The following is a 288,358-nucleotide window of genomic DNA, read 5'->3' as shown; positions in this document are numbered from 1 at the left end:
ATCATCAGATATACTCCAACATAGGCATTTCAAAGATGGGACTAATTCAATTCTAAACTTTAAATAGTTGGATATCCACAGATTTGTAGGTTCATGTAATTTGTTACTTCCAAGGTGATTGGTGACTTTCTAATATATCTATCATTGTTTCTAATCTGTGAGAAGTAAAACTACATATAGACTTTAATTTTAATCAAAATTGTTTAACATTAATTTGAGCTCTACCATGTTTAACATGCTGCTTCTAAGAATTAAATAAAAATGATTTACTGGTCTATCAGAATCATCGGGACATCCCCAGCTGCTTTTTTTAAACACATCTCAACTATCAGTGCTAAGTTTGCAATTCTCTTTTCAAGCAAATTGTACAAAAATAACTTGCTTAAAGGACTGTAAAAATGCAAAGGTTTTTTTTTAAAAAGCATTGGTCTCAGAAACAGGTGCATCATTACCATGAACAAATAGATTTGCTGAAAATAAGCATAACTTTGACCATAAGACCATAAAACATAGGAAAAGAATTAGGTAATTTGGCCCATTGAGTCAGCTCTGCCATTCCAACATAGCTGATTTATTATCTCTCTCATCCCCATTCTCCTGATTTATCCCTGTAGCCTTTGGCACCCTTACCAAAGTACTTATTAACCTTGTCCTTACCCAATGAACTAATGGCTTGCACCAACTGCGTGTCTGTAGAGAGGAGCAGAGGATTGGAGGGGATGGTGGTGGCACAGATGAAGAACTAGGTGGCACAGTAAGGTAGTCATTCTCTCTTCAATTCTAGAAATGGCATTACCCAATGGCTCTAACAAGGGTAGAGTCAGACAAATCCTACGTAGAATCCAAAAATCTGCAAACCTAGCCATCTTACATTGAGGGTAGTTGATTAATACAGTAAAAGGCAAGCTGCTGGAGGGACTCAATGCATCTAATGGTTCCTTCATCTGAATTGAGAGAGTAGAGGGGACATAGCCAGTATAAAGAGGTGAGAAGGACGAGTGGGGCAAGAGCTGGCAAGTGATAGGTGGAACCAGATGAGGAGGAGTTGATTGGCAGCTGGAGTCAGGTGGAGATAGCAACAGATGCTGGGAGCTGATAAATGGAGACAAGAAAGGGCTGCAGATGATGACCGATATTAGAGATGGGGACAGGATGTTAGAACAAAAGTTTCATGTTTCACAGGTGCACAGCCATCTGTAGTGAAAATGAGTTATTAAAATTAGGCCATTTATCTATTTTTAAAACAGTTTGACAGTTTCCAATGGCTTTGTGCATAGCACCCTCATCTCAGAGATAAGAGGTCGTGTTCAAATCCAACCCCAGAGCCTTGAGCTCAGAGAAAGTGCTGCCTTGCTGAATGTACTAAGTTTCAAACAACACACACAAAATGCTGGTGGAACACAGCAGGCCAGGCAGCATCTATAAGGAGAAGCACTGTCGACGTTTCGGGCCCAGACCCTTCGTCAGGACTAACTGAAAGGAAAGATAGTAAGAAATTAGAAAGTAGTGGGGGGAGGGGGAAATGCGAAATGATAGGAGAAGACCGGAGGGGGTGGGATGAAGCTAAGAGCTGGAAAGGTGATTGGCGAAAGTGATACAGAGCTGGAGAAGGGAAAGGATCATGGGACGGGAGCCTCGGGAGAAAGGTGGGGGGGGGGGGGGAAGCACCAGAGGGAGATGGAGAACAGACAAACAACTAAATATGTCAGGGATGGGGTAAGAAGGGGAGGAGGGGCATTAACGGATGTTAGAGAAGTCAATGTTCATGCCATCAGGTTCGAGGCTACCCAGCCAGTATATAAGGTGTTGTTTCTCCGGTGCTCCCGGTGTGGCCTTTTATATATTGGTGAGACCTGATGCAGACTGGGAGACCGTTTCGCTGAACACCTACACTCGGTCCGCCAGAGAAAGCAAGATCTCCCAGTGGCCACACATTTTAATTCCACATCCCATTCCCATTCTAATATGTCTATCCATGGCCTCCTCTACTATCAAAATGAATCCAAACTCAGGTTGGAGGAACAACACCTTATATACCGGCTGGGGAGCCTCCAACCTGATGGCATGAACATTGACTTCTCTAACTTCCGTTAATGCCCCTCCTCCCCTTCTTACCCCATCCCTGACATATTTAGTTGTTTGTCTATTCTCCATCTCCCTCTGGTGCTTCCGCCCCCACTTTCTTTCTCCCGAGGCCTCCTGTCCCATGATCCTTTCCCTTCTCCAGCTCTGTATCACTTTTGCCAATCACCTTTCCAGCTCTTAGCTTCCCACCCCCTCCGGTCTTCTCCTATCATTTTGCATTTCCCCCTCCCCCCACTACTTTCTAATCTCTTACTATCTTTCATTTCTGTTAGTCCTGACGAAGGGTCTCGGCCCGAAACGTCGACAGTGCTTCTCCTTATAGATGCTGCCTGGCCTGCTGTGTTCTGCCAGCATTTTGTGTGTGTTGTTTGAATTTCCAGCATATGCAGATTTCCTCGTGTTTGTACTAAGTTTCAGTTGACTTTTAAGCCAAAGCCTAATCTTGACACTAAATTGAAGAGCTCTGGAGGTATCCTTGGCTTCCTGAGCAACATCTATCTCTTAGTACTAATAACAAAAATTATAATTACAGTGGTGTTTGAATGACCTCAGAGTGCACAATGTGGCTTCATGTTTCCTAAATTATCAGAAGTGACTTAACTAAAAAACTACATAATTCACACAGTGAATGACTTGGAGGCATTATGAAGGGGTATTTAAAATGATAATCCATTCTTTTACTTTTTTATTTGCCTTTCTAGGAATATTTTCTCCCTTCATACATTCCTTGGTATTTTTAAGAGACTGTTTGACCATAACAATCTCTATATACTTAGTAGTTCTGGATTTCTCAAAAATACAATAAATTCCAGTTATTTGGGAGACATTGGGACTAGCACATTTTGGCCCAAGTAAGAGGCTGCCCCAATTAGCTCCAGTTTAATGGAAATAATTAAAAAGGTATATAAAAAAAGGCAAACTACTGTTTACACACACGAGAAAATCTACAGATACTGGAAATCCAAGCAACTCACACAAAATGCTGGAGGAACTCAGTAAGCCAGTCAGCATCTATGGGAAAGAGTAACCAGTTGATGGCTCAGACCAAGATCCTTCATCGGGACTCAGTTGCCTACTACTGTATAACTGAGTAACAAATTATGTATTTAAATGAAATACAGAACAAATTACCAATATTACTACAGTACTATAAAACTGTGTATTGGTTCGTAATAGTTATCGTTGGATGAATTCATCGAGTATAAACTGCAGTGTTCTTTTGATTGACTGTGAATGAACAAAATCATTGCAGGCACCTCATACACCACTTCTTACATGAAGTAGTATTGTAATTCAACAATAAATTTCCTGGCACAAAATTATCAACAATCAATGCTTCTTGAATCAGCATCTTTCAGACTGAATGGATAACAAAAGCACATGCAACTGATGCTACTTAAATTTTGTTTACTCTAAGCACTGTATTTCTAATGGCCACACAAGTGTACATGACTAATAATAATTAGAAACTGTTTGGCAACAGTCTCCTGTCCCAATTAAGCAGCACAGTGTCCTACATAAACAAAATGAATCCCATCTATTTTCTCAATTAGTTGTTCTTTAAGAGTTGTCCGAAGTAGCTGCCCTAATTAACTGATGATTCAATTAACCAGAATCCATAGTATCTCCAAATTTCAACTATATTCACTGCAAATCCTTTTTATTGTTGAAAACAAAGATAGTGAATTTTATTATCTAACATGGTGCCCACAGCTGATAAATGAGAGGCCTTATTACATATGAATGTTAGAAATGTTGAATTGGCAAGTGTCAGGCATGAAATACAGAGTGACACACACAAAATGCTAGAGGAACTCAGCAAGTCAGGCAGCATCTATGGAGGGGTATAAACAGTCAATGTCTGAGCCTGAAATGTCAACTGTTTATTCTTCTCCATAGCTATTGCCTGACTTGCTGAGTTCCTCCAGCATTTACCATTTGTTGCTCAAGATTTCCAGCATCTGCAGAATCTCTTGTGCTTAAGGATGAAATTCATCCTAGTCCATTTATTGATAGGGTTCAATTCTTGAGGATCATTGGTTCCTTTGTACTCTACTATTTCCATCCTGTTTACTGACAATGTCCTGATTGCAACCAATGCAATCTCAGCACAATAGTGGGAGTAGGCACCGGGACAGGAAATACGAGACCTATTAAATGAAGCTAGGAAGAAGTGGAAGTGACGCACTGGACCACGTTCTCAGTTTACACACAAATGAAGACAGAAATGAAGTGGAGCTACACCTACAAAATGCTGGAGGAGCTTAGGCAGATCTCTAGAAATGAATAAAGAGTCAACATTTTGGCTGGGAACCCTTCATGGATGCTGCCTGACCTGTTGAGTTCCTCCAGCATTTTCTATGTTGTTGTTCCTTTTCACGCCTTGTGGCATATCAAGCAGTATTTTTGCTGTTTCTGTAGCATTTGACTATTTTTCTTACGAGACTGAGTTGCTAGCTCGATGCTCACTCCAGCATGGATGGAAAGTGTGCAAGGAGCCAGCTGGATTCGAAATCGGGACCATTTGCCTCAAAGTCTGGTGCTAATGCCACTATACCAGCAGCCAGCTAATTCTGTATATGTTACTCTGTATCTCAGCATCTTGCAGGATCTTATAAATGGAGTAAGCTACGTAAATCTGCGCACACTGTTAGCCAGAGAATACATACATTGTCAATAAAGCTTCCCAATTGCTGTTCTATAGCTTCTTGGTTTTAATAAACAGTTACTTGTCCATAAAATGTGACTGTAAAAATCCACTATTTTAATTCCTACTGGTATTGACCTTCAGAGCACCCAATGTGTACAGCTTCCAAACTCTGACTATGTTCCCCAAAAGGACAATTATATGATATCACCCTTAAATACATCCTGTTATGCAAGTACCCATTACATAATCACAAGTGGATGCATCAAATATTGAGAGGTCTAGATAGACATAGAGAGGATATTTTCTATAATGGGGTAGTTAAGGACCAGAGGACACAGCTCAGAATACAAAGATGTCCTTACAATAAGGAAGAGGAGAAATTTCTTCAGCCAGAGAGTGGTGAATCTATGGAATTTGCTGCCGCAGAAGGCTATGGAGGCCATCTTTGGGTATATTTAAAGTAGAGGTTGGTATATTCTTGATTAGTAAGGGTGTCAAAGGTTATGGGAAGAAGGCAGGAGAATAGGTTTCATAGGGATAATAAATATGGAAAGTGAAGAAGTGATAGACATGAGCTAGACAGGAAGACAGATAAATGGATGACTGTCAGGAGAGGGAAGGGAGAACGTCAGAAAGTGGAGAGCACCCCCTGTGGCCGCCCCCCCCACCCCCCCCAACCATGTACTCCATTTTCAGAGGCTGTGCCTTTTGTACTAAGTCTGGCCCTGTGGCTCAGAAGGGTAGGGAACTGAAGAAGATGGCAGTAGTAATGGGGGATTCTATAGTCAGGGGGACAGATAGGCGATTCTGTGGATGTAAAATGGAAGCACGGATGGTAGTTTGCCTCCCAGGTTCAAGGGTCTGTGATGTTTCTGAACATGCCCACAATATCCTGAAAAGGGAGGGTGAGCAGACAGAAGTTGCAGTGCATATTGGTACCAACAATACATAGGTAGAAAAGGGAAGAAGTCTTGAAAACAGAACACAGGGAGTTAGGAAGGAAACAGGATCTCAAGCGTAGTAATCTTGGGATTGCTGCCTGTGCCACGCAACAGTGAGAGTAGGAATAGCATGAGATGGCAGATAAATGTGTGTCTGAAGAATTGGAGCAGGGGACAGGGATTCAGATTTCTGGAAATTGGGACCTCTTCTGGGGCAGGAGTGACCTGTACAAAAGGGACAGGTTACACTTGAATCCAAGGGGAACTAATATCCTTGCAGGCCAGTTTGCTAGAGCTGTGGGAGTGGTTTAAACTAATATTGCAGGGGGATGGGAACCAGTATGATAGAGCTGAGGAAGAACAAGCCAATGATTTAGTACAACTGCAGACAGAGCAAAGAGTTAAGTTGTACCACAGAGGCAAAATTCATACGGGCAAAGAATGCAGGACTGAAGGTGCTGTATTTAAGTGCTTGTGGAATTCGGAATAAGGTGGATGAACGTGTGGTGCAATTAGAGATTGGTCAGTATGACATTGCGAGCATCAATGAGTACTGGCTGAAAAAAGGCTGTAGTTGGGAGTTTAAAATCAAAGGATATACTTTGTATCGAAAGGACAGGCAGGAAGGTGATGTGGTTCTATTGGCAAGAGATGGAATTAAATCTTTAGAAAGAGGTGACATAAGGTCAGAGAATATTGAATCTTTGTGGGTGGGGTTAAGAAACTGCAAAAGTAAAAAAATATTAATCATATATAGACTTCCAAATAGTAGCCAAGGTTTAGGGTTGTGATTGCAAAGAGAGCTGGAAAAGGCATGTAATAAGGGTAATGACACAATAGTAATGGGGGACTTCAATATGTAAGGGGATTCGGACAATTCAGGTTGGTGTTGGATCGCAACAGAGGTAATTTGTTGAATGCCTATGAAATAGCTTTTTCAAGCAGCTTATGTGTGAGCCTACTCGGGGAAAGGCTGTCTTAGATTGGGTGTTGTATAATAACCCAGATTTTATTAGTCAGCTTAACGTAAAGGAATCCCTAGGAGGCAGTGATTATAAAATGATTGAATTTGAAAGGGAAAAGCATAAATCACATGTATCTGTATCACAATGGAATAAAGAGAATTACAGAGGCTTGAGAGAGGAGCTTTCCCAGGTGGATTGGAGGAGGATACTGGTGGGGATGACAGCAGAACAGAGATGGCTGAAGTTTCTGGGAACAGTTCACAAGGCGTAGGATAGATATGTTCCATAGAAGAAGTTCTCAGGTGGCAGGGCGAGGCAACCGTGGCTGACAAGGGAAGTTAAGGACTGCATAAAAGCCAAGGAAAGGCATATAAATGAGCAAAAGTAAGCTGGAAGTCAGATGATTGAGAAGTTTTTAAAATCCAACAAAAGGCAACAAAAATAGTTATAAGAAGGGAAAAGATGAAATATGAGGGCAAACTAGCTATAGTATAAAGCAGGATACTAAAAGTAATATAATGAGTAAAAGGGAGGCGAGAGTTGATACTGGGCCACTGGAAAATGATGCTGGCGAGGTAGTAATGGGGGACAAAGAGATGAAGTTAATAAGTACTTAGTTTCAGTTTTTACTGAAAACACTAGCTGTATGCCAGGGGTCTGGACGTGTCAGGGAGCAGGAGAGAGTGCCATTGTTATTACAAAGGAAAAGGTGCTAGGCAAACTGAAAGTTCTTAAGGTGGGTGGATAAGTCACCTGAATTAGATGAACTTCAACCCAGAGCCCTGAAGGATGTTGCTGAAGAGATAACGGATGCATTGGTCATGATCTTTCAAGAATCACTTGATTCTGGCAGGGCCCCAGAGGACTAGAAAATTGCAAATGTCACTCCACTCTTTCAGAAGGGAAGAAGACAAAAGAGAGGAAATTATAGGCCTTTAGCCTAACCTCAATGGTTGGGAAAGTGTTGGAGTCCATATTAAGGGCAAGGCTTCGGGGTACTTGAAGACTAATGATACAATAAGTCAAGATCAGGATGGTTTCTATAAAGGAAAATCTTGCCTGACAAATTTTCTGGAATTCTTCAAGCAAGTAATAAGCAGACTGGACAAAGGAGAGGCAATGCATGTGATTTACTTAGATTTCAGAAGGCATTTGATAAGGTGCCTCACATGAGGCTGCTTAACAAGATAAAATCCTATGGTGTTACAGGAAATATACTGGCATAGACAGAAGAATGGCTGACAGGCAGGAGGCAGCGAGTGGGAATAAAGGGGCCTTTTCTAATTGGCTGCCAGTAACTAGCGTTTCTCAGGGGTCAGTATTGGGACCACTACTTTTCACATTGTTTGTTACTGATTTAGATAGTGGAATTGATGGCTTTGTGGCAAAGTTTGCAGATGATACAAATATAGGTGGAGGGGTAGGTAGTACTGAGGAAGCAACACGATTGTAGCAGAACTTAGACAAATTGGAAGAATGGGCTAAAAAGTGGGAAATGGAATACAGTGTTGGGAAATGTATGATAGTGCATTTTGGTAAAAGAAACAATAGTGCAGACTTAATTAAATGGGGAGAAAATTCAAACATCAGAGGTGCAAAGGGACTTACGAGTCCTTGTGCAAGACTTCCAGAAGGTTAATGTACAGGTTGAGTCTGTGGTAAAGAAGGCAAATGCAATATTGGCATTTATTTCAAGGGGAATAGAATATAAAAGCAAGGAGATAATGCTGAAGCTTTATAAGACACTAATCAGGCCTCATCTGGAGTATTGTCAACAATTTTGGGCCCCTTATCTCAAAAAGGATGTGCTGTCATTGGAGACAGTCCAAAGGAGGCTCACAAGGACGATTCTGGAAATGAATGGGTCAACATATGAGAAGTGTTTGGCAGCTTTGGGCCTGTACTCACTGGAATTTAGAAGAATGCATGGGGATCTCATTGAAACCTACTGAATCTCAGAAGGTCTCTCCTGATCCCATCACATAAATGTAATTGCAAAGAAAGCACGACAGTGCCTCTACTTCCTTATGAGTCTGCGGAGATTCAGCAGGCCATCAAAAACCTTGATAAACTTCTGGAGATGTGTGTGGAAAGTGTGCTGACTGGCTGCATTATGGCCTGGTATGGGAACACCAATGCTTTTGAGTGGAAAATCCTGTAAAAGGTAGTGGATTTGGCCCAGTACATCATGGGTAAAATCCTCTCAGCTAGTGAGCACATCTACATGAAATGTTGTCATAGAAAAGCAGCACCCATCATCAAAGATCCTCATCACCTAGGCAATGCTTTTTTCTTGCTGCTGTCATCAGGTAGAAGAAACATGTGTCTTAGGACTCTCACCACCAGGTTCAAGAACAGTTTCTACCCCTTAACCATCAGGCTCTTGAACCGGAGAGGATAACCACACATTCTATTTCTGGTGTTTCCACAACCAATTATCTCACTTAAGAACTCTTTATCTTGTTATTTCATGCTTTTGTTATTTATTGCTATTTATTTATATTTGCATATGCACAGTTTGCTGTCTTCTATATTCTCGCTCTTTCACTGTTTATAGTTACTGCTCTATAGATTTTCTGAGTATGCCTGTAGGAAAAAAAACCTCAGGGTTGTATGTGGTGAATTGTATGTACTCTGATAATAGATTTTATTTTGAGCTTTAATGTAGGATTAGTATAAATGGTTGGAGCAGACTTGGTGGGCCTATTTCCATGTTGTATCTCCATGACTATGCATCTCCTTATTTTGTTACTATTTTCTACCTCTTCTACTTTAAGCCTCTTCATAAAAATCAACTTGAATCAAAGCTGTTTGGTCTCCCTTACTAACTCCTCCTTTAGCTCACTGTCTGTTTTTATCCGATTACACACCTCTCTGTACCATCAGACATTATTCTCCACTATTGTTACTTACCATGCTGAGTCAACTGAATGTGGCCACTCAGAAGCAGGCAAAGAGAGTCTGTCACATTGTGGAAATAGCGCAGAAAATCTTGTTTATCGTCATCCTCGAAACAGAAAAAGTGTTGCAATATTTTTAAGTATTTAAAAAAACATTCCATTCAATAAATACATTTTATTTACATGTTGTATTTGTAATGTTGATATTAATTGGATGTGACAGTTGAGAATCACTTAAGTTTTATTGGCTGCTAGCACTTGTACAATTGAAAGTCTCTGACATTCAGCGTGATGAACAGAGGGAATTGGGATCCAAGTCCCCAGCTCCCTGGAAGTACCCATGCAAGTAGATAGCTTATTGAGACATAGTATGCTTGCCTTCATTGTTAAGGTATTAACTCTTAGCGTAAGGAAATCATGTTGCAACTATATAGAACTTCAACCAGGCTGTTTTTGGAGTATTGTGTGTAAATATAGGAAAGTTGTGGAAGATTTGAAAAGAGTATGGAAGAGGTTTAAAAAGGATTCTGCCTGGATAAGAGACTATAAACTATAGGGGTAGGTTGGATAAACTGACTGATTTCTCTGGAGTGTCTAAGACTGAGGAAAAGTTTATAACCTTGTGAGAAGCATTGATAGGGTAAACTGCCAGAACCTTTCTCCCATGAAATGTTAATATTATGGTGCATGCATTTAAGACAAGGGTGAGTGAATTTATAGGAGATGTACGGGGCAAATTTTCCTTTCTATACAGAGTGGTAGGTACCTGGATTGGCCTGTTAGGGGTAATGTTGAAAGCAGATACAATATGACACTTAGAGAGGCTTTTTGATAGAGACATGAACATGCAGGAAACAGAGGATTTTGGAATTGCAATTGGTTTATTATTGCTACATGTACTGAGACACAGTAAAATGCTTGTCTTGCACACTCAATCAATTCATTACACAGTGCTCTGAGCTAGAACAAGGTAAACCAACACTGTAACGGTGCAGACTCGAGGGGCTGAATGGTCTACTTCTGCACCTATTGTCTATTGTAACAGCTTTAGTGCAAGTGAAATGCAGGTAAACAATGAGGTGCAAGATCATAATGAGGCAGATCGTGAGGTCAAGTGTCCAATTTATCTTTATCATATCAGGAAACCACTTAGTAGTCTTAAAGCAACAGGGTAGAAGTTATCTTTGAGCCTGGTGACACATGCTTTCAGGCTTTTCCATCTTCTGCCCGATAGAAGAGGGGAGAAGGGAATATGCCGAGGGTGGATGGGGTCTTTCATTATGCTGACTGCTCTTACTGACTCAGCGAGAAGCATAGATAAAGAGTTCATGGAAGGCAGGTTTGTTTCTGTGAAAGGTAGGTTATGTTCAGTGTAGTCAAATGGGGAAACAATGCAGCCCAATCCCATGGGCAGGCCAGATCAACCTACTCAATTTTATTAGTTTCTCAAGTGCATAATCAGGAATCTAGGAGCTGAAGAATAACATGGTCAATAAATGCTTTATTTAATATGGAAAATTATCATTCTTGTAGGGAGTAAGAAAACTGAGTGGACATGCAGTATACTTTACATCACAATATAATGTTTCATTGGCATCCCCAGGACAAGTTTGTGAAATATTTTTCCACAGTAGTGTGCACAGTAACTTACCCAAAACAAGGACTGATTTTTGAAGCTTTTCAATTATTCCATTCAAAACTGCATTTAAAGATTTAATGATTAGCTTTGTCACATGTACATTGAAACATACGGTGAAAAATGTGTCATTTGTGTCAATGACCAGCACAGTCCAAGCATCACCAAGCTTCCAGTGCCAATACAGCATGCCCTAACTGTATACCTTTGGAATGTGGGAGGAAACCGGACCACCCACTCAGTCACGGGAAGAATGTATAATATCCTTACAGACAGTGGTGGCGATTGAACTCCAATCAGTGATTACTGGTGCTAATCGCTATGCCATTGTGCTACAAGTGACATGATCAGCAGAAAATGAAAGAAGGATGGGTTAGATAAACTCAGTCATAACTCCAGGGAGTAGATGGATTAACTAAGGCTAGGATTAGAGATAGGCCACTGAAAATTTGAAGTTATAGCAGGAGAGTGCTGGTTGAAAAAGCATCTCTTGGAGTCACACAGTTAAATGCCAGATGTCAAAAGTCCTGTGAACAATTCTGCTGGAAACCCTGAAGCATTTATAAAAATTAGTAGATACAGGAGTGGAACCCAGTGTGGTCTTCTGCTGCTGTAGCCCATCCACTTCATGATTTGACTTGTACTTTCAGAGATGCTCTTCTGTACACCACTTTTGGAACATATGGTTATTTGAATTACCGTCAGCTTGAACCAATTTGGCCACTCTTCCCGGACTTCTCTCATTAACAAGGTGTTCACACCCAAAACTGCCACATACTGGATTTATTTTTGTTTTGCACACAATTCTCTGTAAACTCCAGTGCTGTGCATGAAAATCCCACGAGATCAGCAGTTTCTGAGATACCCAAACCATCCCATCTGGCACCAACAATCATTCCACGATTGAAATCACATGTCATATTTCTTCCCCATTCTGATGCTTGGTCTGAACAACAACTGCCTGCATGCTTTTATGTGTTGCATTACTGACACGATTAGCTGATTAGAATTTTGCATTAACCAATAGGGATACAGATATACCTAATAAAGTGACCACTGAGTATATGAAACAATAGGTACTGCCAAGGAAGAACTAACAAGCTGCAGAGAGCATGTGTTCATCATAACCCAAAATAAAATGACACAACACAAAGTGTGGTTGAGAAATTGAAGTTCTAAAAATGGTGCATAAACTTCTAAGGACTTGTAAAACATGGAACAAAAATGTAGAGATATGCAGAAGCCTTAAGTGGTTAAAATAATAAATTTCTGCACGTGCAAAATTTGTACATGCTTACATTTGAATACAAAATACTGAAACTGGCATCAAAACCAGTGCTTCTAGCTTAAGGTGCAGTGAGATAAATATATCAAATGATGTAAATGGAGCAGGCAGATAGAAGCTATATAGAATCACCTCGTCAGCTTTGAGGAAGCGAGCCTGTAGACGCCGTGCCAGCAACATTAGATTGTCTGTGCCTGATGGTAACACTTTGTTGTAAAATTCTTCTGCATCATTCTTTGGATCCAGACCCACACAGGCAGTGCTAAGGGAAAGCAATTCAAATTACTGTTCAGTCTGTAAACCTCAAAATATTCCAGTAGATGCATTTCACCCTACAACACATTCAATCAAAAATATTTAGATTTCCCATATGATGTATCACTACAAAGGATTTTTAGTCATGGTGGTGATGCTATATCTTTCTTTTTCAATCTTTTTATTATTAATATCAACAAAATACAATTGATACATAGATAATGGGATTACAAACATACACATTTCAACTACACATGAAAGAATACATAAGCAATCATTACAGTATAAATGAGTATTCCCAAATCATGGACAATACAATATATAAATAAACAAGGCAAATTTAGGTATATCATAATATATAATAAAAAAACAGAAAAAAAAAGAAAAAAAATTATGCAAAAGAACTAATCTAATAATCTAATAACTAATAAGGAAAAAAAACAAAAAAGGAAAAAGAGAAAAAGAAAAACTGGAAAAAGAGAAAAAAAAAGGGCTGGTTATAATATCTCACAAAAATACAAAATCATCAGTGTCGTCAACTCCGATCCTCTCAACATATATAAAATCAAAACTGGAAAATCAAATAGGCTTGAAACAGGGTCATATTACATCATATGAAAATATTGAATAAATGGTCTCCAAATCTTTTCAAATTTAATAGAAGTATCAAATACACCACTTCTAATTTTTTCTAAATTTAAACATAACATAATTTGAGAATACCAATGAAATACAGTAGGAGGATTAATTTCCTTCCAATTCAACAAAATAGATCTTCTAGCCATTAGTGTAAGAAACACAATCATTCGACAGGCGGAAGAAGATAAATGAAGTGAGTCCATCATTGGTAAACCAAAAATTGCGGGAATAGGATGGGGTTGTAAATCAATGTTCAATACCACAGAGATAATATCAAAAATATCTTTCCAATATTTTTTCAAAAGCGGACACGACCAGAACATATGAGTTAAAGACGCTATTTCAGATTGACATCTATCACAAATAGGATTTATATAGGAATAAAAATGAGCCAATTTATCCTTGGACATATGGGCCCTATGTACGACCTTAAACTGTATTAATGAATGTTTGGCACATGTAGATGATGTATTAACTAATTGAAGAATTCTATCCCAATTCTCAATAGGAATAATAAGGTTAAGCTCTCTTTCCCAATCATTTTTTGTCTTATAACGGGGCTCTGAACGTATCTTCATAATTATATTATATAGTTTTGATATAAGCCCTTTTTGAAAGGGATTTAATTCAAACAAACTCTCCAAAATACCTGAAGACACAAAATTTGGAAAAGTAGGAAGTACAGTATTTAAAAAATTCCTAATCTGTAAATATCTAAAAAACTGAAATCTAGGCAAATTATATTGATTAGATAATTGCTCAAAAGACATAAAACAATTATCCAAAAATAAATCTGAAAATCATTGTAATCCCTTAGTCTTCCAAGCCGAATAAGCTTGGTCTATAATTGAAGGGTGGATAAAACAATTGGATACAATAGGAATATTTAAAACAAACTGAGTCAACCCAAAGAATTTCTGAAATTGAAACCATATACGTAAAGTATGTTTAACTATCGGGTTGTCAATTTGTTTCGGCAATTTAGAAAGAGCAAAAGGGAGAGAAGTCCCCAAAATAGAACCCAGTGCAAAACCTAGTACCGATTTAATTTCCAGGCTCACCCAATGAGGGCTAAAAGATCCATCCCAATCTTTCAACCAACATATCAAATATCTAATATTAACTGCCCAATAATAAAATCTAAAATTAGGCAATGCTAACCCATCTTCCTTCTTTGCCTTCTGTAAGTATATTTTACCTAACCTGGGATTTTTATTCTGACATATATATGTGGAAATTTTTGAATCAACATTAGTAAAAAAAGATTTCGGAATAAAAATTGGTACCGCTTGAAAAATATATAAAAACTTAGGTAAAATAACCATCTTTATAGCATTAATCCTACCTATCAGAGATAAAGATAATGGTGACCACTTAGTAAACAAGCATTTCATCTGATCAATTAAGGGTACAAAATTAACCTTAAATAAGTCTTTATGGTTTTTTGTGATTTTAATCCCTAAGTAAATAATAGAGTCATTAACTAATTTAAAAGGTAAGTTTCCAAAAATTGGGACCAGTCTATTTAAAGGAAACAATTCACTCTTATTAAGATTTAATTTATACCCAGAAAAATCACTAAATTGAGCCAACAATGATAAAACTACAGGAATAGATTTCTCAGGATTAGAAATAAATATTAATAAATCATCTGCATACAAAGATAACTTATGAGTATCTGTCCCATGATTAATACCAAGAATATCCTGTGATTCTCTGATAGCAATTGCCAAGGGTTCTAAAGCAATATCAAATAATAGTGGGCTAAGAGGACAGCCTTGTCTAGTGCCCCGAAATAAACAAAAAAAGGGAGATCTTTGATTATTAGTAAACACCGAGGCTACTGGAGTATGATAAATCAGTTTAATCCAGGAAATAAATGTCAGACTAAAATTAAACTCCTCCAACACATTAAATAAGTATGGCCATTCAACTCTGTCAAATGCTTTCTCCGCATCTAATGAAATAACACATTCTGAAATATTATGTGAAGGAGTATACACAATATTCAATAACCTCCTAACATTAAAAAAAGAATAACGATTTTTAATAAAACCGGTTAGATCTTCCGAGATAATTTGGGGTAATACCATCTCCAACCTGGATGCAAGTAACTTGGAAAAAATCTTAGAATTTACATTCAATAAGGATATTGGTCTATAGGATGCGCAATCAGTAGGGTCTTTATCTTTCTTCAATATTAAAGAGCTGGAAGCTCTATAAAAAGATTGTGGCAAATTGCCCAATCTAATTGCTTCTTCAAAAACCTTATATAACCAAGGAGAAAGAGTAGTGGAAAAACATTCTAAAAATTCTGCTGTATACCCATCCGGACCAGGTGCTTTCCCTGAATTCATGGAGGAAATAACCCCTTTGATTTCTGCATTAGTCATAGGAGTTTCCAATATTGAAAGATCATCTGGTGATAATTTTGGGAAATTCAATTTCCCAAGAAAATCACACATGGTACCACAATCCTGAGGAAATTCAGAATGACATAGGGAAGTATAAAAATCTTGAAATGACTTATTTATCTCATCATGGTTAACTGTCAAATCCCCATTTTGCTGACGGATCTTAGTAATTTGACGTTTAACCAAAGCATTCTTCAATTGACTAGCTAGCAGTTTACCCGATTTATCACTATGTATATAAAAATCAGATCTGGACTTCATCAGTTGATTTTCAATCGAAGATGTAAGTAATAAACTATATTCTGTTTGAAGTTCAACCCTTTGCTTGTAAAGCTCCTTACTAGGTGTAATCAAATATTTCTTGTCAATCTCTTTAATTTTATCAACCAATAAAAGAGCTTCCTTCTTTATGCGTTTTCTCAGACCAACAGTATAAGAAATAATCTGTCCACGTATATATGCTTTAAAAGTGTCCCAAAGTGTTCCGTAAGAAATATCTTCCGTGGAGTTGGTTGAAAAGAAGTCGATCTGTTCATTCATAAATTTAATAAAGTCCAGATCTTGCAATAAGGTAGAGTCAAATCGCCATTGTCTAGCATTAGGAACTGTATCCATAAATTTAATAGAAAGTTTTAATGAAGCATGGTCAGAAATAGCTATAATATCATAATCACAACCATTTACCGAAGGAATCAAACAAGAGTCAATAAAAAAATAATCAATTCTCGAATAAGAATGATAAACATGTGAGAAAAAAGAAAACTCATCCTTAGGATGCCGAAATCTCCAAATATCAAAAACTCCATTATCAGTCATGAAAGAGTTGATACAAGTGGCCGATTTATTGGGTAAAGTCTGAGTAGATATAGATTTGTCCATCAAAGGATTTAAACAACAATTAAAATCACCACCCATTATCAACTTATATTCATTTAGATTAGGTAAAGAAGTAAGTAAGGACTTAAAAAAATCAGGACAATCCACATTTGGAGTATAAACATTAACCATAGCAAACTTTTTATTACAAAGTAAGCCTGTAATTAACAAAAATCTACCATTCGGATTCGAAAAGATATCATGTTGGACAAATGCAATAGAGGAGTCAATAAAAATTGAAACTCCCTTTACTTTGGCATTCAAATTCGAATGGTACTGTTGACCCCGCCAAAACCTAAAAAAGCGATAATTATCCTCCTTCCCCACATGAGTTTCTTGTACAAAAATGATATGAGTCTTTGGAATACTTTGAAAATCTTCTTTCGTTTAATCGGATGGTTTAAACCATTAGTATTCCAAGACACAAAATTAATGGTCTGAGCCATATTTCTAAAATCAACCCTTTGGTATAAAAAGGGTTAACCAAATTATAAACTCATGCACCCGGAAGAGGAACAAAAATAAAGAGCGGACCCGGAAGTGACGACATCGTAGACATATTTGTAGTTCAAAAACAGCCCAAATGAAAAAACTAAAACAAACCAGTAAAGGAAATATAGAGTTAGAAAAAAGACCACCCCCCACCCACTCAAGAAAGAGAAAAAAAAACAACAGCCAAAAATAGGCTGGGAAAAGGAAAAAATGAAACTAATTCTACTCTCATATCAGCGGAAGACCACTCCGTATATAAAGGATATATATAAAAAAAATCCACCCAAACTTTAAAAATTATGATCACTGTACTAAAACTAAACTTCTTAATATACTTGGTTGTAAAAAAAACGAAAAGAATATAATCACTAAAAACTTATAAATCAGGTTATAACCCAAACAAACCAAAAAATATTTAAACTGTGATAAGCGATGCATTGTAGGAAGAAGACGAGAGAAAAAAAAATAACGACATCTTAAAAAAACACCAAAAATATTTTCCCAAAAAACCACCATCTTAGTAAGAAAAAATTCACCTTCGAAGGGTTAAAAATACAGCTTCGAAGGAACAAAAATAATAGTCAACAATATAGTATAATGGTTAAAGTGTATAAAACAAACCGATTAATATGACAAAAGAACACTTTAACTTGAATATAAAGTATAGAGTAAACCTACACCAATAGCCAGAAACAAAATCTGGTTTGAGGAATCAAAAACCATCTTACACAATCAAAATCCCTCATTTATTAGGAATGAGAGACAGTAGCAGTAGGGAAGTTCTCATTTAGAAAACTTCTCGCTTCAGATATAGAAAGGAAAACCCAGCGTAGAGCGTTCGGCGGCGAGATTCTGAGCTTCGCAGGGTATAAGAGCGCAGGTTTTAGATTTTTCTCATAATATTCAGACATCAGAGGTTTAAAAAGAAGCCTTGCCTTCAGGACTAAAATCTTCTACTAAGCGGAAATTGTGATCCTGAAATTTAACCATTCCTACCCGCCGAGCCACACGAATAAGTTGCTCTTTATCATGTACGTAATGAAACCGGACAATTACAACCGAGGGTTTAGCTGAAGCACTCAGTGATCGACGCATAATTCTATGAGCGTGATCAAGTAACGGGGGGCTATCTGGAAATACAGATGGGAACGCATCCTTTAAAAGTTGAGCAAAGTACTTCGAGGGGTCGCCTTGTTCTATGCCATCCGGGAGACCAAGTATACGTAGGTTCTGTCTTCTGGACCGATTCTCAAAGTCGACACTCTTGGCTTTAAATGTTTCCACATGTTTAAATGTTTAGTGGTCGAAAGTAAATCCTGTTGCAATTTTTCAATTATCAAATCTCGTTTCCGAGCGTCTTCTTGCAGAGACGCGATAAGAACTTGCTGCTGGTTAATTACTGAATCCGTCTTATCCATATAATCTTGAAAAGCCTTTATATCTTCTTTAAAAATTTGTTGTTGTTCATCAAATTTTTTATCCAAAACCTCCAATAACAATTCACAAGTTAATTCAGTGCGTTGCAGATGAGCTTGCTTCTTTCCATTACCGTTCGGGTTCCGCCCAGGTTCTTGTCCTTTAGATCTAAGAGCCATTTCTGAGTACATATCTTCAAAAATTCACAATAAACTCTTAACGATAAGTCCAAAAAAATAGCAAGAATCTTTTGGTGTAGGTAAAAATAAGTTGAATAAGGGTGATCAAAGGTTAAAAAAAGTAAAGGTTATGGAGCGAATCTAAAACAGTACTCACTCCATGAGCGTCTCCTGCTGACTATGATGCTATATCTAATCACAGGTGTTTTGCAAATGGAGATTCTGATGGCAAAGAATAATAGTTAACTACGAGTGTGTGATAGGCTATATGTAGTTCAATCTTAAACACAAGACATTTTGCAGATGATGGAAATCCAGAATAACACAAACAAAATAATGGAGGAACTCAGTAACTCAGACAGCAATGATGAAGGTCCTGATGAAGTGTCTCAACTCTCCATACACACTGCCTGATCTACTGAGTTCCTCCAGCATTCTGAGGTACTATAGTTGAATCTAGGGCTTGCAAATCCATTCAAGGGATTCAAGCAACAATATAAATCAAATAAATAAATTTGAGGCACTTTACAACAACAGCATTAACTGAATTATCTTTATAAGCAGCAAAAAACCCCACGAGTGCTGATCCTGGACAGTTAATTACAAACAAAAGAAAACTGGTAGATACTGGAAATCCAAGTAACCCACACAAAATGCTGGAGGAACTCAGCAGGCCATCTATGGAAAATAGTGAACAGTCGATGCTTTGGGTTGAGACCCTTCTACAAGGACTGGAAAGAAAGATGGTAAGTCAGAGTAAAAAGGTTGAGAGAGGGGAGGAAGAAGTACAAGGTGGTAGGTGTTAGGTGAAATGGGGGTGGGGGTGGGGGATTCTGATAGGAGAGGATAGAAGACCATGGAAGAAAAGGAAGGAAGGAGGTGATGGGCAGGTAAGGAGATAAGGTGAGAAATGGAAACGGGGAAAGGTGAAGGAGGTGGGGGGGGGGGTGCAATTGTGGAAGTTCAAGAAATCGATGTTAATGCCATCAGGTTGGAGGCTTCCCAGACATAATATAAGGTGTTGCTCCTCCAACCTGAGTGTGGCATCATCATGACAGTGGAGGCTATGGACTGACATGTCAGAATGGGAATGAGAAGTAGAATTGAAATGGGTGACTACTGGGAGATCCCACTTTTTCTGGCAGACAGAGGGTAGGTACTCGGTGAAGAGGTCACCCAATCTAAGTCAGGTTTCACCAATACACAGGAGGCCACACTGGGAGCACTAAATACAGTAGATGGCCCCAAAGGACTCATAGGCATTGCCTTGCCTGGAAGGTCTGTTTGGGACCTTGAATGGCAGTGAGGGTGGGAGGTGTAGGGACAGGTGTAGCACTTGTTGTGCTTGCAAGGGTAAGTACCAGGAGGGAGATCACTGGGGAGGGATGAATGGACAAGGGAGTTGGGTAGGGAGTGAACCCAGTGGAAATCAGAAAGTGGGGAGGGGAGGCGAGGGAAAGATGTGCTTGGTGATGGGGTCCTGTTGGAGATGGTGGAAGTTACAGAGAATTATGTGCTGGACCTGACAGATGAAGACAAGAAGAACACTATCCCTGGTGTGGCATCAGGAGGATGGGGTGAGGGCAGACATACGCAAAATAAAAGATTTGCGGGTGAGGGTTGTGCTGTTGATGGAGAGAGGGAAGCCCCTTTCTTTGAAGGAGAATATTTCATTAGTTCTGGAATGAAAAGCCCCAATACGAGAGCAGAGGTAGCGAAGATGGAGGAACTAAAAGAAGGGGATGGCATTTTTACAAGTGATAGGGTGGGAAGAGGAAGCAAAGAGTTAATGTTGCTTTTATTTTATTACAGGACCATTTGAGTGTTGGAATAAAGAGAATCTACTACAATTACTTGGGGTTCTTATAAGACTGCAGTCTGGAGAATTGTGCAGTTTTTTATTCCTTAAGTAAAAAGGAAATAAAAAAGAAAAGGAAATTCCCCGACAGAGGGAGTGCAGCAAAGATTCACTACTCATTGCAGGGACACAGGTTTGGCATATGAGAGATGACATGCTCTCGGCTTATACTTTAAGATTTAAAGGAAGAAAGGTGATCTCATTTAAATTCTTATTGGGCATGACATGGTGGATGCAAGGAAGATGTTTAGAAGCAATTGTCAATGAGTTGGGCTGAAGGTTATGTTTCTTTGCTGTGTGAATCTACGAGAGCATTCTTCACAAAGAGGGTAGGAATCTTTGAGATTCTCTATCCAAAAGTTGATGGTGGCTTATTCATTTAGTTTATTCAGAATCGAGTTTGAAGATATGTAAATAATCAGGAAATATGGGGGTAGTGCAGAGGGAGAAGATTGCCCATGACCATAGGACCATAAGGTATAGGAGCAGAATTAGGCCATTTGGCCCATTGAGTCTGCTCCACCATTTCACCAAGGCTTATCCAATTTTCCTCTCAGCCCCAATCTCCTGCTGTTTCCCGCCGTCTCCCCATATCCCTTCTTGCCCTGACCAATCAAGGATCTATCAGCCTATGCCTTAAATATACAAAAAGACTTGGCCTCCATAGCTGCCTGTGGCAAAGAATTCCACAGATGCACCACCTTCTGGCTAAAGAAATTCTTCCTCATCTCTGGTCCAAAAGGATACCCCTCTATTCTGAGGCGGTGTCTTTAGATCTTGACTCTCCTACTATAGGAAACATCAATCTATCAAGGTTTTCACCATTTGATAGGTTTCAATTAGGTCACCCCTCACTCTTCTGAATTCAAGTGAATGCAGACCCAGAGCCATCAGTCGTTCTTCATATGACAAGCTGTTCAATCCTGGAATCAATTCATGAACCTCCTTTGAACCCTCTCCAGTTCCATCACATCCTTTCTAAGATATGGGGCCCAAAGCTACTTACAATACTATCCAAGTGAGGCCTCACCAGTGCTTTATAAAGTTTCAACATTACATTCTTGCTTTTATATTCTCATCCCCTTAAAACAAATGCTAGTACTTCATTTGCCTTCCTCACCACAGAATCAAACTACAAATGAACCTTTAGAGAATCCTGCACAAGAACTCCCAAGTCCCCTTTGCGTCTGAGTTTTGAGTATTTTCTCACCACTTAGAAAATAGTTCTTTCTTTGATTTCTTCTACCAAAGTGCATGACCATACACTTCCTGACATTTCTTTACCCATTTTCCTAATCTGTCTAAGTCCTTCTGTAGCCTCTCTACTTCCTCAAAACTACTTGCCCTACTGTCTTTGTATCATCAGCAAACTTTGTAACAAAGCCATCAATTCCATCATCTAAATCACTGACATATAACAAAAAGAACTGGTCCCAACACAGACCCCTATGTATCACCACTAGTCACTGGCAGCCAGTCAGAAATGACTACTTTTATTGCCACTTTTCAGCCACTGCTTTACCTGTGCTAGAATCTTTCCTGTATCATGGGCACGTAGTTTGTTATGTCAAAGGCCTTCTAAAATTCCAAGTACACATCAACCATTGTTTATCCTGCTTGTAACTTCTTCAAAGAATTCCAACAGATTTGTCAGCAAGATTTTCCCTTGAGAAAATTATGCTGACTAAGGCTTATTTTATCAGGTGTCTCCAAATACTGTGAGACCTCATCCTTAATAATTTACTCCAACATCTTTACAACTACTGAGGGCCTATAGTTTCCTTTCCTCTGCCTCTCTCCTTTCTTGAAGAATGGAGTTACATTTGCAATTTTCCAATCTTCTGGAATCATTCCAGAATCTAGTGATTCTTCAAAGATCATTACTAATACCTCCACAATCTCTTCACCCACCTCTTTCAGAACTGACATATACACTGTCTGATCTAGGTAACTTACCTACCTTCAGACCTCTCAGTTTCCCAAGAACTTTCTCTCTACTTATTGTAACTTCATACATTTCATGCCTGACACCTGGAACTTCCACCATACTGCTAGAGTCTTCCACAATGAAGATTGATGCAAAATAAAAATACTTATTCAGTTTTTCCACTATTTCATTATCCCCCCATTACTGCTTCTCCAGATTCATGGTCAATTCCACCTTCATCTCCCTTCCTTTCCAATCCTAATGAAGGGTCCCAGCCCGACTGTTTATTCCCCTCTGTCTATGTTGCATGACCTGCTCAGCTCCTCCAGCATTTCACGTCTTACTTTGCATTTACAGCACATACAGACTCTCCTGTTTATGATTTCTTATTACTTATCTTCAGTTTGCCAGTAAAATTCATACAACCTGAGCTTCTGGCCAAGTTGATTGATTTCCCATTCCACTTCCCTACTCCAACCTTGATCTACTACAACGTACCCCTTTCAAAAGCCTATTTTTTGATTAGTTATTTTGCAGTTGTCCAGATTACACAATTAATTACTCAGGGTTTACAAGTGGGGGGGGGGGGGTTTCATAGAATATAAAACATATTACAGTATTACACAGTACAGGCCTTTGGCCCACGATGTTGTGCCGATCTATTAACCTATCAGTCTCACCTTCCCTCTCACAGAACCCTCCAAATTCATTCAGTTTCCAAGGTTTAGGAGTATGCCATACTGGACAACAAGCTGTGCGAACTGACAGCCAGAATCTCCTATCAGTGGGACACAAAGGAATGTAACGTTTTCTGCTTCGTGGTGACCTGACTAAAGGAGGATATACCAGATTATGACCTCGAGTCCTCTGAGTTCTCCCTGTTCCAGGTGGATAGGTTTAAAAACCTCTCTGGAAAGAGTCAAGGAGGTGGGGTATGGTCAATAATGCTTGGTGCGATCTCCAGAATGTGCATACCCTCAAACCCTTTTGTTTCCCAGATCTGCAGTACCTTGTGCTGCTGTGTAGACCTTTCTGGCTGCCTAGGGAGTTCACAGCTGTGTTTATTTGCCACAGGCTGATACTGATCTGGCTCTGAAGTAACTGTATGAGACCATCAGCACCCTGGAGACTATATGCCTAGAGGTTGCCTTCATGGTTGCTGGACACTTTTATGGAGCATTGCTGTCTAAAGTCTCTCTGAAGTTTTGTCAACACATCCAGGTGAGCACATGGTGAGACAGCATACTTGACCACTGCTACGCTCCCTTTCACAACACTTGCAAAGCGCTCCTCCATCCACTGTTTGGCAAATCGGACCATTCCTTCATCCCACTTCTGCCTGTGCACAGGCAAAAGCTGAAACAAGAGGTGGCCATAGTTAAAACCCTGCACTGTTGGTCCGACTAATCAGTCTCCATGCTACAGGACTGCTTTGATGACACCAACTCCAATGTCTTTCATGATGAGGATGTCTTCAAGTTCACAGATGGGGTCACGAGCTTCATCTGGAAGTACATTGAGGATGTTGTCCCAAAAAATCAGTCAGGGTCTATCCAAACCAGAAATCCCGGATCAACAATTCCATGTGAGCAGCACTCCCTGCGCGAGATAGAGCTTACATTGCCAGTAATCAGCAGGAACTCAAGAAAGCAGCTATGATCTGCACAAAGTCTTCAAGTCAGTGAAACATTAGAGGGACAAGATCCAGGTACAGCTTTCCACCAACAACACATGCAGCTTATGATACGATCTGCACACCATCGTTTACTTCAAAGCCAAGCATAGTGGTGCTGCCAACATTGCTGCTTCTGTCCCAGATTAGCTTAGTTTAATAGCGCCAACACTGAGCCCCTGAGGAGAGCCACCGAACAGACCCTCACCTTGGTCATCTCTGAGGCTGCAGTACTTAGGTATTTCCAACGAGCGGACAGCCGCAAGGCTGCGGGACTGGACGGCATTCCAGGATGTGCGCGGCACAGCTGGCAGGTGCGTTTACAGACATTTTTAATCTCTCCCTCTTCTAGTGTAGAGTGCCCTCCTGCTTCAAAACATCCACCATTGTCCCTGTACCTAAAGAGTAACAAGGTAACATGTCTGAACAACTGGTGGAGTAAGAAACAAGAGAAATAAAGAAATAAAGTCAACTCAAATAAATTCAATTCCATCGTTCGTGATTGCTGTAGCGTTCTCGCTCGGGTGTAATGAAACGCCGAATTAAACGCTGAGATAAACCACAGTCAATGAAACAAGGTCGCAGTAAGATTAACCATTTACTGTTCACTCTTCACATTAACATGTGGTGAAAAATGTTGATAAAACAATACAAGATTGATACAGTATTTGTTCCCTTCTTGATATCACATTTCCATTGTAAATACTTCTAAAAGTAACTATAACTACATTACATTAAAGTGCAGTATACGGGCAGAGTTTACCTACGCCATTGACTACTTTAAATACACTTCAATGCAAACTATCCGCAGCTCTTTAACTAACGAAAACATAAACATTATCAACCGTCGTTACTTTTAACAGGATTGGCGTTAACATCTTAGTTCAACATATTGATTATCTATTAACTTACAGCGTTGCTCTCACTGTGATTTCTAACGCTTGCAAAACAACCTCTGCTTGGGTCTGCCTCGTGGTGAGCCCCCACCCTCGCGTTGATCTCAAACCGGTATTTTCCCACAAGACGCGGCAAAACCGGATGTGACGTCATTGCATGCCGATATATTTTACAGGCAATGAATATACTTTAAACACTTCTAATTCTAACTAGAAAATACTAACAAATGAATTACTAAGCGAAAATATTATAAACTAAATAACTGCCATAAAGGCAACACAATTGCTAAACAAAGTACATCATATATTTTTCATAGCTTGGTTTAAGAACCCTTGAGCAGGTTCCAGGCTGATAGTGAAAGGAAACTTAATAAAGAAAGACATTTCATTCAGAGATCATATGGTTGATTTCATTATAGAACACAGAACAGTACAGGCCCTTTGGTCCACTTTGATGTTACAACCCTTTAATCTACTGCAATATCAACCTAACCCCTTGCTCCCGTATAGCCCTCTATTTTGACAAGCTGTTCAATCCTGGAATCAACCTTGGAATCATGCTTTCATCCATGCGTCTATCTCAGTGCTCCTTTTATGTCGCTAATGTATCTGCTGAGTTGTATAAATCAGAATCAAAAAATGATGACGTCAAGATAGAAAGATTTTTATCACAAATAACTCTTCCAAAATTAAATACGGAAGAACAGAAGGGATTAGGTATGCCTTTTATATTGAAGGAGGTTGAAGAAGCTCTGGGATCACTTCAAAGTAATAAATCTCCAGGAGAAGATGGTTTTCCACCTGAATTTTATAAAAAGTTTAAAGATTTATTAATTCCTCCTTTTATGGAGTTAATACATCAAGCGGAAAGAATGCATAAACTTCCAGAATCTTTTTCAACAGCTATTTTAATGGTATTGCCAAAAAAAGATAGAGACCATTTAAAACCAGCATCATATAGACCTATTTCTTTATTAAACACTGATTATAAAATAATAGCAAAAATCTTATCTAATAGATTATCTAAATGCTTACCAAAATTAGTGCATATGGATCAAACAGGATTTATTAAAAATAGACAATTGGCAGATAATGTAACCCGGTTATTCAGTATAATCCATTTAGCGCAAAAGAGGGAGGAAACGAGTGTGGCAGTTGCTTTAGATGCAGGAAAAGCATTTGATATATTGGAATGGGATTTTTTATTTAAGGTATTGGAAAAATATGGATTAGGAACATCATTTATAAAATCGATTAAAACCTTAAATGCTAATGTATCTGCTTCTACCACCATCCCTGGCAGTGCATTCCACACACCTACAATTCTCTGTAAAACACCTGCCTCTGACATCCTCCCTACACTTTTTTCACAACACTGTAAAATTATGCTTCTTTGTATTAGTCATTTCTGACCTGGGAAAAAGTCTCTGGCTGTCAATTCGATCTATGCCTCTTCAAAATGTTCAATGATCAATGCAAATTTATTATCAAAGTACATACATTTTCAGTAGGGAGAAGCACTGTCGACATTTCGGGCCAAGACGCTTCGTCCTGACCTCGGCCTGAAACGTCGACAGTGCTTCTTCCTAAAGATGCTGCCTGGCCTGTTGTGTTCCACCAGCATTTTGTTTGTGTTTGAATTTCCAGCATCTGCAGATTTCCTTGTGATTACATATATTTTCTTGCAGGCATTCACAATAAATATAAAGAAACACAACAGAAGCAATGAAAAACTGTACATAACGAAGAGGGAGGAACAACCAACGTGCAAAAGACAATTAGGAGCAGAGTAGGTTCCTTTGCTCTTAGTCTGCTCTTCATCACATTCCCATCTACCTGCTGTAAACTTTCACATTCTTACGCTGAATAAAACTATTCTCCATAGGGATTAGAGGCAATCCAGTCATGAGACATGGAAACCTACTCCAAGGATTCAGGTGTTAGTAGGTGGGGTGTGTTCCACAGGGATTTGTTCTAGGAGCCCTACTTTTCTGAATTTTTATAAGTGACTTGGAAGAGAAAGTGGAAGGGTGAGGGAGCACGTTTGCAGATAACACCAAGGTTTGTGATATTGTTGATAATAATAAGATTGTCATAGTTTACAACAGGATATAAACGCAAGAGGTGCTGTTAACCCAGAGCAACAGACACAAAACGCTAAAGGAACCCAGGTCAGGCAGCATCTCTGGAAATGAATAAACAGTCGATATTTCGGGCCGAGATCCTGATGATTGTTTGTTCATTTCCATAGATGCTGCTGGACCTGTTGAGTTTCTCCAGCATTTGTGTTACAACAGGATATAAACAGGGTGCACAGAAGTGGCAGATGGAGTTCAATCTGGAGAAGTATGAGCTGATAAAATTTGGAAGATTGAACCAGAATGCTGAGTACAAGATCCTTCATCTGGATCTGGACAAAATAATGTGGGGATTGTGAAACAGAACACAGGGACAAGAGCAGTGGGCCATGCTGGGCAAGTGCTCCATTCTCAGTAGCTAAAAAAGGAAAAAGAATCAAGTTACCTAAAGCTATAGATTTCAATATAAAGGGTTGTAACAAAAATGAGGACCTGATCTTCAAGTTTGTGTTGGGTTCCACTGTCGCAGTAAAGGAAGTCATGGACAAATAATTCAGAGTGGGAGTGGGATGAGGAGTTAAAATGACCATATTTATACACTCTCTGAGGCATGCTCCAGCTACATACCACTATCTGGGTGAAGGAGATCCCCAGCATATTACCTATGAATCTTTTCCCCCTTACCATAAACCTTATAGTTTTATCCACCTCTGACATGGGGAAAAGTTTCTTGCAGTGCAGTGATTATGGAATCTAATTTGTTCATAGTTTTTAGTCCATTGGAGAGGCAATCCTAGACTATGTAAATGCTTTAATTTTAAAATCAAATAGTTCCCACTTGCTTCAAAAAGGCAGCAATTATACCAGTGCCAAAGAAGAATAATGTGGGCTGCCTTAACGACTATCACATGATAGCACTCACATCGACAGTGATGAAATGCTTTGAGAGGTTGGTTATGACTAGACTGAACTCCTGCCTCAGCAAGGGCTTGTTCCCATTGCAATTTGCCTATTGTCACGATAGGTCAATGGCAGACACAATCTCAATGGTTCTTCACATGCTTTAGACCACCTAGACAACACAAAAACAGACGTCAGGATGCTGTTCATCGACTATAGCTCAGTATTTAATACCATCATTCCCACAATCCTGATTGAGAAGTTGCAGAACCTGGGCCTCTGTAACTGGATCCTCAACTTCCTAACCGGAAGACCACAGTCTGTGCGAATTGGTGATAACATATCCTCTTTGCTGATGATCAACACTGGCGCATCTCAGGACTGTGTGCTTAGCCCAATGCTTGACTCTCTGTATACACATGACTGTGTGGCTCAGCATAGCTCAAATACCATCTACAAATTTGCCGACGACACAGTCATTGTTGGTAGAATCTCAGGTGATGACGAAAGGGCGTACAGGAGTGAGATATGAAAACTAGTGTAATGGTGCCGCAGCAACAACCTGGCACTCAACGTCAGTAAGACGAAAGAGCTGATTGTGGACTTCAGGAAGGGTAAGATGAAGGAACACATACCAATCTTCACAGAGGGTTCAGATGTGGAGAGAGTGAGCAGTTTCAAGTTCCTGGGTGTCAAGATCTCTGAGGATCTAACCTGGTCCCAACACACTGATGTAGTCATAAAGAAGGCAAGACAGCGGCTATACTTTGATGAGAGTTTGAAGCTATTTGGCACGTCAACAAGTCACTCAAAAACTTCTATAGTTGTACTGTGGAGAGAATTCTGACAGGCTGCATCACTGTCTGATATGGAGGGGCTACTGCACAGGACCGAAAGATGCAGGAGGCTGTAAATCTAATCAGTTCCATCTTGGGCACTAGCCTACAAAGTACCCAGGAAGCGGTGTCTAAGAAAGGCAGCGTCCATTATTAAGGACCTTCAGCACCCAGGGCATGCCCTTTTCTCACTATTACCATCAGGTAGGAGATACAGAAGCTTGAAGGCACACACTCAGCGATTCAGGAACAGCTTCTTCCCCTCTGCCATCTGATTCCTGAATGGACTATGAAGCTTTGGACACTACCTCACTTTTTAAATATACAATATTTCTGTTTTTGCACATTTTAATAACCTATTTAATATGTGTAATTTACTTGTTTATTTATTATTATTTTTTTCTGTCTCTGCTAGATTATGTATTGCACTGAACTGCTGCTGCTAAGTGAACAAATTTAATGTCACATGCCGTTGATAATAAACCTGATTCTGATTTATGAACAGTTCCTGTGGGCTGCTTTACTGTAGCAGTGGGAGAGTCTAGGACCAGAGGGCACAGCCCCTGAGAATAGAAGGATATCACTATAGAATAAAGATGAGGAGAAATTTCTTTAGCCAGAGGGTGGAGATTCTGTGGAACTCACAGCAGTGGAGGCCATGTCATTGAGTATATTTAAAGCAGAGGCTGATTAGTTCCTCATTAGTAAGGTAACATTACAGGTAGAAGGCAGGAAAGTAGGGTTGAGAGGGAATGTTTTGAATGGTGGAGCAAACTCAATGGGCAGAATATTCCAATTCTACTTCTAGGTCTTTATGGTCTTCATTATTTAAGTGTAATTCTTCCAAATACTTTTCTTGGCAATATGCAATAACAGACAAACTAAGTTCTTAGTTGAACCACAATAGGAACAAAGCTGAATACCAGTCACAGAAATAAGACTCCTGATCTTTACCTGAGTATTTCTGCCAGCTGTACAGCTGTGAACCAGTTCCCTGGGATGTTGTGGTAGTCTTGTGTAAGTACCAGTATGCAATACTGAATTAGGTCATAATAATAAATGTCCTCCTTCAACTTCTTTAACTCTTTGCTTCCTAAGGGAGATTCTTTTAAGATTTCTGTAAAATATATGGCAAGGAAATAGTTAAAGCTACATCAGGGATGAAATCTCAAATATGCTACAATATATACTCAGTGGACATTTTATTAGGTATAGCTGTATGTTAATGCAAATATCTAATCAGCCACCTAATGCATAAAAACATGCAGACATGATCAAGAGGTTCCATCATTATTCAGACCGAACATCAGAATGGGCTGAAATGTAATCTAAGTGATTGACCGTGGAAGGATCATTGGTGCCAGTTGGGGTGGTTTGAGTATCTCAAAAACCGTTGATCTCCTGGGATTTTCATGCACACCAGTTTCTAGAGTTTACACAGAATGGTACAAAAAACATCCAATGAGCAGCAGTTCTTTGGATGAAAACATCTTTTTGATGAGAGAGGTCAGAGGAGAATGGCCAGACTGGCTAAAGTGACAGGAAGACAACAGTAACTCAAATAACCATGCATTACAACAGTGGTGTACAGGAGAACATTTCTGAATGCATAAAACACATCAAAACTTCTATTGGATGGGCTACAGCACCAGACCATGAGCATATATTCAGTGGCCATTTTTGGTTATGTCTCGTTTTGCAGATGCCACTTGTTCTCTGTGGCACAGCGAAGGTTGGTTTCATGCAGAAAATATATTATCATAACTGTGCAGGCCCACTATGAACTATTTTCAATTTAAAAAGTAACTACCATTTGATTTTAGTGGATTCAGATTATTGCCAAATTAATAAAATTAAGCACCAATATTATGCATTTCTTCATGGAATAGTCAAGTCTATACCTACATTTAAGTATTAAGGAGCGTGGAGTCACTGAATGAATTTGGAGATGCTTCCTGTGGCTCAGTGGACAGTGCTCATGTCAAGAGTTGACATTTTAGTATAGTTCTGAAAGTGTGCTGGAGATACCATCTTATGGAAGAAATACTACATCTCTTAGGTGTATATAAACAAACTCATGACAGTATTTAGAAGCAAAGCAAAGATGTTTTCCCCTGGGGTTGTGGTAAATGTTTATCCTAAATAAACATTACAGAAACAGGTTTATCTAGTCTTTGATGCACAAAGCAGCCTAGTAAACCTGTTGTGAACAAATGTGGCCTTGTGTTTCCTACATTAGAAATGTAATGAACCTTAATAACTGGAAGCAATCTTGGATGACTCAAGGCCATGAAAGGCAGTGTACAAATGAAAGTCTTTTTTCCTCCATTTCAAAATATGAGAAAGGCAGAATGTCAGAGATGAGGGATTCAACAAGGACGGCATGGCTGGAGCAGCAAAAAATCAAGGACAAGCAAGAGGCCAAAACTGAAAAGAGCAGAGTGGTATCTGAGATTTGTTACGTAGAAAGAAGGGAAAGGCTACAGAGGAATTTAGTGAGAGTTTTAAAATTCAGACATAGCAGTACTAGGCACCAGGACAATGATGGGTGTAATGGATAAATTGAATGATACAATACGAATTCAGAAGCAATCCCATCACCCATCTACTTATTCTCGTGGCCATCATCTACCCTAATTCCTTAGGCACTTGTCAATAATAAGGGTTATTTTCAGACTAAGAATCCGGTTTAATATCACTGGCATATGTTGCAAAATTTGTTAACATTATTGCAGCAGTTCAATGCAACACATGAGAAATACAGAAAAGAAAAACTGAATTACAGTAAATATATGTATGTTAAAAGTTAAATTAAGTAGTGCAAAAAAAAAATTTTTTTAAAAAGCAATGAATTAGTGTTCATGGGTTCAATGTCCATTCAGAAAACGGATGGCAGAGGGGAAAAAGTTGTTACTGAAGCACTGAGTGTGTGCCTTCAGGCTTCTGTACCTCCTTCCTGATGGTAACAATTAGAGGGCACGTCCTGAGGGTGGTGGGGGTCCTTAATGATGGATGCCGTCTTTCTGAGGCACCACTCATTGAAGATGTTTTGGATACTATGGGGGCTAGTATCCATGATGAGGCTGACTAATTTTACTACTCTCTGTAGTTTACTTTCATCCTCTGCAGTAGCCCTCTCTCCCTCATACCAGAAGTTGATGCTGCCTGTCAGAATGCTCTCCATGGTATATCAGTAGAAGTTTGTGTATTTTAGGTGACAAACCAAATCTCCTCAAACTCCTAATGAAACATAGCTGCTATCTTCCCTTCTTTATAGCTGCATCAATATACCGGGACCAGGTTAGATCCTCAGAGATATTGACACCGAGGAACTTGAAATTGATTGTCAACAGCCAATTCTACCATCAGCATATATTTGAGATGTGGGAGGAAACAGAACACAAGACAGAAACTCACTGTTGCAGAAAAGAACATGCACATACCACACACAGTATCCAAGGTCAGGATCTCCTTTAGAATTGTGAAGCAGCAGCGATAACTACTATCCCACTCTGCACCCATGTATAAGAAATCTCTTGCTCAAGTGCCACCACAGCTTGCAGTCAGCCCACTCCCCTTATGTCTATGTCCTTGCTGATGGACTTGCAAAAAGCTTGATACTTAACAATGCAACATATGGTATGGGGGGGAGGTTGTGGCATGGCATGGCAGTATTGTGGTTAGCATTACACTTTACTGCGCCAGTGATCTTGATGTTCCAGTTTCCACCCATATTCCAAAGACCTATGGGTTAGGGTTTGTAAGTTGTGGGCATGCCATGTTAGCGCTGGAAGCATGGTGACACTTGTGGACTACCTCGGCACATCTTCAGATTGTGCTGGTGGTTTGCGTAAATGACAGATTTCATTGTGTGCTTCGATTACTAGTAACAAATAAAGATAATTAATCTTTAAAAGTGATCAATGTGTGATTCTACAAATGTATGTAGATTTTGTGCATGAGGAGAACCATCCACTTCAGTGGTAAAGGGGAGAAGACCCAGGATCATTAGACCCTCTCAGTTACAAGTTAATTAGATCACTGACCTGAAATGATACAAGTTTCCTTTCAAAAGATTCTCCCTGATTTGAGCATTTTTCAAATTTTCTATTTCATTTCACATTTCCAGCATTCCAGTATTTTGTCTTTGAGTTATAACTTCTATTACCATGTATTACGGACAACTTGGCTATCTCCCCTTGACCACGAGGGCTTACTCTGGTTACCTCCCACATTCCAAAGATATACAGGTTAGTAGGTTGGTTGGTCACATGGTTAGTAGGTTAATTGGTCACATCGGCTCATTGGCTGGATAGGCCTGTTACTCTGCTGTATCTCTAAATAAAAAATAAAATATATCTGGATATCAGCACTAATTAGCAACTAACACTCAGTGTATATAAAGTCGCACACAGGCATTCTTCATTAAGGGAAACTACTCTTAACATTTTAAGTCCTGTGGTGATTCCAGAATATGTGGATCAACATCCCCCTGAGGACCCAATAGGCAACCCCTCAAGAGAACATTATACTCAACACAAGTGATTGCACTACTACAGAATGCCGAACTCAAGAAGTTACAGCAAGCAATAAGGATACACAAAGGAAAGCAAGCTCTTAATGGAAAAGATAAGTTTATGCTGGTAAAGATCAGGTGACACAAGATTTATGGTTAGCCTCAACTAGGCATTAGCGGCTAAGAACAGACATCAGTATGGGAACGAGGAGGGGAATTAAAATAGTTAGCATTTGGGAGAGCAAGACAGCTCGGCTCATAGTATGTGAACTGTCCATTTTCTTCCACAGATACTGTCTGACCTGCTGAGCTCCTCTAGTGCATTTTTGGGTTGCACATTACCCCAGCTGGAGTTAGCTCACACCGAAGAGAAGAAAAAGATACAGGAATGCTTGTGAGTCCTTGATTTTGTCCTAAGACTTTTTTTTCTCACCTTTTAGTTTTAGCAGCAGCACAGGAATCTTATTATCTGGGCAATCTGCAATTTCGGCTGCCAAGTTATAAACTTCTGAATTCACTTCTAAATCTTGATCCAAACTGGTCTTGAGTGCATCCCTGATCATAAAGCACAGAATAAGAGGACAGTTTGATAAATTTAATCTAGTATTCACATCATAATAACAACAAAATATTTTTCCAATGTATGAATTATTTGGAAACATAAGACTGTACATGCAGTGTTTTCACCCCAAAAGTTGACAATTCCTTTCCGTCCATGGATGTTACTTGACCCACTGAGTTCCTCCATCAGAATATTTGCAAAAGAATTATATTGGTTGAAGAATAAAGTCTCACACTTCTTGTGCTGAATGTTTGACAATGGGATTACATTAAACAACACAAGGAATGCTGTCACAGGAAATCAGTCTCCATCATCAAGGACCCCCACCTCTAGGCCATGCTCTCTTCTCACTGCTACCATCAGGAGGAGGAACAGAAGCTGTAGGACCCACACCACCTGGTTCAGGAACTGTTATTACCCTTCAACCATCAGGCTCTCGAAGCAGCATAGATAAACTTCACTCATCTCAATGCTGAACTGATTCCGCAAACTACGGATTTACTTTTAAGGAATCTATTACTCATGTTATCAGTCTTATTTATTATTATTATTATTATTATTAGTTTTGTATTTGCACAGATTGTGCAAAAGAGGACATTGACTGTTCGTCAGTCTTGTGTGTCATTGATTTTCATTGTATTTCTTTGTTCTACTGTGAATGCCTGGAAGGAAATGAATTTCAGAGAAGTATATGACGACATATATGTACTTCGATAATAAATTTACTTTTAACTTAGAACACCTCATTCACTTCTTGCAAGCATTCCATTTTACTAACAAAATGCAGTTGAACTATGTAATTTTTTTTCAGATTTCTTAATTCTATTAGGAGTTGTGGATCACTTTTCATGAGCACCAGTCTCAAAGTCAGTGGGTTAAAACATAAAAGTATGAGCTGGCCTGCTCCAGCCTGTACACCATTCAACATCACCGCTGATGCAGCCCTGCCTCGGGATCAGTTTCCTGGAGCTCTCCCTATTACTCCTCAACATGCAATTTATATGAATGTTATTCCATGTTTTGAAAATATTCAATGATTCTGAATGCACAGCTCACTAGAACATAGAACAGTACAGCACAGGAGCAGTCCTTTTGGCCCACAATGATGTACCAAAAATTAAAGTAGTATTAAGATAACCAACTAAACTAATCCTTTCTGCCAATACTATGTCCGTACCCTTCCATTTCCTGCACAGCTATGTGCCCATCTAAGATCCTCTCGAACATTTCTATCGTATTCGCCTCCACCACCACCACCACCACAGGCAGCACATCCAGGCACCAACCAACTCTGCAAAAATTTGCCCCACACATCTCATTTGAACTTACCTGTTCTCACCTTAAATACCTCTGGGATAAGACATTTCAAAGTTGGGAACACTGGCTATCCCCTCTCTCTATTCCTCTCATAATCTTATAAATTATGAGGTGTCTTCCCGCCTCCTCCGCTTCAGATACACCCATCACTAGAAACCATTCACTGAGGCCACCCTAGTGGATGCAGGATGGGTGATCATTATTATTGGAGGCGATCAAATAGCTCTGCTCCTATACAAAAAGGCGTTCTACATACAAAAAAAATTCTGAGTCTAAAGTCTCTGGCTGGAGTTTAACTGGCACTTTCCGAGGACGCCGCCTGCCTGGGGGTAGGTCGGTGGGTACCTCACCACAGGCTTTCCTGGGCCAGGCGAGCTGTAGCTTCGCGACGGTAAATACATGCGCCACGCCGAATCCTCGCCTTGGCTTACCGCTTCGTTCGTTGCGATCCCGCTCCTGATCTCACTCCCGCTCCCAACGCCAAGTTGCCGTCGCCACGGATCGCCATCGTTCACTAGGCCGCAGAGGCGTGTAGTTTCCATGGCAACGAAGGCTTCTTAGCTCCGCAGCCGCACTTTCGGCAAAGATGCTGTCCTGTCCTCAATAACATCAACAGTTTTCCTTATTATACCCACACAATTATTTATATGCATTATTGACTAAAACAACTAAATCAATTTCGAAACAACGAAGTCAATTTTAAAGACTTATTTGTTAAAATAGCTACCGAAATTGCCATCACAGCAATAATCTACGATTATTTTTCTCACTTTTGTTATCAGCTTTTAAAATCATTAATTATACTACTATTGGGTTTAAATTTTGTAGCGCATTTGTGTCTTTCCAGTTCATTTTGTCCTCTCAACTTGTAAAATTTATATAATTTACAGAGACAGGTGCGTTAAAAGGGCCCGAAGGATCATTGGGGACCCGAGTCAGCCCAGTCACAAACTGTTCCAGCTGCTAACCGTCCGGGAAATGGTACCACAGCATAAAAACCAGGACCTACAGGCTCCGGGACAGCTTCTTCCACCACACATCACATTGATCAACTCATACTGACACAACTGTATTTCTATGTCATAGTGACTGTCCTGTTGTACATACTATTTATTATAAATTACTATAAATTGCACATTTAGATGGAGACTTAACGTAAACATTTTTACTCATGTATATGAAGGATGTAAGTAATAAAGCCAATTCAATTCAATAATTATTCATATATAATTTAATTAATATTTTAAACTTTTATTCAGGATTAGAACAAACATGTTACTTGCCCTGAGAGCATCAGAGAAACAAGCAACATTCATTCCAGCCAATGCCTGGCATTGGTCGTTTTTAACATCTGCAGGAGGAACTAAGCAGGATGAGCAACGTCTGTGGATGTTTTGGGTTGACCGATATCCACCCTCAACAATTCTCCCCCACTATTGAACATTTCCAATGAGAGTGACCTATACCATAAACATGAGAGAGTCTGCAGATGCTGGAATTCCAAAGTAACACATACCAAATGCTGGAGGAAACCAGCAGGTCAGTCAACATCTCAGGCCAGGACCTTCTTCAGGACAGAAAAAGAAGGGGAGACACCTGCCCTTAACATTACTCCCAATGCTCCCATTACCTTCACTACTGAGCAGGTGAGAAGGGCTCTGGGGAAACTTATATAGCAAAGCATTGGGACTGGATGGTGTGAACCACAAGGAGTGTGCCAAGCAGCTGTGTGGAGTTCTCCAGCGCATTTTCAATCCAAGTCTCTGACCTCTGGTCAGATCAGCCCTTGATCCCCTGCGGTTTGTCTACCAGGGGCACATTGGAGTTGACGATGCTGTCATTTACCTGCTGAACAGAGCCTTCTCCCATTTGGATATGAAGGGCAGCACTAAGAGGATCATTTTTTTTTTGATTTCTTCAATACCATACAGCACTCATTGCTGGAGGAAAAGCTCCACTCACTGCAGGTTGGCATTTCCACTGTATCCTGGATAATGGACTACCTGACTGGCAGACCACAGTTTGTGCAGCTTCAGAGCTGTGTTGCTACACTGGGGCCCCACAGAGGACTGTATTGCCTCCATTCCTGCTTACCTTGTATACCTCAGACTTTAGATACAACACTGAGTCATGTCATCTGCAGACATGACTCAACAATAATTGGGTTTATGAAAGGGGAATAAATTCAGGGCCCTGGTGGAGGACTTTATCAAATGGTGAGAGCTGAGTCATCTGCAGCTCAGCATCAGTAAGACAAAGGAGATGGTGATGGACTTTAGGAAGACTAAGCCTGCACTGCTCCCTGTTCCTATTGATGGTGAGGATGTGGATGTGGTGATGACTTACAAGTACCTGGGAGTGCACCTGGATGACAGACCTGAGAGGAACACCAACACAGAGGCTGTGTACAAAAAGGGCCAGAATCATCTCTACTTCCTGAGGAGACTGAGGCCTTTCCTTCACATTTTCTACCAGTCTGTGTCGTCAGTACAATCTTCTTTGTAGTGGTGTTCTGGGGCAATGGCATCAACATGGGTGATGCCAACAGGCTCAATAAACTGATTAGAAAGGCTGGCAAGTCAAACTGGACGCACTGGAGGCTGTGGTAGAACAAAGGACCCTATGGAAAATCCTGGCAATTCCGGACAATGTTTCTCACCCTCCACATGCCACCTTGGCTGAACAGAGGAGCACTTTCAGTAATAGACTGAGACAACTGCACTGCTCCAAAGAGCGCTACATGAGGTCATTCTTACCCTCGGCCATTAGGCTCTATAATGACTCAACCTGTAGCCGGGGAAGTGATAATCCCTCCTGTTAGACTGTTTGTGGTAACATTTTTTTATCCTTTCTACTTCTCTTCTGATATTTATATCTGTGCACTTGTAATGTTACTGCGACACTGTAATTTCCTTTGGGATCAATAAAGTAAATATCTATCTAAATAGAATTAGCTTAGGTAGGGACCTTGGTTGGCATGAATAAGTTGGTCCAAAAGGGATATTTGTTTTCTCTGAGCATAATTGAACCCCTCCCCCACCAGCAATATTCTGTGCTATTGACCAAAAATCCATCTGCTTCAGCCAGATAAATATTGTGACAACAGTAACAGGTCTAAGATTGAATGACTCACACCCTAATATCCTGAAGGCAGACATTAAAATTTCTGAAGTACGTCAGGGACCTACTCATCACTTGCCTAGACCAGAAGTGGATTAACAACATTTGTTAAGCTATCCAGCCTTGCTAGTAATCTCCACAATCAGTTGATGAAGTCAGTAAAAGACTAAGGTGAATAAATACTTGAGAAATAGAAGAAAGCTTATGGGAGTGGAGTAGGGATGGAGGAGCAGTGTTGATCTTATTGAGTAGTGGTCCATACTTAAAGTCTATTCTTGTCCCTATTTCTTTTATTCCAACTATTACTATTACTATAAAAGTTCTTCTGAATGTCTTAGGCTCTTAAATGTTTGTTCATAACATTTTCTCTTTCATTTTAATGAAAGAATTAAAGTGAATTCCCATTGAAAACTGTGAAATAGCTTTTTATTCATATTAAGATCATTAATGGTATAAACTGAACATTGCTCGCTGACGTCACCACGTGCTGCGTTAATGAGGCATAACCAAAATTAAAAACCAGCCAATCGTACTTTGATGGACAGCCAATCCAACCAATTAAACTGCGGTAAGATGGACAACTTAACTTCAATGAGCCAGCAGTAGCAAATAAAAAGTCAGAGGGAGTGGGCGGGGCTTATGTCATTGTCTCCACCCCCTGAGCCGTAAAGTTTGGTTGAGCGGCGCCTCAGAAGTTGAGCGTTTGAGATTGGGTTCATGCTGACGCTGGGCGACGGGCTGCTTTGAGGATGAATGGAGGAGCTCTCCCTCAGTTCGACAACAAGGAGCACGTTTTAAAGTTGGGCGGCAGCTTTGACAAGCAACCCAAGTGCGGCTTCCACACCATCCGGTGTAAGTGGTGGCGCTCGCCCCCAAGGTTGAGGAAATGTGAACTGTCAGTGAATGAGAGGCAAAGAGTGAGAATGGGATGGAATTCATGTAGGGGGATTGAGGAGCACGGAGCGGGGATTAGGAGGGAGAATGAGGTTGGAGGGGGCATTGGTGAAGAAGATGGAAGGGATTCAGGAGCAGGAAGAGTATGGAGTGGGGATTGAGGAGAATGGAGTAGTGTTAAAGGAGGAGAATAAGGTTAGATGAGGGATTGATGAGGAGGATGGAAGTGGGTTTGGGGATAAGGATGGAGACCAAAAGAGGATGAGGATGATAGGTGGCTGAGGATGGAGAGGGCAAAGAGGAAGGGGATGGAGGAGGCTGGAGGCAGGATGGAGGAGGACACTGGAGTGGGGATGGAGAAGGACAATGGAGGGCAGATTGAGGAGGAGGAGTGACTGGTGAAGATTGGAGGATGAAGGGGGGATTGACAGGAGGTTGAGGATGGAGAGGCCAAAGGACGAGGGGGATGTTGGAGATGTTGAGGAAGAAGATGGATGGGGGACTGAGGAGGAGGATGGATGGGTTCTGAGGAGGAGGAAAGAGCAGAAGTTGAGGAGGATGGGGGATTGATGAGGAAGGTATGGAGGGGGAAATTCAGGAAGAATGGGTAGAGAAATGTTTGAGGAGGAGGGGGTGCAGGATGGATGGGAAATTGAGGATGATGGATGGCAATGGAGGAGGACGGAGGTGAGGGGAGATTGCGATGGTGGAGGCGGAGCCATGGATAGAGAGGAGGAGGAGGAGGAGTAGGAAGAGAATGGAGAGGATATGGATATAGAGGAAGAGGATGGAGGGTAGATGGAGGCCAGAGGGTAGATGGAGATGGAGGAGGCCAGAGGGGAGATGGAGACAGAAGAGGAGAGATGAAGGTGGAGGACAGGAGAGACTGAGGTGGAGGAAGAGCAGGATGGACGCTGAGGAGGAGGACGGAGGAGCAGGGGGGTATGGAGGAGGAGGAGGACACAGGGCAGACAGAGAAGAAACAGTGGAAACTGAGGTGGAGGACAGAGGGGTGATGGAGGTGGAAGAAGAGCAGGATGGACAATGAGGAAGAGGAGGATGGGGAGACGGTGGAGGAGGACAGAGAGGAAATGGAGTTGGAGGAGGATGGAGGGGAGGCAGACATGGAAGAGGAGGATGGAGGGGAGGCAGACATGGAAGAGGAGGATGGAGGGTTAGAGGAGGACAGAGGGGAGGCGGTGTGGAGGGGAGCCGGGGACAGAGGGGTGGTGGAGGCGGAAGAGGGGAGAGATGGAGGGGAGGTGGCAACGCAGGACAGAGGTAGAGGTGGAGACGGAGGATGAAGGATAGCCAGAGATGGAGGGATTGCAGAGATGGAAGAGGATGGAGGGGACGCTGAGACGGAGGAGGGGAATGGGGAGGCAGAGATGGAAGAGGGAGACAGAGGCCAGAGTGTAGCTGGGGGCAGGGGGTTGGAGAGGTGGTGGAGAAGGGAGGGGATGGAGCAGAGAAGGAGATGGAATTGGAAGGCGGAGATGGAGGAGCAGGATGGAGGGGAGGCGGAGATGCATTTGGAAGGTGGAGGGGAGGTAGAGACGCATTTGGAGGGCGGAGGATTGTTGGAAATGGTGGGGGAGGATGGAGGGGGTTGGAAATGGTGGAGGAGGACAGGGTGGAGGAGGATGGAGAGCTGAAAATGGAAGAGGTTGGAGAGACGGGGTGGATGGAGATGGAGCAGAGATAGAGACGAAGGACAAGGACAGCGGGGGAGATCGAGAAGGAGGAGGGTGGTATGGAGATCAGGGTGCAGGACGAATGGAAGATTGGGATGCAGATGGAGGATGGGGAGATGGAAGCAGAAATATGAGAGGAGGTGGAAATAGAGTAGGAAATAGAGTGAGGATTGGAGAAGGAGGAAGGGGATTTGGAGATGGAGGAGGAGGGAGGGGAGTTGGAGATCGAGGAAGAGGATAGTGGGAGGATGGAGCTGGAGGAGGAGGAAGAAGGGGAGATAGAGATGTTTGAGATGGAGGAAGGAGTGGAGATGGTGGAGGAGGAGTTAAGAAGGGAGATGGAAATGGAGGAGGATGGTGTGGTGGAGGAGCAGGATAGGGAAATGTTTCAAGCTGCAGTGAAATACTTTGGTTTGTAAGCCAGCTCTTTCATCGTATCTGTGTATTGAGATCATACAAGGGAGGTGGTAAGAGAATGGGTATGAGTGGATGAGAATGATGATGAAGTGATAGGGGAGGTAGGTGTGAATGGGGTTTTGGGGAGGTGTGTGGAGGGGAGTTGACAGTTAGTTGGTAGAGAACATGGGTAAGGTGAAATTTAGAAGGGCAGGAGAAGAATGTGTTTTGGAGTTTGCCTGGGTTTGGTGGGTGCTTTGGTAAGTAAAGAAATATATATTTGCTTGTTGCTTTTTATAGTCTCAGGCCCTTTCAGTTTTCTCGGTGGTAATTGGTAACTTGAAATGCCAGTTTGCTGACTCCAAGTCCCTAAACCTGGTTGTAGTTTTATTTTTGGTATTGTAAATTGAAGAACAAATGTTGCTAAGGTAGTGGATATAATTTTCATTCTGTATAAGCTTCTGAAGATCCTTTGTATCCTCCTGAAAAGTAGATGGTTGGTAAGAAGGGGCTGGAAAGAGTGAGGGTCATGATGAGGGTCTCAACCTGGAACGTTAACTGTTCATTCCCTTTCATGGCTTCATGGATGCTACCTGACTTGCTGAGTTCCACCAGCATTTTATGTGTGTTGCTCAAGAATGGTGGAGGATGGAGGGGTGATGAGAAGTGGATAGAAGGGTGTTGAGGACGAGTGGTGGGGGATGGAAGGGTGCTGAGGGCGTGAAGGATGGAGGGGATTGAGAAGGAGGGGGTGGAGGATGGAAAGTGGATTGAGCAGGAGGAAGGGGAGATTGAGGAGATTACTGGCATCTATAGAATCTCTGGCGTTGGATAACCTTTGTTAATGTCTAGTGTAAATAGCTTCACTTATCTATGTTGGGTGTATGACTCATATTCTCTAATTGTTCATTTTTTTATTTGCTTTAAGTATTGGTTGAGTAATTAACTGGATGTATGTTCTTTTGGGTGATGCCAGTATCTGAGTAGCTTCAAACTTCTACGTTAACAACCTACCCAACCTTGGAGCGTGCTGGGGCAGCCTGCACGTGTTGCCATACGTTCTGGTACCGACATAGCATGTCTACAATGCTTGTCAGAGTAACACAAGCAACAAAACAACAAGCCAAGCCCCTTTCCTTCTCCCAGCCATGCATATACATGGCTCCAATAGAATTTAACTTCTAATCTACCGATTGACCTTCAAGTTCCAATCTTTGGTATTGATCACCACATTAGCCAATGTTGGAACCCTGAACTCCAGACGACACAACTGACTGGCTCTCATGTCTCCTGTAGGCGATTGCTGGCCTTTGAGTGTGAGCAAATGCGGGGAGAGGAATTGATGGCAATGTGGGTAGAATTTTTAAAAAGATAGGATTAGTGTAGCTTGGACTCAATGGACTAAAGGGTCTACTTTTCTGTTTGTGGCTAAATAACCGGAAATGCTTATCTAATTTAGTGATTTTTTCAGGAGGGGTCGGGGAAGATGATAGAGAATGTGTTACAGCAGGCAACCTGCTGATCATATGGTTGGTATAATTATATAGGGTCAACTAGACAGCTTTGATATTTAGTAATAAATAGAATAGGTTGGGTGAAGATCTTGGTTTCATTCTCAAAAGTGAGCTGGGTTTGTCCATCTGGAAGTTTCACATTATTCATCTTGGGGTTTATTTGCATTTCACCAATTTTAACTGAATGCCAGAAACTTCATTTTGTATCATTTCAAATTAGCCTTGTCTTGATGAATTTGAAGGTGGGGAAATTAATATTGAGGTGCCTCTTTTGGGTGTAAGTTTTACATTTGCTGGCCCTAGGCACACTTGGCATTTCATTTCCTTTATTTACTTATTTTGTTGCTAACAAGTCCAGCATTTCCTGGCAGTTACTAATTTGCCAAACTATAGCCTTGAACTGTTACGGAAGTTGTCCCATTGTGCTGTTGGGTCAGATTTAACCTAGTAATAATGAAGGAGCAGCGATTACATTTCCAAGCCTGAATATAAGTCTTCAGTTGATAGGAGATCCATATTGATGAAATTGCTCTATGGTGCCAATGATCACCGATTGGGTTTCATTTCCTGCAGCAATCTGTAAGGGTTTTGTACGCTCTCCCCACAACTTCATGGGTTTTACTCTGGGTTCTCTGGTTTCCTCCCATATTCCAGGTAAGGTTAGTGAGTTGTGTGCATGCTATTTTGGTGCTGGAAGCATGGCGACACTTGTGGGATGCCCCCAGCACAACTTTGGGCTGTGTTGGTTGTTGATGCAAGTGACTCATTTCATTTCATGTTTTGATGTACACCTGACAAACAAAGTTAATCTTTAAGAAGAAAAGTGCTGCATTTTTGAGATGGCACAAATAATGGATTGGTGGCTTCAAGAGAGTTTTCAGAAACAGAGGGACTTGAAATACAAGGCCAGGATTATATTAAGATGTGATACTTTCTATGGTGCATCGAATACAATCATCATGGTGGTGTAGTGGTTAGTGTGATGCTATCACAGCTCGGAGCATTGGAATTTGGAGTTCAATTCCGGCATCCTCTCTAACCAAGCTTGTATGTTTCTTCTTGTGTGCACCTGGGTCTCCTCTCGGTGCTCTGGTGTCCTCCCACAGTCCAAAGATGTTCTGGTTGGTAGGTTAATTGGTCATTGTAACTTGGCCTGTGATTAGGCTAGGGTTAAGTTGGGGGTTAACACAAAGTACACTGCAGATGCTGTGGTCAAATCAACACGTACAAACAAGCTGGATGAACTCAGCAGGTCGGGCAGCATCCGTTGAAATGAGCAGTCAACGTTTTGGGTTGAAACGTTTCAGCATTGACGAAGGGTCTCGGCCCGAAACGTTGACTGCTCATTTCAATGGTTGCTGCCCGACCTGCTAAGTTCATCCAGCTTATTTGTACGTGTTAAGCTGGGGGTTGTTGGGTTTCCTGTTCCACGCTGTCTCTAAATAAGTATGTTGGTAAGAGACAAAGGGGACATGCTGAATTTACTTAGCCTTCTGAGGAAGCAGAGGTATGGGTGAGTTTTCTTGGCAGCAGTTGGACGAGGACAGGCTATTTTTGATATTCACACCTAGGAACTTGAAGCTCGCAATCCACTCAACTTCAACATTGTTTTTACAGATAGGAGAATGTGCAGTGCCTCCTTCCTGAAGTTGACCATCATCTCTTTTGTTTTGCTGACATTGAGAGAAAGGTTGTTGTCATGACACCATGTCGCTAAGCTCTTTATCTCTTTCCTGTACTCATTGTTATTTGAAATGTAGCCCACAACAGTGGTATCGTCTGCAAACCTGTGGATGGTTAGAGCAGAATCTGGCCACGGCAGAGTAGGGAGCAGCAAACAAAACCTTGTGGAGCACCAGTGTTTAGAATAGAGTGAGGGCCACGAAGAAATTTGGAGATGAAAAGAGTTAAAGTCAAAGAGTTGTTATTGACAAGGTGAATGAAATCAAAGGAGAAGGGCAAGTTCAGGGTAAAAAGAAAGAAATACTCATGAGAGAATTTTTTACTAGATGTTGGCAAAGCTAGAGACAATAGGTGCAGAAGTAGACCATTTGGCCCTTCGAGCCTGCACCGCCATTTTGAGATCATGGCTGATCATCTACTATCAATACCTGGTTCCTGCCTTGTCCCCATATCCCTTGATTCCCCTATCCATAAAATACCTATCTAGCTCCTTCTTGAAAGCTTTCAGAGAATTGGCCTCCACTACCTTCCGAGGCAGTGCATTCCAGACCCCCACAACTCTCTGGGAGAAGAAGTTTTTCCTTAACTCTGTCCTAAATGACCTACCCCTTATTCTCAAACCATGCCCTTTGGTACTGGACTCTCCCAGCATCTGGAACATATTTCCTGCCTCTATCTTGTCCAATCCCTTAATAATCTTATATGTTGCAATCAGATCCCCTCTCAATCTCCTTAATTCCAGCGTGTACAAGCCCAATCTCTCTAACCTCTCTGCGTAAGACAGTCCAGACATCCTAGGAATTAACCTCGTGAATCTACGCTGCACTTCCTCCACAGCCAGGATGTCCTTCCTTAACCCTGGAGACCAAAACTGTACACAATACTCCAGGTGTGGTCTCACCAGGGCTCTGTACAAATGCAAGAGGATTTCCTTGCTCTTGTACTCAATTCCCTTTGTAATAAAGGCCAACATTCCATTAGCCTTCTTCACTGCCTGCTGCACTTGCTCATTCACCTTCAGTGACTGATGAACAAGGACTCCTAGTTCTCTTTGTATTTCTCCCTTACCTACCTCTACACCCTTCAGATAATAATCTGCCTTCCTGTTCTTACTCCCAAAGTCGATAACCTCACACTCATTCACATTAAACATCATCTGCCAAGTATCTGCCCACTCACCCAGCCTATCCAAGTCACCCTGAATTCTCCTAACATCCTCATCACATGTCACACTGCCACCAGCTTAGTATCATCAGCAAATTTGCAGGGAAGGTCTGAATCTTGGTGGTGGTTTCATTTGTACTTGCAGAGAAACAGACTGCATGACCCATTGATTCAGTGCCAACCAGCATTCACTCATATTAACCCTACTCTAATCCCAATTTATACCTCCCCACCCCATACTCCCTTTCACTTCTTCCAGATTCTGCCACTTTCCAATCCACAGTTAACCGACACCTCGTACATTGTTAGACCATGGGAGGAAATGCATGCATTTGCAGGGAGAATGTGCAAACTCCTCACAGAAAGCTTTGAGGTCAGAATTGAACCGATGGCTGGGAAGTAGACCACCAGGCCACCGATCAGGAACAGCTCAGACTCAGCTGTGTACAGGAGTCTGAGATCCCACACCACCAGATTCAGGAACATTTATTACCTTATAGCTATCAGGTACCTGAATCATTGAGGATCACTTTACTCACCTCAGTGCTTACAGTGGTACTAGAAAGTTCGTGAATCTTGTAGAATTTTCTCTATTTCTGCATAAATATGACCTAAAGTGTGATCAGATCTTCATGTGTCCTAAAACTAGATAAAGAGAACCCCATTAAATAAATAACGCTAAAAGCATTATACTTGTTAATTTATTTATTGAGAAAAATGATCTAATATTACATATACATGTGACAAATAATGAGAGGCTGATGTGTTACAGGTTTTCTATCTGCATTACCTCTTTTTGTAAACCTTCATCCTACTGCTTTCACTGAGTTTCACCAACTTTTTGGTATATAGGTGCTGTGTTACATTTGGGTTCCTCAAAGGTACGTGGTTTTCTTTCTCAACAGGCAGGCAATGAGCCATTTAATACGCAACACTGCAGTTTGACAGGATCTTTTGTCATTATGTAATGGCTCCAGTTCTTTGTTTCAGATGATTTCAAGCCAGCATCCATTGACACAACATGTGAAGGAGACCTTGAAGTGGGCAAAGGGGAACAAATCACAATCACCTTGCCGAACATAGAGGTAAGAACTTGAACAAATGTAGACAGCTAGATGGCTAAGTTGTCTGAGATGTCAACTTGATACACTTCCATTTGGAATTCAGGCAGTACATAGGATGGACAATGGATAAATGTCCAGTGTAGGTACATTACAAGATACAAAGGAAAAATTTCCTCTTACTGCATTTGGCAAACAACTTTGTTTTTTATTTTAAAGCATAGGATATTACAGCACAGTACAGGACCTTTGGCCCATGAAGTTATGCTGACCTGTTAACCCTCTCTTCCCCCACCTCCATTTTTCTACTATCCATGTGCCGATATAAATGTTTCTTAAGTTCCCTAATGGCATTCCATGCACCTACCACTCTCTGAGTAAAAATAAATGAATAAATACCTCTGACATTCTCCCTATAATTATCCTCCTTATTTTCAAAACCCTTCTGTTGGCGTGTGGCCAAGTGGTTAAGGCGTTGGTCTAGTGATCTGAAGGTCGCTAGTTCGAGCCTCAGCTGAGGCAGCGTGTTGTGTCCTTAAGTAAGGCACTTAACCACACATTGCTCTGCGATGACATCGGTGTCAAGCTGTATCGGCCCTTGCCCTTCCCTTGGACAACATCGGTGGCATAGAGAGGGGAGACTTGCAGCATGGGCAACTGCCAGTCTCCCATACAACCTTGCCCAGGCCTGCGCCCTGGAAACTTTCCAAGGCACAAATCCATGGTCTCTCGAGACTAATGGATGCCTATTTATCTATTCTGAACCTCCTGAAAAAGGACTTGCACTTATGGAATATCTTGAACATCCCACCAGTGTGTCTCAGTACTGTTGTGGTCACTTTTGCAGTGTAGAAAACATAGTAGTCAGTTTCTGCTTAGTCAATTTCTTACGGGTGTCAATATTTTAAAAAATGTTTTAATAATGTTGAGAGAGACTAGGAATTGATTTCCCTGAGCTTCACAGTAACTGTTTTGACATTTAACCGTGAGAGAAGACAGAGCCTGATGTGAAAATAATAATATAAAAGAGGATGCCAAAAGTTTTCAGATACATTTTAAAAAAAAAAAGTACAAGAGGCAAGAATGATATTGGACTGCTGGAAAATGACAGGGCAGAAGTGAGTGTAGTAGTGATTACTAAGAAGAACCTGCTTGAGAAGCTGAAAGGTTTACACCGCAGGTTTCTGAAAGGGGTAGCTGAAGAGATTGTGGAGGCATTAGTAATGGCCTTTCAAGAATCACTAGATTCTGGAATGGTACTGGAAAATAGCAAATGTCACTCTGCTCTTTAAGAAAGGAGGGAGGCGGAACAAAGGAAATTATAGGCCAGTTAGCCTGACTTCAGTGGTTGGAAGATGTTGGAGTCCATTGTTAAGGATGAGGTTTTGGGGTGCTTGGCACATGCTAAAATAGGCAAGATATCTTGCCTGACAAATTTGTTGGAATTGTTTGAGGAAATAAAAAGCAGGATAGATAAAGGAGAATCAGTGGATGTTGTTTACCTGGATTTTCAGAAGGCCTTTGAGAAGTTGCTGCACATGAAGCTACTCAGAGTAACAGCCCATGGAGTTGCAGATATTAGTATTGATAGCAGATTGTCTGACTGGCAGAAGGCAAAGAATGGGAATAAAGAGAATAAAGATTCTGATCTGATTTTCTGGTTGGCTGCCGGTGACTAGTGGTGCTGTGAAAGGTTTGTTGTTGGGACCACATCTTTTCGTGTATTATGTCAATGATTTGGATGATGGAATTGGTGGCTTTGTGGCCAAATTTGTGGATGATACAACAATTCTAGGTGGAGAGGCAGATAGTGCTGAGGCAGCAGGGAGTCTGCAGAAAGACTTGGATAGATTGGGAGAATGGGTAAAGAAGTGAAAGATGGAATATAGTGTAGGAGAGTGTATTGTGCACTTTGGTAGAAGGAATAAAGGCATAAATTATTTTCGAACTGGGGAGAAAATTCAAAAATCAGAGGGGCAAATGACTTGGGAGATCTCTTGCAGGATTTCCTAAAGGTTAACTTGCAGATTGAGTTGGTGGTAAGGAAGGCAAAAGCAATGTTAGCCTTCATTTCAAGAGGACTAGAATATAAAAGCAAGGATGTAATGCTGAAGCATTATAAGGGATTGAACAGACCGCTCTTGGAGTATTGTGGGTGGTTTTAGGCCCCTTATCTATGTACTGGCATTGGTGGGGGTCCAGAGGAGGTTCATGAGAATGATTCTGAGATATAGTGTATCCCAGACCTGTATTGTGCTGTAGGTTTTCTATGTCTCTATATATTTAAAATGGAGGTTGATAGTGTTTTTAATTAGTCCATGCATCAAAGGTTTACAGGGTGAAGGTAAGATCATGGTGTGTGAGAGAGATAACAAATCAGCCATGATGGGATGGCAGAGCAGACTTGATAGGTGCATGACCCTAATTCTGTTCCTATGACTTATGGTCTTATGGCAAAACAGCATCTCTAACAGTGTAACACTCCTTCAGGGATGCACTAAAATGAACTTTATGAAAGAGTTTGTGGAGGGCTGGTTGAATCTGGAATCTTGTGACCAATCTGAGAGAGTTTATATAGTGAGTCACAGCTAATTCGTGGCTTTCCAAGATGCTACAATAATTAGCCCATCGTATCTGTCTATGGTCTTTCTGTTATCAGCTTAATCTTGCTGCTGTATTTTTTCCAGATAGCCTTGGAATTAGTTTTTTCCTTTAAGGGTACATTTCGCAGCAGGAAACAAGCTTATGAAGGGACTCTGGTCAGGCAGCAGCTGCGGAGCAGAAGAATGGTTGACATTTTGAATTCAACCTCTGCATCAGGGTCTTGACCTGAAGCACTAGCCTTCACAGATGCTACCTGACCTGTGGAGTTCCTCAGCAGTTTGTTTATTTCATGGTCCAGGTTAGGCATCAGCAGTCTCTTGTGTCTCCAAATATATAGATCAAATCCTTTTTCATGAAGCCACTGCTGAAACTGCAGAGAGTTATGGACACAGCTCAACTTATTTGGAAACCAGCCTTTCCTGTATGGAATCTGTCTGTACTTCACGCTGCCTTGTAAAGCAGCCAGCATTATCAAAGACCTTTCACTGAACATTCTCTCCTCTCCCCTCTCCCATTGGACAGAAGATACAAAGTCTGAAAGCACTTACCACCAGGCTCAAGGACAGCTTCTATCCCACAGTCAGACTCGTGAGCGGGCCTCTTGTACGATAAGATGAGCTCTTGACCTCACAATCTATCTTGTTATGATTTAGCACTTTATTTTTTACCTGCACGGCACTTTTTGTGGCAGCTTTTACGCCTTATTCTACATTGTTTGTTGTTTTACCTTATTTTACCTCAATGCACTGTGTAATGATTTGATCTTATGAACAGTACGCAAGACAAACTTTTCACATACCTCAGTACATGTGACCATGAATACCAATACCATACCCTTTTAAACAGTGCTGTCCAGGCCATAATGAATATCAACACTGGTCTTAATTTTCTTTGCTTTTCAAACTAGAATTTCTGATTTTTGTTTGGACAGGGATCAACACCACCCATGTCAGTGTTTAAGGGCTCAAAGAGACCATACCTCAAAGAGTGTATTCTCATTGTAAATCATGACACTGGGGAATATCGGCTTGAAAAGCTCAGCAGCAACATCTCAGTGAAGAAAACCAGGTGGGTAATCCACGCTGACTGTGTTACTCTGATAAGGACAATATGCACTGGATTGTATTGCACACCACCTGGTCCTGGGGGGAGCGTTTGCTACTGCTGTTCAGGAGGATTTAAACTAATGTGGCAGGGGGTTGGGAACAAGTGCAGAGAGACAGAGGGGTGTAAAATGAGGGTAGAAGCAAAAAGTAGTAAGGTGAAGAGTAAAAGTGGCAGGCAGGCAAATCCAGGGCAAAAATCAAAAAGGGCCACTTTTCAACATAATTGTATAAGGGCTAAGAATGTTGTAAAAACAACCCTGAAGGCTTTGTGTGTCAATGCGAGGAGCATTCGTAACAAGGTGGATGAATTGAATGTGTAGATAGTTATTAATGAATATGATATAGTTGGGATCACAGAGACATGGCTCCAGGGTGACCAAGGATGGGAGCTCAACATCCAGGGATATTCAATATTCAGGAGGGATAGACAGGAAAGAAAAGAAGGTGGGGTAGCATTGCTGGTTAGAGAGGAGATTAATGCAATAGAAAGGAAGGACATTAGCCTGGAGGATGTGGAATCGATATGGGTAGAGCTGCATAACACTAAAGGGCAGAAAACACTGGTGGGAGTTGTGTATAGGCTACCTAACAGTAGTAGTGAGGTTGGGGATGGCATTAAACAGGAAATTAGAAATGTGTGCAATAAAGGAACAGTAGTTATAATGGGTGACTTCAATCTACATATAGATTGGGTGAACCAAATTGGTAAGGGTGCTGAGGAAGAGGATTTCTTGGAATGTATGCGGGATGGTTTTCTGAACCAACATGTTGAGGAACCAACTAGAGAGCAGGCCATTCTAGATTGGGTATTGAGCAATGAGGAAGGGTTAGTTAGCAATCTTGTTGTGCGAGGCCCCTTGGGTAAGAGTGACCATAATATGGTGGAATTCTTTATTAAGATGGAAAATGACATAGTTAATTCAGAAACAAAGGTTCTGAACTTGAAGAAGTGTAACTTTGAAGGTATGAGACGTGAATTAGCTAAGATAGATTGGCAAATGACACTTAAAGGGTTGGACGGTAGATATGCAATGGCAAGCATTTAAAGATCGCATGGATGAACTACAACAATTGTTCATCCCAGTTTGGCAAAAGAATAAACTAAGGAAGGTAGTGCACCTGTGGCTGACAAGGGAAATTAAAGATAGTATCAAGTCCAAAGAAGAAACATGCAAATTAGCCAGAAAAAGCAGCATACCTGAGGACTGGGAGAAACTCAGAGTCCAGCAGAGGAGGACAAAGGGCTTAATTAGGAAAGGGGAAAAGATTATAGACAATGGACAATAGAGAGAAAGCTGGCAGGGAACATAAAAACTGAATGTAAAAGCTTTTATAGATATGTGAAAAGAAAAAGATTGGTTAAGACAAATGTAGGTCCCTTACGGTCAGAAACAGGTGAATTGATCATGGGGAACAAGGACATTGCAGACCAATTGAATAACTACTTTGGTTCTGTCTTTACTAAGGAGGACATAAATAATCTTCAGGAAATAGTAGGGGACTGAAGGTCTAGTGAGATAGAGGAACTGAGGGAAATACATGTTAGTAGGGAAGTGGTGTTAGGTAAATTGAAGGGATTAAAGGCAGATAAATCCCCAGGGGCAGATGGTCTGCATTCCAGAGTGCTTGAGGAAGTAGCCCAAGAAATAGTGGATGCATTAGTGATAATTTTTCAAAATTTCTTAGATTCTGGATTAGTTCCTGAGGATTGGAGGGTGCCTAATGTAACCCCACTTTTTTAAAAAAGGAGGGAGAGAAAAACCAGGGAATTATAGACGAGTTAGCCTGACATTGGTGGTGGGGAAAATGCTAGAGTCGGTTATCAAAGATGTGATATCAGCACATTTGGAAAGTGGTGAAATCATCGGACAAAGTCAGCATGGATTTGTGAAAGCAAGATCATGTCTGACTAATCTTATTGAATTTTTTGAAGATGTAACTAGTAGAGTGGATAGGAGAGAGCCAGTGGATGTGGTATATTTGGATTTTCAAAAGGCTTTTAACAAGGTCCCACACAGGAGATTAGTGAGCAGATTTGAAGCACGTGGTATTGATGTGGATAGGGAATTGGTTGGCAGACAGGAAGCAAAGAGTGGGAGTAAATGGGACCTTTTCAGAATGGCAGGCAGTGACTAGTGGGGTACCGCAGGGCTCAGTGCTGGGACCCCAGTTGTTTACAATATATATTAATGATTTAGACGAGGGAAATAAATGCAGCATCTCCAAGTTTGTGGATGACACAAAGCTGGGTGGCGGTGTTTGCTGTGAGGAGGATGCTAAGAGGATACAGGATGACTTGGATAGGTTAGGTGAGTGGGCAAATTCATGGCAGGTGCAATTTAATGTGGATAAATGTGAGGTTATCCACTTTGGTTGCAAGAACAGGAAAACAGATTATTATCTGAATGGTGGCCGATTAGGAAAAGGGGAGATGCAACGAGACCTGGGTGTCATCGTACACCAGTCATCGAAGGTGGGCATGCAGGTACAGCAGGTGGTGAAAAAGACAAATGGTATGTTGGCATTCATAGCAAAAGGATTCGAGTATAGGAGCAGGGAGGTCCTACTGCAGTTGTACAAGGCCTTGGTGAGATTGCACCTAGAGTATTGTGTGCAGTTTTGGTCCCCTAATCTGAGGAAAGACATTCTTGCCATAGAGGAAGTACAAAGAAGGTTCGCCAGATTGATTCCTGGGATGGCAGGACTTTCATATGAAGAAAGGCTGAATCGACTAGGCTTATACTCACTGGAATTTAGAAGATTGAGGGGGGGATCTTATTGAAACGTATAAAATTCTAAAGGGATTAGACAGGCAAGATGCAGGAAGATTGTTTCCGATGTTGGAGAAATCCAGAACGAGGAGTCACAGTTTAAGGATAAAGGGGAAACCTCTTAGGACCGAGATGAGGAAAAACTTCTTCACACAGAGAGTGGTGAATCTGTGGAATTCTCTGCCACAGGAAACAGTTGAGGCCGGTTCATTGGCTATACTTAAGAGGAAGTTAGATATGGCCCTTGTGGCTAAAGGGATCGGGGGTATAGAAGGAAAGGGTTCTGAGTTGGATGATCAGCCATGATCATACTGAATAGCGGTACAGGCTCGAATGGCCTACTCCTGCACCTATTTTCTATGTTTCTACTACTTTGGTACATCAGTGGACAGCATAGTGGTTAGCACGATCACTTTACAGCAGAAGCGATCTCTGATTGAGATTTGGTTCCTGCTGCTGCCGGTAAGGAGTTTGTATGTTGTCACCGTTACCCTGTGGGTTTCCTTCGGGTGCTCTGGTTTTCTCCTATATTTCAGAGTGGATAGGCCAAACAACATAATTCTGCTCCTGTGTCGTACAGTCTAAGTGAATTGTAGGCATGATATGTTGGTGCTTGAAGTGTGGCAAATCTTGCGGGCTGCCTCCAGCTCATTGCAAGCAATGACACATTTCACTGTATGTTTCAATGTACATGTGATAAATTTTTAAAATCTGAAGTGTGTACTACAAACTCCTAAGGTACTATAGGTGCTGCTGAGCCTTCCCTACTATCAAGGAGGTGTTGGTGGTCCAAGAGGGCCCTTCTGCGATGTTCACTCCCAGGAACTTAAAGCTGGAGACCCTTTCCACTACTGCACCATTTGTGAGTAGTGGAACTTGTTCATACCTTAATTTCCAGAAATCAATAATCATTTCTTTGTTCTGATGTTGAGTGAGAGGTTATGTTTATTACAACATTCAGCCAGTTTCTGTACCTCTTCTCTGGATGCTGTTTTGTGTTATACATACTGTGGTGTCATCTGCAGATTTGAGGATGGAGTTGGATGAGTAAAAAGAGTGAAAATGAGCAGGCTCAGTACACATCCCTGCAGGATGCATTGAACATTGGTGTTCAGGGTCAGGGAGATTGATGTGTACCTTCCTAGTCTGACTGTCTGGGTGTGATCTGTAAGAAAGTCCAGAACCAGTTGCAAATTGGTATGTTGAGTCTCAGACTGTGTAGTTTAACAGTTAACTGTTGCAGGGAGTATGGTGTTGAAGGTAGAACCGTGGTCGATTTAAAAAGCATTCTGCTGTAAGAGTCCTTATGCTCCAGGTGTTCCAGTAGAATGCGGAGAGTGAAGAAGATGGCATCTTCGATTGATCTGTTGGCCTTGTAGAGTAACAGGGATGGGGGGGGGGGGGTTAATGAGGGACATAACCAGTCTCTCCTGGCACGGCGGCCATGGGGGTGAATAGAGCCAGTCTGTGGTCACTGAGGCATGTTACTGATGACAGACTGTTTTGGGATTGGTACGATGGTTTTGAAACATGCAGAGACCACAGCAAGGATGAGGGAGAGGTTATAGGTTTCAGTAAAATCCTCTGCATGCTGGTCAGCTCTGTCCCTGGCACAGCACCTAAGTACACTGTTGGGCAATTTGGGCAATTAGTGACCTTTTTCAGTTGTCTCAAAGTGACAGGTTTGAGAAGCTCTAAATTGCAACTGGGAAAGGAGATGCTTCTGTGAGGATAGGCGATTTGAGGCTGATCAAAGAGTTGGAGATACATTGGTCATTACGGATAAGCCAAAGGGACTGTTTCTGTGATAAATAACTCTGAGAAGCTGGAATAGGAGAAGCTATTTACATTTTTTTTTAGAGATCAACAGGCTAGTACAGGTTAGTACATTGTGGCCATGCTGTGTTGGCACCGGTAGCATGATGACACCAGTGGGCTGCCCCAGCACATCCTCAGACTGTATCGGCTGTTGACACAAATTACACATTTCACTATGTTTAAAAAAAAAGCTAATCTCTTTAATCTTTATCAATGTACACAAAATTTATTTTGGTATTTTACAATTTAAATTCATTGCAGGCAGTATGAAGCTAACTGAAAGTCTGAGTATTTTCCAAGTTGTAAACTTGTGATAATATAATAATTATATTTGTAAATTGGTTTATCATTGTCACATAACCTGAGGTACAATGAAAAACTTTGTTTTGTATGCTATCCATACTGATCATTTCATCACTGTAGTGCATTATGGGAATAAAGGAAAAATATAATGGAATGTGGAATAAAATATTACAGTTACAGAGGATCAGAATCATATTTATTTTAAAACTGACTCGAGTTGAGAAATTTGTATTGTGGCAGCAGTAAAGTTGAAGACAAAAATTACTGTTAAGTTAGAATGTAAAACAGCGCAAAAGAGTGTTCATGGCAAGGTAGTGTTCGTGGACCATTCAGAAATTTGATTGTCGAGGGAAACCTTCCTTTCACCCAGCCATACGATCAGAGTCCTCCAACCCCAGCACATGGTTGAAAGAAAACTGTAGTGTAGATTGAAAGATTGGCACATTGTGGGGGTGAAGGACCTTGTCTGTGCTTTACTGTTCCGTGAGCATTGAACTCACTTTCCAAGACTCCAGAAATGAGTGTCCTTGCAACCTTCACCAGTAAATGCAATGAATAGAAAGTTTTAATGTAGTTTTCTTGATCTCCTCAGTTATTTTTTTAACATTTCAACCCACACTTTAAGGTGGGTGTTAAATTTAATCCTTAGTAACTTCCTAACAAACTTCTACCAATCTTGTTGAAATTTTCAATTGACCCTCAGCCATTATTTTCTTGGAAATAAGTACAGTACTCAGGATTTCCAGAAACCTCTATATGGAGAAGTAGGGGGTGATATCACACTCCCACATATCATGCATGATTTTATACTGAATGAGAAAGCCTGCAAAAGGTAGTGGAAAAATCTCGGTACATCACAGGGAAAAGCCCTCACCACCATTGAGTGCTGTTGCAGGAAGACATCATCAGGGACCTCTGGCATCCAGGTCATTCTTTCTTCTCACTGCTGCCATCAGGAGAGAGGTACTGGAACCTTGGGTTCAGGAACATGCCAACAGGTTCAGGAACAGTTATTACCCCATCAGGCTTCTGAACCAGAAGTGGATAACTTCATTTCTCTGAATTGATTCCACAACCTATGAACTCCCTTCCAAGGACTCTACAACTCATATTCTCAATTTTTATTAGGTTTTCTTTTTTTCCTTTCTGTATTTGTACTTTTTGTTTACTTCTGCCCATTGATTGTTTCTCTGTCTTTGTGTGCAGTCTTTCATCGATTCTATTGTTTGTATTTACTGTGAATGTCAGCAAAAATCTCAGGGTATGGTGACATGTATGTACTTTAAACAATGAATAGTGTTTCATAAATCTATGATCTCAACCACAAAGCAGGACAAAGTACATAAAATCCACTATTAGCGCCATTATCTTGTAAAGTATTCAGCTTGGAAACACCCTTCCTAAAGTGCATGAAGAAATTAAAAAATTGCAAATGTGTATTAGAAAATACATGCCCTTCATATTTCCTTTGAAATGACTCCCTTTCACCTTAAATGCATGCCCTCTGGTTTTAGAAATGTCAGCCCTTGGAAAAAGAAGTTATCTGTCTACTCTATTTATGTTTTTCATAATCTTATGAACCTCTGCCGATCTCCCCTCAGCCTCTGCTGCTCCAGAGAAAATAACCTAACTTTGTCCAACCTCTCGTTATAGCGTAATCTCTCTAAACCAGACAACATCCTGGTAAACCTTTCATGCACCCTCTCCAAAGCCTTGACATCCTTCGTATAATGTGGCAACCAGAACTACATGCACTACTCCAAATGCGGCCAAACTAAAATTTTATAAAACTGCAGTATAACTTCCTGACTTTTGAACTCAATACCTCGACTAATAAAGGCAAGCTTTTCATATGCATCCTCAACAAATGTGTAGTCACTTTCAGAAAGTTACATTTTAATGGTCTTGTACTGTTATGGCCTAAGCCCCAATCTCCTGCCTTCTCCCTGTATCCCTTCACACCCTGACCAATCAAGAATCTATCAACCACTGCCTTAAGTATGTCCAATGACTTCACCTGCACAGTCACCCATGGCAACAGATTCCACAGGTTCACCACTCTCTGGCTAAAGAAATTCCTCCTCATCTCTGTTCTAAAAGGATGCCCCTCTATTCTGAGACTGTGACCTCTGGTCCTGGACTCCCCCACCTTAGGAAACATCCTCTCCATATTCACTCTATCGAGTCCCTTCACTGTTCACTGAGTTTCAATGAGGTCACCCCTCATTCTTCTGAATTCCAATGAATACAAGCCTAGAGCTATCATATGCACTTCATATCTTCATATGACAAGCCTTTAGATCCCGGAATCATTTTCGTGAACCTCCTTTAAACCCTCTGCAATGTTAGCACATCATTTCTTGGGTGGGGCCAAAATGCTCACAATACTTCAAATTAAGGCCTCGCCAGTGCTTTATAAAATCTCAACATTACATCCTTGCTTTTATATTCTGGTCCTCTTGAAATGAATGTTTATGTCTCATTTACCTTCCTCACCACTGACCCAACCTGCAATCATCCTTTAGGGGATCCTGCATAAGGACTCCCAAGTCCCTTTCTACCTCAAAAATTTTAATTTTCTCTCTATTTGGAAAATAATGTACTATTTTATTTCTTCTACCAAAGTGCATAACCATACACTTCCCAACACTATTCCATCTGCCACTTCTTTGCCCATTTTCCTAATCTAAGTCCTTCTGTAGCCTATTTCCTTAAAACTACCTGCCCCTCCACTTAATCTTTGTATCATCCACAAACTTTGCTACAAAACCATAAATTCCATCATCCAAATAATTGACATATAATGTTAAAATAATTGGTCCCAACATAGACCTCTGTGGAACACCACTGGTCACCGGCAGTTAATTAGAAAAGGTTCCTTTTATTCCCACTTTTTGCCTCCTGCCAATCAGCTACTGCTTTATACATGCTAGAATCTTTCCTGTAATATCATGGGCTTGTAGCTTGTTAAGCAGCATCATGCGTGGCACCTTGTCAAAGGCGTTCAGAAAATCCAAGTGCACAACATCCGCCAATTCTCCTTTCTCTATCTGCTTGTTATTTCTTCAAAGAATTCCAACAGATTTGTCAGGCAAGATTTTTCTTTGAGAAAACCATACTGACTTTGGCCTATTTTATCATGTGCCTCCAAGTACCCTGAAACCATATCCTTAACAGTCGACTCCAACATCCTCCCAACCACTGGGTCAGACTAACTGGCCTTTAATTTTCTTTCTTCTGCCTCTCTTCCTTCTTGAAGAGTGGAATGACATTTGCAATTTTCCAGACCTCTGGAACCATGCCAGGATCAATTGGTTCTTTAAAGATAATTTCTAATGCCTTCACAATCTCTTCAACCACCTCTTTCAGAAACCTGGGGATTTTACCATCTGATCCAGGAGACTTGTCTACCTTCAGGCCTTTCAGTTTCTCAAGAACCTTCTCCCTAGTAATGGCAACTTCACACCCTTCTGCTCCTGACACTCTTGAACTTCTGGCATAATGCTAGCATCTTCCTCAGTGAAGAATGATACAAAATACTTATTCAGTTTGTCCGCCATTTCCTTGTCCTCCATTACTACCTCTCCAGTATTGTTTTCCAGTGGTCCGATATCCACACTCACCTCTCTTTTACACTTTATGTATCTGAAGAAACTCATGGTATCCTCTTTAATATTATTGGCTTTGTATTCCATCTTTTCCTTTTTTATGACTGTTTAAATTTCTTTCTGGTGATTCTTAGAAGCGTACCAATGCTTCAACTTCTCACTAATTTTTGCTATATTATATGCACTATCTTTGGTTTAGATGGCAAACATGAGGAAATCTGCAGATGCTGGAAATACAAGCAACACACACAAAATGCTGGTGGAACGCAGCAAGCCAGGCAGCATCTATAGGGAGAAGCACTGTCGACGTTTTGGGCTGAGACCGTTTGTCCAGATGAAGGGTCTCGGCCCAAAACGTCGACAGCACTTCTCCCTATAGATGCTGCCTGGCTTGCTGCGTTCCACCAGCATTTTGTGTGTGTTGCTTTGGTTTAGATGTTGGCTTTGACTTCTTATTAGCCATGGTTGTGTCATCTTGCCTTTTGAATACTACTTCCCCTTCAGGATGTATATATCTTGCGCCTTCTGAATTGCTTCCAGAAATTCCAGCCATTGCTGCTCTGCTGTCATCCCTGTCAGTGTTCTTTTCCAAACAATTTTGGCTAGCTCTTCTCTCTTCTTTCTGCCGTAATACTGATACATCTGACTTCAGCTTCTCCTTCTCATATTGCAGAGTGAATTCGATCATATTATGATCATTGTCCCTAAAGGTTCCTTTAACTTGAGTGAACCACGAGCTTCTCTAAAAAGCCATCTCATAGACATTCTAGAAATTCCCCCCTTGGGATCCGGCACCAACCCGATTTTTCCCAATCTACCTACATCATGAAGTCCCCCATGACTATTGTAAAATTGCCCTTTTGGCATACTTTTTCTACCTCCTGTTGTAACTTGTAGACCACATCCTTACTACTGCTTGGGGTCTGTATGCAACTCCCCTAAGGGTCTTTTTACCCCTGCGGTTCCTCAGCTCTATCCACAACAATTCAACAGCTTCCGACCCTATGTCAGCTCTTTCTAATGATTTGATTTCATTTTTAACCAACAGAGCGACACCATCTCCTCTACCTACCTGCCTGCCTGTCCTTTTGATACAATGTGTATCCTTGGATATGAAGCTCCCAGCTACAATCATTTTTCAGCTATGATTCAGTGATGCCCACAACGTTATACATGCCAGTTTGTAACTGTGCTACTAGTTCATATACCTTGTTTTGTAGACTGAATCTATTCAAATGTAACACCTTCAGTCCTGTAGTCACTCTTTTTGATTTTTGTCTGCCTTTTACATTGCAACACATCCTGTTGACTGCAATTTTGCCCGATTATCAGCCTCTCCTTGCTAAGAGTCTCACTGTACATTGTCTCTGTTTGTAAAGCAACAACCTCATCCTCAGCGTTATCAGTCCGGTTCCCATCCCCCTGCCAAATTGGTTTAAACCCTTCAAACAACTAGCAAACTTGCTCGCAAGGATATTGGTCCCTCTCGGGTTCAGGTATAATCTGTCTCTTTTATCCAGGTTGTACCTTCCCCAGAAGAGATTCCAATGATCCATGAATCTGAACCCCTGCTCCCTGCACCAGTTCATCGGCCACACAATCATCTACCAGGTCATCCTATTCTTACCCTCACTGGCTCATGGCACTGGCAGCAATCCACCCCAAAATCTCCCTGCAGGACCTCCTTCTCTCCCGTTGTCATTGGTGCCAGTATGTACCAAGACTTCTGGCTGCTCACTCTTCCATTGACCAATGACCCAATCCAAGATATCCCTGGCAGCATCTGGGAGGCAACATACCACCCGGGGTCTCTATTGCACCCACAGAATCTCATCTCTGTTTCTCTGACTATAGAATCTCCTATCACCACTGCAGTGTTCTTCACCTCCCTGCTCTTCTGAGCCACAGCACTAGATTCAGTGCCAGAGACCTGGTCACTGCGGTTTCCCCCTCCTTATGGTAGGTTGTCTCCCTCAATAGTATCTAAAGTCATATACTTATTATTGAGGGGAATGGCCACAGGTGTACTCTGCACTGGCTGTGCATTTCCCTTTTCCTGACAGTCACCCAGTTACCTGCCTCCTGCAACCTAGGGGTGATTGCCTCCCTGTAGCTCCTGTCTATCACCTTCCTCAGTCTCCTGTATGAGGTGATAGTCATTGAGCTGCTGCTCAGTTCGCCTGGTACAGATGTGTTTATCCAGTAGACTGAAATTCTCCCACATCTCATACATGGTACGAAACACTGCCCTTGGAGCCATTCTCTCTACACTACTATGTCCTAACAGATGAGGAACAAAGAATTAAGAACAAAAGGAGAAACTTAGCAGATACTTCACCTCACCCAAGCCTGTTCTACCAAGGTGCAACACTTCACATTTGGCTGAGTTAAACTCCATCTGCCATTTCTCCACCTGTATTTGCATTTGATCTATATCCTGATATATTTTTTGCATGTCTCCTATGTTATCCACAACACCACCAATCTTTGTATCATCTGCAAACCTACTAGCCCACCCATCTAAATTTTCATCCAGGTTATTCTTATACATCACAAACTGCAGAGGTCCCAGTACAGATCCCTGCGGAACTAGCTAGAATAAATCCCTGTGATAACTACCTTGATAATTTGCAAAGCTTCAGAAGTTGACTCTCTATTCAACTTCTAATGTCTGTAGGCACATTTCTTTTGGTGGCAAGAAAATTTGACCTTGATAAACACTTTTTTTATATATATATTTTAACCATTCAGCTTCATTTGGTCTGAATCTGGGATTTCCCTACTTAACCAATTTGTGGGAGTACCTTCAATACACAGACCTCTATGGTTGAAACAGTTGGCTCATTTTCTCCTCCTTGGCAGTTAGAAATGGGCAGTGAATACTGGCCTTATTAATGATGCTTGCCCCTCCCTAGTAAATGAATAAGTAACAAGGGCTCTGGGAGCTTGGCTCTAATTCTAAGACCATAACTGTAAACGTCGACCGCTTCTCCCTATAGATGCTGCCTAGCCTGCTGTGTTCTACCAGCATTTTCTGTGTGTAACTGTAAATTTACCACTGCTTAATGAAAGTCACAATCACAGTTTGCAATGTTCAACAATTCTCAGGTTTTGACCCTTCCCAACAACATCGCTGTCCATTTTTCTTTCATCCATGTGCCCGTCTAAGTGTGTTTTAAATGTACCTAATGTATCTGCCTCTACTACTGCTCCAGGCAGCAGGTTCCATAAGGTGTAGTAGCACAATTAGGCCAATTGGCCCATCAAGTCTGCTCCACCATTCTATCCCTGCAGATTTCTTATCCCTCTCAATCCCATTTTCCAGCCCTCTCCCCATATCCATAGAACATTACACAGGAACAGGCCTTTTGGCCCTTCTTGGCTGTGCTGAACCATTTTTATGCCTAGTCCTACTTACCTGCACCTGGCCCATATCCCTCTAAACACCTCTCATCCATGTACCTGTCCAAGTTTTTCTTAAATGTTAAAAGTGAGCCTGCATTTACCACTTCATCTGGCAGCTCATTCCACATTCGCACCACTCTCTGTGTGAACACAAAGTACACTGCAGATGCTGTGGTCAAATCAACACGTACAACACTCTGCAGGAACTCAGCAGGTCGGGCAGCATCCGTGAAAACGAGCAGTCAATGTTTTGGGCCGAGACCCTTCGTCAGGACTGAAGAGGGAGGGGGCAGGGGCCCTATGAAGAAGGTGGGGGGTGGGTGGGAAGAAGGCTGGTGGATGTCCGATTAAGAACCAATCAAGGGGTGGGGGAGGGGATAGGCAGGAAAGGTGATGAAGGAATGTAAGCTGAAAGCACTGTGTAGTAGAAGGCAGAATCATGAGAGAGGTGATAAGCAGCTAGAGGAGGAGGCAGTGTGAAACTGGGATGGGGGAATGGAGTGGGAGGGAATTACCAGAAGTTGGAGAATTCAATGTTCATACCAAGGGGCTGGAGACTATCCAGATGGTATATGAGGTGTTGCTCCTCCAGCCTGAGTTTGGCCTCATCATGGCAGTAGAGGAGACCATGCATGGACATATCCGAATGGGAACGTGAAGCAGAGTTGAAGTGGGTGGCAACCAGGAGTGGCCACAGCAGACAGGAACAACGTGAGCTATCCTCCAATCCTCCAGCACCTCACCCGTAGATACCGACATTTTAAATCTATCTGCCAGGGCCCCTGCAATTTCAACACTAGTCTCCTTCAAGGTCCGAGGGAATACTCTCTCAGGTCCTGGGAATTTATCTACTCTGATTTGCCTTAAGATAGCAAGTGTATAAACAAAACATACCATTCCCCTATACTCCAATCACCTTAAAATTGTGCCCCCTCATATTAGCCCTGGGGAAATGTCTCCAGCTGTCCATTCATTCTATGCCTCTTGTACACCTCTGTCAAATCACCTTTCATCCTCCTTTGCAAGGAGAAAAGCCCTTGCTCGCTTAACCTATCCTCATAAGACATGCTCTCCAATCTAGGCAGCATCCTGGTAAATCTCCTCGGCACCGTCTCGATTGATGAAACTGTACTTCCAAAGATACAGCATCTTTCAAGGGCTATATAGTACTGAAGTAAATGTAATTCTATAATACAGACACAAGAGACTGCAAATAATGGAATCAGGAGTAGAAAAAGGAACTACTGGGCCAGGCAGCATCTGTGGAGAGAAATGGGTGATTGACATTGCTGGTTGAGACCCTTAATTTGCGATGGGGAAGAGCTGGCAAGTAAGATCACAGATTTCCAGATGTTGGAAATCCAAAGTAACATTCAGAAAACACTGGAGGAACTCAGCAGGCTAGGCAGCTTCTATGGAAAAGAGTGACTAGTCAATGTGACCCTGAGACCCTTCCGGACTGGAAAGGAAGAGGAAAAGTCAGTGTCTGAAGGCAGGGGGAGGGGAGGAAGAAGTACAAGGTGGCAGGTGATGGGTTAACCTGGGAGGGGGTGAAGTAAAGAGCCAGGAAGTTGATTATTGAATGAGATAAAGGGCTGGAGGTGGGGGAGATGATGGCAGAAGTCCATGGAAGAAAGGGATGGGGGAGGAGCACCAGAGGGAGGTGGTGGGCAGGTAAGGAGATAAGATGAGAGAAGGAAACAAAAGTGGGGAATTGTGAAAGGGGGGGGCAATTACCGGAGGTTCAAGAAACCGATGTTCATGCCATCAGATTGGAGGCTACCATAATGGAATACAAGGTGATGCTCCTACAACCTGACTGTGGCCTCATCGTGACAGTAGAGGAAGCGATGTACTGCCATGTTGGAATGGGAAGTGGAACTGAAGTGGGTGGCTACAGAGAGGTCCAGCTTTTTCTGACTGACTGAATGTAAATGCTCAGCGAAGTGGTCACCCAGTCTACATCAGGTCTTACTGATATACAGGAGGCTGCACTGGGTGTAAGAGTTAAGATCCAGGTGAGGAGGAATTATTTGGCATATGGAGTCTTTTGAGGTAGGGAAGGGTCAAAATAGCACCAGAGGCTTAGAGATGATAGGTTCAAAGTAAATTTATTATGAAAGTACATGTATGACACTATATATGTGGAACAAGCTATATATATTTGTGGAATGAGCTTCCAGTAGAAGTGGTAGAGGCAGGTTTGATTTTGTCATTTAAAAAAAAAAATTGGATGGGTATATGGACAGGAAAGGAATGAAGGGTTATGGGCTGAGTGCAGGTAGGTGGGACTAGGTGAGAGTAAGCATTCGGCACGGACTAGAAGGGCTGAGGTGGCCTGTTTCCATGCTGTAATTGTTATATGGTTATATAACCAGAGAATTTTCTTACAGCGATTCACAGTACATACAAAGAAACACAATAGAATTCAAAATGGACGAACAGCCAATGTGCAAATACAAATGAAAACAAACAAGCAAGCAAATAAATAAATAAACAAACAAGCAAGCTATAACTATCGAGAACAAGCAATGAAGAGTCCTTGAAAGTGAGTTGATAGTTTGTGGAAACAGTTCAGTAAATTTATTCCCTCTGCTTCAAAAGGCTGATGGTTGAGGAGTTCCTGAGCCTGGTGGTGTGAGTTCTCAGGCTCCTGTACCACCTTCCTGATGGCAACAGCAAGAAGAGAGCATGGCCTGGGTGATGGAATTTAAAATTAATAATCTTCTCTTACTTCTGATCCTCCTGTTGAGGTCTGGGTCATGGACTTCTCGTATCCTCCACCTATAGTCAATGATCAGCTCTTTGGTTTTGCTGCAAATGAGTGAGAGGTTGTTGTGGCACCTTTCAGCTAGCTTTTCAGGCTCCTTCTTACATGCTTATTCGTCATCTCCTTTGATTTGGCCAACGATAGTGGTGTCGTCAGCAAACTGAAACATGGTGTTGGAGCAGGTAGAGCTAACAAAGTTTTACAGATGATGTAATAGGAGAGGAAGGCGGAGCATGGAATCAAATAAGGGAAGTGATGTGGGCAGATGGGAATAATGGGAAGAGGGGTACCCACTGGGAAAGGTAATGGGCAGGTGGATAGAATAGGCAAGGGGGTGGAAAAAAAGCAATGATTATTGTGTACAGGAAGATCTGGGTAGATTAGAAGAAGAGAAATGGACAAGGACTAAATTATCTGTAATTGGAGATTTCAGTGTCCATACCTTGTAGGTCACCCGTGTGGAATATGAGCTGCTTTTTCTCTTGTTTGCATTTGGGCTCACCCTGACAGTGGAGGAGGCTAAGGGCAGACAGATTGGTTTGGAAATAGGAAGGGGAATTAAAGTTGCAAGTCAGAGAGCTGGCAGACAGAATGCAGATGTTGATGTCTGACCTGTGGAGTTCCTTGCAGCAATTTGTCTTTTTATTAACCTAGTATTGCAGGTGTTGCCTTCACAGAGTCTGTCTGAACATTACTGCTGCCTCTATTTTATTAATTTAGAGATACAGTGCAGAATAGGCCCTTCTGGCCCAACGAGCTGCACTGCCCTGAAACCCACTTATTTTTAACCATAGTCTAATCATAGGACAATTTGCAATGACTGCAACACACATAGAGGAACTCAGGCAGCATCTGTGGAATAAACAATTGGCGTTTTGGGCCGAGACTCTTCTTCATGACTGAGAAGGAAGAGGAAGACACCAAAACAAAAGGTGTGGGGAGGAGAAAGAGGATAGTGAGTGGTGATACGTGAAGCCAGGTGGGTGGGAAAGATAAAGGGTTGGAGAGGAAAGAATCTGATGGGAGAGGAGCATGAACCATGCAAGAAAGGGGAGGAAGAGGGGACTCGGGGGGAGGTGATAGGCAGGTGAGAAGAGGTTAAAGGCCAAAGTGGGGAATAGAAGAGGGGAGAGGTGGGAAATGTTTTTACCAGGAAGGAGAAATCAATATTCATGCCACCACGTTGGAGGCTAACCAGACAGAATATAAGGTGTTGCTCCTTCACGCCGAGGGTGACCTCATCATGGCACGAGAAGAGGCCATGGACCGACATGTTGGAATGTAAATGAGAATCAGAGTTAAAATGTTTGGCCACTGGCAAGTTCAACTTTTGATGGATAGAGTGGAGGTGCTCCATGAAGCGATCCCTCAATTTACAACTGGTCTCACCAAGGTAGAGGAGACCACATTAGAAGCAGTGGACACAATAGAAGAGCCCAGCAGATTTACAGGTGAAGTGTTGCCTCACCTGGAAGGACTGTTTTGGGCCCTGAATGGAGGTGAGGGTGGAGATGAATGGGCAGGTGTAACATTTAGGCCGCTTGCAGGGACAAGTACCAGGAGGGAGATTAGTGGGTAGGGATGAATGGACAAGAGAATCACGGAGGAAGTAATCCGTGCAGAAACCAGGGTGAGGCGGGGGAGGTAAAGATATGTTTAGTCGTGGGATCCCTTTGGAGGTGGCGGAAGTTGCGGAGGATGATGTGTTTGATGCTGAGGCTCATGGGGTGGTAGGTAAGGACAAGAAAAACTCTACCACTGTTAAGGCAGTGGGAAGATGGGGTGAGTGTGGATGATTGGGAAATGGAGGGCAGCAGCAAAGTTGCAGGAAGGGAAACCTGGTTCAAAGTTCAAAGTAAAATTTATTATCAGAGCACATGCATGTAGCTACATACAACCCTGAGATTCTTTTTGTGCAGGCATACTTAGCAAATCTGTAGACCAGTAACTGTAAACTGTAACGATCAGGAACTATAAACTGTAAACAAACTGTGCAAATGCAGAAATAAATAAATAGGAGTCAATAATGAGCATGAATACCAATATAACAGAATGCTTAAATGAGTGTAGCTATCCCATCTTTCTTTAAAGAAGGATGATATCTCTGATGTTCGGGAAAGGAAAACTGCCTCCTGGGAACAGATGCGGCAGAGGCAAAGGTACTGAGCAAAGGGAACAGCATTTGTACAGGAGACAGGGTGGGAAGAGATATAGTCAAGATAACTGTGGGAAATGGTATGTTTATAAAAGATGTTGTTTGACAGTTTGTCTCTAGAAATAGAGATGGAGATCGAGAAAGGGGAAGGCGGTATCAGAAATGGGCCATGTGAATTTAAGGGCAGAGTTGAAGTAAGAGGCGAAGTTGATGAAATTGATAAGCTCAGCATGTGTGCATGAAGCAGCATGGATGCAGTCATCTATGTAACGGAGGAAGCATTATGGAGCATTACCAGGGAAGCCTTGCTGTTTTACCATCAAACCTATAGGCAAAAGGTGTTACAGTTATGGTGTGGTGCACTGACCTCTACCTTGCTGAGGCCAGGTGGCAACTCTCAGATCCCTCCTCATACCTACCCCTTGAAGAGGGTACCAATCTGGAATATCAGAAAACCGTCTGACACCATCACTGAACTCATCAGCTCCCATCCAATGCCAGCAAACTCATTGTTCCCCTACCCCACACTGCTGGCTTCTACCTCCTACCCAAGATCTGCAAACCTGACTGACCGGGTAGGCCTATTGTCTCTGCCTGCTCCTGCCCTACTGATTCTGCGTCCTTATACCTTGACTCAGTCCTTTCCCACCTACATTTGTGACACTTCTCAAGCTCTTAATCTCCTCGGTAACTTCCAATTTCCTGGCCCTGACTGCCTCATCTTCACCATGATGTCCAGTCCTTATACACTTCTATCCCCCCCATCAAGATGGCCTTAAAGCTCTCTGCTTTTTTCTCAATAAAAGAACCAACCACCCTCCTCCATCTGGCAAACCAAGTCCTCGCCCTCAACAATTTTTCCTTCAGCTCCTCACACTTTCTCCATACTCACTGGGTAACCATGGGCAGTTACTGGGTCCCAGCTATGCTTGCCTCTTGGTTGGCTACGTAGGATAGTCCATGTCCAGGCTTTTCCTGGGAATGCTCCACAACTCTTTCTCTGCCACAATTATCTTGATGATACCTCTTTCCATTCTGTCTCCTGTAAAAATGGTATTCCCTTTTCTCAGTTTCTTTGCCTCTGCCAGATCTGTTCCTAGGGTGCGACTTCCCTTTCCAGGACATCAGAGATGTCCTCTTCTTTCATAGAATGGGGTTTCCCTTCCTCCATCATTGATGCTGCCCTCGACCATATCTCCTCTATTTCCCAAACACCCGCTCACCCCATCTTCCTGCCACTTTAACAGTGATAGAGTTCCTCTTGTCCTTACCTAGCATCCCGTGAAACTCCATGTCCAACACATCATCTTCCACAACTTCTGCCAGCTCCTAAGGGATCCTACCATTAAACATATCATTACCCTTTACCATCCCCGCCCTCCACTTTTCACAGAGAATGCTCCCTCTGTGATTCCCTTGTCCGTTTGTCCCACCCCATCGGTTATCCCTGCAAGCAGCTGAAGTGTTACACCTGCCTATTTACCTCCTCCCTCACTCCCTTTAGAGCCCCAAACAGTCCTTCCAGGGGTGATGCAACATCGCTCCTTTGAATCTGCTGGGGTCGTCTAATGTGTCCGGTCCTCCGGATGCGACCTCTACATTAGTGGCCTATCGTAAATTGGGGTCCCCTCTGTTGAGCACATCAACTTCATCCACCAAAAGTGGAACTTCCCAGTGACTGAACATTTTAATTCTGATTCTCATGCCAGTTCCAACATGTTGGTCCATGAGTTCCTCTTAAGTCAAGATGAGGTCACCCTCAGGGTGGAGGGGCAACACCTTGTATTCCATCTGGGTATATTCCATCTAACATGTTGGCAAGGATATTCATTTCTCCTTCTGGTTTTAAAAAAAATACCCTCTCCTCCTCTCTTCTATTCCCCACTCTGGCCTCTCACCTCCCCAAGTCCCCTCCTCCTTCCCTGTCTCCTATCGTCCGCTCTGTTCCATCAGATTCCTTTTTCTCCAGCCCTTTATCTTTCCAACCTACCTGGCTATCCTCCTTCCCATCTTCCCAGCCCCCCCCCCCCCCGGCTTTTTATTCTGGCACCTTCCCCCTTCCTTTTCAGTCCTGAAGAAGGTCTTGGCCCAAAATGTGAACTGTATATTAATTTCCATAGATGCTGCCTGACCTGCTGAGCTCCTCCAGCATTTTGTGTTGTTGCTTTGGGTTTCCAGCATCTGCAGACTTTCTTGGGTGTATAATTAACCTACTGACCGCTACGTCTTTGGAATGTGCAAGGAAAACGAGGACCTGGAGGAACCCACAAATTCACAGGGAAGACACAAACTCTGTGCCGAGCTTCACGCCAGCTGCACCCTCCTCTTATTCTAGTCCTAGAGATAAAAGTCCAATCTTCAGTTTGGCATTTTAGGGGTGGTTTTTGTACCTTTCAGTAATGTGAGCCTTTAATCTACCTTGGGTTGTTAACCAGTGGGCTTAAATTTGCAGTGTGTGGTAGAGGAATGGGAAAGGAGCTGAGCTGAGTTATTTGCATGCAGAACATAGTGGGAATCTGAAGTGTGCCATAAGTGCAGAGATAAAGTGCCTGAATATGCACTTGAAATGTTTAACTAATTAGGCTGCAGGGTGACGGCAGGGATATGGCATATAGCTGGGTATCCCTTCGAGTGCAAGAGATTATCCTGGGCTAAATAGCCAGGTGTGTCATAAGTGATTATAATTAACTTTTATTAATGGCACTCTGTTTTGGTTGTCTGTTTCCATACATCTGCAAATTGGTAGTCATTTCTTACTCTGTTTTCCACTTTGCATGTTCTTGTAATTAAAGTGAATAGATGAGATTAATTTGTCACACATATGCATTGAAACGTGAAGTGAACTGCGTCATTTTCATCAACGACTAACACAGTCTGAGGATTGCACTAGAGGCAACCTGAAAGTGTTACCATGCTTTCAGCACTGACACAGCATGTCTACTTACTAACCCTAACTCATACGTCTTTGGAATGTGGAGGAAACCGGAGCACCCGGAGGAAACCCACATGGTCACAGAGAGAATGTACAAATTCCTTAGAGGCAGTGGTGAGAATTGAAGCACAATCATGATTGTTGGTATTGTAAAGCATTATGCTAACTGCTACGTTACTGTGCCACTCATCGGAATCAGAATGGCTCCGTGTGGCCAAGGGTTAACGCTGCCTGTTAACGCTGGTGTTTTTAACTGTGCAGCATTTCCTCTGCTGCAAGTAAGCTCACTAGAACATAGCAGCACAAGAAAATTGCAGCAGGAGGTTTCCTGGTCTCTCAAGCCTGCCCCCTGTTCAGTATGATAATGTTTGATATACCCCAGGCTTTAACTCTTCCTGTGCCAGATTCCTGATGGTTTAAAAATTTATGTACTTTAAGTGCTTCTAATAATCTTACCTCCACAACTCTCTGGCGTAGGGAATTCCAGAGATTTAATACCTTTTTATGAGATTTTTGTCACATGCCAGTTATTTGAAGCCAAGGTCTCATCTTAAAATAGTCCCCCCTCATTGCAAACTCTCTCACCACTGAAAACATTTTGATGTGTACCCTGTTATACCTGCTTAAGATTACTGTTCATTTTTCTAAATTTCAAGGAGTAAAGGCTCAACTTTTTTAGCCTCTTAGAAGATAGAACAATACAGCACAGTACAGGCCCTTCAGCCTATAATGCTGTGCCAACCTTTTAACCTACTTTATGAATAATCTAACCCCTCCCTTCTGCACAGCTCTCCATTTCTAAATCTTTTATATGCCTATCTAATAGTTTCTTATATGCCTCTAATGTATTTGGCTTTAACACCACCACTCACCACAGTGTAAAAGAAACTTACTTCTGACATCTCCCTCCAATCACCTTATATCACTCTCATATTACCCAATGGCCAGGCTCGTTCAAGCTGACAGGAAGGCGACAGTAATCAAGTAACCATGTGTTACACAGTGGTGTGGAGAACGGCATCTCTGAATGCACAATATGTTGAACATTGAAATGGATGGACTACAGCAGCAGCAGATCACACGGAGTTCTACTCCTATACCTAATAAAATGGCCACTGAGTGAACATTCCTGTGATCCCAGTGGGGACCATGTCCTGGAAAGTGCCAATGCCCTCAGGAAAGGAAAGGCTGTGAATGTCGAAGCAGGAAGGAAAGGACATGCAACTTTCCTGGCTTTGCAATAATTTGATTCTTTTTATTTATAAATTCTTTTATAATAAGAATAAAATATTAACTTGTAAGGAGGAGTAATAATGAAAAACCTAATGGGCCCAGCGAGCTGTTTTGATGCTGTAACACTTTTGTTTGATTCTCTGTAGGGCGGAAGGAAGCAGCAAAATCCAATCTCGCCTTGATCAGCAGACCAGTCGCCTGGGGCAACAGGTCCGCCTCAACGCCAAGACCTCGTTTATACCCAAGAGTTCAACTCCAAAGGAAAAGCTGTCGCCAGCTTCTCAAATGGATGACATTGAACGAGGTATGTGGGGGCTGATTCAACAACATTAGAAATTGAAGCAAGATTTGCCTACGTAGTCTGCTCTACAATTCAATAAGGCAATTAGTTTCCATTTTAACCCTTCATATCAGACTCCAGAGCCAGCGTGGATAACTTCACTCACCTAATTCCACAACCTACAGACTTGCTTTCATGTTCTCAGTATTATTTATTTACTTATTTAAATTCAAGTTTATTGACACCTGACTGTACATATATACAATAGATTCAATAGGTACATTTAATGTCAGAGAAATGTATACAACATACATCCTGAAATTCTTTTTCTTTGCAAACATCCATGAAAACAGAGGAGTGCCCCACAGAATGAATGAGTTAAATGTTAGAACTCCAAAGCCTCCTCCCAACTCCCCACCCATAAGCAGCAGCAAAGGATCCCCACTCCCCCACCAGCATAAAAAAGTATCGGCACCCCCCGCCACTGAGCACTCAAGTGTGCAGCAAAGCATTAATAAAGACACAGACTTGCAGTACCCCAAAGACTACTTGTTCACCTGGTAATTCAACGTACCACAGGCTCGCTCTCTCTCCCTAATAAGGGAAAAACAGGTGTCCCCATTTCACAGCGTGAGGGGACACATAACAAAGCAACTCACTGATTCATAGTGTGAAATGTCTGTTGCATCATTTCTTTCAAGCTCTGTGCCCAAAGAACACAGCCAGTAGCCAGCTTGCTGCTTTCAATCTTCCATCTCTCACAACGTATCAGGCAGCAGCACCGGTCTTGAATCAGCCCGTCTCCAGAGCCATGAAATTCTGGCAGCCTGAAGGCAAGGCTAGTCTTCCAGGCTGAAAAGCGGCCAGTCATGAGGCCCTGAGCGCAGGTTCCATTCCCTCAAAGAACTGATGTCAGAGTGTAACTCCAGGTCAGGGTCTTCAAAAGAACTTTGAAAAGAAAAAGAGAGATAACAAAGATAGAAATGGAGCTGTTTCTGAAGATGCAACCAAATGAAACAATGTTCCTCTAGACCATTGTGCACACAAAACATACCACATATAGCACATAAGCCAAAATATTAACATGTTAATAAAATATAACTCAAAATGCATGTAGTACACAATACAAGTAAACGGTAAACTGTAAACAGCTGCTGCTGTAATGCTGAAACCTTGGTGGTGGCAGGGTATTCATTGGTTTCACAGCTTGAGGGAAGAAACTGTTACTTCATCAAGCAGTTCTAGTCCTGATGCTTCTGTTCATCCTTCCTGATAGTAATGGGTCAAAGAGATTGTGGGATGGGTGGTAACGATCCTCAGCAAAGAGATTGTGGGATGGGTGGTAACGATCCTCAGCAAAGAGATTGTGGGATGGGTGGTAACGATCCTCAGCAAAGAGATTGTGGGATGGGTGGTAACGATCCTCAGCAAAGAGATTGTGGGATGGGTGGTAACGATCCTCAGCAAAGAGATTGTGGGATGGGTGGTAACGATCCTCAGCAAAGAGATTGTGGGATGGGTGGTAACGATCCTCAGCAAAGAGATTGTGGGATGGGTGGTAACGATCCTCAGCAAAGAGATTGTGGGATGGGTGGTAACGATCCTCAGCAAAGAGATTGTGGGATAGGTGGTCGGGATCCTCAGCAAAGAGATTGTGGGATGGGTGGTCGGGATCCTCAGCAAAGAGATTGTGGGATGGGTGGTCGGGATCCTCAGCAAAGAGATTGTGGGATGGGTGGTCGGGATCCTCAGCAAAGAGATTGTGGGATGGGTGGTAACGATCCTCAGCAAAGAGATTGTGGGATAGGTGGTCGGGATCCTCAGCAAAGAGATTGTGGGATGGGTGGTCGGGATCCTCAGCAAAGAGATTGTGGGATGGGTGGTCGGGATCCTCAGCAAAGAGATTGTGGGATGGGTGGTCGGGATCCTCAGCAAAGAGATTGTGGGATGGGTGGTAACGATTCTCAGCAAAGAGATTGTGGGATGGGTGGTAACGATCCTCAGCAAAGAGATTGTGGGATGGGTGGTCGGGATCCTCAGCAAAGAGATTGTGGGATGGGTGGTAACGATCCTCAGTTAAACTTTGTCTGAAGCACTCCCAGTATATGTCACAAATCGGGGAAGAGAGATCCTCTCGGTGGTTTGTACTATTCTCTGTATAGGGTCCTGTGGTCCAATGACTCATACCTTCCATACCACACAATGATGCAGACCAACAGGACACTGTCAAAGGTGCTTCTTTAAAAAGTTGATAGAAGGTGGGCTTGTATGCCTTGTATGCCTCAGCCGCCTCAGAAAGTGTCGATGCTGCTGTGCCTTCTTGACTAATGAGGCGTTGTGGGTCCAGGTTAGATCGTCCATTATGTTCATCCCAAGGAACTTTGTGCTCTTCACTCTCTCCATGGCAGAGCCATTGATGTACAATAGAGAATGGTCACCTGTGTCTTCCTGAAATCTACAATAATCTCCTTAACCTTCTCCACATTGAGACTCAAGTTGTACTCACCCCCATTTGACTCTAGCTCTCTAGCTCTATGAGAGTCTTCATTGTTGCTGATGAGGCCAACCACTGTAGTATCATCATAAACTCGATGTGGTTTGAGCTGAATCTGGCAGTGTCATTGAGTCAGCAGTGTGAACAGCAACAGACTGGCACACACAGCCTGGGGACAGCATGATGGAGCTTGAGATGTTGATGCCAACTTGGACTGACTGCGGTCTTTCCGTCAAGATATCCAGGATCCAGTTACAGAGAGGAGTACTGAGTCCCAACAAGGACAGTTTACCCACCACCTTCTGAGGGATGATCATGTTAAGTGCCAGGCTGAAGTGGATAAGTGACATCCTGCTGTATGAGATGCTGTTTTCTAGTTAGTACAGGATGGACTGGAGGGCTAAGCTCATGTTATTAGTGGACTGATTTGAATGGTAGGTGAACTGGAAGTAGTATGGTACTTTGCGTGATCCATTACTAGCCACAAAGCACTGTTGAAGTCAGCCCCACTCGGCGGTAATCGCTTTGGCTGGTTATTGTTTCTTTTTTTTGAGCACCGGAATGATGGTTGCTGCCTTGAAGCCTGTAGGGACAGTGGACTGTTTCAGGGAGATATTAAAGATGTTGGTTAAGACCTCTGTTAGCCAGGCCACACTGTCCCGCAGCAGCTGACCAGTATGTTGTCCAACCCCACAGCTTTGTGTGGGTTTACCCCGGTTAGAATCATCCTCACCTCAAACGTGGCTGGGCAGGGTGCCTGTGTTAAATTCTGTATAGAAGACATTCAGCCTATCAGTAAGGGAGGCATTGCTATTGTTAATGTGCAGGGTGGACTTGTAATCAGTTATGGTTTGTATTCCTTGCCACATGCACCGCATGTCCCTGGTGTCACAAAGGTGTCTGGATTTTCTGTGAGTATTCATGCTTTGCTTTCCTGACAGCACAGGAGAGTGTAGCTCTTGCTGACCTGAGAGTCGTCCTGTTCCCGATGTTAAGGCAGCATCTGAACCCTAAGCAGTGCACAAGCCTCTGCAGTCAGCCATGGTTTCTGGTTTGCCCTGGCAGTGTAGTGTTCAATCATGGTAACAGCCTCATGCATTTTCCTACATAGCCAGTCACCAATCCTGCATATTCGTCAATGTTAATCGCCTCCCTGAACATGCTCCATTCTTTGCTTTTGAAGCAGTCCTGCAGTGCTGATGCAGTATTACTATTACTTGTTTTTTATTTTGTATTTGCACAGTTTGTCGTCTTCTGCAGATTGGTTGTCTGTTGGTTATTCATTGATTCTTTTGTCTATTTTCCTATAAATGCCTGCAGAAAAAAGGATCTCAGGGTAGTGAACGGTGACATATCCAAACTGTGATAATAAATTTGCTTTCAACTTTGAAGTATCAACTGCAGTGTCTCACCCTACCATATTATTCTTCAAGGCCTATAACGTTCATCTTTGATCTTGATCATGTCCGCTGAAAGCCTTTTCTGAGGGTAAAGAATTATGTATGTGCATGGGTGGGAGGGAAGAACAGGGCCTGTTTTTGCTTGCTTGTTGTGTTCTGTGCTGTTTTGCTGAGCATTGTGTGCTAGAATGTGGCGACACTTGCGGGCTGCCCCCAGTTGGTTGTTAATGCAAGGGCCATGTTTCACTGCAACACACACGAAATGCTGGAGGGACTCAGCAGGCTAGGCAGCATCTATGGAAAAAGGTACAGTCGATGTTTTGGGCTGAAAGCCTTTGGCAGGACTTCTTAGTGCTCTTTTCCACAGATGCTGCCTGGCCTGCTGAGTCCCTCCAGCATTTCGTGTGTGTTGCTCAGATTTCCAGAATCGGCAGATTTTCTCTTGTTTGTGGCATGTTTCACTGTACGTTTTGATGTACACATGACAAATAAAATGGATTCTTGAATGAGCGAGCATCTATGGATCCCTTGAGGAGAGAAAGTTACATTTTTACAACTGTAACGCTCATGCGATCGGCTGGTGTATGTCTAGGGGAAGATTCGTCCATCCGCCAAACCGCGCCTCCCGTATATGTGGATGCTGTGAAATGCACACTGATACAAACTGGCACACACAATATCAAATCGCACGCCATGTACGTTTACAGAATACACTTTATAAATCTTACTAGAACTAAGTGATTAATAGCAATACAATATATATAAAAGAAAAGAAAGGAAAGAAAAGGTGCCAGAACTTATCAGGGTTCAGTCAATTAGTGCACAATCGTTGGAGCTCAACCATCGAAGTCTTCGGTCCACTTTTCGATCTTTTCTGACCTCCACAGCCCACGCGCCTGGGACCAACCTCAATTGTCGACCAGAGCGCATCCAGCACTGTCTACCTTCCTCGCGATCTCCTCTCCAACTCCCCAAAAGCCCGTGCAATGACAGCTCACAGACCCACAAGAAAGATTATCAGTAATTATAACTCAAACAAGCTGCGAGAGAAAGCAGTCTCTCACCAGTTACCATAATAAAGAAGCCATTTTGATTAACATATGCAGTAACATAAGAAAACCCCGTTACACAACCTTTTGCGTGAATAAGTTAAGCCTTGTGGCAACCCACTTCCTAGCGCACTCGAACCGGCTCACAAATAGCCAGTGCGCCGGCACAAAGGCCAGTCCCAAAAGGGCGCCAGGTCTGCTTCACCAACAAAGGGAAAAGCCTGCGCGGGACTGTGAGTATGTGCGCCCTACAGCATCCGCGCCTGGGGAGGGCGGGATCAGGGAGGCTTTAAAGCGAAGCCGCGAAGTTCGAATAAAATCTTCTTTAACCGCAGTTTACCGACTCCGTGTCGTTATTTCAGTGCTGCGTGTAGCACACCGCTACAGCCTCACCTCAATCCTGTGCTGCTATTGAATTATTCTACTGTAGCAGAATTCTAATTTGCATAGTATGCCTACTACAATAAGCTTGTCATGTATATTAATGATTTGGATATAAATAGAGGTGTCATAATTAGCAAGTTTGCAGAGGACACCAAATTTGTGGTATAGGTCACTGGTGACGAAGGTCGGCTAAAGTTATGAACACTAGATTCTGCCGATGTTGGAAGTCCAGAGTGAGACACACAAAATATTGGAGAAACTCAGCAGGTCAGGCAGCATCTGTGGAGAAAAATAAACAGTCGATGCTTTGGGCCAAAGCCCTTCATTGAGACCATTCATCAGAGCTCCTGATATTGATCTTGGTTTGGAGTGTCAACTGTTTATTCCCCTCCATAGAAGTTGCCTGACCTGTTGAGTTCCTCCAGCAGTTTGTGTCATCTAAGTTTATAACAGGCTCTAGATTACTGCAAGATCTAGGGAAAGTATGCACTCAGATAAGTGTCAGGCAATACATTTTGAGAAGTTCAACCAGGGCAGGACATACACAGTCTATGGCAGGGCCCTGTGGACTGCAGTAGAACAGGGAGACATGTTTCCACAAAACTGGTAATGCAGGAAGAGAAAGTGGTGAAGAAGGTGTACGCTGCTTCAAAGTTTAAAGTAAGTTTATTATCAAAGTACATACAAGTCACCATGTACTACCCTGAGAGGCTGAGTCTGTACTGAGGAAGCCAAATGATGTTAGCATTCTTTTAAAGAGGACTAGAATATAAAAGCAAGGATTTAATGTTGAGACTTTATAAAGCACTGATGAAGCCTCAGTTGTGAGTAGTTTTGTGCCCCTTATCTTGGAAACAATGTACTGAAACTAGAGGGGTTCAAAGGAGGCTCATGAAAAAGATTCCAAGTTTGAACTGCTTGTTATATGAAGGGCCTTTGATGGCTCTGGGCCTGTGTTCATTGGAATTCAGAAGAGTGAAGGGTGACCTCATTGAAACCTATTGAATGGTGAAAGGCCTTGATAGAGTGGAATTGGAGAGGGTGCTTCCTATGTGGGAGAGTCTAAGACCAGAGGACACTGCCTCAGAATAGAGAGGCTTCATTTTAGAACAGAGATGAGGAGGAATTTCTTTAGCCAGAGAGTGGTGAATCTGTGGAATTCTTTGCCACAGACAGTTGTGAAGGCCGTCTTTTATGTATATTTTAGGCAGAGGTTGATAGAGTCTTGATTGGTCAGGGCATGAAGGGATATGTGGACAAAGCTGGAGATTGGGGCTGAGAGGGAAAATGGATCAGGCATGGGATGAAATGGCAGAACCGACTCATTGGGCCAAATGACCTAATTCTGCTCCTATATCTTATGGTCTTAAGGGCTAGCAAAGAAATTGAATAGAATCTTGAAAACACTACACACAAAGCCAGACAAGCAATATGCAAAAAAACAAATTGCAAATACAAAAGCAAACAAATAATAACAGATCAGAAGTACATTTTTAAAGAGAAATTGCAGAGTGCAGATTGTAATGTTTTTAATTCAAAAGTATATCTAGTAGTTCTTTGACTTGCCTGCAAAATGTCACCATTTATTTCCAGCACCATCTGCTTTCGTTGGCAGGAGATTTCGAGTTTGATGACATGATGAGGAAAGTTGGTGAGATGGTGGGTTTCGTATACACTCAGTGGCTATTTTATTAGGTACTACTGTACACCATGTCATTAATGCAACTATCTAATCAGCCAATCATTTGGCAGTAACTGAATACATAAAAGCATGCAGACATGGTTAAGAGGTTCAGTTGTTGTTCAGACCAAACATCAGAATGGGGAAGAAATGTGAAAAAGACTTTGACCTTTGAATGATTGTTGGTTCCGGACAGGGTGGTTTGAGTAACTCAAACTGCTGATCTCCTGGGATTTTCACACACTCTAAAGTTTACAGAGAATTGTGTGATAAACAAAAATCATCCAGTAAGTGACAGTTTTCTGGGCAAAAATTCATGAGAGAGGTCAGAGGAAATTGGTCAGACTAGTTCAAGCTGACAGAAAGACGACAGTATCTCAAATAACCAGGCATTCCAACAGTGGTGTGCAGAAGTGCATCTCTGAGCACACAACACGTCGAATCTTGAAGTGGATGGGCTACAGGAACAGCACACTTGGAATGTACACTCATTTACCACTTTATTGGACACAGGAGGTACCTAATAATGTGGCTACTGAGTGAATATTAGGGTTCTGATAAGATTCATGTATGGTAGGTTGCTCTTGAAGGTTAAATTGCAGGGAGAGATAGCAAACTACGTACAAAATTGGCTGTATAGTAGCTCAGAGCTTGGTATTTTCATTACTCCACCACTGGTAACATTGTTGTTTCATCATTTGGTGCTTGCTCAGTAGACAGTGAACCAGACACTGTAGATGGAGCTAAGTAATCTCATAAATAGCAGGTCTAATCAAAGCCCTTCAGTTATACAGTTATATCTATCACAGTTATGCAGCATAGATAAAGGTCCTTCCGCGCACATGCCTGACATTACATCTGGCTCTTGAACTCAATCCTTCTACTAATGAAGACCAACACACCCTACATCATCTTTACCGTCCTATCAACTTCCATGACAACTTTGAGTGATCTTTGGACTTGGACCCCCCAGAGTCCTCAATTTCTCAGCTGGCTACCCTCTATCTGTTTCCCCTGTACATCTCTATCAAGTCACCTTTCATCCTTCTTTCCAAAGCGAAAAGCTCTCCAAGTAACCCAAGTTTTATAGAATTGCAACATTACCTTGTGGTTTTTAAACTCAATCCCCTGACTGATGAAGACCAACATACTTCTACATCTTCTTAACTAGCCTATCAACTTGTACAGCAACTTTGAGAGATCTGTGGACATGAACCACAAGATTCCTCAGTTCCTCCATGCTGCTAAGAATTCTGTCATTAACCTTGTACTCCATCTTCAAGTTCGCTCTTCAGAAGGGTATCACTTCACTCTTCTCTGGATTTAACTCCATCTGCCACTCCTCTGTTTAACTGTGCATCTTACCTGTATTCTGTTGTAACCCACGATAACCTCCTAAACTTGAAAACAGCTCCAACCTTGGTGTCACCTGCAAACTTAATAAATCTACCCCTCTACTTCCTCAGACAAGTTATATCACAGAACAAGAGTCCCAGAACAGTTAGGTCTCTGCAGAACACCACTGGCCACTTATCACAACCACCCTCTGCCTTCTCTGGCTAAGCCAATTCCGAATCCACACAGCCAAGTTCCTCTGGATTCCATACCTCCTGATTTTCTGGATGAACTTACCATGGAGAACCTGTCAAAAGCTTTTGCTCTCTGCCTCATCAATTACTTTTGTCAGTCTTAGCTGCAGTTCCATGCTTTACCACTTGGTTGAGCTATTACCCAACAACGTGGAGAACTAGAGACTACAGATGCTGGAATCTGGAGCCAAATAGGAAAGAGCTGCTGTAGGAACGTGGAGGATCAGGCAGCATCTATCAAATGAAATAAACAGTCAGTCTTTTGGGTGAATACAGAGAATTGCCTGGTTTTTCCCAATTCTCAAAAAGCGGAATAAATTTGAGTGAGGACCCATAAGATGTAGGAAAAGAATTAGGCCATTCGGAGCATTGAGTCTGCTCCGCAGTTCCATCATAGCTGATTTATTGTTCCTCTCAATCCCGTTCTCTGCTTTCTTCCCATAACCTTTGATGCCATGATTACTGAAGAACCTCTCAACCTCAGTGACTTAGACTCCACGTCCGTTTGTGCCATTGAATTACACAGGTGGAGGGAACTCACTTCATTGGACATCTTTTCTCTGTGCACCATACTAGCTGGGATTGCCTAGTGGCCTGCTACCTTAATTCCACTTCCCATTTCCACATCAACACATCTGTCCTTGGCCTCTCCTCCTGCCAAGTGAGGCTAGATGCAGATTATAGGAACAGCACCTTATATACCACCTTGATAGTCACCAACCCGATGGTATGAACATACAGTTAATTTCTCTAACTTCTGGTCATACCTGCCCCCATCATTTTCTCCTTTGTCCCACTGGCCCCCTCACCCCATCTCTTTCCCTTCAGATGCCCTCTTGATCTACACATTGCTATCTCTGGTTCCGCTCCCCACCTTTCTTTAATTCCACAGTCCAATGTCCTTGCCATCAGATTCTATCTTTTTCACTTTCACCCATCCCTTCCCAACTTCTTGCATCATTCCTACTCGCACTTGGCTCCACCTCTCGCACCTCTTCCCCTACCCCCCTCCCCACCTCCTTAAATTGGTTATCTCCCTCTTTCTTTCCAGTCTTGAACCAAGACATTGACTGCTCGTTCCCCTCCATAGATACTACTTAACTCAGAGTTCCTCCAGCACCTTGTGTGTTGCTCAAATTCAGGCAGGTTCATCACTGCCCAAGCAGTCCATTCTTGATCGTCAGCAAAGTGATGGAAACAGTTACCATTATGAGAGGGTCAGTAACTTTAAATTCCTTTGCATTATCATATCAGAGAATCTGTCCTGGATCTAGCACATAAGTGCCATCACAAAGAAGGTAAGACAGCAATTCTACTTTCTTTGAAGTTTGCGTAGATTCAGCATGTCATCTAAAAAATTTAACAAGATGCACAGTGAAGAGTATCCTGACTGGTTGCTTCGCAGCCTATATGGAAACACGAATGCTCAGTCCACAGAAAGTAGAGGATACCTTCAGTACACCATTGAGCACACTTATTAGGAGCACTGCCACAAGTAAGCAGCCTCCATCATCAAGGGCCCCAAACGCCAAGGCCATGCTCTCTTCTATTGGGTTGGGAGCCTTGGGTCCCACACCAAAGATTCAGTAACACATTGCCCTTCAACCATCAGGCTCCTAAGCTGGCATGGATAATATAACTCACCACAACTCTGAATTGATTCCACAACTTTCATAGACTTGACAACTTACAGTATCTTGTGGTGGTGTATAACATCATGAGGGGCAAAGAAACATGCAATGTTTGTCCAGGGTTGAGCATCAAGAACAAAGAACATAGACTTGTATGGTGAGAGTGGAAAGATTTAATAAGAACTTGAAAGCATTTTTTAATACAGGAGGTGATTTATATGTATATGGAATGAGCTTCCAAAGGAAATGGTTGAGACAGGTAGCGTAGTGCTTAGTGCAATGCTGTGGTATCTCAGGGCATTGGAGTTCAGACAAACAGGTTAGCAGGTTAATTGGTCATTGTAAATTGTCCTGTGATTTGGATTGAATGACATCTGTTAGTCTCGCGAGACCATGGATCTGTGCCTGGAAAGTCTTGCTTCAGCCTCTCCAGGGCACAGGCCTGGGCAAGGTTGTATGGAAGACCAGCAGTTGCCCAAGCAGCAAGTCTCCCCTCTCCATGCCACCGATGTTGTCCAAGGGAAGGGCAAGGGCTGATACAGCTTGGCACCAGTGACATCGCTGGAGTTGCCAGAGCGAGGTTGAAGGCAACATCGGACTGCCTTAGTGACTCCAGCTCCGGATTTGTCCTCAGGGTTTTCTCCTGAAGCCTTTCCCATGAGTCAGAATGGACACAAGGCAGCGGAGGTTTGAAATCAGAGTTTTCTCTCTCTTAGATAGACTGCCTTCCCAGGCTGACGAGCTCCATCCACCCGAAGCACTGTTTTTAAGGCGCCAGTACCCACCTTTGCCCCTTCTCCTGTCAGTAGAAACAGTTCCGCTGACCTTAGAGGCTAAACCACATGAGAAGGCCAAGAGTTGGACTTGGTTGTCAGAGGCTATTTGAGGCGCATGCCGTGAGGAGCACTTTTGGATACTGGGCGTTTGTCCCCACTACCACTCCTCGGCTTGACAACCTTGGAACCTGTGATTTAGGCTGGGGTTAAATAAGTGGTTTGCTGGGCGGTGTGGTTCATTAAACTGGAAGGGTCTATTCCATGCTCTATCTCTAAATTTTAAAAAAACAACTTGTAAAAGACAGTACATGGAGAAGAAAGATTTAGAGGTATATGTGGCCAGCTTGGATGGGCATCTTGGTGGGCATGAACCAGATGGGCCAAAGGGTCTGTTGTGTGACCTGTCGAGTTCACAGATGTTGTCTGACCCATTGAGTCCCTCTAACACCTTGTTAGTATGATCAAACAATTTCTGGTCTTTTGAGCTAATTCCTGCTCAGATGACCTTGTTTCAAATTGGCTCCTATACTTTACAACTGTGTCCATTTCTCGAATCTCCTCGTGGCTGACAAAGTGAAATGCCATATGAACATATAGAGGAGGTTTCAGCTATTGCTCAATGGCAGTGCTTGCCCCGGCTCAGGAAATCCAGAAACTTGCCCACTAAATCTAGGCTGACACTCCAGTGCCGGGTTGAGAGAATGCTGCCTTAATATGGAGAATGGAACATTATAGCGTGCTACAGTACTTTGCCGACCTTATAACCTACTCCAAGATCAATCTGACCCTTTTTTTCCACTTAACCCTCAATTTTCCTTTCATCCATGATTTAATCTGAGTTTCTTAAACACCCCTGATGTATCTGCCTCAACCACTCTCTCTGGCAGCATGTTCCATGCACCCACCACTCTGAAAATAAAAAAAAGCTACCTCTGACAACCCCCTTATACGTTCTTTCAATCACCTTAAAATTATGCCCCCTCTTATTTGCTATTCCTGCTCTGGGGAAAAAGTCTTTGGCTGTCCACTCTATTTTTGCCTCTTACCATCTTGTACACCTCTGTCAAGTTACCTCTCAACCTCCTTTGCACCAAAGAGGAAATCCCTAGCTCACGCAACCTTTCCTCATGACATGTTCTCTGATCCAGGCAGCAGCCTAGTAAATCTCCTCTGTAGCCTCTAAAGCTTCCACGCCCTTTCTATAGTGAGGCAACCAGAACTGAACAGGTTTTATAGAGCTGCAACATTACTTCTTGGTTTATTATTGACACTGAAACACAGGAAGAGTGAAAAGCCTAGTTTTACATGTACCCATGCAGATCAGTCCATCACACAAGTGTATTCAGGTAGTACAGGAGCAAACAATAACAGAATGCAGAATACTGTTTACATACAGTGTGACAGAGTTGCGTGGCTATTTGCCTAACACTATTACAGTGCTAGCAACCCAGATTCAATTCTGCCACTGACTGTCAGGAGTTTGTACGTTCTGCATTAGTTTCCTCTCACATTCCAAAGACACAGAGTTTAGTAGGTTAACTGGGTGTAATTGGGTGGCATGTGTTTGTTGAGCCAGAAGGGCCTGTTACTGTGCTGTATCTCTAAATAAATAAAAATAAAACATACTTCAGAGATGTTCAACTAGGGATGCACCTTTTCTCTCAGTGAAGGTAAAATAAATTCCCATGGCACTAATATGAAGACTGTTGTGAACGTTCTACTTTGCAGCAGTAAAAAGATTAGCTTTGGCACATGTACGTTGAAATGGTGAAATGTGTGGTATGCATTGGGTGGGGCAGCCTACAGGTGTTGACATACTTCGGCACATAGGATGCTGGAGGAACATAGCAGGTCGGACAGCATTCATGGAAAGAAATAAACAGTGGATATTTCAGGCTAAAACTCTTCATCAGACTCCTCCTCCTTTTTGTTCTGCTTGTCTTCCTAATTGCCAGCAAGACATGAATCACCTCAACCTCAGCACTCCCCTCTCCTTTTTGAACCTTGCCCCCTCTGACCGTACTGCTCGCCACTCGCCATTGAACCTGTGGACAAGGAGGGTGCTGTTGTAGTCTGATAGGCTGACTTCTACCTTGCTACGGCCAGGCAACAACTTTCAGCACCTCCTCTTACCTACGCCTTGAAAAAGACCCTGCTCCGGACCATCAAGTCATTGTCTCCTACACCATCACTGACCCATCAACTCTGAAGAACTCCTAGCCACTGCCACCAACCTCATAGTTGCCTTACCCCGCACTGCTCATTTCTACCTCCTACCCAAGATCCACAAACCTGACTGTCCTAGTAAGTCCTTTGTCTCTGCCTGCTCCTGCCCCACTGAACTTGTGCCAACATATCTCCATTTTATTCCCCACTCCCCAGTTCAGACAATCGGCACTTCACATGTTCTTGATCTCTTCAACGACTCTCAGTTCCCTGGCCCTGATTATTTTCACCATGGTTGTGCAGTTCCTATGCACTTCTATCGGCCACAAAGAAGGCCGTAAAGCTCTCCACTTCTTTCTCCCCTCCACCACCACCCTCTACCTGTTGGTCTGGTCCTCTCAACAATCAACAATTTCTCACTTGGCTCTGCCCACTTGTGGGGGGGGGGGGGGAATTACGATGAAGGATCTCGGCCTGAAACGTTGACTGTTTCATACTTTCCCTAGATCCTGCCATGACCTGCTGAGTATCTCCAGCATTTGTATATGTTACTCTGGATTTCCAGTGTTGGTGTTTGCAGCATGTCTGCAGCTTCTAACCGTAACCCATGCCTCCTGGAATGTGGGAGGGAACCCACACAGTCACGGGGAGAACGTACAAACTCCTTACAGACAGCAGTGTGAATCAAATCCTGACCTTATAGCTGGCATGCTGTGAAGTGTTGCACCAACTGCTCCACTGCAGTAATTACTGCGCCGCGGTTCTGTAGCGGTCAGTGCGACGGTATTGCAGCTTGGAGTGTCCGAGTTCGAAGTTCAACTGTCAAATGCCCTTCGTTAATTTAAATTTAGTCCAGATTTGCCACTTCACCTGTGACTTGACTTTCTGGAGATTGAAGTGGACCTCTTGGAACTTCCTTAGTCACCAGACTTTTATGTCTCTGATCTGGCCCACAGCAGATTGTAAATCTCATGATTTATACAGGGTTTCTGATTCAGGGAGAACCTGAATGATCTTGTGGGGGCACACTCATCTACAGCTGTTCTACTAAAGTCTGTGATAACCATAGTGTATTCATTCAGAACCACAGATGAATCCTTGAACATGGCCCAGTCCATTGACTCGAAGCAATCCCGTAGTTGCTCCTCTGCCTCCTGCAACCAACTCTTTGTTGTCCTAATCTCTGGAGCCTTGCTCTTTAGCCTCTGCCTCTATGCAGGTAAGAAGGACAGCCAGTGATCTGATTTACTGAACTGTGGCCTGTGCATGGAATGGTGGCATTTCTTGGTGTAATAGTGGTCTAGTGTGATGGGACCTCTGGTGCTGTTGCAAAGCAACAAAGTCCATGACATATGTCAGTGATAATAAACCTGATTCTGATTTATGTCCTTACCACAATATTGCTGTGTCACTGATGTTGTATGTTATTATAATCAGTATAATTAATTGTTATTGCCTCTTTTTTCTCTGTTCAGCCTCTGATATAGGTGACTCCATTATCTCCCTCAAATATCCACGCCATTCTCCATTTCAATGGGATCCCACCTTACTGCTTCTATTCTGTCATTATCCGGTATCAGTTACTGAGTATATTCAAGATAGAGCTCGATAGAATATGGGGCTCGGCCATAATACAGAGTAGTGGATCACACATCAGGAATTTTCTCTTACCTATTGTGCTCTTACATTCCTATTCTGCATCTCCTTGGATAGAAGATTGGCTGACTGGCAGGAGGCAAAGAATCAAAGCAAAAAGGGCCTTTCCTGGTTGGCTGCTGGTGATTAGTGGCTAGTGGTGTTCCGCAGGAGTTGGTGTTGAGTCTGCTACTTTTTACATTGTGTGTATGTTGACGGAATTGATGGCTTTGTGGCCAAGTTTGTGAAAATACAAAGATAGATAGAGGGGCAGGTGGTGTTGAGGAAGCAGGGAGTCTACAGAAAGACGTGGATAGACTAGGAGAATGGGCAAAGAAGCAGCAAATGGAAAACAATGTAGTGAAGATTGGTTGAAGGAATAAAGGCATAGACTATTTTCCAAAAGGAGTGAATTCCAAAATTGGAAGTACAAAGGGACTTGGGTGTTCTAGTGCAGGATTCCCTGAAGGGTGAGTCATTGGTAAGGAAGGTAAATGCAGTGTGAGCACTCATTTTGAGAGGACTAAAAGATAAAGGAGAAGGTTTGAATGCTTTATAAGGTATTAGACAGACCATATTTGAAGTATTGTGAGCAATTTTGTGCCTGTAAGAAAGAATTTACTGGCATTGGAGAAGGTCCAGAAGAGGTTCGCAAGAATGATCCCAGAAATGAAAAGGTTGATGTTTGAGGAGCATTTGCTAGCTCTGTGCTTGTACTCGCTGGAGTTTAGAATGGGGTGGGGGGAGGTGATCTCATTGAAACCTACTGAATATTGAATGGTCTTGGTAGAGTAATGGGGAGAGTATGTTTCCAATCATGGGAGACTCATCAGCCAAAGAGTGATGAATCTGTGTAATTCACTGCCACAGGTGGCTGTGAAGGCCAAGTTATTGGGTATATTTAAAGCAGAGGTTGATAAGTTCCTAATTAGTAAGAGCATCAGAAGTTACAGAAGGAATGCTGGAGAATGGGGTTGAGAGGGAAAATAAATCAGCTGTGATCAAAGGGTGGAGCAAATGCAATGGGCTAAATGGTGGTCTAGTTCTGTTCCTATGTCTTATTGCCTTATATTTTCATTTGCAGAACTGATGGCAGAGGTGGGTACGATGGACCAGATGAGTACATCAGACAGTTCATCAGACTCCAAGAGCTCTTCGTCCTCATCCACCTCCTCAGGCAGCGAAAGCTCCAGTGATTCTGAAGATGAGGCACACAAGGTGGCTCAGCCTCTACCTCCCACCTTGCCTTTTTCTCAAGTTTCCATGCCGTTAATGTCGACATCACTATCTCAGGATAACGTGAAAAAAATGGAAGAAACTCTGAATACATTGCGTCAGTAACTTGCTATTATTCCTTTTAATTAACAGAATAATGTCTTCAAAAAAGGTCAGGGATGTGATCCTTATCAGAAAGTGGTGGATGCACGGAATGCCCTACAAGGGGTGGTGACAGAGGCAGATACATCAGAGACATTTGAGAGACTCATAGATGAATGAATGACAAAAGGAAGGCTATGTGGGAGGGAGGTGTTAGATTGATCTTTGAGTAGGTTAAAAGGTTGGCACAACGTTGTGGGATGAAGGGCCTGTAGTGTTCTGTATTCTAAGAGAAACTGCAAGTCAAATTTCCACGGTTCCCTCTCCATTCTCACACCATTAATTACCAATGGTGTTTGAAGCTGGAGGCAAAGGCTGTTGAGGATCAGGTACATAGCACGCCATAACTTTGCCATTGTTGGCAAATATGTAATCTTGTTGCCTCTGCTGCACAGTTCGTCAGAGTCTGAATTTTAGGTTCTGTCACGTATGCCATTGACAATCGTATAGGTGACTAACAGGTGGCATAACTAGATGTCAATGGAGTTAAAAATTGTAGGAGCATGCATCAGCCATTCATACCCCCACCCAAGCATCAATCAGACCTGTATGATCTGAGACCCAGCTTATGTACAGTACTTGTATGTTGTCCCCAAAATTTCCTGATATCTCTTGATTAATAATACACTCAGTGGCCACTTTTTAGGTACCTCCTGTACTTATTAAAATGGCAACAAAGCGTACGTACATGATTTTCTACTGCTGTTCGAAGGTTCGACATGTGCATTCATTAATGCTCTTCTGCACACTACTGTTGAAACACATGGTTCGTTGAGTTACTGTCACCTTCCTGTCAGTTTGAACCAGTTTGGTCATTTTCCTCTGACCTCTCTCATTCACAAAACATTTTTGCCCACAGAACTACAGCTCACTGAATGTTTTTTTCTTGCACCATTCTTTGTAAACTCTAAGAGACTGTTGTGCATGAAAGCCCTAAGAGACAAGCAGGTTCTGAGATACTCTGGCTGGCACCAGCAATCATTCCAAGGTCAAAAATCATTTAGATCACATTTCTTCCACATTCTAAATATTTGGTATGAATAACTGAATCGCTTGATCATGTCTTCATGCTTTTATGCATTGAGTTGCTGCCACATGATTAGCTGATTAGATATTTACGTTAATGTACAGCTGTACCTAATAAAGTGGGCACTTTAATGTCGGATCTAAATTTAATAACTGACAGGATTACATGCAATGTACCTGCATGGTTTTCTAGTTTAATCCCTTAATGGCCTTTTTCTAATGTAGAGGCTATGATCCCAGATTCAGTCAGACGTGAGGTGGTGCCAGAATCCCTGAGGGTGGCTTATCTCCAGCCCTCACAAAGATGATGATTCGATTGCAGGGTTGAGCTTGTTTGCTAATACAGATTCTTAAGAAGATTGCTTCTACAAGGGTTGTGTCTCCGGTGGTATCGGTCATCTCCAATATAAATAGAAGTATGTCCACCACCACCCTTCCTGAAGTCAACAACCAACTTTTTTGTTTTGCTGACTTTGAGGAAAAAGTTGTTGTCATGACACCATGTCACTGGGTTCTCTGTCTCCTCTGGTTTCCAAGATTGATGAGGCAAAACTCAATGACAATGTTTGCCCAGCAATAACAACAAGATGTATGATTTGTAACCACAAAGTAATTAAGTTTCATGTGCTTGTTAATATTTATGAAGCAATAATGCAGAATGATCAGGAGTAAATGGTTGTAACACACACAAAATACTGGAGGAACTCAGCAGGCCAGGCAGCATCTGCAGGAAAAAGTACAGTCGACGTTTTGGGCCGAAACCCTTCATCAGACTGCACTCTTTTCCATAGATGCTGCCTGACCAGCTGAGCTCCTCCAGCATTTTGATTTCCACCATCTGCAGAATCTTTTGCATGTAAGGATTTGTACATTCCGTTGTGACTGCCTGGGTTCCCATACTCCAAAGACATGGAACGTAAGGGTAGTGAGTTGTGGATGTGCTGTCTTGGCACCGAAAGCATGGCAAAACTTGAGGGCTGCCTCCAGCACATCCTCAGACTGTGTTGCTGGTTAATACAAACTACACATTTCACTCACTGTATGTTTTGATGTACACGGCCAATAAAGCCAGTCTTTAAATGGGAGAAAAGCAGATTGACAGGATGGGAAGTAGGTAGTAAGGTGGTGTTTGCTGGGTGAAGGGGTATAGATACAACTGGCAGACTATGCAGGATTGAAATGGATTAAACTCAGTGCAAGATATGGTTAATTCTTTGAGGATTGAGACTATTGAGATGGCAGTTTTATTCAATGTGATACTTGTCAATTGTGGTCTACAATTGTGTAGACCACTTTTCCTGCCTTGTGAGCATACCTTCCTCAAAAGTAGACGTTGACTCAGAGATTAACCATTGCCTGAGTAGTGCTAGTGGAGCCTGTGGAAGAGAAAGGAATCGAGTCTTTGAAGACTGCAGCCTACAGGTCCAAACAAAGCTTTTGGTCTACAGAGCAGTCATCCTTCCTACACTTACTATATGGAGCTAGTATGGACCAGCTACAGCAGGCACCTGAAAGCCCTGGAAAAGTACCGAAGAACCTTACAAAAGATTTTGAGGATCAGCTGGAAGGACAGACTCACTAACACCGGTGTAATGGAGAAGGCCAATATGAACAGCATCTCCAACACGATAAGGCAATACCAACTCTGATGGATAGGTCATGTCACCATAATACCAAACTCAAGTCTTCCCAAACAGTCTCCACTTCCAGTGGAAAGAAGGTCAGCAAGCCCCTGCTCGGCAAAAGAAACTCTTCAAAAATAACATAAAATCATCCTGAAATAATTCAACATTACATCTAATAACAGGTAAGATATTGCACTCAGTAGATGCACCTGAAGGAAATCTGTTCAAGAGAGAGCTGTGCAATACAACAGCAACTACCACTGTGCAGCAGAGAACAAGTGGCAGCTGTGAAAGGAGAGAATGAGACCCAACTACTTACTCAGGTCCATACTGCACCAGAATACAGAGCCTATCAAAAGGTTCACCCCCACCCTTAGAAGTTTTCATGTTTTATTGTTCTACAACATTTAATTTGGCTTATTGACACTGGTCAACAGAAAAAGACTCTTTCATGTCAAAGTGAAAACAGCTCTGTATAAAGTGATCTAAATTAATTACAAATATTTAAAGAATTAATGGCAAAAGTATTCACCCCCCCCCTCCTTAATATAACGCACCAAATCATCACTGCTGCAGCCATTTAGTTTTAGAAGTCACATAAGTAGTTAAATGGAGATCACTGTGCACAGTCAAGGTGCTTCAATCGAGTGTAGTAAAAATATACCTATGTATGGAAGAGTCTACTGCTGGTGAGTCAGTATCCTGGCAAAAACTACACCAAAAAAATACTCTAAGCTACTCTGTGAAAAAGTTATTGAAAAGCACAAGTCAGGAGATAGGTAAAAGCTGATTTCCAAGACACTGAATATTCCTTGGAGTACAGTTAAGTCAATTATCAAGAAATGGAAAGAATATGGCACAGCTATGAATATGCCCAGAGCAGGCATTCCTCAAAAAGTGAATGACTGTTCAAGAAGGGATTTAGCAAAGGAGGCCACCAAGAAACCTATGCCAACTCCAGAGGAGTTACAAGCTTCAGAGGCTGAGATGGGAGAGACTGCAAGTACAACAACTGTTGCCCAGGTCCTTCACCAGTCACAGCTTTATGGGGGAGTGGCAAAGAGAAAGTCACTGTTGGGAAAAAAAACACATGAAATTTCAGCTGGACTATGCCACAAGTCTCTGAAATCGGCTGGAAGAAGATTCAATGTCTAAAGAAACCAGAATTGAGCTTTTTGGCCATCAGACGAAATGCTATGTTTGGCATAAGCCAGACACTACACATCATCAAAAACACTCCATCTCTATTGTGAAGCATGGTGGTGGCTGCATCATGCTGTGGGGATCCTTCACTGAAGGCTTGTGAAGATGGAGGGTAAAATGAATGCAGCAAATATAGGGATATCCTGGAGGAAGACATGATGCAGTCTGTAAGAGAATTGTGACTTAGGAGAAGATTTGTTTTCCAGCAAGACAATGAACACAGCCAAAGCTACACAGGAATGTCTTAAAAATGACAAAGTTAATGTCCTGAGTGGCCAAGTCAGAGTCCAGACCTTAATCCAATTGAGTATTTGTGGCTGGACTTGAGAAGGGCTGTTCATTCATGATCCCCATGCAATCTGACAGAGCTGGAGCAGTTTTGTAAAGAGTGGGGAAAAATTGCAGTGTCCAGAGTGCAAGGCTGTTAGAGACCTATCCACACAGACTCAAGCCTGTAACTGCTGCCAAGGGTGCATCTACTAAATACTAACTTGAAGGGGGTAAGTAATTATGCAATCAATTATTTTGTGTTTAATAATTGTAAAAAGTTTAGACCAATTTGTAGAAATTTCTTTTTACTTTGACACAAATTTTTCTGTTGGACCAGTGACAAAAAAGCCAAATAAAATCCACTGTGATTCAATGTTGTTAAACAATAAACCTGAAAGCTTTCAAGGTGGGAGGTAAATACTTTTTATAGGCACTGTATATTGATGTATATAGATGGGGGAGAGTGTTGTTAAATAAGGCAGTTTGCCTTCATTGGCTGAGGCATTAAGTTTCAGAGTCGGGAAGTCATGTTGCACTTTGGTTAGGCTGTACTTGGATTATTGTGTGCATTTCTGATTGTTCCAAAACAGGATGCTTTAGATATGGATGCTTTTGTGCAGAAGAGTTTCAACAGGATGTTGCTTGAATTAGAAGGCAGGTGCTATAAGGAGAGGTTCAAGGAACTTGGGTTGTTTTCTCTGGAGCAGAAGAGGCCAAAGGAAGGTCTGATACAAGTTTATAAAATCTGAGGCTTAGAAAGGGTAGACAGTTGGTATATTTCTCCCCCAGAGTTGAAATGCCAAATTTTAAGGACATGCTTTTAGATGATGGGAATATTTATAGGAGATGTGCAGGACAAGGTTTTTACACAGAGAATGGTAGGTGCCTGGAGTGGGCTGCGAGGGTTAGTGGGCGGAAGCAGATAGGATAGTGGTGTTTAGGAGGCTGTTGGATAAACACATGAATGTACAGGGATATGGATCCTGTAGAGGTAGAAAAAAATTAGCTTAATTGAACACTGGTACGGCAACTGCTCTGCCTGAAACCGCAGTGAGTTGTGGTCACAGCTCAGCCATCACGGACACCAGCCTGTCTATAATTCTTGCTACCTCAATAAAGCAGACTGCATAATCAAAGACCCCTCCCCCCACCCCAGACAGTCTCATTTCTGTCCCCTTTCATCATTTAAGATACAAAAGCCTGAAAGCACATACCACCAAACTCAAGGACAACTTCTACCCTCTAACAAGTCTTTAAATGGTTCCCCAGTATGATAAGGTGAACCTTTGACCTCCTAATTCACCTCATTATGATCTCTCACTTTATCTGCACTGCACTTTCTCCATAGCTGTTACACCTTTTCTGCACTTTGTTATTGTTTTACCTTGTTCTAGCTCAGTGCACTGTGTAATGATTATGAACAGTATACACCAATACGTATCAGCACGCGTTACAAATCTATACCAATATACCATTGTGATCAGCACAGATATTGCAGCTGATGAAACTGTTCCTGTGCTGCATTATGTTCTGGATATGAAAACAGGTCTGATTGAAATTATTGTGTAGATTCAGATTTATTTATAATAAGTACATTAAAACATACAGTGAAATACTTACATGAAACATGAAACCTAATATAGGGTTGTAGTTTTTATCCTAGACCATTTGGTGGGGGCAAGCTTGTGTCTGAATTAGGCTGAATGAAATTGATGTTTCTTTTTAATCTTAAATCTTCAGGATGTGATCTGCAACTAAGTGAATCTGGAAGTGACAGCGATTGAATGGAAAGGGTATTGTTGTGCCAATACAAAGCAGAGGCAAAGCTTTGCAATATCACAAACATTTAGCAGCTGTTTACCTCTGCAAAGGAAATCGGGAACTTGCCTTTATAAGAAGAAAATGGGCTCTGTGTGTATGTGCGTTTACATGTGCATGCACGATCAGATAAATATATTTTTAAAAATCTGCTGAAAGGGAGTACCTTCTGTTGGAACTCTAAGAGTGCAAGTTGTCCAGTAAGTTGGAAGTATTCCTAATAATGTCAGTCCTATTCTTCTATCCACTGCCTTAATGGTCTTTGAAGAAATAATTGTCTCAACTTAATTATGTAGGCGTGTTCTTGCTGAAATCAGGGCATGGAAGTTTTGAATGAATATTTTATGGGTTCAAAGTTGGAAAGGAGGAATTATATTTTTAAATGGAAAAATCTTTTAAAATCCAAGTACAAGTCAATCTATTTTCACTCAATGTTATTCACAGGGAATTGACTAAGCAAAGCATTTTGGTTCTTCATCCTTATGAGGTCACCCACAAAGTTATTAGCATGTTTACACCTATATGAAAGGTATATTTTGTGAAATATTTAAATAAAGTGCCATAACTTTCTGTCCAGAATGCCACAAAAGTGGCAGTCAATTAATTTGGACAGTGGATATGCCTTTGAGGGCAAAAATGAGCTGACAGTATATGAAGCTTTCCTGCCAACTCTGAGGTGCAGATTGCTTAGAGTAGTGAGACTTGAGTGAAGGTGATGGTGTTGTGGATGAGAAGGAACCCTACCAGAGGTATAACATTGAAGAGTGGCCCCACAACAGTGTCTAGCCTCTGTTTGAATACGGTGACACTGCTAAGGCTCCTGTTGACTTGTTCTGGATGGCACATTATGCCAACTTTATTTTTGCAGAGACTGCACTTGGTCCTGTTATGTGATTTACATGATAATAAAAATAGGGTATGGAAGTTATTTCATCCCCAACATGCCACCCTTGCTACCAGCTCTCCTCATTGTGAGTTATGCAAATAAAAACCTTTTAATCCATATTGCTCCTCTTTCAAGCTAGATCTTGTTAAATAGGCTAACTATTTTATCCACATCGGCTTCATGGTCTCTCCTTTTGCAAGTGTAAAGGGAACAAACGGATTCTGTTGTAACTCGTTGTTGGATTATTGTCTCAAGACCAGACTTGTTTTCTTCCATTTAAAGATTATCATTGTGATGGTGAGAAATAAAATTCCTTTGCATTTGACTCAGACTTTTTTTTTATCTAAGCAAAATAATCTTCAGACGCTGGAATCCTGAGCATTACACACAAATGCGGGAAGAATTCAGCAGGTCACGGAGCATCTAAGGAGAGGAATAAACAATTGATGTTATGAGCTGAGATCCTTCAACAGGACCCCACCATAAGCCATACCTTCTTCTCATTACTTCTCATCAGAGAGGAGACTGAAGATACACATTCAACATATATTGTTATATAGGACCCTGGTCAAACCCACTTGGAGCATCGTACTCAGTTCTGGTCACCTCTCTACAGAAAGGATGTGGCAACTATAGAAAGGGTGCAGAGGAGATTTCAAAGATGTTGCCTGGATTGGGGAGCATGTCTTATGAGAATAGGATGAGTGAGCTTGGCCTTTTCCCCTTGGAGCGATGGAAGATGAGAGGTGACCTGATAGAGGTGTATAAGATGATGAGAAGTATTGATTGTGTGGATAGTCAGAGGCCTTTTCCCAGGGCTGAAATGGCTAGCACGAGCGGGCATAGTAGGTTAGAGGAAATGTCAGGGGTAAGGTTTTTTACACACACAGAGTGGTGAGTACGTGGAATGGGTTACTGGCGACGGTGGTGGAGACAGTTACAATAGGGTCTTTTAAGAGACTCTCGGATAGGTTCATGAAGCTTAGAAAAGGAGGCCTATTGGGTAACCCCAGGTAATTGCTAAAGTACATGTTCGGCGCAGCATTGTGGGCCAAAGGGCCTGTATTGTGCTGTAGGTTTTACTGTGTATCATTTTAAGGACAGTTTCTTCCCCTTTGCCATCAGATTTCTGAACAGATAATGAACCCATTAACACAAACTCACTACAGTATTTTGCTCTTTTTGCACTACTTATTTATGTATATGTCTTAATCATAATTTTAAATGTTTATTATGTATTGCTGCCAATTTCACAATGTATACCAGTGATAATAAAACTGATTCTGCAAAGCAAGGAGGCTGTGAAGGGCCAGGGTAAGAATAAAACTGGGAGAATAGGTAAAGGTGGAAAAAAAAAGAGGGTTTTAGTACCCAAAATATTTACAAACTCAACAGAACTGGATGTCTTGATGCCTTTAACCCCCAGCAGTTTGTACACATTCTTCAATAACTTGGACATGAAGTTAGTCTCCTGATCTGTAAGAATTTCCTTTGGAAACCCCACCTTTGCAAAGAATTGCACCAAACAAAAAGCAATTGACTTAGCCTTGACAGTTTTAAGTGGAAAAACTTCTGGATATCTAGTAGCATAGTTAGTAATTATCAACATAAAGGATTTCCTGACTTGCTTCTTTCTACTGGGCCCACAACATCCATACCCAACCGTTCAACTGGAGTGGCAATGACTGGCAAAGACCGAAGGGGAACTTTAGAAGGAAACCTGGCTGAGGTTTGTTGACATTGAGGACAGCTTCTGCAATACTGGGCCACCTGTGTTTCCCCAGGTGGCCTGCCCAGGGAATAGAGTGACCCAACTCAGGTACAATTTCTCTAGCGGGTTCAGGTACCATTAGCTGCTTCGCTGACCCCTGCTGGTGGTACAGTATCCCATTTTAAATAAAATATCCATTTCCATTCATCAGTTTCACCTTTTCCCCTTCCTTAAAGTGTCTAACCTGCTTAAAATAAGGAGTTAGACTGACATCATTTTGTTGCATTGCCTGGAAGTCAGTTGGATTTTGAAACCCCAATAGCTGGGGCGGGAGGGGGGGTGTAGTTCAATGGATGAATTCACTTAAGTATTTTGAAACTTTTCCTGTCTTCTGGCTACGAGTTTTCCGATCCCTTCCAGGCTTAGTTTCAATTTAAGCATTATAAGAAGGAAGTTCACTGAGAGGCTGGGTAGATTGTTTGATGTCCTTGGCTTTTGCCCAGGTAAGGGCAACATTACAGACCTTACTTGGATGCAAAAGATCAAGAACAGGCAAATCCTGACCTAGCACCACCAGAAAGTGGAGATGATCAGCAACCCCTATGTTCAGGAGATAATTCTGGCCTTGCACTTTGATATAAACATCTGCTGTGGGATAAGGTTTTTCATCTTCATGTACACAACAGATGTACACAGTCTCATACACACACTATGAGGAGGAATGAACAAGGGTCTGGTCACTGTCACTGTCAATATGTGCCTTTAACTCACAGCCGTTTATTTCCACCATGACCTCTCTCTGTGATTATTGTGGCTCCCTCTTTGACTTTAGGTCAACTCTTGGCACATAGCACATCTGGGTTAGTTTCACAAAATTTTTGGGGCAGACAAATTTAGTGTGTTCCTCTTCACCACACATGTAACAAATAAGTCTCTTGAAAGATATAGAAAATGAGTTAACTTCTGAAGATTTATCCTTTACACTCATCTCCTGACTGCGGGTTTATATTCAATGCTGGCCAGTCCATAGTAAATTGCAGGGGAGAGAAAACATTCCTCTCCTTAAAAAGATACAGCATAAATGAGGCAGCTCCAGAGAACACCCCTCTGGCTGTAGCAGAATGGCACAATCCAATTATCTAATTGGATGGCACAATCCTCATCTATTTAGGCTGGTGTAATGCAACAGCTCAGTCCTTTGCTTGGACACTGGGGTTGGTGCATGTGTGAAAGTGGTTTGGAACTTGTTGAGGGAAAGAGAGTGGGGAAGGAGTGGAAATTGCTGGGAGGGGGTTGCCTGGGTCTGGTAATGGCAGACAAGGTGAGAGGAGGGGCTGAGGGAAAGAGAGTGGAGAAGGAGTGGGATAGGGATTTGGGGTCAGGGGTAGGCAGCTGGGGAGAAATGGATTATTGTGAAGGGAGAAATAAAGGGAATAAGGAGATAGTGAGGGGATGGATGGATGAATGAAAACCGAGACAAAGGGAATAAAAGAATAAGAAATGACAATGGAGAGAGTTCTGAAAGTGAGGAAGATGAACAAGTTCAGAGAAGAGGTGTTGTCATAATTAGGTTTAATGAGAAGGCGCAAGGACACATGAAGAAAATTAACCCGTTTGTGCTAACAGCAACTCTGGCAAATAAGATAGGGGAAATAGTATTTGCAAAAGTCCTTAATGATGGCAATCTATTGGTAAGATGTGCGAATGAGGAACAATTTGAGAAAGCACTCAAGATAAAAGAGATAGGAAAATGCAAGGTGGAATATACAGGGAGGGTGGGAGCACGAAATGGTGGTTGTAAAGGAGTGATCACAGGTGTACCAATGGGTATAAACATGAAGGAGTTGAAGAGGAATATCAAAGGGAGGAAAGTAATTAATGTTTTAAGACTGAAAACAACAAAGGAGGGAATGAAAAAGGAAAGTGAAACAGTATTGATTGAATTTGAAGAGTTCCAAGGAAAGTGTTCTTGGGTTTCATGAGTTACCCAGTAAGGGTATATGTGCCAAAGCCATTGAGGTGCTATAATTGTCAAAGGTTTGGACACATAGCTAAAAACCATAAAAGGCAGAGGAGATGTGCTAGATGTGGGAATGATCATGAATATGGAAAGTGTTGAACAGGTGTGCATCCAAAATGCTGTAATTGTGGAGGAGCTCATAATGTGGCATATAGTTGGTGTGAGGTTATGAGACGGGAGAATAAAATTCAAGAAATAAGAGTGAAAAGAAAGATCACTTATGCAGAAGCTCTACGAATGTCAAGAGAACAGAATAATGCTCCTAATGACCAGAGAGCAATAGGGATGCAAGAGATGCAGCAAAGAGTAAATGACAGGATTTATGTGGGGGAAAAAAGCTCTAGTAACATTCATTGCAGGAGTCATTAATAGTACGGCATAGATAAAGTCAGAAAGTGACAAAATTCAGCTGGTGGTCAAAGCAGCAGTAAACCATTGCAATTGCTTTGCTTCTTCAGCGCTACCTACCCCTCCACCTATCACATATCATCCGCAAACTTTGTCACAAAGCCATCATTTCCATTATACAAATCATCGACAAACTGACCCCTGCGGAATACCACTAGTCGCTGGCACCCACCCAAAAAGGGCTCCCTTTATTCCCACTGGCTGCTCCCACTTGCTGCTTCCTGCCTGTCAGCTCTTCATCTATCCATGTTAGTACCGTATCTTTCCAGTGGTGCCATAGGATTTTAAATTGTTAAGCAGCCTCACGTGTGGCATCTTATCAAATGCCTGATGCTCACAGACTGCTGGCACACTGCTAATGTCTTCCACAGTGAAGACATGCAAAGTACCCATTAAGTTCATCTGCTATATCTTTTCCTCCATTACTATAACACCAGCATCATTGGACCAGTGGTCCAATATTAACTCTCACCTCCCATTTACTTTTTATATAACTGGAAAAGCTTTTGGTGTCCTGCTTTATGTTATTAGCTAGTTTGCCCTCATATTTCATCTTTCCCCTTCTTATAGCTATTTAGTTTTCTTCTGTTGGATTTTAAAAGCTGCCCAATCATCCAACTTCTCACTCACTCTTGCTACCTCATATGCCCTTTCCTTGTCTTTTAGTCCTTAACTCTTGTCGGCCCTGCTGTTTGAGAACAACTTCTTCTGTGGGACATATCTATTCTGCGCCTTGTGAACTATTCCCAGAAACTTCAGCCATCTCTGTTCTGCAGTCACCCTTGCCAGTATCCTCCTCCAATCCACTTGGGCAAGCTCCTCTCTACTGCCTCTGTAATTCCCTTTATTCCACTGCAATATTAGTATATGTGATCTATGTTTCTCCCTCTTAAATTGCAATATAAAAACAATCCTATTATTATTGCTGCCTCCTAGGGATTCCTTTACGTTAAGCTCTGAAATAAGATCTGGGTTATTATACAACCTAATCTAAGATGGCCTTTCCCTAAGTAAGCTCAAACACAAACTGCTCTAAAAAGCTATTTCATACGCATTCAACAAGTCCCCTCTCTTGAGATCAGACATCAACCTGATTTTCCCAACCCTTGCATACTGAAGTCCCCTATTACAATTGTGTCATTACCCTTATTACATGCCTTTTCTAGCTCCCTTTGCCCATATCTTGGCTGGTATTGGGAGGCCTATATATGATTCCCATCATGGTTTTTTCATCTTTGCAGTTTCTTAACTCCACCCATAAAGATCCAACATTCTCTGACCATATGTCACCTAATTCTAAAGATGTACTTCCATAACTTACCAACAGAGCCACACCACTGTCTGTGCCTTCCTGTCTGTCCTTTCAATACAACGTATATCCTTTCATGTTAAGCTCCCAACTATGGCCTCCTTTCAGCCATCAGTGATGGCACAGTGTCATACTGACCAATCTCTAATTGCGTCATGAATTCTGAATGCTATGTTCATTTAAATACAGCACCTTCAGTCCTGCATTCTACATTCTTATGAATTCTGTCTCTGTGGTACAATTTAACTCTTCGCTCTGTCTGCATTTGTACCCAATCATTGGTTTGTCCTTCCTTAGATTCATGTTCAAAAAGGGACGTAGGCAAGGGGCAGGTAACTAACTATAGGCCAGTTAGCTTAACATCTGTAGTTGGGAAAATGCTTGAAACTACTGTAACATGCTGTAAGGTTTCACTACTATGAAATGGCCTCTCTGTAATGTTTCACTGCTAAAGTAATAGTTTCTCTGTAGCAGCAGTGTTTGGGTTATGACTAGGGATAATGGGGCACATTATCCAATGTTGTTCGTTCTTGTGTGTCTGGGAGACGAGAATTTGCAGTCTTTTGCCGGGAGGAGATGAGGAGAGAAGATGTTTAATGGAGAGAGTTGGCAGACCGCCGGACAGAGTGGACTTGGAGTGAGGGTCTGAAGGTCAGCGACGACCAGAGGAGGTCGAAGGTGGATGAATGGCCATATCAGTGAGCTCCAACATTGCGCATTAGACTTGTTACATGCGAATGGGCCCTTTTTTTGTTCCTTTACTAAGCATATAGCCAAATTAAGAATTATAAAGCTCATCATTTAATCACATTTTGTGTACTGTTTGTTATTTCATGGTACTGATTTGTAATAGGGGACACATTGTGCAGCATCCATCCAAATGAAATTTCTTAAGTTTTCCTGGGCCGATGGGGGGAGGGGGTGGAAACTTTCATCCCCTAGATTAAGCTGCTAACTGAACAGAGAGTTACACAATCGTTAAAGAAGAAATAGTGAGGCATCGGGAAAGAAATGGATCCATCAGGCAGGCACAACATGGATTCAGCAAAGGCAGGTCCTGTTTGACAAACTTACTGGAGTTCTTTGAGGATATAACAAGTGCAATGAATAGATGGGGATAGATGGATGCTATTTACTTGGATTTCCAGAAGACGTTTGATAAGGTGCGACATAAAAGATTTATCCATAAGATAAGAATGCATAGAGTTGGGGGTGCTGTAGAGAGGATTGGTAACTAATAGAAAGCAGAGAGTTGGGATACATGGGTGTTCCTCTGGTTGGCAATCGGTGGTGAGCGGTGTGCAGCAGGGATAAGTGCAGGGCTTGCAACTCTTCACAATATGCATTAATGATCTGGAAGAGGGGACCGAGTGTGGTGAATCTAAGTTTACTGATGACACTATATTGAGTGGAAAAGCAAATTGTGTAGAAGATATGGAGAGTCTGCAGAGAAATATAGATAGGTTAAGTGAGTGGGCAAGAAATTATCTTAAAGATTGAAAATTTTTGTGAATAAAAAAAACCATACTAAGCAAGAAAAGTGAGAGAAAAAGGAAACCCATTGAGGGTACAACCCCGGAGCCATGCGTCATACAGAAAGCTTCTAAAAATAAACATTAAACTGCCAACAAGAAAGAAAGATATATGAAAAAAATTACACTTAGATCGTGGAGGAAATCTATCAGTTAACTGAAATGATAATAATGAGAAAATGAGCCCCATTTCTTCTCAAAATCAAATAAATGTTCAAAGGTTCAACTTCTAATTTTCTCCAAGCTAAGACACAGCATCACTTGAGAGAACCATTGTGACAAAATAAGAGCTGATATATCCTTCTATTTCAGCAAGATGGCCCTCCTAGCTATCAATGTAACAAATGCAATAACATGTTGGTCAGACACAGAAATACCATGGATATTTTGAGGAATTATTCCTCAATTTATTAGGTTGTAAGTTGATTCTGAGTGCTTTAGAAATTGTCGAAAAGACTGACTTCCAAAACTGTTTTAATATAGAACATGACCAGAACATATGTGTCAGTGTAGCTATCTCAGTTTTACATTTATCACAATACTTGTCAACATTGGGAAATATTTTATAAAGTCTCTCCTTCATCAAATGGTAACGATGTACAATTTTAAATTAAATCAGTGAATGACTAGCACAGATCAAAGAAGAGTTAACCAGCTTCAGAATCTGCGTCCAATCCTCCCATATAAAAGTCAAATCGATTTCCTTCTCCCAATCCTGTTTAATCTTAAGTAAAGGACACTTATCCCATTGTAATAATAAATTATAAATTCTTCCAATAGAACCTTTCATCGAAGGGTTCATATTCATTATAGAGTCTAACAAGTCAGTCTCCAATATGTAAGGAAAATTACTTAAATAGTTTTGTAAAAAATGTCTAACTTGAAGGTATTGTAAAAAGTGTGAATATGAGAAAGAATATTTATTGACTAATTGTTCAAAAGATATCAATCTGCCGCCTTTAAATAAATCCAAAAAAGAATTAATACCTTTATTTTTCCAAGGTAAAAAAATTGGATCACCCCAGGAAGGTTTAAAAAAGTAATTACGATAAATTATACCTCAAAGTTTAAACTTTTTAAGATTAAAAAAATTGTGGAACTGAAGCCAAATATGTAAAGGGTGCTTAACCACAGGATATAGGTTTAAGTTAGCAACTTCAGCTAATTGTATAGGTAGAGCAACTCCTAATAACGAAGTTAAATAAAACTGTTTCACAGCTCTCAGTTCCAGGTCTACCCAAATTGGCTGATCATTCCTATCACCCCAATATAACCAAACGGACATATATTGCAAATATATATTGCAAATTAACAGCCCAATAATACATTCTTAGATTAGGCAAAGCGAGACCTCCATCCTTTTTCAACTTTTGTAAATGACATTTACTAATTCTTGGTCTTTCATTATCCCAAATAAAAGATAGAATAATAGAATCAATCCAATCTAAAAACTTCTTAGTCAAAAAAAAGGAATATTCTGAAATAAATATTGAAATTTTGGTAAAGTCATCATTTTAACTACATGAATATGACCAACAAGTGAAAATGTAAGTGGGCTCCATCTATTAAATGAGTACTTCATAGTCCACTAAAGGAGGAAAATTGGCTTTATAAAGATCCTTATATTTTTTAGTAATTATGACACCTAAATATCTAAAAGAATCTGTAACTTTAAAAGGAATATTATCATATATAGAGACAGATTCATTTAAAGGAAGTAATTCACTTTTACTAAAATTTATTTTATATCATGAAAAATCTCCAAATTTGTCAAATAATTTTAGCAAGGCAGGAATAGATTCTTCAGGCTTCGATATATATACCAATAAATCATCAGCGTAAAGAGAAATATTATGCATGGTCTCATTCACAAAAATCCCATGAATATTTTTGGCTTCACGAAGAGCAATAGCCAAGTGGTTCTAATATTAAACTAAATAACAAAGGACTTAATGGACAACCCTGTCTTGTCCCCAGTGATAGTTGAAAAAAGGAGACCTACAGTTATTAGTGACAACAGTGGCAATAGGAGCTTTATATATCATTTTAATCCACTTGTTAAAATTAATACCAAAACCAAATTTTTCTAAAATATTAAATAAATATTTCCATTCGAATCGATCAAATGCTTTTTCAGCATCCAAAGATACAACGCATTGTGGAGTTTTAGAAGAGGGCAAATATATAATGTTAAATAATCTCCAAACATCTGAAAAAGAATAATGACCCTTTATAAAGTCTGTTTGATCTTTAAAAATAATTCTACCCAAAATACTCTCCAACTGATTGGCCATTATCTTTGAGAGAATCTTAGCATCAACATTCAATAATGAAATAGGTCTATATGAGGCACAATCAGTTATCCTTTTTGAGAATTAAAGAAGTAGAAGCCTCATAAAAAGTAGAGGATAAATCACTTTTCACAAAAGAATCTTTAAACATCTCCAACATATATGGAGAAAGCAATTTTCCAAATTTTACAAGATAACCATCAAGTCCCAGGGCCTTGCCAGACTGCATTGTAAAAATAGCTTTATGGATTTCGGATTCAGTAATTTGGGCATCAAGAGTTTTTTGATCCTCAGCAGAAATTTTAGGAAAAGCAATCTTCTGTAAAAAAGCATTCATTTCTGAAGAATCTACTGGACATTGAGATTTATAAAGTTCAGTATAAAAATCTTGAAAAATCTTATTAATTTCTTCATATTCCCGAGCCAGGGAATATCCTTTCAACGAAGTTTCAAAATTTGCCTTTTGGCTCCACTCGATTTTAATTGAGATGCGAGTAGTTTATTATTTTTATCTCCAAACATATAAAATTGGCTCTTTAACTTAAGTAGATAACCTCCAATTGGATGAGTTAATAATAGGTTATATTGTGATTGAAGTTCCACCCCTTTTTAAAAAAGTCAATATTAGGGGAAGTCACATAGATATTATCTAAATCTTTAATTTGTTTTGAAATTTTATCTAGTTCTGCTTTAGTCTGCTTTTTAAGTTTAGCTGAATAAGAAATAATCAGACCATGTAAAAATGCTTTAAAGGTATCCCATATAATTAATTTGGACATACCTCCTATATCATAAAAAAGAATTTTTTTATCCGGTTTTCAATAAAACTGATAAAATCAGAGTTTTGCGATAAAGTCTGAGACATGCAAGAAAAGGTGGACAGGCAAAAAAAAAATCATCAAATTTAAAGGACAAACTCAAAGGCATATGATCAGATATATCAATAGTGTCACATTCACAGCTTTTAACATTGGTAAAAGGTGGGGATCAATTATAATATAATTAATCCTTGAGTATTTTTATAGACATGCGAAAAAAGGAATATTCTCTGTTATCAGGGTGCAAATGCCTCCATAGTTTGGTCAACCCAAAATCGGTCAAAAAGGAGTTAATAACTGTCACGAATCCCATGACAAGTTGAAAAGGACCAGCAGAAATGGAACCCACCTGGAGTCTGGGGTTTACTATAAATTAAGACTATATTTATTACTACTACGAATTAATATCATTAAAACTGGATAATATGATACAGGTTATATCTATATATCTCTATAAATGTGCATGTGTGGATACAAAGATAATAGTCCCAGAGGTAGATAGCAGTCCTACAATGTTAGGTAAGTTTAAGCAGTTCAGTTCACTTTGTGTTGCGTTGAGTTGAATTGATGGAGAGAGAGAGAGTTAATTGAGTTGATGTTTACGTTGGCAGCTTTTGTTTTTCTTGCATCTGAAGTCTTTTCAGTCACTTTGTGTGAACCCCACACAGACACAGATGGACAGAGCCCCTTCTAGGGAATGGTCTACTAACCCATGGCACTGGTTCAACACCAGCAGACCCCCACAAGCAAGCTCTTACCCGCACTGGTAATCACGGCTCCACCCTCGTGGCGGTCTTAAACTCCACCAGTGGTTTCTCAGGTAGCTTCCACAATTCTCCTGTGTCTTGTTTCCTCTGCCGTTATCAGACCAAAAGCCTCAACTTTTTATATTCCATTCGAAATTCCAGCCGTCCGTTTGCTCAACCGCTCTGAGCTGTTACCATGGTGACTTCCCAGCTCGTGTCTCAGCTGGCGCTGTACTCTCTCTCTCAAGGTCACAATTAAAAGTGTTATCTCTCTCTTTTAATTGCCTCCTTGTTCATTAAACTGCTGTATTTTCTAGCAGTTTCTGACCTGCGTGACATAACTGATGCAGAACGATCTGGAAGTCGCTGATTAGTTGAGCTCTTGTCAATCATAGGATTTAAACAACAGTTAAAATCACCACCCATTATCAACATATATTCATTTAAATCCGGCAATAAAGCAAATACTTTTTTTAAAAACAGGATAATCTAAATTAGGACCATACATGCGCAGAACACATACCAATACGGGTTTATTAAAGTTGGCGGTGATGAAGAGTACAATCATATAAAAAACACGCATGCTCCGGAACCACCCAATGGGAAAAAACTCCTAACTCGAGACCCACCCACTCACCCTCCCAAAAGCCCAAAAAAAGGCAAGCAAACTAAGACAGATTACAAAACCATGGGCCTCCGGTCCTGACGAAGGGTCTCGGCCCGAAATGTCGACAGTGCTTCTCCCTATAGATGCTGCCTGGCCTGCTGTGTTCCACCAGCATTTTGTGTGTGTTGTTGTTTGGCCTCCAGTATTTGTTTTTTTTTTACTTTTAAGTTCTCCTGCACGAGAGCCAACAGCTGTCCGTCGTTAAAGTTTTTCTAGTCTGTAACTACACAAACACACACTTTCACGGCGAGATTCGACACCGAACATGTCACTTGTTTTTGGTAGTTGCGTCCTGCGCATGCGCAGGGGGAGGAGATTTGCCAAAATCTCCGTTTCAATGTGGATAGAGATATTTTAAAAAATGCATAGCGTGGTCCCCACGCCAGTTTACGCAAAACCGGCGTTTTCAAAATTATCCAGTCTAGTGTTGACGTAGCCTGAAAAGCCCCAGTTTCGGGGGACGAAAATGCCGTTTTAGTGTGGACGGAGGGTAAAGTCTAAAGTCGAAGAGAAAAAGCTTCGGTTACAGATTTATCCGGCGTAGTGTGGACGTAGCCTGACGTGCACTGCCTGACCGGGTAGCAATGAGCACAACATTAATGCAGTGTCAACTCCCCAGGCTGTCTCTACAGAGTCTGTACTTGCTCCCTGTGACTGTGTGTGTTTCACAGTTCACACAGAATGCTGGTAGAACACAGCAGTCTAGGCAGCATCTATAGGGAGTGTGGTGAACTACGTGTGCCTGTCTGGACACGCCCCCCTGCTGACTGCTCCTGTGGCTCCTCCCACAGGCCCCTGTATAAAGGCGATCGGAGGCCTGATCCTCGGCCTCAGACTCCAAGACGTAGTATGATGGTCACTCACTTCTGGTTCCTTCTTCCAGTCAATAAAAGCCGATATCTCGCCTTACGTCTCAGAGTGAGTTATTGATGGTGCATCAGGGAGAAGAAGCTTTATCGATGTTTCGGCCCGAGACCCTTTGTCAGGACTAACTGAAACCCTTATAGATGTTGCCTGGCCTGCTGCGTTCCACCAGCATTTTGTGTGTGTTGTTTGAATTTCCAGCACCTGCTGATTTCCTCCTGTTTCACAGTTGTATATTCTGTGCTTCAGTTTCACCATAGGGTGTCTGCTACAAGAGGGCATATTTTAAGTTGAAGGAGAAGGCTTAAAGTGGATCAGAGGCACAAAAGACTCACTTTCAAGGATTCTGCAACTCATGTTCTCACATTATTGTTATTTTGTTTTTCTCACTGCATTTGTATTTTGCACATTGGTTGTTTGTCTCGTGTGCTGTCTTTTATTGATTCTATTGCGTTTCTTTGTATTTACCGTAAAGTTCTCAAGAAAAAAACCTCGGTTGGATGTTGTGACATACATTTACTTTGAACTTTGAACAATGGGCGGGCCTGTTTCTGAGTGGCATTGACTCTACCATCATGATTAACTTCAAGTTGGTGCCGGCTCTGTTACCCAGAGCAGGAGAGATCCAGCGGGTTAGAATCGGCCAACTAATTTACCAGCGGTATTCCAGAGGAGCGAGAATAGGCAGCAAACGCGTTTACACGAATTCACCTTACATAATTCATAAATTAGGTGTTGCTTGCCTTGCAGAATTATCCGCGGCCCCGGTTTCCCAGCTTTCAGTAATCCAATTCTGTTGTTGACATTATGAATGGTGTAGTTTGACAAGAGGCGGGTGCGGGGGAGGAGAATTAAAACTTTTGAGCGGACTTGGTTGATTCTCCGCCTGCAAACAGTTGGATCGCTTCCTGCCGTGGCTTTGGGAATCGGGTCTTGCCAGTGGCTCTGACCGCTCCGGAAATGTCTTGGACCCACTGCCTGCGATCTTTCCCGGTTCGGAACCGGGACCTGCTCGGAATCGGAATCCGTGCCGTCCACCCCTCTCTTCGGTACAAGTCGGACACCAGGTCGGCTGTGGATCTGGGTGTCGTGACCAAGCAACCCGTCGGGGATCAGAAAAGCGTTGGGGACATTCCCAGTTACGGTTTACTCTCGAATATCTACTGGTTGTTCATTAAGGGATTCCACGAGAAAACACACGAATTGCAGGTAAGGAGTTGCTCACAAATTTCATTTGCCAGACCCATGAAGCAAACCCTCCCCCCACAACCCCTGCCATGTTGCGGATGTTAGTACTCGATACAATTTCACACTAGAACCATAGAAAACCTACAGACCCTTCGCGCACAAAGCTCTGCCAGACATATCCTTACAAATTACCTAGGTTTACCCACAGCCCTATATTTTTCAAAGCTCCATGTACCTATCCAGGAGTCTCTTAAAAGACCCTATCGTTTCTGCCTCCACCACTGTCGCCGGCAGCCCATTCCACGTACTCACCACTCTCTGCATAAAAAAAACTTACCCCTGACATCTCCTCTGTACCTACTTCCAAGCACCTTAAAACTGTGCCCTCTTGTACTAGCCATTTCAGCCCTGGGAATAAGCCTCTGACTATCCACACGATCAATGCCTCTCATTATCTTATACACCTCTATCAAGTCACCTCTCATCCTCTGTCACTCCAGGAAGAAAAGGCCAAGTTCACTCAACCTATTCTCATAAGGCATGCTCCCCAATCCAGGCAACATCCTTGTAAATCTCCTCTGCACCCTTTTTATGGCTTTCATATCCTTCCTATAGTGAGGCGACCAGAAATGACCACAGTACTCCAAGTGGGGTCTGACCAGGGTCCTATATAGCTGCAACATTACCTCTCATCTCCTAAACTCAATCCCATGATTGATGAAGACCAATGCACCATATGCCACCTTAACCACAGAGTCAACCTGCACAGCAGCTTTGAGTGCCCTATGAACTGGGCCCCCAAGATCCCTCTGATCCTCCACACTGAGTCTTACCATTAATACTATATTCTACCATCATATTTGACCTACCAAAATGAACCACCTCACACTTATTTGGGTTGAACTCCATCTGCCACTTCTCAGCCCAGTTTTGCATCGTACCAATGTCCCATTGTAACTGCTGACAGCCCTCCACACTATCCACAACACCCCCAACCTTTGCGTCATCAGCAAATTTACTAACTATTCCTCCACTTCCACATCCAGGTCATTTATAGAAATCACGAAGAGTAGGGGTCCCAGAACAGATCTCTAAGGCACTCCATTGGTCACCGGCCCCCATGCAGAATATGACCTGTCTACAACCACTCTTTGCCTTCTGTGGGCAAGCCAGTTCTGGATCCACAAAGCAATGTCCCCTTGGATCCCATGCCTCTTTACTTTCTCAATAAGCCTTGCATGGGGTACCTTATCAAATGCCTTACTGAAATCCATATACACTACATCTACTGCTCTACCTTCATCAATGTGTTTAGTCACAGCCTTAAAAAAATTAAATCAGGCTCATAAGGCACGACCTGCCTTTGACAAAGCCATGCTGACTATTCCTAATCATATTATGTCTCTCCAAATGTTCATAAATCCTGCCTCTCAAGATCTTCTCCATCACCTTACCAACCACTGATTAATTGCAAAGGATTCCCTATGTATCTATTATTTATTATTGTTTGTTTATTGTGCATTTGCAGTCTAACTTCTTTTGCACATTGGCTGTCATTCTTTGTGTGCTGTTTTTAATTGATTTACTGTTTTTTAGCTCTACTGTGGAAAATGCCTGCAAGAAAATGAATCTTAGTATATAAGGTCATAGAGCACTATGGCACAGAAGCAAGCCCTTCAGCCCATCTAGTCCGAGACAAATTATTAATCTGTCTAAGCACTACAGATATGGTAACATACACTTACTTTAATAATAAGGTTACTTTGGATTCATGGCAGGAGAAGGATTTTATATGAAGACGGATCCATATTAATGCACATATTTATACTTCTTACCATACATTTTCACATGGCCCGCTGCTACCTAGAACAGTTCCTCTTGACAGGTTACTTTGTCACCTTATGTTCAGATACTCCTGTACCTAGTGTCACCTTATGTTCATACAATCAGTCTGTGTTATAAGCTAATCTTATGTATATACAGGAACACTCATCAGTTACTGGTACATTGTGTTTTATAAGATTGCTTTTATATTTATATTTATTGTGTTTTTTAATGCTGCATCAGATCCAGAGTGGCAATCATTTCATTCTCCTTTAAATTTCTGTACTGGAGAATGACAAATACAATCTTGAATCTTGATAAAAGGAAGCCATTTGGCCAACAGAATGTATGCCAGATCTCAGAGCATGAGTAGGAGTAGGCCACTCGGCCCCTCAAGCCTGTCCTACCGGTCAATATGACCAAAGACTCAACTCCTCTTTGCCAGTTCGCCCTAACCCTCGATATCCCAATATTTCAGAAACCAAAGATCAATTTTATTCACTGTATACATCAAACTTCAAAATTCTAAGTAAATTTATTATTAAAGTATGTATATGTCACTATATGCTACCCTGAAATTAATTAAATTGAGGGAATTCGCAGTAGAACAAAGACTCAAATTGTATCAACACACGTGAAATGCTGGTGGAATGCAGCAGGTCAGGCAGCATCTATAGGGAGAAGCACTGTCGATGTTTCGGGCCGAGATCCTTCATTCTGACAAAAGGTCTCGGCCTGAAATGACGATAGTGCTTCTCCCTATAGATGCTGCCTGGCCTGCTGTGTTCCGCCAGCATTTCACGTGTGTTGCTTGAATTTCCAGCATTTGCAGATTTCCTTGTGCTTGCTTCCCAAATTGTATGACAGGCCAGTGGGACCCATTTCTGTGCTGTCCTTCTCGATGACTTTATGACAAACGAAGATTGACAAATAACAAATAAGTAATACTGAGAACATAACTTACAGTCCTTGACATGTATTAGGAGCCTGTTGTGATTTGTTGGCGCGACATGCATCAAAAATCATCATTCAGCTATTATAAAGAATAAAGAACTACAGTGGATTCTGATTAATTGGAATACATCAGCATCAGTCATTTTGGCCCAATTAACCTGCTGGCCCAAAGTTTCATGGAGCTGGTCCAAAGGTATAAAAAAGTAAAAAAAATTATAAAAAAGATAAACTGCCATTTAACTGAGTTCCAGATTGTGTATTTAAATGAAATACAGAACAAATTAGAACACTACCAATACTACAGTACTACAGAACTGGACTTCTTAATAGTTATTGACGGAATAATTCATCTGGTATAAGCTGTTGTGTTCTTTTGTTTGACTGTAAATGAACAAAATCAGTGCAGACACCTAGTAAGATAATGGACTACCTGCATACAATGCCTTCAATGATTGCTTCCTCCAAATCCTCTTTTTCATTGTAACATTGAAGATGATTATCAGTACCTTCAAACTCTTTATAGTTCTTAACTTGTTGAAGTAGGTGAAATCATTTCATTTTCTCTCCTGGCTGTTTCTGGCATCTTCAAGCCTGAATGCTTGAAATCACTGTGAGCAAAACAACTCTAAGTGGTCTTACTGCTTATTTCTCACAACTATCAGGGACAAAAATCACTGCTTTTTGAACACAAACGCACGCAACTGATGCTATTTAAAGACTGCTCTAAGCGTGGTGCAGTGTTTAACAGTCACACAAATGCACACAACTGACGCTAGTTAAAAACTTTGCCAAGTTTCCTGTCCCAATTAAGCAGCACAGTGTCCCAAATAAATGAAGGGAATCTGGCTTTTTTTTTCTGGTTAGACTTTGTTCTTTAAGATTTGTCCCAAATAAGCAGCTGTACTGATTAACTGATGGTTCAATTAACCAGATTGGTGGTGGCATCCGTCGGTCTCGAGAGACCACGGATCTGCGCCTGGAGTTTCCAGGGCCCAGGCCTGGGCAGGATTGTACGGGAGACCGGCAGTTGCCCAAGCTGCAGGCCTTCCCCTCTCCACGCCACCAATGTTGTCCAAGGGGAGGGCACTAGGACCCATGCAGCTTGGCACCGGTGACGTCGCAGAGCAATGTGTTGTTAAGTGCCTTGCTCAAGGACACAAACACGCTGCCTCAGCTGAGGCTCAAACCAGTAACCTTCAGGTTACTAGTCTGATGCCTTGCCCACTAGGCCACGCACCAACAAAATTAACCAGAATACACTGTGTATAAAAATAAAATTAGATGTTGAAGTATGTATATAGAATAAAATTTGCATAAATACATAAATGCCAGCATGGATTTACAATGTAAGCAGAATTATAAACAATGGTTTAAAGAGTTTACAGTGCAGCAACGGAGGTAATCAGATTATGTACCTGTCACCACATTCAATCCTGAGATTCTCCTTCTGTTGGCATACTTAGCAAATCTGTAGAACAGTGAATGTAACCAGGAACAATGAACAACAAACTGTGCAAATGCAAATATGAATAAATAGCAATAAATGACGAGCATGAAGTAAGAAGATAAAAGAGTCCTTTAATGAGTGTAGCTATCCCCTTCTGCTGAAGAGCCTGATGGTTGAGGGTTAGTAACTGTTCTTGAACCTGGTGGTGTGAGTCCTGAGGCTCCTGTACCTTCTACCTGATGGCAGCAGTAAGAAAAGAGCAACACTTCACACTTCAACACTACACTTGTGAGTCTATTGGGGTCATCTATTGCATCCTGTGCTCCCGGTGCAGCCTCATTGCTACCTCATTGAGTCACACTTATATCTATAGCAATGAAGTGCTTTGAGACCTTGGTCATGGCTAAAATTGACTCCTGTCTGAGCAAGGACCTGGACCCCCTGCAATTTGCCTATCACTGCAATAAGTCTACCATGGATGCAATCTTACTGGCTCTCCACTCTACTTTGGAGCACACTTGTTCAATACTATCATGCCCTCAGAACCAATCATCAAGATTCAAAATCTAATCCTTCGTATCTCTGTCTGCAAATGGACTACATCATCGGAAGACAACAGTCAGTGTGGATAAGTGATAACTCCTCACTGACAATCAATACAAGTATGTGTGATTAGCCTGCTGCTCTGCTCTCTCTTCAACTATGACTCTTTGGCTAGGTACAGCACAAACGCCATTTGTAAATTTGCAAATTACACCAGTGTAATTGGTAAAATCTGAAATGACATTAAGGAGGCGTACACGACTGAGAAAGATTGGGTGTCTGAGTGGTGTCAGAACAACAACCTTGCATTCAATGTTGGTATTGCCAAGCAATTAATTGTGGACTTCAGGATGAGGAAGTTGGGAGATCAGATACCAGTCCTCATCAAGGGGAGAGGGCAGGATCAGCCATGATCACAGCGAATGGTGGTGCTGGCTCAAAGGGCTGAATGGCCTACTTCTGCACCTACTGCTGTCTATTGTCAGCAGTAGAAAAAAGAACTGGTTAGGTGGATTCACCAACTGGTGGATTCAGGGTTGAAGATTGTTTCTTGGAATGGTGGCCACTGACTCGTGGTATACTGCAGCAATTGTTGGAACCCTTGTAATTCATTATTTTCATAAGTGATATGCATGTAAATTCACAAGATTTAATCAGTAAGTTTGCAGATGAGGGATCAAGTCCATAGTGTTCTTAAGTGGGAGTGTGAGCAGCCAGAGGTCGTGGTCCACTTTGGTACCAATGGCATGCGTAGAAGGGATGATGAAATCCAGCAAAGTGAATTCAGGGAGTTAAGTGGTAAGTTGAAAGGCAGGACCTGCAGGCTTGTGATCTCAGGATTGCTATCGATGCCACGTACTAATAAAGTCAGAAACAGGAAGATCATACAGTTTAACAGTTGGCTGAGGATTTGTACGGGGGGGGGGGGGGCTTCAGATTTTTGGATCATTGGGCTCTCTTCCAAGAAAAGTGGAACCTGTACAGAAGGGATGGTTTGCACCCGAACTGGAGGGGGGACTAATGTCCTTGCAGGAAGGTTTGTTAATGCTGCGTGGTGGGGTTTAAGTGAGAGTTGCAGGGGGGTGGGAACCAGAGTGTCAGAACAGTTAGTGGAGAGGTTGTGGAGACAGGCTGGTAAGAACTCAGACAAAGTCAGGAATCAAAACGTTGAGCATGGTGGTCTAATGTCCTGAGCTGCCTGTATTTCAATGCAAGAAGTATCGCAGGAAAGGCAGATGAGTTCAGGATACTGATCAACATCCGGAATCACGATATTGTAGCTTTTTGTGATACTTGGTTGCAGGAGGAGTAGGACTGGCAGCTCATATTCTGGGGTTCTGTTGTTTTAAACATGACAGTAGGAGAGATTAAATGGGGTGGTGTTATTAGTCAGAGAAAATGTTACGGCCGTGCTCCATCAGGACAGACTGGAGAACTGGGCTAGTGAGGTGTTATGGGTGTAACTGAGAAAAATGGGAGAAAGAAGAAAGGCATCTGTCTGTCTCGGACAATGGGTGGTGATCATCATCGCAAGCCTGGGCGGAAGGTTTGGAGATCCTGAGATGCCCAGTCGTCAAGATCTCGAGCACCACCCCCCCCCCCCCACCCAGACTCAGCAGTACAATCCAAAGGAAAGCTTATGAAGCAATATGTTTGGCACTAGTTCGGCTGCAGGAGCTGCCAGAAGGATGTTCAATGATTTCCAGCTGCCTGAGGGGATCCATTCTGGATTTGCTGTCTGCATTGTTCCCGTAGCCTTTGTCTCTCCCCAGGCTGCCTACAAGGTAGTGGGGCCATTTACCCGTTGCTGGGGATCTGGTTCAGGAGCACCAGGGCATGTACACACACCAGTGGGCCTGTGTACTACACGTGCAGGGACCAGACCTCAAATAAGGAAGATATGACCACGTTAATGGGGCATATTTCAGACCACCCAGCAGTGCTAGGATTTAGGGGAACAAATTTGTAAAGAGATTGCAGACTGTTGCAAGAAACACAAGGTTGTTATCATTATCATTCAAGTACCTTGCCATTCCGTGTGGGCGATCATGTCTCTCCATCCATCATGATCCCTGACCCTCCGAATTGTACTTGTTGCCTCCCCAGTTTCTAACCATGATGCTAATCCATCTATCGTTCTCACTCTCTCTCTGCCTCTGCTTCTGTTCCCTGCCAGCTTTCCAGTTGTAACTAAATGTTCTAACATTTCTCTTTGCATGATGTGTCCAAAGAATTTTGCTTGCTGCTTTCTGATTTTTAAAGTAATGTACGTTTTGTTTTTGTTCTCTGCCGAATTTCTTTGTTGGTTACCCTGTCTGTACATGATATGATAGCATTCTTCTGAGGAACCACACCTCTGCTGCATTGATTTTTTTTTCCATTGCATTTGTGATGGTCCATGACTCGCAGCCATACATCAATATAGGAAGAATGTAGCAGCTGAGAGTTCTAAGGCGGATATCGATTGCTATTTTCCTGTTTGTTAGGATGTTTCTCATTTCTGTAAATGCTGTCCTGGAAATTGCTATTTTTGCTTTTATGTCTGTTCCATATTTGCCTTCTTATGGAACAAAGAATAAAATGTAAGGAAAACGAGGAAGCCTACGTATCCTTGCATGCACAGATAACAACCAAGTGCAAGGAAGCAGAAGAAAAGTGGCTTAAGGACAAATGTGAGTGAATAGAACAATTGCAACAACAGCAAACGTATGCATGACGTGATCAAAGAGGTCATAAATCGTAAGAAAAGTGGGGAAACAACAGGATGTATAAAAGCGAAAGACGACTCTACAATTATGGAAAAAGGAAAAATAATGCAAAGGTGGTCAGAATACATCAAAGACATATACGATGGCAAAGGTCGAGAGGACAACTTTGATATTGGCAACAACAATGCTGAAAGAAGAAGTGGAACATGCTATGAAGAAAATGCGAAAGGGGAAATAATCAGGACCAGATAACATTCTGGTCAGAGCCATCTCTACTTCCTGAGGAGACTGAGGTCCTTTAACATCTGCTGGGCAATGCTGAGGATGTTCTACGAATCTGTGGTGGCCAGTGCTATCATGTTTGCTGTTGTGTGCTGGGGCAGCAGGCTGAGGGTAGCAGACACCAACAGAATCAACAAACTCATTCGCAAGGCCAGTGATGTTGTGGAGGTGGAACTGCACTCTCTGATGGTGGTGTCTGAAAAGAGGATGCTGTCCAAGTTGCATGTCATCTTGCACAATGTCTCCCATCCACTCCATAATGTACTGGTTAGGCACAGGAGTACGTTTAGCCAGAGACTCATTCCACCGAGATGCAACACTGAGCGTCATAGGAAGTCATTCCTGCCTGTGGCCATCAAACTTTACAACTCCTCCCTCAGAGTGTCAGACACCCTGAGCCAATAGGCTGGTTCTGAACTTATTTCCACTTGGAATAATTTACTTATTATTATTTAATTATGGCTTTTAAATATTGCTATATTTCTACACTATTCTTGGTTGGTGTGACTGTAATGAAACCCAAATACCCTTGGGATCAATAAAGTATGTCTGTATGTCTGTTGAACTGCATGAAGCACTTGGAAGATTTTGGTGTAGAGAAATTAACAATCTTATTGAGTAGAGTATACAACAGTGGCAAAGTACCAGAAGATCTTTAAAAGACAATATTCATTGCACTGTCAAAGAAACCAGGTGCAACGGAGTGTGGACAACACAGAATAATTAGTTTAATGAGTCATCTCACAAAAATTCTACTTAGAATCATCACGCTCAGAATAAGAAACAAAATTAAACCAGAGATCAGTGCAGCTTTGTTGAAGGCAAAGGAACATCAAACGCCACTTATATTCTCAGGAATATTAGTGAAAGGTCAATAGAAGTACAACAAGCCCTATACTTATGTTTCATTGACTACACGAAAGCCTTTGATACAATGAAACACCAAGTCATCATGAAAATGCTTAAAGATATTAATATCGATGTAAAAGATTTAAGAATAATTAGGAATCTCTATTGGCAACAAAGTGCAGCCATATGGATAAACAACGAGATTGGTGAATATCAGCCAATAAAGTGAAGAGTCAGACAGGGTTGTGTTCTATCACCAGACCTGTTCTCCCTGTACAGGTTGTTACAGGAGGTTATTTTAACTTTCCACATATTTACTGTGAAATTCTTACTATCAAAGGACTGGATCGGATAGAGTTTGTCAAGTGTGTTCAGAACATTTTTTTCACCAGTACGTACAAGAGAGCGTGTGATACTGGATCTGCTATTGGGAAATGCGTAAGGGCAGGTGACAGAAGTTTGTGTAGGGGAACACTTTGTATCAAGTGACCACAATGCCATTAGTTTCATATGCAAAAAGATAGGTCTGGTCCATGGGTTGAGATTATAAATTGCAGTAAGGCCGGTTTTGATGGTATCAGAAATTACCTGGCAAGTGTGGATTGGGACATGCTGTTATCTGGCAAAGGTGTACTTGAAAAGTGGAAGGCCTTCAAAAGTTATATTTTGAGAGTACAAAGCTTGTATGTGCCTGTCAGAAATAAAGGTAAGGATGCAGAGGGATCTGGACCAGCTGGAAAAATGGGCTGAAAAAGATAGAGTTTAATATAGACAAGTGTGAGGTATTGCACTTTGGATGGAAAAACCAAGGTAGAACATACAAGGTAAATGGTAGGGCACTGAGGAGTGCAGTAGAACAGAGGGATCTGGGAATACAGATACATAATTCCCTAAAAGTGGAATCACAGGTGGATAGGGGAGTAAAGAGAGCTTTTGGTACATTGGCCTTTATAAATCAAAGTATTGAGTACAAGAGTTGGAATGTAATGGTGAGATTGGATAAGACATTGGTGAGATCGTATTTGGTGTATTGTGTGCAGTTTTGGTCACCGAATTACAAGAAGGATATTAATATGGTTGAAAGAGTGCAGAGAGGTTTACAAGGATGTTGCCGGGACTTGAGAAACTGAGTTACAGAGAAAGGTTGAATAGGTTGGGACTTTATTCCCTGGACAGTAGGAGAATGAGGGGTGATTTAATAGAGTTGTATACAATTATGATGGGTATAGATAGAATGAATGCAAGCAGGCTTTTTCCACTGAGGCTAAGGGAGAAAAAACCAGAGGTCATGGGTTAAGGGTGAAGGGGGAGAAGTTTAAAGGGAACATGGGGGAGGGGCTTCTTCACACAGAGAGTGGTGTGAGTGTGGAATGAGCTGCCAGATGAAGTGGTAAATGCAGACTCACTTTTAACATTTAAGGAAAACTTGGACAGGTACATGGATGAGAGGTGTATGGAGGGATATGGCCCAGGTGCAGGTCAGTGGGACGAGGCAGAAAAATGGTTCAGCACAGCCAAGAAGGGCCAAAAGGCCTGTTTCTGTTCTGTAGTGTTCTATGGTTCTATAACAAGTGTAGGAAACCTTGCTTTTCATGTGGTATTGAGAAGCTGATTAAAAGAAAAATGGAGGTGTGGAGCAGGTATAGGCAAGTAGGAATAAATAAGATGCTAATGGAGGACAGGAATTAAAGAGAACACTTAAGAAAGAAATCAGGAGGGCTAAAAGAAGACATGAAGTTTTGATTTTGAGAAAAGATGGGGTTCATTTGCTCGTTACTACTATTTGAGTTAATTGATAGATTTCCTCCATGATCTAATTGTAAATTTTGGTATAATTCTTTTTGTTGGCAGTTTGTTGTTTATCTTTAGAAGCTTTTTGTATGATGCGTGGCTCTGGGGTTGAACACCCAATAGGTTCTTTTTTTATGTATGATGCGTGGTTCTGGGGTTGAACACCTAATGGGTCTTTGTTTATGTATGATGCGTGGCTCTGGGGTTGAACACCTAATGGGGTCTTTGTTTATGTATGATGCGTGGCTCTGGGGTTGAACACCTAATGGGGTCTTTTTTTATGTATGATGCGTGGCTCTGGGGTTGAACACCTAATGGGTCTTTTTCTATGTATGATGCGTGGCTCTGGGGTTGAACACCCAATGGGTCTTTTTTTATGTAGGATGTGTGGCTCCGGGGTTGAACACCTAATGGGTCTTTTTTTATGTATGATGCGTGGCTCTGGGGTTGAACACCTAATGGGTCTTTTTTTATGTATGATGCGTGGCACTGGGGTTGAACACCTAATGGGTCTTTTTTTATGTATGATGCGTGGCTCTGGGGTTGAACACCCAATGGGGTCTTTTTTTATGTATGATGCGTGGCTCTGGGGTTGAACTCCCAATGGGGTCTTTGTTTATGTATGATGCGTGGCTCTGGGGTTGAACACCCAATGGGGTCTTTTTTTATGTATGATGTGTGGCTCCGGGGTCGAACACCTAATGGGTCTTTGTTTATGTATGATGCGTGGCTCTGGGGTTGAACACCCAATGGGGTCTTTGTTTATGTATGATGTGTGGCTCTGGGGTTGAACACCTAATGGGTCTTTTTTTATGTATGATGTGTGGCTCCGGGGTTGAACACCCAATGGGGTCTTTGTTTATGTATGATGCGTGGCTCTGGGGTTGAACACCTAATGGGTCTTTTTTTATGTATGATGCGTGGCTCTGGGGTTGAACACCTAATGGGTCTTTTTTTATGTATGATGCGTGGCTCTGGGGTTGAACACCTAATGGATCTTTGTTTATGTATGATGCGTGGCTCTGGGGTTGAACACCTAATGGGGTCTTTTTTTATGTATGATGCGTGGCTCTGGGGTTGAACACCTAATGGGACTTTTTTTATGTATGATGTGTGGCTCCGGGGTTGAACACCTAATGGGTCTTTTTTTATGTATGATGCGTGGTTCTGGGGTTGAACACCTAATGGGTCTTTGTTTATGTATGATGTGTGGCTCCGGGGTTGAACACCCAATGGGGTCTTTGTTTATGTCTGATGCGAGGCTCCGGGGTTGAACACCTAATGGGTCTTTTTTTATGTATGATGCGTGGCTCTGGGGTTGAACACCTAATGGGTCTTTTTTTATGTATGATGCGTGGCTCTGGGGTTGAACACCCAATAGGTTCTTTGTTTATTTATGATGCGTGGCTCTGGGGTTGAACACCTAATGGGTCTTTGTTTATGTATGATGTGTGGCTCCGGGGTTGAACACCTAATGGGTCTTTTTTTATGTATGATGCGTGGCTCTGGGGTTGAACACCCCATGGGGTCTTTTTTTATGTATGATGCGTGGCTCTGGGGTTGAACACCTAATGGGTCTTTTTTTATGTATGATGCGTGGCTCCGGGGTTGAACACCTAATGGGTCTTTGTTTATGTATGATGCGTGGCTCTGGGGTTGAACACCTAATGGGTCTTTGTTTATGTATGATGCGTGGCTCTGGGGTTGAACACCTAATGGGGTCTTTGTTTATGTATGATGCGTGGCTCTGGGGTTGAACACCTAATGGGTCTTTTTTTATGTATGATGCGTGGCTCTGCGGTTGAACACCTAATGGGTCTTTTTTTATGTATGATGCGAGGCTCTGGGGTTGAACACCTAATGGGGTCTTTGTTTATGTATGATGCGTGGCTCTGGGGTTGAACACCTAATGGGGTCTTTGTTTATGTATGATGCGTGGCTCTGGGGTTGAACACCTAATGGATCTTTGTTTATGTATGATACGTGGCTCCGGGGTTGAACACCTAATGGGTCTTTTTTTATGTATGATGCGTGGCTCTGGGGTTGAACACCCAATAGGTTCTTTGTTTATGTATGATGCGTGGCTCTGGGGTTGAACACCCCATGGGGTCTTTTTTTATGTATGATGCGTGGCTCTGGGGTTGAACACCTAATGGGGTCTTTGTTTATGTCTGATGCGTGGCTCTGGGGTTGAACACCTAATGGGTCTTTTTTTATGTATGATGCGTGGCTCTGGGGTTGAACACCCAATGGCTCTTTTTTTATGTATGATGTGTGGCTCCGGGGTTGAACACCTAATGGGTCTTTTTTTATGTATGATGCGTGGTTCTGGGGTTGAACACCTAATGGGTCTTTGTTTATGTATGATGTGTGGCTCCGGGGTTGAACACCTAATGGGTCTTTGTTTATGTATGATGCGTGGCTCCGGGGTTGAACACCTAATGGGTCTTTTTTTATGTATGATGCGTGGCACTGGGGTTGAACACCTAATGGGTCTTTTTTTATGTATGATGCGAGGCTCTGGGGTTGAACACCTAATGGGTCTTTGTTTATGTATGATGCGTGGCTCTGGGGTTGAACACCTAATGGGTCTTTTTTTATGTATGATGTGTGGCTCCGGGGTTGAACACCTAATGGGTCTTTTTTTATGTATGATGCGTGGCACTGGGGTTGAACACCCAATGGGGTCTTTTTTTATGTATGATGCGTGGCTCTGGGGTTGAACACCCAATGGGTCTTTTTTTATGTATGATGCGTGGCACTGGGGTTGAACACCCAATGGGGTCTTTTTTTATGTATGATGCGCGGCACTGGGGTCGAACACCTAATGGGTCTTTTTTTATGTATGATGTGTGGCTCCGGGGTTGAACACCTAATGGGTCTTTTTTTATGTATGATGCGTGGCTCCGGGGTTGAACACCCAATGGGGTCTTTGTTTATGTATGATGTGAGGCTCTGGGGTTGAACACCTAATGGGGTCTTTGTTTATGTATGATGTGAGGCTCTGGGGTTGAACACCTAATGGGGTCTTTGTTTATGTATGATGTGAGGCTCTGGGGTTGAACACCCAATGGGGTCTTTGTTTATGTATGATGTGAGGCTCTGGGGTTGAACACCTAATGGGTCTTTGTTTATGTATGATGCGTGGCTCTGGGGTTGAACACCCAATGGGGTCTTTTTTTATGTATGATGCGCGGCTCTGGGGTTGAACACCTAATGGGTCTTTTTTTATGTATGATGCGTGGCTCTGGGGTTGAACACCTAATGGGGTCTTTGTTTATGTATGATGCGTGGCTCCGGGGTCGAACACCTAATGGATCTTTGTTTATGTATGATGTGTGGCTCCGGGGTTGAACACCTAATGGGACTTTGTTTATGTATGATGAGTGGCTCTGGGGTTGAACACCTAATGGGGTCTTTGTTTATGTATGATGCGTGGCTCCGGGGTCGAACACCCAATGGGTCTTTGTTTATGTATGATGCGTGGCTCCGGGGTCGAACACCCAATGGGTCTTTGTTTATGTATGATGCAAGGCTCTGGGGTTGAACACCTAATGGGTCTTTGTTTATGTATGATGCGTGGCTCTGGGGTTGAACACCTAATGGGTCTTTTTTTATGTATGATGCGAGGCTCCGGGGTCGAACACCCAATGGGTCTTTGTTTATGTATGATGCGTGGCTCCGGGGTCGAACACACAATGGGTCTTTGTTTATGTATGATGCAAGGCTCTGGGGTTGAACACCTAATGGGTCTTTTTTTATGTATGATGCGTGGCTCTGGGGTTGAACACCTAATGGGTCTTTGTTTATGTATGATGCGAGGCTCTGGGGTTGAACACCTAATGGGGTCTTTGTTTATGTATGATGTGAGGCTCTGGGGTTGAACACCTAATGGGTCTTTTTTTATGTCTGATGCGTGGCTCTGGGGTTGAACACCTAATGGGTCTTTGTTTATTTATGATGCGTGGCTCTGGGGTTGAACACCTAATGGGTCTTTGTTTATGTCTGATGCGTGGCTCTGGGGTTGAACACCTAATGAGTCTTTGTTTATGTATGATGTGTGGCTCTGGGGTTGAACACCTAATGGGGTCTTTTTTTATGTATGATGCGTGGCTCTGGGGTTGAACACCTAATGGGTCTTTTTTTATGTATGATGCGTGGCTCTGGGGTTGAACACCTAATGGATCTTTGTTTATGTATGACGCGTGGCTCCGGGGTTGAACACCTAATGGGTCTTTTTTTATGTATGATGCGTGGCTCTGGGGTTGAACACCCAATAGGTTCTTTGTTTATGTATGATGCGTGGCTCTGGGGTTGAACACCCCATGGGGTCTTTGTTTATGTATGATGCGTGGCTCTGGGGTTGAACACCCAATGGGGTCTTTTTTTATGTATGATGCGTGGCTCTGGGGTTGAACACCCCATGGGGTCTTTTTTTATGTATGATGTGAGGCTCTGGGGTTGAACACCTAATGGGTCTTTGTTTATTTATGATGCGTGGCTCTGGGGTTGAACACCTAATGGGTCTTTGTTTATGTCTGATGCGTGGCTCCGGGGTTGAACACCTAATGGGTCTTTTTTTATGTATGATGCGTGGCTCTGGGGTTGAACACCCAATAGGTTCTTTGTTTATGTATGATGCGTGGCTCTGGGGTTGAACACCCCATGGGGTCTTTGTTTATGTATGATGCGTGGCTCTGGGGTTGAACACCCAATGGGGTCTTTTTTTATGTATGATGCGTGGCTCTGGGGTTGAACACCCCATGGGGTCTTTTTTTATGTATGATGTGTGGCTCCGGGGTTGAACACCTAATGGGTCTTTTTTTATGTATGATGCGTGGCTCTGGGGTTGAACACCTAATGGGTCTTTTTTTATGTATGATGCGTGGCTCTGGGGTTGAACACCCAATGGGGTCTTTGTTTATGTCTGATGCTTGGCTCTGGGGTTGAACACCTAATGGGTCTTTGTTTATGTATGATGCGAGGCTCTGGGGTTGAACACCCAATGGGGTCTTTGTTTATGTCTGATGCGAGGCTCTGGGGTTGAACACCTAATGGGTCTTTGTTTATGTATGATGCGTGGCACTGGGGTTGAACACCCAATGGGGTCTTTTTTTATGTATGATGCGTGGCTCTGAGGTTGAACACCTAATGGGGTCTTTGTTTATGTCTGATGCGAGGCTCTGGGGTTGAACACCTAATGGGTCTTTGTTTATGTAGGATGCGTGGCTCTGGGGTTGAACACCTAATGGGTCTTTTTTTATGTATGATGCGTGGCTCTGGGGTTGAACACCTAATGGGTCTTTTTTTATGTATGATGTGTGGCTCCGGGGTTGAACACCCAATGGGGTCTTTGTTTATGTCTGATGCGAGGCTCTGGGGTTGAACACCTAATGGGTCTTTGTTTATGTATGATGCGTGGCACTGGGGTTGAACACCCAATGGGGTCTTTTTTTATGTATGATGCGTGGCTCTGAGGTTGAACACCTAATGGGTCTTTTTTTATGTCTGATGCAAGGCTCTGGGGTTGAACACCTAATAGGTCTTTGTTTATGTATGATGCGTGGCTCTGGGGTTGAACACCTAATGGGTCTTTTTTTATGTATGATGCGTGGCTCTGGGGTTGAACACCTAATGGGTCTTTTTTTATGTATGATGCGAGGCTCTGGGGTTGAACACCTAATGGGTCTTTTTTTATGTATGATGCGTGGCTCTGGGGTTGAACACCTAATGGGTCTTTTTTTATGTATGATGCGAGGCTCTGGGGTTGAACACCTAATGGGTCTTTTTTTATGTATGATGCGTGGCTCTGGGGTTGAACACCTAATGGGTCTTTGTTTATGTATGATGCTTGGCTCTGGGGTTGAACACCTAATGGGGTCTTTGTTTATGTATGATGCGTGGCTCTGGGGTTGAACACCTAATGGGTCTTTGTTTATGTATGATGCGTGGCTCTGGGGTTGAACACTTAATGGGTCTTTGTTTATGTATGATGCGTGGCTCTGGGGTTGAACACCTAATAGGTCTTTGTTTATGTAGGATGCGTGGCTCTGGGGTTGAACACCTAATGGGTCTTTTTTTATGTATGATGCGTGGCTCTGGGGTTGAACACCTAATGGGTCTTTTTTTATGTATGATGCGTGGCTCTGGGGTTGAACACCTAATGGGTCTTTGTTTATGTATGATGCGTGGCTCTGGGGTTGAACACTTAATGGGTCTTTGTTTATGTATGATGCGTGGCTCTGGGGTTGAACACCTAATAGGTCTTTGTTTATGTATGATGCGTGGCTCTGGGGTTGAACACCTAATGGGTCTTTTTTTATGTATGATGCGTGGCTCTGGGGTTGAACACCTAATGGGTCTTTGTTTATGTATGATGCGTGGCTCTGGGGTTGAACACTTAATGGGTCTTTGTTTATGTATGATGCGTGGCTCTGGGGTTGAACACCTAATAGGTCTTTGTTTATGTATGATGCGTGGCTCTGGGGTTGAACACCTAATGGGTCTTTTTTTATGTATGATGCGTGGCTCTGGGGTTGAACACCTAATGGGTCTTTTTTTATGTATGATGCGAGGCTCTGGGGTTGAACACCTAATGGGTCTTTTTTTATGTATGATGCGAGGCTCTGGGGTTGAACACCTAATGGGGTCTTTGTTTATGTATGATGCGTGGCTCTGGGGTTGAACACCTAATGGGGTCTTTGTTTATGTATGATGCGTGGCTCTGGGGTTGAACACCTAATGGGTCTTTGTTTATGTATGATGCGTGGCTCTGGGGTTGAACACCTAATGGGGTCTTTGTTTATGTCTGATGCGTGGCTCTGGGGTTGAACACCTAATGGGTCTTTGTTTATGTATGATGCGAGGCTCTGGGGTTGAACACCTAATGGGGTCTTTGTTTATGTATGATGCGTGGCTCTGGGGTTGAACACCTAATGGGTCTTTGTTTATGTATGATGCGTGGCTCTGGGGTTGAACACTTAATGGGGTCTTTTTTTATGTATGATGCGTGGCTCTGGGGTTGAACACCTAATGGGGTCTTTGTTTATGTATGATGCGTGGCTCTGGGGTTGAACACCTAATGGGGTCTTTTTTTATGTATGATGTGTGGCTCTGGGGTTGAACACCTAATGGGTCTTTGTTTATGTATGATGTGTGGCTCCGGGGTTGAACACCTAATGGGTCTTTGTTTATGTATGATGTGTGGCTCCGCGGTTGAACACCTAATGGGTCTTTTTTTATGTATGATGCGAGGATCTGGGGTTGAACACCTAATGGGTCTTTGTTTATGTATGATGCGTGGCTCCGGGGTTGAACACCTAATGGGGTCTTTGTTTATGTATGATGCGTGGCTCCGGGGTTGAACACCTAATGGGTCTTTGTTTATGTATGATGCGAGGCTCTGGGGTTGAACACCTAATGGCGTCTTTGTTTATGTATGATGCGTGGCTCCGGGGTTGAACACCTAATGGGTCTTTTTTTATGTATGATGCGAGGCTCTGGGGTTGAACACCTAATGGGTCTTTTTTTATGTATGATGCGTGGCTCTGGGGTTGAACACCTAATGGGTCTTTGTTTATGTATGATGCTTGGCTCTGGGGTTGAACACCTAATGGGGTCTTTGTTTATGTATGATGCGTGGCTCTGGGGTTGAACACCTAATGGGTCTTTGTTTATGTATGATGCGTGGCTCTGGGGTTGAACACTTAATGGGTCTTTGTTTATGTATGATGCGTGGCTCTGGGGTTGAACACCTAATAGGTCTTTGTTTATGTAGGATGCGTGGCTCTGGGGTTGAACACCTAATGGGTCTTTTTTTATGTAAGATGCGTGGCTCTGGGGTTGAACACCTAATGGGTCTTTTTTTATGTATGATGCGTGGCTCTGGGGTTGAACACCTAATGGGTCTTTGTTTATGTATGATGCGTGGCTCTGGGGTTGAACACTTAATGGGTCTTTGTTTATGTATGATGCGTGGCTCTGGGGTTGAACACCTAATAGGTCTTTGTTTATGTATGATGCGTGGCTCTGGGGTTGAACACCTAATGGGTCTTTTTTTATGTATGATGCGTGGCTCTGGGGTTGAACACCTAATGGGTCTTTGTTTATGTATGATGCGTGGCTCTGGGGTTGAACACTTAATGGGTCTTTGTTTATGTATGATGCGTGGCTCTGGGGTTGAACACCTAATAGGTCTTTGTTTATGTATGATGCGTGGCTCTGGGGTTGAACACCTAATGGGTCTTTTTTTATGTATGATGCGTGGCTCTGGGGTTGAACACCTAATGGGTCTTTTTTTATGTATGATGCGAGGCTCTGGGGTTGAACACCTAATGGGTCTTTTTTTATGTATGATGCGAGGCTCTGGGGTTGAACACCTAATGGGGTCTTTGTTTATGTATGATGCGTGGCTCTGGGGTTGAACACCTAATGGGGTCTTTGTTTATGTATGATGCGTGGCTCTGGGGTTGAACACCTAATGGGTCTTTGTTTATGTATGATGCGTGGCTCTGGGGTTGAACACCTAATGGGGTCTTTGTTTATGTCTGATGCGTGGCTCTGGGGTTGAACACCTAATGGGTCTTTGTTTATGTATGATGCGAGGCTCTGGGGTTGAACACCTAATGGGGTCTTTGTTTATGTATGATGCGTGGCTCTGGGGTTGAACACCTAATGGGTCTTTGTTTATGTATGATGCGTGGCTCTGGGGTTGAACACTTAATGGGGTCTTTTTTTATGTATGATGCGTGGCTCTGGGGTTGAACACCTAATGGGGTCTTTGTTTATGTATGATGCGTGGCTCTGGGGTTGAACACCTAATGGGGTCTTTTTTTATGTATGATGTGTGGCTCTGGGGTTGAACACCTAATGGGTCTTTGTTTATGTATGATGTGTGGCTCCGGGGTTGAACACCTAATGGGTCTTTGTTTATGTATGATGTGTGGCTCCGCGGTTGAACACCTAATGGGTCTTTTTTTATGTATGATGCGAGGATCTGGGGTTGAACACCTAATGGGTCTTTGTTTATGTATGATGCGTGGCTCCGGGGTTGAACACCTAATGGGGTCTTTGTTTATGTATGATGCGTGGCTCCGGGGTTGAACACCTAATGGGTCTTTGTTTATGTATGATGCGAGGCTCTGGGGTTGAACACCTAATGGCGTCTTTGTTTATGTATGATGCGTGGCTCCGGGGTTGAACACCTAATGGGTCTTTGTTTATGTATGATGCGTGGCTCTGGGGTTGAACACCTAATGGGTTTTTTTTTATGTATGATGCGAGGCTCCGGGGTTGAACACCTAATGGGTCTTTGTTTATGTATGATGCGAGGCTCTGGGGTTGAACACCTAATGGGGTCTTTGTTTATGTATGATGCGTGGCTCCGGGGTTGAACACCTAATGGGTCTTTGTTTATGTATGATGCGTGGCTCTGGGGTTGAACACCCAATGGGGTCTTTGTTTATGTATGATGTGAGGCTCTGGGGTTGAACACCTAATGGGTCTTTGTTTATGTATGATGCGTGGCTCTGGGGTTGAACACCCAATGGGGTCTTTTTTTATGTATGATGCGCGGCTCTGGGGTTGAACACCTAATGGGTCTTTTTTTATGTATGATGCGTGGCTCTGGGGTTGAACACCCAATGGCTCTTTTTTTATGTATGATGTGTGGCTCTGGGGTTGAACACCTAATGGGTCTTTTTTTATGTATGATGCGTGGTTCTGGGGTTGAACACCTAATGGGTCTTTGTTTATGTATGATGTGTGGCTCCGGGGTTGAACACCTAATGGGTCTTTGTTTATGTATGATGCGTGGCTCCGGGGTTGAACACCTAATGGGTCTTTTTTTATGTATGATGCGTGGCACTGGGGTTGAACACCTAATGGGTCTTTTTTTATGTATGATGCGAGGCTCTGGGGTTGAACACCTAATGGGTCTTTGTTTATGTATGATGCGTGGCTCTGGGGTTGAACACCTAATGGGTCTTTTTTTATGTATGATGTGTGGCTCCGGGGTTGAACACCTAATGGGTCTTTTTTTATGTATGATGCGTGGCACTGGGGTTGAACACCCAATGGGGTCTTTTTTTATGTATGATGCGTGGCTCTGGGGTTGAACACCCAATGGGTCTTTTTTTATGTATGATGCGTGGCACTGGGGTTGAACACCCAATGGGGTCTTTTTTTATGTATGATGCGCGGCACTGGGGTCGAACACCTAATGGGTCTTTTTTTATGTATGATGTGTGGCTCCGGGGTTGAACACCTAATGGGTCTTTTTTTATGTATGATGCGTGGCTCCGGGGTTGAACACCCAATGGGGTCTTTGTTTATGTATGATGTGAGGCTCTGGGGTTGAACACCTAATGGGGTCTTTGTTTATGTATGATGTGAGGCTCTGGGGTTGAACACCTAATGGGGTCTTTGTTTATGTATGATGTGAGGCTCTGGGGTTGAACACCCAATGGGGTCTTTGTTTATGTATGATGCGTGGCACTGGGGTTGAACACCTAATGGGTCTTTTTTTATGTATGATGCGAGGCTCTGGGGTTGAACACCTAATGGGTCTTTGTTTATGTATGATGCGTGGCTCTGGGGTTGAACACCTAATGGGTCTTTTTTTATGTATGATGTGTGGCTCCGGGGTTGAACACCTAATGGGTCTTTTTTTATGTATGATGCGTGGCACTGGGGTTGAACACCCAATGGGGTCTTTTTTTATGTATGATGCGTGGCTCTGGGGTTGAACACCCAATGGGTCTTTTTTTATGTATGATGCGTGGCACTGGGGTTGAACACCCAATGGGGTCTTTTTTTATGTATGATGCGCGGCACTGGGGTCGAACACCTAATGGGTCTTTTTTTATGTATGATGTGTGGCTCCGGGGTTGAACACCTAATGGGTCTTTTTTTATGTATGATGCGTGGCTCCGGGGTTGAACACCCAATGGGGTCTTTGTTTATGTATGATGTGAGGCTCTGGGGTTGAACACCTAATGGGGTCTTTGTTTATGTATGATGTGAGGCTCTGGGGTTGAACACCTAATGGGGTCTTTGTTTATGTATGATGTGAGGCTCTGGGGTTGAACACCCAATGGGGTCTTTGTTTATGTATGATGTGAGGCTCTGGGGTTGAACACCTAATGGGTCTTTGTTTATGTATGATGCGTGGCTCTGGGGTTGAACACCCAATGGGGTCTTTTTTTATGTATGATGCGCGGCTCTGGGGTTGAACACCTAATGGGTCTTTTTTTATGTATGATGCGTGGCTCTGGGGTTGAACACCTAATGGGGTCTTTGTTTATGTATGATGCGTGGCTCCGGGGTCGAACACCTAATGGATCTTTGTTTATGTATGATGTGTGGCTCCGGGGTTGAACACCTAATGGGACTTTGTTTATGTATGATGAGTGGCTCTGGGGTTGAACACCTAATGGGGTCTTTGTTTATGTATGATGCGTGGCTCCGGGGTCGAACACCCAATGGGTCTTTGTTTATGTATGATGTGTGGCTCCGGGGTCGAACACCCAATGGGTCTTTGTTTATGTATGATGCAAGGCTCTGGGGTTGAACACCTAATGGGTCTTTGTTTATGTATGATGCGTGGCTCTGGGGTTGAACACCTAATGGGTCTTTTTTTATGTATGATGCGAGGCTCCGGGGTCGAACACCCAATGGGTCTTTGTTTATGTATGATGCGTGGCTCCGGGGTCGAACACCCAATGGGTCTTTGTTTATGTATGATGCAAGGCTCTGGGGTTGAACACCTAATGGGTCTTTGTTTATGTATGATGCGAGGCTCTGGGGTTGAACACCTAATGGGTCTTTGTTTATGTATGATGCGAGGCTCTGGGGTTGAACACCTAATGGGGTCTTTGTTTATGTATGATGTGAGGCTCTGGGGTTGAACACCTAATGGGTCTTTTTTTATGTCTGATGCGTGGCTCTGGGGTTGAACACCTAATGGGTCTTTGTTTATTTATGATGCGTGGCTCTGGGGTTGAACACCTAATGGGTCTTTGTTTATGTCTGATGCGTGGCTCTGGGGTTGAACACCTAATGAGTCTTTGTTTATGTATGATGTGTGGCTCTGGGGTTGAACACCTAATGGGGTCTTTTTTTATGTATGATGCGTGGCTCTGGGGTTGAACACCTAATGGGTCTTTTTTTATGTATGATGCGTGGCTCTGGGGTTGAACACCTAATGGATCTTTGTTTATGTATGACGCGTGGCTCCGGGGTTGAACACCTAATGGGTCTTTTTTTATGTATGATGCGTGGCTCTGGGGTTGAACACCCAATAGGTTCTTTGTTTATGTATGATGCGTGGCTCTGGGGTTGAATACCCCATGGGGTCTTTGTTTATGTATGATGCGTGGCTCTGGGGTTGAACACTCAATGGGGTCTTTTTTTATGTATGATGCGTGGCTCTGGGGTTGAACACCCCATGGGGTCTTTTTTTATGTATGATGTGAGGCTCTGGGGTTGAACACCTAATGGGTCTTTGTTTATTTATGATGCGTGGCTCTGGGGTTGAACACCTAATGGGTCTTTGTTTATGTCTGATGCGTGGCTCCGGGGTTGAACACCTAATGGGTCTTTTTTTATGTATGATGCGTGGCTCTGGGGTTGAACACCCAATAGGTTCTTTGTTTATGTATGATGCGTGGCTCTGGGGTTGAACACCCCATGGGGTCTTTGTTTATGTATGATGCGTGGCTCTGGGGTTGAACACCCAATGGGGTCTTTTTTTATGTATGATGCGTGGCTCTGGGGTTGAACACCCCATGGGGTCTTTTTTTATGTATGATGTGTGGCTCCGGGGTTGAACACCTAATGGGTCTTTTTTTATGTATGATGCGTGGCTCTGGGGTTGAACACCTAATGGGTCTTTTTTTATGTATGATGCGTGGCTCTGGGGTTGAACACCCAATGGGGTCTTTGTTTATGTCTGATGCTTGGCTCTGGGGTTGAACACCTAATGGGTCTTTGTTTATGTATGATGCGAGGCTCTGGGGTTGAACACCCAATGGGGTCTTTTTTTATGTATGATGTGTGGCTCCGGGGTTGAACACCCAATGGGGTCTTTGTTTATGTCTGATGCGAGGCTCTGGGGTTGAACACCTAATGGGTCTTTGTTTATGTATGATGCGTGGCACTGGGGTTGAACACCCAATGGGGTCTTTTTTTATGTATGATGCGTGGCTCTGAGGTTGAACACCTAATGGGTCTTTTTTTATGTCTGATGCAAGGCTCTGGGGTTGAACACCTAATAGGTCTTTGTTTATGTATGATGCGTGGCTCTGGGGTTGAACACCTAATGGGTCTTTTTTTATGTCTGATGCAAGGCTCTGGGGTTGAACACCTAATAGGTCTTTGTTTATGTATGATGCGTGGCTCTGGGGTTGAACACCTAATGGGTCTTTTTTTATGTATGATGCGTGGCTCTGGGGTTGAACACCTAATGGGTCTTTTTTTATGTATGATGCGAGGCTCTGGGGTTGAACACCTAATGGGTCTTTTTTTATGTATGATGCGTGGCTCTGGGGTTGAACACCTAATGGGTCTTTTTTTATGTATGATGCGAGGCTCTGGGGTTGAACACCTAATGGGTCTTTTTTTATGTATGATGCGTGGCTCTGGGGTTGAACACCTAATGGGTCTTTGTTTATGTATGATGCTTGGCTCTGGGGTTGAACACCTAATGGGGTCTTTGTTTATGTATGATGCGTGGCTCTGGGGTTGAACACCTAATGGGTCTTTGTTTATGTATGATGCGTGGCTCTGGGGTTGAACACTTAATGGGTCTTTGTTTATGTATGATGCGTGGCTCTGGGGTTGAACACCTAATAGGTCTTTGTTTATGTAGGATGCGTGGCTCTGGGGTTGAACACCTAATGGGTCTTTTTTTATGTATGATGCGTGGCTCTGGGGTTGAACACCTAATGGGTCTTTTTTTATGTATGATGCGTGGCTCTGGGGTTGAACACCTAATGGGTCTTTGTTTATGTATGATGCGTGGCTCTGGGGTTGAACACTTAATGGGTCTTTGTTTATGTATGATGCGTGGCTCTGGGGTTGAACACCTAATAGGTCTTTGTTTATGTATGATGCGTGGCTCTGGGGTTGAACACCTAATGGGTCTTTTTTTATGTATGATGCGTGGCTCTGGGGTTGAACACCTAATGGGTCTTTGTTTATGTATGATGCGTGGCTCTGGGGTTGAACACTTAATGGGTCTTTGTTTATGTATGATGCGTGGCTCTGGGGTTGAACACCTAATAGGTCTTTGTTTATGTATGATGCGTGGCTCTGGGGTTGAACACCTAATGGGTCTTTTTTTATGTATGATGCGTGGCTCTGGGGTTGAACACCTAATGGGTCTTTTTTTATGTATGATGCGAGGCTCTGGGGTTGAACACCTAATGGGTCTTTTTTTATGTATGATGCGAGGCTCTGGGGTTGAACACCTAATGGGGTCTTTGTTTATGTATGATGCGTGGCTCTGGGGTTGAACACCTAATGGGGTCTTTGTTTATGTATGATGCGTGGCTCTGGGGTTGAACACCTAATGGGTCTTTGTTTATGTATGATGCGTGGCTCTGGGGTTGAACACCTAATGGGGTCTTTGTTTATGTCTGATGCGTGGCTCTGGGGTTGAACACCTAATGGGTCTTTGTTTATGTATGATGCGAGGCTCTGGGGTTGAACACCTAATGGGGTCTTTGTTTATGTATGATGCGTGGCTCTGGGGTTGAACACCTAATGGGTCTTTGTTTATGTATGATGCGTGGCTCTGGGGTTGAACACTTAATGGGGTCTTTTTTTATGTATGATGCGTGGCTCTGGGGTTGAACACCTAATGGGGTCTTTGTTTATGTATGATGCGTGGCTCTGGGGTTGAACACCTAATGGGGTCTTTTTTTATGTATGATGTGTGGCTCTGGGGTTGAACACCTAATGTGTCTTTGTTTATGTATGATGTGTGGCTCCGGGGTTGAACACCTAATGGGTCTTTGTTTATGTATGATGTGTGGCTCCGCGGTTGAACACCTAATGGGTCTTTTTTTATGTATGATGCGAGGCTCTGGGGTTGAACACCTAATGGGTCTTTGTTTATGTATGATGCGTGGCTCCGGGGTTGAACACCTAATGGGGTCTTTGTTTATGTATGATGCGTGGCTCCGGGGTTGAACACCTAATGGGTCTTTGTTTATGTATGATGCGAGGCTCTGGGGTTGAACACCTAATGGCGTCTTTGTTTATGTATGATGCGTGGCTCCGGGGTTGAACACCTAATGGGTCTTTGTTTATGTATGATGCGTGGCTCTGGGGTTGAACACCTAATGGGTTTTTTTTTATGTATGATGCGAGGCTCCGGGGTTGAACACCTAATGGGTCTTTGTTTATGTATGATGCGAGGCTCTGGGGTTGAACACCTAATGGGGTCTTTGTTTATGTATGATGCGTGGCTCCGGGGTTGAACACCTAATGGGTCTTTGTTTATGTATGATGCGTGGCTCTGGGGTTGAACACCTAATGGGTCTTTTTTTATGTATGATGCGAGGCTCCGGGGTTGAACACCTCATGGGTCTTTGTTTATGTATGATGCGTGGCTCTGGGGTTGAACACCTAATGGGGTCTTTGTTTATGTATGATGCGTGGCTCTGGGGTTGAACACCTAATGGGTCTTTGTTTATGTATGATGCGTGGCTCTGGGGTTGAACACCTAATGGGGTCTTTGTTTATGTATGATGCGTGGCTCTGGGGTTGAACACCTAATGGGTCTTTGTTTATGTATGATGCGTGGCTCTGGGGTTGAACACCTAATGGGGTCTTTGTTTATGTATGATGCGTGGCTCTGGGGTTGAACACCTAATGGGTCTTTGTTTATGTATGATGCGTGGCTCTGGGGTTGAACACCTAATGGGGTCTTTGTTTATGTATGATGTGAGGCTCTGGGGTTGAACACCTAATGGGGTCTTTGTTTATGTATGATGTGAGGCTCTGGGGTTGAACACCCAATGGGGTCTTTGTTTATGTATGATGTGAGGCTCTGGGGTTGAACACCTAATGGGTCTTTGTTTATGTATGATGCGTGGCTCTGGGGTTGAACACCCAATGGGGTCTTTTTTTATGTATGATGCGCGGCTCTGGGGTTGAACACCTAATGGGTCTTTTTTTATGTATGATGCGTGGCTCTGGGGTTGAACACCTAATGGGGTCTTTGTTTATGTATGATGCGTGGCTCCGGGGTCGAACACCTAATGGATCTTTGTTTATGTATGATGTGTGGCTCCGGGGTTGAACACCTAATGGGTCTTTGTTTATGTATGATGCGTGGCTCTGGGGTTGAACACCTAATGGGGTCTTTGTTTATGTATGATGCGTTGCTCCGGGGTCGAACACCCAATGGGTCTTTGTTTATGTATGATGCGTGGCTCCGGGGTCGAACACCCAATGGGTCTTTGTTTATGTATGATGCGAGGCTCTGGGGTTGAACACCTAATGGGTCTTTGTTTATGTATGATGCGTGGCTCTGGGGTTGAACACCTAATGGGTCTTTTTTTATGTATGATGCGTGGCTCTGGGGTTGAACACCCCATGGGGTCTTTTTTTATGTATGATGTGAGGCTCTGGGGTTGAACACCTAATGGGTCTTTGTTTATGTATGATGCGAGGCTCTGGGGTTGAACACCTAATGGGTCTTTGTTTATGTATGATGCGAGGCTCTGGGGTTGAACACCTAATGGGGTCTTTGTTTATGTATGATGTGAGGCTCTGGGGTTGAACACCTAATGGGTCTTTTTTTATGTCTGATGCGTGGCTCTGGGGTTGAACACCTAATGGGTCTTTGTTTATTTATGATGCGTGGCTCTGGGGTTGAACACCTAATGGGTCTTTGTTTATGTCTGATGCGTGGCTCTGGGGTTGAACACCTAATGAGTCTTTGTTTATGTATGATGTGTGGCTCTGGGGTTGAACACCTAATGGGGTCTTTTTTTATGTATGATGCGTGGCTCTGGGGTTGAACACCTAATGGGTCTTTTTTTATGTATGATGCGTGGCTCTGGGGTTGAACACCTAATGGATCTTTGTTTATGTATGACGCGTGGCTCCGGGGTTGAACACCTAATGGGTCTTTTTTTATGTATGATGCGTGGCTCTGGGGTTGAACACCCAATAGGTTCTTTGTTTATGTATGATGCGTGGCTCTGGGGTTGAACACCCCATGGGGTCTTTGTTTATGTATGATGCGTGGCTCTGGGGTTGAACACCCAATGGGGTCTTTTTTTATGTATGATGCGTGGCTCTGGGGTTGAACACCCCATGGGGTCTTTTTTTATGTATGATGTGAGGCTCTGGGGTTGAACACCTAATGGGTCTTTGTTTATTTATGATGCGTGGCTCTGGGGTTGAACACCTAATGGGTCTTTGTTTATGTCTGATGCGTGGCTCTGGGGTTGAACACCTAATGGGTCTTTTTTTATGTATGATGTGAGGCTCTGGGGTTGAACACCTAATGGGTCTTTGTTTATTTATGATGCGTGGCTCTGGGGTTGAACACCTAATGGGTCTTTGTTTATGTCTGATGCGTGGCTCTGGGGTTGAACACCTAATGGGTCTTTGTTTATGTATGATGCTTGGCTCTGGGGTTGAACACCCAATGGGTCTTTTTTTATGTATGATGTGTGGCTCCGGGGTTGAACACCTAATGGGTCTTTTTTTATGTATGATGCGAGGCTCTGGGGTTGAACACCTAATGGATCTTTGTTTATGTATGATGCGAGGCTCTGGGGTTGAACACCTAATGGGTCTTTTTTTATGTATGATGCGTGGCTCTGGGGTTGAACACCCAATAGGTTCTTTGTTTATGTATGATGCGTGGCTCTGGGGTTGAACACCCCATGGGGTCTTTGTTTATGTATGATGCGTGGCTCTGGGGTTGAACACCCAATGGGGTCTTTTTTTATGTATGATGCGTGGCTCTGGGGTTGAACACCCCATGGGGTCTTTTTTTATGTATGATGTGTGGCTCCGGGGTTGAACACCTAATGGGTCTTTTTTTATGTATGATGCGTGGCTCTGGGGTTGAACACCCAATAGGTTCTTTGTTTATGTATGATGCGTGGCTCTGGGGTTGAACACCCAATGGGGTCTTTTTTTATGTATGATGCTTGGCTCTGGGGTTGAACACCCCATGGGGTCTTTTTTTATGTATGATGTGTGGCTCCGGGGTTGAACACCTAATGGGTCTTTTTTTATGTATGATGCGTGGCTCTGGGGTTGAACACCTAATGGGTCTTTTTTTATGTATGATGCGTGGCTCTGGGGTTGAACACCCAATGGGGTCTTTGTTTATGTCTGATGCTTGGCTCTGGGGTTGAACACCTAATGGGTCTTTGTTTATGTATGATGCGAGGCTCTGCGGTTGAACACCCAATGGGGTCTTTTTTTATGTATGATGTGTGGCTCCGGGGTTGAACACCCAATGGGGTCTTTGTTTATGTCTGATGCGAGGCTCTGGGGTTGAACACCTAATGGGTCTTTGTTTATGTATGATGCGAGGCTCTGGGGTTGAACACCTAATGGGGTCTTTGTTTATGTATGATGTGAGGCTCTGGGGTTGAACACCCAATGGGGTCTTTGTTTATGTATGATGTGAGGCTCTGGGGTTGAACACCTAATGGGTCTTTGTTTATGTATGATGCGTGGCTCTGGGGTTGAACACCCAATGGGGTCTTTTTTTATGTATGATGCGCGGCTCTGGGGTTGAACACCTAATGGGTCTTTTTTTATGTATGATGCGTGGCTCTGGGGTTGAACACCTAATGGGGTCTTTGTTTATGTATGATGCGTGGCTCCGGGGTCGAACACCTAATGGATCTTTGTTTATGTATGATGTGTGGCTCCGGGGTTGAACACCTAATGGGTCTTTGTTTATGTATGATGCGTGGCTCTGGGGTTGAACACCTAATGGGGTCTTTGTTTATGTATGATGCGTTGCTCCGGGGTCGAACACCCAATGGGTCTTTGTTTATGTATGATGCGTGGCTCCGGGGTCAAACACCCAATGGGTCTTTGTTTATGTATGATGCGAGGCTCTGGGGTTGAACACCTAATGGGTCTTTGTTTATGTATGATGCGTGGCTCTGGGGTTGAACACCTAATGGGTCTTTTTTTATGTATGATGCGTGGCTCTGGGGTTGAACACCCCATGGGGTCTTTTTTTATGTATGATGTGAGGCTCTGGGGTTGAACACCTAATGGGTCTTTGTTTATGTATGATGCGAGGCTCTGGGGTTGAACACCTAATGGGTCTTTGTTTATGTATGATGCGAGGCTCTGGGGTTGAACACCTAATGGGGTCTTTGTTTATGTATGATGTGAGGCTCTGGGGTTGAACACCTAATGGGTCTTTGTTTATTTATGATGCGTGGCTCTGGGGTTGAACACCTAATGGGTCTTTGTTTATGTCTGATGCGTGGCTCTGGGGTTGAACACCTAATGAGTCTTTGTTTATGTATGATGTGTGGCTCTGGGGTTGAACACCTAATGGGGTCTTTTTTTATGTATGATGCGTGGCTCTGGGGTTGAACACCTAATGGGTCTTTTTTTATGTATGATGCGTGGCTCTGGGGTTGAACACCTAATGGATGTTTGTTTATGTATGACGCGTGGCTCCGGGGTTGAACACCTAATGGGTCTTTTTTTATGTATGATGCGTGGCTCTGGGGTTGAACACCCAATAGGTTCTTTGTTTATGTATGATGCGTGGCTCTGGGGTTGAACACCCCATGGGGTCTTTGTTTATGTATGATGCGTGGCTCTGGGGTTGAACACCCAATGGGGTCTTTTTTATGTATGATGCGTGGCTCTGGGGTTGAACACCCCATGGGGTCTTTTTTTATGTATGATGTGAGGCTCTGGGGTTGAACACCTAATGGGTCTTTGTTTATTTATGATGCGTGGCTCTGGGGTTGAACACCTAATGGGTCTTTGTTTATGTCTGATGCGTGGCTCTGGGGTTGAACACCTAATGGGTCTTTTTTTATGTATGATGTGAGGCTCTGGGGTTGAACACCTAATGGGTCTTTGTTTATTTATGATGCGTGGCTCTGGGGTTGAACACCTAATGGGTCTTTGTTTATGTCTGATGCGTGGCTCTGGGGTTGAACACCTAATGGGTCTTTGTTTATGTATGATGCTTGGCTCTGGGGTTGAACACCCAGTGGGTCTTTTTTTATGTATGATGTGTGGCTCCGGGGTTGAACACCTAATGGGTCTTTTTTTATGTATGATGCGAGGCTCTGGGGTTGAACACCTAATGGATCTTTGTTTATGTATGATGCGAGGCTCTGGGGTTGAACACCTAATGGGTCTTTTTTTATGTATGATGCGTGGCTCTGGGGTTGAACACCCAATAGGTTCTTTGTTTATGTATGATGCGTGGCTCTGGGGTTGAACACCCCATGGGGTCTTTGTTTATGTATGATGCGTTGCTCTGGGGTTGACCACCCAATGGGGTCTTTTTTTATGTATGATGCGTGGCTCTGGGGTTGAACACCCCATGGGGTCTTTGTTTATGTCTGATGCGTGGCTCTGGGGTTGAACACCTAATGGGTCTTTTTTTATGTATGATGTGAGGCTCTGGGGTTGAACACCTAATGGGTCTTTGTTTATTTATGATGCGTGGCTCTGGGGTTGAACACCTAATGGGTCTTTGTTTATGTCTGATGCGTGGCTCTGGGGTTGAACACCTAATGGGTCTTTGTTTATGTATGATGCTTGGCTCTGGGGTTGAACACCCAATGGGTCTTTTTTTATGTATGATGTGTGGCTCCGGGGTTGAACACCTAATGGGTCTTTTTTTATGTATGATGCGAGGCTCTGGGGTTGAACACCTAATGGATCTTTGTTTATGTATGATGCGAGGCTCTGGGGTTGAACACCTAATGGGTCTTTTTTTATGTATGATGCGTGGCTCTGGGGTTGAACACCCAATAGGTTCTTTGTTTATGTATGATGCGTGGCTCTGGGGTTGAACACCCCATGGGGTCTTTGTTTATGTATGATGCGTGGCTCTGGGGTTGAACACCCAATGGGGTCTTTTTTTATGTATGATGCGTGGCTCTGGGGTTGAACACCCCATGGGGTCTTTTTTTATGTATGATGTGTGGCTCCGGGGTTGAACACCTAATGGGTCTTTTTTTATGTATGATGCGTGGCTCTGGGGTTGAACACCCAATAGGTTCTTTGTTTATGTATGATGCGTGGCTCTGGGGTTGAACACCCCATGGGGTCTTTGTTTATGTATGATGCGTGGCTCTGGGGTTGAACACCCAATGGGGTCTTTTTTTATGTATGATGCGTGGCTCTGGGGTTGAACACCCCATGGGGTCTTTTTTTATGTATGATGTGTGGCTCCGGGGTTGAACACCTAATGGGTCTTTTTTTATGTATGATGCGTGGCTCTGGGGTTGAACACCTAATGGGTCTTTGTTTATGTCTGATGCGAGGCTCTGGGGTTGAACACCTAATGGGTCTTTGTTTATGTATGATGCGAGGCTCTGGGGTTGAACACCTAATGGGTCTTTGTTTATGTATGATGCGTGGCACTGGGGTTGAACACCCAATGGGGTCTTTTTTTATGTATGATGCGTGGCTCTGGGGTTGAACACCTAATGGGTCTTTTTTTATGTCTGATGCAAGGCTCTGGGGTTGAACACCTAATAGGTCTTTGTTTATGTATGATGCGTGGCACTGGGGTTGAACACCCAATGGGGTCTTTTTTTATGTATGATGCGTGGCACTGGGGTTGAACACCCAATGGGTCTTTGTTTATGTATGATGCGTGGCACTGGGGTTGAACACCCAATGGGGTCTTTTTTTATGTATGATGCGTGGCACTGGGGTTGAACACCCAATGGGGTCTTTTTTTATGTATGATGCGTGGCACTGGGGTTGAACACCTAATGGGTCTTTTTTTATGTATGATGCGTGGCTCTGGGGTTGAACACCTAATGGGTCTTTTTTTATGTCTGATGCAAGGCTCTGGGGTTGAACACCTAATAGGTCTTTGTTTATGTATGATGCGTGGCTCTGGGGTTGAACACCTAATGGGTCTTTTTTTATGTATGATGCGTGGCTCTGGGGTTGAACACCTAATGGGTCTTTTTTTATGTATGATGCGTGGCTCTGGGGTTGAACACCTAATGGGTCTTTTTTTATGTATGATGCGAGGCTCTGGGGTTGAACACCTAATGGGTCTTTTTTTATGTATGATGCGTGGCTCTGGGGTTGAACACCTAATGGGTCTTTGTTTATGTATGATGCTTGGCTCTGGGGTTGAACACCTAATGGGGTCTTTGTTTATGTATGATGCGTGGCTCTGGGGTTGAACACCTAATGGGTCTTTGTTTATGTATGATGCGTGGCTCTGGGGTTGAACACTTAATGGGTCTTTGTTTATGTATGATGCGTGGCTCTGGGGTTGAACACCTAATAGGTCTTTGTTTATGTATGATGCGTGGCTCTGGGGTTGAACACCTAATGGGTCTTTTTTTATGTATGATGCGTGGCTCTGGGGTTGAACACCTAATGGGTCTTTTTTTATGTATGATGCGAGGCTCTGGGGTTGAACACCTAATGGGTCTTTTTTTATGTATGATGCGTGGCTCTGGGGTTGAACACCTAATGGGTCTTTGTTTATGTATGATGCTTGGCTCTGGGGTTGAACACCTAATGGGGTCTTTGTTTATGTATGATGCGTGGCTCTGGGGTTGAACACCTAATGGGTCTTTGTTTATGTCTGATGCGTGGCTCTGGGGTTGAACACCTAATGGGTCTTTTTTTATGTATGATGTGAGGCTCTGGGGTTGAACACCTAATGGGTCTTTGTTTATTTATGATGCGTGGCTCTGGGGTTGAACACCTAATGGGTCTTTGTTTATGTCTGATGCGTGGCTCTGGGGTTGAACACCTAATGGGTCTTTGTTTATGTATGATGCTTGGCTCTGGGGTTGAACACCCAATGGGTCTTTTTTTATGTATGATGTGTGGCTCCGGGGTTGAACACCTAATGGGTCTTTTTTTATGTATGATGCGAGGCTCTGGGGTTGAACACCTAATGGATCTTTGTTTATGTATGATGCGAGGCTCTGGGGTTGAACACCTAATGGGTCTTTTTTTATGTATGATGCGTGGCTCTGGGGTTGAACACCCAATAGGTTCTTTGTTTATGTATGATGCGTGGCTCTGGTGTTGAACACCCCATGGGGTCTTTGTTTATGTATGATGCGTGGCTCTGGGGTTGAACACCCAATGGGGTCTTTTTTTATGTATGATGCGTGGCTCTGGGGTTGAACACCCCATGGGGTCTTTTTTTATGTATGATGTGTGGCTCCGGGGTTGAACACCTAATGGGTCTTTTTTTATGTATGATGCGTGGCTCTGGGGTTGAACACCCAATAGGTTCTTTGTTTATGTATGATGCGTGGCTCTGGGGTTGAACACCCCATGGGGTCTTTGTTTATGTATGATGCGTGGCTCTGGGGTTGAACACCCAATGGGGTCTTTTTTTATGTATGATGCGTGGCTCTGGGGTTGAACACCCCATGGGGTCTTTTTTTATGTATGATGTGTGGCTCCGGGGTTGAACACCTAATGGGTCTTTTTTTATGTATGATGCGTGGCTCTGGGGTTGAACACCTAATGGGTCTTTGTTTATGTCTGATGCGAGGCTCTGGGGTTGAACACCTAATGGGTCTTTGTTTATGTATGATGCGAGGCTCTGGGGTTGAACACCTAATGGGTCTTTGTTTATGTATGATGCGTGGCACTGGGGTTGAACACCCAATGGGGTCTTTTTTTATGTATGATGCGTGGCTCTGGGGTTGAACACCTAATGGGTCTTTTTTTATGTCTGATGCAAGGCTCTGGGGTTGAACACCTAATAGGTCTTTGTTTATGTATGATGCGTGGCACTGGGGTTGAACACCCAATGGGGTCTTTTTTTATGTATGATGCGTGGCACTGGGGTTGAACACCCAATGGGTCTTTGTTTATGTATGATGCGTGGCACTGGGGTTGAACACCCAATGGGGTCTTTTTTTATGTATGATGCGTGGCACTGGGGTTGAACACCCAATGGGGTCTTTTTTTATGTATGATGCGTGGCACTGGGGTTGAACACCTAATGGGTCTTTTTTTATGTATGATGAGTGGCTCTGGGGTTGAACACCTAATGGGTCTTTTTTTATGTCTGATGCAAGGCTCTGGGGTTGAACACCTAATAGGTCTTTGTTTATGTATGATGCGTGGCTCTGGGGTTGAACACCTAATGGGTCTTTTTTTATGTATGATGCGTGGCTCTGGGGTTGAACACCTAATGGGTCTTTTTTTATGTATGATGCGTGGCTCTGGGGTTGAACACCTAATGGGTCTTTTTTTATGTATGATGCGAGGCTCTGGGGTTGAACACCTAATGGGTCTTTTTTTATGTATGATGCGTGGCTCTGGGGTTGAACACCTAATGGGTCTTTGTTTATGTATGATGCTTGGCTCTGGGGTTGAACACCTAATGGGGTCTTTGTTTATGTATGATGCGTGGCTCTGGGGTTGAACACCTAATGGGTCTTTGTTTATGTATGATGCGTGGCTCTGGGGTTGAACACTTAATGGGTCTTTGTTTATGTATGATGCGTGGCTCTGGGGTTGAACACCTAATAGGTCTTTTTTTATGTATGATGCGTGGCTCTGGGGTTGAACACCTAATGGGTCTTTTTTTATGTATGATGCGAGGCTCTGGGGTTGAACACCTAATGGGTCTTTTTTTATGTATGATGCGTGGCTCTGGGGTTGAACACCTAATGGGTCTTTGTTTATGTATGATGCTTGGCTCTGGGGTTGAACACCTAATGGGGTCTTTGTTTATGTATGATGCGTGGCTCTGGGGTTGAACACCTAATGGGTCTTTGTTTATGTATGATGCGTGGCTCTGGGGTTGAACACTTAATGGGTCTTTGTTTATGTATGATGCGTGGCTCTGGGGTTGAACACCTAATAGGTCTTTGTTTATGTATGATGCGTGGCTCTGGGGTTGAACACCTAATGGGTCTTTTTTTATGTATGATGCGTGGCTCTGGGGTTGAACACCTAATGGGTCTTTTTTTATGTATGATGCGAGGCTCTGGGGTTGAACACCTAATGGGTCTTTTTTTATGTATGATGCGTGGCTCTGGGGTTGAACACCTAATGGGTCTTTGTTTATGTATGATGCTTGGCTCTGGGGTTGAACACCTAATGGGGTCTTTGTTTATGTATGATGCGTGGCTCTGGGGTTGAACACCTAATGGGTCTTTGTTTATGTCTGATGCGTGGCTCTGGGGTTGAACACCTAATGGGTCTTTTTTTATGTATGATGTGAGGCTCTGGGGTTGAACACCTAATGGGTCTTTGTTTATTTATGATGCGTGGCTCTGGGGTTGAACACCTAATGGGTCTTTGTTTATGTCTGATGCGTGGCTCTGGGGTTGAACACCTAATGGGTCTTTGTTTATGTATGATGCTTGGCTCTGGGGTTGAACACCCAATGGGTCTTTTTTTATGTATGATGTGTGGCTCCGGGGTTGAACACCTAATGGGTCTTTTTTTATGTATGATGCGAGGCTCTGGGGTTGAACACCTAATGGATCTTTGTTTATGTATGATGCGAGGCTCTGGGGTTGAACACCTAATGGGTCTTTTTTTATGTATGATGCGTGGCTCTGGGGTTGAACACCCAATAGGTTCTTTGTTTATGTATGATGCGTGGCTCTGGTGTTGAACACCCCATGGGGTCTTTGTTTATGTATGATGCGTGGCTCTGGGGTTGAACACCCAATGGGGTCTTTTTTTATGTATGATGCGTGGCTCTGGGGTTGAACACCCCATGGGGTCTTTTTTTATGTATGATGTGTGGCTCCGGGGTTGAACACCTAATGGGTCTTTTTTTATGTATGATGCGTGGCTCTGGGGTTGAACACCCAATAGGTTCTTTGTTTATGTATGATGCGTGGCTCTGGGGTTGAACACCCCATGGGGTCTTTGTTTATGTATGATGCGTGGCTCTGGGGTTGAACACCCAATGGGGTCTTTTTTTATGTATGATGCGTGGCTCTGGGGTTGAACACCCCATGGGGTCTTTTTTTATGTATGATGTGTGGCTCCGGGGTTGAACACCTAATGGGTCTTTTTTTATGTATGATGCGTGGCTCTGGGGTTGAACACCTAATGGGTCTTTGTTTATGTCTGATGCGAGGCTCTGGGGTTGAACACCTAATGGGTCTTTGTTTATGTATGATGCGAGGCTCTGGGGTTGAACACCTAATGGGTCTTTGTTTATGTATGATGCGTGGCACTGGGGTTGAACACCCAATGGGGTCTTTTTTTATGTATGATGCGTGGCTCTGGGGTTGAACACCTAATGGGTCTTTTTTTATGTCTGATGCAAGGCTCTGGGGTTGAACACCTAATAGGTCTTTGTTTATGTATGATGCGTGGCACTGGGGTTGAACACCCAATGGGGTCTTTTTTTATGTATGATGCGTGGCACTGGGGTTGAACACCCAATGGGTCTTTGTTTATGTATGATGCGTGGCACTGGGGTTGAACACCCAATGGGGTCTTTTTTTATGTATGATGCGTGGCACTGGGGTTGAACACCCAATGGGGTCTTTTTTTATGTATGATGCGTGGCACTGGGGTTGAACACCTAATGGGTCTTTTTTTATGTATGATGAGTGGCTCTGGGGTTGAACACCTAATGGGTCTTTTTTTATGTCTGATGCAAGGCTCTGGGGTTGAACACCTAATAGGTCTTTGTTTATGTATGATGCGTGGCTCTGGGGTTGAACACCTAATGGGTCTTTTTTTATGTATGATGCGTGGCTCTGGGGTTGAACACCTAATGGGTCTTTTTTTATGTATGATGCGTGGCTCTGGGGTTGAACACCTAATGGGTCTTTTTTTATGTATGATGCGAGGCTCTGGGGTTGAACACCTAATGGGTCTTTTTTTATGTATGATGCGTGGCTCTGGGGTTGAACACCTAATGGGTCTTTGTTTATGTATGATGCTTGGCTCTGGGGTTGAACACCTAATGGGGTCTTTGTTTATGTATGATGCGTGGCTCTGGGGTTGAACACCTAATGGGTCTTTGTTTATGTATGATGCGTGGCTCTGGGGTTGAACACTTAATGGGTCTTTGTTTATGTATGATGCGTGGCTCTGGGGTTGAACACCTAATAGGTCTTTGTTTATGTATGATGCGTGGCTCTGGGGTTGAACACCTAATGGGTCTTTTTTTATGTATGATGCGTGGCTCTGGGGTTGAACACCTAATGGGTCTTTTTTTATGTATGATGCGAGGCTCTGGGGTTGAACACCTAATGGGTCTTTTTTTATGTATGATGCGTGGCTCTGGGGTTGAACACCTAATGGGTCTTTGTTTATGTATGATGCTTGGCTCTGGGGTTGAACACCTAATGGGGTCTTTGTTTATGTATGATGCGTGGCTCTGGGGTTGAACACCTAATGGGTCTTTGTTTATGTATGATGCGTGGCTCTGGGGTTGAACACTTAATGGGGTCTTTTTTTATGTATGATGCGTGGCTCTGGGGTTGAACACCTAATGGGGTCTTTGTTTATGTATGATGCGTGGCTCTGGGGTTGAACACCTAATGGGGTCTTTTTTTATGTATGATGTGTGGCTCTGGGTTTGAACACCTAATGGGTCTTTGTTTATGTATGATGTGTGGCTCCGGGGTTGAACACCTAATGGGTCTTTGTTTATGTATGATGTGTGGCTCCGCGGTTGAACACCTAATGGGTCTTTTTTTATGTATGATGCGAGGCTCTGGGGTTGAACACCTAATGGGTCTTTGTTTATGTATGATGCGTGGCTCCGGGGTTGAACACCTAAAGGGGTCTTTGTTTATGTATGATGCGTGGCTCCGGGGTTGAACACCTAATGGGTCTTTGTTTATGTATGATGCGAGGCTCTGGGGTTGAACACCTAATGGCGTCTTTGTTTATGTATGATGCGTGGCTCCGGGGTTGAACACCTAATGGGTCTTTGTTTATGTATGATGCGTGGCTCTGGGGTTGAACACCTAATGGGTTTTTTTTTATGTATGATGCGAGGCTCCGGGGTTGAACACCTAATGGGTCTTTGTTTATGTATGATGCGAGGCTCTGGGGTTGAACACCTAATGGGGTCTTTGTTTATGTCTGATGCGTGGCTCCGGGGTTGAACACCTAATGGGTCTTTGTTTATGTATGATGCGTGGCTCTGGGGTTGAACACCTAATGGGTCTTTTTTTATGTATGATGCGAGGCTCCGGGGTTGAACACCTCATGGGTCTTTGTTTATGTATGATGCGTGGCTCTGGGGTTGAACACCTAATGGGGTCTTTGTTTATGTATGATGCGTGGCTCTGGGGTTGAACACCTAATGGGTCTTTGTTTATGTATGATGCGTGGCTCTGGGGTTGAACACCTAATGGGGTCTTTGTTTATGTATGATGCGTGGCTCTGGGGTTGAACACCTAATGGGTCTTTGTTTATGTATGATGCGTGGCTCTGGGGTTGAACACCTAATGGGGTCTTTGTTTATGTATGATGCGTGGCTCTGGGGTTGAACACCTAATGGGGTCTTTGTTTATGTATGATGCGTGGCTCTGGGGTTGAACACCTAATGGGTCTTTGTTTATGTATGATGCGTGGCTCTGGGGTTGAACACTTAATGGGTCTTTGTTTATGTATGATGCGTGGCTCTGGGGTTGAACACCTAATAGGTCTTTGTTTATGTATGATGCGTGGCTCTGGGGTTGAACACCTAATGGGTCTTTTTTTATGTATGATGCGTGGCTCTGGGGTTGAACACCTAATGGGTCTTTTTTTATGTATGATGCGAGGCTCTGGGGTTGAACACCTAATGGGTCTTTTTTTATGTATGATGCGTGGCTCTGGGGTTGAACACCTAATGGGTCTTTGTTTATGTATGATGCTTGGCTCTGTGGTTGAACACCTAATGGGGTCTTTGTTTATGTATGATGCGTGGCTCTGGGGTTGAACACCTAATGGGTCTTTGTTTATGTATGATGCGTGGCTCTGGGGTTGAACACTTAATGGGGTCTTTTTTTATGTATGATGCGTGGCTCTGGGGTTGAACACCTAATGGGGTCTTTGTTTATGTATGATGCGTGGCTCTGGGGTTGAACACCTAATGGGGTCTTTTTTTATGTATGATGTGTGGCTCTGGGGTTGAACACCTAATGGGTCTTTGTTTATGTATGATGTGTGGCTCCGGGGTTGAACACCTAATGGGTCTTTGTTTATGTATGATGTGTGGCTCCGCGGTTGAACACCTAATGGGTCTTTTTTTATGTATGATGCGAGGCTCTGGGGTTGAACACCTAATGGGTCTTTGTTTATGTATGATGCGTGGCTCCGGGGTTGAACACCTAAAGGGGTCTTTGTTTATGTATGATGCGTGGCTCCGGGGTTGAACACCTAATGGGTCTTTGTTTATGTATGATGCGAGGCTCTGGGGTTGAACACCTAATGGCGTCTTTGTTTATGTATGATGCGTGGCTCCGGGGTTGAACACCTAATGGGTCTTTGTTTATGTATGATGCGTGGCTCTGGGGTTGAACACCTAATGGGTTTTTTTTTATGTATGATGCGAGGCTCCGGGGTTGAACACCTAATGGGTCTTTGTTTATGTATGATGCGAGGCTCTGGGGTTGAACACCTAATGGGGTCTTTGTTTATGTCTGATGCGTGGCTCCGGGGTTGAACACCTAATGGGTCTTTGTTTATGTATGATGCGTGGCTCTGGGGTTGAACACCTAATGGGTCTTTTTTTATGTATGATGCGAGGCTCCGGGGTTGAACACCTCATGGGTCTTTGTTTATGTATGATGCGTGGCTCTGGGGTTGAACACCTAATGGGGTCTTTGTTTATGTATGATGCGTGGCTCTGGGGTTGAACACCTAATGGGTCTTTGTTTATGTATGATGCGTGGCTCTGGGGTTGAACACCTAATGGGGTCTTTGTTTATGTATGATGCGTGGCTCTGGGGTTGAACACCTAATGGGTCTTTGTTTATGTATGATGCGTGGCTCTGGGGTTGAACACCTAATGGTGTCTTTGTTTATGTATGATGCGTGGCTCTGGGGTTGAACACCTAATGGGGTCTTTGTTTATGTATGATGCGTGGCTCTGGGGTTGAACACCTAATGGGTCTTTTTTTATGTATGATGCGAGGCTCTGGGGTTGAACACCTAATGGGTCTTTGTTTATGTATGATGCGTGGCTCTGGGGTTGAACACCTAATGGGTCTTTGTTTATGTATGATGCGTGGCTCTGGGGTTGAACACCTAATGGGTCTTTGTTTATGTATGATGCGTGGCTCCGGGGTTGAACACCTAATGGGGTCTTTGTTTATGTATGATGCGTGGCTCTGGGGTTGAACACCCAATAGGTTCTTTGTTTATGTATGATGCGTGGCTCTGGGGTTGAACACCTAATGGGTCTTTGTTTATGTATGATGTGTGGCTCCGGGGTTGAACACCTAATGGGGTCTTTGTTTATGTATGATGCGTGGCTCTGGAGTTGAACACCTAATGGGGTCTTTTTTTTCTCACTTTTTCTTGCTTTAGTACGGTTTTTTTTCTTCTTTCTTTTTTTGTGTCACCACATTTTTCAATCCTTAATATTGTTTTTTTTCTCTTTTGAGACATTGTAAGTGTTGTAATCTTGTACTTCGGATAATAATTAAAAGATTTGAAAAGGGAAGACATGAAGTTCTAGCAGACAAGGTGAAGGAGAATCCTAAGGGATATTGTGGATATATTAATTGCAAAAACATTGCATTAGACAGAATTGGTCTTCTGGAAGATCAGAATAGTGATCTATGTGTGGAGCCAAAACAGATGGAGGAAATCGGAATGAATTCTTTGCATCTGTATTTACTTGGGAAATGACACAAAGCTGAGAGAGTGAGGCAAAGCAGCATCACCTTCATGGACCCTGTACAGATTACAGAGGAGGAGGTGTTTGCTGTCCTGAGGCAAATCAGAGTGGATAAATCTCCAGGGATTGACAAGCTGTTCCCTCGGACCCTATGGGAGGCAAGTGCAGAAATTGCCAAGGTCCTAGCAGAGATGTTTAAAACATCCTTAGCAACAGGAGAGGTACCAGAGGACTGGAGGATAGCCAATGTTGTTCCACTGCTTAAAAAAGACTCTGAACATGAGTGAGATGAGTGCAGTATAGACTTGTTTTTTCGAGCTCCTCATAGCACACCAAACTTTACAAGTTAAAACTGCCTTTTTGAACACTTGACTCTCAGTTTTTGTTGCAAGATCTCCGTTGTTTGTTTCTCTTTTACGCCACCAAGAAGTGTAATATGGACATGTCTAGTAAAACAGCATGAGACGGGAAGGGAGCCAGTCTCACGCTAGCCAATGTTGCAGCTAATGTTAGCCGGGACCAAGCTAGCAAGAACCCTCCAGAAATGTCGTCAGCCAAAGAGGAGGACGAGCTTCCTCTTATTTGGCAGAAAATGTTAAACAAGCTCTTGCAGTCCTTCAATGAGCGGTTTGACAAGTTTGAGCAGAGTTTTCAGAGTCTGTTGTCCGCCCAGCAAGCGCTCACTGAGAGACTGTTGAACACCGAAAGTCAGACCGCGGATCCACGTCCATGGAAACTTCAGTCGCCGAGCCGCAGCAAGAAAGTAAAAGGCTGCGGGCCAAGCTTTCAGATCTGGAAGGGAGATCCAGACGCAGTAACATACAGATTGTTGGCGTCCCAGAAGGTGAAGAGAAAGGGGAAAGACTGAATTTGTTGCTAACCAGATCCCCAAGCTGCTGGGGGATAATAACTTCAGCAAGCCGGTCATTATCGATAGAGCACACCGCACACAACAGCTCAAACCACCGGAAGGCTCAAGGCCCCGTACGATAATTGCACGGGTACATTTCGCACAGGAGAAAGAAAAGATTCTGCGACTCGATGGATTACGGAGGTCATCGAATCTTAATCTACCCTGACTACACCGCGGAGGTTATGGATCAACGGTGGAGTTTCCGTGAGGTGCTGCAACTGCTGAGAGAGAAGGAAGTCCGGCATTTGCTGCGTTTCCTGGCCAGGCTACATGTTTGTCACCAAGGGCAAGTAAAAGTATTCAGCCACCCAGCTGAAGCCAAGACTTTTGTAGACCAAAAACTTTGAAAGGCTATTATTCACAACATAAATGAAAAGAGTCTAAACATGCTCTGAGCAGATTTTAATTATGGCAGTTCTTTTTTCTCTCCTCAATTTATTCTTTACTATGTGTGCTAACGAGGGGCTGTTAGTTGGAGGTTTTTTTCTCTGCTTTTGTCCAGCGGTCCCAGATTAGGATGAGGGCAACTCTGCTTCATTTAGGGAAGCAATGGGTGGGGATTTTGTTCATATATTTGTTAACTGTTCACGTTATTTTTTGTTGGTTTTTGCTGGCTGCCAGGCTGAATGTTAAGTTTGTGTTTCATTATAATGCAAAAGGTACCACAAACGAATCATACTCTTTTTTTTTAAATAATTTTTTATTGCATTTTTAAATGATTACAAAGTATGAAAAAAACAATGTATATAACCCATACCCCCTCCCCTTAACCCCTCCCCCCTAACTGCCCCTTAGAATCATTTTCGAATCATACTCTTGACTCCATATCCTTGGTCTCTTGGAATGTGCGCGGTTTAGGTCACCCAATAAAGCGAGGTAAAGTTTTTGCACATTTGAAGTCACTGAAATTTGACATTATATTCTTACAAGAAACTCACATTAAAGCCACTCAGCATAGGAAACTCAGGGCTAATTGGATTTCACAGGTCTATCGGGCACCTTTCACTTCCAAAGCCAGAGGCGTTGCCATTCTCTTTCATAAGACTGTGCCTTTTCGTTTTCACTCATCTACAATTGATCCAAATGGCAGATTTATAATTTTAACTGGGCTTATCAATTCACTTCCCATTACACTGGAGAACATTTATGGGCCGAACTCGGATGATCCAGGTTTTTCTTTGTAATTTATTTTTTTATTGAAGTTCATCATCAAACAAACATTTCCATAAGATGTGTTTCAGACATTGTACATATACATCATATAATCATATATATCACAAATCTCCACAAAGTGTTTATCTGAGGTATACACTTATAGAAAAGAGTGGAAAGAAAAAAAACAAGCAAAAGGAAAGAACTATGTACAAGTAGGGAGTGATCTTTTTTTTTACAACAGATTCATTGATTTGTGAGAATAAAATCAGGCCTATAAGGCATTATGTAGTTAAACCATTTTTCCCAGTATGAATCAAATTGTTCCAGCTTATGGTTAACAGATGCTGTTATCTTCTCCATTTTGTAAATGTCCATTGTAATTTCCATCCATGTATTTAAAGTTGGGCTCTCCTGTAATAACCATTTCCTAGTAAGAGTTTCTTTACCAGCCACCAATAGTATATTCATTAGATATTTATCTCTTTTCAACCATTCTTGAGGTATATATCCAAAATATATGGTCTTACTCTCTAAGGGTATTTCACATTTAAAGATGTCTTGTAGGGCATTGTGTATCCCCCTCCAATAGTTTTTGATAACAGGGCAGTCCCAAAAAATATGATAATGATTTGCATTTTGATTTCCACAATTTCTCCAGCAAACAGGGAGGTTACTATCATAATGGGATTTCTGAGAGTGTGTAATAAAATATCTTATCAAGTTTTTCCATCCAAACTCTCTCCATTTCTGTGAACTAGTACACTTCCATTGATATCTCCATATTGTTGTCCATTCTTCCTCAGATATCATTATCCCTCCTTCCTTCTCCCATTTTGTTTTAATGTATGAAGTTGAATGTGTTTTAAGATTTGACAATCCTTTATACATGCTTGAAATGATTCTACTAACATTATCTGAATTATATGCTTTTCTAAAGAGCTCTATCAAGCAAGTATTTATCTTGGTTACATTTTTAAGCGTTTTATTAATATATTGTTGCATCTGTAAATACTGATAAAAATCTTGTTTTTCTAATAAGTGTTTCTCTTTAAGCATTTCAAAACTGAACAGTGTTCCTTCTTTCATTATGTTGCAAAGAACTGTTATTCCTTTAGCTGTCCATTCCTTAAATCTAGCATCCAATTTATTTGGTGTAAAATCCGAGTCATATGCACACCATTTAAGAATTGCAATATCTCCCTCTAGATTATATTCCTTTATAGTAGTTTTCCATATTTTAAGAGTCAATTTCACCCATGGGTTATCAATAGTATTTATGTACCTTTGCAGGTTGTTATCAGCCAAAATCGCTTGTATGCGGATGGGAAGTACCCGCTCCTCAATGTCTTTCCATTGAGCGTCATATGATAGGTTGCACCAACATATCACAGCTCTCAACTGTGCTGCAAAATAATAATCTGTAAGAGAAGGTAGGCCCTATTCCCCCCCAATATGAAAGTAATTGAAAGTAATTGGGTTTTATCTATGTTGATCTTGTAACCTGATAATTGATCATATTGTTCAAAGGATTGCATCAATTTAGGTAAAGAGTATGTTGGTTGCCCTAGATAGATCAAAATGTCATCCGCGTAACAAGCCAATTTATGCTGTTGTGGCGACCCACTTCCTAGCACACTCGAACCGGCTCACAAATAGCCAGTGTGCAGACACAAAGGCCAGGTCTGCAACAAAGGGAAAAAAGCCTGCGGGGGTTTGTGAGTACGTGTCTCTTGGAGCATCCGCGCCCGGGGAGGGTGGGATGAGGGTGGCTTTAAAGCAAGGTTGTGAAATTCAAATAAAATTATCTTTGACTGCAGTTTACCGACTCCGTGTCGTTATTTTAGCGCTGCGTGTAGCACACCGCTACACTCTGTCCCTTTAATAGTAATTCCCCTGATATCTTCATTTTGTCTGATGTATTGAGCTAATGGTTCCAGATATAACACGGAGTAGTGGTGACCATGCACAACCCTGTCTCGTGCCCCTTTCTAGGGTAGACTATTTGATAAATATCCATTGATTTTAATCCTAGCAGTAGGATTGTCATATAGTGTCTGTATAGTTTTAATAATTGTGTCTTGGAAATCAAATCTATGTAAAACTCTGTAAAGAAAATTCCAATTAACCGAATCAAATGCTTTTTCAGCATCCACACTTATCACTATTGCTTGGATTTTATTTTTTTCGTATATGATCCATAATGTGGAGAGTCCTTTGTATATTGTCTTGAGTCTGGCATTGTCATATAAAACCTACCTGATCATTACGTATCAGTATGGATAGAAACTCCTCTAATCGTTTGGCCATGATGGAGGTAAATAATCTATAATCTACATTAAGAACGGATATTGGTCTAAATGACCCGCATTCCATTTTATCCTTGCCTTCTTTCGGTATAGCTGAGATTATCACTTCCTTACAACTGGGTGGCATTTGTGCCTTTTCTAGAGCCCAGTTCAGTGTGGGGAGTAAAACAGGAATTAACTCATTTTTAAATTCTGTACACCACTCTGCTGTATACCCATCTGATCCTGGTGACTTGCTTAATTTAAGACTACTAATTGCAGCTTTTAATTCAACTTCAGTTATGTCAGCAGTCATTGTTCTATTTTGTTCTTCACTTAAAGTGGGTAACTCTAGAGAATTCAAGGTGGTGTCAATTTGGGTTATGCTTCCCCCGGGAACTTTGGAATATAGAGATTCGTAAAACACTTTAAAAGCTTTTTGAATTTCACTTAGCTTATTTTTTTATTATTTTCGTTCTTGGGTCCCTAATTCTATTAATTGTATTTTCTGCTAATTTTTTTTTTCAGTTTCCATGCCAGTATTTTCATAGATTTCGATCCACTTTCATAATATCTCTGTTTCAGAAGCATTAAGCTTTTCCTGATTTCTTGCATAGCCAAATTATTTATTTTATTCCTAACTCTTTTAATTTCCCCTAATATATCCTGTGCCAAATTCAATTTGTGTTTTCTCTAGTTCCTTCAGCCTATTTTGTAATTCCTCTAATGTTTTATTCCTTATTTTTTTTCTTATATGAAGATAGAAACATAGAAACAGAAAATAGGTGCAGGAGTAGGACATTCGGCCCTTCGAGCCTGCACCACCATTCAGTATGATCATGGCTGATCATCCAACTCAGAACCCTGTACCTGTTTTCTCTCCATGCCCCCTGATCCCTTTAGCCACAAGGGACATATCTAACTTCCTCTTAAATACAGCCAATGAACCAGCCTCAACTGTTGCCTGTGGCAGAGAATTCCTCAGATTCACCACTCTCTGTGTGAAGAAGTTTTTCCTCATCTTGGTCCTAAAAGGCTTCCCCTTTATTCTTAAACTGTGACCCCTCGTTCTGGACTTCCCCAACACCGGAAACAGTTTTCCTGCATCTAGCCTGTCCAATCCCTTTAGAATTTTATACGTTTCAATAAGATCCCCCCCTCAATCTTCTAAATTCCAGTGGGTATAAGCCTAGTCGATCCAGTCTTTCTTCATATGAAAGTCCTGCCATCCCAGGAATCAATCTGGTGAACCTTCTCTGTACTCCCTCTTTGGCAAGAATGTCTTTCCTCAGATTAGGGGACCAAAACTGCACACAATATTCTGGGTGCGGTCTCACCAAGGCCTTGTACAACTGCAGTAGAACCTCCCTGCTCCTGTACTCAAATCCTTTTCCTATGAATGCCAACAAACCATTTGCCTTTTTCACCGCCTGCTGTACCTGCATGCCCACCTTCAATGACTGGTGTACAATGACACCCAGGTCTTGTTGCATCTCCATTTTCCCTAATCGGCCACCGTTCAGGTAATAATCTGTTTTCCTGTTCTTGCAACCAAAGTTGATAACCTCACATTTATCCACATTAAATTGCATCTGCCATAAATTTGCCCACTCACCTAACCTATCCAAGTCACCCTGCATTCTCTTAGCATCCTCCTCACAGCTAACACCGTCACCCAGCTTTGTGTCATCTGCAAACTTGGAGATGCTGCATTTAATTCCCTTGTCTAAATCATTAATATATATTGTAAACAACTGGGGTCCCAGCACTGAGCTTTGTGGTACCCCACTAGTCTCTGCCTGCCATTCTGAAAAGGTCTCGTTTACTCCCACTCTTTGCTTCCTGTCTGCCAACCAATTCTCTATCCACATCAATACCATACCCCCAATACCGTGTGCTTTAAGTTTGCACACTAATCTCCTGTGCGGGACCTTGTCAAAAGCCTTTTGAAAATCTAAATATACCACATCCACTGGCTCTCTCCTATTCACTCTACTAGTTACATCTTCAAAAAATACAATAAGATTAGTCAGACATGATTTTCCTTTCACAAATCCATGCTGACTTTGTCCGATGATTTCGCCTCTTTCCAAATGTGCTGTTATCACCATCTTTGATAACCAACTCTAGCATTTTCCCCACCACCGATGTCAGATTAACTGGTCTATAATTCCCCGGTTTCTCTCTCCCTCCTTTTTTAAAAAGTGGGGTTACATTAGGCACCCTCCAATCCTCAGGAACTAATCCAGAATCTAAGGAGTTTTGAAAAATTATCACTGATGCATCCACTATTTCTTGGGCTACTTCCTTAAGCACTCTGGGATGCAGACCATCTGGCCCTGGGGATTCATCTGCCTTTAATCCCTTCAATTTACCTAACACCACTTCCCTACTAACATGTATTTCCATCAGTTCCTCCATCTCACTAGAACCTTGGTCCCTTACTATGTCCGGAAGATTATTTATGTCCTCCTTAGTGAAGACAGAACCAAAGTAGTTATTCAATTGGTCTGCCATGTCTGTTCCCTATGATCAATTCACCTGTTTCTGACTGTAAAGGACCTACATTTGTCTAGACCAATCTCTTTCTTTTCACGTATCTATAAAAGCTTTTACAGTCAGTTTTTATGTTCCCTGCCAGCTTTCTCTCATAATCTTTTTTCCCTTTCCTAATTAAGCCCTTTGTCCTCCTCTGCTGGTCTCTGAATTTCTCCCAGTCCTCAGGTGTGCCGCTTTTTTTTGCTAATTTATATGTTTCTTCTTTGGACTTGATACTATTCCTAATTTCCCTTGTCAGCCACGGGTGCACTACCTTCCCTGGTTTATTCTTTTGCCAAACTGGGATGAACAATTGTCGTAGTTCCTCCATGCGATCTTTAAATGCTTGCCATTGCATATCCACCTTCAACCCTTTAAGTATCATTTGCCAGTCTATCTTAGCTAATTTACATCTCATACCTTCAAAGTTACCCTTCTTTAATTTCAGAACCTTTGTTTCTGAATTAACTATGTCACTCTCCATCTTAATGAAGAATTCCACCATATTATGGTCACTCTTACCCAAGGGGCCTCGCACAGCAAGATTGCTAACTAACCCTTCCTCATTGCTCAATACCCAATCTAGAATGGCCTGCTCTCTAATTGGTTCCTCGACATGTTGGTTCAGAAAACCATCCCGCATACATTCCAAGAAATCCTCTTCCTCAGCACCCTTACCAATTTGGTTCACCCAATCTATATATAGATTGAAGTAACCCATTATAACTACTGTTCCTTTATTGCCCGCATTTCTAATTTCCTGTTTAATCTATCCCCAACCTCACTAGTACTGTTAGGTGGCCTGTACACAACTCCCACCAGCGTTTTCTGCCCCTTAGTGTTATGCAGCTCTACCCATATCGATTCCACTTCCTCCAGGCTAATGTCCTTCCTTTCTATTGCATTAATCTCCTCTCTAACCAGCAATGCTACCCCACCTTCTTTTCTTTCCTGTCTATCCCTCCTGAATATTGAATATCCCTGGATGTTGAGCTCCCATCCTTGGTCACCCTGGAGCCATGTCTCTGTGATCCCAACTATATCATATTCATTAATAACTATCTACACATTCAATTCATCCACCTTGTTACGAATGCTCCTCGCATTGACACACAAAGCCTTCAGGGTTGTTTTTACAACATTCTTAGCCCTTATACAATTATGTTGAAAAGTGGCCCTTTTTGATTTTTGCCCTGGATTTGCCTGCCTGCCACTTTTACTCTTCACCTTACTACTTTTTGCTTCTACCCTCATTTTACACCCCTCTGTCTCTCTGCACTTGTTCCCAACCCCCTGCCACATTAGTTTAAATCCTCCTGAACAGCAGTAGCAAACGCTCCCCCCAGGACCAGGTGGTGTGCAATACAATCCAGTGCATATTGTCCTTATCAGAGTAACACAGTCAGCGTGGATTACCCACCTGGTTTTCTTCACTGAGATGTTGCTGCTGAGCTTTTCAAGCCGATATTCCCCAGTGTCATGATTTACAATGAGAATACACTCTTTGAGGTATGGTCTCTTTGAGCCCTTAAACACTGACATGGGTGGTGTTGATCCCTGTCCAAACAAAAATCAGAAATTCTAGTTTGAAAAGCAAAGAAAATTAAGACCAGTGTTGATATTCATTATGGCCTGGACAGCACTGTTTAAAAGGGTATGGTATTGGTATTCATGGTCACATGTACTGAGGTATGTGAAAAGTTTGTCTTGCGTACTGTTCATAAGATCAAATCATTACACAGTGCATTGAGGTAAAATAAGGTAAAACAACAAACAATGTAGAATAAGGCGTAAAAGCTGCCACAAAAAGTGCCGTGCAGGTAAAAAATAAAGTGCTAAATCATAACAAGATAGATTGTGAGGTCAAGAGCTCATCTTATCGTACAAGAGGCCCGCTCACGAGTCTGACAGTGTGAGTCTCACTCCCATACATATATATACACACACATTACACACATGCAAATATATGCACACATATATATATTCTCATTTTGGTGGGGAAAAAGGAGTAAGTGAGTGAATAAAGAATAACAACTAAGTAATATAAAATCCACATTATAATAAGTATTTTTCAAGATAGGTATATCACCATGTACTTTTGCTTCCATTTAGCTTCTCAAGGTTTTTAAAGTTAGCCAAACCTTATGGCTCTTCTGAAGGGGGTGAGGACTGTCTTTGGGAAACTCCCGGTCTCTTCCTGATATATTTCTCTCGGCCTCCTCCCGTCTCCTGCCTTCTCGATTCTCGCATTATTTCCCAAGTGGAGCGGGGTAGTTCTTCAGTCAGGCCTTGTTTTGGTCATGCTGACGTGCAACCCTCTGGCCTTCATATCTGTAGTTGCCTCTTCCACTGTCTGGTACAACCGTGTCCCGTTGTCATAAAACACTCGAATTTTAGCAGGATACAGAGTTTGAAATATAATCTTATTTTGCTTTAGTACTGGCTTTACTTTGGAATATTCTTGCGTTTCTGGAGGACCGCGGGGGAGTAATCTTGGTCAAAATATATTAATGTATCCTCTAAAAACACTCTCTTCTTAACCCAGACCCTTCATAGAATCTCCGCCTTGGTGCTGTACTGAAGGAATTTAATTACTATTGAGCGTGGCTTTCTATCCTGGGTAGGTTTCGGGACTATCGCGCGGTGGGCTCTTTCGACTTCCAGCTTCATAGCCGGGGGAAGATCCAGCGCGTCCCGCAGTAACTTTCCGACAAACTCCTTCATAGACAAACCCTCTGCTCCTTCGGGAACGTTGTAGATTCTGATATTTTTCCGCCGTGATCTTCCCTCCAGGTCAAGCAGTTTACCTCCTTGGTGATTTAATATTTTTATTGTCTTACTCAGTATCCGTTCCATGTTTTGAATGCGATCTTCCATCTTCTCAATTTGAGTCTCTGCCACCGCTATTTTTTGATTAACGCTGGTGAGCTCCGACTTAATATCATGGAACTGCTGCTTTATATCTTTCTGGACCTCCATTATTTCTTTCAGGATTTCAAAGATATTTGTCGCTTCACCCGAACGAGGCCCAGCAGCCGCCTCGCTAGCACGCAGTCAGGTCGGAGCGCTGCTCGCTACACTCATCTCAGCCGCAGGCTCCGCAGTGTCACTTTTTTTATTTCCATTCCTTTTCCCCATTCTTGCCCATCTTTTCAGTTCAAATATTTTTTGAAAAATATTATATTTGATGGGTTAACGGGGCTTAACGAAAAATGGGCTGAAAAATGGTTGATGAATTTTAATGCAGGCAATGTGCAAGGTTTTGCATTTCAGTAGGACCAACCAGGACCAATCTGTCTCACACAGTGACCAGTAGGGCACTGAGGAATGTGGTAGAACAAAAGGATCTGGGAATACAGGTATATAATTCATGGCATCACAGGTAGATGGGGTCGTAAAGAAAGCTTTTTGGCATATTGGTCTTCATAAGTCAAAGTATTAAGTACAGGAGTTAGGGTATTATGTTTGTTACATACCCCATGGGTATCTTGTGACTGTCTTATGACCATGATGTAATTGAGTATCTTGTGAGCAGGATGTAATTGTCTTGTGATGGTGGGGTGATGTAATTTTCCTGCCAGTATGAGGACACATGATGTTATGTTCCAACTGGTATATAAGGGGAAACCTCTGCTGTGACGCAGTTAGTTCATGGTTAGCTCGTTCGTTAGTTTTGCTGCATATTCGTCTCATGACGCAGTTTCGTTTTTTAAAGTGGAGTTTTTACTTTCTATTGTGAGGAGTAAAACCTGTTGTGCTGGCAGTTTCGCCAGTCGTTGCCGGTTCTGGTTTGTTGCATCTTTGATTTATCTTTTCAGTTGAGTTGGAGAGTGAAGACTTTACCGAAGTACGGGAACCCAAAGGATTGAGTAAAGTTGGTGTCGTTCGGTGGTCTTATGAAGCATCGACCTTATTGAATCTTTATTCAGGGATAGTGACCTGCATCTGAGATAACCCCTACAAGATCAGGAAGGTTTGTGCAGTGTTCACTTTCCAGTAGCAAAAAGTCAGTTCCTTTAAGCCGTTATATTTCCTTCATCGTGAATCCTTTGGACAAAGCAACTCTCGACTGTGATCAGCAGATTTGTCATTTTCTCCGGAGAAATTGTTGTTGCAGTAAAGTCTCTCCTTACTGACTGTGTAAATCACTTGGACTTTTGAATTTATCACTTTAAGACCATTCAAATTTACCACTTTAAGAACTATTCCAGCGTTTGGCTGTTTGTTAAATTGCTGTATAGCAGTAAACTCCTGGTTAAGCTAGTCGTTTGATTATTTTTCACTTTTGTTGAGCAGAATTTAATAAATCTTTGTTTGCTTACAAAACCTGACTCAATTCTATATTCATTGTTGCCGACCACATAACATGTTGAAGATGTGTAAGACATTGGTGAGCCTAATTTGGAGTATTGTGTGCAGTTTTGGTCATCTACCTACAGGAAAGATATAAACAAGGTTGGAAGAGTACAATTACAAGGATGATACAGGGACTGCAGGACCTGAGTTATAAGGAAACATTGAATAGGTTAGAGCTGTATTCTTTAGAGTGCAGAAGATTAAGAGGAGATTTGATAGAGGAGTACAAAATTATGAGGGTAAATGCAATCAGGCTTTTTCCACTGACTAGGACTCCCATACTGTAAAAGGGCTGGATGGGAAAGAGTTTATCAAATGTGTTCAGTAAAGTTTACTTAATCAGTACATAGAAATCCCCAATGAGAGTGTGTGCAATACTGGATCTGCTGTTAGGCAATGAGATAGGGCAGGTGGCAGATGTTTGTGTAGGGGTATACTTTGCATCAAGTGATCACAATGCCATTAGTTTTAAGTAAATATGCAAAAAGATAGATCTGGCCTACAGGTTGAGATTGTAAATTGGAGAAGGCCGATTTTTATGGTATCAGAAATGACCTGGCAAGTGTGGACTGGAACAGGCTGTTTTCTGGCAAAGGTGTACTTGCTAAATGAGAGGCCTTCAAGAGTGTAATTTTGAGAATACAGAGTTTGTATGTTTCTGTCAGAATAAAAAACAAGGGAACCTTGGTTTTCGAGAGAGATTGAGGGTCTAATTAAGGAAAAAAAGGAGGTGCATAGCAGATACAGGCAGGCAGGAGTAAATGAGAAAAGCAGGAGAACACATCAGAAGGAAATCAGGAGGGTTAGAAGAAGATCTGGGCTTCCTCTAGCAGACACGGTGAGGGGCAATTCTAAGGGATCTGGGCTTCCTCTAGCAGACACGGTGAGGGGCAATCCTAAGGGATCTGGGCTTCCTCTAGCAGACACGGTGAGGGGCAATCCTAAGGGATCTGGGCTTCCTCTAGCAGACACGGTGAGGGGCAATCCTAAGGGATCTGGGCTTCCTCTAGCAGACACGGTGAGGGGCAATCCTAAGGGATCTGGGCTTCCTCTAGCAGACACGGTGAGGGGCAATCCTAAGGGATCTGGGCTTCCTCTAGCAGACACGGTGAGGGGCAATTCTAAGGGATCTGGGCTTCCTCTAGCAGACACGGTGAGGGGCAATCCTAAGGGATCTGGGTTTCCTCTAGCAGACACAGTGAGGGGCAATTCTAAGGGCTTCCACAGATATGTTAAGAGCAAAAAGATTGCAAGGGACAAAATTGGTCCTCTGGAAGATCAGAGTGGTAATATATGTGTGGGGGAGATCTTAAATGGATATTTTTTGCATCTGTATTTACTCAAGAGATGGACACGCAGTCTGTAGAAGTGAGGCAAAGCAGCAGTGAGGATATGGGCCCTATACAGATTATGGAAAAGGAGGTGTTTGCCATCTTGAGACAAATTAGGGTGGATAAATTTCCAGTGCGTAACTGGCTAGTGCAGGAATTGCAGGGACCTTAGACAGGGGAGAGGTGCTGAAGGGTTGGAGGATAGCTAATGTTGTTCTGTTGTATAAATCAGGAAACTATTGGCTGGTGAGCCTGACATCAGTGGTAGGAAAGCTATTGGAAGGTATTCTAAGGCACCGGACATATGTGTATTTGGATAGACGAGGACTGATTAGGGATAGTTAGCTTGGCCTCGTGTGTGTGGTAAATTGTCTCTAACCAATCTCTAAGATCTTTGGAGGAAGTTGCCAAGAAATAGATGAAGGCAAAGCGGTGCTTATCTACGTGGTCTTTAGCAAGTCACTTGACAAGGTCCCTCATGGGAGGGTGGTCAGTTGGCATTCAAGGTAAGGTAGTAAATTGTTTAGATGTTGGCCTTGTGGAAGAATCCAGTGAATGTTTGTAGATGGTTTCCTCTGACTGCAGGAATATGACTCATGGAGTGCTGCAGGGATTGGTGACGGGTCTGTTGTTTGTCAGCTATATCAACAATCCAGATGATAATGTGGTAGAGATAGGGTAAATGCAAGCAGGCTTTTTCTACTGAGGTTGGGTGAGATGAGAAGTAAAGGTCATGGGCTCAGGGTGAAGGGTGAAATATTTAAGGGGAACATGAGGGGGAACTTCTTCACTCAAGGGTTGGTGAGAGTGTGGAACGAGCTGCTGACAGAACTGGTGGATGCAGGTTCACTTGCAATATTTAAGAGAAGTTTGGATAAGTACGTGATGGGCTGGGTATAGAAGGCTATGGTCCAGGTAAGGGCCAGTGGAACTAGAATAATAGTTTGGCATGGCCTGGATGGGCTTTAGTGTTCTATGACTCTGAGTCTATGGATGAATTTCCAGCTCCTCTCAGCCATTCCATCCTTACTCCCTCAAAATGCACTGCTCTCCACTCTTTCTGCACTACCTTAACATCACCTTACCCCAAACTTAACGTCACATTTTTTGTGTGTATTGCTTCAGATTTACAGCATTTGCAGTCTGTGACCACTTATACTTGCAACCATGACTAGTGCTACATCTGTCCTTAACTTCCTCCCTTAGCACCATTTTGAGCTGCAAACAGGAAAAGTACTACACCTGTCCATTCACCTCCATTCACCTGTCCATTCACCTCCATTCACCCGTCCATATGCCTCCATTCACCTCCATTCACCTGTCCATTCACTTCCATTCACCTGTCCATTCACCTGTCCATTCACCTCCATTCACCTGTCCATTCACCTCCATTCACCTGTCCATTCACCTCCATTCACCCGTCCATATGCCTCCATTCACCTCCATTCACCTGTCCATTCACCTCCATTCACCCGTCCATATGCCTCCATTCACCTCCATTCACCTGTCCATTCACCTCCATTCACCCGTCCATATGCCTCCATTCACCTGTCCATTCACCTCCATTCACCTCTATTCACCTGTCCATATGCCTCCATTCACCTGTCCATTCACCTCCATTCACCCGTCCATTCACCTCCATTCACCCGTCCATATGCCTCCATTCACCTGTCCATTCACCTCCATTCACCTCTATTCACCTGTCCATATGCCTCCATTCACCTGTCCATTCACCTCCATTCACCCGTCCATTCACCTGTCCATTCACCTCCATTCACCTGTCCATTCACCTCTATTCACCTGTCCATATGCCTCCATTCACCTGTCCATTCACCTCCATTCACCCGTCCATATGCCTCCATTCACCTCTATTCACCCGTCCATTCACCTGTCCATTCACCTCCATTCAACTGTCCATTCACCTGTCCATTCACCTCCATTCACCTGTCCATTCACCTCCATTCACCTCTATTCACCTGTCCATTCACCTCTATTTATCTGTCCATTCAACTGTCAATTCATCCGTCCCGTCACATCCATTCATCTATCCATTCACCTCCATTCACCTGTCCATATGCCTCCATTCACCTGTCCATTCACCTCTATTTATCTGTCCATTCAACTGTCAATTCATCCGTCCCGTCACATCCATTCATCTATCCATTCACCTCCATTCACCTGTCCATATGCCTCCATTCACCTGTCCATTCACCTCCATTCACCTGTCCATTCACCTCTATTTATCTGTCCATTCAACTGTCGATTCATCTGTCCTGTCACATCCATTCATCTATCCATTCACCTCCATTCACCTGTCCATTCACCTCCATTCACCTGTCCATTCAACTGTCCATTCACCTCCATTCACCCATCCATTCACCTGTCCATATGCTCCATTCACCTCCATTCACCTGTCTATTCACTTGTCCATTCACCTCCATTCACCTGTCCATTCACTTGTCCATTCACCTCTATTTATCTGTCCATTCAACTGTTGATTCATCTGTCCTGTCACATCCATTCATCTATCCATTCACCTCCATTCACCTGTCCATATGCCTCCATTCACCTGTCCATATGCCTCCATTCACCTGTCCATTCACCTCCATTCACCTGTCCATTCACCTCCATTCACCCGACCATATGCCTCCATTCACCTCCATTCACCTCCATTCACCCGTCCATATGCCTCCATTCACCTCCATTCACCTGTCCATTCACCTCCATTCACCCGTCCATATGCCTCCATTCACCTGTCCATTCACCTCCATTCACCTCTATTCACCTGTCCATATGCTTCCATTCACCTGTCCATTCACCTCCATTCACCCGTCCATTCACCTGTCCATTCACCTCCATTCACCTGTCCATTCACCTCTATTCACCTGTCCATATGCCTCCATTCACCTGTCCATTCACCTCTATTTATCTGTCCATTCAACTGTCAATTCATCCGTCCCGTCACATCCATTCATCTATCCATTCACCTCCATTCACCTGTCCATATGCCTCCATTCACCTGTCCATTCACCTCCATTCACCTGTCCATTCACCTCTATTTATCTGTCCATTCAACTGTCGATTCATCTGTCCTGTCACATCCATTCATCTATCCATTCACCTCCATTCACCTGTCCATTCACCTCCATTCACCTGTCCATTCACCTGTCCATTCACCTCCATTCACCTGTCCATTCACCTCTATTCACCTGTCCATATGCCTCCATTCACCTGTCCATTCACCTCCATTCACCCGTCCATATGCCTCCATTCACCTCTATTCACCCGTCCATTCACCTGTCCATTCACCTCCATTCAACTGTCCATTCACCTGTCCATTCACCTCCATTCACCTGTCCATTCACCTCCATTCACCTCTATTCACCTGTCCATTCACCTCTATTTATCTGTCCATTCAACTGTCAATTCATCCGTCCCGTCACATCCATTCATCTATCCATTCACCTCCATTCACCTGTCCATATGCCTCCATTCACCTGTCCATTCACCTCTATTTATCTGTCCATTCAACTGTCAATTCATCCGTCCCGTCACATCCATTCATCTATCCATTCACCTCCATTCACCTGTCCATATGCCTCCATTCACCTGTCCATTCACCTCCATTCACCTGTCCATTCACCTCTATTTATCTGTCCATTCAACTGTCGATTCATCTGTCCTGTCACATCCATTCATCTATCCATTCACCTCCATTCACCTGTCCATTCACCTCCATTCACCTGTCCATTCAACTGTCCATTCACCTCCATTCACCCATCCATTCACCTGTCCATATGCTCCATTCACCTCCATTCACCTGTCTATTCACTTGTCCATTCACCTCCATTCACCTGTCCATTCACTTGTCCATTCACCTCTATTTATCTGTCCATTCAACTGTTGATTCATCTGTCCTGTCACATCCATTCATCTATCCATTCACCTCCATTCACCTGTCCATATGCCTCCATTCACCTGTCCATATGCCTCCATTCACCTGTCCATTCACCTCCATTCACCTGTCCATTCACCTCCATTCACCCGACCATATGCCTCCATTCACCTCCATTCACCTCCATTCACCCGTCCATATGCCTCCATTCACCTCCATTCACCTGTCCATTCACCTCCATTCACCCGTCCATATGCCTCCATTCACCTGTCCATTCACCTCCATTCACCTCTATTCACCTGTCCATATGCTTCCATTCACCTGTCCATTCACCTCCATTCACCCGTCCATTCACCTGTCCATTCACCTCCATTCACCTGTCCATTCACCTCTATTCACCTGTCCATATGCCTCCATTCACCTGTCCATTCACCTCTATTTATCTGTCCATTCAACTGTCAATTCATCCGTCCCGTCACATCCATTCATCTATCCATTCACCTCCATTCACCTGTCCATATGCCTCCATTCACCTGTCCATTCACCTCTATTTATCTGTCCATTCAACTGTCAATTCATCCGTCCCGTCACATCCATTCATCTATCCATTCACCTCCATTCACCTGTCCATATGCCTCCATTCACCTGTCCATTCACCTCCATTCACCTGTCCATTCACCTCTATTTATCTGTCCATTCAACTGTCGATTCATCTGTCCTGTCACATCCATTCATCTATCCATTCACCTCCATTCACCTGTCCATTCACCTCCATTCACCTGTCCATTCAACTGTCCATTCACCTCCATTCACCCATCCATTCACCTGTCCATATGCTCCATTCACCTCCATTCACCTGTCTATTCACTTGTCCATTCACCTCCATTCACCTGTCCATTCACTTGTCCATTCACCTCTATTTATCTGTCCATTCAACTGTTGATTCATCTGTCCTGTCACATCCATTCATCTATCCATTCACCTCCATTCACCTGTCCATATGCCTCCATTCACCTGTCCATATGCCTCCATTCACCTGTCCATTCACCTCCATTCACCTGTCCATTCACCTCCATTCACCCGACCATATGCCTCCATTCACCTCCATTCACCTCCATTCACCCGTCCATATGCCTCCATTCACCTCCATTCACCCGTCCATATGCCTCCATTCACCTGTCCATTCACCTCCATTCACCTCTATTCACCTGTCCATATGCTTCCATTCACCTGTCCATTCACCTCCATTCACCCGTCCATTCACCTGTCCATTCACCTCCATTCACCTGTCCATTCACCTCTATTCACCTGTCCATATGCCTCCATTCACCTGTCCATTCACCTCCATTCACCCGTCCATATGCCTCCATTCACCTCTATTCACCCGTCCATTCACCTGTCCATTCACCTCCATTCAACTGTCCATTCACCTGTCCATTCACCTCCATTCACCTGTCCATATGCCTCCATTCACCTGTCCATTCACCTCTATTTATCTGTCCATTCAACTGTCAATTCATCTGTCCCGTCACATCCATTCATCTATCCATTCACCTCCATTCACCTGTCCATTCACCTCCATTCACCTGTCCATTCACCCGTCCATTCACCTGTCCATTCACCTCCATTCACCTGTCCATTCACCTCTATTCACCTGTCCATATGCCTCCATTCACCTGTCCATTCACCTCCATTCACCCGTCCATATGCCTCCATTCACCTCTATTCACCCGTCCATTCACCTGTCCATTCACCTCCATTCAACTGTCCATTCACCTGTCCATTCACCTCCATTCACCTGTCCATTCACCTCCATTCACCTCTATTCACCTGTCCATATGCCTCCATTCACCTGTCCATTCACCTCTATTTATCTGTCCATTCAACTGTCGATTCATCTGTCCTGTCACATCCATTCATCTGTCCATTCACCTCCATTCACCTGTCCATTCTCCTCCATTCACCTGTCCATATGCCTCCATTCACCTGTCCATTCACCTCCATTCACCTGTCCATTCACCTGTCCATTCACCTCCATTCACCTGTCCATTCACCTCCATTCACCTCTATTCACCTGTCCATATGCCTCCATTCACCCGTCCATTCACCCATCCATTCACCTGTCCATTCACCTCTATTTATCTGTTCATTCAACTGTCAATTCATCTGTCCCGTCACATCCATTCATCTATCCATTCACCTCCATTCACCTGTCCATTCACCTCCATTCACCTCCATTCACCTGTCCATTCACCTCTATTTATCTGTCCATTCAACTGTCGATTCATCTGTCCTGTCACATCCATTCATCTGTCCATTCACCTCCATTCACCTGTCCATTCTCCTCCATTCACCTGTCCATATGCCTCCATTCACCTGTCCATTCACCTCCATTCACCTGTCCATTCACCTCCATTCACCTCTATTTACCTGTCCATTCAACTGTCGATTCATCTGTCCTGTCACATCCATTCATCTATCCATTCACCTCCATTCACCTGTCCATTCACCTCCATTCACCTGTCCATTCAACTGTCCATTCACCTCCATTCACCCATCCATTCACCTGTCCATTCACCTCTATTTATCTGTCCATTCAACTGTCAATTCATCTGTCCCGTCACATCCATTCATCTATCCATTCACCTCCATTCACCTGTCCATTCAGCTCCATTCACCTGTCCATTCACCTCCATTCACCTGTCCATTCACCTCTATTTATCTGTCCATTCAACTGTCGATTCATCTGTCCTGTCACATCCATTCATCTATCCATTCACCTCCATTCACCTGTCCATTCACCTCCATTCACCTCTATTTACCTGTCCATTCAACTGTCGATTCATCTGTCCTGTCACATCCATTCATCTATCCATTCACCTCCATTCACCTGTCCATTCACCTCCATTCACCTGTCCATTCACCTCCATTCACCTGTCCATTCACCTCCATTCACCTGTCCATTCACCTCTATTTATCTGTCCATTCAACTGTCGATTCATCTGTCCTGTCACATCCATTCATCTATCCATTCACCTCCATTCACCTGTCCATTCACCTCCATTCACCTCTATTTACCTGTCCATTCAACTGTCGATTCATCTGTCCTGTCACATCCATTCATCTATCCATTCACCTCCATTCACCTGTCCATTCAACTGTCCATTCACCTCCATTCACCCATCCATTCACCTGTCCATATGCTCCATTCACCTCCATTCACCTGTCTATTCACTTGTCCATTCACCTCCATTCACCTGTCCATTCACTTGTCCATTCACCTCTATTTATCTGTCCATTCAACTGTCGATTCATCTGTCCTGTCACATCCATTCATCTATCCATTCACCTCCATTCACCTGTCCATTCACCTCCATTCACCTGTCCATTCACCTCCATTCACCTGTCCATTCACCTCCATTCACCTGTCCATTCACCTCCATTCACCCATCCATTCACCTGTCCATATGCTCCATTCACCTCCATTCACCTGTCTATTCACTTGTCCATTCACCTCCATTCACCTGTCCATTCACTTGTCCATTCACCTCTATTTATCTGTCCATTCAACTGTCGATTCATCTGTCCTGTCACATCCATTCATCTATCCATTCACCTCCATTCACCTGTCCATTCACCTGTCCATATGCCTCCATTCACCTGTCCATATGCCTCCATTCACCTGTCCATTCACCTCCATTCACCTGTCCATTCACCTCTATTTATCTGTCCATTCAACTGTCAATTCATCTGTCCTGTCACATCCATTCATCTATCCATTCACCTCCATTCACCTGTCCATTCACCTCCATTCACCTGTCCATATGCCTCCATTCACCTGTCCATTCACCTCCATTCACCTGTCCATTCACCTCCATTCACCTGTCCATTCACCTCCATTCACCCGTCCATTCACCTGTCCATTCACCTGTCCATTCACCTCTATTTATCTGTCCATTCAACTGTCAATTCATCTGTCCTGTCACATCCATTCACTTATCCATTTACCTGTCCATTTACCTCCATTCATCTGTCCATTCACCTATCTATTCATCACCACTCAGGGCCCCAAACAGTCTTTCCAGATGAGGTGATACTTCACCTGCAAATCCATTGCTCCTGTTGTGGCCTCCTCTATATCAGTGAGACACAACGCACACTGGAGGATCACTTTTTTGAGCACTTTTGCTCCATCCATTGCAAACGGGTGGGATTTCCCAGTGGCTGACCATTTCGGTTGGATTTCCTACTCCACTCTGACATGCCTGTCCATGGCCTCCTCTACTGTCATGATGAGACCAAATTCAGGTTGGAGGAGCAACACTTCATATTCTTTCTGGGCAGCCTCCAACATAATGGCATGAGCACTGATTTCTCCACCCTCTGGTAATCTCTCCTCACCCCCTCCTTCTCTCTTTCTAGTTATCCTCTCACCCCTTCTATTATCACCTATGCTTATTACCTCCCTTTGGTTACCCTTCTCCTTCCCTTTTTCCTGATCCACTGAGTGCTCCTATGATTCCATTTTCATCCCCTTATTTCTTCCACCTATCCCCTCCTAGCTTCTTATTTCATCCCACTCTTGCTCCCACATTCAGCCACCTTCTCTCTCTATTACCTGCCAGATATATTCCTTCCCTTCCCTCCCTTTTTACTCTGGCTTTTTCTTACTTCTTTCTAGTCCTGATGATGAGTTTCAGTCTGAAGCATTAAGTGCTCATTCCCTTTTGTAGATGCTGTGTGATCTGCTGAATTCCTTCAGCATCTTGTGTGCGTCTGACATGCTGTCCTATTTGAAACTAGTTTAGCCAGCTCAGCTGAATTCTGGCCTCAGGTTGTTCTTTTCACAAGTCTGCTATTACTGCCTAACCAATAAACAGCTTCCTATTTGGAAAATGAGGTAGGGACTGGAAACTGAACAGAGCACTAAATTGAGAGGTCAAGGGAGAAGAAAGTCAGTGCAGGGTCCCTCTGGGGCCATTCCCCTCAGCAACACCCCTTTGGATACTGCTGAGGGGGATGGCCTATCTGGACAAGGCAGCAACAGCTAGACCAATAGCACTGTGGTCGGCTCTGAGCCTCGGAAGTCAGGTGAAGCAATAGTCATGAGGGACTCGATAGTTAGGGGATAGATAGGAGATTCTGCGGCAGCAAGAGACGCCAGGATAGTGTGTTGCCTTCCAGGTGCTAGGGTCCAGGGATCTGTTCTGGGAATCCTCCTCTTTGTGATTTTTAGAAAATGAGCAAGTAGAAGCTGGTAAGTTTGCTGATGACATAGAAGTTGGGGATGTTGTGGATAGTCTGGAGGGTTGCAGAATTTACATCCGGACATCAATAGAATGCAGAACTGGGCTGAGAGGTGGCAGATGGAGTTCAACCCAGATAAGTATGAAGTGGTTCATTTTGGTGGGTCAAATTTAAAGGCAGAATATAATATTAATGGTAATGTGGTGACCCAATTTCTGCGCAGGCGAACTGGCTCACAAATAGCCAGCGTGCAGGGGGAAACTTTGGTAATGCACCTCTGACGTCATCTCTGCCTGGAGAAGGCGGGCGCTAGAGATTAAATGCCAGTGCCGCGAAGTTTGAATAAACTAGTCTTGAAACGACTTACCAACTGCGTGTCATTATTTCAGCGCTGTGTGTAGCACATCGCTACATTGGTGACCCCGATGGTCCAAACGAAATTTGGACCAAAGATGACCGACTCTCCATCTGTCCACACAGTTTTGCTAAAACTGCCGACTTTCTGGACCAAGCGGAAGCCGGGTTCCAGATTCGGCAGATATCCTCTGATTCCACGCGTTACTATCATGTGACCAGGAGATGGCCACCCAGGTTGCGGATTTCATACTGTCACCCCCGGAAGAAGGCAAATATGAAGCATTCAAAGCACTGCTCATTGAGACTTTTGGCCTCTCACGGCGTGAGCGGGGTGCCCGCCTGCTTCACCTGGACGGTTTGGGAGACACATTGCCGTCAGCTGTGATGAATGAGGTGCTGGCCCTGGCTGACAGACACAAGCCCTGCCTGTTCGAGCAAGCGTTCCTGGAGCAACTGCCCGGGGCCATACATCTGCTGCTGGCTGACACAGATTTCAGTGACCCCCGGAAGGTGGTGGCCCGGGCAGACGTGCTGTGGAAAGCCAAGAGGGAGAGCGTGGCGTCTGTCGGTCAGATTACCAGGCCACGCGCCCAACAGCGGACCAGACCAGGCCCGGCGGGGGGCGCACACAACACAGAGGCAGGAGTGAGGAGGCCAGTGAACAGTGGTGTTTCTACCACCAGCGGTGGGGCACAGAAGCCCGCCGTTGTCGCCCGCCCTGCAAGGGCCAGGGCCAGGGCCAGCTGCTGCTAATGACTATGGCGGCTTGCCACCAGGACAGCCTCTTGTACATCTGGGACAAACAGTCGGGACGCCACTTCTTGGTCGACACCAGAGCAGAAATCAGCGTCTTGCCCCCGATGGGGTACGACACCCGCAGCAGGAAGCCAGGACCTACCTTGAGGGCTGCAAATGGCAGCCCGATACGGACCTACGGCACCCGCACAGTGCAGCTGCAGTTCGGCGCCAGCCAGTTCACGTGGGACTTCACACTGGCCGCCGTGGCCCCACCACTCCTGGGGACGGACTTCTTGCGAGCTCACAGCCTGCTGGTCGACTTGCAAGGGAAAAGACTGGTCCATGCCGAGACTTTCCAGACATTCTCCCTGGGTGAAGCCAAGTTGCCAGCCCCACACCTGGACTCCATCACGCTGTCGGACAACGAATTCTCCAGAATCCTGGTGGACTTTCCATCGATTCTGGCACTGCAGTTCACGGCAGCCATGCCCAGACACGGGGTTCAGCACCACATCCGGACCCAGGGACCACCCCTCCACGCCCGCGCACAAAGGCTCCTCCCGGAAAAGCTCTGCCTGGCGAAGGAGGAGTTCAAGAGGATGGAGGAGGGGATCGTACAGAGATCCGACAGCCCATGGGCCTCCCCCCCTGCACATGGTGCCCAAAGCAGCCAGGGGTTGGAGACCATGCGGCGACTACCGCAGACTGAATGAGGCTACAACTCCAGACCGCTACCCCGTGCCACACATACAGGACTTTGAGGCAAACCTGCACGGGGCAAGAAAATTTTCCAAAGTAGACCTCGTCCAGGGATACCATCAAATCCCGGTGCAACCTGAAGACATCCCCAAAACAGCACTCATCACCCCGTTCAGCCTGTTCGAGTTCCTCCGAATGCCGTCCGGCCTGAAGAATGCCGCACAGACATTCCAGCGGCTAATGGATGTGGTGGGACACGACCTGGACTTTGCGTTCGTCTATTTGGACGACATCCTTATAGCCAGCAGTAGTCGTCAGGAGCATCTGTCCCACCTCTGCCAGCTCTACTCCCGCCTGAGTGATTTCGGTTCATGATCAACCCGGCCAAATGCCAGTTCGGTCTCGATACCATCGACTTCCTGGGCCACAGGATTACCAAAGACGGGGCAACACCTCTGCCCTCCAAGGTAGACGCAATCCGCCACTTTGCCCGGCCCAACATGGTCAAAGGCCTGCAGGAGTTCGTTGGTATGGTGAACTTCTACCACCGTTTCCTCCCCTCAGCAGCCTGTGTCATGCGCCCTTTGTACACCCTGATGTCGGGTAAAGGCAAGGACATTACTTGGGACGAAGAGGCTGTGGCCGATTTCGTTAAAGCCAAGGAAGCCTTGGCAGATGCCGCGATGCTGGTGCACCCCAGAACAGACGTTCCGACGGCCTCACGGTGGACGCATCCAACACAGCAGTCAGTGGGGTGCTGGAGCAGCTCATCGAGGGACGCTGGCGTTCTTCAGCAAGCACCTACGGCCACCCGAACTCAAGTACAGTGCTTTCGACCGGGAGCTGATGGCACTGTATCTGGCAATCCGGCAATTCAGGTACTTCTTGGAAGGCAGGCCGATCACCATGTTCACGGACCACAAACCGTTGACCTTCGCGTTCATGAAGGTGTCCGATCCCTGGTCGGCTCACCAACAGCGACATCTGTCCTACATCTCCGAGTACACGATGGACATCCAGCATGTCTCGGGAAAGGACAACGTCGTAGCAGACCAGTTATCCAGGCCCTGTCCCTGGGGGTGGACTATGCAGCACTGGCGGAGGCGCAGCAGGCAGACGACGAGATGCCCAGCTACAGGACCGCAGTCTCGGGTTTGAAGCTGCAGGACTTTCTCGTAGGCCCAGGTGAGTGGACCCTCCTGTGCGACGTGGCTACCGGCCAACCTTGCCCCATCGTCCCGGCAGCCTGGAGGTGGCGAGTTTTTGACTCCATACACGGTTTGGTGCACCCATCTATCAGGACAACCGTCCGGCTGGTCTCCAGCAAGTTCACATGGCACGGACTTCGCAAGCAGATCAGTGACTGGGCCAGAATGTGCACGCAGTGCCAAACAGCCAAGGTGCAGTGGCATACTAAAGCCCCTCCACAGCAGTTCGAACCCACCCACCGGAGGTTCGACCACATTCATGTGGATATTGTGGGCCCCCTACCAGTGTCCCGAGGAGCGCGGTACCTCCTAACTATGGTAGACCGGTTCACGAGGTGGCCAGAGGCAGTCCCGCTCACCGACACATCTGCCGATTCCTGCGCCCAAGCACTGATCGCAACCTGGGTAGCACGCTTTGGGGTACCGGCCCACATCACCTCCAACAGAGGCGCCCAGTTCACCTCCAGCCTGTGGTCGGCTGTGGCCAGCCTGTTGGGAATGCAGCTACACCACACTACTGCCTACCACCCACAGTGGAATGGACTAGTGGAACACTTCCACCGTCACTTGAAGTCGGCTCTCATGGCCCGCCTGAGAGGACCTAACTGGGTGGACGAGCTTCCTTGGGTCCTGCTTGGAATTCGCACAGCGCCCAAAGAGGATCTGCACACCTCGTTGGCTGGCGCGCCCCTAGCCATCCCAGGAGAGTTCATACCAGCCCCAAAGGGGCAAGAGGAAGAACCCGCAGCAGTCCTGGACAGACTACGCGAGAGGCTCAGCAACCTGGCCCCCGTACCAACTTCACAGCATGGACAGACCCCGACCCATGTACCCAAAGACCTGCAGAGCTGTAAGTTTGTGTTTGACAAAGGGGCAGACACCGGGCACCGCTACAGCGGCCGTACAAGGGGCCGTTCAAGGTGATCAACAACAACGGGTCCACGTACGTTCTGGACATTGGGGGGAAAGAGGAGTTTTTCATGGTGGACTGACTCAAGCCGGCCCATGTGGACTTGGCGCAGCCGGTCGAGGTTCAGTTACCGCGGTGCAGAGGCAGACCTCCCAAACAGAGGCTGATCCAGACTGTGGACATTGGGGGGTGTATCGCTGGTTCTGGGGGGAGGGGGAGTTATGTGGTACCCACTTTCTGCGCAGGCGAACCGGCTCACAAATAGCCAACGCGCGGGGAGAGACTTTGGTAATGCACCTCTGACATCATTTCCTCCCGGAGAGGGCGGGCGCTAGGGATTAAATGCCAGCGCCGTGAAGTTTGAATAAACTAGTCTCGAAACGACTTACCGACTGTGTGTCGTTATTTCAGCGCTGTGTGTAGCACATCGCTACAGTAAGATTCTTGGCAATTTGGAGGATCAGTGAAATCTTGGGGTCCGTGCCCATTGAACACTCAAAGCTGCTGCGCAGGTTGACAGTGTTGTTAAGAAAGCGTATGGTGAGTTGGTCTTCATTAACCAAGAGATTGAGTTCAAGAGCCGAGAGGTAATGTTGCAGCTATATAACCCCACTTATCACACCAGTTAGACCCCACTTGGAGTACTGCACTCAGTTCTGCTCACCTCACTACAGGAAGGATGTGAAACTATAGAAAAGGTGCAGAGGAGATTTACAAGGATGTTACCTGAATTGGGGAGCATGCCTTATGAGAATAGGTTGAGTGAACTTGGCCTTTTCTCCTTGGAGCGACGGAGGATGAGAGGAAACCTGATAGAGGTGTATAAGATGATGAGAGACATTGATCTTGTGGATAGTCAGAGGCTTTTTCCCAGGGCTGAAATGGCTAACACGAGAGGGCACAGTTTTAAGGTGCTTGGAAATAGGTACAGAGGGGATATCAGGGGTAAGTTTTTTACGCAGAGAGTGGTGTATGTGTGGAATACACTGCCGGTGACGGTGGTGGAGTTGGATATGATAGGGTCTTTTAAGAGACTCTTAGATTGGTACATGGAGCTTTGAAAAATAGAGGGCGATGCAGTAGGGAAATTCTAGGCAGTTTCTAGAGTAGGTTACATGGCCAGTGCAACATCGTGGGCTGAATGCCCTGTAATGTGCTGTAGATTTCTGTTTCTATGTTAAACAGTTCACAAAACAGTGGCCACAAGAACAGTCTCACAAAATGGGAAGCTCCATATAACAATATAACAATTACAGCACGGAAACAGGCCATCTTGGCCCTTCTAGTCCATGCCGACGCTTACTCTCACCTAGTCCCACCGACCTGCACTCAGCCCATAACCCTCCATTCCTTTCCTGTCCATAAACCTATCCAATTTTACTTTAAATGACAACACCGAACCTGCCTCTACCACTTCTACTGGAAGCTTGTTCCACACAGCTACCACTCTCTGAGTAAAGAAATTCCCCCTCCTGTTACCCTTAAACTTTTGCCCCCTAACTCTCAACTCATGTCCTCTTGTTTGAATCTCCCCTACTCTCAATGGAAAAAGCCTATCCACATCAACTCTATCTATCCCCCTAATTTTAAATACCTCTATCAAGTCCCCCCTCAACCTTCTACGCTCCAAAGAATAAAGACTTAACTTGTTCAACCTTTCCCTGTAACTTAGGTGCTGAAACTTAGGTAACATTCTAGTAAATCTTCTCTGTACTCTCTCTATTTTGTTGACATCTTTCCTATAATTCGGTGACCAGAACTGTACACAATTCCTTTCCTTTGACCATTTGGCAAGAACAAAGGCATTTGGTTTGGCTGCTTTGCACAGTCCTTGGCTCCATCCATTGGGCTCTTCTGTAGATTTTAATTCTTTCTGGTCAACAAGTGCACAGTTGCTGTTGCTGCACCATCTGACCCATCTCACTCCAGTATGTCTCCCTGTTGTCATCTGAGATTCTGCTAAGAATGATGTTATTGGAAAGTGTATAGATGGTGTAGAGAATGAGGGGGTGATAAACAGCACATATAGAGATGTAGTTACACAGGAAACTGGGTGACAGTCAGGGGTTAAGGAGCCATTGCAGAGGACCCCTGTGGACATCCCCCTCAACAACAGGTGTATCACTTTGGATACTGCTGGGGAGGGATGAGCTAGCAGAGGAAAGTTACAGTGGTCGGGTCTCTGGCACTGAGTCTGGCTCTGTGGTTCAGAAGGGAAGTGGAGAGAAGAGCTGGGCTATGGTGATAGGGGATTCATTAGCTAGGAGAACAGAACGGAGGATTTGTGGATTCCCAGATGGTATGTTGCCTGTCGGGTGCCAGGGTCCGGGACATCTCGGAATGAATCCTTAGCATTCTTAAGTGGGAAGTCATGGTCCATGTAGGTACCAGTGACAAGGTTCTACGAAGGGAGTATAGGGAGTTGGGTGCTCCCTACAATTAAAGGGCAGGACCTCCAGGGTTGTGATCTCAGGATTGCTAATCATGCCACATGCTAGTGAGGCCAGAACGAGGAGGATTATACAGTTTATGCAGGAGTGAGGGCATAGAAATTTTGGATCATTGGGTTCTCTTCCAGGGAAGGTGGGACCTGTACAGAAGGGATGGTTTGCAGCTGAACTGGAGGGGACCAATATCCTAGCGGGAAGGTTTGCTAATGCTGCACAGAAGGGTTAGAACTAAAGATGCTGGAGGATGGGAACCAGAGTACCAGAACAGTTAGTGGAGAGTTGTGGAGAAGATGTCAATAAGACCTCAGACAAAGTCAGGAATCAAAAGATTGAGCATGGTGTGATTAGTGTCCTGAATGAGCTGCATATATTTCAATGCAAGAAGTATCATAGGAAAGGCAGATGAGTTCAGGGTATGGATCAACACCTGGCAGCTCTGTATTCTGGGGATTTGTTGTTTTACACGTGACAGACTGGGAGGGATTTAAGGAGGACAGGTGACGTTACTAGTTAGAGAAAATGTCACAGCAGTTCTCTGTCAGGACAGATTGGAGAACTCATCTCATAAGGAGTTATGAGTGGAACTGAGAAATAAGAAAGATATGACCACATTGATGTGGTATATTACAGACCACCCAACAGTCGGGGGGGATTTAGAGGAACAAATTTGTAGAGAGATCGCAGACTGTTATAAGAAACATAAGGTTGTTATTAGTAGGTGATTTTAACTTTCCACATAGTGCCTGGACTCCCATTCTATCAAAGGACTAGATGAGGTATTGTTGGTCAAATGTGTTCAGGAAAGTTTCTGTAAACAGGTGACCATTGAATATCATTTTTTTATTGTTAAAGTGCACTTATGTATTCACCTAGGTAATGCTGAAATAGCTGTCCATGCCTTCAAGAGAAAACAGTGATGTCATATTGCATGGGTGGAGTAGAACAAAGAGATGCCATGAAAGGTTGGCATTTGAGTTCTTTTCCTAGGTTTGGTGAGGAAAGATTTTTGTGATTAAGTTGATCAGCGTTGGATAGCGTGATTGCAAAGTTCCTTAATCGGCCTACTAGTGTGAGCAAGGAGAATACATTTCAAGGTCTAGCCTATATGTGTTTGGAAGTTTTTTTTTAATTTTTAAATTGAATTTTCAAATAGGTTACAGAAAGAAAAAAGAAAATTATCAACCCTTCCCCCCTCCCCTTAACCCCTTCCCCCTAACATGTCCCTATAGAAAAAAAGAAGAGAAAAGAAAGAAAGAAAGAATGCCTGGATATCGGAAGATCTCCACATGCTCCATGGAGTTCATAATAGCTTTAATATGTATATTTATTTCTTTCCCCAGATAACCAATAGTTTTATTTTCAGAGCACCTATATATTTAATCCTATTTTTTGTAAATAAGGGTGCCAAATTTTCAGAAATATTTAATATTTATCTCTTAAATTATAAGTAATTTTTTCAACTGGAATGCAGCTAAAATTTCATTCTTCCAACGATCTATACTTAAGTATGAATCTGATTTCCAAGTAACTGCAATAGCCTTTTTGGCTATTGCCAATGCAATTTTTATGAATTCTTGCTGATATTTATTTAATTTGGATTTTGATTTTATCTCTTCAATATCACCTAGTAAAAATAATATTGGATTGTGTGGAAGTTGTATTCCAATAATTTGTTCCAATAAAACTTAAATTTGTCCAAAAAGGTTGAATTTTAGAACAAGACCAAGTAGAGTGTAAAAAAGTACCAATTTCTTGATTTCATCGAAAACATTGATCAAATAAATTTGAGTTTAATCTATTTGTTTTCTGCGGTGTTATATATATTTGATGTAAAAAGTTATATTGTACTAATCTTAGTTGAACACTTACTATATTTGTCATACTGTCGAGACATAATCTTGACCAACTCGTTTCATCAATTTTAATATTCAAATCAGTTTCCCATTTTTGTCTTGACTTATGAATTCCTTGTTTAATTGCCTGTTCTTGAATCAAATTATACATACCAGAAATAAATTTTTTAATTTTTCCTTTATGAATTAAAGTTTCAATTTCGTTAGGTTTCGGCAATAACATTGTTTAACCCAGTTTATCTCTTAAATAAGCCCTTAATTGGAAATAACAGAAAAGAGTGTTATTTGATATTTTATATTTATTCTTTAATTGGTCAAATGATATTAATATACCTCCTCCAAAACAGTCTCCTATATATCTAATCCCTTTGTGAAACCAGTTATATAAAAGTTGATTATCCATTGTAAAAGGAATGTTTATTTTGAATTAAAGGTCTCTTTGCTAATAAAGATTTCTTTATCTCATCATCAACATTTATCTTATTCCATAAATCAATCAAATGTTATAGTATAGGAGATTCTTTCTTTTGCCATATCCATTTAGATTCCCATTTATATATAAACTCTTCTAGTATTTTTTCTCCTATTTTGTCTATTTCTACTCTAATCCATGCAGGTTTATCTTCATCAAAAAAAAGATGCAATAAATCTAAGTTGATTTGCTTTGTAATAATTCTTAAAATTTGGTAATTGTAACCCTCTTAGGTCAAATTTCCATGTCAACTTTTCCAACGATATTCTTGCCATCTTACCTTTCCAAAGGAATTTCCTCACATATTTATTTAACTCTTGAAAAAATTTCTGCGGTAATTGTATTGGTAGTGTTTGGAATAAATATTGTAATCTAGGGAATATATTCATTTTTACAGCATTGACTCTACCTATTAATGTTATTGGTAACATCATCCATTTATCAAGATCCTCTTGAAATTTTTTCAATAACGGCAAATAATTTAATTTATATAAATTCTTTATATCATTATCAACTCTTATACCTAAATACTTTATACCATTTATCGGCCATCTAAATTGAGTTATTAATCAACATTGACTATAATCTCCTTTAGTAAGGGATAGAATTTCACTTTTATCCCAATTTATTTTGTACCCTGATATTCTCCCATATTCTTCCAATCTAGAAGATAATATACGCAACAATTGTAATGTTAGATAAATCAGGACATCATCAGCAAATAAGTTAATCTTATATTCCTCCTGATTAACTCTGAAACCCATAATATCTGAGTCAGTTCTAATTAGTTCAGCTAATGGTTCTATCGCCAACACAAATAAAGCAGGTGATAATGGACAACTTTGTCTAGTTGACCTTGTTAACTGAAATGATGTTGAAATTTGGCCATTTGTCACCACTTTAGCTTTGGGGTTAGTATTTAAGGTTTTAATCCATTTTATAAAAGATACTCCTAATCCATATTTTTCTAATACCTTAAATAAAAAATCCCATTCTAATCTATCAAATGCTTTTTCTGCATCCAAAGCAACTGCTACACTCATTTCTTCCCTCTTTTGTGCCAAATGAATTATGCTAAGTAACTGAGTTACATTATCTGCTGATTGTCTATTTTTAATAAATCCTGTTTGGTCCATGTGTATTAATTTTGGTAAGTAATCTGTTAGATAAAATTTTTGCTATTATTTTATAATCCGTGTTCAACAAAGAAATAGGTCTATATGATGTTGGTTTTAAAAGATCTCTGTCTTTTTTTGGCAATATTATTAAAATAGCTGTTGAAAAAGATTCTGGAAGCTTATGCGTTCTTTCCGCTTGGTGTATTAGCTCCATAAAAGGAGGAATTAATAAATTTTTAAACTTTTTGTAAAATTCAAGCGGAAAACCATCTTCTGCTGGAGATTTGTTACTCTGAAGTGATCCTAGAGCTTCTTCGACCTCTTTTAATGTAAAAGGCACATCTAATCCCTTCTGTTCTTCCAAATTCACTTTTGGGAGAGTTATTTGTGATAAAAAACCTTTCTATCTCAACATTATCATTTTGTGATTCTGATTGATACAGCTCAGAATAAAAAAAAATAAAAGTTTCATTGATTGCTAAAGGTTTATAAGTAATTTTATTTACACTTGTTCTAATTGCATTTATCGTTTTGGAAGCCTGGTCTGTTTTTAACTGCCAAGCAAGAATCTTGTGTGATCTTTCACCTAGTTCATAATATCTCTGTTTAGTTCTCATAATTGCTTTTTCTGTTCGGTATGTCTGAAGTGTATTATATTGTAGTTTCTTATTAACAAGTTGTCTTTGTTTTTCTTCTGTCATGTATCTTTGAGATTCTTTTCCTAATTTTGTAATCTCTTTTTCCAATTGATCTATTTCTACCATATATTCCTTCTTAATTTTAGAAATATAACTTATTATCTGGCCTTTCAAATATGCCCTCATCGCTTCCCATAATATAAATTTATCATCAACTGAATGTGAGTTTGTATCTAAAAAAAACTGAATCTGTTTTTTCATAAAATCACAAAAATCTTGACGTTTTAATAATATTGAATTAAATCTCCATCTGTAAATTGATTCCTCCTTATCCATCATTATCATTGTCATTATCAACGGGGAATGATCTGACAATATTTTTGCTTTATATTCCGTATTTTTCACTCTGTCTTGAATATTCGCTGATAGTAAGAAAAATCTATCCTTGAATAAGTTTTATGTCTATTTGAATAAAATGAATAATATCTTTCTCTTGGGTTAATTCTTCTCCATATATCAATCAAATTTAAATCTTTCATCAATGTTAAATTTAATTTTGCTACTTTTGATTTTGTAACAACCTTTGTTGGCCTATCTAAAACTGGGTCTAGACAAAAGTTAAAATCTCCACCTATTAATATTTTATTGTGTGCATCAGCCAAATTCAAAAAAGCCTCCTGTATAAATTTTACATCATTTTCATTTGGTGCATAAATATTCATAAGAGTCCATAGTTCTGAAAAGATTTGACAATGTATAATTGCATATCTCCCCGCCAAATCAATTAATACATTTTGTATTTTAATTGGTAAAGTTTTGTTGACCAAAATTGCAACTCCCCTCGCTTTTGAATTAAATGAAGCTGCTATAACATTTCCGACCCAATCTCTCTTTAATTTCTGGTGTTCTATCTCTGTTAAATGTGTTTCTTGTATAAAAGCTATATCTATTTTCATTTTCTTAATGTATGTTAAAATTCTTTTTCTTTTCACTGGTCCATTAAGCCCATTAACATTAAAACTTTAAAAATTCAGTAAATTAGTCATTATTTTTAACAGGGTTACTCCAGTCTATAATAATACATAATATTTCAACTCTCATAGTACCTTGGGGAATTACTTTAAAATTCTCCATGTTGCTATGTGTCTCCCCTCAGATCATCCAGGCAAAGAAGGAAAGATAAAAGAAAGATAGATTATAAAGAAAAAAAAAACAAAAAAACCCCTTGCTAATGTTGTGAATGAAAAAAAAAACACATTACCCCCCTCCGTTATGCGGGTCATGGCAATCGCCATGATTACACACGTGAATCTCATAGTGATTGATCCAAAGTTTCCCCAACTCCCCCATAACATGAAAAAAGTATATATAAAATAAGAAAAAATAATATCACTACTCTCGATTAATATTTCTCACATTTTTACCTTTCTCCCCCTGTATCATATAATTAAAAGTATATTTAAATATTCTTCTGTCTTTAATGTCCATCAACTCACTTCAGTCTCCCCGCCTTCATCTTTAATCTGTTTCACTTTTAAATCTTTACTGTGACTAGTGAATATTTGGGAGTTCTTGTGCAAACTCCTCTGCATCCCGATGATCAGTAAAAAATCTTCTTTTTCCATCATCCAAAAAAATTATCAGTGTTGCCGGGTGGCACAATATAAATTTGTAACCCTTTTCCCATAAAACTTTTTTTGCTAGGTTAAATTCCTTCTTTCTCTTCAAAAGGTCATAATTTATATCAGGATAGAAAAGAACTGCTTTCCCTTCTATCATCAATGGCTCATTTTTCTTTCTGGCATATTGGGCAGCCGCCTTCAGGATCTTTTCTTTATCTTGATATCTTAAGCACTTTATCAAGATTGGTCGTGGGTTTTGGTCAGGTTGAGGTTTTGGTCTTAAGGCTCTGTGGACCCTTTTGATTTCAATCAACTGGGTTCCCTCTTCCATTTCCAAATTTTTCGGGATCCATTTTTGAAAAATTTTATTGGATCCTCTCCCTCTATCCCTTCTTTAAGACCAACAATTTTAATATTATTTCGTCTACTAAAATTTTCAAGCATGTCTATTTTTTCCAACAGTTGTTTTCTTTTTGATGTCCAGGTAAGAATATTATTTTCCATTTTATTTACTCTCTCAATAGTGTCTCCCATTATTTCTTCCAGGTTTTTAACTTTCTTGTCCATTTTCTCCTGTTTTTTCACCATCTTATCAACACATATCCTTCATATTTTTAATGTCTTCTTGTATTATTTTAAATTTTTAAGATTCTTTTAATTTATGCATTATTTGCACCAAAGCTTCTCTTATGTCTCAAGAATATCTTCCACCTCCAGTATCTTTCTGTTGTTCTTCTTTTACCTCCTCATCTTCAATGTATGTTCCAGAGAATCCGAATCCACCTTGGATTCATTTTCACTTCCACTTCCAGTCGTAGCTGGGATTTGTAGTTCAAATTGCTCATGTTTGCGCATGCCCTTTCCTGCGCGCACGCGCAGTTCCTGTTGTTCCTTCTTGGAGACTATTGATGCTGTGGCTGATTTCTGTTCTGTGTCGCCGGAGGTAAGATGCACTTGAGTCCGAGTGTTTGGAAGTTAAGCACGTGTGTGCCAAATAATTGCCACTATCTTATTGGTTTAGTATATTTTGTTTTAGTTATTTTCCTACTGCATACATTACAAGGGTGTGGTCCGAAGCTAAGGTGAGATTGTAATGACGGGGACTTCTTTAAATTTATTTTCTTGTTTTTATTGTGATACCCTCTTTCTGCAGTAAAACGTCTAAAACAGATAAACGAATTTAAGACCCAAACAAGTATTTGTTGTCCTGCATGTACATTTTTCCCCAGGCTACATTTTCTTAATCAGTACATAGAAGTGCTAATGAGAGAGTTTGTGATACACCCTATCCTCGTTATATGCGGGGGATACGTTCCTCGCAGTGGACGCATAATGTGAATAATTGTTTAAATGAAGAAGATAGGGATGCGCTCCAGAGGGCTTCCTAATTATGTTTTATCTGTAATTTATTCACATTTTCATACCAATACGACACAAAAGCAGTACCACAAGGCACATTCGCATTATATTTCATCAATTTAAGGTAATATTCAACATAATAAGTCATAGAAAGTTAACATACTAGGGTGTACAGTACTCACCAACAGTGGCAGGTGTGTTGGCTCCGGGAGATGAGTGGTTGTTGTGGTGTCGGGCAGCTTTATGTGGATGAGGTGGATGGCTGTGTGTCGTCGGGATCATCAAGGACAGCAAAGTGTGAAGGAAGACTCACAGAACTCTCACTGACCTGACCTCTTTCCAGGATTCATCAATGTTGTTGATGGCATGTCTGATGTTGAAGGACTTCCACCATTCCCTCACCATTGGTAAACTCCCGGGATTTTCGAAATCGTCTGTTGCTTGCAGCATCTGAGAGATAGTTTGCCATAAAAAATCCACCTTGAATGTAGATATCACACCTTGGTCAAGTGTTTGAATCAGCGACGTTGTGTTAGGTGGCAGGAAGCACACTGTTACGTTAGGATGAATGCTGTCCAAATGTTTAGGATGGGCTGGCACATTGTCAAGCAACAAAAGAACTTTAAAGGCAAGATTCTGTTCCTGGCAGTAGCATTCAGCCTCAGCAGCAAAATGATTAGTAAACCAACCTTCAAAGTGACCCATGCTTTCTTGTTAGCTGCCCAGTGGGCAGGAAGCATATTCTTACTCAAACCCTTAAGAGCACGGGGGTTTAGTGAATGGTAAACTAGGAGAGGCTTCATCTTACAGTCTCCTTCGGCATTGGAGCACATAAGCAAAGTCAGTCTATGCTTTGCTGCCTTGAAACCTGACGCAGTTTTCTCATCCTTCCTTATGTAAGTGTGTTTTGGCATTTCCAAACAGGCCGGTCTCCTCTGATGCCGCCCTGTTTATAATTTCCAACTTTCTTCAAGTGTTAAGGTGGTTCTCTGCCGCTTGGCTGATGGCCCAGGACTTGACATCGGTCACTTAGGAGACATAGTTAAATATTTTAAGCACAAAATCACTGCAGCGTGGGTAAAAACAACAAAAGTTTAAGAGCGGAAATCGCACATCCATACTTTGCCAAAACAACTGCGAGACTGGCGGGAGTGAGACTGTGAGACGTGCGCACATGACTTGTATTGGCAGGAAAGCGGTGCTCCTCACATAATTGTGAGTTTTGGACACATATAAGGAGATGTTGGTAATCTAATTCATCATTCTAGTTAGCCCCACCTCCTCCATTACCCCTCCCCGTCCAGTTACTGCACTGACTTGTAAACCTTTAAACCACTGAAGGGTTGTTTACATTGTAAATGCTATTTATATAATTATTAATGCACATTTTATTCCTTCTGTCTTTTAACCTCTAACTTTCTGCCTTTTATATATAGTATATATAATCCTTTGCTTTTATGTACTTTGTTGAATGTTATTGAATGTTGTTTTCTGTGAATGTCCTGCCCTGACCTACGCACCATTGCAAATTCCAAGTGCATGTAAATGAATATGATTCGGTCTTGATCTGTTTACATTTGTCCAGGTGCTCCAGAACAGGGTCGAGAGCCAGTGAGATTTTGTGCTGTGAATTTAATTTGTTCCTTTTTGCAGACTATACCTTCAAAGTTCCAAACCTAATCATTAACACTCTTCCACCTTTTAAGAACCATAAGGTGATCTTCATAATTACCTCTAAGCTCTCTGCAACCATTGTGCTGTCAGATTTTGTATCTAGTGTTCAATTTCAAGTTTGAATAACCTTCAGTTCAAAGGCAAAGTCCGTGCACAAATACAGATATGTACAGTTGCCATGAAAGATCACTCCCTACGTGACTCTGTGGTCATTTGTCCCACCCCACTGGTCTCCGTCCCGGCACTTATCCTTGCAAGTGGATCAAGTGCTACAGCTACCCCTACACCTTAACCCTCACACCTATTCTGGGCCCCAAACAGTCCTTCCAGGTGAGGTGACACTTCACCTGCGAGTCTATTGTGGCCTGTGTGTGGCCTCCTGTGTATCAGTGAGACTGGACGTAGATTGGGAGACTGCTTCACCAAGCACTTACACTCCTTCCGCCAGAGCAAGCGGGATCTCCCAGTGGCCTCCCGTTTTAATTCCAAGTCCCAATCCCATTCTGATACACCCATCCATGGCCTCCTCTACTGTTCTGATAAAGCCACACTCAGGTTGGAGGAACAACAGCTTATATTCCGTCTGGGTAGCCTCCAACCTGATGGTTTGAACATCGATTTCTCAAACTTCCAGTAATGCCCAACCCCCCACCCACCTCACCATTTCCAATCCCCTTTTCCCTCTCTCACCTCATCTCACCAATCAACTTTCCAGCTCTTTACTTCGTCCCTCCCCCTCCAAGCTTCATCTATTGCCTGGTGTTTCTCTCTCCCCTCCTAATGCCCTTACCTTGGACAATATCGGTGGTGTGGTCTTCCATAAAAAAAACCTTGCCCAGGCTCGCCCCCTGGAAACTTCCCGAGGAGCAAATCCATGGTCTATGGAGACTAACGGAGGCCTACATCTCTCCCCTCCCCCCCACCTTACTCCTCAGCTTTTTTCTTCAGCCCTGCCAATGGGTTTCACCTGAAACCTTAACTGTACTTTTTCCATAGATGCTGCCAGGCCTGCTGAGTCCCTCCAGCATTTCATGTGTGTTACTCAGATTTCCAGCATCCGCAGATTTTCTCTTGTTTGTGATGTAGTGCTGAAGCTTTATAAGGCATTGGTCAGACCACACTTGGAGTATAGTGAGCAGCCTTAGGCCCCGTATCTAAGAAAAGAGGTGCTGGCATTGGAGAGAATCCAGAGGAGGTTCATGAGACTGATTCCTGGAATGAAAGATTATTGTATGAGGAGAGTTTGATGGCTCTGGGTCTGTACTCACTGGTTCCCAAGAATGAAGGAGGATCAAATATTGAAAGGCCTAGGTGGACTCAGGGTTCTCTCTGGTGGCATATATGTACTTTGACAAAAAATTTACTTTGAACCTTGAGAGGGTGTAGGGAAGAAGTTTTTAATAGCGGAGAGATCTGGGACCAGAGGGCGCAGCACTAGAATGCAAGAATGCCCCTCCAGAAGAGAGATGAGGAAGAATTTCTTTAGCCAGCGAGTGATGAATCCGCAGTTCTTTGCCACAGATGGATGTGGAGGCCATGTCATTGGGTATATTTAAAGCAGAGGTTCTTGATTAGTAAGGGCATCAAAAGTTAAGGAGAGAAGGCAGAAGAATGGGGTTGAGAGCAATAATACATCTTTTTCAATCTTTTTATTATTGTTATTAATATCAACAAAATACAATTGGTACATAGATAATGGGATTACAAACATACACATTTCAACTGAACACGAAAGAATACATAAGCAATGATTACAGTATAAATGAGTATTCCCAAATCATGGATGATACAATATATAAATAAACAAGGCAAATCTAGGTATATCATAATATATAATAAAAAAACAGAAACAAGAAAAAGAAAAAAATATGCAAAAAACTAATCTAATAATTTAATAACTAATAAGGAAAAAAACAAAAAAGGAAAAAGAGAAAAAGAAAAACTGGAAAAAGAAAACAAAAAGGGCTGGTTATAATATCTCACAAGAATACCAAATCATCAGTGTCGTCAACTCCGATCCTCTCAACATATATAAAATCAAATAGGCTTGAAACAGGGTCATATTATATCAGATGAAAATATTGAATAAATGGTCTCCATATCTTTTCAAATTTAATAGAAGTATCAAATACACCACTTCTAATTTTTTCTAAATTTAAACATAACATAGTTTGAGAATACCAATGAAATACAGTAGGAGGATTAATTTCCTTCCAATTCAACAAAATAGATCTTCTAGCCATTAGTGTAAGAAACGCAATCATTTGACAGGCGGAAGAAGATAAATGAAGTGAGTCCATCATTGGTAAACCAAAAATTGCGGGAATAGGATGGGGTTGTAAATCAATGTTCAATACCGCAGAGATAATATCAAAAATATCTTTCCAATATTTTTTCAAAAGCGGACACGACCAGAACATATGAGTTAAAGACGCTATTTCAGATTGACATCTATCACAAATAGGATTTATATAGGAATAAAAATGAGCCAATTTATCCTTGGACATATGGGCCCTATGTACGACCTTAAACTGAATGTTTGGCACATGTAGATGATGTATTAACTAATTGAAGAATTCTATCCCAATTCTCAATAGGAATAATAAGGTTAAGCTCTCTTTCCCAATCATTTTTTGTCTTATAAAGGGGCTCTGAATGTATCTTCATAGTTATGTTATAAAGATTTGATATAAGCCCTTTTTGAAAGGGATTTAATTCAAACAAACTCTCCAAAATACCTGAAGACACAAAATTTGGAAAAGTAGGAAGTACAGTATTTAAAAAATTCCTAATCTGTAAATATCTAAAAAAATGAAATCTAGGCAAATTATATTTATTAGATAATTGCTCAAAAGACATAAAACAATTGTCCGAAAATAAATCTGAAAATCGTAGTAATCCCTTAGTCTTCCAAGCCAAATAAGCTTGGTCTATAATTGAAGGGTGGATAAAACAATTGGATACAATAGGAATATTTAAAACAAACTGAGTCAACCCAAAGAATTTCTGAAATTGAAACCATATACGTAAAGTATGTTTAACTATCGGGTTGTCAATTTGTTTCGGCAATTTAGAAAGAGCAAAAGGGAGAGAAGTCCCTAAAATAGAACCCAGTGCAAAACCTGGTACCGATTTAATTTCCAGGCTCACCCAATGAGGGCTAAAAGATCCATCCCAGTCTTTCAACCAACATATCAAATATCTAATATTAACTGCCCAATAATAAAATCTAAAATTAGGCAATGCTAGTCCACCTTCCTTCTTTGCCTTCTGTAAGTATATTTTACCTAACCTGGGATTTTTATTCTGCCATGTATATGAGGAAATTTTTGAATCAACATTAGTAAAAAAAGATTTCGGAATAAAAATTGGTACCGCTTGAAAAATATATAAAAACTTAGGTAAAATAACCATCTTAATAGCATTAATCCTACCTATCAGAGATAAAGATAATGGTGACCACTTAGTAAACAAGCATTTCATCTGATCAATTAAGGGTACAAAATTAACCTTAAATAAGTCTTTATGGTTTTTTGTGATTTTAATCCCTGTAAATAATAGAGTCATTAACTAATTTAAAAGGTAAGTTTCCAAAAATTGGGACCTGTCTATCTAAAGGAAACAATTCACTCTTATTAAGATTTAATTTATACCCAGAAAAATCACTAAATTGAGCCAACAATGATAAAACTACAGGAATAGATTTCTCAGGATTAGAAATAAATAATTATAAATCATCTGCATACAAAGATAATTTATGAGTATCTGTCCCACTATTAATACCAAGAATATCCTGTGATTCTCTGATAGCAATTGCCAAGGGTTCTAAAGCAATATCAAATAATAGTGGGCTAAGAGGACAGCCTTGTCTAGTGCCCCGAAATAAACAAAAAAAGGGAGATCTTTGATTATTAGTAAACACCGGGGCTACTGGAGTATGATAAATCAGTTTAATCCAGGAAATAAATGTCAGACTAAAATTAAACTCCTCCAACACATTAAATAAGTATGGCCATTCAACTCTGTCAAATGCTTTCTCTGCATCTAATGAAATAACACATTCTGAAATATTATGTGAAGGAGTATACACAATATTCAATAACCTCCTAACATTAAAAAAAGAATAACGATTTTTAATAAAACCGGTTTGATCTTCCGAGATAATTTGGGGTAATACCTTCTCCAACCTGGATGCAAGTAACTTGGAAAAAATCTTAGAATCTACATTCAATAAAGATATTGGTCTATAGGATGCGCAATCAGTAGGGTCTTTATCTTTCTTCAATATTAAAGAGATGGAAGCTCTATAAAAAGATTGTGGCAAATTGCCCAATCTAATTGCTTCTTCAAAAACCTTATATAACCAAGGAGAAAGAGTAGCGGAAAACATTTTAAAAATTCTGCTGTATACCCATCCGGACCAGGTGCTTTCCCTGAATTCATGGAGGAAATAACCCCTTTGATTTCTGCATCAGTCATAGGAGTTTCCAATATTGAAAGATCATCTGGTGATAATTTTGGGAAATTCAATTTCCCAAGAAAATCACACATGGTACCACAATCCTGAGGAAATTCAGAATGACATAGGGAGGTATAAAAATCTTGAAATGACTTACTTATCTCATCATGGTTAACTGTCAAATCCCCATTTTGCTGACGGATCTTAGTAATTTGATGTTTAACAAAGCATTCTTCAATTGACTAGCTAGCAGTTTACCCGATTTATCACTATGTATATAAAAATCAGATCTGGACTTCATCAATTGATTTTCAATCGAAGATGTAAGTAATAATCTATATTCTGTTTGAAGTTCAACCCTTTGCTTGTAAAGCTCCTTACTAGGAGTAATCAACTATTTCTTGTCAATCTCTTTAATTTTATCAACCAATAAAAGAGCTTCCTTCTTTATGCGTTTTCTCAGACCAATGGAGTAGGAGATAATCTGTCCACGTATATATGCTTTAAAAGTGTCCCAAAGTGTTCCGTAAGAAATATCTTCCATGGAGTTGGTTGAAAAGAAGAAGTCGATCTGTTCATTCATAAATTTAATAAAGTCCGGATCTTGCAATAAGGTAGAGTCAAATCGCCATTGTCTAGCATTAGGAACTGTATCCATAAATTTAATAGAAAGTTTTAATGGAGCATGGTCAGAAATAGCTATAATATCATAATCACAACCATTTACCGAAGGAATCAAACAAGAGTCAATAAAAAAATAATCAATTCTCGAATAAGAATGATAAACATGTGAGAAAAAAGAAAACTCCTTATCCTTAGGATGCCGAAATCTCCAAATATCAAAAACTCCATTATCAGTCATGAAAGAGTTGATACAAGTGGCTGACTTATTGGGTAAAGTCTGAGTAGATATAGATTTGTCCATCAAAGGATTTAAACAACAATTAAAATCACCACCCATTATCAACTTATATTCATTTAGATTAGATAAAGAAGTAAATAAGGACTTTAAAAAATCAGGACAATCCACATTTGGAGCATAAACATTAACCATAGCAACCTTTTCATTGCAAAGTAAGCCCGTAATTAACAAAAATCTACCATTCAGATCCGAAAAGATATCATGTTGGACAAATGCAATAGAGGAGTCAATAAAAATTGAAACTCCCTTTACTTTGGCATTCAAATTCGAATGGTACTGTTGACCCCGCCAAAACCTAAAAAAGCGATAATTATTCTCCTTCCCCACATGAGTTTCTTGTACAAAAATGATATGAGCATTAAGTCTTTGGAATACTTTGAAAATCTTCTTTCGTTTAATCTGATGGTTTAAACCATTAGTATTCCAAGACACAAAATTAATGGTCTGAGCCATATTCTAAAATCAACCCTTTGATATATAAAGGGTTAACCAAATTATAAACTCATGCACCCGGAAGCGGAACAAAAATAAAGAGCGGACCCGGAAGTGACGACATCGTAGACATATTTGTAGTTCAAAAACAGCCCAAATGAAAAAACTAAAACAAACCGGTAAAGGAAATATAGAGTTAGAAAAAAGACCACCCCCCACCCACTCAAGAAAGAGAAAAAAAAACAACAGCCAAAAATAGGCTGGGAAAAGGAAAAAATGAAACTAACCCTACCCCCATATCAGCAGAAGACCACTCCGTATATAAAGGATATATATAAAAAAAATCCACCCAAACTTTAAAAATTATGATCACTGTACTAAAACTAAACTTCTTAATATACCTGGTTGTAAAAAAAACGAAAAGAATATAATCAGTAAAAACTTATAAATCGGGTTATAACCCAAACAAACCAAAAAATATTTAAACTGTGATAAGCGATGCATAAGAACACTTTAACTTGAATATAAAGTATAGAGTAAACCTACACCAATAGCCAGAAACAAAATCTGGTTTGAGGAATCAAAAACCATCTTACACGATCAAAATCCCTCATTTATTAGGAATGAGAGACAGTAGCAGTAAGGAAGTTCTCAATCAGAAAACTTCTTGTTACAGATGTAGAAAGGAAAACCCAGCGTAGAGCGTTCGGCGGCGAGATTCTGAGCTTCACAGGTTTTAGATTTTTCTCATAACATTCAGACATCAGAGGTTTAAAAAGAAGCCTTGCCTTCAGGACTAAAATCTTCTACTAAGCGGAAATTGTGATCCTACCTGCCGAGCCACACGAATAAGTTGCTCTCTATCATGTACGTAATGAAACCGGACAATTACAACCGAGGGTTTAGCTGAAGCACTCGGTGATCGACGCATAATTCTATGAGCGTGATCAAGTAACGGGGGGCTATCTGGAAATACAGATGGGAACGCATCCTATAAAAGTTGAGCAAAGTACTTCGAGGGGTCGCCTTGTTCTATGCCATCTGGGAGACCAAGTATACGTAGGTTCTGTCTTCTGGACCGATTCTCAAAGTCGACACTCTTGGCTTTAAATGTTTCCACCAGTTTAGTGGTCGAAAGTAAATCCTGTTGCAATTTTTCAATTATCAAATCTCGTTTCCGAGCGTCTTCTTGCAGAGCTGCGATAAGAACTTGCTGCTGGTTAATTACTGAATCTGTCTTATCCATATAATCTTGAAAAGCCTTTATATCTTGTTTAAAAATTCATTGTTGTTCATCAAATTTTTTATCCAAAACCTCCAATAACAATTCATAAGTTAATTCAGTGCGTTGCAGATGAGCTTGCTTCTTTCCATTACCGTTCGGGTTCCGCCCAGGTTCTCGTCCTTTAGATCTAAGAGCCATTTCTGAGTACATATCTTCAAAAATTCACAATAAACTCTTAAAGATAAGTCCAAAAAAATAGCAAGAATCTTTTGGTGTAGGTAAAAATAAGTTGAATAAGGGTGATCAAAGGTTAAAAAAAGTAAAGGTTATGGAGCGAATCTAAAACAGTACTCACTCCATGAGCGTCTCCTGCTGACCTCCGAGAGCAATAATATATCAGTCATGAATGAATGGAGAGCAGATTTAATGGGCCGTATAGCCTAATTCTGCTCCTATGTCACATGGTCTTATGTTCTAAAACCTTACAGCAGCATCTCAGGAACATACCATTCACAAGAAAAACATAAGCACAAATCAAATTATAAACATGAGAATATCTGGCCTGCTGAGTTCCTCCAGCACAAATATACACAGTTATCCCAAGAAAACATAACTAAGTGGATGCTAAACAAGATAAGAGCCTATGGCAATACAGGAAAGATGCCAGCACAGCAGAAGACTGGCAAAGAGTGGAAATAAAGAAGGCCTTTTCTGATTAGCTGTCAGTGATGAGTGGTGTCAAAAACATGGAGGAATCATCATGCACTCCCACAGCCTGCATCCTGTGATTCCAGTCTCTAAGCCCAATGTGCGAACAGCCTTCGGGAGAGTGAACCCATGAAAAGCATTCAGCCCAGACGGGGTACTTCGCCAAGTACGAAAGACCAGTGCTGATCAACTGGCTGGAGTGTTCAGTGAGATCTTTAACCTCTCGTTTCAACAGTCTGAGGTAATCACCTGCTTCAAGCAGACTTATATCAGTGCCCAAGAGGAACGTAGCAACCTGCTTCAATGACTATCATCTACTAGCACTTAGTCCACAGCAGGCACCATTTCAATGGCTCTTCACTCAGCCCTGGAATATCTAGACAGCAGAGATGCATACATCAGAATGCTCTTCATTGTCTACAGCTTGACATTCGATACCATCATCCCCTCAAAACTAATCAAAATTAAGCTTCAAGACGGCCTCAATACTTCCTTGTGCAATTGGATACTCAACTTCCTTGCTTGCAGACTCCAGTCAGTTTGGATTAGCAACAACATCTCCTCCACAATCTCCATCAGCAAAGGTGCACCACAAGGCTGTGTGTTTAATCCCCTGCTCTACTCACTTTATACTTATAACTGTGAGGCTATGCACAGTTCCAATAACATATTCATTTGCTGACAATTCAACTGTTGTTGGTCAAATCAAAGATGCTGATAAATCAGCATATAGGAAGAAGATTGAAAATCTGGCTGAATGGTGCCATAACAATTGTTGTTGTGTGAATAAAATCACCAGGGAGAAGTACTGGTAGATATGGTGCAGTCTTTTATTAGACAAAGTAAGACTGCACAGGCATCATACTGAAACCCCTTTGGGAGGAAGACAGCCTACCTGGCCCAACACTACGTGACATTTTGTATGCTGAAGATCAAAGGAAAATCCCATACTTACAATGCTTCCTTTGAACGAAACACCACCTACACACCCACATGACAGAAAAGCATATAACAAATTTAATCAGCATTGTCTGGTCTTCCAATTAACTGTGGTTCAGATCTTAGGAACCCATTGTCCAGAGCTGCATTGTAGATTTAATCCACAGTTCACATTTGCATCTGAAGATTGGTGGCTGAAGTCAGTTGCTGAAGTTATTTGCTATATGTACTAACCCCCAAAAAAATGGTCTAACAGTGACAAACTCTTACTCAACGTCAGCAAAATCAAGGAGCTAATTATCGTTTTTAAGAAACCAGAGGTCTATGAGTTAGTCCTCATTAGAGGATCGGAGGTGGAGAGGGTCAGCAGCTTTAAATTCCTTGGTGTAATCATTTTGAAGAGCTCAGCAAGTAGGGAAGTTACAAAGAAAGCATGGCAACACTTTGAATGATTCAGCATGACATCTTAAACTTTGACAAACTTCTGTAGATGTTATGGAGAGTAATTGACTGACTACATCACAGCCTGGTATGGAAACTACTACGAATGTAGTGTACATGGCCAAATCCATCATGGAGAAAGCCTTCCCCACTATTGAGCACATCTACATAAAGCGGAGTTGCAGGAAAGCAGTATCCATCATCTGGGACCTCAGCCACATGTCATGATCTCTACTATCTGCTGTGATTGGGAAGAAGGTGCAGGAGCGTGGAGATTCACACCACCAGCTTCAGGAACAGATGTTAGCCCTCAGCTGTCAGGCTAGTGAACCAAAGGGGATATCCTTACTTGCCCCATCATTAAACTGTTCCCACAACCTATGGACTCATTTTCAAGGACCCTTCATCTCATGTTAGAGTCATAGAAATCTACAACACAGAAACAGGCCATTTAGCCCTTCTAGTGCATGCCAACCACTTAAACTGCCTAGTCCCATTGACCTGCACCTGGACACCTGGACCATAGCCCTCCATACTACTTCCACTCATGTACCAATCCAAACTTCTCTTAAAAGTTGAAATGGAAGCAACATCCACCCACTGGTGCAGGCAGCTTGTTCCACACTCTTAATACCCTCTGAGTGAAGAAGTTTCCCCTCATGTTCCCTCAAACATTTCACGTTTCACCCTTAACCCATGACTTCTAGTTGTAGTCTCACTCAGCTTCAGTGGAAAAAGCCTGCTTACATTTACCCTATTTACTGTATACCCATCATAATTTTGTAAACCTCTCTCAAATCTCCCCCCAGTCATCTATGTTCTAGGGAATAAAGTTCTAACCTATTCAACCTTTCCTGATAACTCATGTACTTCAGTCCTGTTGACATCCTTGTAAACTTTCTCTGTACTCTTTCAACCTTAATTACATCTTTCCTGTAGATAGGTGATCAAGGCTGCACACAATACTCCACATTAGGTCTCACCACCAATGTCTTTTACAATTTCAACATAACATCCCAACGTTTGATCTATGAAGGCCAAAGTGCCAAAAGCTTTCTTTCTGAATCTACTGGCATGTGATGCCACTTTCAATGAATGATGGACCTATATTCCCAGATCCCTTTGTTCTACAGCACTTGTCCTTGTCTCACTGTACACTGTGTAAGACCTACCCTGGTTGGTTATCCCAAAGTGCAGCACCTCACACTTGCCTACATTAAATTCCATCTGCCATTTTTCAGTCCATTTTTCCAGCTGGTTCAGATCCTGCTGCAAGTTCTGATGTCCTTCCTCACTGTCTACTACACCCCCAATCTTGGTGTCATCTGCAAATTTGCTGATCCAGCTAACCACATTATCATCCAGATCATTGCTGTTGGACCCAACACCGACCCATGTGGCACTCCACTAGTCACAGGCCTCCAGACAGAGAGGAAACCATCCACTACCACTCTCTGTTTTTTTTCCTGGAAAGCCCATGTCCAATCCAATTTACTACCTCATCTTGGATGCTGAACGATGGAACCCACTTGAGCCACTTCCCATGTGGGACTTGTTTTGTGGGAAATGCTGTCTGGCCTGGCCTGCTGAGCTACTCCAGCATTTTGTGTTTGTTGCTTGGATTTATAGCACCTGCAGATTTTCTCTTGTTTGTGATTGGACTTGCTTTAATACCTTACTGAAGTCCATGTAGACAACATCCACTGCCTTGCCATCACTAACTTTCCTGATAACTTCCTTGAAAAGTATAAGATTGGTCTGACATGATCTACCAGGCACAAATAGGGAATAACACAAGATCTAATTAGAGAAATCAGAGTAACAAAGGTTATTCTAATGAATATCACTGTTATTGCCTAGTTGCACTCACATCTACAGTGATGAAATTCTTTGAGAGGTTGGTCATCACAGAGTCAACTTCAACCTCAGTAAGGACCTGGACCCATTGTAATTTGCCTATCACCACAATAGGCCTATAGTGAATGTAATTTCACTGGCTCCACTCAGCCTTGGATCACCTGGACAGTAGTAATGCCTACATCAGGCTGTTGTTTATTGATTACAGTTCAACTTTCACACCATCAAACCGTCAGTTCTAATCAGCAAGTTCCAAAACCTGGGTCTTTGTACTTCACTCTGCAATTGGATCCTTGACTTCTTCATCGAGAGACCAGTCCGTGCCTATCGGAACTAACATCTCGCCGACAGCCAACACTAGCACACCTTAAGGATATGTGCTTAGTCCACTGTTATACTCTCTCTATACCCAAGACTGTGAATCGGCTCAGCTCAAACACCATCTTTAAGTTTGCCAATGGATTTTTGGTATAATTTCAGATGGTGATGAGGAGGTGTACATGAGTGAGATAGATCAGCTGTTTGAGTGGTGTTATAGCAATAACCTTGCACTCAATGACAGTAAGACTAAGGAATTAATTGTGGATTTCAGGAAGAGGAAGTTGAGGGAGCACACACCAGTCCTCATCGAGGGATCAGCAGTGGAAAGGGTGAGCAGTTTTATGTTCCTAGGAGTCAACATCACTGAAGATCTATCTGGCCCCAACATATTGATTCAATTTTTTGGGCTCCTTATTTTAGAGAGGATATCTTGACATTGGAGAGGGTTCAGAGAAGATTCACAAGAGTGATTCCAGGAATGAAAGGGTTACCATAAGTGACAGCTCTTGGGCATATCCATGGTATTTCTTTGTCTGACCAACGTGTTATTGCATTTGTTACATTTATAGCTAGGAGGGCCATTCTGTTGAAGTGGAAGGATACATTGGCTCCCACTCTGTTACAATGGTTCTCTCAAGTGATGTTCTGTCTTAGTTTGGAGAAAATTAGAAGTCAAACCTTCGAACCTATGTTTGATTTTGAGAAAAGATGGGGTTCATTTGCTCGTTACTACCATTTGAGTTAATTGATAGATTTCCTCCATGATCTAATTGTAAATTTTGGGGGTTTTTTTGCTGGCAGTTTGATGTTTATCTTTGGAAGCTTTTTGTATGACGCGTGGCTCTGGGGTTGAACACCTAATGGGTTCTTTGTTTTCTCACTTTGCTTTAGTAGGGCTTTTTTCTCTTTTCTTTTTTTTGTATCACCATGTTTTTCAATCTTTAAAACATTATTTCTGTTCCTTTGAGACATTGTAAGTGTTACCTATTTCGATGTACTCTTGTTAGTTTGGATAATAATAATAAAAAGATTTGAAAAGAAAGAAAGCTCTTGGGCTATATTCCCTGGAGTTCAGAATGAGGGGGATCTCATAGAAACATTCCGAATGTTAAAAGGCCTGAACAGATTAGATATGGCAAAGTTATTTCCCATGGTAGGGGAGTCCAGGACAAGAGGGAATGACTTCATGATTGAAGGATGTCCTTTTAGAACTGAGATGCAGTGAAATTACTTTAGTCAGATGGTGGTAAATCTGTAGAATTTGTTGCCACAAGTGCTGTGGAGGCCAAGTTATTGGGTGCATTTAAGGCAGAGATAGATAGGTTCTTGATTAGCCAGGGCATCAAAAGGAATGGGGAGAAGGCAAGAGAGTTGGGATGACTGGAAGATTTGGAAGGCTGAGCTGACTCAACTGACTCAACTGAATGGCCTACTTCTGCTCCTATATCTTATGGTCTTATGGTTTTAATTGTGTTGGTGCGTGACCTAGTGGATAAGGCATTGGTCTAGTGATCTGAAAGTCACTGGTTCGAGCCTCAGCTGAGGCAGCGTGTTGTGTCCTTGAGCAAGGCACTTAACAGCACATTGCTCTGCGACGTCACCGGTGCCAAGCTGTTTGGGTCCTAGTGCCCTTCCCTTGGACAACTTTGGTGACGTGGAGAGGGGAAGGCCTGCAGCTTGGGCAACTGCCAGTCTCCCATACAACCCTACCCAGGCCTGCGCCCTGGAAACCTTCCAAGGCGCAAATCCATGGTCTCACGTGACTAACGGATGCCTAGGGTTTTAATTACAAAGAAGGCAAGCCAGTGACTATGTTTCATCAGAGGTTTGAGGAGATTTTGTTAGATTTTGGCTAGATTTGACACCAAAGACTCTAACATTTTCCTACAGATGTACTGTGGAGAGCACTCTAACTGGCTGCGTTGCCATCTGATAAGGAGAGTTGACTGTACTGGACTGGAAAAAGCTGCAGAAAGTTCTGAACTCAGCCAGCTCCATCATCGACACTGGCCTTCCCAGTATTGATGCATCTTCAAAGGGCATCCATCATTGAGGATTCCCATCACCCAGGGCATGCCCTCTTCTCATTGCTACCATCAGAAGGAGGTACAGGAGCTTGAAGACACACATACAACATTTTAGGGACAGGTTCTTCCCCTCTGCCATCAGATTTCTGAATGGATAATGAGTCATGTACTCCACCTCAATATGTGTTTGCTCTCTTTTTGCACCACTTATTTAATTTTTAGAAGTATAATTTTGTTTAGAACTATATAGTTTTTTAATTAAGTATTGCATTGTATTGCTGCCTAGAGCAACAAATTTCAATATTTATGCCAGTGAGATTCTGATTCTGTTATGGATATTGACCATTTGGTAATGTGTGTACATTCAAATTCCTTCTTTGTGAGATCAGTCGCCATGCACAATACAAGTGTTCATAGTCAATAGAAACTACATCCTAACAACCGATGATGCTTTGAAGTTACGAAAGTAATTGTCCCCGGTTGGTATGACTTGCTTCCTTCAATTTCATACCTCTGTAACTTGACTCGTATGTCAAATAACTGCAGTCCCCTGCTGTGCAAAGGGAGGCTATGCTTTTCAAAGACCTTTCTTGCCTGGACATTATCTTAACCCTTACCTTGATGCAACTTCCATAGTATAATCTTGGAAGTGGTTGTTAGAAATATTGGAAGAAGAAACAGGAAGAATGCATTTTTACTCTGCACTCTTAAAGATTAAATATTAGCTTTATTTGTCACATGTACATTGAAAGAGACAGTGAAATGTGTCCGAGGGTGTGCTGAGGGCAGCCGACTGGTGTCACTATGTTTCCAGCGACAACATAGCATGCTAATTCTAACCATGTGTCTTTGGAATGTGGGAGGGAACCGGATCACCTGGAGGTCGTGGGAAGAATGTATAAGCTCCGTACAGATTGACTTGAAGGGGAACAATATGTCTTTGAGGAGTGGGAAGAACTTGTCTGAACCTAGTGATAGAGGCAACGGGAAAGGAAAGATGCAAACGGAAAGATCTAATGAAATGCCATCGTGGGTCGAAGATATAGTTCGAAAACTGAATTCAATTAAAGACCGAATGGAAAAGAACAGTAATGAAATGATGTAATTTCTGGGAAAACTTAAAGATCTGGAAACTCAAGTCATTACACATGAAGAGGAATTGAAGGCAACTAAGCAAAAATTGCTTGAAACTACAACTTGTTTGGAACAATATCAAAATAAGATTATAGACCTGGAAACCAGGTCTCACCGAAGGAATATACGAATTGTTGGGCAGCAGGAAGGAATTGAAAGTGGAGACTTAACTGTTTATTTTAGTAAGTTTTTTTATACCTTATTTTCCTACTATACTATTGCAGCCACCTACTATAGAAAGAGCACATAGATCGTTTACTTCGAGACATCAAGATAAACCATGCTCTGTTTTGGTCTGTTTTCATCATTTTAAGATTAAAGATCAAATAATGCAACAGTCAAGAAAGCAGCGAGTTTTCAGATTTGAGAAATCTGAGCTCTGTTTCTATGAAGATTATCTGAAAGAGGTAATGGAGCAAAATCAAAATTTGCTCTGGTAATGAAGGAGGCATATGAAAATAAATTGTTCCCTTCTTTGCTTCACCCAACAAGAATGAAAGTTTTTCCTCCTGATTCTCCTCCTTGTATATTTTTTGATCCTAAAGTTGCACTGGTGTTTGTTCAAACCATATCTGCTGTAACTTCCGATTGCACTGTCTGGAAGGTTGTTTGGTTATCTGTATTAGCATTTCCAATAGAAGATTTATGAAGGCTGAGTTATGAAGGTCAGGGGACTTGTTCATTATTGTATATCATCGGTTTGTTTTGGAAAGACGATTCATGGTTCAAGTATGACTGTTTAAATGGTTATTTGGACATTCAAATGAGAAAAAGGAGATGAGAGGACTTACTCCTTGAACTTAATATCTGGTGTGATTTTTTTTTGTTTCTTAATTAACTAACTGGTAGTTTTTCCTACTAATGGGGCTATTTTCTTTTTTAATATATATAGTTAGCAGAGGTTTCAATTATTCGTATAATATTAGTTGGTAGTTTTGAAAATTTAGTTGGGTTAAATATGCTATTAACATTTCTTCTTGCCTTTTTAGCTTTTTTAAAAAAAATTGTGTTGATTTGTTATTAAGTACTATACTTGGTTTCTCTAGGTAATATATTTTAGATCTTAATAACTGTTTATCTTTTAAAATTTCTTTTCAATATATTAGTATGCTTTTTTACGTAACAGAATATTATAGCATCTTATAACTGAATTTAAAGCTTTTTTAGGGGCTCTAATGTTAAATTTAAGATGGTGCTGGTTTTTCTTTTTAAGATAATAAATTTTTGGTTTTATCTTTGTTTAAAAAAGATTAAATATAAACATAGGATAGTTGTAGATGCTGGAATATAAACACTCTCCTTTGTTGAGACTTTCTCATTTCTCTTACAAAGTCAGTGGATTTAATCTTTTTTTAACTGGGGGTGGGGTAAAGAACCTTCTCATATTTTCTTTGGACAGACAGAACAGTCTAGGGCGGGGGTCGGCAACCCGCGGCTCCGGAGCCACATGTGGCTCTTTTACGTCTGTGCTGCGGCTCCCTGTTGCTTTGGAAAATAATTGGTTGTGGCGACCCTTTTCCTGGCACATCCGAACCGACTCACAATTAGATAGCCTACGGGGGTTTGCGAGCACAGAGCTTTGGAGCCTCTGCGCCATGGGGGCAGGTTGAGGGAGGCTTAAAAGTGAGGCTGAAGATTTCGAATAAAGTTTTTTCCTTCGACTGCAGTTACCGACTCCGTGTCGTAATTTTAGCGCTGCGTGTAGCACACCGCTACATGGTCAGTATTTAATTAAAATGTATTTTATGTTAGTTTGTTAGTTTTTGAAATGTAAATCTAAATTTGAAGATTATGGTGATCTTGTACAATCTAAATAAGACGTTGTGGAGACCCATTTCCTGACACATCCGAACCGGCTCACAATTAGCCAGCGTTCAGGCTAAGGGAGATAGCCTACGGGGGTTTGTGAGTATGTGTCTTTTGCAGCATCCGCGCCCATGGGGGGCGGGTTGAGGGAGGCTTAAAAGCAAGGCTGTTTAGTTCGAATAAAGCTACACCGCTACAATGTGTTTTTATCGCTGGCTGTCCAGAGGGGAGGTGCTGAAACACTTTGTCGCGTGTCTGGAAGAAGTGAAAACTTTCCTGGGCAGCAAAGGGCCCACCTTTCCTGAGCTGGAACAGCCAGAGTGGCTGGAAAAGCTACACTTCATGGTAGACATGACAGCGCACCTGAACACGCTGAACACAGCTCTTCAACGGGGTAAGGACGTACAACCCTGCACATGTTGGAGGATGTTTTGGCATTCGAGCGCAAGTTGACGTTGCTTGCTAGAGATTTACAGAAAGGCACATTGTCTCACTTCCCCAATTTGAGAGAGTTCAAACAAGGTCACGACATGATAAATTCGGAGTATTTACATTCTGCAATCATCGCAATGCAAACATCGTTTGGGAAACGCTTATGTGAGTTCAGAGAGGAAAAAACCACATTATCCTTCCCGGTCAGTCCCCTAAGCATCGATCCATCCCTACTGAATACGACTGCATTGTCAGGTGTGAGTCAACCTGAACAAGTATGATAAATATTTTAATTGCCTATTATTTTACGTATATTCATATTTTTTCATTGTTCAGTGAAATAGTCCTTTTATTTTTCAGGTTGACAGCTGGCTGACGTTATTTTTGGTTTGCTGCTGGCGGCAAATTTAAGTTTGGCGTTTTTCATAAATACAAGAAGGACTCAAATAGACGTTGAGTATTTTACTTAAAAGTAACCTTCAACCCAACGTCTTCTTTTCGGAGTTCAAAATGTTTTTGTTGCATGCAGAAATGTAATTTCGTTTTCTCTGCAGGAGTTCATCAATTTCATAAATGCAACACATTATAGTTTGTTTATACATAGCATAAAGGCAAAACAAAACGTTATATGCAGTGTTATTTCATTTTAAATGTCAAACGGGTTTTGCGGCTCCCAGAGTTTTCTTTTCTGTGGGAAACGGGTCCAAGTGGCTCTTTCAGTGGTAAAGGTTGCTGACCCCTGGTCTAGGCAATCACAGGGTGCTTGCTTTTTTCTGAGCTGTGGGGGGAGGGGTTGGGGTTAGTGAGAGCAAAGGCTTCAACTGATGGTGACCACTGTTCACAGCGTAAAGTTCAGGCCAGTTCTGTTCAGGATCTCGATGCCCAAGAGCTGCTCAGGACTTTTCTGAAGTATTGAAGCTTCTCATTTTCTTCTGTCTGGACAATGTTTGGGCTGCATTGTGGTGTAGCAATTTGCACATTGCTTTACAGTAGCAGCTGTAAGATCAGGGATTGATTCCTGCTGGTCTCTGGAAGGCATTTGTCTGTTTTCCCTGTGACCGTGTCGGTTTCCTTAGGTGCTCAGGTTTCCTTTCACACCCCTAATGCGTACGGCTCAGGTTATTGAGTTGTGGGCTTGCTATGTTGGTAATGGAAATCTGTAGGCTGCCTAGCACAATCCTCACTGATTTGATTTGACGCTAACAACCATTTTGATATACGTATGGCAAATAATACTGTTCTTTTTTATCTTTATATGTCCCTGACTTGATTGCTGTAGGAGGGAGTTCTTCAGAACAGGCCACACGGATGTACATCAGAATCAGAATCAAGTTATTAGCACTGACCTGTATTGTGTAAATTTAATTTTACATCAGCAGTACAATGAAATGCATAAAAATAAATTTAAATTGCAGTAAGAATATATGAATAAATAGTGCAAAAAGAGAGCACAATAGTGTTACTGTTAATGGACCTTTCAGAAAACTGATTGTGAAGGGGAAGAATCTGTTTCTAAGACATTGAATGTACATCCTAAGGCTCCTGTAGCTCCTCCCTGAGGGTGGTAACAAGAAGAGGGCATGCTCTGGGTGGAGAGGTTCCTTTATGATGGATGCCACCTTTCAAAAATGTCCTTGGACATTCCTGTATAATTAGTATGTTGAAGCTTGTCCCTCCAGTCATCTGTGGGAAGTTTGTTAGGTATCTTGGAATCTGATTTTCACATTGTTGTTGAGCTATTAACACTGAACAATGTTGATCATTAGATACAGAGGGAATCTGTATTTACTGACAAATACCTTTATTAGTTCAGTTAACAACAAGCCTGTGATTATACAAAAGTAAATTCCTGTATGCGCACCCATTAGGTTTCCCTAATCCTTCCTGAATAGTCAAAGGAATAGGAATGATGCTGGCCAGGAGTTCCTCTTGTTCCCAGTGTAATCTCCACATCTGTAATGATTGGTCTCCAGAGCTGTTGCTGCTGAAACTCTTGAAATCCTCCATTCTTAGAATATAGAACAGCAGAGGCCCTTTGACCCACGATCTTGTGCTGAGTTGTTAACATATTCTAAGATCAATCTATCCCTTCCTTCCCAGATAGCCTTCTATTTTTCCTTCATCCATAGGCCCACTTGCAATCCCTTCAATGTTCCTAATGTAACTGCCCCTAACACCCGCCTTGTTCCATCCAGTCACCACTCTAAAAGGAAAAAAATCCTTCCTCTGACATCCCATCTATACTTTTGTTCAATCACCTTAAAGTTATGGCTCTTCGTATTAGCCATTTCTGCCCGGGGATGGGGATGTCTCTGGCTGTCCACTCTACCTACGCTTCTTATCATCTTGTATAAGTCTATCAACTCACTCTTCATCCTCCTTCCCTCCAAAGAGAAAAACCCTAGCTTGCTCAAACTGTCCTCAGAAGATATAATATGCTCTCCAATCCAGGCAGCATTCTTTTCGTTATTCTATCAATCTGTTATGTTTCAGAAATAACAAGCTTCCCTTCCTCCACAATCAACGCTGCTCTCATCTGCATCTCTTCTATTTCATGTACCTCTGCCCTCATCCCATCCTCCTGCCATCACACCAAGGATAAGGTTCCTCTTGTCCTACACCGACCGCCCCACCAGCCTCTGCATTCTGCACATAATTCTCTGGAACTTCTGCCAACTCCAACTACCAAGTACATCTTTCCCTCCCCTCTCCCACTTCCCACTTTTTCACTTTCGCAGGGATTGCTCCTCAAGTGACTGCCTCGTTCATTTTTCCCTTCCCACTGTTCTCCCTCCTGGAACTTATTCTTGCAAGCAGAACAACCTGCCCCTACACCTCCTCCCTCACTACCATTCAGGGCCCCAAACAGTCCTTTCAGATGAGGTGACACTTCACCTGTGAATCTGTTGGGGTCATCTACTGTGTTCGGTGCCCACGGTCTGGCCACGGTGAGACCCGACGTAGATTGGGAGACCGCTTCACCAAACACCTTTGCAGTGGCCACCCATTTTAATTCTACTTCCCATTCCAACAATTCAGTCCATGGCCTCCTTTATAGCCAGGATGAGGTCACACTCTGGTTGGAGGAACAATACCTTATATTCTGTCTGGGTAGCCGTCAATGCATGAACATTGATTTCTCAAACTTCTGGTAATGCCCCCCACCCACCTTCTTCATTATTGTCCATTTCTGTTTCCCTCTCTCACCTTATCTCCTTACCTGCCCATCACCACCCTCTGGTGATCCTCCCCCTTCCCTTTCCTCCATGGTCTTCTCTCTCTCTCAATAGATTTCCCCTTCTTTATCTCTTTTACCAATCAACTTTCCAGCTCTTTACTTCATCCCTCCCCATTTCCTGGTTTCACCAATCACCTGCTACCTTGTGCTTCTTCTTCCCCTTCCCCACCTTCTTAGTCTGACTCATTCCCCCTTCATTTCCAGTCCTGCTGAAGGGTCTCGGCCTGAAACATCAACTGTACCCTATTCTGTTGATGCTGCCTGGCTTGTGAGTTCCTGCAGCATTTTGTGTGGGTTGCTCGGATTTCCAGCATCTACAGATTTTCTCTTGTTTGTGATGTTTCTATTTCATTGGCTCAGGCTCATCTAGTTACATGGGCATTTTGGTAACCTTTTACATCATTTTGTTAGTGTTTTCATGCATTCTCTAAAACTGTCCTTATTAACATAGAGCATTACACCACAGTACAGGCCCTTTAACCCATGATGTTGTGGGCCTACTCTGACCCTCCATTTTTCTATTATCCATGTAGGCTCTCTCTCTCTCTGTCTCTCTCTCACTCAGTCTCCCTCATTAACCTATTGACCAGATAACTTCATCTATTCCCATGGAAACCTTGGCTACATCCTATTGGTGTTCCCTTTATACCACCCATTGCCCTCCCACCCTAGATGACTGGAAATGTCATCTCTGTTTCTCTTTCCACAGATACTGCCCAGCTTGCTGAATCTTTTCAGTAGTTTCTGATTTCATTTTACGTTTTGAGGGAGATGAACACTTGTATAAGATTGAAAGAAATAGTGAGTTTAAACTAATATGGCAGGGGGTTAGGAATCAGTATGATAGAGCTGAGGACGAGCCAGCAGATTTACAAGTAGACGATGGGTGCAACATGAATGTAAGGAAGGACAAGCCAACGATTGGGTGCAAATGAAAACAGACTGAAGAGTAAAATTGCATCACAGAGGCAAAATTCAAAAGGGCGAAGAATGCAAGGCTGAAGGTGCTGTATTTAAATGCGTGTAGTGTTCAGAATAAGCTGGACGAATTTGTGGCACAATTAGAGATTGGTCGCTATGACATTGTAGAAATCACTGAGTCGTGGCTGAAAGAAGGCCATGGTTGGGAGCATAACATCAAACGATGTACTTTGTATTGAAAGGAAAGGCAAGAAGCCATAAGTGGTTGTGTGGCTCTGTTGGTAAGAGATGGCATTACATCTTTAAAAAATGGTGACATAGAATCAGAGAATATTGAATTTTTGTGGATGAAGTTAAGAAACTGCAAAGATGAAAAAACATGATGGGAATCATAAATAGGCCTCCAAATAGTAGCCAAGATGTGGGGTTGAGATGTGGGCAAAGGGAGCTGGAAAAATTATGTAATAAGGGTAATGACACAATTGTAATGGGGGTCTTCAATATGCAAAGGGGTTGAGAAAATCAGGTTGGTGTTGGATTGCAAGAGAGGGAATTTGATGAATGTCTATGAGATTGCTTTTTAGAACAGTTTGTGCTTGAGCCTACTTGGGGAAAGGCCATCTTAGATTGGGTATTGGGTAATAACCCAAACTTTATTAGGGAGCTTAATGTAAAGGAACCCTTAGGAGGCAGTGATCATAATATGATTGAATTCATACTGCAGTTTACGAGGGAGAAACAGAAGTCAAATGTATCAGTGTCACAATGGAATAAAGGGAATGAGAGAGGGGCTTGCCCAGGTGGATTGGAGGAAGATACTGGTGGGGATGATGGCAGAACAGAGATGGCTGAAGTTTCTGAGAATATTTCACAAGGCACAGAATAGATAAGTCCCACAGAAGAAGAAGTTCTCAATTGGCAGTGGTAAGCAACTATGGCTGACAAAGGAAGTTAACGAGTACATAAAAGCCAAGGAAAGGGCAAAAAAGAGTGGGAAGTTGGGTGATTGGGAAGACTTTAATATCCAACAAAAAGCAACTAAAAAAGCTATAAGAAGGAAAAGGATGAAATATGAGGGCAAACTAGCCAATAATATACAGCAGGATACTAAAAGGTTGCTGAAGAGTTAATGGATGCATTAGTCATAATCCTTCAATAATCACTTGATTCTGACATGGTCCTGGAGGACTGGAAGATTGCAAATGTCACTCCACTCTTTAAGAAGGGAGGAAAGCAAAAAGGAAATTACAGGCCAGTAAGCCCAACTTTAGTGTTTGGGAAAGTGTTGGAGTCTATTACTAAAGGTGAGGTTTTGGGTACTTGGAGACTAATGATAAAATAAGTCAGTCAGCATGGTTTCTGTGAAGGGAAATCTTTCCTGACAAATCTGTTAGAGTCGTTGAGGAAGTAACAAGCCGTGTGGACAAAGGAGAGGCAATCCGTTTACTTGGATTTTCAGAAGGCATTTGGTAAGGTGCCACACATGAGGCTGCTTAACAAGATAAAATGCCATGGCATTACAGGAAAGATATTAGCATGGATAGAGGAATGGCTGACAGGCAAGAGGCAGTGAGTGGAAATAAAAAGGACCTTTTCTAGTTGGCTGCCAATGACTACTGGTGTTCCTCTGGGGTCAGTATTGGGACCGCTACTTTTCACATTGTTTATCAATGATTTAGATAATGGAATTGATGGATTTGTGGCAAAGTTTGTGGATGATACAAAGGTAGGTGGAGGAGTAGGTAGTGCTGAGGAAGCAATGTGATTGCAGCAGGACTTAGAAAAATTAGAGAATGGGAAAAAAGTGGCAGATGGAATACAGTGTTGGAAAATGTATGATAATGCATTTTGGTAAAAGGAACAATAGTGCAGACTTATCTAAATAGGGAGGAGGTTCAAACATCAGAGGTGCAGAGAGACTTAGGAGTCCTTGTGCAAGACTCCCAGAAGGTTAATTTACAGGTTGAGTCTGTGGTAAAGAAGACAAATGCAATGTTGGCATTTATTTCTAAGGGAATAGAATATAAAAGCAAGGAGATGATGCTGAGCCTTAATAATACACTAGTCAGGCCGCACTTGGAGTATTGTCAACAGTTTAGGACCCCATATCTCAGAAAGGATGTATGGTCATTGGATAGAGTCCATTGGAGATTTATGAAGATGATTTCAGGAATAAAGGGGTTAACATATGAGGAGTATTTTGCAGTTTTGGGCCTGTACTCACTGTAACTTAGAAGAATGTGTGGGGATCTCTTTTAAAGCTAAAGACTAGATGGTGCGGATGTGAAGAGGTTTTCTATGGTGGGGTTATCCAGAGACACAGGGCACAGCCTCAAAATTGAGGGGCAACTTTTTAGAACAGAGGTAAAGAGGAATTTTCTTTAGCCAGAGAGTAGTAAATCTGTAGAATGTTCTGCCACAGACTGTGGTGGAGGTCCAGTCCATGAGTATATTTGAGGTGGAAGTTGATTGTTTCCTGATCAATCAGGGCATCAAAGGATATGGCGAAAAGGCAAGTGTATGGAGTTGAGTGGGATACAGGATCAGTCATGATGGAACGGTGAAGCAGACTCGATGGGCTGAAATGGCCTAATTTTGCTTCTGTGTCTTATGATCTGATTGATTTGTGTCAACTTCCCTTTGGATTTGGCCCAAGGCTTCAAACATTAATCTTGTGCCTCAAGTACCTTACTTTGTTTTTTCTAACTCAGACCAGTTCAATCCACTTCAGCGAACACTGGCCCCAGTCTAACTTAGGTCACAGGTTGCTATTTCTATGTAACCAAATAAACAGTGTAACCCCTGTGTAGTACCTGTCTTATTAAGTGTGACTAGTTGCTGCACTCTTTGCGAAAATCAAATTACATAGTACTGCACTAGATGCTAGCTGGCCATCAGAAAGTTCTGGTATCAGAAGGAGGCAATGAATAGAAACCACACGCTCCTGGAAATAAGGTTTTGTTAATAAGAAAAGGACAATATGTATAAAATATTTATATGAGTGTAAAGGGTGTTTCTTCTTTTTTCTTTGTTACTGTGTATGTAATCAAAAGGGCTTCTTCGTTTTGTTAAAAGCAGGAATGCTTCTTTGTTGCGAGAGAGTGCTGGAAGCTTGTTTGGGTTAAAATTTACTGATAACAAGAATTGTATTCCTTTGTAAACCAAATGGGGATTAATGTTGTTCTTTCTTCTGAGTCTGTAAGCGGTTGTTGACGGGCTTTTGGGCAGATCGGCGCGAGGGGGTTGAGAGAGAGGACGCAATGCTGTAAGCTGGGCGAGGAACGGACCCCAAGCAGGGGTCCGAGGCCAGGAGGTACTCCAAGGAGGGGGGATGAAGCTAGATGTGCTTGGTTGACCACTTCGGAGGGTCCTGAGCTGCGAGTCGAGGAGTTCGGAGGGGATGGAATGGTGGCCAGAAGACTTCAGTCATTGAGCTCCAACGGTTGCGCACAAAGTGGTTTGGACTTTGATAAGTTTGGCGCCTTTTCTTTATTTTTTTTCTTCATATGCGCTGTATCATTATTAATCACTTAGTTATAGTAACCTTTATAAATTGTACTCATTTAATTGCTTATGGTGTACTGTCTGCTTTTGGGCGAGGTGGGGACATCACACAGCATCCACACCAGCTGATAACCCAGTTTGGCGGGGCCGAAGGCTGCTCCCCCTAGACGAGAACGAGCTGAGCGAGCCTGAGGCGACCCAGGGGGTTATATTGTGGGGTGCTCATCCGGGGTTGATTTCTCTGGAGGCTGTGTGATCACCCTCTTTAAATTGTGTCTGCGGCAAAGAGCTGGTGTACCTTTGTGGGTGTGCGATTGCTGGTTATCACTACGTGTGTGTTGGGTGGGGTGGCTGCTGTTGGTAGCAATTGTCATTGTTCGAGTTCCGACTAGTGCTGACGAAATGGTGGTGGGACCATGGGTTGTCTGTATTGTTTGGAGAGTGACAGGTTGGGATGTTTCAGCAGTGGTGAGCTCCGCCCGGTTGTTGGAATAATGTCCAGCCCTAAAGGGGCGGAGGCATGGGCGGAGCGGACCCCTCAGTTGTTGGGTGAGTGGCAGTGCTTGGCTGAGGAAAAGCGACAGGGATGGGTTGAAAGTTTGAGTAGGCGGGCTGGTGACTTTGTTAGAACTGTCAGGCTCAATTACCTCAAAGTAACAGCTGCCAGTTCTGGGAAAGTGTGGGAAAATGCGTGTGGTTCGACTGGAAGTCAAATGCCGCAGCTAGGGGGCTTATCATATCCGTGGCAGGAGATTGGTGGAAAGTTTTTAGGGTATCCCTTTTGGCTAGGGGGGCAGATAAATTGCTTGTGGTGCCAAGGGGATCTGTCAAGGGGATCAGTTGTTCCGTTGATTCGAGAGGTGTCGGGAAACTTAGAGGAGGCCCAGTGGGGGAGCGGCTTGGGGTCTCTGGGGTAGCATGTTCCCAGCAATGTACTAAGGAACTCCCGAAAGGAGCAGACCCTATTCCTGAAGGCTTAGAGGGGCCAAGCGCACAGGTGTTGTTATGGATGGATGGAAGTCAAGTTAAAGCCATCCTCAGCACCGGGGCACCGGTTAAGTTGCTGTACAGTTTGTTTTATAACCATTATTGGAAGCATTTACCCTTGACGACATTGAGGGCACTGGAGATTTGGGGTACCAGTGCCATTGATTATCCAGACAACGGTTGTTGGTCAGTGAAAATGGAGTTCTTGGAGGCAAAAGTTGAGGTGACTGAGGTTCATGAATCGTTAATGCTGATGCGTCGGGACACTGTTGAGACGGGCAAAGTTTCTGTTCTAGAGAGTACCAATATCCTGCTGGTGTGCTTGGGGGCCTGCCCAGAGGAGGCGGGTGAGCGCTGTTTGGAGGCATTGTCAATGCACCCAGAGTTTCGAGCTGCTTGTGCGGATGTGTGTAGCAGAATTGGGCCGATACCAAATTCAAACAAGAGCCTGTGGTGGTACGGCCTGGGGGAAGTATCTGAGGGTGAGACCCTCTTAGTGGATGCTGCGAAATACCACGAGGGAGGGGAGTTGATCGCTGAAGACACCTCGGAGAGAGAGAGAGGTTGCGGCGACTGGCCCCTGAAGCCGAGGAAGATGTAGGCAGCGTGTGTGTGGATTATAGTGCGTTGAAGAGGCGCACTGTCAGTGACCAGAATATGGCCCTGAGGGCCGGAGAGGCGATGGCCTGTCTGAGTGGTGCGAAATGGTTTAAGGTGCTGGATCTGAGGAGTGGATGTTGCCAGATCCCGATGATTGGGGCCGACAAGGAGAAGACGGCCGTTATAAATTCCCTAGGAGTCTTCCGGTCCGAAAAGATGCCACAGGGCATATCTGGAGCCCTTGCAACCTTCCCACGGGGCATATGGAAGACCATGGGGGATGTGGGGGCGTTTGGAGTTTTGGCCTATGTGGATGATCTCCTGGTATTTGGATTTGCCTCAGGAGAATATGAAGTGAGGTCGTTGCAGGAGCGGCTGAGAACTACCGAGTTAAAGTGTTTTCTGGACACGTGCCAGGGCTGTCGAAGGTCGCAGCTCATGAGTGACTGTCTCTACGGAATCAAGTTTGAAATGAAGACGGAGAGACTGGAGAAAGTTGATCTGGAAGAAGTCATGAGGAAGAAAAAGCTGGAGAGAAGTGCAGTGAATACTGAACAGGAGGTTGAAGAGACTGCAGGAGCAGTGCAGGACACGTGTTTCCGTTTGGAGAAGATCAAACAGCAGCTACCAATCGCAGAAATGAGGAAGAATACAGATTTGATGGATGATGTGCTGGATGGGTGGTACATGCTGCCTTTTGCTGACTTTCCCTCGATTGAGGAAGAGACCTTTGGCCCTTCTCCCATTGAGTCAGGTGTAGCGGGGAGGGTTAGCTGTGTGCAGTGTGGGGCATGAGTGAGAGGTTGAGAGAGGAGTTGGTAGTGGGCCCAAGGTATCCCCAATTGTGTCTGAGCCTGAAGGGTTTAGGTGAGGGGGTACGGAGGTCTCAGAAGGGTTAGGGAACTCCCAGATAGTTGGCCTATGTAGTGCCTGAGGTTTACTGAGTGGGGAGGAGATGTCACTGTTTGTGCGTGGGTTACGGTGTGTTGGCAGGAAAGGTGGCGAGTTATTTAATAGTCATGAGGACATGACTTTTATTTGGTGGGGCGAGAGTATAAAGGGGGTTTCTTCTTTTTTCTGTGTTACTGTGTGTAATCAAAAGGGCTTCTTTGTTTTGTTAAAAGCAGGAATACTTCTTCGTTGCGAGAGAGTGCTGGAAGCTTGTTTGGGTTAAAATTTACTGATAACGAGAATTGTATTCCTTTGTAAACCAAATGGGGATTAATGTTGTTCTTTCTTCTGAGTCTGTAAGCTATTGTTGACGGGCTTTTGGGCAGATCGGCGCGAGGGGGTTGGGAGAGAGGACGCAATGCTGTAACCTGGGCGAATAACGGACCCCAAGCAGGGGTCCAAGGCCAGGAGGTACTCCGAGGAGGGGGGATGAAGCTAGATGTGCTTGGTTGACCACTCCGGAGGGTCCTGAGCTGCGAGTCGAGGAGTTCGGAGGGGATGGAATGGTGGCCAGAAGACTTCAGTCATTGAGCTCCAACGGTTGTGCACGAAGTGGTTTGGACTTTGATAAGTTTGGCGCCTTTTCTTTATTTTTTTTCTTCATATATACTGTATCATTATTAATCACTTAGTTATAGTAACCTTTATAAATTGTACTCATTTAATCGCTTATGGTGTACTGTCTGTTTTTGGGCGAGGCGGGGACATCACACAGCATCCACACCAGCTGATAACCCAGTTTGGCGGGGCCGAAGGCTGCTCCCCCTAGACGAGAACGAGCTGAGCGAGCCCGAGGCGACCCAGGGGGTTACATGAGCAAGAATAATTCAAAATTAAAACATTATGTTTAGGTTCCAATTTTTAAATGGCAACCCACAACTAATTCATTTTTAATTAGAATCAGTGAGATTCCTTACTCTAATCTCTCTAATTAGATGTAGTGTTATTCCCTATTTAAAAGTTTACAGACTAAACTTTTCTTTTTACTTTTCCTTAGTTAGTTAGAAAACCAATTATCATTCCTATTCTCAAGTATTCTAGTTAACTTCAGTTTCATTTCCAGGCAGAATATCTACAAATTTATATTAAAATTCAAAAATTGTATATATGCACTTTAACTTCTTTCACAACAATTTTCCAACATCACAACTTTTAAACAAAGTAAATCTCATTCAGTAACTTAACAAAGTCTTTGCAAAACTAATCAGTTCCTACAGAAAATCAAGTTCAGATTCTTTGAATAAAAATACATCCAACTGTATTAAATCCTCTGCATCATTCCACGTTTCGTTCCCGCGCTGGTTAGTCAACCTTTGTTTGGGTGGCTCGCCATTGTGTTTCTTAGATTATTGGATGAAATAGTTGAAAATCCATGGAAAGTCAGTTCACAAACTTGTACAAAAACTTGACCAAATGCCTTGGTCTGATTTTGCAGAACTAATTCCCAACTACACAGTAGGGATTTGGACACTCATCTCTGTGATATTGTCTGGTTAAAGCTGCTGCATGTTATAGCTGTAGCTTCAATAAATCTTTTATTGCTATTGTCTCCCCTCTAGGGGTTTCACCCTGAGGTTTCCAGTTAGTTGGGTAAAAATACTCACTACTAATTCCACTCTTAACAGTTTATGTCTTCAGCTTTGTTGCTGCGTTTCTCTCCTTGTCCATTGCTGTGTCCAGCCCGTTCTACCCTTGCATCATGGTTTTTTTCTCAAATACGCTTTTTAAAAAAAATCGATAAACTTTGTTTTCATCCCTCTGTAGGTGGAACTTTCTAACATTACATCTTTGGGTTTAATTGACCTGGGTTAACCTTTCCTCCTTTGCATATGGCTACAGGTTGCAATGTAATGGGTTTGAGGTGTTCAACCTTTGTGAAATGCAGAAGAGACTCGACAATAACTGAACCCAGAGCTTGGAAAAGGGACTGAATTACTGTCACGAAAGGATTTCTGAGCTCAGGATATGTTAGAGTTTTAAGTTTCTGTGTCTAGAAGACCTTCAGAGTTCAGGCACTTCTTTGTGAGATTTTTCATTTGTCGTGGCTTTTCTAGTCTCTTTTTCTTGTTGACATTTGGGATTGACGAAATTTCCAGGCTTCTGCCATCAGATGGGATACACTGATTATACATTCCTCGGGACTGATAGGTAAGTTACTTTCCACAGTGGATTCCTCTACATCAGGTGAGTAACACATTTCTTTGGGATTCCAGCTCTGGGTTTGCCACCGGAGTGGTTGTAATTGGCTGGTTTGGGCTTGGGTTGGAGCCCACAGTTCTTCTCTGTAAATTTCACAACCCTTCATCTACAATGTCAAGTCTTGGTTTGAGGTAATAAAACTCATCCTCATCCTCTTCTGAGTCAATTGAATTTTCTTCCACTTCAACTGACTGTTCATTCTTAGTACTGTGAGCTGTGTACTTGCGAATAGGGACAAGAGTTCATTGTCTTCAGAGGGAAGAAATCCACAAGGGAGCAATAGATCCCTATGTAATGTCTGTATGTGCCCAAACGGGTTCTCAGGATGTACTTTGTAGACAGGTAGATCACCAGCTTGGCTCACCACTACAGAGACTACTTCTTCCCATTTATCGGCAAGTTTGTTTTTACCTCGTAGACGTACATTCCTTAGTAGCACTGATCTCCTTCTTTCAACTTTAAAGCTGTCACATGTTTGTCATATCTGGTCTTGTTTCTGTCTGCCATTTTCTCTAAGTTCCCCATAGCTATTTTGAAGCTTTTGTCAAGATGAGATTTCAGATTTTGTACATACTGAGAGAGTGATGTACCATGTTTGTCTTGCAAGGGTAAGTCAACTGGGAATCTGGGTTGTCGTCCAAACATCAATTCATATGGACTAAAGCCAGTCATCTCATTCCTAGTACAATTATAAGCATGGACTAGGGGTTTCACAAATTCTCGCCAGTGACTTTTATCTTTTGTCTCCAGGTTTTCCAACATATTTACGAGGGTCCTGTTAAACCTCTCAACAGGGTTTCTGCTGGGATGATACAGTGTAATTCTGACTTTTTGAATTCCATCTATCTCACACAATTCATTAATCAAGTGGGATTCAAAATCAGGCCCTCTATCGCAGTGTAGGCGCTTAGGATAACCACAATGCAAGATGAAATGCTCCCATTGGCACTTCGCAACAGTCTTGGCTTTTTGGTTAGGTGTAGAAATATTCACTAATAGAGCAGCTTTCTCAGGCAAGATCTTACTTCTTACACATTGACCACATATTCTAATCTTGTGTTCTACACGAACAGCCATCTTGGGCCAATAGAATTGGCTTCTGACTAAATCCAGGTTATGGTCGATACCCATGTGACCAAAGTCATCATGAAGACTCTTAAGTAGCTCAGATCAAAACTTTCCAGGTGTTATGAACTGTAACGTTTTAGAAATGAACCAGCAGCAAGAGAATCCACATGGAGTCTGGTTTTGATGTGAAAACCATTATCTTTATTAGTATCTCCTTATAATATAGTAACTCAAACAAGATAATCAGAAGTTAGCAGTGTTATGTGTATATATGTGTAAATATAGCTCCCAGACTATCGGGCTTGGGGGTACAAGGCTTAGAGTCTGGAGATGGTAAAGTAGGAAAGTTCAGTCATCCATGGAATAAATGATAGGAGGGAGATATTTGTAATCCATGTTGTAATGGAGGGAGAAGGTAAGTATGAAGTATTCCACAGGTTCCACGCTGGAAACGAGATGACAGTCACTGTAGACCTTGTCCGTCGTATCATTCCAAATCCACATACGAATTATCACCAGCAGTGACCTGTCACAGGAATATCGTCTTCCAATGGTAGCACACAGCATATCCAGGCAAGGTCAACACAAGTGGTCCCACAAGATATCCCCAAAATCCACTCCTATGGATTATATGAAGTTATGCAGCGTGTGCCAATAATCAACCCCCCTCCCCCTTGTGGGAGAGTTCCAAGCCCCAGCTGTGACAAGCTGAAGCTCCCAGCTTCCCCACTCTCTCTTACTTTGTCTCTGTATTTTAATCTGCACAGACCGCGACAGCCTGTGACTGACGCCGTAGGCCCACCTCTCTCAGGCACTTAAAGCGACAGTCCACAGTAAATGAAACCTGTGGGTTTGTAACACAGGTAAAACAAGCTGAAAAGTTTTGTCTTCTTCTGTACAGAATCCTGTCTTTTAGCTCTAGACGATCCCGTTTTCTGAGAAGGTAGGGTAGTCTGGGGATTGTGTTTCTCACTGAAGGGGATGCTTTTTCTCCAGTTTCCATCTGCTTGATGACTTCCCTAATTCCAGCATCTGTTAACTGGGAGTCTGTAATCTCAGCATCAGACTGGTGATCCCCACGCTCATCTGCTTGTGCGTACCTGTCAGGAATAGCACTTGAGTGCATCATTAAGGATCGAGCATACGCAATGACAACATCTGCAGCAGGTTCTGTTTGTTGAATAAGACGACTCTCACATAGAGCTTGCTCAACAGCAGTCCCCATTTGTCCTGAAACAGGAACTGCTTCTAGTTTAAAATGAGGCTTTGGAGTGCCATGACTTGACTCCCACTCCCTCCGTCTCTTCTCAATCTGTCTTCTCTTTTCTGCTGCTAGTACTGAATTGGGTTCACAGCAGCAAGAGCTGGCTATGTGCCCATCTTCACCACATTTAAAACTGTTCCAAGGTGTTGGTGTTACACTTGGCTGTTTCTGGTTGTTAGAGCTGTGGACTCTTGTTTATCTGTTGCATCAGCTTTTCCTTTTGGTGGCGTATCACTTGCTGTCTTAAAGCTTTCTTTTCCCTTCTGCTGTTTTGTCGATTTGGAGCTCAGTGATTTGTTTAGTCAGTTGAGAAGTAACTGAAGTTAGCTGTGTTACATCATCATCTTTACAGACACCTGTGACCTGAGCCTGTATAACAGCATGCGTGTGCTTCTGGAAGCATGCTTGTCTTCCCCGGTGCGTAGAAATGTCAATAGTTTGGTAAACGATGGCGGGTTTTGTTTTTTCTGTTCTAGTTGCAGCTCTAAGATTGGGGAGCGGTCCCAACATCCTCTATAAAACTGCTTTAAGAGATGCTTGTTAGTCTCAGTTTCAGCAACTCCGCCTCGCTTTGTGGTCAGTGTCAACGCTACCTGTAGCTACTGTAGGTAGGCAGACACCTGTGTTCTAAACCATGCTCATGAATTTGGTGAATAAAATATCACTGTTTTCCATGGTGGCAAAAGCTGAATTTAGGAGTTGTATGTAATTAGTGGGTGAAGCTCCAGGGCTTATTGACTTGATGATGTCAGAAGCTGATGGAAGAATACTTCCACATGTTTTCTGTGTTCTCAGGGTCCTGACAGGATATTCCCTGGGACCTTGAGGGCGGTTAGTGTACAAATAGCAGGGGCTCTGACAGAAATATTTCAAATGTCATTAGAGATGGGGATAGTGATGGAGGATTGGCATATTGCTCATGTGGTTCCATTTGTTTAAAAAGGGTCCTAAGAGTAAACCTAGCAATTATAGGCCTGTCAGTTTGATGTCAGTGGTGGGTAAACTAATGGAAAGTATTCTTAGAGATGGCATGTATAATTATCTGGACAGACAGGGTCTGACAGACAGGTGCATGGAAGGTCATGTTTGACAAATCTTATTGAATTTTTTGAAGAGGTTACTAGGAAAGTTGACGAGGGTAAAGCAGTGGATGTTGTCTATTTGGACTTCAGTAAGGCCTTTGACAAGCTTCCGCATGGAGGGTTAGTTAGGAAGGTTCAATCGTTGGGTATTAATATTGAAGTGGTAAAATAGATTCAACAGTGGCTGAATGGGAGATGCCAGAGAGTAGTGGTGGATAACTGTTTGTCAGGTTGGAGGCCGGTGACTAGTGGTGTGCCTCAGGGATCTGTACTGGGTCCATTGTTGTTTGTCATTTACATTAATGATCTGGATGACGGGGTGGTAAATTGGATTAGTAAGTATGCAGATACTAAGATCGGTGGCATTGTGGATAATGAAGTAGATTTTCAAAGGTTGCAGAGAGATTTAGGCCAGTTAGAAGAGTGGGCTGAAAATTGGCAGATGGAGTTTAATGTTGATAAGTGTGAGGTGCTACATTTTGGTAGGAATAATCAAAATAGGACATACATGGTAAATGTTAGGGCATTGAAGAATGCAGTAGAACAGAGTGATCTAGGAATAATGGTGCACAGTTCCCTGAAGGTGGAATCTCACATGGACAGTGTGGTGAAGAAAGCTTTTGGTATGCTGGCCTTTATAAATCAGAGCATTGAGTATAGGAGTTGTGATGTAATGTTAAAATTGTACAAGGCATTGATGAGGCCAAATTTGGAGTATTGTGTACAGTTCTGGTCACCGAATTATAGGAAAGATGTCAACAAAATAGAGAGAGTACAGAGGAGATTTACTAGAATGTTACCTGGGTTTCAGCAACTAAGTTACAGAGAAAGGTTGAACAAGTTAGGTCTCTATTCTTTGGAGCGTAGAAGGTTGAGGGGGGACTTGATAGAAGTATTTAAATTTATGAGGGGGATAGATAGAGTTGACGTTGACAGGCTTTTTCCATTGAAAGTGGGGTGATTCAAACAAGAGGACATGAGTTGAGAGTTAGGGGGCAAAAGATTAGGGGTAACACGAGGGGGAACTTCTTTACTCAGAGAGTGGTAGCTGTGTGGAATGAGCTTCCAGTAGAAGTGGTAGAGGCAGATTCGATATTGTCATTTAAAGTAAAATTGGATAGGCATATGGACAGGAAAGGAATGGAGGGTTATGGGCTGAGTGCGGGTCAGTGGGACTAGGTGAGAGTAAGCGTTCGGCATGGACTAGAAGGGCCGAGATGGCCTGTTTCCATGCTGTAATTGTTATATGGTTAAATGAAGATCAGACACACTTGGGTCTTGCAAGAACAGTTCAACACTAGCACACCGTCTCATAATCCACCTCATTAGGTGGGTTAGGCGTTCTACCAGAAAAAGTTCAGAGCCTTATAAGTGGATTGTCATGAACCATCAAGTCATTGCTGTGCACAATGTGTTGCACTATGACTCTTTGAATATCTGGAGGGTGTAGATCACTGGGAGAGAAGGATGGCTTTGCTGCAAGTCCATTAGTTTGTATTTCAGGGATTGAGTTATTCTGCAGAGCAGCTAGAGCTGTTTCTGGCTGGTTAGTATCAGAGGAGTCTGCTCTGAATTTGAAGAGTTCTGGTGTTATTATGTATATCTTCATATTTGTGTGGGGTTCTGTGTAGATATATTCCAATGAGACAAGGAAAGGATGGTAGGGTACAAGAACCGTGGTGTACAAAGGCTGTTGAAAATCTAGTCAAGAAGAAAAGAGAAGCTTACAAAAGGTTCAGAAAACTAGGTAATGATAGAGATCTAGAAGATTATTAGGCCAGCAGGAAGGAGCTTAAGAATGAAATTAGCAGAGCCATAAGGGGCCATGAGAAGGCGATGGCTGAGAGGATTTAGGAAAACCCCAAGCCATTCTACAAGTATGCAAAGAGCAAGAGGATAAGATGTGAGAGGATGGGACTAAACAAGTGCGACAGTGGAGAAGTGTGTATAGAACCAGAGGAGATGGCAGAGGTACTTAATGAATATTTTGCTTCAGTATTCACTATGGAAAAGGATCTTGGTGATTGTAGGGATGACTTGCAGAAAAGCTTGAGCATGTAGATATTAAGGAAGAGGATGTTCAGGAGCTTTTGGAAAGCATCAATTTGGATAAGTCACTGGAACCAGACGGGATGTACCCCGGGCTATTGTGGAAAATGAGGGAGGAGATTGCTGAGCCTCTGGCAATGATCTTTGCATCATCAATGAGGACAGGAGAGGTTCCGGAGGATTGGAGGCAGATATTGTTCCCTTATTCAAGAAAGGGAGTAGGGATAGCCCAGGAAATTATAGACCAGTAAGTCTTACTTCAGTGGTTAGAAAGTTGATGGAGAAGATCCTGAGAAGCAGGATTTATGAGCATTTGGAGAGACATAATATGATTAGGAATAGTCAGCATGGCTTTGTCAAAGGCAGGTCAAGCCTTACGAGCCTGATGAAATTTTTTGAGGATGTGACTAAACACGTTGATGAAGGTAGAGCTGTAGATGTGGTGTATATGGATTTCAGCAAGGCACTTGATAAGATTCCCTGTGCAAAGCTTAGTGAGAAAGTAAGGAGGCATGGGAGCCAAGGAGACATTACTTTGTGGATCTAGAATTGGCTTGCTCACAGAAGGCAAAGAGTGGTTGTAGACAGATTATATTCTGCATGGAGGCCGGTGACCAGTGGTGTGCCTCAGGGACCTGTTCTGGGACCCCTACTCTTCATGATTTTTATAAATGACCTGGATGAGGAAGTGGAGGGATGGGTTAGTAAATTTGCTGATGACACAAAGGTTGGAGGTGTTGTGGGTAGTGTGGAGGGCTGTCAGAGGTTACAGCAAGACATTGATAGGATGCAAAACTGGGCTAAGAAGTGGCAGATGGAGTTCAACCCAAATAAGTGTGAAGTGGTTCATTTTGGTCAGTCAAATATGATGGCAGAATACAGTATTAATGGTAAGACTCTTGGCAGTGTAGTGGATCAGAGGAATCGTGGGGTCTGAGTCCATAAGACACTCAAAGCTGCTACGCAGATTGACTCTGTGGTTAAGAAGGCACACGGTGTATTGGCCTTCATCAATTGTGGGATTGAGTTTAAGAGCTGAGAGGTAATGTTGCAGCTATATAGGACACTGGTCAGACCCCAGTTAGAATACTGTGCTCAATTCTGGTTGCCTCACTACAGGAAGGACATGGAAACCATAGAAAGGGTGCAGAGGAGATTTACAAGGATGTTGTTTGGATTGGGGAGCATGCCTTAAGAGAATAATTTGAGTGAACTCAGCCTTTTTTCCTTGGAGCGACGGAGGATGAGAGGTGACCTGACAGAGTTGTATAAGATGATGAGAGGCATTGATCATCTGGATAGTCGGAGGTTTTTTCCCAGGGCTGAAATGACTAGTACAAGAGGGCACAGTTTTATGGTGCTTGGAAGTAGGTGCAGATGAGATGTCAGGGGTAAGTTTTTTTACGCAGAGGGTGGTGAGTGCATGGAATGGGCTGCCAGTGAGGGTGGTGGAGGCGGATACGATAGGGTCTTTTAAGAGACTCCTGGACAGGTACATGGAGCTTAGAAAAATAGAGGGCTATGGGTAAGCCTAGGTATTTCTAAGGTAAGGACATGTTCAGCACAGCTTGTGGGCCAGAGGACCTGTATTGTACTGTAGGTTTTCTAGGTTTCTATGTTTCAGCAGTATCAACAGTGACTGTTTCCCTATTCTCAATAGTAAGGATTTCAGTGATTTGGGTTAACATCTCTCTCAAGATTTCATTATAATCTTTCCCACTGCACTTCGCTAAGGCTTTCAACGCACCAAGGTAAACTTGAGTGGTGTCTTTTCCAACTTTCTGAGTGTAAAAACTGGCTGACGTATCTATGTGGTAGGAAACATTTTGGTCACTGCTTGCCTGTTGAGCGTATGGTATCAAAGGCTAGAGATCTTGCACTGCAGAGTCAAAATGGTACTCTACTATGAGGGACTTGGAAAATTCTGCACGAGGATCAGTTATTCAAATAATGCTGGCAATTGAACCATGTTCCTTTAGTATTTCCTCATCTTGTTCTGATCCTGTTATGCCATTGACTATAACAGCATTTGGGGTTTTGACACCCTTTTCCTCTATGACTTCCATTTTCTTTCACTGGAAGTCTTAATTGAACAAGTGCGTTTCAACAATAAGATTCTTTTAGTGCTTTGTATACTAATTGGTATTCTAATACACTGCCTCCTGGCTGGCTTGCCATGTTTTATGTAACAACTGTGTAGCACCCATCTTATCATGTGTGACTAGTCACTGCACTCTTTGGGAAAATCTAATCTCATTCAGTAACTTAACAAAGTCTTTGCAAAACTAATGAGTTCTTGCAGAAAATCAAATATGGATTCTTTGAATGAAAATACATCCAACTGTATTAAATCCTCTGCATCATTCCACATTTTGTTCCCGCGCTGGTTAGTCAACCTTTGTTTGGGTGGCTCGCCATTGTGTTTCTTAGATTATTGGATGAAATAGTTGAAAATCCATGGAAAGTCAGTTCACAAACTTGTACAAAAACTTGACCAAATGCCTTGGTATGATTTTGTAGAACTAATTCCCAACTACACAGTAGGGATTTTGGACACTCATCTCTGTGATATTGTCTGGTTAAAGCTGCTGCATGTCATAGCCATATCTTCAATAAATCTTTTATCACTATTGTCTCTCCTCCAGGGGTTTCACCCTGAGGTTTCCAGTTGATAGAGTAAAGAAGCAGTATTCACGACTAATTCCAGTCTTAATAGTTCATGTCTTCAGCTTCTAATCATTGCTTCATTTCTCTCCTTTCCGTGGCTGTGATCAGTCCGCCCTGCCCTCACATAGCAGTTTGTTTTTAAAATTCTCTTTTTTAAAAATTGAGAACCCTTGTTTTCATCCCTCCACAGGTGGAACTTTCTAACATTAGATCTTTGGGTTTAATTAACCTGGGTTACAACAGCTTCTTATCTGGAAATGGTCTCAGGTTTAGCAAATCATTGTACATAGAACATGGAAGAGTACAGCACACGAACAGGCCATTTGGCATACAATTTTATGTCGAACCCGCAAAAATGCAAATCTAAAACACCTAATCCCTCCTACCTACACCATGACCATATCCCTCCATCTTCCTCACATCCATGTGCCTATCCAAATGTCTCTTAAAAGCCTCAAATGTACTGGCTTCTACAACCATACCAGGCAGTGTGTTCCAGGCATCCACCACTCTGAGTAAAAAACTTACCCCCTCACACCTCCCTTGAATCTACCCCTCTCACCTTCAATGCATGCCCTCTGGTATTAGACTTTTTAACCCTGAGAAACAAATACTCCCGTCTACTCTATCTATGCCTCTCATAATCTTGTAAACTTCTATCAGGTCTCCCCTCAGCCTCATCACCCCAAAGAAAACACGTTTATCCAGCCTGTAAACTAGGCAGCATCCTGTACCCTCTCCAAATTGTGTCCACTTTCGATTGCTCTGATTGAGTCATCCCTGAGCAAGAACCACTTCATGAAATGGTGGCTGCAAGAGCAGTCTCATAAAATGGCAGCCTCCATTCTTTTGGCCATGTGGTGAGAACAAAAGCATTTGCTTTGGTTGCTTTCACTGCTCTTGGTTCATTCTTGTTCGCTGATTTGCAGATTTTAGTTCTTTGTGGCTAACAATGTTGTTACTTGAAATTTGGTGAATTAAAGCACAAGGAAGCTTGAGGGTACCATGGAGACAAAGGAGACTGCAAACGCTGGAATCCAGGGTGAAAAGAGAAAGCTGCTGGAGGAACTCAGTGGGTGAGGCAGCACCAATGGTCATTAAAGTCTAGGGTTGAGATTTATATTCTGGACGGATGAAGGGTCATGCCCCTCAGACGCTGCCTGACCTGGTGAGTTAATTTGTTGTTTTGGGTGAATGCACAAAATTCTTCTCAGAATGGCCTGCTTCTTACATTTTCATCTAAAACATCACCAGATCTCCAAGCTGTGTGGCATTCTTTGCACCTCATGTTTACTTGGTATTGGGAGGTCACCGTTTAACTCCACCCATTCTGGTTGATTTCCTCACTTTTCTAGATTGTGCATAAGAAGAAATATGGTCCCATCTGGAAATCTTGTTTCGGAGAGCTCTCCATCATCAACGTGGCCGATTCTGACATGATTGAGGAAATTCTGCGACAAGAAGGCAAATATCCCATCAGAGCCTACATGCCTCACTGGCGAGAGTATAGGGAGCTGAGGGGGCACACCTATGGACCACTCTGTGAGTAAGTATCAGAGGGACTCTGCATCTAATCTGGAAGGGACTTTCTGATTATTTAATACTGTTTCTTTATTATTACTTTTTTTTTGTATCTGCAGAGTTTGTTTTCTTTTGCACATTGGTAGTTCATCAATCTTGGTCTGTAGTTTTTCACTGATTCTATTGTAATTACTGTGAATGCCCACCAAGATAATGAATCTCAGGGCAGCATATGGTGATAATAAATTGTCTTTGAACTTTTTCATCCTTATGAGCAACTGTGTTTCGCCTCAGGATTGATAAGCAGCTGTTTAAAATAGCCTTGAGGCTGGAATCTGGAGTTGCAGACATGTTCCTGGAGGAGCTCAGTGGATCAGATACGTCGATGGGGGACATTGGACAGTCCTGAAGGCTAATTTGTTGGTTGATAAGTAAGGGAGATAAATGCAATGTTTGCATTCATGGAGAACTAGAATATAAAAGCAAGGATGTTATGAGGAAGTTTAGTTTTTGTTGTCGCATGTGCATTGAAACATACACTGAAATATGGAACTTGTGTCAGCGACCAACACTTTCCAAGGATATGCTGGGGACAAACTGCAAGGCATTGGTCAGACCACATCCGAGTATTGTGAGCAGGTTTGGGCCTCGTGTGTGCTGGCATTGGGGAGGGTCCAGAGGAGGCTCACATAGATGATCCCAGAAATTCAACAGATGAGGCACATTTGGTGGCTCTAGGCCTGTACTCAATGGAGTTCAGAAGAATGAAATGGGGAATCTCATTAAAACCTAGCAAATATTGAAAGGTTTAGATGGAATGGAGGTAGAAAGGGTGATTCCAGTGGTGGGAGAGTTTAGGACCAAGTTTACAAGAAGTACTGTCTCAGAATACAAGAATGTTCCTTTAGAATAGAGATGTGGAGGAATTTCTTCAGCCAGAGGGAGGCAAATCTATGGAATTCATTGCCACAGATGACTGAGGAGGCCAATTCAGTGGGTATATTTTAAGTGGAGGTTGATAGGTTTGTGATTGCTAAGGGTACTAAAGGTTACAGAGAGAGTGTAGAGAGGAAAAATAAATCATTCGTGATGGAATGGCAGAGCAGTCTTGATGGGCTGACTGGACTAATTCTGCTCCTGTGTCCTATGTCAATATCAGGGATTCCTATGCCATGGACCAATGTCATTAAACAAGAGGTCTGTGGACCTCAGGTTGGGAACCCCCGGTGTATATCAATGGCTGGCATCAGCGTTCACCAATCATTGGTTCCTACCGCTGTAAGGAATTTACAGGAATTCTCCCCATGGCTGCATGGGTTTCCTTCTGGTTCTCTGGTTTCCTCTCACATTCCAAAGGTGTACAGTTCGGGTTAGTAAGTTGCAGGAATGCTAGTTTGGTGCCAGAAGCTTGGCAACACTTGTCTAATTGAGGAAAGGAATTTTAATCTCGATGCAGTGGTAAATGCATTGTTTGATGTAGTAACAGAAACAACAAAACTGTTTATAAAATGCATTATGCATGCTTTAAAACAACTCTAAAGAATACACACTGTTATGAGTGTTGAACAGACCTGATGGACAATGGGGTACAGAGTTAACCATCCCCCCCCTGAGAACCACGAACTATTACTGTTGCTATGCTGGCCATGAGAAAGAGAGACGAAAAACAGGCAAGAACATCTGCGACAGATAAGAGAGAGGGGGAAATTGCTGATTAACTGTATTGTGACTCCTTTTGAATTATTTACTGTTTTGCTGCAAGGACAATAGTTTGCTCAATAACATTCCTCAGTGGACTGCAGGAGTGGCCTGATTTGATGGACACAGTCATTCAGGAGTGATGGATAGCTGAGTCCCCATTAGTAGGGATAAAAAGACAGGTGTGGAGAGACACCCTCCAGACACGCCAGTGGACACTGATTGAGTGTTGGAACCCACAAGAAAGGTGGAGGCTTCGAAGACCGAACCAGGAGATCGGTCAGTAAAGCTCACAGTGTTACAGCAGGGCCGGTGGGGACTTGTGTGTGTGTTCACTCATGCCAGAGTGACGAGTTCACCACAGAAAAACAGTCTAGCAGAAGGACGGAGAGGTCATAACTGAATGACCACAACGATACAACGGATTAAGAAAGCAAAGGAAGGTTTGGTTGCTGTAGCTGTTAAATCTCGTTTGTTCACTCTCTCTCTCCCTCTCTCCAACAATTACAATACAACAACTATAACTACATCAGCACTCATGAACTGAACTGAACTTTATACTTTTCTATGAGAATTCATTTACCCCTGGACATCGATAGAGCTTGTTTATTATTGATTATTATTATTCCTACACTTTTAGGTTTATTACTGCTACCTTGTATTATATGTATATTTGCATTATTGATATGGTTTTGCTTATTTTTATTAATAAACACCTTTAAATATAGTACCACCAGACTCCAACGGATCCTTCTTTCTCTGCTGGTCTGACACCCAGATACGGGGTACATAACAACACTTATGTAAGGGAGTTAGCTAAATACAATAAGAAAAATAATTTGCAAAGTGAGAGGAAATAGGATTGAAGGACTTGTTCTTCTGGGTGCCAGCACAGACTCAATGGGCTGAATGGCATCCTTCTCTACCTGAACAGCTCTTTGAATCATCACTCACTCCCACTAGTGGTGGCTGAGATTCAGGGATTCCTAACTTAGGGTCCACAGACCCCTTGCTTAATAGTATTGGTCCACAGCATAAAAAAAGTTAGGAACCCCTGGTGTGGCTGTTTCAGACAGGACAAAAAAACAAGGCGAAGAATGTGATGGGACTGTGATGAAGGTAGGTGGGAAGATGTTCAAAGATCAAAGTAAATTTGCTATCGAAGTTTGTATATATCTCCATGTACAACCCTGAGATTAATTTTCTTGCAGGCATTCACAGTAGGACAAAGAAATGCAATAAAATCAATGAAAAACTACACACAAAGAAACAACATACACAAGAAGACAAACTGTGCAAATACAAAAAAACCAAAATACTAAATATATAATAAAATACTAAATATAATAAATATATAATACTGAGAACATAAGCAGTAGAGTCCTTAAGTGAGCCCATAGGCTGTGGAATCAGGTCAGTGTTCTGGTGAGTGAAGTTATCCAAGCTGATTCAGGAGGCTGATGGTTGAAGGGTAAGAACTGTTCCTGAACCTGGTGGTCTGGGACCTAAAGCTCCTGCACCTCCTTCCCGGTATCAGAAGTGAGAAGTGAGCATGACTTGGATGATGAATATTGCTTTTTTGGGGCAGCACTTGTAGGTGTACTCAATCAGACAATGGCCTGGACCGTGCCAATCTCCCAAAACAGCTTCCCATTGCAACATAAGTTTCTCATCACCAGTACCAATGCATGTGTCTTCTCCAGGATTAAACATTTAAACATTTTTAATTATTAGCTTTCTTCATCACATATACATTAAAACATAGAGTGAAATGTGAGTCAATGAGTGAAACAGTCCAATGATGTGTATGGAACGATCTCTCTGGATGGTATGTAAAACAAAAGTTTGTCACTTTATCTCTACATATAACAATACCTATCAGTAGCAATTAATAGCAATACCTATCAATACCAATTACCTATCAATAGCAATGATTAAAGATTATTTATCACTTGTACATTGAAATGTACAGTGAAATGTATTGTTTGCATCAACAATGAACACAACCCAGCACGAGCAGCCACACTTCTGGTGCCAACATAACATGCCCATAACTCATAATGTGGGAGGACATTGGAGCACCCGAAGGAACATGGAGAGTGTACAAACTCCTTGCAGGAAGCGGTGGGAATTGGAGCCTGATCATTGTAAAGCGTGGTGCTAACCGCAGAATAATCCTTCTCCTCAGGTATGGTCAAGAGTGGAACCACATGCGCAGCATGTTGAACCCCAAGTTGCTGAAGCCCAAGGAGGTGTCCAATTACTCTCCAGCCATTAACAAGGTGGTGACTGACTTTATAACGAAGATGTGTTGGCTGAGGCAGACCCAAGGAGGGGGACTGATGGTGTATGACATCTCCAATCAGCTCTACAATTTTGCATTTGAAGGTATTGGGGTTCATAGAGTCTTTAATTGCAGGGAGGACTTGTGGATGAGGGTGGTTAGCGTATCGTTTCACAGCCATCGGGGGCCAGTTCCCAGCACTGTGTGTAAGATGTTTCTGTGGTTGCTCTGGTTTCCTTCAAAGGATAGGATTTGTAAGCTGTGGGCAAGACAAGCAACATCGACACCAGAACCAAACCAGGCAACAACAGCAAAACAGGCACATTTCCCCCCCCCCCACACACAGACAAGCCCCTAACTCCCAGGATAGGTGCCTCCTGACCTCCAGTTCTTGTGTTGGAGTCTGGAGATGCGGGCCTTCTGAGCCTGCAAGCAATACAGGCTTGCTTAGGAGAATGTTAGTGAGAAGCAAAGGTGGTGTTTAACAGTCGATCCGAGAGTAATGTGGCCATTTATGGTTCTTTCAATTGCCTGTGGGGAGTTTGTGTGTTCTCCCCGTGACTGTGTGGGCTTCCTCCGACTACTCTGGTTTCCTCTCATGTTCCGTAGACGAATAGTTTATTAGGTTAATTAGTCACATGAGTGTAATTAGATGCCGCGGCCTCATTCACCAACCGGGCCTGTTACTGAGCTGTATCTCTAAATAAATAAATAAATAAATAAATAAATGTATTAAGGGTCATTTTCTTGCAGGCATTTATAAGAGCATAAAGAAATGCAATTGAATTTATGGAAAATGTACAAAAAAACAAAAGACTGTCAAACAACCAATTGTGCAAATAAAAAGTAAATAAATTATAATGACTTTTCTATTTTGTAACTCCAAAAATTAGTTTTTTTTCATGTACTTATTTTTTCTTTAGTGAGGCGCTGACACATGAAGTGGTGGAATAAAAACGTATGCCATTCACGTACTTTTTACATTGAACACATGATGAATTATGTAAACAAAGAATGCTTAATCTACATTGAGTATATGTATTTATATTTATTAGTGTAATATATATTTCAACTACCATAAAGTCATCCACTGCATACCAAATTTTAAATGGTCCCATTCAGGCCTAAAGATTTAATCGCTGTGGAGATTTACTTTCAAGGAATAATATCTTTCCTGACTTGGCGGTGGGGGTGTTCTTTCTGCTCAACAGGAGACTTGTGGCTGTGAAACAATTTCAGGATCTGGGACCTCCTCCATGGTGTTTGTAGGTGTTGACTCTGGGACAGCAGGAAGTGGTTCTGATGGCTATGAACGCATTTCTTCTCTAACAATTGACTCTGCTCTCCTCAACCGATCAATGTGTTGTCTCCAGATGTCATCAGATGCAATTTCCACTCTGTAGTAGGCTGTTGCAGTTCTGTCCTTAATCTTTCCAAGTTCTCACTTTTGATCACCTCTGTAGTCCCTTGCCAGGACTGCTTGTCCAGGAGTGAAACATCGAACCTCCTTGTTTGCTTGTGCTGCGTACTCCTTGAAAGTGAGTCTAGGTTGTGGAATCACTTCAGTGCTGCGGTGAGTGAATTCATCCACACTGCTTCAGGAGCCTGATGGTTGTGTAATAACTCTTCCTGAACCTGTCGTGTGGGACCTAAGGCTCCTGTACTTTCTTCCCAATGGCAACAGCAAGAATAGACTGCAACCTAGATCAGGGGTTCCCAACACATATAGGCTAGACCCTGAAAAGAGTTTTCCTCATGGACACTACTAGGCCAATAAGGAACTTGGCACAACTACGCTATCCAGCGCCAATACCTTATACGTGAAAATCTTTCCTCATCGAACCTGGGAAAAACACTCAAACATGGTTCTCTTTAGAACATGGTAGCTGTTCTTTCTACTCAACCAGTACAAAGTGATGTCACCATTTTCTCTTAGAGGCACAGGAAGCATCACCAAGTGCACTGTAACAGTAAATAATGATACTCAGTGGTCACCTGGTTACATGCATAATGTCCATCACCCATAATATCACAGTAATACTTGTGATGAGATCTGAAGGACTATTCTAAAGTAGACTGTTCCTTTAAACGAGAGAGAGAGGGAGCGATCAGCTTGTGTACTAATTCAGCAGCAGGGAAACTGAAAGGTGGAGTTATATGATGGACAGCTGGTGTTCTGCACTTGGAGATATATACAAGATCAGTTGACTTTTTAATCAGACACACACTAGAGACACACAAGACACACAGGAGACACAACGCCAGAGGCAAGGTGGAAACTGGTGAGCTTTGTGTGCCCACGACAAGGGTGGGGTTTTTGCTCACAGTGTGGATAAAGGAGTGACTGGTGGAACGTTATCGGTGTGTTCAACCCTGGCCTGGGTTGATAGTGTTGCCGTGGAAGACCGGCATTCCACTTCCTGTGGTCACAAGTTGGTGACTTTTAAATAAGTTTCAGGAACAGGAGGATGATGTGGAGGATCGGCATCGGAAGGTAAACCAACACCTTAGGTCTCTCACTCCAACTCTACTCAAACCAAATTCCAGAACTGAACTGATTACTTCCCATCCCACCATAAGACTGTATCACCTCATCACCTGAGCTGGGGAGCTTTGGAACCTTATTTACTCACTTATATATATGCATATTGTTATGAACGTACCACAGCTCTGAGGGGCCGAAGGGGCGGGAGCAGCCCCCTCCTTCCGGAGAATCGCAAGAGCACTATTAATTCGGGTCTCGGACCCAGGCAAATGAGAGACAATGTAAAGGTTTTGGCCAGGGCTCTTAGAGACACCTGTGCTGAGGGCATGACCCTGCTACGTGACAGCTACCACGGATATGGACACCCTTGGGCAACGTGGGGGTGGGGATTACATCACCCTACTTTGATGGACATCTACAACTCTGCAAGTCAAGATGAAAGGGGACTGCAGAAGGCGGTAACCCAGAGAGAGAGACGCACCAGAAGGACTCGATTGCTCAACGCTCCCGTGATAGCTGGAAGCCATTCAAAAGCCACGTGCGCTCCGTAACTTCTCTGCCTGGGGAGCGGGTGGCTGATAATACCGAGAAGGACTTCGAACTAATAACAGGGAAACAACGCTCCCCTGATTCAACGGAGTTGCTTCGTCAAAGACCCGGGCAAGTTTTGTCGTTTCTCCTCACTCTCTCTGAAACACGTGAAACCCAGCGATTCCCCAAAAAGACTGAAGCCTGCAGACTTCTGAGTGACTTTTATATTTCCAACGGACAATATATTATCCCCTAGACAACAGTCGCGATTATTTCTTAATGATGATTATTGCTATACCCGCGCTTTAGATTGAGTTTGGCCGATGTATATGTTCTGAATGTTTGGTTTAACCTTAATTTTGTGCCCCTTTATGAATAAAACATTTGAAAATAGTGCCATCAGACTCCAACGGACCTCTCTATCTTTGCTGGTGAGTTATCCAGTTACGGGATATGTAACAACTTGGGGTTTCTCGTCCGGGATTTGAAACCAAATCGGGAGGCCAGTGAATCGGGCTTGTAGTCAAAAACTTGGATCTGGTTACGCGGGTAGCCAGACGGGAAACCAGCAAAGATGGACATGGGTGAATTTATGAAAAACCCAACTGGGGGGGGGGGGGGGCGCTAGAGGCGGCCACCAAATCAGAATTGTTAAATTTGGCGAAGGGGTTGAACCTCGCAGAAGTGAAGTCGTCCATGAAAAAGCGGGAGGTGCGAAGGGCCATAACCCAGTATTACATTGGGAAGAAGGTGTTTGAAGCTGAGGTATTGGGAGATATCCCTGAAAAGGTACCATCAAGTGGGACAGTTCAGTTGGAGGTGGAGAAATTAAGGCTGGAACATGAAATTAAGTTAAAAGAGCTGGAAGCGGCTGAGAAAGAGAGAGAAAGGGCTGAGAGAGAGAGAGAAAGGGTTGAGAGAGAGAGAGAAAGGGAGAGGGAAAGACAGCATGAAATTCACCTAAAGGAGCTAGAAGCAGTCGAGAATGAGAAATGGAGGCAACATGACCGGGAAATGGAGAAGATAAGGAACGAGCAAAGAGATCAAGAGTTAGACTGAGCGGAGCGGTTTAATGTTAGTAAGGAGTTGAGATTGGTACCCCCGTTCGAGGAGACAGATGTCGATAGTTATTTCTTGTTTTTTGAAAAGGTGGCAGTAAATCAGAAATGGCCAAAAGAGCAGTGGGTGGCATTGTTACAAAGTGTGTTAAAGGGGAAGGCCCAACGAGCATATGCGGCGTTGTCCCTGGAGGAGGGGAAGCAGAGAATTATGCTGAAGTAAAGGAGGCCATTCTCCGGGCTTACGAATTGGTACCCTTGCATAGGGTCCTTCTAGATTGTGAGTTGGTGTTGGGACCAGTGGAGCTGGGGGTTCTGCCAGAGTTGCCGGGGGAAGGCATGGATGTCCTTCTGGAAAACGACCTAGCGGGAGGGAAAATGGGAACAGCCGTGAAGCTGACAACCCAGCTTGCGAGGATTGAGGCCCCTCCCTCAGATATGAAGATATACCCCGCCTGAGCGGTCACTCGCAGCATGTCGAAAAAGACAGCTGAGAGAGAGAGCAGTCTAAATCTGGCCGGTTTTGATTTGGCCGACACGTTTTTACCGACTCTGTACCAGCGAGGGTTCGAGGAAGGTAAACCGGAGAGTAAGGAGGGGGGAGAGAGTAAACAGGGGGAGGTAGACCTGCCCTTAGCCAGACGAGAGTTTGTATGGGAACAGGAAAGGGACGAGGAGCTGATAGCCTTGAGAGAGTTGGTTCTTTCGGAGACCGAGGTTGAAACTGAGCCCGAAGGTTACTACCGGAAGGAGGGTGTGTTGATGAGGAAGTGGAGGCCCCCCAAGGTGTCGGTCGATGAGGACTGGGCGGTGGTACATCAGATAGTAGTCCCGAAAGCGTATCGGGACGAAATTCTGAACTTAGCTCATAAGGGACCGTTAGGTGGGCATTTGGGAATAACGAAGACAGTGGATCGGGTTCAAAGAGAGTTCTATTGGCCAAACATGAGAAAAGAGATTACTGAATATTGTAAAAGGTGTCATACCTGCCAAATGGTGAGTAAGCCGAACCAAGTTATCCCTAAGGCACCCCTCCGATCCATCCCCGCGTGCGAGGAGCCTTTCTCCCGAATCATTGTAGATTTTGTGGGACCCCTACCTAAAACTGCGAGGGGGCGGCAGTATATCATGACCATGATGTGTGCCGCTACACGATTTCCAGAGGCTGTGCCTCTGGGTAATATTAGGACCGCTGTGGTGGTGAGGGCCCTCATCAAATTCTTTACCACAGTGGGGCTGCCTAAGGAGATACAGTCGGATCAGGGGAGTACCTTCACATCTAACGCATTTCGGCAGATGATGACCCAGCTAGGGGTCAAACAAATTCTAGCCTCCACGTACCACCCAGAATCCCAAGGGGCGTTGGAAAGGTTCCACGCTACACTAAAGACCATGCTTAAAACTTATTGTCAGGAGAACGTTTGAGACTGGGATGAGGCTTTACCCCTTCTGTTATTTGCCGTCAGGGATACAGTCCAGTGCTCACTGGGGTTCAGTCCGTTTGAGCTCGTTTTCGGTCACAGGCCCAGGGGCCCTCTAACCCTCCTGAGAGAAAAGTGGTCTAGCCCGACCGTTCAAGTCAGTGTGATCGACTATGTTCTGAAATTCCGGGAGAGGCTGCATAAAGTACACGCCTTGGCAAAGGAAAACCTTAAAGAATTGATGCACCATCAATAACTCACACTGAGACGTAAGGCGAGATATCGGCTTTTATTGACTGGAAGAAGGAACCAGGAGTGAGTGTCCATCATACTTTGTCCTGGAGACTGAGGCCGAGCGTCAGGCCTCAGATCGCCTTTATACAGGGGCCTGTGGGAGGAGCCACAGGAGCAGTCAGCAGGGGGCATGTCCAGACAGGCACATAGTTCACCACAAGAATCCCAGAAAAAAATGAGCCAGTGGTATAACCCCGAGAGTGAGAGAACGAGAGTTTTACGTAGGCGACAAGGTTTTGGTCCTATTTCCGGTAGTTAACCATCCCCTTCAGGCGAGGTTTCAAGGACCATATAAAGTGCGTAAGAAAATAGACTCGCTGAATTACGTGATGGAAACCCCTGATTGGCGAAAGCCGACCCAGTTAGTTCACGTGAACATGACGAAAATGTACCATGACACTACCCCCGCGGTGGTCGGTGCGGCCATGAAAACCGATCACAACCCGTTGGTATTCCTGGCCAATATGGAAAATAAAAACAGGAGGTTGTTGAGCTGGAGTCTGATGCTGCAGGAATTCGATATTAAGATACAGCACGTTAAGGGGAGTGATAATGTGCTAGCGGATTGTTTATCTAGATGCTGAACTAAGTGTATAACTGTATGGCTCTGTAATTAAAAGAAAAAGCTTGGGTATTGTGTTAGATTAAAAACCATGTAAGACTCTGTACAACTCCGTTTTTAACCGCTGGTAAAAAACGTTTTTTTAGAGGGGAGGTGTTATGAATGTACCACAGCTCTGAGGGGCCGAAGGGGCGGGAGCAGCCCCCTCCTTCCGGAGAATCGCAAGAGCACTATTAATTCGGGTCTCGGACCCAGGCAAATGAGAGACAATGTAAAGGTTTTGGCCAGGGCTCTTAGAGACACCTGTGCTGAGGGCATGACCCTGCTACGTGACAGCTACCACGGATATGGACACCCTTGGGCAACGTGGGGGTGGGGATTACATCACCCTACTTTGATGGACATCTACAACTCTGCAAGTCAAGATGAAAGGGGACTGCAGAAGGCGGTACCCCAGAGAGACGCACCAGAAGGACTCGATCGCTCAACGCTCCCGTGATAGCTGGAAGCCAGTCAAAAAGCCACGTGTACTCCGTAACTTCTCTGCCTGGGGAGCGGGTAGCTGATAATACCGAGAAGGACTTCGAACTAATAACAGGGAAACAACGCTCCCCTGATTCAACGGAGTTGCTTCGTCAAAGACCCGGGCAAGTTTTGTCGTTTCTCCTCACTCTCTCTGAAACACGTGAAACCCAGCGATTCCCCAAAAAGACTGAAGCCTGCAGACTTCTGAGTGACTTTTCTATTCCCAACGGACAATATATTATCCCCTAGACAACAGTCGAGATTATTTCTTAATGATGATTATTGATATACCCGCGCTTTAGATTGAGTTTGGCCGATGTATATGTTCTGAATGTTTGGTTTAACCTTAATTTTGTGCCCCCTTTATGAATAAAACCGTTCGAAAATAGGGCCCTCAGACTCCAACGGACCTCTCTATCTTTGCTGGTGAGTTATCCAGTTATGGAATACGGAACAATATACTCTGCTAATCTGTTTACTTTGTCTCATTTTATATTACTTTATTCCTTGGTTACTAATAAATTAGTTTATAACTGAAGACTCAGACTCCAGGTGTGTCCATTTCTGTTGGTTCTTTTTAACCTGTTACGGGGCATGTAACATACTTGGACATAGCATCTTATCAGTGTGAATTTGTAAATCTTGTAATCTTTGACTTGTTGATATTGTACATCTTATTTTAAGGTTTTTTTTTATTCTTCCTTACTTCCCTTCTAATATTTATACCTGTGCATTTGAAATGCTCCTTGACAATGTAATTTCCTTTGGGATCAATCAGGTATCTATCTATCTATTTCCCGATGAGGAAGTCAAGAATTCGGTTGCAGAGGGAGGTACAGAGGCCTAGGTTTTGAAGCTTGTTGATTAGTACTGGGAGCAAATCACCTTGATCCGATTCACAAAGCAGCAGAAATAGGCTTTTCAGCTCACTATGTTCATGCCAAGTTTGTCATTGAACTGTGTACACATATACGGCTGGACAAAACAACGTTCTTCCAGACCAAGGTGCTCAACACAGAACATAGAACTCACACACAGCACATAAAGTAATATTACCACAAATAAGTTAACACATAATAAGGTGGTTTACGTCACAAGTTAAAAAGTAAATGCTAATGGTGCGTCATACTATATGTTGAGACCTGGGTGATGGTGGAAGAAGTTGTTTCCCATCCTAGTAGACCTTGTTCTAATGCTAAATTTATTTATTTTATTTAGCGATAATGTTAGGGGTGTTGTAGATAGTATGAAGAGTTGTCAGAGGTTACAGCGGGACATTGATAGGATACAAAACTGGGCTGAGAAGTGGCAGATGGAGTTCAACCCAGATAAAAGAACAAAGAACAATACAGCTCAGTACAGGCCATTCGGCCCACAATGTTGTGCTGACCCTTAAACCCTGCCTCCCATATAAACTTCCACCTTAAATTCCTCCATATACCTGTCTAGTAGTCTCTTAAACTTCACTAGTGTATCTGCCTCCACCACTACACAGGCAGTGCATTCCACGCACCAACCACTCTCTGAGTAAAAAACCTTCCTCTAATATCCCCCTTGAACTTTTCACCCCTTTCCTTAAAGCCATGTCCTCTTGTATTGATCAGTGGTGCCCTGGGGAAGAGGTGCTGGCTGTCCACTCTGTCTATTCCTCTTAATATCTTGTATACCTTTATCATGTCTCCTCTCATTCTCCTTCTCTCCAGAGAGTAAAATCCTGCTTCCTTAATCTCTGATCATAAACCATACTCTCTAAACCAGACAGCATCCTAGTAAAGTCTGAGGTGGTTCTGTGTTCACTTCTGGTTGCCTCCCTACAGAAAGGACATGGAAACTGTTGAAAGGGTGCAGAGGAGATTTACAAGGATGTTGCCTGGATTGGGGAGCATGCCTTATGAGAATAGGTTGAGTGAACTCGGCCTTTTCTCCTTGGAGCGACAGAGAATGAGAGGTGATCTAATAGAGGTGTACAAGCTGATGAGAGGCATTAATCGTGTGAATAGTCAGAGGCTTGTCCCCAGGACTGGAATGGCTAACATGAGGGGGCATAGTTCTAAGGTGCTTGGAAGTAGGTAAAAGGGGGATGTCAGAGATACATTTTTCACACAGAGTGGTGGGTGCGTGGAATGCACTGCCAGTGATAGTGGTAGAGGCAGATACAATAGGGATTTTTAAGAGACTTTTGGAAAGGTACATGGACATTAGAAAAATGGAGGATTATGCAGTAGGGAAATACAGGCAGTTTCTAGAGTAGGTTATCTCATGAACCTCCTCTGAACTCACTCCAAAGTCAGTACATCCTTTATTAGAAAAGAGGTCCAAAACTGCTCACAGAATTCCAAGCGAGGCTTCACCGATACCTTAAAAAGCCTCAATTTTACATTCTTACTTTTATATTCTAGTCCTCTCAAAATGAATGCTAACAACTCAACCTGCAAGTTAACCTTTAGGGAATCCTGCACAAAGCATGCCAAATCACTTTGCACCTCAGGTTTTTGAGATTTCTCCCTGTTTAGAAAATAGCCTGTTTTATTCCTTCTACCAAAGTTCATGAGCCTACACCTTCTGCCACTTCTTTGCCCATTCTCCCAATCTGTCTAGTCCTTCTGCAGACTCCCTGCTTCCTCAGCACCACCTGACCCTCCATCTACCTTTGTACCATCTGGAAACTTGGACACAAAGCTATCAATCCTTTCGTCCAAAGCCATTGACATATAATGTAAAACAAATCAGTCCCAACAGAGACCCCTGTGGAACACCACTATCACTGGCAGCCAACCAGGAAAGGCTCTGTTTTTTCCCACTCTTTGTCTCTCGCCAATCAGCCAATGCTCTATCCATGCAGGTATCTTTCCTATAATGCCATGGACTCTTATCATATTAAGCACCCTAATGTGTGGCTCCTTGTCAAAGGTCTTCATAAAATCCAAGTACATAACATTCACCAGTTCTCCTTTGTCTATACTGGTTGTTATTTCTTCAAAGAATTCCAACAGATTTGCTAGGCAAAAAATGTCCTTAAAGAAACCATTCTGACATTTGCCTATTTTATCATGTACCTCCAAGAACCTGAAACCTCATCCTTCATAATGGACTCCAACATTTTCCAGACCACTGAAATCAGACTAACTGGCCTATAATTTCCTTTCTTCTACCTCCCTCTTTTCTTGAAGAGTGGAGTGATATTTACAATTTTCTAGTCCTCCAGAACCATGCCATAATTAAGTGATTCTCAAAAGATCATTACTAATGCCTCCATTACCTCTTCAGCTACCTCGTTCAGAATCCTGCGTTGTAGTCCATTTAGTCCAGGTGACTTATCTACATTCAGACCTTCCAGTTTCCCAAGAACCTTCTCCCTAGTATTGGTAACTTCACACACTTCTGCCCCTGACACTGAAACTTCCGATATACTTCTAGTATCTTCCACAGTGAAGACTGATGCAAGATACATATTCAGTTCATCAGCCATTTCCTTGTCCCCCATTACCACCTCTCCAGCACCATTCTTCAGCAGTCTGGTATCCACTCTCACCTCTCTTTTACTCTCTACTTATCTAAAAAAAACTTTTGGTATCCTCTTTGATATTATTAACCAGCTTCACTTTATATTTCATCTTTCCTTCCTTATAGCTTTTTCGTTGCCTTCTGTTGGTTTTTAAAAGCTTCCCAAAAATGCCCTCTCTTTTGCTTTTATGTTGCCTTTGACTTTCCTTGTCAGCCACGGTTGCCTCATCCTCTCTTTAGAATACTTCTTCGTCTTTGGATATCCTGCGCCTTCCAAATTGCTTCTAGAAACTCCACCCATTGCTGTTCTGTCATCACCCCTACTAGAGCCCCCTTCCAACCAACTTTGGCCACTCATCTCTCATGCCTATATAATTCCCTTCATTTCATTGTAATACTGATATGTCTGACTTTAGCTTCTTCCGCACAAATTGCAGGGTGAATTCTATCATGTTATGACCACTGTCTCCTAAGGGTTCCTTTACCTTGACCTTCCTAATCAAATCTTCATCATTACACAAGATCCAATCTAGAATACCCTTTGCCCTCGTGGGCTCAAAAAGCCATCTCATAGGCATTCTACAAATCCTCTCTCTTGAGGTCCAACACCAACCTGATTTTCCCAATCGACCTGCATATGGAAATCCCCCAGGACTATCATAACACTGTCCTTTATACGCCTTTTCTATCTCACATTATAATTTGTAGCCTACATCTGGTTACTGTTTGGAGACCTGTATATAATTCCCATCAGTGTCTTTTTACCCTTGCAGATCTTAACTCTACCCACAAGGAGTCTACATCTTCCAATCTTGTGTCACCTCTTTCTCAGGATTTGATATCATATCTTGGAGCCATGCCATCCACTCTGCCTACCTGCCTGTCCTCTCGATACAATGTGTAACTTTGAATGTTATACTCCCAACTATAATTTTCTTTTTGCCACGACTCAGTGATGCCCACAACATGCCTGCCAGTCTCTAATAAGATCAGCTTCCTTATTCTGTATCCTGCATGCATTCAAATAATACCTTTTGTAACCCTTTTCCATTTTGTCCCCATGTTGAAACTCATCCCACTGTCTGCAATTTTGCCTTGCCATCTGCCTGTCCTTTCTCACCACACACCACATGTGCTTGTATACCAGCTGCCCCGGATGCCATCCTCCTGCTAAATTAATTTAAATCCTCCAGAACTACTCTTGTCAAACCTTACTGCAAGGATATTGGTCCCCCTTGGGTTTAGCTATAACCATTTACTTTTGTACAGGTCATTCCTTCCCCAGAAGAGATCCCAATGGTTCAAAATTTTGAAGTTCTCCCCACTGCACCAGTCCCTCAGCCACACATTCATCTGAATAATCAATCTATTCTTATTCTCACTGGCATGTGGACCTCCAAGGTTATTACTCTGGAGGTCCTGCCTTTCAGCTTTTGAACCAGATCCCTAAATTCTCTCTTCAGGAGCTCCTCCGTTTTCCTACCTTGTCATTAGTGCCAATACATATCAAGGCTTTTGGCTTTCCACCTTTCCCCTTCAGAATGCCATGGACCCAGTCCGAGACATCCTTGACCCTGGCACCCAGGAGGCTAAATACCATTTGGGTCTCTCTATCTTCTGTCTACTCCTCTAACAATGGAATCCCCCTTCACTACTGAAGTCCTCTTCTCCCTCCTTCCCTTCTGATCCACAACACCACAGACCTGGATGCTGCAGAAGCCCCTTGGTAGGTCATCCCCCTCAACGGTATCCAAATAATAAGTATTGAGGGGATCGGCTACAGGGGTACTCTTCATTGGCTGCCCATTTCCTTTCCCTCTCCTGACAGACACCCACATATCTGCCTCCTACAACTTAGGGTAACTACCTCCCTGTAGCTCCTACCTATCAGCTCCTCGTTTGCCTGTAGATAGATAGATAGATAAATAGATAGATACTTTATTCATCCCCAAGGGGAAATTCAACATTTTTCCAGTGTCCCATACACTTATTATAGCAAAACTAATTACATACAGTATTTAACTCAGTATAAACATGATATACATCTAAAATCACCCTCCCAAAAAGCATTAATAAATAGCTTTTAAAAAGTTCTTAAATAGTTTACTAAGTGCATTGAGTGGTAACTTAAGCTCAGTCCTAACCCCAGCACTTTAACATGTCTTGCCCCTGGTGGTTGAATTGTAGAGCCGAATGGCTTTGGAGAGTAATGATCTCTTCATCCTGTCTGAGGAGCATTGCATTGACAGCAACCTGCCGCTGAAGCTGCTTCTCTGTCTCTGGATGGTGCTGTGCAGAGGATGTTCAGGGTTTTCCATGATTGACTGTAGCCTACTCAGCGCCCTCTGCTCTGCCACCGATGTCATACTCTCCAGTTCTGTGCCCACGACAGAGCCCGCCTTCCTTACCAGCTTATTAAGACATGAGGCATCCCTCTTCTTAATGCTGCCTCCCCAGCACGCCACCACAAAGAAGAGGATGCTCTCCACAACTGACTGATAGAACATCTTCAGCATCTCACTACAAACATTGAATGACGCCAGCCTTCTGAGGAAGTACAGTCGACTCTGTGCTTTCCTGCACAGGGCATCTGTGTTGGCAGTCCAGTCTAGCTTCTCATACATACCTTAGTCTAGCCTGTATGCACTGAAGGTCATTGACCTGCAGCTCCAGTTTCTGAACGCATTCTCTAAGGAGCTGTAACTCAGTGTACTTGGTGCGGATGTGGATATCTGGGAGGCTGGGTTCTCCCAAAGTTCTCACATCTCACACAAAGAACACAACACAGCCCCTGGAGCCATTCTCATTGCATTAACTGTGTCCTAAAGGATGAAAAATGGAGAAGAATCTTTTCTCATTCGAGCTTGTACTTACCTCAACCTTTTAAGCCAAAGCCTCCCCACTGCAACACCGGTCCGCTCCACTTGTCCCTACCTTATTTTTATTTGGGTTTCCCATTAAATACTTGCAAATGTTGTGAGCATTTGTTTCCATCACGTTCTTGGGCAGTGTACTCTAAAATTGATCCAAAGTTCCTCAAATCCCTTGCAATCTTTTAACCCTTACCCTTGACCCATATCTTCTTATTTTAGACACCTCTCTCGAAGTTCAAAGTAAATTTATTATTAAAGTACATCACCATGTACCCTGAGATTCATTTCACAATAGCATCAATGAAAATGCACATAAATGCTGACGGTACTTGTTCTACCTTGTTTTTCCTAGGAATCTGCACCATTCTGTTTGAAACAAGGATGGGATGTCTGGAAGAAACCATTCCTGAGGAGACACAGAAGTTTATTGCATCTGTCTTTGAGATGTTCTACTGCTCAGCTTTAATCGTCTTCTTTCCCAAAGCAATATGGAAATACATTCCCATTTGGAAAAGGTTTATAGCTGCGTGGGACTATATCTTTTATATCAGTAAGATGAAATTAGTTGCAGTGTTATTAATTTGAGCAGGTTTAAAACAGGACAAGTTGATGGGAGAGTGGCACCATTTGTTCTCTTCTTTGACAGTCCCGTGTGAGTCAGGATGACTTACTTTTACCGGAGATGAAAGAGAGAGATGCTTAAAGTCATAGAACACAGAAACAGACCCTTTGGCCCATCTATTTTGTGCTGAGCCATTAATCTGTCTAGTCCCATTGATCTCCACTTGAATCATAGCTCTCCATACCCACTCCCCCTCCATGTAATTTTCCAAATTTCTCCTAAATATTAAAATATTGAAGAGGAATGTGAAGGGAAACGTCTTCACTCAGAGGGTGGTGAGAGTGTGGAACAAGCTGCCAGTGCAAGTGCGAGCTGGATTTCAATGTTTAGTGGATAGCAGGGGTATGAAGGATTATAATACAGGTGCAGGCCAATGGGACTAGGCAGTTTAAATGGTTCAACAGGAACAAGATGGGCCGAAGGGCCTGTTTCTGCACAGCATTTTTCTATGACTCTAACTTCCCCTCGATTCTTCCACTCACCTTTAACCATAAAACAATTACAGCATGGAAACAGGCCATCTCGGCCAATTAACCTACCAACCCACATGTCTTTGGGACATTGGAGGGAAACATGGGGGACCCCATGCAGTGACAGGGAGAATGTGCAAACTCCACACAGACAGAGCCTGAGGTCAGAATACAACCTCTTCACCTTCTTTAACATGAAGTGTAAGAGGCAGACTTAGAGTGGTTGTATGTAATAAAATGCTTTGTCTTGTTTTAAATAGAAGAATATTTAAATGTTTATCATAATTTTAAGGTGATTGGGGGCAAGTATAGAGGGGATGTGAGAGGTGTTTTCTTTACACAGAGAGTGGTGGGTGCATGGAATGCCATGCCAGGTGTGGTGGTAGAGACAGATACATTAAGCGTACTTAAGAAACCCTTAGATAGGTACATGGATGATAGGGAAATGGAGGGCTGTGCAGGAGGGAAGGGTTAGATTGATCTTACAGTAGTTAAAAGATTGGCTGAACGTAGTGGATGGAAGGGCCTGCTGCAATCTGAATCTGAACCTGTGGGTATTATGTGCTGATTCCAAAAGTGCCTAAAGAAATAAAACCACACCCAAACAGTACAGAAAGTGGAAGGGGCACGATCCTCGAGAATAGTTTACCAGCGGGTGTGCATTGTAAAATGACTGATAATTCCCAGGCACTGTGAATTACTTACACACTTGAATTGTTGACTCTCACAGTCTCATAGTCTAGGACAACTCTCACAGCTACCTGGACTATTCCTCTTCCCACCCTGTCTCTTGCAAAAAGGCTATCCCCTTCTCATAATTCCTCCATCTCCGCCGCATCTGCTCTCAGGATGAGGCTTTTCTTTCCAGGACGAAGGAGATGTCTTTCTTTTTCAAACAAAGGGGTTTCCCTTCGTCCACCATCAACTCTGCTCTCAAACGCATCTCTCCCATTTCCCGCACATCTCCCCTCACCCCATCCACCTGCCACCCCACTCGGGATAGTGTTCCCCTTGTCCTCATCTACCACCCCACCAGCCTCCGGGTCCAACGTATAATTCTCCCTAACTTCCGCTACCTCCAATGGGATCCCACTACCAAGCACATTTTTCCCTCCCCCATCTTTCTGCTTTCCACAGGGATCGCTCCCTATGCGGCTCCCTTGTCCACTCACCCCCCCCACATCCCTTCCCACCGATCTCCATCCTGGCATTTATCCTTGTAAACGGAACAAGTGAACAAGTGCTACACCTGCCCTTACACTTCCGCCCTCACCACCATTCAGGGCCCCAGACAGTCCTTCCAGGTGAGGCGACACTTCACCTGGAGGAACAACACCTTATATACCGGCTGGGTAGCCTCCAACCTGATGGCACGAACATTGACTTCTCTAACTTCCGTTAATGCCCCTCCTCCCCTTCTTACCCCATCCCTGACATATTTAGTTGTTTGCCTGTTCTCCATCTCCCTCTGGTGCTCCCCTGCCCTTTCTTTCTCCTGAGGCCTCCCGTCCCATGATCCTTTCCCTTCTCCAGCTCTGTATCACTTTCGCCAATCACCTTTCCAGCTCTTAGCTTCATCCCACCCCCTGCGGTCTTCTCCTATCATTTCGCATTTCCCCCTCCCCCCACTACTTTCTAATCTTTTAGTATCTTTCCTTTCAGTTAGTCCTGACGAAGGGTCTCGGCCCGAAACGTCGACAGTGCTTCTCCTTATAGATGCTGCCTAGCCTGCTGTGTTCTACCAGCATTCTGTGTGTGTTGTATTGTTGACACATCCTTCTCCCTCCCCTGATGAGGTATTTAAAGTTTAAAAGAGATTTATGAGGCCACAGTTGCCTGGAACAGTGCCTGGGAATGTAATGGAAGCAGATATCACTGTGGTGTTGAAAAGACATAGAATAATACTGTACAGTATAGGCCCTTTAGCCCATGATGTTGTGCTGACCTTTTAGCCTACTCCAAGATCAATCTAACCCTTCCTTCCTACATCCCCTAATTTTTTTAATCATCCGTGTGATTACCTAGGAGCTTCTTAAACGCCGGTAATGCAGCTGCCTCTACCACCAGCCGGGACGAGGGTTTCCACAGAAGCCACCCACTCTCTGTATCAAAACCCCACCTCCTGCATTCTGATAGGCACGTGAACGTGGGGGCTATGGGTCATGTGCAGGCAGATATCCAGTTTAATTTTGCATCATAGTTGGCTCCATCATTGAAAGACCTGTGCAGTACACTACACTCAGTGGCCACGTTATTGGGTACATCCTGTGCCAAACAAACTGCCCACTGAGTGAATGTTCATGGTCTTCTGCTGCATTAGCCCATCCACTTCAAAGCTCGACTCTTTGTGCGTTCACAGATGTTCTTCTGCACACCAGTGTTGTAATGCCTTGTTCTTTGACTTACTGTTGCCTTCCTGTCAGCTTGAACCAGTCTAGCAACGCTCGTCTGACCTCTCAAAACAAAGCATTTGCCCACAGAACTACTGCTCATGGGGTGTTTTTTGTATTTCACACAAACTTTAGAGCCTGTTGTGCACGAAAATCTCAGGAAATGAGAAGTTTCTGAGATCTTCAAAACATTCTCTCTGGTGCCAACAATCATTTCAAGATCAAAGCAACTTAGATCACATTTCTTCCCCATTCTGATGTTTGGTCTGAACAACAACTGAGTTTCTTGATCATGTCTGCATGCTTCTGTGCATTGAGTTGCTGCCACATGATTGACTGATGAGGTATTTACATTACTGATGTGGACAGGTGTACCTAATAAATAGGCTACAGGAACGTATGTTCTACGCATGTTCAATGTTCCAGATGATAGCACCCACAATCTCTTGTGTCGACAAAGAGCAACTTGTCTAAATGTTGTACTTCACTGATTTATACTGCTCTGTATTCTAACGTGCACCATTCGGAAATGGTATTGGTATTAACATAGAAAACCTACTGCACAATACAGGTCCTTCAGCCCACAAAGCTGTGCCAAACATGTCCTTACCTTAGCACTACCTAGGCTTTCCCCATAGCCCTCTATTTTCTAAGCTACAGGAGTCTCTTAAAAGACCCTATCGTTTCCGCCTCCACCACTGCTGCTGGCAGCCCCTTCCATGCACTCACTACCCTTTGCGTAAAAAACTTACCCCTGTCATCTCCTCTGTACCTTCTTCCAAGCAATTTGAAACTATGCTCTCTCATGCTAGCCATTTCAGCCCTGGGAAAAAGCCTCTGACTATCCACATGATCAATGCCACTCATTATTTTGTACACCTCTATCAAGTCACCTCTCATCCTCCGTCGCTCCACGGAGAAAAGGTCGAGTTCACTCAACCTATTCTCATAAGGCATGCTCCCCCATCCAGGCAACGTCCTTGTAAATCTCCTCTGCACCCTTTCTATGGCTTCCTCACCCTTCCTGTAGTGAGGCAACCAGAACTGAGCACAGTACTCCAAGTGGGGTCTGACCAAGGTCCTATATAGCTGCAACATTACCTCTCAGCTCTTAAACTCAAACCCACGATTGATGAAGGCCAATACACCGTGTGCCTTCTTAACCACAGAGTCAACCTGTGCAGCTGCTTTGAGTGTCCTATGGACTCGGACTCCAAGGTCTCTCTGATCCTCCACACTGCCAAGAGTCTTACCATTAATATTATATTCTGCCATCATATTTGACCTACCAAAATGAACCACCTCACACTTATCTGGTTTGAACTCCATCTGCCACTTCTCAGCCCAGTTTTGCATCCTATCAATGAACCGCTGTAGCCTCTGACAGCCCTCCACACTATCCACAACACCCCCAACCTTTGTGTCATCAGCAAATTTACTCACCCATCCCTCCACTTCCTCATCCAGGTCATTTATAAAAATCATGAAGAGTTGGGGTCCCAGAACAGATCCCTGAGGCACACCACTGGTCACTGGTCTCCATGCAGAAAATGACCCATCTACAACCACACTTTTCCTTCTGTGGGCAAGCCAGTTCTGAATCCACAAAGCAATGTCCCCTTGGATCCCATGCCTCCTTACTTTCTCAACAAGTCTTGCACAGGGTATCTTATCAAATGCCTTACTGAAATCCATATACACTACATTACTGCTCTTCCTTCATCAATGTGTTTAGTCACATTCTCAAAAAATTCAATCAGGCTCGTAAGGCACGACCTGCCTTTGACAAAGTCATGCTGACTATTACTAATCCTCTCAAAATGTTCATAAATCTTGCCTCTCATGATCTTTTCCATCAACTGATGTAAGACTCACTGGCCTATAATTTCCTGGGCTATCCCTACTCCATTTCTTGAATAAAGGAACAACATCTGCAACCCTCCAATCCTCTGGAACCTCTCCTGTCCTCATTGATGATGCAAAGATCATCGCCAGAGGCTCAGCAATCTCCTCCCTCGCTTCCTACAGTAGCCTAAGGTACATGGGGTACATCCAGTCCGGTCCCGATGACTTAAACAACCTGATGCTTTCCAAAAGCTCCAGCACATCCTCTTTCTTAATATCTACATGCTCAAGCTTTTCAGTCCACTGTAATTCATCCCTACAATCACCAAGATTCTTTTCTGTAGTGAATACTGAAGCAAAGTACTCATTAAGTATCTCTGCCATTTCCTCTGGTTCCATTCACACTTTTCCACTGTCACACTTGATTGGTCCTTTTCTCTCACGTCTAACCCTCTTGCTCTTCACATACTTGTAGAATGCCTTGGGGTCTTCCTTAATCCTGTCCGCCAAGGCCTTCTCATGACCCCTTCTGGCTCTCCTAATTTCATTCTTAAGCTCCTTCCCGCTAGCCTTATAATCTTCTAGATCTCTATCATTACCTAGTTTTTTGACCCTTTCTTAAGCTCTTCTTCTTGACTAGATTTACAATAGCCTTTGTGCAGCATGGATCTGGTACCTTACCATCCTTTCCTTATCTCATTGGAGCATACCAACTCAGAACCTCACGCAAATATCCCCTGAACATTTGCCACATTTCTTCGGTACGTTTCCCTGATAACATCTGTTTCCAATTTATGCTTCCTAGTTCCTGCCTGATAGCCTCATAGTTCCCCTTACTCCAATGAAACGTTTCCCTAACTTGTCTGTTCCTATCCCTCTCCAATGCTATGGTAAAGGAGATAGAATTGTGATCTCCATCTCCAAAAATGCTCTCCCACAGAGATCTGACACCTGATCAGGTTCATTTCCCTATACCAGTTCAAGTACAGCCTCTCCTCTTGTAGACTTATCTACATATTGTGTCAAAAAACTTTCCTGAACACACCTAACAAACTCCACCCCATCTAAACCCCTCATTCTAAGGAGATGAAAATCAATATTTGGGAACTTAAAATCCCTCACTACAACAACCCTGTTATTATTCCTTTCCAGAATTTGTTTTGCTATCTGCTCCTCAATGTCCCTGTTACTACTGGGTGGTCTATAACAAATACCCAGCAGAGTTGTTGACCCCTTCCTGTTCCTAACTTCCACCCACAGAGACTCTGTAGACAATCCCTCCATGACTTCCTCCTTTTCTGAAACTGTGACACTATCTCTGATCAACAGTGCCACACCCTCACCTCTTTTGCCTCCCTCCATCCTTTCTGAAACATCTAAAGCCTGGCATTTGAAGTCACCATTCCTGCCCCAGCACCATCTAATTCTCTGTAATGGCCACAACATCATAGCTCCAAGTGCTGATCCACGCTCTAAGCTCATCTGCTTTATTCATGATACTTCTTACATTAAAATAAGACACATCTCAAACCATCGGACTGAGTGTATCCCTTCTCTATCATCTGCCTATCCTCCCACTCGCACTGTCTCCAAGCTTTCTCTATTTGTGAGCCAACCTCCCTTTCCTCCATCACTTCAGTTCCCACCCTCCACCAATTGTAGTTTAAACTCTTCCCAATAACCTTTGCAAACCTCCCTGCCAGGATTTTGGTCTCCCTTGGATTCAAGTACAACCTGTTCTTTTTGTACAGGTCACACCTGCCCCAGAAGAGGTCCCAAAGATCCAGAAATCTGAATTCCTGTCCTCTGCTCCAATCCCTCAGCCACACATTTATCCTCCAGCTTCTCACTGTACTCACTGTCACATGGCACAGGCAGTAATCCCGAGATTACTACCTTTGTGGTCCTGCTTCTCAACTTCCTTCCTAACTCCCTGTAGTCTGTTTTCAGGACCTCCTCCTTTTTCCTACCTATGTCGTTGGTACCAATATGTCCCACGACCTCTGGCTGTTCTCCTTCCCACTTCAGGATATCATGGACGCGATCAGGAACATCCCAGACCCTGGCAGCTGGGAGGCAAACTACCATCCGTGCTTCTTTCTTGCATCCACAGAATTGCCTGCCTGACCCCCTAACTATAGAGTCCCCTAACACTACTGCCATCCTCTTCCTTTCCCTACCCTTCTGAGCCACAGGGCCAGAGGCAAGACCACTGTTGCTTCCCCCAGGTAGGCCATCACCCCCCCAACAGCACTCAAGTAGAAATACTTGTTAAGGGGGACAGCCACTCTCCAGCACCTGCTTTTTCCCTTCCCTCTCCTGACTGTTACCCACTTCTCTGTCTCCTGTGGTCCCGGGGTGACTACCTGCCTGAAGCTCTTCTCTATCTCCTCCTCACTCTCCCTGACCAGATGATACTGACTTATCATTGTCACATGTACTGAGATACAGTTACAAAAACTTGTCTTGCATACTGGTCATTGGGATCAGATCATTGCTCAGTGCAGAACAGGGTCAAACAATAACGATGCAGAGTAAAGTAACAGCCACAGGGAAAATGGAGTGCAGGTGCAAGATCATAATGAGGTAGACTGTGGGATGAAGATTCCAACTTGTCATTCTAGGAACTATTTAATAATCTTATAACAATGAGTAGAAGCCGTCCGTGAGCCTGGTGGTGTGTGCCTTCAGGCTATTGATCCTCTGCCTGATGGGAGAGAGAAGAGAGAACGATTGGGTTAGGTGGTGTCTCTGACTACATTCAGATTCAGTTTATTGTCATTTAGAGACCACAAATGCAATGCAGTTAAAAAATGAGACAACGTTCCTCCAGAATGATATCACAAAAGCATATGACAAAACAGACTACACCAGAAAATCCACATAACGTTTGGAAATCCCCAAGTCCAGAGTCCGGAGAGGCTGCTGTGTATTAATATCGTGCTACCATCTAGCGCGTTCCTGGAAAGGAGCTCCAAACCCACCAGACAAACAAGACCAAAAACGAAAGCCACAAGACCTGCACAAAACCACATATAGTTACAACATGCTATTGTTTGCACTGTTGTAACTATACATTGTAACTATGTGGTTTTGTGTAGGTCAACTTCTGCAGGTCTGCTGGAGGCAAGGGACAGGGGAGTTCCATTTCTGCAGGCCTGCTGGAGCTTGTGGGGTGTGGGGAGGTCAATTCTTGTAGGTCTGGTGGAGGTGAGGGACAGGGGTTAATTAAGTTACTCAGGTCTACTGGAGATGAGGGACAGGGGAAAGTTCCATTCCTGCAGGTCTGCTGGAGGTGAGGAACAGGGCATTCTATTCCTGCAGGTTCACTGGAGGTGAAGGACAGGGGAATTCAAATCCTGCAGGTCTGCTGGAGATGAAGAATGGGGAGTTCAATTCTTGTAAGGGATGGACATTTGAATTCATGCAGATCTGCTAGAGCTTGTACAATGTGTGGTGGTCAATTCCTGCATATCTGCTGGAGATGTGGGACATGGAAGAGTTCAACTCCTGCAGGTCTGCTGGAGCATGAGGGTAGAGGAATGCCCAACTCCTGCAGATCTGCTGGAGTTGACAGACAGTCAGGGGGGGTTTCCCAACTCCTGCTGGAGCTTGTGGCATGGCTCCCACTGACCTGCTGGTGCTGCATGCTGACCACCAATTACCTTACCGGATCTAATGAATTGCACTTTTTTGATATTTAGCTGAGAAGCTCGTCAACAAGAAGATGAAGGAGGTCCAGGAAAAAATGGAGAAGGGAGTTGAAGTGAGTGGGGAGTATCTCACATACTTGTTGACCAACACCAAAATGACACCCTTGGACATCTACGGCAGTTTGTCTGAATTACTGTTGGCTGCAGTGGACACGGTAAGAGAAGCAGGTTCTTTAATAATGTTTAGATCAAAGAGAACAAAATTCAAAGTTCAAAGTAAGTTTATTATCAAAGAATATATATGTCACCATAGACTACCCTGAGATTCATTTTCATGCTGGCATTTGAGTAGAACAAAGAAACACTATCAAATGAATGAAAAATTACACACAAACACTGACGAACAACCAATGTGCAAAAGAAGACAAATTATGCAAATACAAAAAAATTGTAAATAACTAAGTACATGAATAATTTTAACCACATGAGGTGTAGAGCCCTTGACTATGAGTCCATAGTTTGTGGAATTAGTTCAGTGTCAAATCCGCATCTGTGAGTCCAGAGATAGTGAAGCAGTTCAGTGTTGAATCTTTCACAGTAAGTCCATAGTTTGTGGAATCAGTTCAGCACTGAGATGAGTGAAATTATCCACACTGGTTCAGGAGCCTGATGGTTGTGGAGTAATTACTGTTATTGATCCTGGTGGTGTGGGACCTAGGGCTCCTCTACCAACTTTCTGATGGAAGCAGCTAGAAAAGAGCATGGACTGGATGGTGGAGTTCCTTGATGATGGATGATGCTTTTAATGGCAATGCTCCAAGCTCAGCTGCTCGGCTGAATCTTGAAGATGCAACATCTTATCTCTTAAACCCATTCTGTATTAGCTACCAATGGTAATAGGATAAATCTGCATAGAAACAGCCTCTTTGGGCCAAAATCCGCTTCAACAATCAATGGATGTTCAGCTTCCAGCACCTCAAGGTACTCCAGCTTCCACAAAATCACTGAAATCTGTTGAATATTGAAAAGCCTGGACAGTGTGGCCATGGAGGTGATGTTTCCAATAGTTGTGGAGTCTAGGGCCAGAATGTAGACTCTCAGAAAACAAGGATGTTTCATTAGAACAGAGATGAGCAGAAATTTCTTTAGCCACAGGGTAGTGAATCTGTGGATTTCATTGCCACTGAGGGCTGTGGAGTCCAAGTCAGTGGGTAGATTTAGAGTGGAGCTTGTTCTATTTTATTAATTTATTGAGATACAGCACAGAATAGGCCTGTCTGGGCATTTGAGTGGTGCCGCCGAGCCGTCCTCCAATTTAACCCTAGCTAATCATGGGACAATTTACAATGACCAATTAACATTCCATTGGTATGAGTTTGGACTGTGGGAGGAAACCGGAGCACCCGGAGGAAACCAGAATGTAGAAACTCCTTACAGGCAGTGGTGGGAATTGAACCCTGATCACTCAAACTGTAAAGCATTGTGCTAACCACCATGCTACTGTACTGCCCCAGTTCTTGATTGGTAAGGACTTGTGAAAGGTTATGGAGACAAGGCAGGAAAATGGGGTTGAAAGGAATAATAAATCAGCCATGATGCAATGGCAGAGCAGATTCAATGGGCTGAATGGCCTAATTCTGCTCCTATATCTTATGGTCTTGTGGATGATAGAACAATGGAGGGCTATGTGGCAGAGAAGGATTAGATTGGCCTTAGAGCAGGTTAAAAGGTCAGCACAACGTAATGGACAGAAGAGCTCGCACTGTGCTGTGGTGTTCTGTGTAAGCTCTAGTGAAGGAATTGTCTTTTCTTTTCAGACATCAAATACAACCTCTTGGATCCTGTACAATCTGGCAAAGGAGCCAGCCATTCAGCAAAAACTCTATGAAGAAATCAACAGCATTATTCCAGGAGACCAAATTCCACTCGCCAAGGATTTCAGCCACATGCCCCTGTTGAAAGCGGTGGTCAAAGAAACCCTTCGGTAAGACATGGATTTCTGTTCCCACTCCCCTGGTCTCACTCTTCTCCTTTGCAATAATTCATTTCTATTGGAATGGAATGGGAGATGTTAATACAAGGGAGCATAATTTTCAGATGAAAATATAGGAGGGATGTCAGAGGTAGAATATGTACACAACACTGGAAGAACTCAGCAGGCCAGGCAGCATCTGTGAGAAAAGAGTAGCCAATGTTTTGGGACGAGACCCTTCATCAGGAATGGGGGGGAAGAGCCATTCCTGGCCATATTAATGGCCGAAGCCCAGTAATAGAGATAGGGGAGGGGGTAGGGCCTACAGGTGCCAGGTAGAAAACCGATCAGAGGAAAGATAAAGGGGGGAGGGGGAGGGGATTAGCATGAAAGAACTATAGAGATAAAGAAGCAGAAAGTTGAAAGGGGAGAGAGGCAGAGAGGGTCCTGGGATAGGGGGAGGGGGAGGGAATTACTGGAAATTGGAGAATTCAATGTTCATACCACCAGGCTGGAGGCTACCCAGACGGTAGATGAGGTGTTGCTCCTCCAACCTGAGTTTGGCCTCATCATGGCAGTAGAGGAGGCCATGTATGGACATATCTAGATGGGAATGAGAGGCAGATTTGAAGTGGGTGGCAACCGGGATGTCCTGTCTATTGTGACGGATGGAGCGTAGGTGCTCGACGAAGCGGTCCCCCAATCTGCATTGGGTCTCGCCGATGTAGAGGAGGCCGCACCGGGAGCACCGGATGCAATAGACATCTCCAGCAGACTCACAAGAGAAGTGTTGCCTCACCTGGAAGGACTGTCTGGGGCCTGGAATGGTGGTAAGGGGGAGGTGTGGGGACAGGTGTAGCATTTGCGCTTGCAGGGATGTGCCAGGTGGGAGTTCTGTGGGGAGGGACGTGTGGACCAGGTAGTCGCGGAGGGAACAATCCCTGTGAAAAGCTGAGAGGGGTAGGGAGGGAAAGATGTGCTTGGTGGTGGGGTCCTGTTGAAGGTGGCGGAAGTTGCGGAGGATAATGTGTTGGATCCGGAGGCTGGTGGGGTGGTAGTTGAGGACAAGGGGAACCCTGTTCCTGTTGTGGTGACGGGAGGATGGGTTAAGGGCTGAAGTGCGGGAAGTGGAGGAGATGCGGGTGAGGGCATCTTTGATGACGCCAGAAGGGAAACCACAATCCTGAAAGAAAGAGGACATTTGAGAAGTCCTGGAATGGAATGCCTCATCCTGGGAGCAGATGCGGCGGAGATGGAGGAACTGGGAATAGGGAATGGCATTTTTGCATTGGGCAGGGTAGGGAGGTATAGTCAAGATAGTTATGGGAGTCAGTGGGTTTGTAGAAGATGTCAGTGGATAGTCTGACTCCAGAGATGGAGACTGAGAGATCAAGAAAGGGGAGAGAAGTGTCCGAGATGGACCAAGTGAATTTAAGGGCTGGGTGAAATTTAGAAGCAAAGTTGATGAAATTGACGAGCTCAGCATGGGTGCAGGAAGCAGCACCAATGTAGTCGTCAATGTAGCGGAGGAAAAGTTGGGGAATGGTGCCAGTATAGATTTGGAGCATAGACTGTTCCACATAACCCACAAAGAGGCAGGCATAGCTGGGGCCCATGCGAGTGCCCATGGCTACACCCTTGATCTGGAGAAAGTGGGAAGAACCAAAGGAGAAGTTATTGAGAGTTAGAACAAGCTCTGCCAACCAGAGGAGTGTGGTGGTGCTGGGGAATGTGTGGACCACCCTGCCAAGGGTGGTGATAGAGGCAAATACATTAGGGAAATTTAAGAAACTCTTAGATAGGCAGGTGGAATGTAGAAAGATGGAGGACTGTAGAAGACTGGATTGATCAAGGTTCGAGTAGGTCAAAAGGTTGGCACAACATTGTGGGCCATAAATTCTGTACTCTTCTACGATGTTCTATGCTCTGTGTTGCAGGGAGAAGGCAGGAGAATGGGGTTGAGGGGGACAATAAATCAGCCATGATAGAATGGCAGAGCAGACTTGATGGCCGAATGGCCTGATTCTGCTCCCATGTGGTATGGTTTTATGGAATGGTCTATGGACTGGAAAGATTATGAAGATATGAGCCAAGTGTAGGAAAACTTAGATAAGCAACTTGGTCAGCAAGGGAGAGTTGGGCTGAATGGACTGTTTCTATGCTGTATCAATCTTTGAATCTATGACCGAATCTCTGCGAACAGCAGAGCCAGTTTAAAAGGCCCAAAGGCCTTATCCTACTCCTGTTTGCTATGTTTTATTGAATCTCTGACCTGCACTAGAGTATTTAAGGTGAGAGCGGTAAAGTACAAAAGAGATGCAGAGGCAAGATTTTTTACATACAGTCATGGGCGTGTGGAACGCGCTGTGGTCATGGGGAGAACATACAAACTCTCTGAGTGGACGCAGGTAGCATTGGAGCATCTAAGAGACTTTTAGACCATATGCAGTGAAGGGGTCTGATCAATCAGCAGGGAACAGGGATCATGGGCTGTGGAGCCTGTCCTGTGCTAATATGATACACACATTCTATGCAATTGTTCAAATCAAATTTATTCCCTGTTTTGTGAAGAAAAATACCTTGGTTGTGTCCTGCAGTAACACTTTCCAACTACAAACTGTGCTTCAGTGTCCCTCCCCCTCCATTCCCTTCATATTCATGTGTCTACCTAAAAGCCTCTTGAACTCCACCAATCCAGCATAACCCCTGGTGACCCATCTACCACTCTCTGCATAAACAGCTTACCCCTCGCATCACGTTTAAGCTTCCCCCCTCTAACCTTAAAAGAATGCTTGTTGGTGTTAAACCTGGGGAAAAGATCCTGAAGTATCAAACACCAGAGAACAGATTCATGTAAATCAATTTATCTGACCTGCTGGGTATCAATCTGACAGGTTTTGGGAAGCATCTTAAGTAATGTTATGTTGAGATTTATGGAGGAAATTCCAAAATATGAGACCTCTGTTGGATTGTGAAATTTGCTACACTTTCTTAAACATATGGTAGGAAATAAATCTGCTTATTTGAGCTCTGCTGTTAAGGTCATAACTGATTCCCACTTTCTGCACTAATATCATATCTCTTGATTCTCTCAATGCCAAAAACCTCACCAAAAGTAAACCTCTTCTCCAGTCTCCACAGCCCCCATATTATAGGGTGCCCAGAATGTATCAACCTTCTGTGTTCAGTGTTCTCCTCATTATGAGCCATTGCCATATCCCGTGACCCTCACTCTTTTGCTTCCTCTCAGAATGCAAGCATGTTCTAAGTTTGCCCACGTGGGGAGTAACCCCTTTTCTTTCCTTGCCCTAGGTTGTACCCAGTGGTACCTGGCAATGCTCGTGTAGTAACGGAGAAGGAGCTCACGGTTGGAGGATACCACTTTCCTAAAAACGTGAGTGCAAGCTGAAGCAGTAAGATAAATACTGATGGTAGAATAACGCGTCTATCCCTTAACATATGGTCAAAGGTACGTCACCCCAGTGAACTATTATGGCAGTGTATACACCGGACACAGATAATGCAAATAGCTACAATCTTTACCCAGGATAGGGGAGGCCAAATCTAGAAGGCAGAGATGCGTCACAGCTTGGTACAGCAACTGCTCTGTGTGAGAACACAAGGAACTGCAGAGAGTTGTGGACACAGCTCAGCACATCATAGAAACTAACCTCCCCTCTACAGACTCCGCCTATACTTCTTTCTGCCTAAGTAAAGCAGCCAGTATAATCATAAACCCTACTCACCTGGACACTTGGAGTATTGTGAGAAGTACTCACCTCTTCTCCCCCCTCTCCCATTGGGTAGAAGACCAGAAGATACAGGAGCAGAATTAGGCCATTTGACCCATTGAGTCTGCTCCGCCATTTCATCATGGCTGATCCATTTCTCTTTCAGCCCCAGTCTCCTGCCTTCTCTCCATAACTAACCCTTCATGCCCCGACTAATCAAGAATCTATCAACCTCTGCCTTAAATATACCCAATGACTTGACCTTCACAGCCGCCTGTGACAACAAATTACACAGATTCACCACTCTCTGGCTTAAGAAATTCTGCTTCATCTCAGTTCTAAATGGACGTCCCTCTACTCTGAGGCAGTGCTTCTGATCCTAGACTCGCCTACTATAGGAAACACCCTCTTCACATCCACTCTAATAAGGCTTTTTAATATGATATTTTCAATGAGATCCCCCCCACCCCTCATTCTTCTGAATTCCAGTAAGTACAGGCCCAGAGCAATCAATCGGTCATCATATGGTAACCCTTTCATTCCTGGAACCATTCTCGTGAACCTCCTCTGAACCATCCTCAGTTTCAGCACATCCTTAGATAAGGGGCCCAAATCTGCTCACGATACTCCAAGCCAGGCCTCACAAGTGCTTTATAAAGCCTCAACTTTACATCCTCGCTTTTATATTGTAATCCCTTTGAAATGAATGCTAACATTGTGCTTACCTTCCTCACCATAGACTCAACCTGCAAATTAACCCTCAGGGAATCCCACGAGGACTCTCAAATTCCTTTGCACCTCAAATTTTTCTCTGCATTTAGAAAATAGACTATGCAATTTTCCAGTCATCCAGAACCATGCCAAAAATCTATTGATTCTTAAAAGGTCATTATTAATGCCTCCATGATCTCTTCAACCACCTCTTTCAGAACCCTGGGGTGTAGTCCATCTGGTCCAGGTGATGAATCTACCTTCAGACCTTTCAGCTTCCTTAGTGATAAGCAACTACACTCACTTTTGTCCCCTGACAGTCTTGAACTTATAGCATACTGCTTGCGTCTTCCTCAGTGAAGACTGATGCAAAAAACTTACTCAGTTCATCCGCCATTTCCTTGACCTCCATTATTACTTCTCGAGCATCATTTTCCAGCAGTTTAATATCCACTCTTGCCTATCTTTTACTCTTTATGTATCTGAAGAAACTTTTGGTATCCTCTTTAATATTATTGGCTAGCTTACATAAGGTATCTTTTTCAGCCTTATGACTTTTTTAGTTGGCATTTGAAAGCCTCCCAATCCTCTAACTTCCCACTAATTTTTGCTCTGTTATATGCCCTCTCTTTGCTTTTATATTGGCTTTGCCTTTCCTCATTAGCCATGTTTGAGTCATTCTGCTTTCAGAATACTACTTCTTCTTTGGGATATATCTATCCTGCATCTTCTGAACTGCTCTCAGAAATTTCAGCCATTGTTGCTCTGCTGTCATCCCTACTAGTGTCCCTTACCAATCAACCTTGGCCAACTCCTCTCTCATGCCTCTTAATTCCACTGTAATATGGATATTGTTTATGGCCAAATATGTTTGTGTATGGTTTACGGCCATATAATATGTGTAGCATCTGTACCCCCTATTTACCCCCGTTCACCATTGCCAACAGTGCAACACTTCGGTGTAAATACGGTGTAATGCCCCCCAGTACATGCTCACAACACAAATATCAGACAGTACACCCAAGGCGAGTAAATAATTGCAACTTTATAGTTATTTCTTAGTGATGGGTTAGTAGAAACAGATAACCTAAAGGTTCTAAATCAGTAAGTTTATCAGTTTGTGCACATAATATTTTAATATGTTGGAGCTCACGCCTCCGGTTCCATCCACAATGACCTTCCGAGCCTTTGGCCACCATCCGAACTGTTAACATCCAGTATAAGGAACCCTGGGACCGCTGTCCACTCCTCACACGTCTGTCCTCCTCGCTCGCCTCCCCGAAGAACCGCAAACTCCTGCTCAGCTCACACATACAAGGTAGCATAACATTTCTCCATTGGTCAGTTCCCCCTTATCTGCAATTATAGCCCAAACATTTCAGCTACAGAAACGCATTACACCATTCAGTAACTGTAACGTTCTCCTTTGCGTGTACTAATAATGCCAAATTCAACGTCGAGATAAACCACAGTCAATGAGACCAGATCGCAATAAGAATAACCATTTACTGTTCACTCTTCACATTAACATATGGTGAAAACTGTTGATAAAACAATACAAGATTGATACAGTATTTGTTCCTTCCTTAATATCACATTTCAATTGTAAATACTTGCAAAGGTGACTATAACTACATTACACTAAGGTGCAGTATACAGGCAGAGTTTACCTGCTCCATTGACTACTTTAAATACACTTCAATGCAAACTATCTGCAACTCTTTAACTAACGAAAGCATAAACATTATCGACCGTCGTTACTTTTAACAGGATCGGCATTAACATCTTAGTTCAATATATCGATTATCTATTAACTTACAGCGTTGCTCTCACTGTGATTTCTAATGCCTGCAAAACAACTTCTGCTCAGGTGTGCCTCGTGGTGAGCCCCCACCCTCGCGTTAATTTCAAAACGGTACTTTTCCACAAGACGCGGCGAAACCGGATGTGACGTCATCGCATGCCGATATATTTTACTTGCAATGAATATACTTTAAACACTTCTAATTCTAACTAGAAAACACTATCGAATGAATTACTAAGCGAAAATATTATAAACCAAATAACTGTCGTAAAGACAGCACACTCCCCGCTTGACCTTCGTAAGGTCATAATGAACAGAGTACAAAACTTAGTCTCTTAATCAGTCATTAGGTAGAAGTAGAATAACTTCTGTAACTGGCCTTTGGTAAATTTTCACATTGCCTTGGTCGGTAGTCTTCAATTCGATCTTCCTGACATGTCCATCCCTGCTAGGGAATGTAGCAGTGATTCTGGCCATTGGCCAGCTGTTGCGGGTGATCTGCTTGTCCCTGAGCAGGACTAAATCTCCAACTTGAAGATTCCTGCGGGGTTCTGTCCACTTTTGTCTCTGTTGCAACAAAGGTAGATATTTTTGTCTCCAGCGAGACCAGAACTGATTTGCCAGAGCCTGGACTTGTCTCCATTGCTTTGTGTACAAATCCTTGTCTGAGAAGTCTCCTGGTGGAGGAGGTGCTCCTGCCTTCTGCGTAAGGAGCATTGATGGCGAAAGTATGAAGGGGTTTTCTGGGTCACAGGTAGGAGTGATTGTGCGTTTATAATGGCTGTGACCTCCGCCATTAGGGTGCACAGTACCTCGTGGGCCAATTGGGTGCGTTGCTGCATCTCAGGTTTCCTTTTCCGGGTTTTCCGTAAGGACGTGAACCGTTTGACTGCCTGCTCTTTGTTATCTGGTGAGTGCTGGCGTGGTTCTCTGAAAGGCAATGGGGCAACCCCATTATTTGCTTCATCTCTGAAGACCTTGGTGTCTTTGGTTTTTAAAGAAATGGTATCTTGAGCTGATTGTGCAAGTTTGTTTCCGTGCTCGGTTTGAACGAAAACTGACTGACCTAGCGTCTCGTCAGTTACTTTACGCTTGTTAACATCTTGTTGTGCTTCCTTAATGCATGGGACATTAGGGCAGGGTTGAAAGATTGAATGGCGGCCACTCTCTAGCACATTGGTCTTGAGTGTGTTAACCATCGGTTTGTGTATGTCTTCAGGGCACACCCCTCCTATCACCACCCAGCCTAGATCCAAGCGTTGCGCAAAGAGGGCGTCGTGTGGTCCATTGACCTGCTGCCTAACCTTGTGTACCCGGATTACATCTCTTCCTAATAACAGGAGTATTTCCGCTTTTGGATCCAGTTCTGGGATATGTTTGGCGATGTGGTGGAGATGTGGCTGGTGTAGCGCCGCACTTGGTGTCGGGATCTCAGTGCGGTTATTCATGATTCCATCGCACTCTAAGAGCGGAGGGAGACAGATGACGACTTTACCATCCAGGGACTCGATCTGGATGCCTTCTGCCTTCCTTCCTTGGGTTTCCATGTTGCCTGAGCAAGTTTTGAGGTAGTATGGGAACCGCTCACTCTCAGTGTTGAACAATTTAAAGAACTCTGGTCTGACTAGTGAGCGATTGCTCTGATCGTCCAGAATCACATAGGCTTTGATGGCCTTGTCTTTGGCTCCGTTAGGGTACACCTTAGTGAGGCAGATCTTGGAACAAGAACGGCTTGACTGAGCTTGACTGCAAACTTCTGTACAGTTCGAGCTGACAATTGTTGTCCTGGAGTGAGCCTCTCCCTCCCCGCCGTCCTGTTGTGGGGGTGAAGGAGCATTGTCGGTTTGCGGTGGACAATCCTTGCTAGGGTCGTTGTTAGTTGTAAGGGCTTCAGTCTTGAGCACTGAGACGGGTTTATCAATGTTGAAAACATTCGAAGAGGATCTACCTGGCTTGGTGTAAATCGTACTGCTTCCTGGACCCGCGAGGCTAGGGTCGTTTCGCTTCTTCGCCTCCTTGCACACAAACCTAGTGAGGAGCTCAAAGGGAGGAAATCGATCATCATGGTCTTCCTTGTAATCTAAAGCAACGGACAGCCACCTGTCCTGCAGCCCAAAAGGAAGTTTGTCCACGACTTGTCTAATCCCGAATGGAGTATCTAGACCAGCTGAGTAGCCATCTTCTTTGGCGCCTTGGATCTCCATGAGTAAATCTCCGAATTCTCTTAACTTAATGTGATCTTTGGCTGACACCTTAGGAAAGTTTTCCAGACGTCGATATAGCGCCGCTTCAATAGCTTCGGGGGACCCATAGTCCTCCCGAAGTCTCTCCCACGCTTTGCTTAAGGCTAGTTCGGGTTTGTTGATGTACACTGAACGTATGCGTCTCACCTGGTCGCGTGATTCTTTCCCCAGCCATTTCGCCATAAGGTCCAACCTTTGGGTTGCACTGAGCTGGACTCCGTCGATCGCGTTGGTGAATGTGGAGTACCATGCACTGTAATTTTCAGGTTTATCGTCAAACTGGTACAGTCCCGAAGTGACGAGATCCCGTCGTGCTAAATACTGCATCGTGGGATCGGCTGTAAGCGGCATGAGGGCTGGAGAAGTACGTTGGCGCCTATATGACTGAGAGCGCACGTTTCTCATGGAATTTGCCGTCCTGGATTCGACCTCTGCATCTCTTCGCATCAAACTTTGTAAGTTTGGTGTCAAGAAGTATCGGTTGTCAGCTCTTTCATTCTTGACTTCATCACGGAGTCACGAGGGTAAATTTTCTTCCTCGTATGGATGTGATGCAATCGTGACTCTCTGAGGTTCCTCGTAGCTGGGGAAGTTATCGAATACGTATGGAGAGGAGAGATGAGCCTGCCTGTCTATTTGAGATTGTACATAGTCGCTTGTACGTTCCAGTCTGGTCCTTTCTAAAGTAGATCTTACTTCGGTCAGATCACGCGACCCTTCAGCTTCTTCTATGTACTCTGCTTCCGCCTTGGCAGCTTCTTCTTCTCTTTCTAGCTGCAGCACTTGCAACTCTGTCGATATTTTTGCCATTTCCAACTGGGTTTCGGCTTCTCTGGCGGCCGTTTCACTTTGTCTGGTGGCCTCTTCTCTTTGTCTGGCGGCCTTTTCCTTCTGGATTTCGGCTTCTCTGGCGGCCGCTTCACTTTGTCTGGCGGCCTCTTCTCTTTGTCTGGCGGCCTTTTCCTTCTGGATTTTGGCTTCTCTGGTGGCCTGTTCCATTTTCAAAACTGCTTCTTGTCTGGCGTAACGCAGTCGCACCTTGGCGGCTTCTGCCTTGGCTCTTGCCTGGGTGGACTTACTTGATGTCGCTCTACTGCCCTTGTCGCTGGGCACCATCGACTTGATCCCGGATCGAGCTGACATTGCAGCACTTGGAACACTTGATAACGCCTGGTGGGCTTACTTGATGTCGGTTTACTGCCCTTGTCGCTGGGCGGCGTCGACTTGATGCTGGATCGAGCTGACATTGCAGCACTTGAAACACCTGATAATGCCGCTTTTTCACTGTAACGTTCTCCTTTGCGTGTACTAATAACGCCGAATTCAATGTCGAGATAAACCACAGTCAATGAGACCAGATCGCAATAAGATTAACCATTTACTGTTCACTCTTCACATTAACATATGGTGAAAACTGTTGATAAAACAATACAAGATTGATACAGTATTTGTTCCTTCCTTAATATCACATTTCAATTGTAAATACTTGCAAAGGTGACTATAACTACATTACACTAAGGTGCAGTATACAGGCAGAGTTTATCTGCTCCATTGACTACTTTAAATACACTTCAATGCAAACTATCCGCAACTCTTTAACTAACGAAAGCATAAACATTATCGACCGTCGTTACTTTTAACAGGATCGGCATTAACATCTTAGTTCAATATATCGATTATCTATTAACTTACAGCGTTGCTCTCACTGTGATTTCTAATGCCTGCAAAACCACTTCTGCTCAGGTGTGCCTCGTGGTGAGCCCCCACCCTCGCGTTAATTTCAAACCGGTACTTTCCCACAAGACGCGGCGAAACCAGATGTGACGTCATCGCATGCCGATATATTTTACATGCAATGAATATACTTTAAACACTTCTAATTCTTTTTTTTTCTTTCTTTCTAAATCTTTTTATTAATATTAGTAATATGGACAGAATACAGATGATATATTGATAAAGAAATTACCAACATACACATTCCATTACATATGAAAAAAAACATACATAATAGTTACAATATAAATGAGTTTACCAAGACATAAGCCATAAGATATATGTATGGACATAGTAAATCTAAATATTTCATAATGTATAATATAAAAAAAACAGAATAAAGAAAGAAAAAAAAACAAAAAAAAATTTATATAATGCAAAACTAACTAATCTAATCTAATAACTATAACTAATAAGTAATATAAAAGAAAAAAAAACAAACAAAAGAGAAGGAAAAAAAAGTGGGCTGTTTATAATATCTCACAAAAATAAGTATTCATCAATGCCGTCACTTCCGGTCCTCTCAAAATACATAAGCTGAAAGCTGGGAAATCAAATGAACTTGGCACAGGGTCATATTACATCATATGAAAATGTTGAATAAATGGTCTCCATAACTTTTCAAATTTAATAGAAGTCTCAAAAGTACCACTTCTATTTTTTTCTAAATTTAAACATAACATAGTTTGAGAGAACCAATTAAATACAGTGGGAGGATCAATTTCTTTCCAATTCAACAATATAGATCTTCTAGCCATCAGAGTTAGAAATGCAATCATTCGACGGGCTGAAGAAGATAAATGCTGTGAATCTAACATTGGTAAACCAAAAATTGTGGTAATAGGATGAGGTTGTAAATCAATATTCAAAACCGCAGAAATAATATCAAAAATATCTTTCCAATGTTTCTCCAAAAATGAACACGACCAAAACATGTGAGTTAAAGACGCAATTTCAGAATGACATCTATCACAAATAGGACTTATATGAGAGTAAAAATGAGCTAATTTATCCTTGGACATATGGGCCCTATGTACAACCTTAAATTGTATTAGTGAATGTTTGGCACATAACGATGATGTATTAACTAATTGAAGAATTCTATCCCAATTCTCACTAGAAATACTAAAACTAAGCTCTTTCCCAATCCTGTTTAGTCTTATAAAGGGGCTCTGAACGTATCTTCATAATTATATTATAAAGTTTTGAAATAAGCCCTTTTTGAAAAGGGTCTAATTCAAATAAACTCTCCAAAGTATCTGAAGGCACAAAATTTGGAAACGTAGAGAGTACAGAACTTAAAAAATGTCTAATCTGTAAATATCTAAAAAAATGAAATCTCGGCAAGTTATATCTGTTGGATAATTGTTCAAAAGACATGAAACAATTATCTAAAAATAAATCAGAAAATCTTAGTAATCCCTTAGTTTTCCAAGCTGAATAAGCTTGATCTATAATGGAAGGGTGAAAAAAACAATTAGATACAATAGGACTATTTAAAACGAATTGAGTCAACCCAAAAAATCTCCGAAATTGAAACCATATACGCAATGTATGTTTAACTATCGGGTTGTCAATTCGTTTCGGCAATTTAGAAAGAGCAAAAGGGAGAGAAGTCCCTAAAATAGAACCCAAAGCATAAGCTGATACCGATTTAGTTTCTAAACTCACCCAACAAGGGCCAAAAGATCCACCCCCATCTTTCAACCAGCATAACAAATACCTAATATTAACTGCCCAATAGTAAAATCTGAAATTAGGTAATGCTAACCCGCCTTCCTTTTTTGTCTTCTGTAAATATGTTTTACCTAACCTGGGATTTTTATACTGCCATATATATGAAGAAATTTTAGAGTCAACATTAGTAAAAAAAAGATTTCGGGATAAAAATTGGTATTGCTTGAAAAATATATAAAAACTTAGGTAAAATAACCATCTTAATAGCATTAATCCTACCTATTAGAGATAGAGACAAAGGTGACCACTTAGTAAACAAACCTTTAATCTGATCAATTAAGGGTAAAAAATTAAATCCAAATAAATCTTTATGGTACTTTGTGATTTTGATCCCTAAATAAGTAAAAGAGTTATTAACTAATTTAAAGGGTAAATTTCCATAAATTGGGACCCGTTTATTTAATGGAAATAATTCACTTTTATTAAGATTTAACTTATACCCAGAAAACTCACTAAATTGAGCCAATAATGATAAAACTGCTGGAATGGATTTCTCCGGGTTAGAAATGAATAGTAATAAATCATCTGCATACAAAGATAACTTATGAATATCTGTCCCACGATTAATACCCAAAATATCCTGTGATTGTCAATTGCCAAATTGCCAATTTGGCAATTGCCAAAGGTTCTAAGGCAATGTTAAATAGTAATGGACTAAGAAGACATCCCTGTCTAGTGCCCCGAAATAGGTGAAAAAAGGGAGATCTTTGATTATTGGTAACCACTGAGGCTACTGGAGTATGATAAATCAATTTAATCCATGATATAAATATCGGACTAAAATTAAACTTCTCCAACACATTAAATAAGTAAGGCCATTCAACTCTGTCAAATGCTTTCTCCGCATCTAATGAAATCACGCATTCTGAAGTATCATGTGAGGGAGTATAAACAATATTCAACAATCTCCTAATGTTAAAAAAAGAATAACGATTTTTAATAAAGCCAGTTTGATCATCTGAAATAATTTTGGGTAATACCTTCTCCAATCTAGATGCCAGTAACTTAGAAAAAATCTTGGAGTCTACATTCAATAAAGATATAGGTCTATAAGAAGCACAATTAGTAGGGTCTTTATCTTTCTTCAATATTAGAGAAATGGAAGCTCTATAAAAAGATTGTGGCAAATTCCCTAATCTAATGGCCTCCTCAAAAACCTTACCTAACCAAGGGGAAAGAGTAGCGGAAAAAAATTTAAAAAATTCAACTGTATAACCATCTGGACCCGGTGCTTTCCCAGAATTCATTGAGGAAATAGCCCCCTTAATTTCTACATCTGTAATAGGAGTATCCAATATCAAAAGATCATCAGATGATAACCTTGGAAAATTTAATTTCCCCAGAAAATCAGACATGGTATTATAATCTTGAGGAAATTCAGATTGATACAGGGAGGTATAGAAATCTTGAAATGCCTTATTTATCTCATCATGATTAACTGTCAGATTCCCATTCTGCTGACCAATCTTAGTGATTTGACGTTTAACCAGAGCATTCTTCAATTGACTAGCTAACAGTTTACCAGATTTATTACTATGTATATAAAAATCAGATTTAGTTTTCATTAATTGATTTTCAATCGAGGATGTAAGTAATAAACTATTTTCCATTTGAAGTTCAACCCTTTGTTTGTAAAGCTCCTTACTAGGAGCAATCGAATATTTCTTATCAATCCCTTTAATTTTATCGACCAATAAAAGAGTTTCCATCTTGATACGTTTCCTCAAACCAACAGAATAAGAAATAATCTGTCCACGTATATAAGCTTTAAAAGTGTCCCAAAGTGTTCCGCAGGAAATATCATCTGTAGAATTAGTTGAGAAGAAGAAGTCGATCTGCTCCTCCATAAATTTAATAAAGTCAGAGTCTTGCAACAAGGTAGAGTCAAATCGCCATTGTCTAGCATTAAAAGCTGTATCCGTAAATTTCATAGAAAGTAATAACGGAGCATGATCAGAGATAGCTATAATATCATAGTTACAACCGATTACCAATGGAATAAAACAAGAGTCTACAAAAAAATAATCAATTCTTGAATAAGAGTGATAAACATGTGAGAAAAAAGAAAACTCTTTGTCATTAGGATACCGGAATCTCCAAATATCAAAAACTCCATTGTCAGTCAAAAAAGAGTTAATACAAGTGGCCGACTTATTAGGTAAAGTCTGAATAGATAAAGATTTATCCATCAGAGGATGTAAACAACAATTAAAGTCACCACCCATTATTAACTTATATTCGTTTAGATTGGGTAAAGAAGTAAATAAAGACTTAAAAAAGTCAGGACAATCCACATTTGGAGCATAAACATTAACCAAAGCAACCTTTTTATTACAAAGTAAACCCGTAATTAACAAAAATCTGCCATTCGGATCCGAAAAAATATCAAGTTGAACAAATGAAATAGAGGAGTCAATAAAAATTGAAACTCCTTTTACTTTAGCATTCGAATTTGCATGATACTGTTGACCCCGCCAAAATCTAAAAAAACGAAATTGTCCTCCCTCCTCACATGAGTTTCTTGTACAAAAATGATATGAGCATTAAGTCTTTGGAATACTTTGAAAATCTTCTTTCGTTTAATTGGATGATTTAAACCATTAGTATTCCAAGACACAAAATTAATGGTCTGAGCCATAATTCTATAATCAACCCTTTGGTATAGAAAGGGTTAACCAACTTATAAACTCATGCACCCGGAAGAGGAACAAAAGTAGTGAGAAAACCCGGAGGTGACGACAACACAGACATATTTGAAGTTCAAAAACAGCCGGAATAAAAAAACTAACACAAACTGGTACAAAAAAAATAGAATTAGAAAACAGACCATCCCCCCACCCCCCGAGAAAAAGAGAAAAAGCCAAAATATGACTTAAAAAGAGAAAAAGACTAATCCTACCCCCATGTCAGCTGAAGAACACTCCATATAAAAAGGATATATATAAAAGAATCACCCCGACTTAAAAAATAAAATCGCTATAATAAAAACCATATTTCTAAGTATAGTTAGTTGTAAAAAGAATAAAAATATAATCACTAAAAAACAATTATAACTCGGGCTCTGGCCCAGACAAAACAAAAAATATTTAAGCTGAGATAAGCGATGCATTGTCTGGAAGAAACACGAAAAATATAAACATAATGCCATCTTAAGCAAAACCAAAAATCTTTTCCAAAAAACCACCATCTTAATCAAGGAAAAATTTACCTTCAAAGAATTAAAAATATACCTTCGAAGGAACAAAGTTAATAGACAAGTATGTAGTTAAATGATTAAAGTGTATAAGGCAAAACAATTAACATGACGCAAACACACTTTAACTTGAGTATAAAGTGTAGGATGAACCTACACCAATAACCAGATTATAATTCTGGTTTAAGAGATCGAGAACCATCTTACACGATCAGAATCGTTCATTTATTAAAGACTGGTGTCTGTAGCAGTAGGGAAGTTCTCCTCCAGATATTTTCTCGCTTCTGAAGTTGAAATGAAAACTTGTCGTGGAGCATTCGACGGAGAAATTCGAAGCTTCGCAGGGTATAGAAGCGCAGGTTTCAGATTTTTCTCATAACATTCAGCCATCAACGGTTTAAAAAGAAGCCTTCTTTTTAAAAGATCTGAACTAAAATCTTTGATCAGGCGGAAGCAAAAATCTTTGATTTTAATCATTCCTACCCGACGAGCTGCTCTTATAACTTGTTCTTTGTCATGTACATAATGGAACCGGACAATTACCACCGAAGGTTTGTCTGTAACACTCGGTGATCGACGCCGAATTCTATGTGCCCGATCCAATAAAGGGGGGTTATTCGGGAAAATTGTCGGAAACGCTTCTTTTAAAAGTTGAGCAAAATATTTCGAAGGGTCACCTTTTTCTATGCCGTCTGGAAGACCAAGTATACGTACGTTCTGTCTTCTGGAGCGATTCTCAAAATCGTCACTCTTGGCTTTAAGGGCTTCCATCAGCTTAATGGTCGAAATTAAATCCTGTTGCAGTTTTCCAATAGTCAAATCTCGCTTCCGAGCTTCTTCTTGCAGAGACGCAATAAGAGCTTGTTGCTGTTTAATTACTAAATCCGTCTTAACCATGTACTCTTGAAAAACCTTTATATCTTCTTTAAAAAATTGTTGTAGTTCAGCAAATTTTTGATCCAAAACCTCCATAAACAATTCAAAAGTTAATTGTGTTTGTTGTGTCGGAGCCTGCTTTTTTCCGTTACCGTTCGGATTACGTCCGGGATCCCGTCCCTTAGACCTGAGAGACATTTCTGTTTGCATATCTTCAAAAGTTCACAACAAACTCTTGGCAGTAAATCCAAAAAAAAAACAATAAAGAAACTTTCGGTATAGGTAAAAATAAGCTGAATAAGGGTGATCAAAGGTTAAAAAAAGTAAAAGTTATGGAGCGAATCCAAAACGGTACTCACTCCATGAGCGTCTCCAGCTGACTCACTTCTAATTCTAACTAGAAAACACTATCGAATGAATTACTAAGCGAAAATATTATAAACCAAATAACTGTCGTAAAGACAGCACAGTAACATTACAGAGAAGCCATTTCATTATAACAATATAAAGAAGCCATTTTGTTAGCCTGAACAGTTAATGGTACTGAGAGCCCAACATATGGCTTCTCCCACTTAAATTGCAGGGTGAATTCTATCATATTAACGTAATTGACTTCTGAACTGCTCCCAGTAATTCCAGCCAATGCTGCTCTGCTGTCATCCCTACAGGTGTCCCTTTCCAATCAACTTTGGCCAGCTCCCCTCTCATGCCTCTTAATTCCACTGTAATATGGATACAGCCGGATGGTTTACGGCCATATAATATGGCTTCTCCCACTCAAACTGCAGTGTGAGTTCTATCATATTAATGAAATTGACTTCTAAGGGCTCTCTAATTGATTCCGGTTCACTACACAACTCACAATCCAGAAGAGCTGATCCCCCAGTGGGCTCAACCTCGAGCTGCTCTAAGAAGCCAACTCGCAGGCATTCTATAAATTTCCCCTCTTGGGATCCAGCACCAACCCGATTCTCCCAATCTGCCTGGATTCTACACCTTCCAATCCTATGTCATTTCTTTCTGTGGATTTGATTTCATTTTTTTACCACCATAACCACCCCCCCCCTCTGCCTACCCGTCTGTCCTTTTGATATAATGTGCATCCTTGGATGTTAAGCTCCCCTTATAATCTTATTTCAGCCACAACTCAGTAACGTCCACAATCTGTACTGCCAATCTGTAACTGTGCTACAAGTTCATCTACCTTATTTTGTATACTGTGTGCATTCAAATATAACACCTTCAGTCCTGTATTCACTCTTTTTGATTTTGACTCCCTTTTACGTTGCAACTCATCCCGTTGGCTGCAATTTTACCCTATTATCCCCCTTTCCTTGCTCAGAGTCTCACTGCACATTGCCTCTTTGTAAACCAAGTGCCTCATCCTCAGTGCTATCATTCCAGTTCCCATTCTGCCAAGTTAGTTTAAACCTTCCTGAACAACTCTGGCAAATCTGCTCAAAAGGATATTGGTCCCACTTGTGTTCAGGTGTGACCTGTCCTTTTTGTACAGGCTGTACCTTCCCCAGAATAGATCCCAATAATCCATAGATCTGAACCTCTGACCACTGCACCCATTCCTCAGCCACACGTTCACCTGGCAAACGCTCCCATTCTTACCCTCATGGTCAGCAATCCAGAGATTACTACTTTTCAGCTTTACCAAGCTCCCTGAATCTTGCTTCAGGACATCTTTGCCTTTCAATCCAATGTCATTGGTGCCAATATGCAGCAAGATTTCTGTCTGCGCACTCTTCCCCTTCAGAATGCCGTGAACCCGATCCAAGCCACCCCTGATCCTGGCAACATACCATCCAGACGTACACAGAGTCTTGTCTCCATTCCTCCAGCTGTGGAATCTCCTATCACAACTCCATATCTTCACCTTTTCTGAGCCACAATGCCAGACTTCATTCCAGCTGGTCTGGTAAGTCACCCCCCTCAACAGTATCCAAAACAGTATATTTATTGTTGAGAGGAATGGCCACAGAGGTACACTGCACTGACTGCCCATTTCCCTTTCTTCTCCTGACAGTCGGCCAGTTACCTGCCTCCTGCAACCTAGGACTGCCTGCCTTCCTGTAGCTCCTGTCTATCACCTCTTCATTCTCCTATATGAATCAAAGGTCATTGAACTGCAGCTCAGTTCCTTAATACGTTCTCTCAGGAGCTGGAGCCTGGTGCAGCTGAGGGAATAGGTCCCAAGAATTTCCAATCTCACATAAAGAACACCTCTGGCCCTGGGGCAATTCCCGCCACACTGACTGTGACCCTGGAGCCATTCCTGCCACACTGACTGTGACCCTGGAGCCATTCCTGCCACACTGACTGTGACCCTAGGGCCATTGGAGAGATTGGGCTTGTACACACTGGAATTGAGGAGATTGAGAGGGGATCTGATTGAAACATTTAAGATAATTAAAGGATTTGATAGGATTGAGGCAGGAAATATGTTCCAGATGTTGGGAGAGTCCAGTACCAGAGGGCATGGATTGAGAATAAGAGGTCAGTTATTTAAAACAGAGTTGAGGGAGAACTTCTTCTCCCAGAGAGTTATGGAGGTGTGGAATGCACTGCCTCGGAAGATGGTGGAGGCCAATTCTCTGGATGCTTTCAAGAAGGAGCTAGATAGATATCTGATGGATAGGGGAATCAAGGGATTTGGGGACAAGGCAGGGACTGGGTATTGATAGTGAATGATCAGTCATGATCTCAGAATGGCGGTGCAGACTCGAGGGGCCGAATGGTCTACTTCTGCACCTATTGTCTATTGTCTATTTCCACCGAACTGACTGTGACCCTGGGATGATTCCCACTGAACTGACTGCGACCCTGGGGCCATTACCAATGAACTATGTCCTGGAGCCATTCCCATTGAACTGACTGTGACCCTGGGGCCATTCCCACTGAACTATGATCCTGGGGCCATTACCAATGAACTATGTCCTGGAGTCATTCTCATTGAACTGACTGTGACCCTGGGGCCATTCCCATTGAACTGACTGTGATCCTGGGGCCATTCCCATTGAACTGACTGTGATCCTGGGGCCATTTCCATTGAACTGACTGTGACCCTGGGCCATTCGCACTGAACTGCCTGTAACCCTGGGGCCATTCCCACTGCACTGACCATGACCCTGGAGCCATTCCCACTGAACTGACTGTGATCCTGGGTCCATTACCAATGAATTATGTCCTGGAGCCATTACCACTGCCCTGACTGTGACCCTGGAGCCATTCCCAACACACTGTCTGTGACACCGGGGCCATTCCCACTGAACTAAGTCCTGGAGCCATTCCCACTGAACCGACTGTCACCCTGGGGCCATTCCCACCGCATTGACCGTGTTCCTGGGGCCATTCCCAACGCACTGTCTGTGACCCTGGGGCCATTCCCACTGCACTGACTGTGATCCTGGGGCCATTCCCACCGCATTGACCGTGTTCCTGGGGCCATTCCCAACGCACTGTCTGTGACCCTGGGGCCATTCCCACTGCACTGACTGTGATCCTGGGGCCATTCCCACCACATTGACCGTGTTCCTGGGGCCATTCCCAACGCACTGTCTGTGACCCTGGGGCCATTCCCACTGCACTGACTGTGATCCTGGGGCCATTCCCACCGCATTGACCGTGTTCCTGGGGCCATTCCCACTGCACTGACTGTGATCCTGGGGCCATTCCCACCGCATTGACCGTGTTCCTGGGGCCATTCCCAACGCACTGTCTGTGACCCTGGGGCCATTCCCACTGCACTGACTGTGATCCTGGGGCCATTCCCACCGCATTGACCGTGTTCCTGGGGCCATTCCCACTGCACTGTCTGTGACCCTGGGGCCATTCCCAACGCACTGTCTGTGACCCTGGGGCCATTCCCACTGCACTGACTGTGATCCTGGGGCCATTCCCACCGCTTTGACAGTGATCCTGGGGCCATTCCCACTGAACCGACTGTGACCCTGGGGCCATTCCCACTGCACTGACTGTGACCCTGGGGCCATTCCCACTGCACTGACTGTGATCCTGGGGCCATTCCCACCACATTGACCGTGTTCCTGGGGCCATTCCCAACGCACTGTCTGTGACCCTGGGGCCATTCCCACTGCACTGACTGTGATCCTGGGGCCATTCCCACTGAACCGACTGTGACCCTGGGGCTATTCCCACTGCATTGACAGTGATCCTGGGGCCATTCCCACTGAACCGACTGTGACCCTGGGGCCATTCCCACTGCACTGACTGTGATCCTGGGGCCATTCCCACTGCACTGATTGTGGCCCTGGGGCCATTCCCACTGCACTGACTGTGATCCTGGGGCCATTCCCACCGCTTTGACAGTGATCCTGGGGCCATTCCCACTGAACCGACTGTGACCCTGGGGCTATTCCCACTGCACTGACTGTGATCCTGGGGCCATTCCCACCGCTTTGACAGTGATCCTGGGGCCATTCCCACTGAACCGACTGTGACCCTGGGGCTATTCCCACTGCACTGATTGTGGCCCTGGGGCCATTCCCACTGCTTTGACAGTGATCCTGGGGCCATTCCCACTGCACTGATTGTGGCCCTGGGGCCATTCCCACTGAACCGACTGTGGCACAACAGACAAGGAATGAAGAATATTGAAGAAGAAGATACCCACTGGATAATTACCTCACCAATGCCTAATCTTACCTAAGCCTAGTGAGCCAAAGCCAAAGGGTTACCGCTGTACCACTCACACAATGGCCACTCCTTCTGTCTCTGCTTTATATTTATTCACCCTTGTTAATAAATCCAGTTCATTGAATGTCCACTTCAAATTCCAGAAATTGCTACAAAGCGCTTTTTAAAAAATCTTTATTGCAGACCTGTGTGAGTCGCCTCTTTTTCTCATGCACCTGTTTACTGACTCGCCGCATTTCAAACTCTGAGCACCGCCACAGAGCACGACTATTTTATTCTTTAATCGTGGACCTGTGTGAATTCACCCCTTCTCATGCACCCGTTCACTGACTGCCATAATTCAAACTCTGAAAACTGCTGTGAAGCACTGCTTTTTTTAATCTCAATCACAGACCAAGTAAAGCTTCCTCTTCACATGCTCCCATGCACTGATTGGCCACAATTTAATCTCCCTCCATATAAAAGCCTGGACTCACATGAACTTAGGCTTAAGGGCAGCATACACCCTGTTGTTAGAAGACTATCAAATGCTGCCTAGCATGATAAGTTAGACTCCTGACCTCACAATCTACCTTGCATCTTATTGTTTACCTGCGCTGCACTCTCTCTGCGGCTGTTACACTCTCTTCCGCATTCTGTTACTGTTTTAACTTGTTCTACCTCAACACACTGTGTAATGATCTGATCTGTATGAACAGTAGGCAAGGCCAGTTTTTCACTGTACCTCAGTGTACATGTGACAATAAGAAACCAGATTACCAAATGAGGACTACTTGTACCAGTACAGCACAGAAACAGGTCCATCCAGTCCATTCTGAACCATTATTCTTCCTAGTCCCACTGACTCTTACCTGGACTATAGCCCTCAATATCCATCCATCCAGATATTTACCCAAACTTCTCTTAAATTCTGCAATTGTTTCTGCTTCCTCCACTGCCTCCCTAGTGAAGACCTTAACCCATTATCTCTAGTTCTAGTCTCACCCAACCTCAGTGAAAATAGCCAGCTTTTATTTACCCTATTTATATGTGTAACCCCCTGGGTCACCTCAGGCTCGCTCAGCTCGTTCTCGTCTAGGGGGAGCAGCCTTCGGCCCCGCCAAACTGGGTAATCAGCTGGTGTGGATGCTATGTGATGTCCCCGCATCGCCCAAAAACAGACAGTACACCATAAGCGATTAAATGAGTACAATTTATAAAGGTTACTATAACTAAGTGATTAATAATGATACAGTATATATGAAGAGAAAAAATAAAGAAAAGGCGCCAAACTTATCAAAGTCCAAACCACTTCGTGCACAACCGTTGGAGCTCAATTACTGAAGTCTTCTGGCCACCATTCGATCCCCTCCGAACTCCTCGACTCGCAGCTCAGGACCCTCCGAAGTGGTCAACCAAGCACTTCTAGCTTCATCCCCCCTCCTTGGAGTACCTCCGGGCCTCGGACCCCTGCTTGGGGTCCGTTCCTCACCCAGCTTACAGCATTGCGTCCTCTCTCTCGACCCCCTCGTGCCGATCTGCCCAAAAGCCTGTCAACAAATGCTTACAGACTCAGAAGAAAGAACATTAATCCCCATTTGGTTTACAAAGGAATACAATTCTCCCAGCACTCTCTCGCAACAAAGAAACATTCCTGCTTTTAACAAAACAAAGAAACCCTTTCCCAACAGTAACAAAGAAAAAAGAAGAAACCCCCTTTACATATGCTTCATAAATTTGCCTCTATCAAATTATCCTATGGTCCAGGGAATGAAATATTTAACCTCTCCCTATAACTCAGGTCCTCAAGTTCTGGTAACATCCCTGGAACAACACACACAAAATACTGGTGGAACACAGCAGGCCAGGCAGCATCGATAGGGAGAAGCACTGTTGACGTTTCAGGCCGAGACCCTTCGTCAGGACTAACTGAAAGGAAAGATAGTAAGAGATTAGAAAGTATTGGGGGAGGGGGAAATGGGAAATAATAGGAGAAGACCGGAGGGGGTGGGATGAAGCAAAGAGCTGGAAAGGTGATTGGCGAAAGTGACACAGAGCTGGAGAAGGGAAAGGATCATGGGACGGGAGGCCTCAGGAGAAAGGTGGGGGGGAGCACCAGAGGGAGATGGAGAACAGGCAAACAACTAAACATGTCAGGGATGGGGTAAGAAGGGGAGGGGGGGCATTAACGGAAATTAGAGAAGTCAATGTTCATGCCATCAGGTTGGAGGCTACCCAGCCGGTATATAAGGTGTTGTTCCTCCAACCTGAGTTTGGATTCATTTTGACAATAGAGGAGGCCATGGATAGACATATCAGAATGGGAATGGGATGTGGAATTAAAATGTGTGGCCGTTGGGAGATCCTGCTTTATCTGGCGGACCGAGTGTAGGTGTTCAGCGAAACGGTCTCCCAATCTACGTCAGGTCTCACCAATATATAAAAGGCCACACCGGGAGCACCAGACACAGTATACCACACCAGCCGACTCACAGGTAAAGTGTCACCTCACCTGGAAGGACTGTCTGGGGCCCTGAATGGTGGTGAGGGAGGAAGTGTAAGGGCTGGTGTAGCACTTGTTCCGTTTACAAGGATAAATGCCAGGATGGAGATTGGTGGGAAGGGATGGGGGGGACGAGTGGACAAGGGAGTCGCGTAGGGAGCGATCCCTGTGAAAAGCAGAATGAGGGGGGAGGGAAAGATGTGTTTGGTAGTGGGATCCCGTTGGAGGTGGTGGAAGTTAGGGAGAATTATACGTTGGATCCGGAGGCTGGTGAGGTGGTAGATGAGGACAAGGGGAACCCTATCCCAAGTGAGGTGGTGGGCGGATGGGGTGAGGGCAGATATGCGGGAAATGGGAGAGATGCGTTTGAGAGCAGAGTTGATGGTGGAAGAAGGGAAGCCCCTTTGTTTAAAAAAGGAAGACATCTCCTTTGTCCTGGAATGAAAAGCCTCATCCTGAGAGCAGATGTGGTGGAGATGGAGGAATTGTGAGAAGGGGATAGCCTTTTTGCAAGAAACAGGGTGGGAAGAGGAATAGTCCAGGTAGCTGTGAGAGTCTGTAGGCTTATAGTAGATATCAGTAGATAGGCCATCTCCAGAGGTGGAGACAGAAAGATGAATAAAGGGGAGGGAGGTATCGGAAATGGACCAGGTAAATTTGAGGGCAGGGTGAAAGTTGGAGGCAAAGTTAATGAAATCAACGAGCTCAGCATGCGTGCAAGAGGCAGCGCCGATGCAGTCGTCAATATAGCGAAGGAAAAGAGGGTGATGGATACTGTTATAGCCTTGGAACATGGACTGTTCCACAAAGCCAACAAAAAGGCAGGCATAACTGGGACCCATGTGGGTGCCCATGGCTACACCTTTGGTTTGGAGGAAGTGGGAGGAGCCAAAGGAGGAATTATTGAGAGTAAGAACTAATTCCGCTAGATGGAGGAGAGTGGTGGTAGAGGGGTAGAGAACATCCCTGTAAATTACTTTGTACTTATTCAGTCTTGTTGATATCTTTCCTGTAGGTAGATGACCAAATCTACCAAAGTTCACAATGTGAATTTCTGTTTGCCAAGTTTGTAATACACTATGGCACTGTTGCAGACAGCTGATATTTATGACATTTTATACACTCTGTTATTGACAAAAAGCCAGAAGGCTCACTGTCCTTGCTTTCTCCACAGACTCTCTTCCACCTCTGTCACTATGCTGTGTCTCTGGACGACCACATCTTCAAGGAACCACAGCGCTTCCAGCCCGAACGCTGGCTCCGTGGCATGGCTGGAGTGAAGAAGCCTCACCCCTTTGCCTCCATCCCCTTTGGATACGGCACCCGTTCCTGTCTGGGGAAACGCGTGGCTGAGCTGGAGATGTACAGTGTGATCTCGCGGGTAAGTAGCTGCCACTGAGCGACGTGAACAAAACATGGGCAAATGGGATCTGTTCAGTTGGTCAGCATGGGAAATTGGTAAATTGGTTTATTATTGCCACATAGAACATAGAACAATATGGCACATTACCGGCTCTTTGGACCACAGTGTTTAACATACTCCAAAACCTTCCTTCCATCTATATGCCTAGGAGTTCCTTAAATGTCCCTAACATATCTGACTCGAGCACCACCCGTGGGTCAGCGTGTTAAACCTACTTCTGACACCCCCCAATCCTTTTCTCCAATTATCTTAAAAGTTGTGCCCTCTTGTATTAGCCATTTCAGCCCTGGGAAAAAAGTCTCTGGCCTCTAACATCTGGGAATCTTGTACACCACTATCAAATCACCTCTCATCCTCCCTCACTCCAAAGAGAAAACCACTAGCTCACTCAACCTATCCTCATAAAACATGGATTCTAATCCAGGCAACATCCTGGTACATCTCCTCTGCACCCTCTCTAAAGCTTCTACATCCTTCCTACAATGAGGCAATGAGAATAGAACACAATACTCCAGAGTTTAATAGAGCTGCAACATTAACTCATGGGTCTTGAACTTAATCCCCCAACTAATGAAGCCAAACATATCAAACACTTCCTTAATCACCCTATCCACTTTGAGGGATCTGTGGACATGAATTCAAAGATCTCTCTGTCCCTTCACTCTGTTAAGAATCCTAGCATTTAAGTTCAAAGTGAATCACTTCACATTTTTCTAGATCGAACTCTCAGCTCAGCTCTGCATCCTATCAAAGTCCCGTTGTAACCATAGAACACTACAGCACAGTACAGGCCCTTCAGCCCTCCATGTTGTGCTGACCCATATAATCCTTAAAAAAATGTACTAAACCCACACTACCCTCCATTTTTCTTTCATCCATGTTCCTGTCCAAGAGGATCTTAAATACCCCTAATGTTTTAGTCTCCACCACCATCCCTGGCAAGTCATTCCAGGCAGTCACAACCCTCTGTGTAAAAAACTTACCCCTGATGTCTCCCCTAAACTTCCCTCCCTTAATTTTGTACATATGCCCTCTGGTGTTTGTTATTGGTGCCCTGGGAAACAGGTACTGACTATCCACCCTGTCTATGCCTCTAATCTTGTAGACCTCTATCAAGTCCCCCCTCATTCTTCTACGTTCCAAAGAGAAAAGTCCCAGCTCTGCTAACCTTGCTTCATATGACTTGTTCTCCAAGCCGGGCAACATCCTGGTACATCTCCTCTGCACCCTCTCCATAGCTTCCACATGTAACGTATGACAACTTTTAAATTGACCGACAACACCACCACCCTTTGTGTCATTTGCACCACCTTGGTTCCATGTATGGAGGCACAGTGAAAACTTGTCTTGCATACTTGCGCTTGGATATCAGAGGTAAGCTTTGTACATGGAGAGTGGTGGAAGTGTCAGCCATGATGGTAGAGGCACATACATTTGGAGCATTTAAGAAACTTTTAGATAGACACATGGATGAAAGAAAAAAATAGAGTGCTCTGTAGAAGGAAAGGGTTAGATTAATCTTGCAGTAGGTCAAAAGGTTGGCACAATATCATGGGCCAAAGGGTCTGTACTGTTTTATGTTCTATACTGTTCATTTAAATCAGATCGTTGTACAGTGCCTTGAGGTGGTGCAAGGTAAAACAATGACAGAATGCAGAATAAAGTGTTACAGAAAAGGTGCAGTGTAGGCAGGCAATAAAGTGCAAGGCCATAATTTATTTTTAAACTTATTTTAACTTATTTTTTATTCTTTCTACTTCTCTTCTAATATTTATATCTGTGCACTTGCAATGCTACTGTGACACCGTAATTTCCTGTGGGATTAATAAAGTATACATCTATCTAATAGAGATTGTGAGGTCAAGAGTCATGTTAGGGAACCACTCAGCAGTGGGATAGAAGCTGTCCTTCCATTGTAGAGTCCAACATATTGAGGCAGCAGTATTCCCTTGGTGAATGAGGGTAAGGGAATAGAGAGAGCAGACTGTGACAGTCTGGGGTTAAATGGGGTTAAACTACAAGGCTGGGTTGAACAGATTTAGACTGAGCAGTGACCATAAAGTTCATCAAAGTACATGTGTTAAAATATGCCTCATTTAGATTCAATTCCTTGCAGCCATTTACAGGCAGAAAGGGAATACAATAGGATTTAAAGATCAACAGATAACAACTGACAACCAATGTGTAAAAGACAAATTATGCTAATACAATAAATAAGTAAGTAAATAAATAGATAATTAAGTAAATAATACTGAGGACATGAGTTGTATAGTCTTGAGAGTGAATCCATAGGTTGTGAAATCAGTTCAGAATTGTGCGTGAAGTTATCCATGCTGGTTCACAGTTGTAGGGTAATAACTGTTCCTAATCCTTGTGGTGTGGGAGAAAAACACAGGGTGACAGGGGCTGGAGGGTGACTAGTGTTGGGGGGCATGGTTAGATCAGGAGGACTCATCGGGCACCATAGCACAGATATAGACCTTTTGGCCTGTCTAGTGTATGCCAAGCTGTTATTCTGCTGAGTCCCATCAGCCTGCATTGGGACCACAGCCCTCCGAACCGCCTCCATCCATGTACCTATCCAAACTTCTCTTAAATGTTGAACCCACATACATCACTTCCGCTGGCAGCTCATTCCACACTCGTACCACCCTCTGAGTGAAGAAGCTCACCCTCACGTTCCCCTTAAATAATTCACCTTTCGCCCTTAACCCATCACCTCTAATGCTTGCCTCACCCGATCTGAGGGGGGACAATCCTTCAAGCATTCATCCTATCTACCCATTCATAATTTTGTAGAGAAAAGGGACAGAGGTGGACAGGTTAACCGAAACTGCAGAATTGAGTGTTTCTGTTGTCGGGTTGTAGAGTAACTAGGTGGAATGTGAAGTGATGTTCCTTTAGTTTGCTTTTAGCCACCCTCTGGCAGACATGAGGATCCAGGTGAGGAGCTGTGATAGGCTGCTTAAAGAGGAGCTTTACTTGTCATGTGTACATACGTAGAAACACAGAAATGTACAGTGAAATGCATTGTTTGCATCAACGGCCAGTAGTCCAAGGATGTGCTGGGGGCAGCCCACAACTGCAACCACATTTCCAGCACCAGCATAGCATGCCCACAACTTAACCCATGTGTCTTTGGAATGTGGGAGGAAACTGGAGCCCCCAGAGGAAACCCATGCAGTCTCAGAGAGAACCTATAACCTCCTTACAGACTGCACCAGGAATCTTTCAATGTGCCACCACTGTACCGTGCAGGAGGGGAGAGTGCAAAGAGCTGGCAGTGGATAGCTGAAGGCAAGAAAGGGCTACAGGATGATGAAATCTGATTGGAGAACAAGATGGAAGGTGGAACTGAGGAAGGAGTTGGGAATAGTGTGATGGGGTGGGGGAGGGGGTTGGAGTAAGTGTAGGAAAAATGGTAAAGATCCAAAGGAGAGGAGTGGGTTACCTGAAATTGGAGAATTCAGTGCTCATGCCGTCAGGTTTATCAGTTGTGCTGTCTGTGCCTGACCTCAGTCTCTTCTTCCCTCAGCTGATCAAGCACTTTGAAGTCCGACCAGATCCTTCGGGAAAAGAGATTACAGCCAAAACCAGAACTCTGCTTGCCCCCGAAGGCTCCATCAACCTGCAGTTCATCGACAGGGTGTGACTGACATCTCAACTCTTTCCTGTCCTTCTCCCCAGTTCCATCTTTTGAGGTTAGCAACTCTTGTCAGACCAGACTAATAAACACATCATCAAGGCTCTCACTAGGCTCTATGTGCCTCTTCCACCAACCCCCCCCCCCCCAGAGCCTCCCTCCATTTCCCAATACAGTTGAAAGTTCAAACGTTAAAAGCAAATTCATTATCAAACTCTGTATACCATATGCAACCTTGAGATTCATTTACTTGCAGACATCCACAGGGAAATAAAGAAATAAAGCAGAATCCATGGAGAAACCAGGTAGACTCCCTGAGAGTGAGCCTACCAGCTGTGGGGTCAGTTGAGCAGTAAGGTGAGTGAAGCCGTCCACGGCTCTCCAGCCGCCCAGTGTCTGTTCCTGAACCTGGTGGCGTGAGACACAAGGCTCCTGCACCTCCCACTCAATGGTAGTTGCAAGAAGAGAGGGAGACGGGTCAAACACAGGGTGGGCTAGGGTGGGGGATCTTGGTGGCATGGAGTAGTGGGGCTGAGCTACCCGCTTGTTTGCTGTTCTCGGGCCTCGACGCTTTAATCTGGCTTGAAGACCCCTCCCCCCCCCCGGTGATGTCTGACCTTGGTCTGCTTTAAGGCACCGTACCAAGGTCACGTGGGCAAGGACATCACTCGGTCCTTTGGTTCATTGGCACCATTTCTTTCAGGTGTGGATTTGGTAAATTGATTGATTCTTGTCAGGTCTACCGAGGTAGAGTGAAAAACTTGCCATCCATTTCATCAGATTAGTACATTGAAGCAGGAAAAAACAGAATGTAATGCTACAGTTACAGAGAAAGTGCAGTGCAGGAGACAGTGAGGTGCAAGGCCATGACGAGGCAGACTGTGAGGTCAAGAGTCTGAAAGCACCTACCACCATGATCAAGGACATCTTCCGATCTGCTGTTATTAGACTCTGTCCTCTGGGCTTCAACTTTCATTCTTTGACCTCTGGACCTTGAGGCTTTGACCTCCAGTCTTCAGCTTCTGTACTCGCCAGGACTCACCCTCAATACCTGCCAATCACCCTCGTGCCTCCAAAACCAGGACTCACCGACCTTGGACCTCTGATCCCAGAAACACTAATCAGGAACCAAGTGTCACATATCCGTATAGTACTTTCATACTCTCACCCAGCAGCTCTCTCACACAGCAATCATATGTTATACAGCTTTGGGCTCTGGTTGAGAGTTACATGTTAACCTGTGAGTGCAGATGAAGTCAATTGATAGTCAAAAGCTAACTTTGGGCCTGAGATTCCTGACTTGTATTTTCAGCCTGTGTACCATGAATGTTAGAACATAGAACAGTTCAGTATTCGGCCATTCAGCCCACAGTGTTGTGCCAGACCAGATAGAAATCAAATCAAAAGCACCCAAACACAAATCCCTCCCACCTACACCAGAAGGATAGGAGGATAGGCTGCTCCTATCCTTCCATCTTCTTTACATCCATGCACCTATCCAAAAATCTCTTAAAATTCTCTGATGTATTTGCCTCTATACCAGGCAGCACTTTCCAGGCATCCATAACTTTCTGAGTAAAAAAACTCAGAAAACTCCTATCCTCTTTGAACCTACCCCCTCTCACCTTCAATGCATGCACTCTGGTATTAGACATTTCTACCCCGGGAAAAAGGTACTCCCTGTCCATTCTATCTGTGCCTCTTATCAGCTTATAAACCTCTTTCAAATCTTCCCTCAGCCTCTGACGCTCCAGAGAAAATAACCCAGGTTTATCCTGTTTCTCATGATAGCACGTGTCCTCTAAACCAGGCAGCATCCTGGTATACCTCTTCTGCCCCCTCTCCAAAGCCTCAACATCCTTCCTACTGTGGGATTACCAGAACTATAAGCAATAGTCAAGGTGTGGCCTGACCAGAGTTTTATAAAGTTGCAACATAACCTCCTGACTTCTGAACTCAATGTCTCGACTAATAAAAGCCAGCATTCCATTCGCCTTCTTAACCAAGGAGCTGTGAGCCTAGATCCCAGTATCTCTCTGCTCAGCAACACTGTTAAGGATCTGGCCCATAACGGTGTACTGTCTTCTTGCACTTGCCCTACCGAGGCGCAACACCTCACATTCACCATTTCACTGCTGACATCTGTAACTCATCTATATGTGCTGTTTTCTTTGCCAGTCTTCTACACTATCTACAGCTCCACTGATCTTGGCATCATCCACAAATTTACATCATCCACCCATCTATATTTTCATCCAGATCATTTATACATTAATCTTTTTCTTTGTTATCTGTTAGGTCAAAATAGAAAGCAAAAGAATATGAGAATTTTTAATTATGTGTTAACTCTTTAATTTGCCTGTAGTTACTGAATGATGTTTATCTAGAAAATGTACGTGTGTTTACTTTCCCTTTTAGGACAATAAAATTAGAGTCAACTTTATGATCACTGAGATATGTTGTGAAATCTGTTGTTTTGTGCATACATTAAAATATGCAAACATGAGATTCTGCAGATGCTGAAAATCCAGAATAACACACAAAACTGATATAAGAATCTCGTCCTGAAATATCGACTGTTTACTATAAGAAATGAAAAAAGTATATCTAAGTGGTGAAAAAAGAGAGCACAATATTGTTCATGAGTTTGTGGACTGTTCAGACGACTGATAATGAAAGGGGAAAAGCTGGTTCAAAAACACCGAGTGTGTCTCTTCCAGCTGCTGTAGCTCCTTCCTGATGGTGGCAATGGGAAAGGCTCATGCCCTCTGATGGGAACTGCCTTCTTGAGGTATTGTCTTTCACCGGTATCCTCAATGCCTGGGAGGCTGGTGCTCACCATGGAGCTGGCTGAGTCTATAAGCCTTTGTAGTCTTTTCCGTTCCTCTGCGGTGGCCCTCTGCACTAGATGGTGACACAACCAGTCAGGATGCTCTCTACTATACGTCTGTCCAAATTTTCCAGTGTCTTCGGTAACATACCAGTTTCCTCAAACTCCGAATGAAATATAGCATGCTGCAGTAAAAAAGAGCTACTCAGCTGTTTATTATTGGGCTGGGAGCTGAATGAGCTAAATCATTCTATCCAAGTACATATCAACATGAAAGGCCCAGGCTCCACCTTGACTCTGCTTCAACTTGTCTCAGTTCTGCCATGTCAAATTCCCTCCAAATCTACTCTAGCAATAGCCAAGCATTGGCTCAATCCCGCTCTCAGGCCCAGCCACATTATGCCACAGCTCTCTGGCACCTTTGAGACTTTAGTCTGTGGCACAACAATGCCAGGTCGTTCACAAGCTTAACTTGGAAAGGGAAGCTGCAGGCTCTTGATTGCAGTGAGTGCTTACCAGAAAACATGTCGGTGATAAAATAGTTGTTTGCTTTGTTTCACTGGCCGCTGGCAAGTAGTCACCAACTTCACTGGCACCCTTTTACTGGCACCCTTCACTGGCACTGGCCAAATGTAGAGCCAGTACACTTAACAGTGTTAATGAGCAGAGGGGTCTTGGAGTCAAAGTTCATAGCTCCTTGAAAGCGGCCACACAGGCTGTTAGGATGATTATGAGGTCTTATGGCATGTTTGCCTCTATTAGTTGAGGCAATGAGTTCAAAAGTCATGAAGTATGTTTAAGGTTCATTTTATTGTCAAAGTATGCGTATACAAATCTGATATTCATCTTCTCCAGACATCATGGAGATACAGAAGGACCATGGACATTGGGTAGGCTGAAGTGATTAGGCTGCCCATTTGATAGAATTAGGACAATATTGTGAGCCAAAGGCCCGTACCTGTGCTGTACTCTGTTCCATCCAAACCCCCGTAAGACCATATTCAGGCCATCAAGTCTGCTCTGTATTCCATCATGTCCATAAGACCATAAGATATAGGAGCAGAAGTAGGCCATTCGGCCCATTGAGTCTGCTCTGCCATTCAATCATGGGCTGATCCAACTCTTCCAGTCATCCCCACTCCCCTGTTTTCACCCCATATCATTTGATGCCCTGGCTAATGAAGAACTTATCTATTTCCGCCTTAAATACACCCAATCCTCTACAGCCACTCGTGGCAACAAATTCCACAGATTTACCACCCTCTGACTAAAGTAATTTATCTGCAACTCAGTTCTAAAGGGGCATCCTCCATTCTGAAGTCATGCCCTCTTTTTATAGAATCCCCTACCACGGGAAATAACTTTGCCATATCTAATCTGCTCAGGCCTTTTAATATTTAGAATGTTTTGATAAGATCCCCCCTCATTCTACTGAACTCCAGGGAATACAGCCCCAAGAGCTGCCAGACGTTCCTTATACTGGTCAAAGAACACTGAGGCTGTCTACAAGAAGGGTCAGAGCCGTCTCTATTTCCTGAGGAGACTGAGGTCCTTTAACATCTGCCAGATGATGCGAGGATGTTCTACAAGTCTGTGGTGGCCAGAGCTATCATGTTTGCTGTTGTGTGCTGGGGCAGCAGGCTGAGGGTAGCAGACACCAACAGAATCAACAAACTTATTCGTAAGGCCAGTGATGTTGTGGGGGTGGAACTGGACTCTCTGACGGTGGTGTCTGAAAAGAGGATGCTGTCCAAGTTGCATGCCATCTTGGACAATGTCTCCCATCCACTCCATAATGTACTGATTAGGCACAGGAGTACATTCAGCCAGAGACTCATTCCACCGAGATGCAACACTGAGCGTCATAGGAAGTCATTCCTGACTGTGGCCATCAAACTTTACAACTCCTCCCTTGGAGTGTCAGACACCCTGAGCCAATAGGCTGGTCCTGGACTTACTTCCACTTGGCATTATTTACTTATTATTATTTAATTATTTATAGTTTTATATTGCTATATTTCTACACTATTCTTGGTTGGTACGACTATAACAAAACCCAATTTCCCTCGGGATCAATAAAGTATGTCTGTCTGGTAATCCTCTCATTCCTGAAATCATTCTCATGAATCTTCTCTGAACCCTCTCCAAAGTCAGTATATCCTTTCTAAAATAAGGAGCCCAAAACTGCACACAGTATTCCAAGTGTGGTCTCACGAGTGCCTTATAGAGCCTCAACATCACATCCCTGCTCTTATATTCTAAACCTCTAGAAATGAATGCCGACATTGCATTCACCTTCTGCACCACCAACTCAACCTGGAGGTTAACCTTTAGGGTATCCTGCACAAAGACTTCCAAGTCCCTTTGCATCTCTGCATTTTGAATTCTCTCCCCATCCAAATAATAGCCTGCCTGTTTATTTCTGCCCGTTAATGTCTGATTTATTATCCCTCTCAACTGCATTCTCCTGTCTTCTCTCCATAGACTTTGCTGCCTCTGTTAATCAAGAACCCATCAATCTCTGGTTTAAATATAGCCAATGAGTTGACCTCCACAGCTGTTTGTGGCAATAAATTCCTCAGATTCACTTCCCTCTGGCTAAAGAAATTCCTCCTTATCTCTGTTCTAATCATCTAATATTCTTGTTGGCAGCTCATTCCATATTTGCATCACTCTCAGACAACCCTTAATTATTTCACCTTTCCCCCCTAATTGTCTAGTTCTAATCTCACCCATCTTCAGGGGGAAAAAGCCAGCTTGCATTTACCCTATCTATACCCTGCATAAGACACTATAAGATTCCTCCTCATTCTCCAATGCTCCAGGGAATGAAGTTCTAAGTTATAACTCAGTTCCCCAGATCCTAGCAGCATCCTTGTAAATGTTCTCTGCACTCTTTTAGTCTTTGCTGTAGGTGAGCAGAACTGCATGCAATACACTCAAAATGAGTTCCTCCAGCATTTTGTGTGTTGCTCAGATTTCCAGCATCCGCAGATTTTCTCTTGTTTACGATACTCATTAATGTCTTATACAACTTCAACAAAACATACCTCACTTTATTGAATGCCAGAAGCTCTCTTTATGACTCTCTATATCCATGATGGCACTTTTAAGGAGTTATGGGTTTTTATTCCCAGATCCCTCTGTTCTACTGCCCTCCTCACTGCCCTACCTTTCACCATGTAGGTCCCATCCTAGTTTGTTCTCTCCCATATGCCACACCTCACTCTTTGTTACAGGTTTTTCTGTGCCATTTGAAAATAACCCATTGGTCAACTTTAAGATATTTGCAGTGTCCTCCGATCCAGAGTGTTGGCTTAACTGATGTGCCAGGGCGGAGGTGGAAACAGGTACAACAGTGAGGTAAGAGAAGGTTTTGGAGAGGCAGATCAATGCACAGGGGTTGGAGTCAACAGAGATTTGCAGCAAGTCCAAATTGTCCAGGCTGACCCTTGCAAGTCTCACTTTAAAGATAATTAGCTTTATTTGTCACATGTACATCAAAACATCGAGATACCCAGTGAAGTGTATCACTTGCATCAAATCAGCGTGGGTTCGCCTGGGCAGCCTGCTTCTGGTGCCCATATAGCACGGCCACAACTCACCTAGCAGTACATCTTGGGCATGTGGGAGGGAATTTGCACCTGGTACAGACAGCAGCAGGAATTGAACCCAGATCCGTGATTGCTGGTGCCATAATAC

At 42.8% G+C, this 288,358-nt stretch overlaps 3 protein-coding genes and 1 long non-coding RNA gene across 8 annotated transcripts in view; 3 read left to right on the top strand and 1 right to left on the bottom strand.

Annotated features, from left to right (window-relative positions):
* Positions 1–35,867, bottom strand: part of iqcb1 (IQ motif containing B1) — a 73,410-nt gene extending 37,543 nt beyond the window's left edge. Inside the window, exons 1-5 of one of the 3 annotated variants that reach the window (XM_059967650.1) lie at positions 35,727–35,867; positions 33,850–33,971; positions 29,855–30,017; positions 12,595–12,724; positions 9,555–9,648 (exon numbers count right to left, since the gene is read on the bottom strand). In XM_059967650.1, coding sequence (XP_059823633.1) covers positions 9,555–9,648; positions 12,595–12,724; positions 29,855–30,017; positions 33,850–33,971; positions 35,727–35,803 — 586 coding nt within the window. In that variant the 5' untranslated portion in view covers positions 35,804–35,867. The other 2 variants (XM_059967648.1, XM_059967649.1) reach the window with 2 other exon arrangements.
* LOC132392989 (uncharacterized) lies at positions 35,547–36,511 on the top strand. The gene is made up of 2 exons (XR_009511706.1): positions 35,547–35,686; positions 36,186–36,511. It is a non-coding gene; the product is annotated as an uncharacterized LOC132392989 (long non-coding RNA).
* Positions 36,512–39,101: 2,590 nt separating this feature from the next.
* On the top strand, positions 39,102–95,190 carry eaf2 (ELL associated factor 2). Its single transcript, XM_059967654.1, has 6 exons — positions 39,102–39,267; positions 46,751–46,845; positions 50,357–50,493; positions 71,673–71,830; positions 87,696–87,944; positions 93,853–95,190. The coding sequence occupies exons 1-6, from the start codon at positions 39,165–39,167 to the stop codon at positions 93,894–93,896; spliced, it is 786 nt and encodes a 261-aa protein (XP_059823637.1). The 5' UTR covers positions 39,102–39,164; the 3' UTR covers positions 93,897–95,190.
* Positions 95,191–107,780: 12,590 nt separating this feature from the next.
* On the top strand, positions 107,781–284,279 carry LOC132392987 (sterol 26-hydroxylase, mitochondrial). Of its 3 annotated transcripts, none has more exons than XM_059967652.1 (9): positions 107,781–108,391; positions 225,193–225,383; positions 229,245–229,444; positions 242,946–243,143; positions 251,625–251,788; positions 253,391–253,557; positions 256,858–256,939; positions 277,935–278,141; positions 281,719–284,279. In XM_059967652.1, the coding sequence occupies exons 1-9, from the start codon at positions 108,143–108,145 to the stop codon at positions 281,833–281,835; spliced, it is 1,575 nt and encodes a 524-aa protein (XP_059823635.1). In that variant the 5' UTR covers positions 107,781–108,142; the 3' UTR covers positions 281,836–284,279. The 3 variants fall into 3 exon arrangements, with proteins under 3 accessions (XP_059823635.1, XP_059823634.1, XP_059823636.1); XM_059967651.1 differs by lacking the exon at positions 107,781–108,391 and adding an exon at positions 184,410–184,514; XM_059967653.1 differs by lacking the exon at positions 107,781–108,391 and adding an exon at positions 186,067–186,176.
* The last annotated feature ends 4,079 nt before the right edge of the window (positions 284,280–288,358 follow it).

The sequence above is a fragment of the Hypanus sabinus genome, chromosome 4 (assembly GCF_030144855.1).
Source record: "Hypanus sabinus isolate sHypSab1 chromosome 4, sHypSab1.hap1, whole genome shotgun sequence".
Classification (NCBI taxonomy): Eukaryota; Metazoa; Chordata; class Chondrichthyes; order Myliobatiformes; family Dasyatidae; genus Hypanus; species Hypanus sabinus.
This window is presented reverse-complemented; position numbering and strand designations above follow the sequence as displayed.

What these genes read in the sequence shown, in the direction of transcription:
- eaf2 (XM_059967654.1), top strand. Translation starts at nt 39,165, where the DNA reads ATGAATGGAGGAGCTCTCCCTCAGTTCGACAACAAGGAGCACGTTTTA. An exon ending in ATCTCAGTGAAGAAAACCAG is followed by an intron (nt 50,494 to 71,672) that starts GTGGGTAATCCA and finishes GATTCTCTGTAG; the next exon opens with GGCGGAAGGAAGCAGCAAAA. An exon ending in AGAAACTCTGAATACATTGC is followed by an intron (nt 87,945 to 93,852) that starts GTCAGTAACTTG and finishes TTAAATCTTCAG; the next exon opens with GATGTGATCTGCAACTAAGT.
- LOC132392987 (XM_059967652.1), top strand. Translation starts at nt 108,143, where the DNA reads ATGTCTTGGACCCACTGCCTGCGATCTTTCCCGGTTCGGAACCGGGAC. An exon ending in TGTTGGCTGCAGTGGACACG is followed by an intron (nt 251,789 to 253,390) that starts GTAAGAGAAGCA and finishes TTTTCTTTTCAG; the next exon opens with ACATCAAATACAACCTCTTG. An exon ending in GTGGTCAAAGAAACCCTTCG is followed by an intron (nt 253,558 to 256,857) that starts GTAAGACATGGA and finishes TCCTTGCCCTAG; the next exon opens with GTTGTACCCAGTGGTACCTG.